Genomic DNA, 284,095 nt, shown 5'->3' on the forward strand with positions numbered 1-284,095 from the left:
CTGTCATTTCAGAGGCAGCATGTTCCTCATTTGGGTGTGCTACTCTTGCCCATTTACTGAAGGATCTGACCTGAAATGCTGCTAGTTTTGAGTGGGGCCCAGAACATAAGGCTCTGCAACAGGTCCAGGATGCTGTGCAAGTTGCTCTGCCACTTGAATAAAATGATCCAATGGATCCAACAGAGATTGAATTGACAGAGCAGACAGAGACCTACTTGGAGCCTTTGGCAGCCTCCTGTAAGTGAATCACAGAGAAAGATTTTAGATGCATGCTGGGAGAGAAAAGGTGATGTGGCAGGACTGGGAGCCGTGAGCAAAACCCTGCCACCCTCTGCAGATAACAACTCTCCTTTTGAGAAAAGCTTTTGGCTTGCAGCTGGACCTTAGTAGAGACTGAATGAGTCACTATGGGCCACCAAATGGCCATGTGACCTGAGCTACCCATCATTAATTGGGTGCTGTCTGACCCACAAGCCATAATGTGAGTGTGCACAGCAGCACTCCATCAGCTAAAGGAATTGGTATACAGGAGATCAGGTTGAAGGAAGCCCTGAAGGCACAATTACAGGACACCAGGAAATGGCTCAATTGCTCATGGCTCCCAGTTTTGCTACAGTACCTTTCTCCCCTAGCCTGTATCTATGGCCTCATAGGAGAGTTCCTTAAAATTAGTTGATTCAGGAAGGGAAAACTAAGATCTGTGTATAGATAGTTCTGTATGGTGTGCAGGCATCCCTGAAGAACTGTGTTGAAGGGAGATATTCCCAGTAGACAGAACTTTAAGTAGTCGCTGGTTATTTTGTTTGAAAAGAGAAATGAACACAGATGTGACTGTATATGGGTTCACAGGCTACAGCCAATGGCTTGATGGATGGTCAGAGAATTTTAAAGAACATGATTGGAAAATTGTTGGCAAGAGGTTCTGGGGATAATATATGTTGATAGACCTTTCTAAATGTGCAAAAAATGTGCAGATATCTCTCTTTTTTTTTCCGAGACGGAGTTTCGCTCTTGTTACCCAGGCTAGAGTGCAATGGCACGATCTTGGCTCACCGTAACCTCTACCTCCTGGGTTCAGGCAATTCTCCTGCCTCAGCCTCCCGAGTAGCTGGGATTACAGGCGTGCACCACCATGCCCGGCTAATTTTTTGTGTTTTTAGTAGAGACGGGGTTTCACCATGTTGACCAGGATGGTCTCGATCTCTTGACCTCGTGATCCACCCCCTTGGCCTCCCAAAGTGCTGGGATTACAGGGCAGATATCTCTTATGTGACTACTTCCGAAAGGTGACCTCAATAGGAGAGGTTTGATAAAGTGGATAGGATGACTCATTATTTGTACCCCTGTCATCCTCTTTGCTTAGTGGACTCATGAACAAAAAGGCCATGGTGATGCAGGTGGAGATCATGCATGGGCTCAGTAACATAGATTTCTACTCACCAAAGCCCACCTGGCTACAATCACTGCTGGGTATGTACCAAATCTGCCATCAGTAGAACCTACCCTGAGTCTCCAAAAGGACAGCATTCCCAGAGGTGATTAGCCAGCTACTGGAGCAGGTTGATTACATTGAACAATTACCTTCGAGGAAAGAGCAGGGGTTTGTTCTTCCTGAAACAGATGTTTCCTCTGGATACAAATGTATTTTCCCTGCAAGTTGTGCTTCTGCCAAAGCAAGATTCATGGACTTTAGAATGCCATATCTACTATATGGCATCCTGCACAGTGCTGCTTGGGATTAAGCAACTCACTTCACAGAAAATTAAGTGCCACAATGGGCCGATGAAATTCACAGGTCTTACTGTGTTCTCCATCAGCCTGAAGCAGCTGGTTTTACAGAAGCAGTATGGCCTTTTGAGCATGCGGTTACAGTGTCAGCCAGGTTATTAATAATAACTTGTGGGTGTTTATACAACTTTCTCCAGAAGTTGCAAATGCTCTGAATCAGCATCCATCATACGGTGCTGTTTATCCCATAGCCAAGATCTGTGTGTCCAGAAATAACCAAAGAGAAATGGGAGTCACAAGATTCACTATTACCTATGGAGTTCCAGTTGCAAAATCTTTCTGTGCCCACAACCTTGTGTCCTGAGAGTCTGGACGTTTTCCAAAGGGTAGAATGCCTTCTCAGGAAACACAGAAATGATTCCCCTGAGCTGGAAACTAAGACAGCCACCCAGCCCCTTCAGCTCCTCATGATTCTGAATCAACAGACAAAGGAAGGGGTTACTGCACTGTCTGGGGTGATTGGTCCTGGTCATCAGGGGGAAATTGGTCTGCTACTATGCACTGGTAGCAAATAAGGCAGTTTGGAACACAGGAGAGGTGTTAGAGCATGTCTTAGTCATACTCTGTCTTATAATTAAGTCAAAAACTATAACAGCCCAAGGAAGGCAGGACTACTAATGACCCATACCCTTCAGGAATGAATGTTTGAGTCACCCAAGCAGGAAAAGAAACCTGATTAGCTGAGGGACTTGCTGAAAGTAATGGAAATATAGTATGGTTAGTGAAAAAAGCTATTTATAATTACTAGTTGTGGCCAGCATGGTGGCACATGCCTGTGATCACAGCACTTTGGAGGCTGAGGCAGGTGGGTTGCTTAAGTCTAGGAATGTGAGACCAACCTGGGCATCATGCTGAAACTCCATCTCTACTGAAATAAATACAAGAAATTAGTCAGGCTTGGTGGTGTGCTTGTAGTCCCAGCTACTTAGGAGATTGAGGTAGGAGGATCAGTTGTTCCGAGGAGGTGGAGGTTGCAGTGAGCCAAGGTAATGCCACTGCACTCCAGCCTGGGCCAACAGAACAAGACCCTGTTTCAAATAAACAAGTAACTAAATAAATAACCAGCTGTAACCATGTGACCAGTTACAGAAATAGAGACAGTAAATGTTCTATTACTTCCTTATTTTTTATAAAGATATTTATGTCTGTGTATATATATATCCATACATGTATTAAGCAAATGCCTTTGTTTTCATATCATCTTACAATAAAACATAAGATGTGTTAATAATAGTTCCCTTTTATTAATGATGGTTTAACTTTTATTAAACATGGGATTTAGGTTACAGTATATCAAAGAGAAGAGTGCATATCATGCATTCAGTTTGAATCTTTTTCTGGGGAAAGGATTAGTGTGTTTTTAGTTGGATATAAGATAGTTGTATTATCATTGGCAAAAGTATGACTTTATAATTGCTTTTATTTGGAGACTAAGTATGGTTTAAGAAAAGATTTATGGGTGCCAAGTTCACAAGCATGGGCTGGGATGGTTGGTTTTATGTGTTAATTTGACTAAACCATAGCACCTAGTTATTTAATCAAACACTAAATGTATATGTGGCTATGATGGTGTTTTGCAGCTGTGGTTAAAACCTGATATCAACTGATTTTTTTTTTCCTGATATGGAGTCATTTCCCAATTGTATGATTATAGGATTGCAGCGTTTGGCTTTCAAAAGACCATTTAAAACAGCTCAAGGAAATTTTCTAACAAACTCCACAGCAGGATCACAACTAAACCTATGAGCAGTAGTAGAGATAAACAATGACACTGCCTTTAAAATTTCATTTTGAAAAATGTGTTTTGAAAGTGGCTGATTAGCTCCTAATTTAACCACTACCATTTGAGGTCATATATTAGATTGGCAGAGTCATTAAGTCGTAATTTTTTTCTTTTTTTGAGATGGACTCTTGCTCTGTGGCCAAGCTGGAATGCAGCGGCACGATCTCAGTTCACTGCAATCTCTACCTCCCATGTTCAAGCGATTCTCCTTTCTCAGCCTCCTGAATAGCTGGGACTATAGGTGCATAACACCACACCCAGCTAATTTTTGTATTTTGAGTAGAGATGAAGTTTCACAGTGTTGGCCAGGATGGTCTCAATCTCCTGACCTGGTGATTGAGGTCAGGAGATTGACCTCAGCCTCCCAAAGTGCTGAGATTACAGGTGTGAGCCACCACGTCTGGCAAAGTCATTGTAAATTTTATGTATTTTATTTTTGCAAGGCAAGTGCTTCTCTCTGCTATCTGATAAAATAAAATGTCAAGCTAGGCATGATGAGGCATGCCTTGTAGTCCCAAGTATTCAAGAGGCTGAGGTGGGAGGATTCCTTCAGTCTGGGGTTCAAGGCTGCAGCAAGCTATGATGGTGCCACTGCACTCCAGCTGGGCAGCAGAGTGGGAATAAAATGTTCATGTAAAATCTTAGTGTTAGCAGTTCAACCTTGAACTGATTATGTGATATCTTATTTGAGAGAAGCTGTTGTGTATAATGAAGTTTGGGGAATATCAACAAGAAGTAAATGCCAATCTTGTTCCTAATTTACAAACCAAAAGGAAATTCCATAAACCTTTAATGCTAAGCTAAATCACTGTAGAATGAATGACAAAAAATTATCATACAAAATGTAACCAGTTGCTAGGTGTATCTGAATATTAATTAGAAAAATAGATGAATGAAAGACATATTCTAGGAAGATAAAAACTATGAGAAGTGTAAAAGCTTATCAAGCCCTTGGCTGGAGTTACACGAAGTTGCTACTCAGCTCTAACTTGGGATTAGCATGGTGGCTACTTCTTAAAGTTGATACAAGGCTTCAATGTGTTTTAATGCATCAAAAGCACCTAGAAAAGTGCCTGAGACATCATAAGTTCCAAAGTCTCTGTAAATAAATAAAAAATATATAAAAGCAATGCTAAATTCAAGGTCCTGATCCTCTACTCAGGAGGCTAAGTGGGAGGATCCCTTAAGCCCAGGATTTCAAGGGTGCAGCAAGCTGTGACGGTGCCACTGCACTCCAGCCTGGGCAACAGTGAGGCCCCATGTCTAAAAAATTAATTAATGAATTAAGTGATGTTAACTTCAAATCTTACTGTTAGCAGTTCAACCTTGAACTGATTATTTGAGGGTTTGTTTTTTTTTTGAGACCATGTTTTGCTCTTGTTGCCCAGGCTGGAGTGGAATGACACAATCTCAGCTCCCTGCAACCTCTACCTCCTGGGTTCAAGCAATTCTCCTGCCTCAGCCTCCCGTGTAGCTGGAATGACAGGTGCTGCCACCATGCCCTGCTAGTTTTTGTATTGTTAGTAGAGACAGGGTTTCACCATGCTGGCCAGGCTGATCTTGAACTCCTGACCTCAGGTGATCTGCCTGCCTCAGCCTCCCAAAGTGCTGGGATTATAGGCCACTGTGCCTGGCCTTGAGATCTTATCCAACAGAAGCTGTTGTGTACAATAAAACTTAGGGAATATCAACAAGAAGTAAATGCCAAGCTTGTTTCTAAATTACAAACTAAAAGGAAATTCTATAAACCTTTAATGCTAAGCTAAATCATGGTAGAATGAATGACCAATAATTATTCTACAAAACTTACCAGCTGCTAGGTGTATCTGAATATTAATAAGAAAAAAGATGAATGGAAGAAATGTTCTAGGAACAAGAACTATAAAAGGGCTGTAGAAACTTATCAAAGTTCTTAAAATTGAAACAAACATTAAATGTGTTTGAATGCATCAAAACCACCTAGAAGAGTGCCTGAGACGTAGGAAATGCTCAAGTTTCTGTAAATAAATAAAATACATTTAAATGTGACACTAAATTCCAAGTCCTCTGCAAATGCCCAAATGGTCTGTTCATCTTCCACTCACAATCCACAGTGAAATGTATCTGATGAATTGAATGAAATGTGTGAGGTGTTTGTCATCTTTAATGTTAACCTTGGTACATTATACAACATTCTTCTCTTGTATTGTAACCAATTTACCAAGATAACACAGGCTTAACTTGTTTTTAATTTTTTTATTTGTTTATTTATTTTTTTGAGACAGAGTCTCACTCTGCTGCCCAGGCTGGAGTGCAGTGGGCAATCTCAGCTCACTGCAACCTCTGCCTCCTGGGTTCAAATGATTCTCCTGCCTCAGCCTCCTGAGTAGTTGAGATTACAGACTTGTGCCACCACACCCAGCTAATTTTTGTATTTTTAGTAGAGACAGGGCTTCACCATGTTGGTCAGGCTAGTCTTCAACTCCTGACCTTGTGATCTGCCTGCCTTGGCCTCCCAAAGTACTGCGATTACAGACATGAGATGGACTCTTGCACTGTTGCCCAGGCTGGAGTGCAGTGGTGTTATCTCAGCTCACTGCAACCTCCACATCCTTGGTTCAAGAGATTCTCCTGTCTCTGCCTCCCAAATAACTGGGATTACAGGTGTATGCCACCAGGACCAGCTAATTTTTGTATTTTTAGTACAGACAGCGTTTTGCCATGTTGGCTGGGCTGGTCTTGAATTCCTGACCTCAGGTGATCAGCCCACCTTGACGTCTCAAAGTACTGGGATTACATGTGTGAGCAACTGAGATGGGCATTTTAATTTTTTTTCATACAGCATAGAATTACACTGCTACATTTTTAAATTTCAGATGATTTAAAAGATATTTACACTATAGTAGCCAAACAATAATAATTATAAGTAACCAACATGGTGAAACCCATCTCTACTAAAAGTACAAACATTATCAGGGTGTGGTGGCGGGCACCTGTAATCCCAGCTACTTAGGAGGCTGAGGCAGTAGAATTGCTTAAACCTGGGAGGCAGAGGTTGCAGTGACCCAAGATTGCGCCACTGCACTCCAACATAGGCAATAGAGACCCTGTCTCAAAAGAGGGAAAGAAGAAAAGAAGGAAAGAAAGAAAAGAAAAAAAAAGAGAAAGAAAGAAAGAGGAAAAAGGAAATAAAAAACTGTATCTCGGATAAATTTCTCACCTTAAAGCAAAATCTCTTATTGAAAAACACATTTATTTCACATACAAATAAGAATTCAGCATATTTTCTATACCCAGAGATAACAGAGATTAACATGTTTTTTTTTTTTTTTTGGTGGGGGTTCAGGTATTTTATTAGCTGCTGAGTGCAAGAAAGTCTCATCACTGAAGAAGCTGAAATCCCATTTTTCCTTGAAATGGGATCGTTCCAAAATTAGTAACAATGAAGCAGTCAGTCACATGATGGATGGCTGAGCAAAAAACAGAGACAGCAGATGCTGAATTTTGTTTCTGTAATTCTGCCTTGTCCACAGGGCCCTATTTACCCTTCAATCAATTAAAATAAAAGAGATTTTAAAAGTCAGTTTCTTATTTGCACTAGCCACATTTCAAGTACTCACAATTCACAGAATATGAATGTCTGTTTCTGTGCTCTAATGAACAGCACAGACATAAACACTCCATCACTGCAGAAGGGAATTGGACAGCGGTATTCCAATATTTCATGGACAGGATCCTGAGTATAATGACAGAATAATGACAATTCCAAGTTCCCATTTCAGTTCACGGTCTCTTCTCTGATTCGTGGTGTAGCACGGAGCCCATCTCTTTTGTGAACAAAGGTTAATTTGTCCAATTATACACAAGTAGCTAACATTGCTTTTTTTTTTTTTTTTTTTTTTTTTGCCAGTCTTACACTGTAAGTTACAACCAAAGTGAAGGGCCTGAATTATATTTTCATTTTAACAAAGGGGTTTAAAGGGGAAATCCATCTGAAAAAGGAACAAGTCAGGAAAACAAAAACAAAACAGAAGTTTCCATACCAATTCCCATAGCAATAATCCCTTTGCCGTCCTGAGAGTTCCCCCTCATCCTGATTTCATAGTAATCCTGTTTACACCTTTCAAACTTAACCCCCATGCATATGTCTGTAAAACAATATAGGTTATCTTAAACTTCATAGAGATTTTGAACTTTTTATACAAATGGAATCGTGCTATGTGTATTCTTATGAGACCTTATTTTAGCTCAAATATATGCTTGCTAAGTTGTTATAGGTGTCTCTAAAGGGTTCTTGTTTTGTTATTTGTAGAATTGCATTGAATGAATAAACCACACATGAAATTAATCCTTTTCCCTTTGTGGTCATTCTGCTTTTAGAATTTAAAAATTACAAATGATGCTGCTGTAAGCCTTCTTGCACATGTATGTTGGTGCACACGTGCACTGGCGCACAATATTGGAGCACAGATCACTCACAATAATATGCCTAGGAATGGAATTACTGGTGTATGTGTATAATATCCCACCCAAAGAGATGATGTCCTAGATTAAGTGACTGTGCCAATTTGCACTATGGCGAGCAGTGTGTGGCAGCTATTGATGGTCCATATTCTCACCAATATTTGGAATAGTCAGTGATTTTAATTTAGAAATTCTAGTGGGTTTGTCATGACATCTCATTATGTTTCTTTCATTAAACTTTAGTAAGATATAAATCACATAAAACTCACCATTTAAAGTACACAATTCAACGTTTTTTCACATATTCAGATTTTTAAATCACCATATCTAATTTTAGAGCATTCTCATCATCCCTAGATGATGACTTTAGAATATGTCTCTCTATAAAATGAAGTCAATCCATTCATTTTGACTTCATGAGTGTTTTCTCTATCATTGGCAACTTTTCCAGTTTTGGAGAAGCACCTTTCCAAGTTCCTTTAAAAATTAGACTTTTAAGCCAGGCACGGTGGCTCACGCCTGTAATCTCAGCACTTTGGGAGGCTGAAGAGGGCAGATCACCTGAGATCGGGAATTGGAGACTAGCTTGACCAATAAGAGAAACTCCATCTCTACTAAAAATACAAAAAATTAGCCGAGCATGGTGGCACATGCCTGTAATCCCAACTACTCAGGAGGCTGAGGCAGGAGAATCACTTAAAACCAGGAGGTGGAGGTTGCAGTGAGCCGAGATTGTGCCATTGTACCCTAGCCTTGGCGACAAGAGAGAAACTCTGTCTCAGGGAAAAAAAATATGTAATTTTAATTAAAATTATGTTCAGTAAAGAGATTTGGAAAACGTTGACAAATTTTGTCACATTGAGACTTATAATTCATGAATATGGAATGCTTCTTTATTAAATATCCTTAAATAAAGCATTGCTGTTTGCATTTGTGCATTTTTCAGTAAATTTATTCCAAAGATCTTGAAGTATTTTGCTAGTGTTCATAATATCTCTTTCTCTGTTGGATTTGTTTAAGTGCTAGTGGTGGTACGTATATGTTAGGTTCAAGCCCAAGCTGGGGGGCTAGGGGAGTCAGTGGACAGGTGGCAGGTAGCTGAAAGAACACTCATGGAATTGTAGGCAGGTGGGACAGAGCTTTATTTCTCTCGGTATGGGAGCGGGAGAGCAAGCACTATGCACATCGTTAGCAAGGGAGTTATACTTTTTACAGGCAATGATGCTTCCAAGGCAAGCAGGAGCTTACCTGAGTAGTCACATTACCTGCCTTACATGGCGTCGTTACATAATGCATTGGTTTATGCGCCTGAGCTCCAGACCCACTGTGTCATGCTGCACTGGAAGGCTGCCTGGGTCCATTTCTGACTGAAGCACCGCCATCCTCCTTGCACTCCACTCCCTAGGCCGATGGCATCTTCCGGGTAGGGACACCTGCCCATAGGGTGGACTCCTGAACCTATAACCCACAACAACAATACAGAGAGCAACAACTCACTGCTAAGATTCCAGCTATGCCACTTATGACTATCAGGATCCAGCATAGGCCAGAACCTAGGGACGCCCACCACCTCTGGAGGGGGTCATCAGTAAGGCCCTTGACCACCTTTATTCCCCATGCGACCCCTTGCAGGGCTGATGTTATGTTTTGCTGATTGTCAGGGATAAATGTACAGCACTGTGTTCCTACAAAGCACAGGTGTCTCCTTGGGAGCAGGTACTATGTCTAAGGCCATCCAGTCTTATAACACAACTTTTCTAATCTGATTAACCTCATCGGTCAACAGGAGGAGGCCTGCTTGGGTGTGTAATTCAGAACCAGAGCGGTATGCTCTGCAACAGCCGTCACTTCTTCCTCTGTAGTCATAACACCTGCTCCAGGAACAGTTAATACTAAGGGATAGAACTGCCAGGCGGCTCGCTGCACTTCAAAAACTGGAAGGGTAGTGCCTCTCAGTTATGCAGGCGTCTGGGTAATGTGGGGAGGACAGTGGCAGGTCCATAAGGCCACCCTCAGGAACAATGTCCAGTCCAGTTCCCTGTAAGCTAAGGCCACCCTGTGTACCCGCAGACCCCAAAACTCCCAAAGGGTACAAAGTCCATCAGGGCCGGACCTTGATGAGGCCACTTGTTTCACCGCACCTTTGGTGTGGTGACGCGTGTTATGTTTGCACAGGTCGTGGCGGGTCCCTATCTCACATTAGGGTTAATGTGTTCTATGGAGCGCAGCACCCAGGCTAGGGGTACATGTTCCCCCACTAGCCAGCCCCATCTGTCATAAGCACTATGAGCCAGCCAGGGGGCGGGCGGGCCTTGGGTCTTGCAGCGCCGTTTTCCCAAAGCTTGCCATGTTGCATTTCAGGCACCACCACCAGGGCCAGCCTGTGAGTGACGTCAGGCTTCAGGCACAGTCTTACCCCCCACCACACACTGACCAGCCACGACAAGGTCTCCTTAGCGTGGAGGGGGCGGGGCCTCATCTGACCCCTCACGGGTGGGGAAGCACTAGGAACATTTTGCTCCATGTTTCTCCTTCAGTCTAGATAATGACTGACTTCTGCTGGGACCAATCACAGAGGGAGGGAGGGAGGAGTTGGGGTGGGCGGGCTGAGACAGGAGGGGCGGGGCGACTTCCCTCCCATCCCGGGCCCTTCCTGGAGCTGACACCTGGACAGGTCCAGGGCCTGCACCTGCAGCTGCGCAGTGGCCCTGGACGGAGATTCCTCGGGGGACACTTTCAATTCGCCTACCATAGGGGAGATTTCAGGTCCCGAACCAGGACCTGCAGACCTGGACAGCGGCACAAACCGCAGCTCAGAGGAGAGGTTCTGGATTGCGGAGGCCACTAGGGAACCCCTAATGGGTCACTGCACTAGGTGGCCGCTCAGAAGCCTGAGCTTGGCAAGGAGACGCTGCCGCGGGCAGGTACTGGGGTCCTCAGGGCCTCACGCACCTCAGGACCTCCTGGAGCTGGAATTGTGTTCCCTCGAGGTGTCCCTATGGGAAGGAAGAGGGGTCAAACCCAGCACCATCCTCCTCCTCTTTCACCTTCTCCTCCTCCTCCTCCTCCTCCTCCTCCTCCTTCTCTTCTCCCCTCCCCTCCCTTCTTCTTTCTTCCTTTCTTCTTTTCTTTATTCCATCTTCTTTCTTCTTGTGATTGAGGATTCTGTCCAGGCTCCTGAGGCTCTCCTGAGGGCAAGTGGGGAGGGTGGACAGAGCGAAGGAGGGCAGGGAGGTAAATGGGAAAGAACAGCAGTTACCCTTGTCAACAGTGATGCCCTTGGGTCCATCTTCACCGAGGGCTCTTATATGTAATCAGAAGATGAAACACCGGGAAACAGAAGCAGCGGAGACACAGTGAAGGAAAGCAGTCCAACAAACAACTTCTGGTTCAATATCGGACTATAACAGATAGTATCTGAAGAATGTAAAATGTGAGTGCAAATTAGAAAAGAAACAAAAATTTTAAAACTAAAATATAATATCCCCATTAGAAGCAAAAGAGTGGCTTTGTAGACAATGACACACAGTTGTAGAAAGAGCATTAGAGATAGATTAGGAAAATTGCTTATCCAGAACCTATTTTTAACTTTGAAAATTGTTGGCCAGGCGTTGTGGCTCATGCCTGTAATCTGGCACTTTGGGAGACCGCGGCAGCCAGATTACCTGAGGTCAGGAGTTGGAGACCAGCCTGGCTGACATGCTGAAACCCTGCTTCTATTACAAATACAAAAAATTAGTAGGGTGTGGTGGTGTGCACCTGTAATCCCAGCTACTCAGGAGCCTGAGGCAGGAGAATCACTTGAACCTGGAAGGTGGAGGTTGCAGCAAGCTGGGATTGTGCCATTACACTCCAGCTTGGGCAACAAGGGTGCAACTCCAACTCTCTCTCTCTCACACACACACACACACACAGAAAAGAAAAAGAAAGAAAATCGGTGCTGCCCCTCTCACAAGGAGGCTGATGAGATTCCCATTACACTTTCTCTGTCTATGAGAATCTACTGTCTGGCTCAGCCTCTGACTCTCCTCGGAGCAGCCATCAGCACTTGTGACTCCTCACTCGGGTCCTAATGGAAAAGTCGCCTTGAGATGCTGGGCTTGGGGCTTCTACCCAGGAGAGATTATGCTGATGTGACTGTGGCAAGGGGAGGACCAGATCCCAAAATGCATAGCATGGGGGCCCCAGGCCTGGGGGATGGGACCTTCTAGAAGTGGGTGGCTATGGTGGTGCCTTCTGGAGAGAAGCAGGTATCCCCGTGCTGTGTGGAGCATGAGGGGCTGCTCAGGCTCCTTAAACTGAGGTAGGTAAAGAGGGAGTGTGGTGGAAACCTCTTCACAGAACTGGCATAGTGAAAGCTGCTCTGGGCCCTGTGGCAGGGTCAGGATTTTGACCTGGAAGCCCAGGCCCCTTTCATTCCCTTCTCAGAAACACCTTCCAAGCTCATCCTAACCATCATGGGAACAATTGCTGGCTTCCTGCTGCTTCCTGCTCCAGTCTTTGGAGATGGGATATGCAAGAAGTTCTCATGTATGCAAGAGGCTGGAGAGATGGCTTTGCCCTTTCTCACCTGTTGGGATCCCACTGTGAGTGGGAGACTTGCTTATTCACTTCTCCCTGCTCCTGCTAGAGCTGGGGATGGTGAAGCCACTAAGCCACATGCCCTGAGAGGGAACCAGGCAGACTGACAAGGAGGGCACTGCCTGTCAAGTGGCCAATGGTCCCAATCAGAGAAGGTGAAGGGTGAGAGAGGAGGCTGCTGGGAACCAGAAGCTTGGTTCTGGAAGGCTGAGAAAGTGCAGGCTGACAGTAGAGGCTAAGGGCTGGAGACCCTGGGGTCAGCTGTGCTGTTCCCTCTGAGCCCCAGGGTGCAGGGGAGGGTCCTTTACACAAGGGAGCTTCAGGTCTCATGGCCATTTCTGGGCTCTGTACTCCGCTGATCCCCCATGAGGATTCTAAACATTGAGATCAGGTACCCAGGATCCCTGGAATCTGATTCTCATATAACCTGAATTATCTTTAATAAAAATATTCTTCTATTTTGTTTATTTCCTACAAGATATAAAATATTACCAAACTGTTGTACATTATGAGCTAATATGTAGGTACCAGGCATATGTGGACAGATCCTCCTAGTTATTTATATTGGAGGAAGGTGGGGGTCCAGCCCCATTCACAGATGTGAACAGCAGGATAGCAATGTCAGGACCACGATACTGGGTGGCCCTAACCCTGAAGGAAAGACCTTCACTGCAAACAGACATTCAGGACGCAGATTTCAGGGTCCTCCGCTTTCTTTTCTTCCTGTTCTGAATTTAACAGTTTAATTTCCTAATCTCAGCTGGTAGCAATATAAATGAGGTATTCATGACACTTGGGCCCCCCTCTACCATGGCACCTAACAGGGTCTTCTCTCCTCATAAGAATGTCAGGAGGGTCTACTCTATAAAAACCAACAAGGAAGGGGTGGCAGGAGAAGCTCATCTTGAACCCCTGGAATAGAGAGCGTGGAGCCATGGTCCTGTTCCTCACCCATCCCACGGTCCTGCCTCAAATACAGTCTCCTTCTGCAGGCTCTGCTGGGTCCTCTTTATTTTCATTCTCCAGGTGGTGACAGGGTCCCTGATGCTGATGTGGTGTTCACAGCTTCCTGAAATATAATCTTTGGGGCCCATTGCCAACAGGAGCTGAGGCTGGGGAGCAGCTTAGGGTTGTGGGGGATCCCTGGATTTGAAGGTAGGGGATGGCGATGGCCTGCCCATAATGCTCAGGGTGTCGAGGCTGAGAGTGGCTAAGCTGAATCTGGTCATTACCATGTTCTCTACAGTTTGGAGCTGCCTTGTGCAGACCAGCAAGACACAGATTGTTCTCAGCTCCCTTGTCTCTGAATCCTGACTTCTCTTCCCCCAGCTGTGTAGCTGATGAACTGTGCCTCCTCCCAAGCATAGCACAGGGGGGATGTAGGGAGAGGGACCCATTCCTCTGATGCCCCAGAACCCCTTCCACAGAGTCCCAATATCCAGGCCTGGGGTCCCCTTCCCTGGATCAACCTTCCTTTTCTGGAATGAAAGGGTTACAGTGTTTCCCTCCCAGATCTCCCCTGTGACTCACTCACTCTAAATAGATGTCTTGCTCTGGGTTATTATTCTCACATCCCTTCTTTGAAGCTGTGCTAAGATGTTACAAACTATTAAGAGAACATGGAGGCCGGGTGTAGTGGCTTATGCCGGTAATCCCAACACTTTGGGAGACTGAGGTGGGTGAATCACCTGAGGTCAGGAGTTTGAGTCCAGCCTGGCTAACATGGCAAAAACCTCTCCCTAAAAAATACAAAAATTAGCTGATTGTGGTGGCAGGCACCTGTGATCCCATCTATTCAGTAGACCGAGGTGAGAGAATCACTTGAACCTGGGAGGTGCAGGTTGCAGTGAGCCGAGAGTGCACCATTGCACTCCAGTCTGGGTAACGAAAGCAAAATTCTGTCTCAAAAAAAAAAAAGGAGGATAGGTTCCCTTTTTTGGATTATAAGGATTTTCTGTGCTGAGGCGGGGCCAGGTGGGGAGAGAAGGGCGGGTGGAGGGGCAGGTGCTGGGTGGTGCGCGGCCTCGCTCTCTGCTCCACAAAGTTCCTGCTGAGGTCATTCCTCGTCTATTTGTCTGGATCCCTCCCTGTGGTGTGATTTGTGCCTGGTCTTTAGGGGCGGGTGCTGCTCCAGGTTGGAGGCCTCACACATCTCCAGGGTGAGCCTTTCTCCAAGTCCATGGAGGTCAAGGGCAGGTCCTGGCAGCTCTCCATCCTGCCCTCAGCTGCACTTTGTATGTGTCTGTATTTTCACACATTGACCTCGTCCCTCTGATCAGAGATTTCCAGGAATAGCATCCTGTAGGGGAGCCATCATCATCACGCTCTGGCCAGGCTCTGTCTCTCACTCTTGGGTCGTGAGTTCTGTTTCTTGTCTTCTAAAGACTCGGGGCAGCCTCTGCACTTGGGGCTTCTCAGACACCCCAAATTGATTGTTTCCACCTTTGCCTTCCTTCCTGCTCTGTTTCCAGAACATCTTATTTTCCCTTTTTATTGTAGTAAGTCAATTTTTTAAATTAACACTGTGAATAGATGTGTTAATGCAGTGTCTTGGGTGCACCATGTGGTTAGTCAGGGACCTGGTAGAAAAGAAATGATACCTTTTTCTTCCTTTTATTTATTTATTTTTTTGAGATGGCGTTCCATTCTTGCTGCTCAGGATGGAGTGCAATGGGGCAATCTCAGCTCACTGCACCCTCTGCCTCCTGGGTTCAAGTGATTCTCCTGCCTCAGCCTCCTCAGTAGCTGAAATCACAGGCATGCGCCATGATGCCTGGCTAATTTTGTATATTTAGTAGTGATGGGGTTTCTCCATGTTGGTCAGGCTGGTCTCAAACTCCTGACTTCAGGTGATCCACCCACCTCAGCCTCCCAAAGTGATGGGATTACAGGCATGAGCCACTGCTCCTGGCCTGAGATTGTACCTTTTACACAGATGTCAGCAAGGCTAAGAAAGCGGCCGGGAGCGGTGGCTCACGCCTGTAATCCCAGCACTTTGGGAGGCTGAGGCGGGTGGATTACAAGGTCAAGAGATTGAGACCATCCTGGTCAACATGGTGAAACCTCGTCTCTACTAAAAATACAAAAAAAATTAGTTGGGCATGGTGGCGTGTGCCTGTAAACCCAGCTACTCAGGAGGCTGAGGCAGGAGAATTGCCTGAACCCAGGAGGCGGAGGTTGCGGTGAGCCGAGATCGCGCCATTGCACTCCAGCCTGGGTAACAAGAGCGAAACTCTGTCTCAAAAAAAAAAAAAAAGAAAGCAACAAGGGGCACTGAAGCTCCCTGGGATGATAAAAGAGCAAGGAAAGGAGCAGTTTCCAGAACTCAAGGAAATCTATAGCTTTCAGTAGGGGCAGCCCTGCATGCCAGTGGCTGTAGGTAGAGGCTGAAGTGATTGCAGAACCACAGAGCTGCCCAGAGGGAGTGAGGGAAATGAAACCCTGAGTTACTTCTCCTCCCACACTCCCATCTCCTGCAGGTGCCTGTTATCATCCAAACCCAAGCAGAAGCCAGATGGTGAAGGGGCACAGGCTGTACCTGTCATGGTCAGCCTCCTAGTGCAGGGGGCAGGGTGGAGGAGGCTCTGTGGGGAGATAGCATCAGACAGCAATGCACCCACCTGCTTACAGTGTTCACAATGTTCAGGGAATTCACTTAAATATCCTAGAGTTTCCCTAACCCAAAAGCATGACTTTTTAAAAAATAAATGTTATTTATTTATTCATTCAAGTTCCCTTGTATGAAATCAGTGCTGAAGCATTGTTAGAAGGGAAACACAAGACTCAATAAGGCCACCACCTCAATAATACCCAACAAAATATGATGCAATGCTTCTAATCCCAGCTACTCGGGAGGCTGAGGCAGGAGAATTGCTTGAATTTGGGAGGCAGAGATTGCAGTTAGCTGAGATTGTACCATTGCACTCTACCCTGAGTGACAGAACAAGACTCCATCTCAAAATAATACTAATAACAATGACGGGAGCTGTACACATTAGGCCTTCAGGTGGACAGTGACATTAGTAAGGCACTTAGTGGTACCATCAATGGCCAGGGAACAGACCATGTTGATGCCATGCCCTTCAGCTACATAGAACTTTGCTGTGCATTTTCTTCTTAAAATCACAGCATTAGGCCACTACATTAACAAGTTCTTCAAACAGAAATTCATTTATTCTTTGTGATAAGATTTGGGTAAGGGTGAAAAGAGTATTAAGTAACACTGATTGCAGATTCTTTATGACTTTTAGCCAGAACTACGAAAGAAAGTATACAGAGGCTGGGTGTGGTGGCTCACGCCTGTAATCCCAGCACTTTGGGAGGCCAAGATGGGCAGATCACGAGGTCAGGAGATAGAGACCAACCAGGCCAATATAGTAAAACCCCATCTCTACTAAAAATACAAAAATTAGCTGGGCGCAGTGGTGTATGCCTGTAATGCCAGCTACTTGGGAGGTTGAGGCAGGAGAATCACTTGAACACGGGAGGCGAAGGTTGCAGTGAGCCAAGATATCAATATTGCACTCCAGCCTGGGCAACAAGAATAAAACTCCATCTCAAAAAAAAAAAAAAAACTCTAAGCATTCAATAAAAACCACTTCTCCCTGCCCAATGCCATCCATGGAAATACTTCTACTGCAGAAGAGATGCCATCTTCCATTTACATGTCTGTAAAAGCTAATGCATGCCTCCGCTGCAGTAGACAGAAGAGAGCTAAGCAGCCCCTTCCACACAGTGCCTCTGGTGGAGAATGTTGGTGTGGCCACAGTGCTCCCTGTCCTCTGCTGTGCACTTTACTGCTCTGTGGAGAGGGGTGAGGACCTCAATGGAGACAGGAGAAATCCTATTTTGTTCAGACGATGTGGCTCTCTTTGGGTTTGTCCAGCAAATCCAAGCTGTGTCTGTGGGTCTGTACGCTGTGTGCATCTTCAGCAGGAACCCCCGTGAAGTGCTTCAGTGCTGAGCTCCCAGTCTCCCTTGTAACCATGGCAAATGGAACCATCCACTTGACACAGTTCTCTCTGTCACACCACGAATGCTCTTAAACCTTTTGTGTCAATTCAAGGGAAGAGAATTACAAGGCAGAAGCAGTGAGTACATCCTAGGAAAATTCTAAGCAGTCAGCATCCAGCACACGGAGATCTGAAAGCTCCGCAATCTGTAAACATTTGCTGGGGAGGCCGTGGCAACAGCACTTTGTATGAGCCATTTAGAGACGCCACCTGCATGTATACATTCAGCCAGGACACAGTGGCCAGGGGACTTAAGCACCACTCAGGGGCCTTTATACTTACTCATTCCACAGTAAGAATTTTATGTCCTGAACAAGCCCCAAAGCTGCACACTGTGCAACTGTGAAGAACAGATTTCCTCAGGTTTGGCTGCAGTAGATAAAGATAAAATCCCAATCATCTGTAAAAGTGATTTTACAACATTCTGTGCTGTCACGTGTTGATCAAAGCAATCCTGTGCCAAGTAAACTATCTCCCTGTGAAGTCTGCAGACCTCATGCGCCTCCCTCAGCCAATCCAGAAGAGGCTGCAGAAGAGGGTGCCACGGCATAGAAGGCTTATCCCATAAGTATGACTTTTGCTGGTTCAATATGACTTTCCAGACTCTTCTGTTTGCCCATGTCTGTATAGGCAGTGGTGAGGCTCTGGATCACAGGAAATGCTGAGACATATGCATAGAATTCAGGTAGGCCAGCTCATCCTCTTTGTCAGATGTGGGGATCAAGCAGCAGGGTTTATACAGACTGTATTACTGTCCCAAGGCTGAATGCCACCCTGGCCTCCCACAGCCCTGTCAATATTGGCAATTTTTCCACTGGACTCTGAACAAAAAGCCACAATTTCCTTCTTTTTTCGGGAACAAACAGAGAAATCAGTGCCACTTCCCTCTTTCCTGCTGCCCTGTTCCTTCGCAACCTCCCCTACTCTCCCTGGACATAATGCAGGGCTCAGGCACCCAACTTAAGCCTGAAGCTGTCTCCAGGGCAGGCGGGCATGGACCTGTCAAGACAGGAGGCAGGAGGTGAGCAGGAGGAGGCATGCCTTTAAAAAACAACATCTCACTTAAAATTGCTTAGCAGGTACAAAAATGCGATGGTATCTAACTCTCCCTCCCTTTCCCCACAGGGACCATACAAATTGTAAATGAATTGCTTGAGTTATTTGAGTGCAAGCCCTAACAGTGAAGTCTGGCTTACACAGGCACAGGGAATTTCCACGGAGCTAGAGCTGCGGCTCATGGAATCACAGACGCTGCCAAAGTAATGAAAATGGTGAGTCACTTCCTCTGTAAAGGGAGAGAGGTTGACGGCGGTGCCTCTCGACCCAGACTGGGAACCTGACATGCTGGAGTGTGGGAGGCTTCTTGTAGCCATGGTTCTAATTTCCCTGCGGTGGCCGGGCTCTGTGGGCAGTGGGCCGGGTGTGTCTCAGGAGGGAACGAGGATGCCCAAGCAAGTGCCTGGTGATGCTTTTCCCCTCCGATCACTTCTCAGCACACACAGGCACACAGGCAAGGCTGACCACAGAAGAAGCTGCATGGACACCTGAGGACTCCACAGAGGAGCAGCTTTCCTCCAGGTGCTCTGAAGTGGTGATGTCAGAATGGAGGGGACCTGCTGACACTGGCTCTGCCAGACCTCTGTGCTCCCCTCCCCAGCCCCCACATTCCAGGACTCTTGGCACAAGAAAATGGATCAGACAAGAAGGACCAGGTTGGTGGGAATATCCCTGCCAATTGGCAACTCAAGCCTCACCCAGACCTCACCTCCTCACCCCACACTCCTCAGACCCTGTTCCTCCAAGCCAAAGTCAGACATGCAAGGGAAATGCCGGGCACAGATGACAGGCTGCATAATTGCTGGAGAAGGTCCCCAAGTCTAGGACCAGACACCTGTCTCACCCTCTCAGGTGACCTTAGTCATCATCCTGCAGGCACTTACACTCCTTCTCAGCACTAGCACTTTCTGTAGATAGTCAAGTTCCTCTTTCTTCTCAGGGTTCACCATGAGCACTGGGGTGACCAAACACACTGTGCAAAGGGCAGGGAGACTCTTCAATGACAGCTTATGAATCTGTCCCTTCGCCACCGCCAATGCTGGGAAATGGCACCTCAATCCACAATTTCTTCCTGCCCTACCTCCTCACACCCATCTGGAATTTAGGGGAATGGGGAGGGCAGCCAGCGGTGATGGCAGCAGCTGAGGCCTAAGGAAAACTGAACGGGAAGCCAAGGAACCAGCTCAGGTGACTATAATTGTTTGCTGTTCTGCACGTGTGTCCAAGAATGACCACAAAGGATTTTCAATGAGCAATTCTAAGGTTACCATCCTATTTGGCCACATCACAGACATCAAGTGGATCAACACTGCCTTTATCTATGACATGAGTGAGAATTCCGACCCCTACCTGCATCAGGTTAGCCCCACACCCTGAAGGACCCCCACTCTCCTGTTATTTTTTGCATCTTATTTACCTTATATCCTCATCCCTTCCTCTGGGTGTCTTTGCCCTGGGGGTCTTCTGCTTCTACTCTCTGTCTCCTTTCAGGTGGCCAGAGCAGGCTGGTTTGGTCAGGGCTTGGCCATCACATTCGAGTCACATGAGAATGATGCCAGGATCCTCAGTGATGGGCAGCATCGCTTTGAGGTGAGTGTTAGGAGCTGTCTGATGAGACAGACGTCTCCTCCACAGTGAGTGCTGAGCTCGTGAAACTTTTGGATCCTCCCTGTTTGTTAGTATGTTTCTTCTGAAGCCTGTCGTGTAGGTCATGGGCACCTGATACATAATGGACGTGTTACCGGTTCATGCCCCTGGCCTTTGATGCTGTGTTGGGCTGTTTTCCTGGCCTCCGTGTGGGGTCTCTGTCTTCTCGCATCATATTACATGTCCTTCCTCAGCCCCAAGTCTGTCCTCTGAACCCACACAGTACACCAGCATCTGCATGTGTGCCATGGGTTCCTGCCTCACTTTCCCCTTTTCATGCCTTATTCTGAACATGCCATATTTTCTCTTCAATTGAACAGATGCAGTAGATGACTCACCAATTCTGGAATGTGACCATCTATCCTTCAGGAGAGGACATGAGTGTGGGGGTGAAGGAGACACCATTGCTCACACCCCCAACAGCCCCCACCCCATGGCTTCCTTCCTCTGCATCAGCACCACCCCTGAACTCTTATTCTTGATTGTCATAATTTTTAACATCTTAACTAGAAATGAAAGACATGTGTTTCTGTGGTATCTGTAAGTGCTACATCTTCTTACTGTGTTTGGGGAGGTTATTTTAGGACACGATCCAGGGTAAATTCCTGCAAGGCTGAGGTGCACTGCGGTGAGGTCAAGGAAAGATGACTGAGACTGCAGAACCCTGGCTCCTCCACTACCTTCTTGTATTAGCCAGAGTCCTCTAGAGAGACAGAACTAATAGGATATATATATGGGGATTTATTAAGTAGTATTAACTCACACGATCACAAGGTCCCACAACAGGTCATCTGCAAGCTGAGGAGCAGGGAAGCCAGTCTGAGTCCCAAAGCTGATGGGGACTCAGTTTGATGTTTGAGAGCAGGAAGCATCCAGCATGGGAGGAAGATATAGGCTGGGAGGCTAAGCCAGTCTAGGCTTTACACATTTTTCTGCCTGCTTTATATTCTGGCCATGCTGGCAGCTGATGAGATGCCACCCACCCAGATTGAGGGTGGCTCTGCCTTTCCCAGTCCACTGACTCAAATGTTAATCTCTTTTGGCACCACCCTCCCAGACACACCCAGGATCAATACTTTGCATCCTTCAATCCAACCAAGTTGACACAGTATTACCACCACACAGCCAACTTCTGGCCTTTTGTGGTCTCTTCCATTTTCCCAGTGGCCTGGGAGCAGCTGGGATATTTCTGATCCTGGGGCTCCTAGGTAGTGATGCACAGTATTTCCAGTGCTGAGGGGTGCCATGGACACTGAAGCTTGGGTGTCTCCTCACAGGCTCTCTTGGTGCCTCCTTATTTGTTCCTTCAGGTTCTGGATCTTGACCACTAGGACCTGGGCCCCCACCCCCTCCAGCAGGGCCTGATCCACTCCAGCTGCTGCTCCAGCAACTCTCTGGCTTGGGCCACCTCAGCCGTGTGGTGGGACCAGGGGCTTGGTGAGGGGAGTTGGGAGGGGAGCTCCAGCCAGGGCGCTGAGACCCTGGGAAGCTGTGCTGCAGGGTCTGGCTGTAAGAAATTTGACCTCTGTTTCTCTTTTTCTAGCCCATTAGTTTCAGTCCACCTGTACCAAGAAGCCCAGGGGGCTCTCTGTCTTAGGTATAGGCCTCTGGGAGGCAGGTAGAGATCCCTGACCCAGGAGCTATACTGGAAACCCCACAGCTGCAGAAAGTCAAGTCGCACCTCTAAAACCCCCAGCTGGTTAAAAAAGACAAAGAATTTGACTACCCAAGAGGTTTCATTTACATAACAAGACCACCTTCTCAGCCTCCCTCTGTGTGCTTTTAATTTAAAGATTTCAGAGATCTCTTCTTCTAAACAATTAATGAAAACATCAGGTTTTAAGAGGACACATAGTAGTGTCATGGCTAGCCTTAACAGATTCCCTTGACTAAATTAAGAGCAAAAAAATCTGACTTCAAACACTCTGGTAGTTAAAATTATACACTCATCAGCCTAGCACGGTGGCTCATACCAGTAATCCCAGCACTTTGGGAGGCTGAGGTGGGCAGATCATGAGGTTGAGAGATTGAGACCATCCTGGCCAACATGGTGAAACCCTGAGTCTACTAAAAATACAAAAATTAGCCAAGTGTGATGGTGAGAGCCTGTAGTCCCAGTTACTTGGAGGCTGAAGCAAGACAATTGCTTGAACCTGGGAGGTGGAGGTTGCCGTAAGCAGCCTGGGCAACAGAACAAGACACTGTCTCAAAAAAAAAAAAAAAAAAAAAAAAAGATTAAACACTTCTGCTATGGCTCAGGTTTGCTACCTCATCAGGGAACAACAAAGGCCACCCACTTGTGGCCTAAGAGTCATAACTTTGGTTAAGGCACTTGGGAGGATACCTTTTGGTAAAGAAGGTGAAAAGCCAGGAATATCAACTGCTCCTCCTGGCTAACATCTGGTGATAAGGGATCTGAAAGGACTTTTTAGAGCTCTTATAGTCAAAATTGGACTTCATTACAACTGATATTTTAGACTTTAGTGTGTATATATCGTTTTAAGGTTTCTGTTCTCTCTGTGTAAACATTTCTCAGTCAGCTGACTGCCTCTCTTAAACCTCCTGCTAGTCACATGCACTCCCTCTGTTTCCCTATCTCTCTATTTATTTCCTTTTTATTTTTATTTTTTGAGATGGAATCTCACTTTGTCACCTGGGCTGGAAGCTGGAGTGCAATGGTGTGGTTTTGGTTCTCTGCAAACTCTGCCTCCAGGGTTCAGGTGATACTCCCACCTCAGCCTCCTGAGTAGCTGGGATTACAGGTGCATACCACCACACCTGGCTAGTTTTTGCATTTTTAGTAGAGACGGGTTTTACTATATTGGCCACACTGGTCTTAAACTCCTGACCTCATGATCTGCCTGCCTTGGCCTCCCAAAGTGCTGGGATTACAGGTGTGAGCCACTGTGCCCGGCGGACATGGAATTTTTCAAGATTACGAATAATATGGGTTTTCTAAAAATTGAATGAATGAATTGAAAATTGTTAAGCATAAATGATAAAGGGGTATTTCCAAGCCACTTTGGGTCCCATGGTTGCCACTCAAAAGTGGAGCTGTCCCCATTTCTTTTCAGTTTTACTCAGATCAAAGCTTGTGGTTCCAATTTAATATATAATCACAAAATGCATTTAAGTTTCTTGAGATGCCGAGGGAGCAAGCATTCCCTTAATTTTCTAGAAATTATGAGAAATAATTCTTTTGTAATCATTACTAAAGTAAAAAGGGATTTTTACCCAGGGCTTTGCAAATATGATGTGTTTTCTTCCTGCTTTTAAGGGTCATGTTTCTGAAAATCTCAACCTAGTGACATCACTTTCATGTTTCTCTCTGCATTTACTCCTTGGTACTGGAGAGACCCTCAATGCATCTCAGTAAGGATGAGATGTGTTCTCATGTATTCTCACTAGAATGGATGTGTTTATCCATGACTCACAGAATCTAACCATATCCTGGCTACAAGATACTCACTTTGGATCTAGGAACATGTAGAAGTTGAAATTGGAAGGACAGAAAAGGATATTCATGAAAACAATAAGAATTTCTTATGTTCTTTCATAGGATTCTATGTGTTGGCTGAGCTCAGATGATAGCATGGGTGTTTTACATGGTTCAGGGCTTGAAGTGGAAGGAAACAGATGCAGGCAGGATGGTTAATAGCTGTGTGTGAAACTGACACAACCACACTTCTGCCATATTTTATTGGCTAACACAGATCTGGATCTGCTCATGTTTAAGGGGTGGAGAGACCTTACCTCTTGAGGAGGGAGTGGTGGGTCAGACTAAAGAAAACCACGTGTGATGGAAGATATTTTTGCAGCCCTCTTTGGAAAATACGTGCAATCCAAAACATCCTATCTGCCAGAAAGGCAGAACACCGTCATGCCTTACCACTCAAGTCTAAGTCCTGCAATTCTATATGTTGGAAACAATTGCTCAGAGTCACACAGAAAACAAGCACTTAAATGACAGATTGCTCAGCAAGGGAAATTTACTTCTGCAGAATGGTGACACTCACATTCTTGGCTGCTGCCAGAGCATACCAAGCAAAGGAGAGAAGGGGTTTTTATCCCTGTCACAGTCCCTACTCTATGTCCTTCCTCCATTGGCTGGGGTTGGAACACAATTGGCTATTGTTTAGCAATTTCCAAGTAAAGAAGGTGCGGGTCAGTTACAAATGTGTCTGTGGAGGGGCTCGGGGTGAGGGGTGGTGAGACATGTCTGGGCATGTCCAGGAACAGCAAAGGTGGGAAAGATTACTTGCAGAATCAGGAACAAGGAAGTAACTGGAGAGGCATATTTTTCTACAGATTGGGACTGGTGGGAAGAGTTGTTGACCAAGCAGTGACTAAGTAATTAGACGTGAGGAGGTATAAGGATAAGGAAGTTGCTTTGGAGAAGAAAGAACATCTCCTTTCCTCATCTTCTTCCCTCAACTCCTTTCAAAGAACAAAGAAGTAAAACTGTTTAAGAGGAACGGTTTGTTCCTAACATATAATATCCTGGGGAAGGAGCATGTCTTAGGAAGTAGGTGTGGAGTTGACATTCTAAATAAAGCCCCATCTAAAGCCACAATTTCAGTTTATTTTGATGAAATTTTGTGTTATTTTTGTAAATTAGGGGCTCACAAATCTCTCTTCAGGGATTTCTCCAGTGGTGGGGATGATACGCTTCCCTCCTCCACAGTTCTATTTTACAGATAAGTGGATCTAGGTCTCAGTTTCAATTATTTAAAACACCAGAGACTTGGATGTGTGCAAGCCACAAAATGGTGAAAGGATGCTCTCTGTCACGTTCCCTTCTCTCAGTCACTGCATCCTGAACAAGAACCTGCTCTACTTTGACCTTCTGAATGGGGAGGAGAACTGCAATCCTGCATAACCTTCAAGCTTCCTGAGCTAAACCTGCTGCCCAAACAGAATGGTTTGTTGTAAAGACTAAACCCTACACCAAGGGCTCTCCCTTCACCCACCAGAGTCAAGCCAAAGAGATTTATTCTATTTTGTTCTTTAGAAAATGGAATCTCAAGGATGATTCAGACTGTTATGGGCTAAACTGCATCCCCTCAAATGGACATGTTTATGTCCTAACTCCCAGTACCTGAGAAAGTGACTGCATTTGGAGAGGTCTTTAAGGAGGTCATTTAGGTAAGATAAGGTCATATGAGTGTGCTCTAATTCAATGTGACTGATGTCCTCATGAAAATAGAAGATTAGGACACAGACAGATACAGAGGAATGAGCATGTGAAGACTAGGGAGAAGACATCTACAAGCCAAGGAAAGAAGACACAGAAGAAATGGGCACTGCCATCACCATGATATTGGACTGCCAGCCTCCAGAACTGTGACACAACACATTTCCATTTTGAGAATGCCCCCCTCACCAAGGTATGAAGGTTCCACTTGACACATACAGGTATAAAAATTGCTAGGTCTGCGGAATAGTCACCAATCTTGAGTCCTGGATATTCAGAAATTCTCACCCAGTAACTACACCAAAGCCAGGTTTTATGTCAGAGTCCCTCAAATGTGCAGAAGTCTGGTGTCTTTGAGAAAAGACCCTACAATTCTGTTTTAGATATATTCTTTCTACAGGCCTTTCCCAGAGGAACATTTAGTCATTTACCCCTGTCCACTGGGAAATAGAAAAACCCCAAAAATCTGGAAGCTCAACATTAATGTCTTTAATTCTGTCCAAGGTTACCCTGGGATGAATAATTTGTTGTCATCTGTATAAAAATCTTTCCCTACACTAAAGTAATGAAGATATTCTACTATATTATTTTAAAGAATGTTTTCCAAGAGATGAGTAAGATTGCATTTTTCCATATAGTAACCAATTGTTCTTAAACTATTTATTAAATAGTTTTTCTTTATCCACTGATCTGACCTACCTTTGCTCTACACGTGTTCATGGCTTTCTATTCTATTCAAAAGATCTAGTTGAGTGCCCTTGTCTCAACACCCTGACTCTCTCTAGAATGCTGCTCTTGCATTCTAACATCATGTCTTGATATATGCTAAGGAAATTCTCTCGCTTATTTTTATTTAGAGTGTTGTAGCTATTTTTTGTCTTTCATACTTCAAGATTTAAAATCAGCTTACTGTCACAAAATGCTGGATAAACATTTGATTGAGATGTATTTGTTCTCAGAGTATTGTAAGAAATTAATGTCATTATAATATTGAATCATCCAAGCCAGGATCTTGGTAAATCTCTTCAGTTAATCCACTGTCTTCTTCAATTACACTCTTCTGTAATTACTCTGTAGGGTTTTTTAAGTAACCCCATTGATGCCTTGTACAGAATTCGTTAGGTGTAGTTTTAGGACTTTATATGTATGCACTTAAGCAGTATCAATTTTTTTAAATTTTATTTTCCATCTTTGCAGAACAGCTCCATAATTTTTTCTACTTACCCTGTAAATCTATCTTACTAACTTCAAGAATGTTCTAATCATTTGCATTTTCTGCATTCAACATATTACCATCTGCAAACTATAAGAGTTTTGTGCCTTCTTTTAAAACCTTTTTAAGTGTATTTCTTTTCTCCTTTACAACACTGGGAAGATCCTTAATTACAATGTTTAAAAAGAGCAGTGAAAACTGCTGGGCCACCCATGCAAAAGTTGAGCTGTAAGTCCTGAGAAGTGACTGCGTTGCTCTTGCATTTCAGTCCTTTGAGACCCATCCTAAACCCAGGAATTTATGGTGCCCCATATGCACCCTGCAGCATTTACATGTAGCCTTTATCCCCCAGCCATCGAGAGTCTCAGACACTGCCCAGACAAGCAAACATCACCCAAGGCAAAAGCAGCCCCACAGCTCCACTTGCACTTCTAGACTTCTGCCTTCTCCAGCTTCCTGGCCTGGCAAATCTTCACTGCTTGGTTAGCCCATCCATACCTTCAATCAGATTTTTCAAATATGTACTCTTTTCCCACTTGTCCAGTAGTACTTAATGGGAGGGATGATCCAAATTACCTAATTAGTAATTGCTGAAAACTAAAGTACAGTGTACAAATTTTATCTCAATGTTACCAAGAGAGAAAATGCATAGGTATCAGTAGTGACCCCTTACTTAAACATGTGTAACTTAGAGGTAATAAAAACAAAAATGTTAGATAATATCTATTCCAGATTAAAATATATATCAATACACTCAAACTTACAGTAAAAACACCTACATATGTAATAGATGACTATGACTCTGATAGACAAACGTGGGAGTACAGTATGAAGACACTTCTCATCATCTTCACTCCATGAGGCAGACAGTATGAAATGAGAAACAGAGATTGAAATGTGTTGCAAGACTCTGTGAAAGGCATTAGAGTAAGTTCTACACAAATAAATCAAAGCAGTCTCCTCACAAATGACATTGGACTTATCTGTGAGATGCATGTCCTTATTGAAATGGAGCTAATCTTAGGTAGGTCGTTTCTTTTAAGTAAAAAGGACTCTGACTCACTAGCTACTGGTCCACCACCAGTTTTTTCCTTTGCTAAAAGGAAGGCCCCACCCTGAGCCAGCATCTCCCAGGTGGAGGTCTCTTGCTGACATCACCTTCCAGCAGGATAAATTTTCATGGGAACCCAAAGAGAAGAGGAAGAGCTCAAGAAAAAGGGCCTAAAGGAATGACAATAGTGACAATATTTTACACTTTTATTGTGCTATGTGTCAATCAGTGGTCTTAGCAGTTTAAAAATACTAATTTATTTTATTCTGACTACACATCAGCTTGTGCCTGTTATTTTCTCTTTTACAGATTATGAAAAATAGGAGCAAAGGTCACACACAAGTAGGAGTGGAGCTGGGTTTGCACCCAAACAATCCTGCCCCAAGGCCATGCTCACACCACTCACTTTTCCAAAATGTGAGGGTGGTGGAGAGTCCAGCTCAGGGAGAGACGAGAGTGAGAGAAGAAGGCTGAACAGAATGGATGACTCTGATGGACCCACGATTCCAGGAGAGAATGACAAGGATTATGTAATTCAGAGAAAATATTCAGAGTCTCTGGTTTAAACGTAAGCATCTTCAGCTCGAGGACAGGTAGCTGGGCAGGTAAGACAAACTAAACCAAAGCCGCAGCTCTGAAGAGTTTCCTCTCCTGAGAATTCCGCGGGAGTTTCCCTGACCTCATGGCCACCTCTCATCCTTATCTTCTAAGAAAAAGAGGAACCAGGTGCAGAAGCAGAACTTGAAAGCAGACATGAATGTGACCGCTGAAACAGAGCACCACATAGAGACAATTAAGTCCCCGGATGTCTGTGGGCCTCCCTGACAGTGGTCAGGCCTACCACAAGAGCTTGGAAGAGCAGAGTTTTCTCCTCATTCCCCAAAGGAAGGAGACATCTTGGCCATCTTGGATGTGTCCTTCCCTAGCTGGCTAAACAGTGGGCGCTTTCACAGGGCTGACACTGTCACACAGCCGAGGTGTCCCCAGCCCTTATGTGGGTGTGACAGAGGACTTAGAGCATCTTGCCTTTGGGTCACCTCTTTTCCAATGCCACTTCAGTCCCATACTTCTTGACCTGAGACTTATTAGTAAGAGTAAAGGTTATATGATTATATAGATGTGTATATTTATGATTGCACTTGAACAGCCATGTGATTATTTTATAATTATATATATATGAATAACTATAAACTATATCTGTAATTTGTTTCTAATTCTATGTTTATATGAGAACATGCTGAGGCTTCAGACCCTTGCCTGGGCTCTTGTGGAGTTTCTCCCCCACACAGGCCTTTCTGCTTCATCAAAAGTTGTAAACAAGGAAGGCAGAAGACAGAGTCATCTACTAATACAGAAGTGGGGCTGTCACATGACCTCATCACAGAAATGACATCATTTTTGTCACATTCTATTGGTTAGAAGCAAGTTTTCAGTCTCTCGGTTCTCAGCTGCATGAGACGCCAAGAGACAGAATCACTGGGCATCATCTTAGGGTCTATACGCAGAGGCTGGGCCATCACTAAACAAGATCATTACAAACTCATATCCCGGGCTGGGCTGGATGATCTGCAGAGCTGAACTATGTTTATGAAAGCAAAGCCCTGGATACAAGAACCAGAGGTGCCCACAGGAAAGGCTGGTCTTGCATTCTGTGTGAAGCTAGGCTGGCGTTCTCTCCAAATATTTTCTCTTCACACCTCCTGCATCTCTAAAGAAGCACCACCACTAAACCTATCTGTTTTTTTCTATTGAGTGTCATCCTGTCAGGCAAATCTTCTGCTCTATTTCTTCAAGCTTGTTTTCAGGCAGACGCCCACAAACTTACTTCTAGTAGTTATTTCTTTTCCTTCACTCACTTTATTTTTTAGTGGTTTATTTCTCTTGTATGGATTAACTAGTCAATTTAATTAGGGAATTGGTATTTTCTAAATAAATGTTTCTACTACTTTTTGGATCATATAAGCAAAAATCCTCTTGCCAAGCCTCAGCTCACTTCCCACATGGGCACTAGACAAAATTAGTGGGAATCCTGGGAAGTCATGGATTGGCATAGTTCTTAAGCATTAGCAGACATGTTGGTCACAAAGTCATAAAATATTATCTTTGATTTCCTTATGTCCCTGATGACATCAGACCTGGCACTCAATCCCTGTTTGTAGAGGTGAACTCAACTAAACTCCTCCCTGTTCACTGAATATGTGAGCCCAACAACCTCTCATGTCATGGACCAAATTCCCTTGTCTTATGTCATTTTTCCAGGTGGGGTGCTGTTCACATGGAGCCATTTCTCCTTTTCCACCTCATTTTCCAGGTGCGAAACACTGTATTTCAATCACTCAGGGTCCTTTCTTTTTCTTTTCTTTTTTTTTTGAGACGGAGTTTTGCTCTTGTTACCCAGGCTGGAGTGCAATGGCGTGATCTTGGGTAACCACAACCTCCACTTCCTGGGTTCTGGCACTTCTCCTGCCTCAGCCTCCCAAGTAGCTGGGACTACAGGTGTGCACCACCATGTCCAGCTAATTTTTGTATTTTTAGTAGAGATGGTGTTTCATCATGTTGATCAGGATGGTCTCGATCTCTTGACCTCATGATCCATGTGCCTTGGCCTCCCAAAGTGCTGGGATTATAGGCGTGAGCCACCACACCAAGCCAGGGTCCTTTCTTACAGGAAGAGATGGCCAAGGGCAGACCTGTGTTCCATGGATCAAATCCAAACTATGGTGCAGTAAAATAAAAGCAGAGCTCAAGTGGTAACAGGACGCCTATAGTAAAGACCATCTGAGAGCGCCCTAAGACTGCAGAACACTGCTGTGTGGTTGCAGAGAAGGAAAAACTGCCTTGGTCCCACATCTCTTCCCAACATAGAGTTTGCATGAGGGTCTCATAAAGAGGGCTTATGCAGAAGACTCTGGGAAGGAAGGCAACCTTTACTCACTAGACTCAGGAGGGTCTTTGCAGTTGGATGCTTGTGAGGCCTGAAGGTCTTGCAGGGCAGAGATCACCGGAACACCACAGGCTCTGCCTGTGTTCTTAGAATATGGAGCAATTCTAATTGCTCTGTATCCACAATGCTACAGAGATAAAAGCCCCTTGATGCATGTGTGTGTGGTCAGACCTTATGGCACCTCATCAACTGCACCTCTCTTGCCAAAGCACCTGGATAGATAATGGGTGGTAAAAGCTCAGTGTCCTTAGTTAGCATTTCTTAGGAGAACCACATTTGCTATTGAATGCTGCAGAGAAGTGCTCTTCCTCAGGCTATCTTCCTTCTCAGTCCCCCTCCCCAAAGCCTGCAAGATTAACAAGATCATGCACCCAATAAAGGCACAGGAAGCTCACAGATTCAATGTGGATCACCTGTGCGGATCACCCCACTGGAGAGTGTGTTGGACCCCTGGACTCATGCTATGAAATTCTACCCTTGTGTCTTTGTCTTTATTTCTTTTCTCACTCAGAGTGATTCTTCTGGAATGCAGATCTGAGCAATGTCCTTCCTGACTTCAGTGATGCCAAAGCTGCACATTGTCCTTGGGACAAAAGACAAGGTTCTACCCAAACCCATGAGCTTCAGCCATTGAACCTGCTCACTGCTCCAACCTTGCTTTCTGCCCTGTGCTCCTTTCTCTCTAATCTCCACCATGAACTGCTGACAGTTCCCCAGACTCCCTGTGTGCTCTTTCTTCTGAGCCTCTGTTTGTGATACTGATTCCCTAGAAGATTTTTCCTGCCATTCACCCAGGTTAACTATGTTCATCATCCAGGTCTCTGTTTAGACATTGCATTCTCCTGGAAGCGGTTTTCCCACACTAATTATAGTAGCCTGCATTTACTAGTTCTTTCAATCCTGTTGTGGAATCTTTGGTGTTTCACTCACTGAGGCCTAGGAGAGCCCGATGCATAGTCACTGCCTAATACAGGTTTGCTAAATAAATGTGGGGTCTGTTTGGTAGAAAGTCCCGCTATCTTTCCCCCAGGTTTCTTGCCCCCACCCTCCCCCCAGGCTTCCTGCTGCCCTGAGAAAAGCCCGCCAAGCCTGCTCTGTTCTGCCCAGCAACAACAAGCAGCCAATCATCGCAGCAGGAAAGCCCGCCAAGCCTCAGCCTATCCTGAACCGACACGTAACCCTCTGAGCCACCTCAGCAGTCTGCCCAGAGACAGACAGCCTATCCTAAGCTCCTACTACAGTCCGCCAGCCCTGTGTCCACGCCCCCTCCACCCCCCTATAAAATCCTCCTACCCCAGCTGCGCAGTCGCAGCCAGCCCCCGATCTCCTTCCTTTCCTGGCCTGCCCGCTGGTCCCAATAAACCTGAACTCGGCTTCCAACTCTCGAGCTGTTATTTGGGGTCGGGTACCAGGCAGGGGTCTACAAGGGGGTCACACAGGGTCGACCATGAGATACCACCTTACTCCTGCAAGAATGGGCGTAATTAAAAAGTCAAATAATAGTAGACATTGGCATAGATATGGTGAAAAGAGAACACTCTTACACTGCTAGTGGTCAGAATATAAGTTAGTACAGCCACTTTGGCAAAAAGTATGGATGTTCTGGAAAATCTTACCCAACAAGAAACCCAAGTGGCACTCAGGTGATCAGAGGGACACACTTTATTACATCAGCAGGCCCAGAAGGGTTCACACCCAAAAGTCTGGACCCCAGCTAAGAAAAGTACACAGTTTTTTGGTTTTTTTCCAGGAACATGTGCACTTTATTGAACACAACTGTGGAAAAGTGTGTGAGGGAAAAAGGCTGATACAGGATCAGCTGGGGGCAAGGAGAGGAATGGAAGCAGGAGTGCGTGGGAGACAGGTCACAGGCAGAGCCCCTGGCCGGGATGATTCCTCTGATCTACTGATAGGCTTGCAGAATCAGTATTGGGATGATGATCAGCAGAATGGTCGTGAGGATGCCCAAGATCAGCACCCAGATGTTCAGGCACTTGGCGGTGGAGGCGTAGGCCTGGGCCCCGGTCAGGTCACCAACCATCTTCCTGTCCCTAGACTTCACGGAGTAGGCGAACGCTATGAAGCCCAGGCAGCAGGAGTTCATGAAGAGGGTGTTGAACAGGGACCAGATGACATGGTCGGGCACGGAGGTCTCGCTTCGGATGTGGATCACGGTGGATGTCGGGGGCGCAGGGTTGTGGGGCGCCCCCAGCGCAGCCACCTCATGTTCCTCCTTCAGCATCTCATAGTCCGGGGACGGCTGGTGCTGGTGGGAGTGAAGAAGGTTTGGACCGTGTGGTTCATGGTGTCCAGGGAAGACTGGCCGTGGTCGGGTAGCTGGGCAAAGTACACAGTTTTTACAGGTAAAGGGGCAGGGGAAGTAACTCAGGACTTTAGACAATGCAGCAGGTTTTAGACGAAGTGGCAGTTTCCCTTAAGGCTTTCCAGTTAGTAAGCAATAAACTGAGGTACAGAAGCAGAAAGGGGCAGTTACTAACAAAAATAGGGGCAGTTTTAAAATAGGGACAGTTGCTGAGTATGTGCTGACAAAATCCTGGGCAAAATTTCCACTTCATCCCCCACTTTGATGCTCTCTTATGGATATTAGGGAGCATCCCCTTTTACACCCTGGTGTCTGTACTTAGAGGCTTGTACTCACAGAGGGCTAGTAATTGAGCACTTGGTTTTCTAATTACCATTGTGACATGGTAAAAAGCCCCATAAAACTGCAGACCTCAACCATACCTCAGCTTTCTGTTGAAACTGCTCTCTATAACCCAAATGTGAATAAGTAATTAAGAATGGTGATCGCCACCCTACCCAGACAATGTGTAAACGAATGCTAATCTTGGCTTTTGTGAACCACTTAAGTAACAATCAGAATGTCAAATAGTTCCCTGGCCCTTGGAATGTCCGGAATCCCCTCACCCTCATCTCCACCCAGAAGGTGATTTACAGAATCCCCTGGCCCTCAGATTGTCGAAATCCTTTCAGCCCCACCCCCACCCCACACCCTCATCCCAGAGGTGGTTTTGGGGCATAAAAAGGTCTTGTCACCCTCCTTTCGGGGCCACAGGTTGGAGAGATGTGAGTCCTCTGTGTCCGCTGGCAATAAAGACCCTGCAATTTGGCATACTTTTGTCTTGGTGTTGACTTTCTATGCTTGGGCCAGTACATCATTTTGGAGACCCCAGCGAGATTTATCTTTGTCCATCACCAGACAAAAGCCATCTTAGACTCTTGCCTGGGCGGCCGCTCCCACCTTGCAGGCCTCTAGGGGAAGCACCCCCTGAGCTGTCCCAGGGCCCCAGAGTGCCACCATGGAGGATAAGCAACCACCCGGCCAACGTTCACCCAAAATTCTTCAGGGTCTTAAAAAGCCTCCAAAGGTAAGTTTGGTCTGCAATCTGGTCTGGAATCTGGGAACTAGTTCAAGGGGGGCCTGAGTCAGGGGACTGGATGCAGTCATTGCAACTCTGACCAGGCAAGCCTTACTGAGATGTCACTTGAGGCTCCTGGTGGTGGACACAGTGGGTGTCAGCCTTCTGGTAGCTGGTACAGTGGGTATCAGCATCTGGTAGCTGATATAATAGGTACCAGCATTCGATTGTTTTCCATAAATTCTGTGTGAATGAGAGAGTGAATGTGTATATATGTAGTCCCCGCTACAGGGCTTGTGTCGGCCTTCACCTGCGGTTCCATGGGAGTGTCATAAGGCATAATGGTGATTCACTTCAGAGCTGTCCTACTCGGATCTCCATCCTGAGGTGACCAGGCCTGGGGATTATACAGATACACCTTAGCCAAGATGCCCCTGAAACATCCCTCTGGGAACGTGGCTGGGCAGGCAACAGACTGGTCTCCCATCTGGGGGGCGCCCATCCTTTGTCAGTCAATCCTATATGTGGTACTGTCCTTTTTGTAAATTTTCTGGTTTTGTTAGACTCCTGTTAGCTGAAAAACAGTGGTTTAGACCTGTTATTCTTGAGGTGGATAATATTCTCCATTGGCTAAGTGACCATTGACTTCAAGAAACTCTAATTTAGTTTACACCTCTGGAAATAATTCTGTTCTCTTTCCTTTTCTTCTTCTTATACTATCATTGAGGCCTCATTCTTCTTTTTTCATATCTGAGAGAAAATTCTGCCCCCGATAACTTGGGTGTAGCTTTTTTTCTCTGTTTTAGAGAATAAAACTTTAAATAAGTTTGATTTAAACTTTAAATTCTCTTTACCACCCATCTTTGCCCGTTTAGGGTAAAAAAAGGAGCAATTGTCTCTTCTGTCAAAAGAAACAGAAACAGGGAAGAACAGAGAGAAAGAGAGAAAGTAGACAGAAGAGAGAAGAGAGAGGACAAGAAAGTAAGAGAGGAGACAGAGAAGAGAGTGGAGGAAGTAGGACATGTCCGACCTACCCTCTGCGGGAAGACTGAGCTCGTTCGGAAAAAACCGGACCGCAGGCTAGAGGAAATTCCTTAAGTTCAGGCTTTATTGAGAGGAAAGAGCCTCTGGGCGGACCAGCCGGGAGGAAGAGGAGAATGGCCGCACCGCTCAGAGGGGCAGGGTTGTTTTATAGGGGGCTGAAGGGCTGGGGGTGGGGAAGCCAAAAGCCGAGGTGGTGGGCAACTGTTGGTCAGTTTGAACTGCTGGGCGGGAAGCTGGGCAGCGGGAAGCTGGGCAGCGGGAAGCTGGGCAGCATGAGGGCTAGGGCCGGTATCGGTATGTAAAGTGAGAGATAAGGGAGCCTCTTTGTGGGGGAGGGAAAGAGAGAGAGAGCTTTTGCGGTAGGGGCAGAGTTTTCCAAACAGGACAGAGGAGAGAGGAGACAGGGAAGAGAGTGGAGAAAGTAGGAGAGAGGAGAGAGGAGACAGGGAAGAGAGTGGAGAAAGTAGGAGAGAGGAGAGAGGAGACAGAGAAGAGAGTGGAGAAAAATAAGGAGAGAGAAATTTAATGCTTTATAGAGTCCCTGTGTCAAGGCGACCAAGAAAAAAAAAAAAAAGCCACAGGGGTGGGGAACTCGAAGCTGGCCCAGTGGCTGGGAGCTTCGTTTTAAAGTGATGCAAAAAGTTTTTTTTTTTTTTTTCTCTGCTGGCCACCAGCCCCACCTGGCTTTCAGGCAGGCCACACAGCCTCAGGGTGCAGCATTTGCAACTGCAAGGTTGTTGGTTTAAATCCTCAGTAAAGCCAGTTTTAAATTAGTGAAATCTCTTAAGGGAAATTTGGCATTAAAAAAAAAACACACACACACACAAATGGGGTCGTCTAGCTCCCGGCCTTGTACCCTCCCCCAATGCATGATGGACAACTTCAAGGTTGGATTCTCAGGCCAATATGGGGTGAAATTAACCCCTGGAAAACTCTGCTCTTTGTGTGAGCTAGAATGGCCATCTTTTGGAGTTGGGTGACCAGATACTGGAACCTACAACCCAAAAATTATTCAGGCTGTACGGAAAATGGTTGCAGAAACTCCTGGATACCCTGACCAGTTTCCATACATCGACCAATGGTTGGGTTTAGTCCAACAGCCTATCCCATGGCTAAAGCGCTGCATAAAACAGGCTTGGCTTCAGGTCATGTTAGCCGGCCCAAAGAAGGCCCCTACTGCGCTGACCATTCTCCCCACCCCAGAAGAGGATCTAGAATTACCTCCACCTTATTTTAGACTCTCTGGACAGAGGTCTCAGCACCCCTCTTCAGACAGCACTGATAGCCAGCCCTTGCCCTCTGAACAGGGGTCTCAGCACCCCTCTCCAGACAGCACTGATAGCCAGCCCTTGTCCCCACTCCACACCCATAGCGGGGCTCCATACCCACCCCAGGTATTACCCCTTCGAGAGATGCCCCCAATGGAAGGAGGTAGCTGGGGCCGCCCTTTCTTCATCCACATCCCCTTCTCTTCCAGTGACTTATACAATTGGAAGACTCAACACTCCCCCTTTTCTGAAAGGCCCCAGGTGCTCACAGGACTCCTAGAGTCTATCTTACTAACTCACTGCCCCACCTGGGATGATTGTCAACAATTACTCCTAATACTGTTTACTGCAGAAGAAAGGGGCAGAATTAGACAGGAGCCCATAAGGCCATAGTTGGAACAGGGGGAGGCTCGGTGGAGGACCACTGGGAGAAAATTAATGAAATTTTCCCTTCCACCCGACCCCAGTGAGACCCAAACACTTCAGCGGGTCTACAGGCTTTGAACAACTTTCACTGGTACCTACTAGAAGGGATTAGGGGAGCCAACTGAAGCCCACTAACCTCTCCAAGGTAGGGACTGTAACTCAGGGCCCGCAGGAGTCGCCAGCTGCCTTCCCTGAGCGTACAGGACACTTATCGCACCTACACTCCTATTGACCCTGAGGCTTCAGAAAATCAGCAGGTCATCAATCTGGCTTTCATTTCCCAGTCAGCCCCAGATATTAAAAGAAAGTTACAGAAGTTAGAGGGGTTTCAGGGAATGAGTTTGTCCCAATTGTTGGAAATTGCCCAAAAAGTTTTTTACAGTAGGGACACTTCAGAAGCCAGACAGGATAAGAGAGTTACTAAAGCAGTAATCGCAGCTCTTCAGGAAACCTGAATTATCCCATGGGGACAGGGAACCCCAACGGGGAGCCCCTGGGGTCCCCAGCCCAGCCTAGAATGCAACCAGTGTGGGTACTGCCGACAGATAAGCCACTGGAAGAACGAGTGCCCAGAAAGGAGAAGTCAAGAAACAACTCAGGGAAACCCACTGAGGGCTATTCTCAATTTAGAAAGCCAGAATTGATGGGGCCGGGGCTCTTATTTATTAAGCCCCCAGGAGCCCAGGGTCACTTTAAAAATTGGGGGCACACCTGTCAGTTTTTTGGTCGACACAGGAGCGGCCCACTCAGTCCTTACTCAGCCTCTGAGACCACTATCCAGCAGAAGAACAATTATTCAGGGGGCCACAGGAAATACCACAACTAGCCCCTGGACCGCCAATTGATTCACTGATCTGGGGAACGGCACTGTCACCCACTCATTCTTAGTCATTCCTGAGTGTACATACCCACTCTTAGGAAAGGACTTACTTCACAAACTCCATGCAAATATTTCTTTCAGCGAGGGTCAGGCTTGCCTCTCAATTCCTCCTCCCTTAGCCAAAGGGCTGCTCACTATCTTGGAGCAGATCCAGGGAGCCGGTATGCACGACCATTCTCGGAGCCTGCTCTGTCCACTGACCTAGAATGAGACTCTGCAGGAGGCCTCTGCATCATGCCCAGCCTGCCAAAATTTTGCTTCTGCTCAGGGACCAACAAGAGACTGCTATTCTCTGAAGCCAACATCAGTCTGGCCAGTCAAGCAGGTACTTTCCAAACTGGAACAATTAGATCCAGCCAGCCATCCTTCCTAGAAAGCCCTGCTATGTAGTGATCAAAGACATGGGCTTTAATCACTTGGGTTCAAATCCCAGCTCTCCCATTCATTAGCTGTGCAACTTTAGGCAATTTTCCTAACCAGTCTGAGCCTCAGTATCCTCATCTCTAAAAGGGGTACAATGATTCCTACCTCTTAGGGTTGCTGTGTGCATAAAACAAAGTGATATACGGAGTGACTGGCACATTGCATTCAATGTGTGGGAGCCATAGTCTACTCAGAGTGTTACTGGGTTATCTACCGGCTCTGCCATGGAAAGGGTATTAGACACAGATGGGGACAGAAGTCAGCTGTGGGAGCCGCACTAGGGAGATCAAGAAGGGTGGAATGGAAAGAAACAGGGGGCCCAGAAGCCTGGACTTCCTCATGGGCTGAGGAAGGCCATGGAGGGGAGCATCCCAGAAACCACCAAGAACTGTGTGGTGAGTGGCCAGCCTGCACTACTAGGTACACAGTGCCATGCCAACACTGATGTGGAACTGCTTCCATCAATCAGAAAGAGGAGATTGCTTTTCCCCTCTTCTAACACTTTTAAATGACTGTGTTTGCCTGCTGATAGTCCCTAAGTATGACGTGATAAATATCCCATGGAAAGGAACCAAGGAACACGGGCCTAAAACCCGTGAGGTGGTGTGAGGGGGAGGAGAGGAGAGGGAATGGGCAAAGGGCCAAGCACAGTAAAAGATGTGATGGTGCTTTGGCGCCACGAATCGCATCTCTGACTTCATCTACTAGTCTCCTCTCTCCCTCTGTCCAGCCACACTGGCCCTTCTCTATGCCTTGAACACCTCAGCTGTGTTCTACCGCAGGGCCTTGGAACTTGCTTTCCCTCTGCCTGTGGGATTCTTCCCACAATGGCTCATGCTCCCTCCTTCCGCTAAAATGTCACCTTTGTGGTCAGGCCTTCCCTGGCCGTCCATGTGAAACTGCCACTACCCCCTTTCTGCTTAGTTTTCTACAGTGCATCTAAAGCCATCTCAACGTGCTGTTAGTCAACTCTGGCTCCTTCCCTTTCCCCCACCTCAGTTACCATAAGAGCAGAAGATTTTTTTTTTGATGGAGTTTCGCTGTTGTTACCCAGACTGGAGTGCAATGGCGCGATCTCGGCTCACCGCAACCTCCGCCTCCTGGCTTCAAGCAATTCTCCTGCCTCAGCCTCCTGAGTAGCTGGGACTACAGGTGCGCATCATCATGCCCAGCTAATTTTTGTATTTTTAGTAGAGACGGGGTTTCACCTTGTTGACAAGGATGGTCTCAATCTCTTGACCTTGTGATCCACCCGCCTCAGCCTCCCAAAGTGCTGGGATTACAGGCATGAGCCACTGCACCCGGCAAGAGCAGAAGATTTTTTATCTGCTTTATTTATCCCTTCATCCCTAGTGCCTAGCACATAAAAGGTACCCAAAAAACATCTGTTGAATAAATGGAGTAGGAAAGGGGAAGATGGAATTAGAATCACATGTTAATAATCCTAGATCCTCACTGGTCTGAAAGAACTCTTGTTACTAACATCATTGAAGGTGCTGGGAGAGTTCCAAAGCAAGGATCAGATACCATCTGAGGCTTCCTCTCTTGCGCCCAAGAACTCCTCAACAGATTTCCCCAAAGTGCAGATTGTTTCAAATATTTCGTTCAGAAAAGGGCTGGGCCTATGCTCTCCTTGTGCCGTGAGAGGGATGCCTTAAAATAAGAACACGGGGATCAGCCAAGCCACCACCTGTACCTGGAGGCAGATGAGCACTGTATTAGTTTCCTATTACACTGTAACAAATTACCACAAACTTAGTGACTTAGAACAAAACATTTATTCTCTTACAGTTCTGGAGGTCAGAAATCCAAAATTACTTTCACTGGGCTAAAATGAATGTGTTGGCAAGGCCACATTTCCTCCAGAGGTTCTAGGGGAAAACAGTTTCCTTGCCTTTTCCAGCTTCCAAAGCTATATTCGTTGCGTTTTTGGCCTTCTCTTCCACCTCCAAAGCCAGCAGTGTAGTATCTTGCTGAGGTAGTTACATTGCCTCCTTCTCCTGTGTCCATTCTCTCTCTCTGGCTCCCCCTTATAAAGACATTTGGGATTGCATTTAGGGGTCCACGTAGATAATTCAGGATAATCCCCTCATCTCAAGATCCTTAACTTAATCACATGTGCAAAGTCCATTTTCTCACCTGATATTCACATGTTGCAGAAGTTATAAAGGGGTTTATTTTGGGGGCCACTATTTAGCTTAACACCAAGGAAGCAAGCTCCAAAAGTCTGGAAGAAACACAGTTCAGATCCCTGGTCCACATAAAATAAGTGTCAGATTGGGAGCCTTGGCAGCATCCCAGGCCAGGGTCTTTCTTTCACTGTAACATTTTTTTTTTTTTTGAGACAGAGTTTCGCTCGTTACCCAGGCTGGAGTGCAATGGCGCAATCTCGGCTCACCGCAACCTCCGCCCCCTGGGTTCAGGCAATTCTCCTGCCTCAGCCTTCTGAGTAGCTGGGATTACAGGCATGCGCCACCGTGCCCAGCTAATTTTTTGTAATTTTTAGTAGAGACGGGGTTTCACCATGTTGACCAGGATGGTCTCGATCTGTTGACCTCGTGATCCACCTGCCTCGGCCTCCCAAAGTGCTGGGATTACAGGCTTGAGCCACCGCGCCCGGCCTCACTGTAACTATTTGTATTTAAGTAGGCAGCAGGCCAGGTGCAGTGGCACACACCTGTAATCCTAGCACTGTGGGAGGCCAAGGCGAGTGGATCACTGGAGGTCAGGAGTTAGAGACCAGCCTGGCCAACATAGTGAAACCTCATCTCTATTAAAAACACAAAAATCAGCCAGGTGAAGTGGCACACACCTGTAATCCCAGTTACTCAGAAGGCTGAGGCAGGAGAATCGCTTGAACCTGGGAGGCAGACGTTGCAGTGAGCCGAGACTGCACCACTACACTCCAGCCTGGGGGACAGAATGAGACTATGTCTCAAAATAAAAAAAAACGTAGGCAAAGGAGAGTTCATTTTATGGAACTGAGCATTCTGGCCCTTGGAGGACCACCTTGAAAGGGAAAAGCAGTTTTCTCTTCTCCAGCCTAAAGCCCCCAATGGACGGCTGAGGTGTATATTCCAGGATGTGTGTGCTGAGGGTTGAGGGGAATCCATCAGGACCTCCGAACTTTCCTAAAGGCTTTCACACAGGAGAGCGGGCTGCAAAGAAATGGTCTGAACCATATGAACAAGCCCCAGAACAAACCCCAGGATGGCAGATGTGCTGCTTGGGGTGGAGGATTCTGAATCCATCTGGGCTTGGAGAGGAAAGCTGATGTGGTCAGAGTGCCATGAGCACCACATCAAACACTAGGAATGGGCAGGTCAATGGCAATCTGCACGCTGTGACCTGGTCTACATGGCACCTCTGGAGGCTATAGGAAGGTGGCTTCTATCCAGACCAAAAGTGACTTGGAGAAGCACACCCTGAGAAACATGAAGAGAAACCGCTCCAGAAGATAACTGTACACCGTGGACACTCTCCTCTGTTGTGTGGACATCAGATGCTTTCTTACTTCGTTGGAATATGCTGCTAATTCTGAACCATTTCGCATCGCTTCTCCCCAAAGCCCTCAAGGGCCAGTGATGTAACTGAGGAGGGTAAACTTCTAATGTAAGAACAATACATTTCTCTTACCAGGTTTATTGATGTGAGGTTCACCAGTGGACCCAGCTGAACAGCAGGATTTAGTGAAGAAATGATACAGCAGTGACAGCCAGGGGAGATTTTGCCCCCTAGAGGACATTTGGCAATGTTTGCAGACATTCTTGGGTTTTACAGTAGGGGAGGGGAGAGTGTCACTGGCACTTGGTGTGTAGAAGCTAGGGATGCTGCTCAACATCCTAAAATGCACAAACAGCCCACACAAGAGATGATTATCCAGCCCAGTATGTTTACAGTGCTAGGCCTGAGAAGTCCTATACTAGAGAAACAGGAACTAGGAGGCAAAGAAAGTCAACCTCTACAAACATGAAGATGTTTTAGGCAATTAAGGGAAACGAAGAGCATGCCTTCCTTAATTGTCTGGAAAAGGAGGTAATGAGTAGAGCTCTGGGTTCTGACAAACTCTAGAACAATGTGTTTGTGAGGAGAGAGTGCAGGGTGGCCTGCTTGGCTAGTGCTGCCGGTTGGAGAGCAAAGTTGGCTTGTACTTCCACTGGAGTGGTGGCAAGGAACTCTGCGAGGTGGCTCACGCCTATAACCCCAGCACTTTGGGAGGCCAAGGCAGGCGGATCACAAGGTCAGAAGTTCGGGACTAAAAATACAAAAACTAGCTGGGCATAGTGGCACATGCCTTGTTAACCCAGCCACTCAAGAGGCTGAAGCAGGAGAATCGCTTCAACCTGGGAGGCGGAAGCTGTAGTGAGCCAAGATCATGCCACTGCACTCCAGCCTGGGAGACAGAGTAAGACTCCATCTCAAAAAAAAAAAAAATCAGCTGTTAGGTATCTTTTAGTATCATGATATGGAAGTGAACTTAAGCATGAAGCGGTTTTCCCACACTACTTGGAGCACCTCCCTTCAGCATCCTCCTAGAAGAGAACTCTTTCCAAGCTCAGTTGCCATTAGCTGTGGAGAACTTAGTAATGTTCTCAGGGGAGTAGCTGAGGTGACGATGAGGCTGAGCAGAAGTTAGGCATGAAAGAGAACTTTTTGGGGGAGTCTCTCTGAATCTGCTATGATTCTGAGGGCTGCCTGATTAAAATAAAATTATATAAGAAAAAAAAAAGAAAGACAGGACTTTTTTTTCTTTTTCTTTTAGAGACAGGGTCTTACTCTGTCACCCAGGCTGGAGTACAGTGGTGCAAACATGGCTCACTGCGGCCTCAACCTCCTGGGCATGAGTGATTCTCCTCAGGATCACTTGAGGTCAGGAATTTGAGACCAGCCTCAACATAGTAAGGCCCATCTCTACAAAAATTTTAAAAATTAGCCGGCCTGGTGGTGTGCATCTGTAGTCCCTGCTACTTGGGAGAAGTAGGAGGATCCCTTGAGCCCAGGAGTTTGAGCCTGCAGTGCACCGAGATCGCCCCACTGCACTCCAGCCTGGGTGACAGAATGAGACCCTGTCTCTTAAAAAAAAAAAAAAGTAAATAGCTGGGCGCGGTGGCTCACACCTATAATCCCAGCTTTGGGAGGCCGAGGCAGGTGGATCATGAGGTCAGGCGTTCGAGACCAGCCTGGCCAACATAGTGAAACCCCGTCTCTACTAAAAATACAAAGAATGTCAGGAGTGATGGTGGGCACCTGTAATCTCAGCTACTTGGGAGGCTGAGGCAGGAGAATCGCTTGAACCTGGGAGGCAGAGGTTGTAGTGAGCCGAGATTGCACCACTGCATTCTAGCCCAGGTGACAGTGTGAGTCACTGTCTAAAAAAAATAAAAATTTTTTTAAATAAAATAAATAAATAGGAAAAGCACTGTGTGAATGAGTTGCAAGCTAAACTAGACACTTGTTTCATGAAACACCATTTTTACCAGAAAGATTAACAGGCAAATGATAATTATTTAGACTTTACTATCTGACAGACTTTTTCTTGAAAATGGATGAAGTGAGATTGTTAATTCAAAAAAAACTAGTTGGCAGGCACAGTGGCTCACATCTGTAATCCCAGCACTTTGGGAAGCCAAAGTGAGCAGATCACTTGAGGTCAGGAGTTCAAGATCAGCCTAGCCAACGTGATGAAACCTCATCTCTAATTTAAAAAATACACAATTATCTAGGTGTGGTGGTACACACCTATAATCCTAGCTATTCAGGAGGCCAAGGCAGGAGATTTGCTTGAACCTGGGAGGTGGAGGTTGCAGTGAGCTGAGATCACACCACTGTGCTCCAGCCTGGGCAACAGAGTGAGACTCTGTCTCGAAAAAAAAAAATAAAAGAACTGGCCAGGCACAGTGGCTCATGCCTTTAATCCCAGCACTTTGGGAGGACAAGGCAGGAGAATGGCTCGAGCTCAGGAGTTTGAGACTAGCCTGGGCAACACAGGGAGATCTGATCTCTACAAAAAGTTAAAAAATGAGGTGGGCATGATGGTGCATGCATGTAGTCCTAGCTACTTGGAAGGCTGAGGTGGGAGGATGACTTGAGCCCAGAAGTCAAGGCTACAGTGAGCCAAGAATTCACCACTGCACTCCAGTCTGGGCAGCAGAGCGAGACCCAGTCTAGGGGGGGTGGAAGAAAGGGCTGGGTGTGGCAGCTCATGCCTGTAATTTCAGCCTTTGGGAAGCTGAGGCAGATGGATCACTTGAGGCCAGGAATTCAAGATCAGCCTGGTCAATGTAGCAAGATCACAAGACCCCATCTTTACAAAAAATTTTTTAAAAAGCTGGGCATGCTGGCACATACCTGTGGTCTCAGCTACTCTGGAGGCTGAGGAAGGAGGACTGCTTGAGCCCAGAAGTTGAAGGATGCAAGTGAGCTATGATTGCACCACTGTACTCCAGCCTGGGTGACTGAGGGAGACCCTATCTCAAATAAAATAGAACAAAAGAACCAACAGTATGTTACCAATGGTAAAAATCAAGCTTCAAGAGAAAACTCAAATTTAGAAAACATGCATTGGCCACTGCGAGCCTAACAGCTTCCCAATACTTAAAGACTTTTTAAAATGAGATCAGTGGTGATACTAATGAATATGGTTTTTTGACAATGTAAAATAAAATGTGTCAACATTCGGAAGATCTACATAACTCAATGAAACAATATTTCCCAATAACCAATTGAAAGTAAAAGATCCATTCAAAGTGCAAGACAGACCAATGGATTTTTTTTTTCTTTTTTTTTAATTTTTTATTGCATTTTAGGTTTGGGGGTACATGTGCAGAACATGCAAGACAGTTGCATAGGTACACACATGGCAGTGTGTTTTGCTTCCTTTCTCCCCTTCACCCACATTTGGCATTTGTCCCCAGGCTATCCCTCCCCACCTCCCCCTCCCACTAGCCCTCCCCATTTCCCCCCAATAGACCCCAGTGTTTAGTACTCTTCTCTCTGTGTTCATGCGTTCTCATTTTTCATCACCCACCTATGAGTGAGAATATGCGGTATTTCGTTTTCTGTTCTTGTGTCAGTTTGCTGAGGATGATGTTCTCCAGATTCATCCATGTCCCTACAAATGACACAAACTCATCATTTCTGATTGCTGCATAATATTCCATGGTGTATATGTGCCACATTTTTCCAATCCAGTCTATCATCAATGGGCACTTGGGTTGATTCCAAGTCTTTGCTATTGTAAACAGTGCTGCAATGAACATTCGTGTACATGTGTCCTTATAGTAGAATGACTTATAGTCTTGGATATATACCCAGTAATGGGATTGCTGGGTCAAATGGAATTTCTATTTCTAAGGCCTTGAGGAATCGCCACACTGTCTTCCACAGTGGTTGAACTAATTTACACTCCCACCAACAGTGTAAAAGTGTTCCTTTTTCTCCACATCCTCTCCAGCATCTGTTGTCTCCAGATTTTTTAATGATCGCCATTCTAACTGGCGTGAGATGGTATCTCAATGTGGTTTTGATTTGCATCTCTCTTATGACCAGTGACGATGAGCATTTTTTCATATGATTGTTGGCCTCATATATGTCTTCTTTCGTAAAGTGTCTGTTCATATCCTTTGCCCACTTTTGAATGGGCTTGTTTGTTTTTTTCCTGTAAATCTGTTTGAGTTCTTTGTAAATTCTGGATATCAGCCCTTTGTCAGATGGGTAAACTGCAAAAGTTTTTTTCCCATTCTGTTGGTTGCCGATTCACTCTATTGACTGTTTCTTTTGCCGTGCAGAAGCTGTGGAGTTTCGTTAGGTCCCATTTCAGACCAATGGATTTTAATGGCAGAAAGTATGAAAAGTCTGTTGGTAAAGTTTCAAACTCCATATTGCAACTAACCTTTGCTGAGTATAGCATAGTATAGTATAGTAATCAAAGAACAGAAGAATACCCACATGATCTGCAAAGGCTATTAAAATACTCCTCCCTTCCTCAACCACATATCTATGTGAGGCCAGATTTTTTGTCATATCTTTCAAACAAAACAACATACCACAAGAGATTGAATCTAGAAGCAGATGTAAGAATTCAGCTGTCTTTTATTAAACCAGGCACCAAAAAAAAAAAAAAAAAAAATGACTGGCAAAAATGTAAAACATCACTCCCCTCAATAATTGTTTTGTTTTGAAAAATAGTTCTTTTTCATTAAAAAGTCATTTATGATGGCATGTAGTGCATTTATTATATTAAATAATTCTTAAAAATCAGTAACCTTTTTACTTATGACACTGATTTCAACAGAAAAGAAAAAATTAGTAACTTTAAAAAATTCCTCTGTTTTAATTTCTTCCTTTTTTTCTTTTTGAGACAGGGTCTCACTCTGTTGCCCAGGCTAAGTGCAGTGGTGCGATCTTGGCTCAATGCAGCCTCTGCCTCCTAGGTTCCAGCAATCCTCCCACTTCAGGTTCCTAAATAGCTGGGATTACAGGTGTGTGCCACCACATCAAGCAAATTTGTGCATTTTTTGTACAGGCGGATCTCACCATGTTGCCCAGGCTGATCTCGAACTCCTGAACTCAAGTGATCCACCAGCCTCGGTCTCCCAAAGTGCTGGGATTACAGGTGTGAGCCACCATGCCCAGCCTGTTTTAATTTCTAACATGGTAAACATAAGCCCTTGGGCTCTCCAATAACTTTTAAGAATCTAAAGGGATCTTGAGGCCAAAAAGTTTGAGAATGCTGTTTTACAATATTCTAAAGTTGACTTCAAATTAAGCCACCTTTCTTTCCAAGCCCAACCTCAGACCCAGTTTTTTCAGGGACAATGCCAGCCTTCAGTGATGACTTACTCCTCTAAATGTGTGTCCTTATACAGCACCATGTGCTTAGTATTCGCCAGTTCTCTAACATTTAAAAAATATTTTTTGTGCATATTCTTTTTTCAGTGAGGTTCCCCACCCTGGGGGTGGGGTCAGCCAAGGATCACGCCTGAATGTCTGAAACACCTGTAACAAGATGTGGTCCATAGAAGCGCCTCAGGAGGGCTGGGCTCGGTGGCTCATGCCTGTAATCCCAGCACCTTGGGAGGCTGAGACAGGCAGATCACAAGATCAGGAGATCAAAACCATCCTAGCTAACATGGGGAAACCCTGTCTCTACTAAAAATACAAAAAAGTTAGCCAAGGCAGATGCTTATAATCCCAGCTACACAGGAGGCTGAGGAAGGAGAATCACTTGAACCCTGGAGGTGGAGGTTGCAGTGAGCTGAGATCATGCCACTGCACTCCAGCCTGGGCGACAGAGTGAGACTCTGTCTCAAAAAAAATAAAATAAAATAAAGTTAAGTGCCTCAGGTGAGAAAGACTAAAATGTCAACAACCATAGTTTTTTGAGATTAACACTAAAAAATACGATAAAGTTACAAGCTCACCTTTGCCAGAAACTAAGAAAGAAAACTTCTCCAGCTACTCAGGAGACTGAGGCAGGAAGATGGCTTGAGGCAGGAGTTGGAGACCAGCCTGGGAAACAGAGCAAGGTCTTATCTCTAAAAAAGAAAAAAAAATTTTTTTTAATGAGCCAGGCAGAAAGTCCTAGCTAGAGGAATCAGATAAGAGAAAGACATTAAGGGCACCCAAATTGGAAAGAAAGAAGTCAAATTATCCTTGTTTGCAGATAATACATCATATTTGGAAAAAGCTAGCTGGGTGTGGTGGCTCACACCTGTAATCCCAGCACTTTGGGAGGCTGAGGTGGGTGGATCAGGAGGTCAGGAGTTCAAGACCAGCCTGGCCAATACAGTGAAACTCCGTCTCTCCTAAAAATACAAAAAATTAGCCAGGCATGGTGGCTGGCGTCTGTAATCCCAGCTACTCAGGAGGCTGAGGCAGGACAAATGCTTGACCCTGAGAGGCAGAGGCTGCAGTGAACAGAGATCGCGCCACCGTACTCCAGCCCGGGTGACACTGTGATACTCCGTCTTAAAAAAAGAAAAACTAAAGACTCCACAAGAAAACTATTAGAACTAATAAACAGAATCAGTAAAGTTGCAGGATACAAAATCAACATACAAACATTAGCAGCAAGGCTGGGCATACTGCCTCATGCCTGTAACCCCAGCACTTTGGGAGGCCGAAGCAGGCAGACTGCTTGAGGCCAGGAGTTCGAGACCAGCCTGGCCAACATGGCAAAACTCCTCTACTAAAAACTAAAAAGAAACTAGCCAGGCATGGTGGTGCACACCTGTACTGCCAGCTCCTGGGGAGGCTGAGGCATGAGAATCGCTTGAACCGAGGAGGCAGAGGTTGCCAAGCTATGATTGCGCCACTGTACTCCAGCCTGGGAGATAGAACCAGACACCCTCTAACATCTCTGTCTCAACAACAATAATAAAATCAGTAGCATTTTTACATGCCAACAGTGAACAATGTGAAAATTTTTAAATTAATCCCATTTACAATAGCCACACAAAATTGATTACGTAGAAATTAACTTAACGTGGTATAGATGCAGCAAAGAACAAAAAAAAAAGAAAGAAATTAACCACAGAAGTGAAAGATCTCTGTAATGAAAACTATAAAACACTGATGAAAAAAATTAAAGAGGACATCAAAAAATGGAAAGATATTCCATGTTCATGCACTAGAAGAATCAATATTTTTAAAATGTCCATACAACCCAAAGCAATCTAAAAATTGGATGAAGTCCCTATCAAAATACCAATGAAATTCTTCGTAGAAATAGAAAAAAAAACCCTAAAATTTATATGGAACCACAAAAGGCCAATAGCTAAAGCTATCCTAAGCAAAAAGAACAAAACTGGAGGAATTACATTACTTGACTTCAAATTATACTACAAAGATACAGTAACCAAAAGAGAATCATACAGGCATGAAAACAAGACACACAGGCTGGGTGTGGTGGCTCATGCCTGTAATCCCAGCACTTTGGGAGGTTGAGGTGGGTGGATCACCTGAGCTCAGGAGTTTGAGACCAGCCTAACCAACATGGTGAAACCCTATCTCTACTAAAAATACAAAAAAATTAGCTGGGCATGGTGGCAAGTGCCTATAATCCCAGCTACTTGGGAGGCTGAGGCAGGAGAACTGCTTGAACCCAGGAGGTGGAGGTTGCGGTGAGCCGAGATTGCACCATTGCACTCCAGCCTGGGCAACAAGAGTGAAACTCCATCTCAAAACAGAAAAACAAAAAACAGACGCATAGACCGATGGAACAGAGAACCCAGAAACAAATCCACATGCCTACAGTGAACTCACTTTTGACAAAGGTGCCAAGAATATACACTGAGGAAAAGACAGTCTCTTCAATAAATGGTGCTCAGAAAACTGGATATTCATAGGAAGAATAATGAAACTAGACCCTTATCTCTTGCCATATACAAAAACCAAATCAAAATAAACTAAAGACTTAAATCTAAGGCTTTAAACTGTGAAACTACTATAAGAAAACATAGGAGAAAATCTCCAGGACACTCGTCTGGGCAAAAATTTCTTGAGCAGTACCCCACAAACACAGGCAACCAAAGCAAAAATGGCCAAATGTGATCACATCATGTTAAACAGCTTCTGCACAGCAAAGGAAACTATCAACGTGTAGTGAAGAGACAACCCACAGGATGGGAGAAAATATTTGCAAACTACCCATATGACAAGATATTAATAACAAGAATATACAAGGAGTTCAAACAACTCTATAGGAAAAAAAATCTAATAATCTGATCAAAGGATGGGCAAAAGATTGTAATAAGACATTTCTCAAAAGAAGACATACAGGGCCAGGTGCTGTGGCTCATGCTTGTAATCTCAGCACTTTGGGAGGCCGAGGTGGGTGGATCATGAGGTCAGGAGTTCGAGACCAGCCTGACCAACATGGTGAAACTCCATCTCTAATAAAAATACAAAAATTGGACAACCTACCCACGAGAACATGCCTCTTGCAAAGGATCTCCGTCATCCCTCTCCAGAAGAGGAGAAGAGGAAACACAGGAAGAAACGCCTGGTGCTGAGCCCCAGTTCCTACTTCATGGATGTGAAATGCCCAGGATGCTATAAAATCACCATGGTCTTCAGCCATGCACAAATGGTAGTTTTGTGTTGGCTGCTCCACTGTCCTCTGCCAGCCTACAGGAGGAAAAACAAGGCTTACAGAAGGATGTTCTTTCAGGAGGAAGCAGCGCTAAAAGCACTCTGAATCAAGATGAGTCGGGAACCATCTCAATAAACACATTTTGGATTAAAAAAAAAATACAAAAATTAGCTGGGCGTGGTGGGGTGCACTTATAATCCCAGCTACTCAAGAGGGCTGAGGCAGGAGAACTGCTTGAACCCGAGAGGTGGAGGTTGCAGTGAGCGGAGATCGAGCCACTGCACTCCAGCCTGGGTAACAGAGCAAGGCTCTGTCTCAAATAAAAAGACATAGAGGCCAGTTGCAGTGACTCATGCCAGTAATCCCAACACTTTGGGAGGCCGAGGTGGGCAGATCACAAGGTCAGGAGTTTAAGACCTGGCCAACATGGCAAAACCTTGTCTCTACTAAAAATACAAAAATTGCCAGGCGTGGTGGCAGGCACCTGTAATCCCAGCTACTCAGGAGACTGAAGCAGAATTGCTTGAATCCAGGAGGCAGAGGTTGCAGTGAGCCTAGACTGTGCCATTACACTTCAGCCTGGGTGAGAAGGACAAGATTCCATCTCAAAAAAAAAAAAAAAAAAAAACACACATACAAATGGCAAGCAGGCATATGTAAAGGTGCTCAGTAACACTGATCATCAGAAAAATGGAAATCAAATCTACAATGAGGCTGGGCATGGTGGCTCATGCCTGTAATCCCAGCACTTTGGGAGGCTGAGGCAAGTGGATCACCTCAAGTCAGGAGTTTGAGACCAGCCTGGCCAACATGGGAAAACCCTGTCTCTACTAAAAATGCAAAAATTAGCCAGGCATGGTGACGGGCGCCTGTAGTCCCAGCTACTTGGGAGGCTGAGGCAGGAGAATTGCTTGAATCTGGTAGGCAGAGGTTCCAGTGAGCCGAGATCATGCCACTGCACTCCAGCCTGCACAACAAAGCAAGACTCCAGCTCAAAAAAACACTACAATGAGATATCATCTCACCCCAGTTAAAATAGCTTATATCAGTGGCCCTTATTGAAGCTGCAGCAGCTTCCACATAGCTGCTATGGTGAAAAAGGAGCCGAGTGACAGTTTTCCTTGATGTTTGTCATTCTGTTTGTTGTAACTCATCTGCAACATTTAGGAAAAACAGAGTTCCATTATAAAATAAAAAAATAAGCCAGGCGCGGTGCAGTGGCTCATACCTGTAATCCCAGCACTTTGGAAGGCCAAGGCAGGCAGATCATGAGTTTGAGGCCAGCCTGGCTAACATGGTGAAACCCCAGCTCTACTAAAAATACAAAAATTAGCTGGGTGTGGGGGCACATGCCTATAATCCCAGCTACTCGGGAGGCTGGGGCACAAGAATCACTTGAACCCAGGAGGCAGAGGTTGCAGTGAGCCAAGATCGCACCACTGCACTCCAACCTGGGTGACAGAGCAAGATGCTATCTCTAAAGAAATACATTTTAAATGGCTTATATGCAAAACACAGGCAATAAATTCTAGTAACAATGTGGAGAAAAGGGAACCCTTTGCACACTGTTGATGGGAATATAAATTAGTACAACCACTATGGAGAATAGTTTGGAGGTTCCACAAAATAACTAAAAATTGAGCTACCATATGATCCAGCAATCCCATTGCTGAGAACATATTCAGAAGAAAGGGAATCAGTGTACTGTAGAGATATCTGCACTCCTATGTTTGTTGCAGCACTGTTTACAATAGCTAAGATTTGGAAGTGACCTGAGTCAACAGATGAATATATAGTACATATACACAATGGAGAACTATTCAGCCATAAAAAAGGATGAGATCCAGTCATCTGCAACAACATGGATGAAACTGAAGGTCATTATGCTAAATGAAATAAGGCAGGAACAGAAAGACAAATCGCATGTTCTCACTTATTTATGGGATATGAAAATCAAAACAATAGAACTCATGGACATAGAGGGTAGAAGGATGGTTACCAAAGGCTGGGAAGGGTAGTGAGGAGTTTCAGGGTGAGGTACAAATGGTTAATGGGTACAAAAAATATATAGAAAGAATAAGACCTACTATTTGATAGCACAACAGGATGACTACAGTCAATAAGAACTATATATTTTTAAATAACCTAAAGACTATAAGTGGATTGTTGGCAACTCAATGGATAAATGCTTGAGGGGATGGAGACACCATTCTTTAGAATGTGTTTATTTCACACTGCATGCCTACATCAAAACATCTTGATTGGGCACAGTGGCTCACGCCTGTAATCCCAGGACTTTGGGAGGCCAAGGTGGATGGATCACCTAAGGTCAGGAGTTCGAGACCAGCCTGGACAACATGGTAAAACCCCATCTCTAAATAATACAAAAATTAGCCAGGCGTAGTGGCACGCACCTGTAATCCCAGCTACTCCGGAGGCTAAGGCATGACAATCGCTTGAACCCAGGAGGCGGAGGTTGCAGTGAGCTGAGATCATGCCACTGCACTCCAGCCTGGGTAACAGAGTGAATCTGTGTCAAAAACAAACAAACAAACAAAAAACAACAAAGAACAAAACCATCTCATGTACCTCATAAATATATAATGGGTACTACTGTGTACCCATTAAATAAAAAAAAAAAAAACAAATAGCCAGGCATGGCGGTGTTCACCCGCAGTCCCAGCTACCTAGGAGGCTGTGGTGAGAGGACTGCCTAGGCCAAGCTTATCCAACCCACAACCCATGGACCACATGCAGCCCAGGACAGCTTTGAATGCAGCCCAACACAAATATGTAAACTTTCTTAAAACATGAGATTATTTTGTGACTTTTATTTTTAGCTCATCAGCTATTGTTAGCGTATTTTATGTGTAGCCCAAGACATTAATTCTTCTTCCAATGTGGCCCAGAAACGGCAAGAATATAATAGCAAAACCCCATCAAGAAAGAAAATAAAGAGAAGAGAAAAGAAAGAAGAGAACAGAAAAAAGAGAAAAGCGGAGGGGAGGGGAGGGGAGGGGAGACAAGATGCTCCTACCTGCACCTGGGAGATCAAGGCTCAGGGATGAACTGGACAAATGACCCCCAGAAACGCATATACAATTGCTGCCACTGGGCCTAGCTACTGCTAAATCAAATGACAAAGCAAATCAGTTCAACTCAGTAGCTCTCCCTGCTCAGGGGGTAATTCAACCTCTTCCCTTTTGGGGAACCTCAGAAGCCTCTGAAACTTCTCCCTTCTTCCTCCCTCACATTCCCTTCAGAGGAAAGCACTTGGTATGGGTATGAGAGCAGGAGGGCCCCCCCGCAACCCCAGGACCTTCCTGAAAGATCCACAAACAACCTGACCCACACGGACAGGGAGACACGGGGACTCACCACCCTGTTTGACAACAGGAAAACATGCAGGGTGTTAAAGGCAGAAAAGGGGAAGTGAAGCCCACAGACAGCTACTGGAACCACTGAACTTCAGAGATTAAAACAAATCAGACAGGAGGCCCACATTTCCCCCGGCCCCCAGCAGGGACCCACAACAACTCTGCCTTCCAAATAGGACAATGAACATTGTATTCCCTGGAGCTCCACTTCCGAGAGTTTATAAATCTGCCAGGCATCCTGAGAACATGGAAACAGCAATGGGAAACTCAGAGCATTGTTCAGACTCTTGGTGAGAACTCCCTACCCCTGCAGAGATGGAAGAAACAATTCTGTATACTATGGCCAGCTCTCATATATACCAGCAAACCACAGACCCATAAGGCAGAGCAGAGACTGGATCTGTTTTTTGCTATTATCATTTCCCAAAGTGCCTGGCACATAATTGGCACTCAAAAATATTTGTTCCCGCCGTGTGCAGTGGCTCACAGTATAATCCCAGCACTCTGGGAGGCAGAGGCCATTGGATTACCTGATATCAGGAGTTTGAGACCAGTCTGGCTAACATGATGAAATCCCGTCTCTACTAAAAATACAAAAATTAGCCGGGTGTGGTGGCGCATGCCTGTAATCCAGCTGCTTGGGAGGCTGAGGCAGGAGAATCACTTGAACTGGAAGGCAGAGGTTGCAGTGAGCCAAGATTGTGCCACTGCACTCCAGCCTGGATAAGAGCAAAACCCCATCTCAAAAAAAAGACATCTAATTTAAACCATCCTTACACACACACACACACACACACACACACACGTATGTATATGTATTTGTTCCCTAAATAAGAGAGAATGATGGACACCATCTTAGTGGCCTGGCACCCTAGGTACACATATAGGCAAAGACAAAAGTCTGTTCATTTATTCATTCAACAAATATTTATTCAGTATCTCCTCTGTGCCAGGCACTACCCTAGACACAAAGGCAGCAGAATAAGTCCCTGCCCTGTGGAGTTTATCTTTTAATGGGCACAAAGGTGGGAATCTCCGTGCTCCTGAAAAAACTATGCAAGCCATAGACATTTGATAATTACTTAATCAACGCCTAGACTATGCATAAGCAACTGGTACCAGATGCTGTGACAGGAACCTGCAATCTGGGACTTAGCCCTAGTGAAATTATTTCATCTACAAGGTCAGGATCTTAAATCTGCACCACGTGTTAGTGGATGGTCAGAGACCCCTGAGTAAAGAAAATGGGATTACCTCATCGGTGCATCTGTCTTCATCTGTTGGTGAGCAGAAGCCACTGTGTGAGCATCATGTGCATGCCCAAAACACTGTACAACACTGCAGGACAGAAAAAAAAATCGGCTTTAGCTGAGAGGTGCCAGGGGCCCTAAAAGCAACTCTAATAAGTTATAAACATTGTAACTCACAGAGTGCTCCCAAGGTAATCTGGCTCCTTGTCCGTCCCTTACACACCACCCTGAGATGTGATTCTGAGCCTGAGTCAGCAAATATTTCCCCAATCCTGGAAGGAGTCTGCTCACTCCCAAGTAAGCAGACACTGGCTTTGCTGATTTTGTCAGGTTAGGCAGAAGGAGCAGGCAAGGTAAGAAAGGAGCTGGTGCCCAATACCCCCCATGGGTAGCAGCTCATAAATGAAGATGTCCTGAGTCATGGTTGATTCCTTCACCAAAGCCCCTGGAGACTAAACTGGAGTCACATCCTAGTTACCAGCCTGCTGAGTTATGAAGGCTAGGAGCCATGTGTCAAGGAAGAAGACCCACATGTCTGAAACCGGATACAAGGGGCCATGTTCTCCCTGCCGGGCTCAAGGTAAGCTCCAAGCTCTCCTCTGACACCCTGGAATTCTGCTGTTGCAAGCAGCTCCTCCCGCTGGCTCCAAAGGCAGAGAAAAATGCTCAGGGATGTCAAACTGTCTCCAAGAAGCAGCCATTAGGTAATCTGGGACCACATGGCATAGACAATGGCATCAGGCACAGGGCTTCTGACATCATTTAGGCAAGGGCCTGGCAGAACGGACAAAACCCACAGAGACCTGGGTAGGGAGGAAGAAGAGGATGTTTCCAAGCTGGGCAGTGGAGCTGGGTCCCGCAATTTCCAGGCCCTCCAGAGGCACACGAGGAAGGCACCACTGTTCAGCTTCCCAGCCTGTAGGGGGCACCCAGAGAGGTGGGCCTCAGAGACAGAATACAGCTGAAGCCCTTAGACGTGACAGGTCCAACTCCTGAGAGAGAGAAGCTGCACTACCCCAGGATGTGCCAGGATCCGCAGGCCCTGAAGACAGCTTGCACAACAGTCAGGACAGCTGTAGGCCCAAAGCAGAGGCCTAATGGCTTCCAGGCCACTGCCTTACACTGGCTATCCTCTTACCAGGCCTTAAGGGAAGGGGTTGAAGGGACCACAGGTGGGGTTGAAAGACTGAGTAGGAACAATTCTTCCCAGATGTGTTGAGGCATGTTATACAAGCAGGCAGTGGCAAAGAGGCAAGGAGAAAGGCAGCCAAACTGGCAATCAGTGTCATCTCAGTGCTCTGCGACACCAAGGTGGGGAGGACTGCTGGAAGCTAGGAGTTCCAGATATTGTGAGAGCCTGTCTTTACAAAAAAAAACTTTTTTTAATTTAGTGAGTGTGGTGGTATGCACCTGTAGTCCCAGCTTCTCTGGAGGCTGAGGTAAGAAGATCCCTTGGAGTGCAGGAGTTCGAGGTTACAGTGCGCTATGATACTGCCACTGCACTCCAGCCTGGGCAACAGAACAAAACGTTGTGTCAGAAAATAAAGAAAAACAATCCAGACCCAGGCTCTGCAAAAATCACTGAATGGGAAGGAATTTGGTAATTGACAATCACGACTACCTTCTCAGAAAACGACAGAGTGAACAAACTGCAAGAAGCTTTCCAGCTAGGCTGCTGGTGCCCAAGCTGCTCCACAAGGACCGGCCTTAACCTGTTCTCAAACCTCTCACCTGCCACCACAGCAGAGAGCCCTACTAAGGGGTAAGTGCAGACAGGAGTAACAAACTGCTCAGAAGAGTAAGAAAGGGTCCTTCTTGGGAGCCAGAGACTAGACTAAAAATCTGCCCCCAACACTTTACCTCAACCTCTTTAGAATGATCCACTAAAACCCCGGAGAGATGCTATTCACAGGAACAAGGAAACCTTCTGGTCCAGTCTGCCCAAATCCCTGCAAGTGCTGCAAAGGGGGTCTTGGGATCAGTGAAGAGGCGACTGGCTCAACGACAGGTCATCCACAATCCTATTGCTTTCATAGAAAACAGCGCACAAGAGGATTACAGAACGGTAAAGTCTGGTCAAGCTGGTTCCTTTGGCTCTCCATCACAGCTCCTGAAGGTTGCCAACTCCTGTGTCCAATCTGGGCTCAAAGATAGACAGCACAATCCTCAAAAGGGAAGTCCTAGAAACCTGGAGCCAGATGAAACGACAAGCCTTCATTTCTAAATGTGAGACTGGATCACACTTTCAGAATCCTCCAAGATCAGATTGGGTATGTTACCCGGTGAAACAAAGGATATGTTATTTCTTGAAGACTTAGCAAAGGATATATTATTTCTCAAAGATTTCTTTAGAGAACCAACACCAAATAAAGGAGCTCAAACTGAAGGATATGAAGAGAATTTTCTGCTTGGTAAGTTTAACGTCCAGACACACCAGGAAGGTGGTGGGCTCTCGAGCCTCAGAGAAGATGATCTACATGACCGGAAGCAGATATGCCTGGTCAGGTTCCTGACAAGGTCTAACTACTGCAGTCCCACATCCTTCCCAAGTAGTTCTCAATTTGATACCTCACACTATGCCTGGGCAAAGGGAACAGAACTTTGGGGTTGCCCTTCCTCTTGCATGCAGAGGAAATTAAGCTCCCAGGGGAAAAAAATAGGGAGAATTTGGATTCCCTAGATTCAGAAAAGAATAAAGAAAAAGAGGGAGAAGAGACTCCGAGAGAACATGTTCAGTGACCAACGTCAGAGGCACATTCAGTTGGTCAAAGATTGTCAAAGAGATAGGAGAGAAAATCAGCAGCCGTTTCAAGCCACCAATAACAAAAGGGACAGATGCCCGCCAGCCCCAGGGCTAACAGGCCGGCAATCTATTTCAAAACTCAAACAGGGAAAAAAAAGTTCTGGAGCCAGCACAGAGGAAAAAGGTTGAGGACTACAAACATTTTCTGGAGCACAGCTATGAAGAATGCTCTTAGCCCTTTGGGATGGAGCACAGGGTGGAGGGTGGGAGTGAGGGCAGAGAGGCTGGAGTATCGTGGTATAAACGTATTCCATACATCCAGAGTGGAAAGACACAAAACCCTGATTCCTGGAAGGGGAGAAGAACTGGACAAAGCCTCCAGCTACCCGTGGCACACATCCAACTCAGCGCCGTCTCTTCCCAAGGGTTCCTGAAAGTCAACAGGCCCATAAAGGGGAAGTATTAAAGCTGAGATGAGAAGAATGGCCCACAAACTGGACATCATCTCTGACGCAATACCCAAGTCAATTCTCCCACACAGATATATCTGTTATTTCCTTTAGTCAGTCAGCCTCTTAATTCGATCAAGGTCTGAACACCTCCACCCCACCCCATGGGTATGTCAACCTCAGGTCAAGTGAAAGCAGAGTCAAGTGAAAGCTAACGCTTCTCCCAGAAGCAGGGGAAAGGAACAGGGAGGGAAAAGAAGGTGGACGACAGGAATGCAGGGGACAGGGCTGTTAGGAAGGAAATCGGAAAGACGAGCAAAAACAGGCCCTCTCAGGGAGCCAAGGTAAGAGAGGCTTAGGGAGACAGGGACTGCAGGCACGGAGTTGGAAAAAGTCTAGTAACACCCTGGGGAAGAGGATGGGGTTCCATAATACTAGGAGGGATTAGGACACAGAGTAAGAAGGGGACAGGGATGCGGAAGGAGAGCAAGGATGGAAGGATGAAGGCAGGAGACAAGGGGTACAGAGGAAAAGATCCCCGAGAAGACCCTAGATAGGGCAACAGATTAGGGAACACCAGAAAGGGGTAAAGAAAGTGGAGGTCAGAGACAGGGGAAAAAATGGGAGTGGCCCCCCCGGGCCTGACGGGGTTCTCATAAGTAGGAGGAGACGGGGCGAAGAGGCCCAAGAGGGGGCACAGAGTCGAGTGGACGGAGGCCAGTGTTTCGTACTCACTCAAGCAGCTATGGGGGTCCAAGGGCGGGGGGCGCAGAGGCGGCAGGGCGCCTGCACTGCAACGCACGACTGCTGACCGGACCGGGCCGGAGCATCTGGAAGCCGCCGCGACGCTGCTCGCGGACCCCGGCCGCTCCCCGCACCCCGCACCCCGCTCCCCGCCGCCGGGACCTGCGCCCCAGTCCTGGGGGCTGCCTCGGTCCGGGCCCGCCGCTTCCCGCCACCGCCGCTTTCCGCCCGCTTCCCCCGACTCGGACTGACCTGTCCCGGCTGCCTAAGGCGCCACTGCCGCCCTCTCGCAGGCTCCGCAGAATCCTCCCGCTCCTGCCAAAACTTTTCCCATTAATCCCCAGCTCCGCGGCGGCCGCAGCGTCACACGCTCTGCGGCCCGGCCCCGCCCCCGCCGGCACGACGTCACCGCGCAGCTCTGCCCTTCCCTCCCCACGCCCCCTCCCGCCCGGCGGCGGCCAATCACCGCGCCTCCTGGAGGCTCCTCTGATTCTGCCTCTCCGCCCACCGCACGCTGTCCCGGGCCCTCCTGCGGCGCCCTCTGGTGCGGGATGCGGGCACAGCAGGGAAGGGAGGAGCCGGGGAGCGCCAGGGCCAGTAAAACGAGTCTAGCAAGTGTCACAAGACGGAATTTAAAGCTGGAAGGGAATTTCGAGGTCATCTAGTGCAACCTCCTCATCTCCCATTGAAGAAACTTAGTCCTAGAAAAGATAAGTGACTTGCAGTGACGAGTCTGGAGGGACTCTTAACCCAGTGCTAGGTCCACTAGAGGAGATCATACCGCCTGTACTTTTCAAAAAAGGGCTTTCCGCTTTCAAGAGGCTTCTACAACTGGAAACTTACGGTCTTAGACTTCTTAACCTTTCTTCCCATGTGCTTACGTAATACGCTTATTCACCTAAAATAGGTAACATCTTCTCTATAGTTGTAGACAATTCTGTTCTCACTTCTTAACCCAGGTCTTTAAGACCTGAAAGGGACCTATTATCCCAACCTGGCGCTTGAGATGTACCACAAAATGCTACCTAGCAGCTGGGAGGCAATCTGGTGGAAGAAGTTGGCTTTCATCTGGCGATGAACAAAACTTGACTCAGGTATATGACCAATGCCTCCTCTCCATCATCATTAAAGCTTACCCCGCCCCTCCCCTTTGAGGACACCTTCTATAGGCCACAAGCTCCTCAGGCCACACCCTAGCTATCTGGATGTGTGATTTTTTTCTTGAGACACAATTTCACTCTGTTGCCCCTGCCTGCCTGCAATTGTGCAATCAGCTCACTGCAACCTCCGTCTCCGGGATTCAAGCGATTCTCCTGCCTCAGCTTTCCAAGTAGCTGGGATTACAGGCACCCGCCACCATACCCAGCTAATTTTTGTATTTTTAGTAGAGACAGAGTTTCACCATGTCAGCCAGGCTTGTCTTGAACTGTTGACCTCACGTGAACCGCCGGCCTCAGCCTCCCAAAGTGAGCCACCTCACCCAGTCTGGATGTGAATTGTTGTTGTTGTTGTTGTTGAGACCGGTTGGCTCTCTGTTGCCCCGGCTGGCGTGCACTGGCACGATCACTGTAGCCTCTACCTCCCTCGAGTGATCCTCCCACCTCAACCTCTTGAGTAGCTGGGACTACAGGGGTGCACCACCACAACCGGCTAATTTTTTGTGTTTTTAGTAGAGACCGGTTTTCGCCATGTTGCCCAGGCTGGTCTTAACTCCTGAACTCAAGTTATCCTCCCACCTTAGCCTCCCAAACTGCTGGGATTACAGATGTGAGCCACCATGCCTCGGAGGGATGAATGATTTTTTTTTTTTTTTTCATTCTGTCTGCTTCTCTCTTTTTCTTTTTTTCTTCTACGTTTTGAAATGATTGTGCATTATACTTCTAACTTAGATGTCAACCTCCTTGCCTTCTGAGATTGAGGTCAAAATGGACTGTGGAAATCAAAGACCCTCTCCTAACATTTTTGCAACTATCTGGGGGTTTATATTCTCTTAAATATTTATGTCTCTGTTTCTGCTTTTGCCAGGCTGTTGCTGTACCACGGTTCACAAGCCTGGAAAGGAAACTCAGCTCTCCCTGAGGACTGCCTGCACCTCTTCCCACACAAAATATTCATGAGTACAAAGACATTAGGGTCCTCTGGGCCCTGGAGCAGGTCATATGATAGATAGCAAACAGTTTAAACTTACCCATCAGAAGTTTTTCTTCCCTTTTTTATTTTTTGAGACAGAGTTTTGCTCTTGTTGCCCAGGCTGGAGTGCAATGGCACAATCTCTGCTCACTGCAACCTCCGCCTCCCGGGTTCAAGCGATTCTCCTGACTCAGCCTCCCAAGTAGCTGGGATTACAGGCACCTGACACCACACCCAGCTAATTTTGTATTTTTAGTAGAGACAGGGTTTCTCCATGTCTCAGGTGAACTGCAAATCTCAGATGATCTGCCTCTCAGAGTGCTGGGATTATAGGTGTGAGCCACTGCTCCTGGTCAGAAGTTTTTAAAAGTCCTTTCACACCCCTAGCTGAGGTTTTCTAACTGGCCCTGCACCCGCTAGCCTCCTCCAGAATCACCACCTCTCCTTCCCGCCCACCATTCTCTCCTGTGTCCCACCCTCACTGGAGGAAACACAAATTCCTCTGGCTTTTCAGACAGAAAGAGAAAGAGACACTTTAACCTTATCTCTTTGTTGCTTAAGTTCCGTCCTTCCCAGGGAAACAGATACACCAGCCAAATCTCCTAATGATGCCTATCCTATAGCTCTAGTTTATACAGATCACTGGGCACTCAGGTTGTGACTCAGCTTATATCCCAGTGTTAAGGTCCCTACAGATGACTTTGTTGTCCACAAAATAGTTCATTTTGGCTGCTACCAAGGTCCTAGAATATACTGCTTCTTCTTCTATTCCATTTTTGGAATCCTGAGTTTATTCTCCATGCTTCCATTCTAATTCTTTTGACTGTTCACCTCTACAAAGTAGGGAGAGGTACTAGACACAGAAGGTCACATATTGTAATGTGTGTAATGATTTCCTACAAGAGAACACTTTTCAGCAATAAGGAACAAACGAGATACACAGACATACACGTTGTATGTACAACATTGATGGATTTCAAAAACATTGTGTGGCACAAAAGAAAAAAGACACAGAAGGCTACATACTATGTAATTTCATTACATGAATTCCTGGAGCAGGAAAACTAATCTGTCATGACAAAAAGATTAGTGGCTGCCCATGTAGAAAACTTAAATAAAAGTGGCACAAAAATATTTTATCAAGGTGATGGAAATGTTTCATGTGTTAATTAGGTGTTGATTAGGATGGTAGTTACCTGGTGTATAAATTCCTCAAAACACACAGAACTGTATATCTAAAAGCTGTGCCTTTTACTGTATCTAAGTATAGCTTAATAAAAAATAAATATGGCTGGGCGTGCTGGCTCACACCTGTAATCCCAGCACTTTGGGAGACTGAAGCGGGTGCATCATGAGGTCAGGAGTTCAAGACCAGCCCGGCCAAGGTGGTAAAACCCCATCTCTACTAAAAATACAAAAAAACTAGCCAGGCATGGTAGTGTGCGCCTGTAACTCCAGCTACTCTGGTGGCTGAGACAGGAGAATTGCTTGAACATAGGAGGCAGAGGTTGTGGTGAGCAGAGATCACACCACTGCACTCCAGCCTAGGTGACAGAGCAAGACTCCATCTCAAAAAGAAGAACGTACGACCTCACGTAGGCCTTCATTTCTACTTCTTGACCTAACTTCCACAGTACTCCACGGGTTTCTGGAGCGTATAACATGTTTTATTCTGTACTTTAGTATTTAGGGAAATTCTCTCTTCCATGCCTCTCCAGATGTGATCAGATGCCTGATTCATCTTGCAAATCAAGATGACACCAGGAAGTGTCACCTGGTAGTAGGAATAGCCATTGTCTTATTTATTGAATGAATTAGTGCTACATATTCCTACAACTTTTCAGCTTGAAACTTGCATTCGCCCACAAATTCTATTTCAGACTCATCCTTGCTGCTTTTGCAAATAAATGCAGCTGACAGAATCATTTGCAAATGAAGCAGTGTATCTTACACAATAAACACTTATCTCAGAGGTGAACGAATCCAGAATGCTTTCTCTCTTCAGGATGCAAGATGTCTTAGTTTTGGTGATTGTTTTACTTTGTTTCCCTTGATGTCTTCTTGTTGACTTACAGGCCACTATTGGCAAGATATGTGCGTCTATGGCCCTGGGGATTTAAAGTGGCTGTATATATCTTGTAGCATGTTCACTAACAAGTTAAAGTTGGAGACCTACCCACTTACTGTGGAATGCCTAGAACTGAGGATTCGAGAGAAAACTCTGAACCAGAGTGAATTCCCTGTGGAAACAGACTGGTATCTGCTCCAAGAGTAAAAGCTACTTCAAAGAAAATATAAAATATCAACAATAAAAAAAACTAATAACTCTTATTTTGGAACATGTGTCCTACTTTCCTCATGGGTCTTGCCTAGGACACATGGCAGACCTGGGGACCACCTGTGAGCCTGCGGGAAGAACATCCCAGGTCACTATGAACACGGAAGGCGTGAAAGTTCAACTGACTGCAGTTGGCACCTTAGCCATGAGTGGCTGTTTCTTAACTCCTCATGTAACTCCTACTCTAACCCATTCTAATCACAGTCTTAAATATTACATTATGTGTATTGTAAAATGCCCTAATTAAGGAGTGTCCCTTCAGAAATTAGTGGTTTTCCCAGTCTTCCTTATTGAAAGAGGGATCCAGCTTTTTTGTTTGTTTTTTAGGCAGGGGCTCATTTTGTCACCCAGGCTACAGTGCAGTGGCATGACCTCAGCTCACTGCAGCCTCGACCTCCTGGGCTCACGCCATCCTCCCACCTCAGTCCCCAAGTAGCTGGGACTACAGGTGCATGCCATCATGCCCTGCTAATTTTTTTGTACTTTTTTGTAGAGATGGGGTCTCGCCATGTTGCCTAGCTAGGCTGTCAGCTGTTTGATATGTAAGTAAGGACAGAAAGTCACCTTAAAGCAGAATAGTTCCTTCTTGCTGTGCCAAGAACTACTAAATGATTGAACACTTTTTTAAGTATAGAGCCATGAGCCTTAGTATTCTGGGGAAAAGGTTTAACCAAGCTCTTTGAATTTTGAGAGCTTTGTGAAAATTGGTCTCACCTCTTAATGGAAGAATTGGCCTCCAAGAAGCAGCCAGCGGAACACTGTCTTCCCGGGGCTCGAGCCTGTTTGTAAAAGATGATCTGCTAGCAGAATGTAACCCTCAGCCATTACTTTGCCTTAAAAACCTAACTTGCTTTGAAAACCTAATGTATTTATAGCAGCATTATTCACAATAGCCAAAAGGTGGAAGCAACCCAAATGGACAAATGGATAAACAGAATGTGGTACACATACATTCGATAGAATATGATCCATCCTGAAAAAGAATTCTGACACGTGCCACCACATGGATGAACCTTGAAAACATTGTTACGTGCAATAAGCCAGACATTAAAGATCACATATTATATGGTTCCATTTATATGAAATGTCCAGAATAAACAAATCTACAGAGACCGAATGGTGGCTGCCAGGGGATGGGAGGAGAAGGGGAATGGGGAGTTATTATTCAATGGGTACAAAGTTTCAGTTTGGAAAGATGAAAACTTCTGGAGATGGATGGTGGTGATGGTAGCCAACAACATGAATATACTTAATGCCACTGAACTGTTCATTAAATCAATAAAGATGCTCATCAATAGAGAAGGGACTGATTTTTAAATTTGCGTGATAAACCTTACCCGTGTTTACTGTGCTTTTCCTAGTCACCTCTCCATAACTTGCCTCCCTCAATCTCCTTTGAGATGAAGGTCACAGGTGTTAAAGCCTGAGTTCTAAGCCACCTCTATGAGAGTCACTCATTTTTCCCTGGGTATCTTCTGGGTCTGGGTATGTACACATTAATAAATGTCAGCTTTTCTCTCGTTAATGTTTTCCATTATGGTGGGGGAGGGCACTAAAAACTCCGAAGGGTATAGGAAAAAATGTTTTTTTCTAACCTACAGAACTGTCAGAGGACTTCAGCCCTAGCAGTGATCCCAAATGAGAAGCCCAGTCTTTATTGCTGATCCTATTTAAAATATTTTCAAAAAGATGACATGATGATTTGGCAGTGAAAAGGGTACAGAAAACAAATCAGCAGAGCCAAAATTTGAGTTTAGTGGAGCCCATATTTGTTTTTAGAGAAATGACCACAAATCCATATTTTCTTGCATATGAATTGTAAAGAAATGACCAGTTTATTTCATTTATAACAATCTTGTGTGTAAATAAAATAACTTTGATTTTTAATTTTTATTTATTATTTTTGAGACAGAGTCTTGCTCTGTCACCCAGGCTGGAGTGCAGTGGTGTAATCTCGGCTCACTGCAACCTCCGCCTCCTGGGTTCAAGTGATTCTCCTGCCTCTCCTCCCGAGTAGCTGGGACTACAGGCACTGCCACCACACCCAGCTAATTTTTTGTATTTTTAGCAAAGACAGGGTTTTGCCATGTTGCCCAGGCTGGTTTTGAACTCCTGAGCTCAGGCAGTCTGCATGCCTTGGCCACCCAAAGTGCTGGGATTACAGGTGTGAACCATTGCGCCTGGTCAGTGTGATTTTTTTAAAAAAGTGTCTAAATGAAGCAAGAGCAGGGGTTGGCCAGATAAATAGTTCTGCCTCTGAAGGCCATCCTATCTTTGTCCCAGCAATTCGCCTCTCCCATTGTAGTGCAAAAGCAGCCAAAAGGGAACCAGTGAGCTTGGCTACCTCTCATTAAGCATTATTTAAATCCAAGGTGGTTGGATTTGGACCATGAGCTATAGTTTGCAAATCCCTGGTCTAAAAGGGCCCCTATAAATTTTTAAAATAAAAATTATAAGTGGTTAAACAAAGTATTGTCATAGTTTAATTGGCAAGGTTTTATATTTCTTAGTGGTACAAGAAATTATGGAACTTACATTTAGTAGAATTTTAGATTGAATGACATACAGTGTGTATGTCCGTAAGGGGCATAGCATCACACAATAAGGCTTGATGAGAATGAATAGAAGTTAGCAGTTAGATAATGCTTCTAAGGTTTTGGGCAGCATTGTTAAACTCAGTTTGGTAGGGCAGCATATAACATGGCATGCAGAACTTGATGAAGCTTGATTAAGAAGATCTGGATTTAGGGTGTGATGAGGGAGCTCAGGACAAAATGAAAGCATCAGCATACATTCATATGTTTAAAAGGCTCCTGGTGGTATGAGCTCACAAGGGGTCTCCTGATCTGCAGGTTGCAAAGATCCATGGGGGAAGTGTGGTTTCATGAGTGGGGTTGCACCACTCACACTCACCACTTCCCTTGGCTGGGAGCAGGGGTTCCTTTGGACCCAGGCTGTTCCCAATTGGGTCATCACCCCACCCTTTTCTTTGTTCTCTGTGGGTCCAGTTGTTTTCCTAATCAGTCCCAATGCAAGAACCTGGATATTTCAGTTGAAGGTGCTAAATTCACTCGCCACTTTCATTCCTCTCCATGAGCACTGCAGCTGCTTCTAATCAGCTATCTTGGCCCCTCTGCCTTTCAAGTAACTTTCTAAAGGCAAAACTGACCATGCCAATCCTATGCTTAAAATTCTTTCATTGTCTCCTAATTTTAATAAAATCCAAATTCTTTACAGTGACCTAAAATCCCTGCCTAAACTTACTTATGACTACCACACTAGCCATGTATTTGCAACAGGGAACAGTATCAACCTCCAAGGAGGTGAAAATTGGTTCTGGAGGAATAGAGAGGGGATAAGTCTTACTTTTTCCAATGTGTAAGGAACAGGCATAGAGCATATATAATAAATATGGAATTAAAATCTTATAGAGGGGGGACAATTAAAAAAAGAGTGTGAAGAAAAATTGAGAATCCACCTAACCTAATCTCAGGGCTACCATGTTGCTAGGGGCTACCGTATTGCGTAGCACTGGTCTTACCTCTAAGTCCTGTAAGACCAGTGCTACGCAATACGGTAGCCCCTAGCAACGTGTGGCTACTGAACGCTTGCAATGTACCTAGTGCAAAAGGAAAAGCAAAGTTTTAATTTTGCTTAAATAGAAATTTAATAGCCATATGTGGCTAGTGGCTGTGATATCAGACAGCACAGCTCTACACACATGCTATCTGTATCTATCCATGCTAGAGTCAGGATACTTTGCTAGAAATAACAAAAATTCAGAATAGATTACACCTAAGTCCAGATAAGAGAGAATCCAGGGTTGGCTAATTCAACAGATTCGAAGCCATTATCATGGATCCAGGGTCTTTCCATCACCCTTCACTGCCATCCCAGGTGCATCAGCACTACCCTAAGATTGTTTTCCTGATAGTCACAGTATGTCTGCCACAGTACCAGGCATCACATCTAAAACTAATGCTCAGTATGAGACTGCAGCTGTCTCTTTTTTTGTTCCTCCTTTTAAAAATGAGAAAACATCACCTCACATCTTGTTAGCCAGAATTTTATCAGATGTCTTCACTGATCACTGGCAACAAGAATGGGATTACTACACATGACTCAGATGCTATGAAAGCCATTCCCTGGAGCTGAATATAGTGCTGGTCCCCAAAACATATGGCTAGAGGAGGAAGGCTGATCAAGCCAGGCCTTGTAGGAAAGTAGGGACTTGCACAGCTTGTATTAAGGAGGGAAGAGTGAAAGCAGAACTTCACCCTCTGTTCTAGGTAGAACTAAGCTGAACTAGTTCAGAATATCCCTGTGCCAGTGGTTTTCAGAGTGTTGTTATCCAGAAACTTTTTAGAGAATTGAAAATCGTCAGGTTCCACCCAAAACTTATTGAATCAAACTCAGGATGGTGCACAAGAATCTGTGTTTCAACAAGCCTTCTAGGAGATTCTGATACACCCTAGTTTGAAAACATTGCCCTATTCCAGTGGTTTTCAATTGTGTGTGTGTGGGGGGGGACAATTTTGTCCCTAGGGAACATTTGGCAATGTCTAGAGACATTTTGGTTGTCACCACTGTAGTGCAGGGTGCCTCTGGCATCTAGCAGTAGAGGTCAGGACAACGTGCAAGACAGTCTCCCACAGCAAAGATGCGTCCAGCCCCAAATGGCAATAGTGCCAAGGTTGAGAAACCACGGGGCAGAAGAAGCTCCTTTATAGTGGCTTCAGCCCACCTGGCTCTCCACCCAGGTTTCAGGTCTTTGAACCTGGTTAACGCAAGGATTAGCATCTGTCAAGCACCTTCAGAGCAGAAGAGATGTCAGATTGCCTTTGCCCACAGTCTGATCAACTTCCTTCTAAGCAATCAGCCTTCTAGTGGTCAACTCAGTCAGATCAGTCCCTGGGGTCACTTAAGTATCAGGACACAATGATTATTTCAGGACAAAAAAAAAAATCTTATAAGGAACACAGTCAATATACACATTGGCTGGCTTTTGTGAGGGCCTAATTCCTCTATCTTAGAAAGTTGACAGGTTGTTTGGATCAAGCAAACCTTTTCCATGCTTTTTCGTTGTTGATTTGTTTTTGTTGTTTTTGAGACAGAATTTCACTTTGTTGCCCAAGCTGGTGTGCCATGGTACAATCTCAGCTCACTTGAACCTCTGCCTCCTGGGTTCAAGCGATTCTCCTGCCCCAGCCTCCTGAGTAGTTGGGATTATAGGCATGTGCCACCATACCCAGCTAATTTTTGTATCTTTAGTAAAGACAGGGTTTCTCCATGTCGGTCAGGCTGATATCAATCTCCCAACCTCAGCTGATCCTCCCGCCTCAGCCTCCCAAAGTGCTGGAATTACAGGTGTGAGCCACCACGCCCAGCCTGATGCTTAGGAATCTTTCTGTTCAATTGAGTCTCTACCACCACCTTTAGCTCTCTCTCATGGGGCCAGGAAATGGAGATCAAGCATCTAGTTCTAACTAACATTTTCTAGACAAGACAGAAGCAAGGAACCTTACATTGCCTATGGATATAATTTCTAAGAGAGTTTGAAGTTACAGAAAGCAGCGAATCATATCATAGTAGGCAATGCCACTATCAGTTCAGCTCAAACCCACCTCATATTAAACCTATTTTCCGAGGGTTTTGTATCACAGCTTGTTCTACCATGATCACCACATGAGCTCTTCTGACACTTACCTAATATAACACACTTCCAGGAACAGATGTGCTGGTGAAGTTTATTTACATTAATGTTCTCTTATGTCAATCACAGGTAAGCCCTGGATGCTAGTTTTCATATACAGAATCCAGTACCTTCCTGGGAGAACTACTTTTTTCCCTAAACAAAAGAAGACACAATTAATATGATAACTGGGGAGCTTAATGAACATCTTGCTTCACTTTGGGGTGTCATCTGGAATTTCTGAGTCAACTGTATCCAGCGGCTGCCAGTGGCAATTCATGAGGGAGTCGTAGAGTTCTTCACTTTTCACCATAAACTCTTGGTTTGATTCCTCAATATTCAAATGAAGATGTGGATCTGCAGAAGTCAATAATGGATATGAAAGAAATAGAGTTTTACAGAACACATATTAGAAAGGTTTTAGAAAGCATTTGCAGGAAGTACCACAGATAGTAAATGTTAAAATTCTTAAATTGCATATTTCCTTTCAATAAGACTTGAAAATAGAAATTTAAGCTATAAAAGTAGTAGTGTTGGCCAGGCATGGTGGCTCACACGTAATCCCAGCACTTTGGGAGGCAGAGGTGGGTGAATCACCGGAAGTCAGGAGTTCAAGATCAGCCTGGCCAACATGGTCTCTACTATAAATACAAAAATTAGCTGGGCATGGTGGCAGATGGCTGTAATCCCAGCTACTCAGGAGGCTGAGGCAGGAGAACAGATTGAACCAGGGAGTCAAATGTTGCAGTGAGCTGAGATTGCACCACTGCACTCCAGCCTGGAGACAAAGTGAGACTCTGTATCAAAAAAAAAAATAAATAAATAAAAAAAAGTAATAGAATCAACAGACTTAACGAGCATCTGACCTTGACAGAAGAGATGGTGAAATAATAATGGACAGATTTGAGATGCTTCAGAGGTGGCTTCAACTTAGGAGGAAAGAAGAAAAGGAAAATCAAGAACCACTGCCATGTTCCTGGCATGAGCCAGGTAGATACAATGCTAAACAGTGAGCCAAGCCAAGGGCCCCGAGGACAGGGGTTTATAAAAATAAACATGCTATTTTAACTGCTCAGTTAACAGATTCATGTTAGTGAATAAATTTTACATAGCAACTAATTCAGAAACACAGGATGACTTGGCCTTCTATCTCTGAAACATGGAACCCTATGAGGAGGTGGTATTATGTTATAGCAAACGTATTAGACCTGGATTTTCAGCCCAAGTTGCCAGGCTTCCAGAGCTTGCCAAGGCTTTCAAGGTCATTAATTTTTTTAATGTAACCTGTTTTTGTCCTCTTCTTGTACTGAATGTAAAGGAAGAAGCCTTTTTTGTTTTCCTTTGTAATTTTTCCAAGCCTCAGTTCCTTGAGGATCATAATTTGCTTCCTAACACTCATATGGGTTCACGCTATTCATCTGTAGTGCAATGGGACTAAATCTTGGCCCCACAAAATTCTTCTGTTAAAAGCCTAAACCCCACAATGTGAAGGCATTTGGAGATGAGGACCGGGAGGTCAGATGAGGTCATATGGGTTGGTTGCTGGTATGATAGAAGTAGTGCCCCCATAAAAAGAGACAGCAGGCTGAGCACAGCAGTTCACACCTGTAACCCCAACACTTTGGGAAGCTAAGGCCAGCGGATCACTTATGTCTTGGAGTTTGAGATCAGCCTGGGCAACATACTGAGACCCCATCATCACAAAATATAAAAATAAATTTTAAAAGAAGATAAAGCAGAGAACTTGCTCACATTCTCTTCTACAAGGCATGCAAAAAGAGGTCAAATGTGGAAACAGGAAGAAGGCTGCTGTCTGCAAGCCAAGAAGGGAGCCCTCACCAGAAATCAAATTAGCCTGGATATTGGATTTCCATCCTCCAGAACTGCAAGAATATAAATTTCTGTTTAAACCACCCATTCTGTGGTATTTTGCTACAGTAGCCCCAGAAGACTAATGCAATACCCTTCTATATTTATCATTTTGGAACCAAAATGGTCAAATCAGCCTTAGGCATCATATAAATTTCATGAGCTACTTCTCATTTTTCTTCACTGGAATCACTGGTGACTGTGTTGTCTGATTCTTACACTTTAGAGCTTCCCAACCTTTCTGAACCATCTTTCCCTTGAGGATTTCTGATCATAAAAGTAGAAGTTTCCCTTTTTTTCCCCCAAAACATTCTGAAATTTTCTTAATACACTTCTGCCCCCAGTTCCTTTCCTTCACCATTGTTACAGGCAGTTGTTTGCTAAAGGGTCCCTGACCGCATGCCCCTAGTGGGGAGAGAGGTGTCAGAATCATGTGCTTATGAGCATGCTCTCTACTTAACTTGCAGCCAAGAGAACAGATAAGGTGTGGTTAGCTCCAAACCCTGGATGATATGATCTCTGCCCTTCCAGTGATGTTGACCAAAACTATAATAGAAGAAGCCTATACAGGACAAACTAATTATGTCTTCCCTAAACCTGTGCATCTTTTAGACCAACACTGTCCAACACTAGCCACATGCAGCTATTGAGTGAGCATTGCTAGCCTTGACTAAGATGTGATGTAAGGATAAAATACACACCACATTGAAAGCAGAATGGTGGTTGCCTGAGGGAAGGGAGAGTGAGGAGTTACTGTTATTTAATGGGTATGGAGTTTGAGGTTATAAAATGAAGAGTTCTGGAGATGAATAATGATGGTTACACAAAACTATGAATGTACTTAATACCACTGATACATTTAAAAGTCTATTGCTTCTCAGCCTTTTGGCTAAGACCAAATGTGATACATTGACAAGTCAAGATGATAAATTTTATGTTATGCATATTTCATTCACCACAATTAAAAAAATTTTAAATCTGCTTTAAGGTACAATCTGAATAGCCCTCAAAATAAGAATCCCCCACAATCTGCAGGTGAGGGGGCAGCCATAAAAGAAAAAAAAATAGAAAAAATATACACTGTATTTCAAAGACTTGATGTAAAATGAAAGTGATTAATTTTTATATTGATTGCATGTTGGAATAATACCTTGGATATTGTCTTAGATTGGGCTGCTAACAACATATCAGAGACTGAGTAGTTTATAACAACACAGTTATTTCTCACAGTTTTAGAAGCCAGAAGTCCAAGATCAAGATGTCAGCATGGTTGGGTTCTGGTGAGGACCCTCTTCTGGGCTGCACACTGCCCAGAAGTCATATCTTCACATGGGAGAGGGCAGGGAGAGGAATCAAGCTCCCTTGTGACTCTTGTAAGGTTACCAATTCCATTCATAAGGACTCTACCCTGATGACCTCACCTAATCCTAATCACCTCTCTAAAGACCCACATCCTAAAACTATCGCATTGGGTGTGAGGGTTTCAACATATGAATTTGGCAAGGGAAAAGAACGCAAATTCAGTCCATCACAGATATTAGGTTAAGTAAGAAACATTATTGGGCCGGGCATGGTGGCTCATGCCTGTAATCCCAGCACTTTGGCAGGCCGAGGCAGGTAGATCACTAGGTCAAGAGATCGAGACCATCCTGGTCAACATGGTGAAACCCCATCTCTACTAAAAATACAAAAAATTAGCTGGGCATGGTGGTGTGTGCCTGTAATACCAGCTACTCAGGAGGCTGAGGCAGGAGAATTGCCTGAATCCAGGAGTTGGGGGTTGCGGTGAGCCGAGATCATGCCATTGCACTCCAGCCTGGGTAACAAGAGAGAAACTGTCTCAAAAAAAAAAAAAAAGAAAGAAAGAAACATTATTAATTTCACCAGTCTCTTGAGTTGGTTCTTTAATTTGGCTACTAAAAAAATTTAAACTACCTACATAAATAGCTTTGTGTTTCACATTATCTATTCTTTAATTTCTAAATGTTCCAAACTGACAGAAAAAAACTATGTATTTATCATGTACAACATTTCTTTTTTGTTTTTTTTTTTTGCTTTTTGAAACGTAACATTTCAAGTATACATTCATTGGTGAATCATCAAAAGCACTACTTCACAGTTATTTTTCATTTTTGTAGTGGAAACACTGAATGTCCTCTATGTATTTTTCTTTATTTTTCCTTTTTCCTTCTCTTTAAGACTAGTCAAATGCAGCAGTAAGAAGCAGGGAAAGAGTAGAACAAAAAGTTCAATACACAATTGACTCAACAACCAGTTGCGATAACTCACTACCTTCGAACTAGTCTGTATTTTTCAATATATTTCTTCATTAATTATAGTCACCATGCTGAACAATATATCTTTCTCTTTTTTCTTTGATGGGGGGTTGGTGGGGGGGGACTGGAGTCTCACCCTGTTGCCCAGGCTGGAGTGCAGTGGCACAATCTCAGCTCACTGCAACCTCCACCTCCTGGGTTCAAGTGATTCTCCCACCTCAGCCTCCCAAGTAGCTGGGACTACAAGCAGGCACGCCATCATGCCTGGCTAATTTCTGTATTTTTAGTAGAGACAGGATTTCACCATGTTGGCCAGGCTGCTCTTGAACTCCTGACCTCAAGTGATCCATCCACCTCGGCCTCCCAAAGTGCCGGGATTACAGACATGAGCCACCATGCACCCGGTCATTTTTTGCTATTTGCATGAAGAATGCCAGTGGTATTTTAATAGAGAGTGCATTGAATCTGGCTGGGCAAAGTGGCTCCTGCCTGTAATCCCAGCACTTTGGGAGGCCAAAGCAGATGGATCACCTGAGGTCAGGAGTTCAAGAACAGCCTGGTCAACATGGAGAAGCCCTAGCTCTACTAAAAATACAAAAATTAGCCAGGCATTTGGCACCCGCCTGTAGTCCCCGCTACTTGAGAGGCTGAGGCAGAAGAATTGCTTGAACCCAGGAAGCGGAGGTTGCAGTGAGCCAAGACTGCGCCACTGTGCTCCAGCCTGGTGACAGAGCAAGACTCCGTCTCAAAAAATATATATATATATTTTCAAATTCTATTTGTTGTAACATCAAACACAGATATAAAAGTCTCCAGCGTATAGGACCTCCAACCTACAATGTTAATTAAAACAGGAGGGAAATTCGCTGATGAAATCATTGGAAACTTTCAGGTGTGATTCTTTGGAGGAGAACATGGGGGCAGAAGCAAAGTCAATTATTTTTTAGGAGTTTCATTGGATTTTAAAAACCTTTTCTTTCAAAGTTGTTAACTGAAATGTCAGGAATGAGTTACATTGTTCACTGATCCCTTCCCCAAACAAAGAACTTGCTACTTGGAGGCCCCTGATCAATCACTAGAGATTGAAGCGCAAGAAAAGAAACATTGTTGACTGGAGATGCTGTTCCTAGACCTCCACAGGCTTTGCAAGTATCTTGGCAAATATAGTTAAATAAAATATAAAAACAAAGATTGTAGTTGTCTTGCTTCTTCTCACTGTCTGCGTTTCAGATGTAATGAGATGAAAATCACTAGTTTATGACAATCTTATATAGTTGAGTTTTATAAGAATGACTTAGAAATGCTTCCCAATAAAAAAGAAAGAAATCAAAGTCCAATAAAGACCCAGAAGAGAATAGAAATTACTAAAAGTTACAGGTTTTAAAAATTTAGTTTCAAGATATTTATCTGAAAAATCATAGATCAATGTAGATAAAAATTAACATTGTCCTTCCGTATTAGCATTTGGTATTAGCACTTGACAAATACTTAAATGTTGAATGTCTGATGAGAATTTACTTCCCAATTAGATTTTTTAGTTGTTTATTTTCACATTTCTTGAGGCAAGCGGTACAGAATGTAGTGGCCAAGGTCATGGCGCAGGAGTGGTTTGAAACCCTGCTTCTCTACTTACTGTGTGTCTGACCATGGGCAAATTACTGATCAAAAGTACACGTCAGACTGGCAGAACTCTTGTTCATGTTCGAAACCAAAGGTTGGTAAACTTTTTCTGTAAAGGACCAGATAGTAAATAGTTTTAACTTTTGGGCCATATGGTATGTATCATAACTGCTCAGCTCTACTTCTGAAGCACAAAAGCACCATAGATAACAAGAAAAAAATGAATTGTGGCTGCCTTCCCATCAAACGGTACATACAAAAGCTGGGATGGGTCATAGTTTGCCAACCCCTGATCTGGAATACACCTGAATGTGGTGCATAGCCTTCATTACCTTTCTTGTAAAATTGTCTCAAATTGAAGCTGGAGGTCCTTTCTTCCCCTCTGAGATTCCTTCTTCCACTCTCCCCCCCCACACATTTTCTATCTGCAGCTTTATTCTGGTGGCAACCCAAAAGGTCAAGGCTGGGCTCCATCCCGCAGCACAGCAGGATATTGGCACAGACTCAACCCTCCCAGGTTCTCAGAATGGAGCTCATACAAAGCTAAGCCTCTTGATGATACTGCCAACCTCACAGAGCTCAGTGCTTAGTATATTTTGTTTTTTGAGATAGGGCCTTGTTCTGTCATCCAGGATAGAGTGCAGTGGCACAATCTCAGCTCACTACAACCTCTAGCTCCCTGGATCAAGTGATCCATCCATCCCAGCATCTGAAGTAGCTGGGACCACAGGCACAAGTCACCAAGTCTGGCTAAATTTTGTATTTTTTGTAAAGATGGGGTTTCACCATGTTGCCCAGGCTGGTCTTGAACTGGGCTCAAGGGATCTTCCTGTCTCGGCCTCTCAAAGTGCTGGGATTACAGGCATGAACCACCATGCTTGGCCAAGTAATTAGTTTTTAATGGAAAATGAGTCTGTATCTTTTAAGATCTTTGGAAAGATATCCATTCTTCTTCCCTCACGGCAGCTAACACAATGTCCTACACCCAGTAAGTATTTGTTGATGTTAGTGTGAGGTCATGGCAACTGTGACTTTATCCCTTTGTACATTAGTTTGGTGAAGACCTGGCTTTCTAGTTCCAGAAGCAGAACTGAAGCAAATTCCTTTTCTTTTCGGGAAACAGACCTTTCGCAAAGAGACACGGATTCTCAAAGGAAAACAAACCTGTCTTCCTGAGACTCATAGGGGAGTGATTGGGGAGGTGCTGGAATCCTCGGGGGAAATTATGGGTTATGGTTTCTTTCTGTTCTAGATAAGGGTTGGGCACAGGCAGATCCTGAGAAAAGTGGAGTCCTTTATTGCCCAGTGGGAGATGGCATTTCCAGGAGCAGTCCTGGTTGGTGCAATGGTGGCTGGTTGTCCTGTTTCTTTAGGCTCTTATAGGGAGATAGCCAGGGTGGCTCCCTAAAGAAAACAGCTGGGTGGAATCCTTATCCTTATCAACATGGCTAGATCACAGGGGCTGGTGGCCTTATCCTATCAGGGCAACCAGTGATTTCACCATGTCACCAACTACTCCTTTAGAAACCAACCGCATTGTTACATTTCAAGCATAACACTAGTGCCCAAATCCATTCTGCCATATTATAACTCAACTGCATCAGCAAGTTTATTGCTAAAAACCTAGAGTCTCAAATACTTTATGAGACAGCCTGAGGATGTAAGAAAGTAAGTCTAATTTCACCATAGCATTTACTTGGCTGTGTGTACGTGCACACGCCACGTCCCGGGAACGAGGAAATTTCCCTCAAAAAGCTCTAATCAATTCACTTTAGTAATTTCTTGTTTGTTTCACTCTGATACTGAGTTTTCTTCTCATTCAAACATTCATTTATTCATTGAAATATTAGAAATATTAGTCAAGTGTCCTCTATGTATCTATCCATTGTCCTAGGTACTGTGGATACCACTGTAAATAAAACATGTAAAACACTTGCCTTCGTGAAGTTTATATGCAAGAGTCTGACAAAGAAATATGCAAGTGAAATATGCAAATGTCAGATGTTGCTAAGTGCAATGGAGATCAATGAAGTAGGGAGGGTGGTGAGAGAGCTGCAGAGATGTAGACTGGTTGGGGGGTTGCTGTGAGCAGCGGGACTCAATCCCTCCCAACCTGGCCCCTGTCACTCATTCAGACTAGTGCATCCCTCCAGAGAGCCACCCTCGATCATCCTGGGCCTTCACAGAGGCTACCCTCCTGCCCTTGTCCCTACTCACTTAGGCGACCCCTCCTCACACCGCAGGGCTCAGCACACTGGCCTCCAGAGAGCCCCACTTCTTCCCTCACCAGCGCTGACCTGAGGCCCAGGTCACTGTTCTCTGGCCCCACTTCACCTGGTGCTTCTCACGCTGAAGGAGCTTCATGGCTGGGGGGCCTTCCTGAAGAGGCTATGGGCTCATGGAGTGTAGGGTATGTCTGTTTCCTCTGTGTCCATTACATAATCTCAACCACATGAGGAAGGAAAAACCCTACAAGGAAAGGAAAATATTCTCTCCCTTCTCAATGGTTGACATCAACCATTGAGAGATGAAAGAAAAGGAATTAAATATGTTGCATGTAGATATTAGGAGATCTTCAAAATCCAAAAGCTATTTCAGATTTTGAAATTACAAATGATTGAAAACCACCATGGCACGTTAAACCTATGTAACAAACCTGCACAATCTACACATGTACCCCAGAACTTAAGAGTACAATAAATATAGAAAAAGAAACTACAAATGAAAATGCTGTTGAAGCGTTGTACCAGTTTAAATAGCTGGGAAACAAAATATCAATCTCTATAATCCATCTAGACAAAAGCACTTACTTTTTAAAAGAGGAAGATGTTTTGGGGACCAAAAGAGAGAAAACCTCTGTGAAAGATCCCCAGCCATGATTGGCCCTGCTTTGCTCTGAGCTCATGAAAAGCCTTTGTGATGTCATAACAGACAGGCCTATATAAGGCCCTGGCTGGGTCATGGTTTTTGGTCTGAGAAATCCCTGGAAGCTTTTTTGGTGACCTGTGGACTCAGACCAGCTTAGCGATTACGAGTTGTTTGGCGGGGTGGGGGGAGTTTTTGTGGGAGGGGCGCTGTTGTGTTTTTTAGTTAGTATAGTTAATATAGTTGGTACTGTTTCTTAGCATTTTAGTGTTCTTTGGGATAGTTAGTATTGTTAATATTTTAGCGTAGTCCATAGAGTTAGAGTAGTTATTTGTATATAGTTAGTGTAGACAAAGTAGGCACCATGAGGCAGGGCTTGGCCTCCACCTCACCTGCCCTGCGGCCACCTTATTATCAAATACTAAACTTTATAGGCCGTGGTGCCTTTGGGGAGGTCACGCTGGCCCGCCACTTAATGACTGGCATCCGGGTGGCGGTGAAAACAATCAACAGAACCAGCTTCCTCTCTAGCCACAGAGAGATGACTGTTTTACAGTCGGTCCGCCACGGCAACATCATTAACCTTTACCAAATGATTAACAGCAGAGAGGCGTGCCATTTCGTTATGGAGTATGCCGCAGGAGGAAGCCTGGCCAACTGGCTTGACCACCACATAGTGGAGGAGGAGGAGGCCCGAGGCAAGTTCCAACAAATGCTGTCCGCCGTGAGCTACCTCCACCGCCGAAGCATCGCTCACCGAGATCTTAAACCTGACAACATGTTGTTAGATGGCAACGGGAACATAAAAATTGCAGATTTTGGATCAGCCATAACTTTTTATGAGGGGCAGAGGCTGAGAGCAGGTCATGGGACCCTCCCCTACATGGCCCCAGAACTCTTTGGGGCCCAGGGCTATGAATGTCCCGCCATGGACATATGGAGCCTAGGCGTCACGTTATACCAGATGGTGTCCAACAGTCTGCCCTTCTTCGCAGTGAGTCGTTTCCAACTGATATCCCTCATTCTATCTGGCCAGTATGTTATTCGGCACTATTTCTCAGAAGGCCTAAAAAGCCTAATTAAAAACCTTTTAATATCTAATCCCAATGAGCGGCCGACAGCAGACAAAGTCTTGAGGGACCCGTGGGTGAACAACGGCCAGGACTTGCCTCCAGCGACGTATGAAGAGCCGATTGAAGACCACCCGAACTGTGAGACCATAAGGCTCTTGGTGGCCATGGGATTGAAGCCAGAAAACATCGTAAAGGCAATTGAAGACCATGTCTTTAATTATCCCATGGCCACCTACCGTATTGTAGATGGAGAAAAAAAGCCATCCATTACCACTCCACAGTCTCTTGCTCCTGGGGATCCTACATGTTTAGTCACTGAGATTTCCAGTTCACCTGCCGGCCTTCACAGGAAGTCAGACCCCCAGCATGCCCCCACGGCCTCCCTGACCATCGAGCGCAATTGTGGAGATGTAGAAAACTTGGCACGGCAAACCCTCCAGTGTGACCGTGTGGCCTCCTCCACTGTAAGCGCCATAGGCGGTGGTGGTGCTTTAGAAACCTTGGCAGAGCAAGTCCCCCAGCGTGACCTCGTGTCTGCAGCCTCCAGCAAGTGCTCCACCGGCAGTGAAAATTTAGAAACTTTGGCTCAACCAGCCCTCCCGCATAACATGGCCGCCTCCACTCAGATCACCACCCAGAGCACCGTGGCTCAACAACCAGGACACGAAGGCAGCATCCTCCAAGCTGGGCAGCCCGAGGCTGTGTTGGCCCGGCCAAGAAGAGGCTGGAGCTGCCGCAGGGCTGCCCGAAGGTGCATTGCCATAATAAGGAGATTCTGTTGCTGCCTCTGTCCACCCAAGAGGCAGAGTAAGAGGGCCCACCCAAGAGAAAAAGTAAGTAGGTGGGCGGTGAAGCCGCACTTCTTGCATTTTACTATATTTATTCTGTCTTTATTAGTATTGTTTTAATTGGCAAATCTCTGGGGCCGGAGAGTGGCAGAGGGAGGGAATGGGGGGTATTGGTCAAAGGACCAAAGTCTAGACAGGAGGAAGAGGTTTTGACTCTAGTGCACAGCAGGGTGACCAGAGTCAATAAGAATGTATTGCATTTTGCAAAACATGTTCATGTCAAATGTCTCTGCATTTAGATTGGAGAGGACGAAGGCCCGAAACCTGAGATGCCCAGGAGCAACGTTGGAGCCTGCAGCACTTTATATAAAAAAATATAAAAATAAATGTATCATTCTGATAAATGACCATTTCTTGCTTCTTGCAAATTTTGTAGTAGCATTGGAAAGGTGGCACGTGGGTTGCAGACACTCTGCTGCTTTGTGCCCTCCCTGCACAGGACCGGGGCTAAGAGAAGGGCAAGGCATGAGGCAAAGGAAAAGCAGATGTACTAGCACCTGCCTTAGTTGAAAGAAAAGCGGGGATAATGAAAGGATGGAGGAGGATGTGGAAGAGAGCAAGAAAAAGATAGAGCTAAACCAGAGTCTAAACCTGGCCCAGAGTGGAGACGGTCTATAAAGATCATGCAGTTTACCCCCGTGCAATACCTAGTGGTGGCATATGATCCAAACTGGTGGGTCACTGTCTTACACTACTACTATTGTGGCTATAGGAGTATCAGGTAAAAATGAACAAAAACAAACCTTTTTGCCAATCAAAATATGTCACTGGAAGGCAAGAGGTGTGGCACAAGTTCTTATATCTTCCCAGCTGCCCTGTTCCTTTGTTGGGGAGAAATCTGCTCCAAAAACTACAAGTAAAAATTTCTTTTAAGCCTAAAGATAACAAGACTTTAGGTTTTAAGTAACCAAAGACTATGGTATTAGCCTTCACAGTGGCAATTATTTGCTAGGAATATTTCTTACACCAGAAATCATCCCTCGCTTCGGTCTACCTGCCACCATCCAGTTGGACAATGGTCCAGCATTTACTGCCCAAGTAGTCCAGCTGGTTGCTGAGTCCCTCAACATCTAGATACTACACATCCCTTACCATCCTCAGTCATCGGGTAAAGTTGAACAGGCCAATGGCATCCTCAAAGACCATTTGGCCAAACTTGCTATTGAGGTAAAACTCTCTTGGCCCATACTCCTACCCCTTGCCCTGGCCTATATCCGGACCATCCCATGGGGGCTAACGGGCCTGAGCCCCTTTGAATTGCTGTACAGCCGGCCTTTCCTGGTTTCCTATAATCTCCCTGCACGACCACCACCACTGGCCTCCTACCTTTTGTTTCTCTCTCTCCTCTGCCAAGCACTCAGGGAGCATGCCAATTGCACTCTCCCTGTCATTCCAGGACCAGAGGACCTCCACCCGGCAGCACCTCTCCAGCTGGGTGACAGCGTTCTCCTCCAAGAGCTCAAACCAGGATCCTTGCAACCCAGGAATCCTGGACTGAGGGCCCCACCACCAGGACTCATAATCTTGCACAGGCAAACTGCCAAACAGGCAGCTGTCAGTCTACTGTCTCCATCTTCATCCCACATGGTAAAAGCGCCATACTCAGTCGCAATCATGGGTTTCACTTTCAGCATGGGCTGTGTTTTCTATATGACCAAACCAAGGACTACTGTCATTGGTGGAACACACCACCTATGGGGGGTGCCCATACAGCTCTTGTGTTATTCACAAGCCACAGCCTCCAAGCTGTCCCAACCACATGCTCGCTTACTTCAGCAATGGTTCCTTAGCCCTCAACATCTGTGACCCCGGCACAGCTGTTAGGATACAGGAGTGTCTGGTAAAGTCTGTGAAGATTATACCTGGAGCCACCCTCAGGGAACATGGCTAATATTTCGGTCCTATACCTGCATTGTCTCTGAAGCAATAGAACAGCTCAGTTCTGTAAGCCATACAATCCTGTAAAATGAAGCCATCCTAACTAACCAATTCAAACCCTCAGATGACACCTCTCAGTCTTTCTCTTGGTTGACTCTAGTACAGCAGGGAGCCAACATGTTAAATTTAACTAAAGATATGAATATCACCAACTGCTTTATATGTGCCTCTCTCAGCAACCCCCCCTTTAGCTGCAGTTCCCCTCAGGTCCGGGTTCAATCTGTCACAATCACCTATGGGACCCGGCACCATCTTAACAGATATCCCCTTGTTCCAAGTACACCCTCAAAATCTCTCTCTCTGCCATGAGACAGCCAGCAGCTCCAGTCCCAGCTATAACACCACAGTAAAGGTAAAATCCTCCCTCTACGCACCACCAAGAGGATATTTCTGGTGTAATGGAACCTTACCTAAAATTATTAATGCCTCCTTCCCTTTCCCTTGCGTGCCTGTCACCTTGGTCCTGCAGTTAGAGGTATATGGACAGGCCGAACTTCTATCCCTCCTTCCACCCTCCCCTAATCACCAAGACAGATGAGCAGTCTTCCTCCCAAAGGTCGTTGGTCTCTCTCTAGCATCCTCTCTGGTGGCAGCCGAGCTGGGTAACAGCGCCCTAGGCTACAGTGTCACCTCAGCCACTCAACTAGAGGACAAGCTTTGTGTGGCTATCGAAGCATCAGCTGCCTCCCTGGCCTCCCTCCAGCAACTCAAAAACGTAACTACTAGTAGCCTACTGTTGACTGGAAGCCTTACTGATGACATAAACAGTCAATTGACAAGTACTTGTATGTTACATGCGTTGTATACTGTATTCTTACAACAAAGTAAGCCAGAGAAGAGAAAATGTTATTAAGAAAATCATAAGGAAGAGAAGATACATTTACAGTACTATGCTGTATTTATCAGTAATACAAGTTTGTTGTGGTCTGTTTACAAGATGAATCATCTGTTGAAAGGGCGATGACTGCAGTTCAGACCTCAGTCTATGGTACAGATCAAGCAATTCAACTTTTTCTTGTAATGACATGACTTCCCTCTGCTTTTTGGGAGCACATCCAGCATCACTAGTGATATTTCCTATGCATTCCATTGGGTTAGGAAGGGTTTACGGTATTGCACCAAACATGATGAAAATACACAAGAACTTCAAGAGATCACCTTTTAGTGTGATAGAAAATTGACCAGGGAGAGAAACTGCTCACGGGGAAATGATTAGCATCACACTTCATATTTTATTATTACTATTATTTTTAGATGAAGTCTCGCTCTGTCACCCAGGCTAGAGTGCAGTGGCTTTATCTCCATCACTGCAACCTCTGCCTCCTGGGTTTAAGCTATGCCTCCCAAGTAGCTGGGATTACAGGTATGCACCAGGATGCCCAGGTAATTTTTGTATTTTTAGAGGAGATGAGGTTTCGCCATTTTGGCCACGCTGCTTTCGAACTCCTGGCCTCAAGTGATACACAAACCTTGGTCTCCCAAAATGCTGCATGCAGCATTTTAAGAGAATACTTGCAACACTTAAGCTCACGGCGATAGCAACAGGAAATGGCTATGAAATTATTGCAGTAGTATGGCATTACTACAGTTAATTTTATGCAGTTATAATTCAATACTGCATTTTACATTTGTTTATATATTTCTCTCGACTACAAATGGCATCATATACAGCCTATAAGTGTATGCACAAGTTTTGATGAATTTTAACTTTTTATAATAAATTTGTGTATATTTTATAGTGGTAAATTATAAAACAGACTAGTATCTACATATATTTTCTGAATTCATGACATACATTACAATTTCTTAATGTTTCCAATATTTCTAGGCTGTGTTCATTGAGTTTTTTCAAATAATTGCAAATCTCAAAAAACATTTCCAATATATTTCCTGGAAAAAATCTGCAAATAAACGGATCCACAAAGTTAAAACACATGCTCAGGAGCACTGTACCTATTTTACATCCTGATCAGGATGCCTTATTTAAAACATACTTACTTTATGTTAAAACGCACGCTCTGAATGAAAAGACCACCCAAATAGGCTTTGTGTGAGCAACATGGCTGTTTATTCACCCGGGGGCGGGCAGGCTGAGTCAGTGGAGGGCAGTGGGATAGAAGCTAGTTTTATATGTTTGCAGTAGGCAGTGGAAAGTTACAGAAGTTACAGTTTAGAGTGGTCTTTTGCAAGCTGGGAGGGGGTCGTAGGGTCTGGAGTCACAAAGTTGACCAAAGTTGGTTACAAAGTTGACCAAGATTGGTTACAAAGTCCAATGACCTTGTCAATTAAGGCCGGAAAAAGAAACAATAGAAGAATGTCTCAGGTTAGTTAGGCACCAAAAGGGTTGATTGCCTTCCACTTTTCATGGTCTCCAAATTCCTTCACACGTTTTCTAATTCCAGAAGGTCCTCCAGAGGTGTACGTGTGCACCATGGTTCCATGAGTCAGCCTAAAAGAACTTACACTTTATTTTTTAATTATGAAAGAAGTATTTGCCATAAGTTGATTTCATTTGTTCAGGCAATAATGTGTTATAAAATTATTCTTGCCCCTAGAAAGAATTTAGGAGCCATCTCCTATCAATTACATAAAAACCCAGGAAAAGAACATGAGTAAATTCCCCCACACTGCTATTATTAACACCACTCATTGATCCAAGAAGGATTATCTGAGGTAACATGTCTCCCTCCTGCCTCAAGCTTCTGAGCTATATCCTGCCACCAAGAGCATATGTCACGTTAAGAAATGCCAACAGATTTAAACAGATTTACCAAGACCTAATTAAGAAGTTCACATTTATACTGACCAGTACTGTGCCCGATTTATGACCAGCCAACACGTGAGTGGTTATCATATGGCAGAAGCTGTTAAACCACCTAAAAGTACTTTAGACCTGGCATGCCCACACTTCCTATGAGATAGGTATCAACGTCCCCACTTTACAGAAAGTGAAGCAGACACACTAGAGATTAATTTGTCTAGAACTACAGAGCTAGTAGGTGGGATCTGAATCCCCTGGCAGTCTGTATCCTAAAAGAAAACTTTTACCTCCATTATTCTGATAAGAGGCAGAAAACACCCAAATGCCTAGGCAAACAGGAAAGTGTCCATGGAGAACCTCCAACCTGCCCAAGTCATTGTGCACAGGGGATTTGCCTAAACATGCCCATGGTGAAAAATTCCGTCCCTTAACACATGCACAGTAAGGGAAATAAATCAATGTGGAGTGGCTCAGACTAAGGGCCCACATGCACACTGGAAGAATGGGGTGGAACCACCAGGAATTCATGCCTTATGCAGGGGAGGAGCCTGGCCTTTTCAACTTGTGTGTACTGGCCCGGTATTCAATTTGTGAGGTAGAAACCTGCATTCAGGATCCCTCTTTTTCTTGAGAGCTTTCCTTTCACTTAATAAATTCCCTCCTCCTCACCCTTCAATGTGTCCGCATGCCTAATTTTTCCTGGTCATAAGACAAGAACCTAGAGATTTAGCTGAACTAAGGAGCAAGAAATCCTGCATCAATTTTAATAAATTGTGGCCGGCGCAGTGGCTCACACCTGTAATCCCAGCACTTTGGGAGGCTGAGGCCGGTGGATCGCGAGGTCAAGAGATCAAGATCATCCTGGTCAACACGGTGAAACCCCGTTTCTACTAAAAATACAAACTATTAGCTGGGCACGGTGGCGCGTGCCTGTAGTCCCAGCTACTCAGGAGGCTGAGGGAAGAGAATTGCCTGAACCCAGGAGGCGGAGGTTGCAGTGAGCCGAGATCACGCCATTGCACTCCAGCCTGGGTAACAAGAGCGAAACTCCGTCTCAAAAAATAATAATGATAATAAATAAATAAACTGCATAACTGATAAAGACAGGAAGAGAGATTCACACTTAACCTGAAAGAAATCCCAGAAAGCTGAAATAAGCACCCTTTAGTGATGCTCAAATCAAAGTACTAAAAACTAGAACTGCTCACCAGTATCTAAAGATTTCAACATCAATTTGATTTAATTTAAACACCGAGCACCTACCAATATGTGAACTCTGAATTAGTCACAGGGGCTACAAAGACTAATAACAACATGCTCCCTTCTTTGATAAAGTCACAAAGACAGTGGGTGGGTTTGTCTGGTAGGGGAAGGGGTTGGATCAAGAGAGAGAAAAAAAGAACATGTGATAAGACAGGCATGTGATAAGAAAAAGACAATAGCATTCTCTGAATTTCTCCTCTATTTTTCTTTCTTATTACTTAAAAGTGGCAAAACATTTTCTTCCCTTCCTCAAATAAGACACATTCAGAGTGTTTGTCCCCAGGCAGACAAACTTTGTTCTTTTCAGAACAGATTAAGAACTACAGGAAGCACCACCAGCCTGATACTAGGGAGCTGTCCTGACAAGTACCCCAGGAACCAATAATCCTGAGGCCACAGCGATCGCCTCGGTGCTCTTCTCCCTTGAAAATCAGAATTAAAGCATAATTTACCTCAAAGTCTAAACTTACAGAGGAAATGGCGCTTAAAAGCAACGTATTATCTTCTTCCTGTTTGGGAACATCCCCCTTTCTCAGTCCTTCAGAAGGGCCCAAAGAAGTAGTTTGGCTAAAGTTGTTCCCATAGAACCAGTTTCCAAAAACAGGAGAAATTACTGAAGAATATGGCTTAGGCAACCTACATGGGAATTTTCCAGTTGAACCTCCCAGTTTCCAGCAAGCAGAGTGAATGAGAAACCAGGAAATGGGGTTTTGTTTTCAACCACTTGAGCACAAGGTTTATGTTACCTTCTAGTGGGTCTTCATCTTGGTTTTCAGCTAGAGCTGTGGTTTCCTGCAATAAAAAAGGATCTCATGAGAAAATAATTTTACTTAAAGGTTAAATATCAATACATACTTTATTGGGAAAAACTCTAGCTTCTAAAAATACTATCTAAAATAAAAATAATATTGAAAATTAATCCCTTAAAATCAGATTCTGAATTTGATGGAAAGAATCTTTAGGTGACATGGTACAATTATGAAAGAGGTAAACTGAGTCACAGAAGAATTATTACAAAAGAGCAGCAAGCCTAACAGGGGCCTCTGGCCTTTGGATTTTCTGGGACCTAACTAGCATCCTAGAGCCTGAGCTAGGAACCAGACACCAGGGTCCCTGGTATCAGGCTCCTTATTTCCTGTACTCATGCCTGACTCTACCTGGAGTTCTGCTCCTCCTTCCAGAATACAATCTATAAAGTCTCCATAAGCACATTTTCCTCATGGCCCTCTAATCATATCCCCAAAACCCATGGCTCAGCTAAGAACCAGGATATTAGGTGCTCAAGAAAATGAGAGGCTACAGCAAAGCAAACCAATCATATTCTTACATAATGAGAAAAGTGAACTGCAGAGGCACTCGCAAAGTAAATCTTGGTTGGTTAACCCAGACTCTGTTGGATCTACTGGGGCAGCATACATTTTTACGATTCCGCTATAGACTTGCTGGGAACCTGTCTTTTTAAGTATGGCTAGCTATTCCAAGGAATCACTCTATCAAGGAAGGGCTGATCTAGCTCCTGGCACTTAATTAAGCTTCCCTTGCTAATAAGAATGAGAAGGTACTGAGAGTCAAAGATCCACTATCTTTCCTTTTCCGTCTATCTGAAAGTATGTCTCCCCTTCACTCTGAAATATGTACAGGTTTGGAAAATAGGTTACCACAAATTTCAAAAGACAATCTGTGTCATTTTTGTATTTAGATATGGCTAAATGGTGGCATGCAGCCCATAGTCTCAGCTACTTGGAAGGCTGGGGCAGGAGACCCAGGAGATAAGGCTGCAGTGAGTTATGATAGTACCACTGCATTCCAGCCTGGGCAAAAGAGCAAGACATCATCTCTAAAAACTAATTCTATAAAAGGGAAAGAAAGAAATGGCTAAGACACCCAGAATCCATGCCTCCACAAGTCCTTTCCAATAATACAAGACTAAGTAACCTCACATTTTCCTCCTTTCAATGTGCATTCTGGCAAATGTGGATGCTAAATAACCAGGGTGAGGGAAGCAGCAACTATTTGGAGACAGATAGTATCCAAATCTTTCTAGTCTGAGGGTCACTGGCACTGTGTATGCAGCTGACTGCCTTTAAAAAGAAGCACGTTTATAGGCTGGGCGAGGTGGCTCAAGCCTGTAATCCCAGCACTTTGGGAGGCTGAGGCAGGTGGATCACTAGGTCAAGAGATCGAGACCATCCTGGTCAACATGGTGAAACCCCATCTCTACTAAAAATATAAAAAATTAGCTGGGCACGGTGGTGCGTGCCTGTAATCCCAGCTACTCAGGAGGCTGAGGCAGGAGAATTGCCTGAACCCAGGACACGGAGGTTGCGGTGAGCTGAGATCACGCCATTGCACTTCAGCCTAGGTAACAAGAGCGAAACTCCATCTCAAAAAGAAGAAGAAGAAGAAGAAAAGCACGTTTATAAGTCTTTCCTCAGCTAGAGATAGTCTGGGAAAGTGTGCTGATGGGCCACAAAGACCTGAGAATCATGTTGGAGACACCCACCTCCACAATGCCAAAATGTAAAGAAGAGGGCTGCAGAGGGGTAACCCATTAACTTGGGGAGATAAAGGTTATGGACACAGGCACAGCACATTGGGGGAAGCAGGGAATAAAGCTAGGACATCTCAGCAATACACGCTTTATTAGAGAACAAAATGGGGATGGGTGAGTGAAAGAGCGCTACCACAGAGCCTTCCCATCTTTAGTTTTGCTCAGCAGCTTCCCAACAGGGATCACCCAGCAGGATGGCAGGCAGAAGGCACAGTGGGGTCACCACAACCACAAAATATATTTATATAATTCTTGTACAAAAAAATGCATGTTACAGTAATAATTTGGCTGGAGGGCGAGATAAAAATCTCAGGATGTGCCCACAAAAATGGACAGAGGAATGGAGAGAAGGGGTAGCCAGGTGAGAAAAAAAGGCTGTTCATTTCTCAATTTTCTCATGAGTGATGAAAAATCAACAAATACTTTCACTTCTGAAGTTGGTAATATACTCATTCTTATACTTCTCCATTTAAAGATAGAAGGGTAACCACCAAAAACAGACCATCTCCCAAAAAAGAACAAAAAGGGAAGAGGTGAAAGAAAAAAAAAAAGAGTGACAAAACCTCAGGCAATGTGGTGAAATATATTTTTTTAAGCCCTTCAATATCAAACATCTGTTAAAAGGGAAAAACCTGTATTGGGCCAAAAGGGGGGAGAAAATGACAAGAAATCTAAAACAGACCTGAGAAAAATTGAAAATGAAACTTTGGGTGGTAAAATATCATAATATAAAGCAAATGTAAGTTTTAAAAGTCAAGGGTCTAGATGTGAAATTCAACTTTGGTTTTAAGGCAAAGATCATCACGCAAACGGTGTCACTATGCATATTAGGAGAAAAGCTAGGGTGGGGGACGTCCGTAACATTTAGAGCAAAAATTGTTAATTTCTCTAACCTGTGAATATCTTATGCAGTCAAGCAAGAGAAACACAGCTCAACAGAAAAACTAGAAAGATTGTATCAAAGTCACAGAACACAGATACCAATAAACACTTCAAGAGATATTTGCCCTCGGTAATAGATAAATGCCTCCCTGGCCTATCAGATTGCCCGATCATATACAGAGAGGAATGTAGAGTAGCAAGAACACCCACCACAATAATGAAAAGTACAAATTCTTGCAGACTTTAAGTAATTTGCTATTTAAACATTTTTATGTTACATCCTTTAATCCAGCCCTTCCACATCCAGAAATAAATTCTTGGGAAAAAATCAACACTCAGAAAAATGCTTGAAGATAAGTAAGTTTGTTAAAGTCTGGAAAATATTCAAAATGTCAGATAAGGGATGAGCTAAAAATCACAATGTATCTAAATGAGCTCACTCTGTTGCTCACGCTTGAGTACAATGGCACAATCATGGCTCACTGAAGCCTCAAACTCTTGGGCTCAAGTGATCATCCCGCCTCAGTCTCCCAAGTAGCTGGGACTATATGTGTGAGCCATTTTGCCCAGACCATAAATGGGCAACTTTTAAAGAAAGGTCTCCTTATGCAGAAGCAAGCAAAGAGCAAAACGGTATGTACTACATAGTTCACTCTTGCCTAAATCATCTCCTAACCACCAAAACAGAAAGACAAACCATGCTGATTTAGCAAGAGTACAGGGGAAAGATCTAGAAGACATCCACTCCAACAGTACTTTCTTCTAAGTGGAAAGGGAGTAGGGAAGGAGGAGGGGTGTGGGGGGAGCTTTTCCCTGACTTCAATACATCTTTGTGTGATTTGAGAAATATGTCACTTTAGTAATTCAAAGTATTACATCTTTTTAAAGTGTTTTTATATCTAATTGCTATAAAACAAACCCCAAAACTACTTTTTGTCCTATATTAAGTGTTAAAGAGTAAAATTTATTGAATTATGACAATTTAAAATTTAGTAGCAGGAATTTAGACAAAGACTTCATCAGCCTTTTGTTTCTGGAAGAGAATGAGAAATTATCTGCAAGTGAAAACTTACGGGTTATACATGTCCAAACTCAGCGAATCATAAAAATTAAACATGTACAGGAGACTTTCTGGGTATCAAGTGTACACCTCAGTAAAGCTGAACAAACGTTTGTCTGAGGCTATCATCAGCTTTACTCTCTAGTTTTAAAACAGGCAGCAAAAGCTGTGGCTGTGGGAATTTGGATGAGAGGATAATAATGTGTGAAGATAGGAAAGTGACGTTTACTATTATCGGGCCCATGAATGACACAAGATTCATTCCAGCAAGGGATACCTTAGGCATAACCAAAGTTCCAGCTGTGTGTTGAGGGGTCTCACGTGCAGAAAAACAGTTCTGTCCATTTCCATCCACTGCACAGCTGTAGCTGTAGCCAGAAAGAAGGTAAGAGCTGGGCTGCTGCATGTACCAGTTGCCACAGTGGTAACCCTGGATGGGCTGGAACTCCTGCTTCACTCTAATAGCAGAGGGGAGAGCACAGCAATGACAACCATCACCAACCAACATAGAATCATCCACAAACCCCCCAACTTCTTTCCAGGAAGTTTGCAGTAAGTTGAACACCTATGTTCAAAGCCATTGTTTGTAAGTTACCAACAGTTATGTAGCAAATAGAACAGTAACAGCTTTCTTTTTCCTTCAAAGGAGAAAACTGCTCACCTTTGCCAGTAGCTGGAATAGTTACTGTGTTGAGCTATGCCAAAACCTGCAAAACTCTCCTGTTCTGCCATTTATCCAGAAACCTTACAAAAAGAGAACAGAATCCGGTTTTTATTCCTGCATCAAAAATTCTGGCCTGTGGGCTAAAACCTCTCAACCCTGACAGGTAAGTCTCGCAACTACCTGAGATAATTACATTTAGTGGCAATTCCTGCTAGGCAATTAATTGCTTGACTTTCCTGACAACAGGGCAAAGGTGTGTGTGTGTGGGGGGGGGGTGCACTAAGGCACCTGGGAAAAATTCTGCCACCTGTTCCTCTGGCTTCCACCTTCCGGCCCTCTCTCCCAACTGTCAGGCCTGGGGGAGCCAGCAGAACCCCAAGGAGGGACAGAAGGGGAAGATGTGTCCGTCGACAATGAAAGAGTCTCCACTGCATCCCTTATCATAACAAGAGAAATCTTTAATAACAAAACCTTAAGACAAATACATTTCTCTCCTCAGTTATCATTCTGAGAATAACTATTGGAACTAGCCAGTGCTTTTTTGTTTTTTTTAATCCCATGCAGGGATTAAAAGCATAATTATTGAAAGCATAATCCAAACTAGCTGCAAAATTAAGGGGCAGCGAAGAAGGCCTTCCTTTGCTCCCTTCCCTCTTGTTTCTCTTCCTTTTCTCTCTCTTACACCCTACATTAATGAGAGTACAGGATACAATTTTAAAGAAATATTTCTCTTGTTCAGTATTTTTCAAAAACTCATGATAAAGCTTCCCAAAATTTAACGTGCATACAAATGACCTAGACTTGTTTAAAATGTAGGTTCTTTAGGCTGGCACAGTGGCTCACATTAGTAATCCCAACACTTTGGGAAGCTGAGGCGGACAGATCACGAAGTGAGATCGAGACTATCCTGGCTAACATGGTGAAACCCCATCTCCACTAAAAAATAAAATAAAATAAAATAAAAAAATTAGCCAGGCGTGGTGGCCCACACTTGTAGTCTCAACTACTCAGGAGGCCGAGGCAGGAGAACAGCTTGAAACCAGGACGCGGAGGTTGCAGTGAGCTGAGATCACGCCACTGCACTCCAGCCTGGCAACAAGGTGAGACTCCATATTAAAAAAAAAAAAAAGATTCTTTAACTTGACAGATCTGGAGTGGAGCCTCAAATTCTGCCTTTATAGCTGGCTCCTGCCACTTTAAGCAGCAAGGATACACAGTGTCAAAATTCAAGATAACTTTTGAGTCCATATGGGGTGCTTAGGGTGTGGCCATTTCCCTGCTGCTGGCTAATAACTAAGTGCTAATGTATTTTCTGTTTACCTGTATTGTGAAAAATAGCAGACTTGATGAATTCAAAACATTCTGATCATTCAATCATTCACCAGTTATTTATTGAGCCATTACGACAGTCATCCCTTAGTATCCAGGGGAGATTGTTTACAGGATCCCCCTCAGATACCAAAATCCTTCGATGCCCAATATAAAATGGTGTAGTATTTGCAAAGAAGCTACACACATCCTCCCATAAACCTTAAATTCTGTCTAGATTACTTACAATACTTAATACAATGGCTATACATTACTTCATGTGGGTTCAACAGTAGTATCCGGCATGCGGCAAATTCAAGTTTTACTTTTTGGAGTTTTTGTTTTTAAGATGGTGGCTCCCTCTGTCACCCAGGCTGGAGCACAGTGCTGTGATCTTGGCTCACTGCAACCTCTGCCTCCCAGGTTCAAGTGATTATCCTGCCTCAGCCTCCCCAGTAGCTGGAATTACAGTCACCTACCACTACACCTGGCTGATTTCTGTATTTTTAGTAGACATGGGATTTCACCATGTTGCCCAGGCTGCAGTGCAGTGGCGTGATCTCGTCTCACTGCAACCTCTGCCCTCCAAGTACAAATGATCTCCTGCCTCGGCCTCCCTAGTAACTGGGATTACAGGCAACTGCCACCCCTGGCTTTTTAGTTGAGACGGGGTTTCACCATGTTGACCAGGCTGGTCTCAAACTTCTGACCTGAGGTGACATGATCGCCTTGGCCTCCCAAAGTGCTGGGATAACAGATGTGAGCCACCTTGCCCAGCCTCCCAAATATTTTCAATCCATGATTGGTTGAATCCAGTGATGTAGAACCCACAGACGCTGAGAGCTGATGGCATACACAAGGCAAGGCAACTGGCATTGATATAGTGGAGTTTATCCGGAGTGAATCTCCCCATGTCTTCAAGGGAGATTTTATTGATTAGCATCTATGGCAGACATTGTTGGGTGCCACCCATTATTGATTTATTTTCTTCCATTATAACAATTCTGATTTCACATGGGCCAGCAATAGGCTCAAGCTAAAAGACTACATTTCCTGGATTCTCCCTTGAAGCAAGACGTGGCCAAGTGGCCAATATGGCTAAGAAGATCTAAATAGAAGTATTAGAATGGGATTGGGGAAAGCTGTGTGGGAAAAGGGTATTTGCTAACTTGGAAGGGGGCCTTTTTATCGTCTACTCTCTCTCCAGGTCTGGTGCTGGGATTACAAATGACAGGGGGAGTCAGAATAACTGCAGCTATCTTGGCTATGAGGTGACATGAGGGAAGAAGTCATACAGAGTAACATGGTGATCCAAGACAGAATGAGTCTGGGTCACTGATGACTAAGGACTCTTTCCACTAGCACTAGACTGGCCTACTACTGGTTTATTTTACTTAATAAATGTCTTGTTTAAACCACTGTTATGTCAGGTTAAATACAATTCCTAACGACTATACCTTAGACAACCAATAAAAATGTTAAAAATTCTTTTTCTATAAAATCTTTTTTTTTACTTATCTCATTTTAGAACTGACTTTATTTCACACAAAGAAAATCACAATTATGGCTATGACCAGGTGAGTGTTGAGGCTGCAGTTGGAAAGGAATATAGAATTTGAACACTGAGGAGGTGGTAAGGAGACCAAGGAAGAGAGAGGTCAATGTAATCATGCTGAAACCAGCTAGGAAAATGGCAGCAGCTGTGGTGAGGAAGGAGACTCGGGCATCTAGGATCACCTCCCCCTTGATCTCCACACTGCATTTCAATAGAAGAAAAGGCTGGCTGGTGCCTCCTAAATCACCTTCCTATAGGATAGCAGGCATAGTAAGGGGGAATCTCTCCAGAAGATACTGTTTTTACTTAAACAAGATCAAATCTCCACCCCACTCCATTTGGAGACCAGAAACCTTTCACATGTAATTCCTAAAACTAAACCCAAGACCCTTTCATATGTGATTTCTAAAGCTGTAAACCCAAGACCCTTTCACTTGTAATTTCTAAGGCTGTAAACCTAAGATCCTTTCACGTGTAATATCTAGAGTGTACGCCTATATAAAGGCAGAGCTTCTCTTTTAGGGGAGCTTGGCCGTTTGGACAAAACATAAAGCCTTGCTCCCAGGCCGTAATAATAAAACCCCTTCCCTCTCTAATTCAGTGTCTGAGAGGTCTGTTTCTCATGGCTGTTCCTGCTTCAGTGGAACACAAGGTTTCGAGGAAGATCCCAGGGAAAAGATGGGCACTTAAGGCCTGGGAGAGGACAGTGACCAGGAAGGGCTCACAAGCACTGTTTTGCTCTCTAAAAGCCCCAAATGCAAATCTTCTGTTTCAACTAGATTACTCCCATGAAGCAGGTGAAACAAATTCTACTTGGGCCCAACATTGGGCAGGTTCAGAGCAGGTAGAGGATTATCTCCAATTCCCTTTGTGCTGGGAAATACAAACTGGACCAAACCCTCTATGAATACATTCCCATGCAACCTCCGTAGTCCTTGAGGTTAACAGTGTTGCTATGTGTCTCACTGAGAAAGGAGAATTCAGTAGGAACATGAGACTCTTGTGATATTTCTAACAGGGCTGGTTTTTCTCTACTATATCCTGTTTTTACCCCAGGATATCCACTTTACTACCCTCACCACCTAAGAAAAACAAATACTGGATTTTACTCTAGCAAACCAAAGCTAGGCACTACAAATATTTATTAAATGAATGAATAAATCAGAGCATAGCTCAAGTGCAAAAATCTTTTCAATCAATAATTTAAAAGCAAAGCCACAAAACAAGATAATCCTCTTGTGCTTTAGTATTGATTAATGAACTCTCAATATTGGTTGTTTCTTGGAAGCTGCAGATTTCACAAGAATAAAATTAAATGGCTTTTTACATCCTTTGTTTGGAGAGAACAGAAGGCTTTACGGGAAGTTATGCTCAGTTCAAATCCAGTTAAACAAGTATAAAACTCTCTACTGTCTTTCTCCAGACAATGAAAATCCGCAATCTTAAGACCGAAACTGTTGAAAAACGCACACTTTGAATGAAGAGACCTTCCAAACAGGGATTGTGTGAGCAACACAGCTGTTTATTCACCCGGGTGCAGGTGGGCTAAGGCCGAAAAGCGCATTAGCAAAGGGCAGTGGGATAGGAGTTGGTTTCAAAGGTTTGGGTAGTTTTTATGGGGGGCAAGGGTGTTGCAGAGTAAGTCCAGTTACAGTGGTGGACGTTAGGAGCAAGGAGTATACATGACCACAAGTTAAGTTACAAAGGCAAGATTAGGTGAGAGGTCTCTACATTATCGTAAGAACAGTTAAGATGGCAGGGTTGGGTGAGGGGCTTGTCAGGGAAGCTCCAATGGGTGATTATGGACAATGGGGAATGTAGGCAAGGGGTAGGAGACAGCCAAGGCAAGCAGGACTTCAGACTTTCAGGCTCCAGGCTTGCATATGGAGACCTGACAGAAACTACTGCCACAGCCATGCATAAAATGCAATGCTGCTGCTTTCCTTTGTTAAAGCGAATGTTCAAGGCTGAGGACCCATAAAAAACAGCATTACTGGCCGGGCGCGGTGGCTCATGCCTATAATCCCAGCACTTTGGGAGGCCGAGGCGGGTGGATCACGAAGTCAAGAGGTCGAGACCATCCTGGTCAACATGGTGAAACTCCGTCTCTACTAAAAAAAAAATACAAAAATTAGCTGGGCATGGTGGCATGCGCCTGTAGTCCCAGCTGCTTGGGAGGCTGAGGCAGGAGAATTGCTTGAACCCAGGAGGCGGAGGTTGCGGTGAGCTGAGATCGTGCCATTGCACTCCAGCCTGGGTAACAAGAGCAAAACTCCGTCTCAAAAAAAACAAAAAAAACATTACTGGCTCTACTGTTATTTAGCTGTGTGTTCTTAAAAACGTCCGGATGTATCTCAGCACTTATAACCTAAGAGTGAATCACTGCATTTTACCCTTAACGAGTTACCCTGACACTAATCTTTTTGAAACTGTACTTAATGTTCTCCAAAAATGTACATCCACATATTTGCATATAATTTATTGGGACTGAAAACCCCTGAAACTCATCCATGAACCCCCCCAGATTAGTAACAGCTGGACTAGGTGTTGTCTCAGTCCTCCGAGCTCTATAATTGGTTCCACTAATTTCTAAGTTTTGGGGATTTTTGTTTTGTTTTTTGATGTTTTGTTTAGAAAAACGACTTTTAGTTACCTTCATGATGCTTAACACCATGGTTTCCATTCTAGAACCAGCCATATTCTAAACTTCCCGGTCGGAACGAAAGTTACTTAAGCAAGTAAAAGTGTGACAGTTTGTAACAGATTCTGAATATAGTAATAACCTTTTTATGGTTAAAATTTATTTTTAAAAACGTATTAAACAAGTATTAATTCTTCTCAAACATCAGTTGAGATGTCCCTGGGGTAAGGAGACAAGGTATCAGGGACAGTCCAGAAGTAAAGGAATATACAAAGCATGACTTTGACAGCTGTAGAGGTTTTCTTTTTTTTAATTTTTTATTGCATTTTAGGTTTGGGGGTACATGTGCAGAACATGCAAGACAGTTGCATAGGTACACACATGGCAGTGTGTTTTGCCTCCTTTCTCCCCTTCACCCACATTTGGCATTTCTCCCCAGGCTATCCCTCCCCACCTCCCCCTCCCACTGGCCCTCCCCATTTCCCCCCAATAGACCCCAGTGTTTAGTACTCTTCTCTCTGTGTCCATGTGTTCTCATTTTTCATCACCCACCTATGAGTGAGAATATGCGGTGTTTCGTTTTCTGTTCTTGTGTCAGTTTGCTGAGGATGATGTTCTCCAGATTCATCCATGTCGAGGTTTTCTTTTTTTTCATTTTGGATGGGAGTATAATGCTTTTGCATTAAAATGAACAGATACGTTGTGGAGCAAAATGAGTAAAGACACGTTTTTAAAGATAAAATGTGAAAGTTCAAATATATATGTCTTGCCTACTCAGTTTTTGTTTTCATGTCCAGAGCACACTCACTTCACACTCCTCCCAGTGGTTCTCTCCTGGAAAGTTACACACTACAAAAAGAAGTAATCTCAATCGTAAAATAATTTGACTTTTTGTAACACAATGAAGATAACTAGCACAAAGTGAAAAATGATATGTTTTTTTTGGAGACAGTGTCTCTCTCTGTCGCCCACGCTGCAGTGCCGTGGTTCGCTCAGCTCACTGCAGTCTCACCCTCCCGGGTTCAAGTGATTCTCCTGCCTCAACCTCCCGAGGAGATGGGATTTCAGGCGCCTGCCACCATGCCCTGCTAATTTTTCTATTTGTAGTAGAGGTTGGGTTTCACCATGTTGCCCAGGCTGGTCTCAAATCCCTGACCTCAAGTGATCTGCCCGCCTCGGCCTCCAAAAGTGCTGGGATTACAGGCATGAGCAGCCACACCTGACCAAGAATTATTTTAGAAGAATGAATGAATACAAGGATTTCCACTAGACTGAAGACTAGTTTGTCAACAGCATTTCAGTGTCTGTAAAGTGCTTACATTTGGAGTTGACACAGCTGGCAGGTGACAACCCAAAGAGGATCTGCTCGTAGCAACCCGCGACCAGCTCCATTCAGCAAAGCACGTACCTCTTCCTCCAGACCGGCTCAACCTGGAGGTGACTGAACCGGACGTCAATAAATAAATAAATAAAAAGGCCTGAGTCCTTTCTGCATCGGCGTCCGAATTATACGTCATGGGTTCAGGGCTGCCTCTAAGTCGCCTGTAAACGTGCAAACACTTTCAGTGCTGGAAGATCACAAAAGAGGAGGAAATGTCTCCTGCGCTACAATGTCAACCAACGCATCCAAAGTGAAATCGTCTCAGCAAGACCCAAATCGGCCTTTATTAATTAACACGTACTGACAATCCAGAACACCAGAGAAGAAAATTTCTTGGAAACAGAAGGGTCTAAGCGCTGAAGCACTGTATCGCACTTGAAATGGAGGCTGAAGTTTTGACTAGGACGGACTATGCATCTTGTTTATCACCTTACCTACTACGGTGTTTATGAGAACTATACAAACCAAGATTTACTCTATTGGGAGATTGTGGGAAAGCTGTAATGTCTAACGCATACCTCAACCTCTAAACCTTATTAAACTTTTTTTTTCTTTGAGACGGTGTCTGGCTCGTCACCCAGGCTGGAGTGCAATGGAGCGATCTCGGCTCACGGTAGCCTCGACCTCTTGGGCTCAAGCGATCCTCCCACCACCGCCTTCAGAGTAGCTGGGGCCACAGGCGCGCGCCACGCCAGGCCCGGCTACTTTCTAAATACTTTTGTAGAGATGGACTCCAGCTATGTTGCCCAGGCTCACTCCTCCATCCCCAAGAGATGCCGCAACTTTGGCCAATATGACCCCAGAGATAGACAAGTGAAGCAAGCAGGCATACAAACCGTGCAGGGGCAAGCAGGAACGCGGACAGATCTCGCACACCGGGTCCCTCGAGGCAGCGCGGACGCTGAGCCGCTGGAACAGGTCATCGCGAACCCTAAGTCCCACCCCTCCTTGCCCTGTTACGAAAGGCTCGTTCCACTACTTCCCGAACAAAAAGGAACCCTAACTTCTACCCTCCTAGTACACAACCCACACCAAATCGCAAGCCAAGAGCCCCACCCCACTGCAGGGAACCGCAGCCACAGCTCCGCCCCACCGGGCCGGAAATTGACCCCGCCTCCTCCTGGACATCACGGAAACGAGGGTCTTCGCAGAGGATGTCCCGCCTGCTCCCCTCAGACGGACCTAGCTCTCGCCTTCCTAAGATATGCCTGCTTGCCCCCAATTTTTTCCTTCTTGCAGTGAGAACGTCCTCATATTGCATCCTTACTTATTCTCCTCTTGGGAAATCCATGTGATCTTCCAGCGCTGAAAGTGTTTGCACGTTTACAGGCGACTTAAAGGCAGCCCTGAGCCCATGACGTATAATTCGGGCGCCGATGCAGAAAGGACCCAGGGCTTTTTTTTTTTTTTTTTGACATCCGGTTCAATCACCTCCATATTGAGCCGGGCTGGCGGAAGAGGCACGTGCTTTGCTGAATGGAGCTGGTCGCGGGTTGCTACGAGCAGGTCCTCTTTGGGGTAACTGTACACCCGAAGTCTGAGGCGTGCGGCGACCGCGAGGTGAGATACCGCGTACCGGGAGACAGCCGGAGGCGGGGCCGGGAAAGTTGGGTTTGGTTCCTACACAGCAGAGGTAAACATTTGAGCGCCTGCTGTTCACTGTCAGATCTCTGGATGAATTGATGAATCAAACCTAAGAGACTTAAGGGAAAAGCTAACCTTTTAAAACACAGAGTGGATATTTTTTCAAAATTAGACAATATCTGCTTGTTACAGTAGACAAAAGGGCCACGGGACACAGAGGAAACGGCATTTCTGCATACGGATAAGTGAGTCGTAGATGGTGGATTTAAGGGTAGATAGATCCCATAAGTTGACTGTATTCAAAATTTAATGAAAAAAGATCTCGCTCTTTCTCTGAATTTCTGTCCTAGAATTTTACAAATTATTAGAGTTAGATTAGGATAAATCACTTATAGATAAAGGATACCAGTTCGTTATTGGTTGGGAACTTATTTGCGAGCTGGGCAGTGGAGTTGCAAAGGTGCTGGAGGTATGCATCTTGCCTTAGAGACGTTCCCTCCATAAGGGTTGGAGGACTGAGGAGATACATAGATGGAGAGAAATTACAGCAGAATGAACAGAAAGCTTTAGTAAATTGCCAGTAGCCAAATAGGTAGGTAGGACTGTACTCACGGCTAGAAATCCTACCTCCTAACATCTAGCTAAGTTTTATTCTTGAAGCAATTCTCAGCATATTCCAGAAACCTGTTTTATTGAGTACAGTACTTTATGAAGTCAAGGTGTCAATCTTGAATTACCTAGATAATTTGGGAGTATGTCACTCGACCTGTTGCTTTTGTTTATTTTGTTTCCTACTCCAGTTATTTGCTTTTGGTCTTTGGCTGAAAAGTGATGTGTTTTGAATAGTCACAGATGGATACTATTGAGTGTTTTCTTTCCAGTGAAATTACTTAACTATGTTTCAGACACACAATAGGCCTACAGCAATCCTGAGGCAGATACAGTTTTTCTCATTTTTGCAGATGAGGAACCAAAATTTTCCTCCTAAATAGGTTAAGCGACTGCTGTAGGCCATACAGCTAATAGTTGGCAGAGCTGACCCAAAATGTCAGGAGCCCCCCAAGGGTCTCTGATATTTGAGGCTCTTAACATTCCCCTATACTGCTACTAAATCTAAGTGATAGCCTAGATAAACCCACATTGTGTGAATTTGAAAAGGATATTATTTGATGTAAGCCCATAGCAGCCCCTCAAGAATGCTTGATTTAAAGGAGACCCCCTTGGTCTTAATTGATGGAAGGAGTATCTGTTGCTCTAATTATGCAGGTCCTGATTTGCAGTAACACGTGTTCAAAGAAGTTTGATGGGTGTTTTCTGTTTGTTTCCCAAATGCTTTTTGATGCAGTTCCTTCAGTTTAAGGAGTGTGAGAGTGTGTGTGTGTGTGTGTGTGTGTGTGTGTGTATGTGTATTTTGCTGTCATACTTCACATTCATCCAGACTTCCTAATCCTATTGTCACATGGCAATAAGCATACAGGTGCTGAGATTTCATTATTGGTGATTCTCAGGGACTTATGTTGGTGCTCATGGAAGCATACCTTTACTCTGTTGGTTTTTCTTTGTAAGACTTGTGGTTGGGCGTGGTGGCTCATGCCTGTAATCCCAGCACTTTGGGAGGCTGAGGCAGGTGGATCACTTGAGGCCAGGAGTTTGAAACCAGCCTGGCCAACATGGCAAAACCCTGCGTCTACTAAAAATACAAAAATTAGCTGGGTGTGGTGACAGGCACCTGTAATCCCAGCTACTAGAGAATCTGAGACATGAGAATCGCTTGAACCTGGGAGGCAGATGTTGTGGTGAGCTGAGATCACGCCGCTGCACTCCAGCCTGAATGACAGAGCAAGACTCCATCTCAAAAAAAAAAAAAAAAGATTCGTGTAGAATCTAAAAGTCTTCTCTCGTCCAGTCTCCATTACTGCGTTCTAGAGTGGTGATACCCAGTGTTGCCTTCCCATCCCCTTGCTTTACCTTCCTGATGAAGTCTCAAGTCCTTTGTGTTAAACTACGTGTCATTTTTTAGTTTTACATGTCATTCTTCCATGTGTGGGATCCATTGATGATTTTCATGAATTGCAGAACGATTTATCTTTTTAGTAACCAATAAATGGTTCCATGGTTCATAAAAACTACCAGTGGATAGTTGGTAAAACTGTGGGGTGACTGTGGCATTAATTGTGTGTTTTCATCTTCAGCAGCAATGGACTCCTGTGGCCGACTTCACTCACCATGCTCACACTGCCTCCTTGTCAGCAGTAGCTGTCAATAGTCGTTTTGTGGTCACTGGGAGCAAAGATGAAACAATTCACATTTATGACATGAAAAAGAAGATAGAGCATGGGGCTCTAGTGCATCACAGTGGTAAGAAAATTGTATCTTAAGTTGAGCCATTTGCTGTATCTATTTTATGGCAGATTCTGTGGTAGAAGATAGAGGAATTTTTAAAAAAATGGCTTCTTAGCTTGGCGCAGTGGCTCGCACCTGTAGTCCCAGCACTTTGGGAAGCTGAGGCAGGTGGATCACTTGAGGTCAGGAGCTTAAGACCAGACCCTTCTCCACTAAACTACAAAAAAATTAGCCAGGTGTGGTGGCACCTACCTGTGGTCCCAGCTACTTGGGAGGCTGAGGCAGGGGAATCATTTGAACCCGGGAGGCAGAGGTTGCAGTAAGCTGAGATTGCGCCACTGCCCTCCAACCTGGGCATCAGAGTGAGACTCCATCTCGGGGGGAAGAAAATGGTTTGCTCTGGGTTGTCTCACAGTTCGTATTGGAAGACAGAAAGGAGGAACTCAGGGAGTAAGGGAGTCAGAGTGAGGTTTCACTGAAACCTTCCTTAAAATGAATCTGAATTTTTTTTTTCTCTTCTTGTCTGTATTATTTTAAAAGAGAAATGTCAGTTGTTAGGCAGATAAAGTTTGCAAGGAGGGTGAAAGGACATTGCAGGCAGAGCCGGCAGTGTGAGGAGCACAAGTAGTAGGATCACAGCAATATCTCACTTTATTGAGGGCATATTGTGTACCCCTCAGTGTGCCAAGAAAGTAGTTTTATCTTTAGTTCATGGAAGAGAACACCTAGTTTCAAAGATGTTACTTGACTTGCCCAAGGTCTCAAAACAGTGGAACTAGAACTTGAACCTAGGTCTAAAGCCCATGCTTTTGACCGCTGGTGTGCATGAGGAGCCGTAAGCTGTTCTGGATTGTGAGAAGGTTAAATTGGAGTATGAGGCGCTACAGAAGTAGATCCCAGAGACCTTGAGAGAAGGCAGGTAGAGGCTGAATGGGAGGGAGGGAGCAAGCAAGCTAATGAGTGATGTGGGCTTGAGGAAAGTACTGCCAGTCTGCTATGGGAGGGCTGCTAACTGAGAATCCAAACAGAAGGAATGATGAAGGCCTGCCCCATTGGAATTGGCAGCTATGGATCGAGCAACATCAGTTTGCAAGGTTTTCTGAGTTTCTTCAGTAGTAAGCCCCAGACATTTCCCTAGAGAGAGGAAGGTTACTTGGTGCGTGCAGTAGGAGGATTAAGTTACAAGGGAATTAAGAATTTTGGTGAAGGAGTAGATTAGGTTGTCAGCTTAGAGAAAATGTGTTGTCAAGGGCCTGGAGATCTCTGAAGTACAAAAGCAGATGGAGTGTGAGTGCAGGAAGGCGTGAAAGGGATGGGAAGATGTGAGCTTGTGGTCAGCAAATAGGTTCCCAGAGGTCAAGATTTCTAACGTGGAACAGCTCTACGTGGTAATGATGCCCAGGCTGTGGTGGTGGGGACTGAAATACAGAGGAGGCAAAGATCACTGGAGTTGAAGTCAAGGAGTAGTAATTCCCACCTTGTTGAGTTTTCCACACTGGTGGTCAAGGTACCAGGGATAGTGGCAGAATCAAGGGAGAGAAAGACTGAACAGGTAAGTTTTTTTCTTCAGTACCAAACATTTTATGCTGTTTTTATTGCATTTTCCTAGGAGACAGAGAATGAGGAGTAACTTAGCTAAGAAAGTTGGTTTTCTGCAAAGGCAGATAAAATAGGTGCCTTTTTTCCTATCCAGTCTTTCTTGTATTTCAGAGGATCACAGCAGGCATGGGTTTCCAGCAGTAAATATGCAGCCATAAACGGCTTCCTTCTATGACATGTTCTCTTAGTATTCAGACTGCTATAACAAAATACCTTAGACTGAATCATTTCTGTATAATGGAGATTTATTTCTCACAGTGCTAGAGGCCGGGAAGTCTAAGAGTAAAGCACCAGTAGATTTTCATGTCTGCTAAGGACTGGCTGGCTGTTGCTGTGTCTTCTTATGGTAGAAGGGCAGCAGCTCCCTGTACAATTCTGCAAGGTCCAGCTTGAGAGTTGGAGCCAGTTTTTAAAAAGCAAACAAACAAACAAAAAAAGTTGTTGTTTTTGTTTTTTTTTTTTATAAGGGGTCTTGCTTATTGCCCAGGCTGAAATGCAGTGGAGTGATCTCAGCTCACTGCAACTTCCACCTCCTGGGTTTAAGTGATTCTCCTGCCTCAGCCTCCCTAGTAGCTTGGATTACAGGCGCCCACCACCATGCCCGGCTAATTTTTTACATTTTAGTAGAGACGGGGTTTTACCATATTGGCCAGGCTGGTCTTGAACTCCTGATCTCAAGTTATCTGCCCACCTCGGCCTCCCAAAGGGCTGAGATTACAGGTGTGAGCCACCTCGCCGTGCCAAAAAAAAAAAAACTTTTATAAGGTCAATAATCTTGCTCATGAGTCATCCTCACTTAAAGCTTCCACCTCTTAAACTATCACTTTGGCAACTAAGTTTCAGCAAATGATTTTGGGGGACACGTTCACACCATGGCAGACTGTCCATAATGCTTTAAGAGCTGTCTCACCCTTCATCGGCTGTGCTTTAAGTGTTTTACATATACATTCTTTTTTTTTCCCTTTCCCATACCCACTTCATACAACGAAGCCTTCTCTCTCAGGTTTGGAAGAAATAAGTTAAATTTGACCTGCCCATACCCATTAGTACAAGAGTTCAACAATAAGAAAAGGAATGACACAGAAGGAGTTTAGACTTTGCGGGGGGGTGAATGAAATAGGGTTCTTGGTTTCTTGGTTTCCTCCATTTCTTGTATAAATCCTTTTTTTTCTTGTCTTTTTAAGAATTCTTTTCTTATTTTTCCTTCAACCCTTATTTTAAGTTCAGGGATACACATGCAGGATGTGCAGGTTTATTACATAAGTAAATGTGCCTTAGTGGTTTGCGGCACAGATCCCATCCCCTAGGCATTAAGCCAGGCATCCTTTAGCTGTTCTAATGCTCTCTCTCCCCCCACCTTTCCCCTCCCAAAGGCCCCAGTGTGTGTTGTTCTCCCTGTGTGTCCATGTGTTCTCATGATTCAGCTCCCACTTATAAGTGAGAACATGTGGTATTTGGGCTTTCTTTTTCTTTTCTCTTTGTTTTCTTTTCTTTTCTTTCTTTTTTTGAGAGGGAGTTTAGCTCTGTCACCCCAGCTGGAGTGCAGTGGCAGGATCTCAGCTCACTGCAACCTCCACTTCCCAAGTTGAAGTGATTTTTGTGCCTCAGCCTCCTAAATAGCTGAGACTATAAGCACACACCACCACGTCCAGCTAATCTTTGTATTTTCAGTAGAGATGGGGTTTTGCCATGTTGGCCAGGCTGATCTTGAACCCCTGACCTCAGGTGATCTGCCCGAATTGGCCTCCCAAAGTGCTGGGATTACAGGCATGAGCCACCACACCCGGCCAGTGTTTGGTTTTCTCTTCCTGCATTAGTTTGCTGAGGATAATGGCTTCAAACTTCATCTACATCCCTGCAGAGCACATGGTCACATTCCTTTTTATGGCTGCATAAATCCTATTTTTCTCAGAGTTGGTAATAGATAAACTTTTTTCTAGGTTAGCGGATATAGGAAAGTAAACTTTCCAAAGTGAGAAATAGGATAATAGGGAGAGGAAAATATGGACAAATGAATGAGAAGTGTTTAGTAATGGATCAAAACAGGTCAGAGTGATAATGACTTGATCGTGGCTGATTGGGTGGCTAGTTCAGGCTTTAGAAAGTGGAAGTCATGTGGCAGTACTCCTGGTTTGTTCCCCAGATTAGCTTGTTAGCCAGTTAGTTTTGTTTACTTCTGCTTAAATTATCCTAGCCAGCCATTTCCTAAATTTGTAATTTGAAGAGGTAAAGCAAGGATGTGAACTGATTCATTCAAAGATGTATCTAAACTGCAGGTACTCTGCTGAAAATATTTGCATAGATTTTAGCAGTTGTACATATACAAAAAACTTTAAGGTGTATTTTAGTAATATTAAGACATCGAGGCCAGGCACGGTGGCTCACGCCTGTAATTCCAGCACTTTGGGAGGCTGAGGTGGGCAGGTCACTTGGGTCCAGGAGTTCAAGAGCAGCCTGGACAACATGGTGAAACTCTGTACCTACAAAAAATACAAAAGTTAGCTAGGTGTATTGGTGTGAACCTGTAGTCCCAGCTACTTAGAATGCTGAGGTGGGAAGATCACTTGAACCTAGGAAGAAGAGGCTGCAGTGGGCCAAGATTGTGCCATAGCACTCCAGCTTGGGTAACAGAGTAAAACCCTGCCTCCAGAGAAAACAAAAAAGGCATTGAGTGTTTTAGTTAGCATAGCATAGCCTTCAAACCAGAAATGGAGTTTGCATTTAAAATGAATATTATTTTTGCCGGTTTTGGTTTTTCCACAGGCACAATAACTTGCCTGAAATTCTGTGGCAACAGGCATTTGATCAGTGGAGCAGAAGATGGACTTATCTGTATCTGGGATGCCAAGAAATGGGAATGCCTGAAGTCAATTAAAGCTCACAAGTGAGTTGGGCTCTTCCCTTTGGCATTCTCCATGTGCCAGTCAAGTCGGGGACTGTTAGTTTCATTTTAGAGGACATGTGACCTTCCTTTCTATTCACCCATCTGGCAAGTTGGCCCTGTCGGTTGGTACAGATAAGACATTAAGGTAAGTCATTAACGCTCGAGAGCATTTTTCTAAGGTGTATCTTTTACTACAGCTCTCCACCATTTAAAAACACTGTGAAACAGGCAGGGCATTTCACAGTATATTTCAATGGTGGAGAGCTGTAGGAAAATATGGTGGCTCATGTCTATAATCTCAGTGCTTAGGGAGGCTGAGGCGAGTGGATCACGATGTCAGGAGTTCAAGACCAGCCTGGCCAGTATGGTAAAATCCCGTCTCTACTAAAAAAGAAATTAGCCAGGCATGGTGGCAGCGTCTATAATCCCAGCTATTCGGGAAGCTGAGGCAGAGAATTGCTTGAACCCGGGAGGCGGAGGCGGAGGCGGAGGTTGCAGTGAGCCAAGCACACCACTGCATTCCAGCCTGCTCAACACAGCGAGGCTTTGTCTCAAAAAAAACAAAATGCTGTGAAACAATGGAAAGGTCAAAAGCTAGTGAACCCTTTCATAATGGTAGGATAAAGATGATAAGCTCTGAACTCAAGCATGTAATTTTGCTCCAATCATCATAGCTGTGAAGTGAAGATTTTTAGGAAGGGAAGCCTTTGGAAAATACAATGGTTATGATGTGTTAAAGGGATATGGGAATGAAGCAAGCCTTAATCCTGCCTGATAATATTTCAGGATGTTGCTGTAAGGAAGATAGCAGGTCTTTTAAATAGCCAATATTTAGTAAAATTGTCACTAGAGTAAGTCGTCATTATGCTTGTTCTTTTACGCTTAGTAAAAGTTAGTTGGTGGTCACACCATAAGTGAGCTTCCTGTTTTGCAGAACGCGGAATCTTGTAGAAGGAAGATCAGCATTCATAAAAAATATAAAACAAAGTGATTATTATAATTTTTTTTTTAAGACGGAGTTTCGCTCTTGTTACCCAGGCTGGAGTGCAATGGCGCGATCTCAGCTCATCTCAACCTCCGCCTCCTGGGTTCAGGCAATTCTCCTGCCTCAGCCTCCTGAGTAGCTGGGATTACAGGCATGCGCCACCATGCTCAGCTAATTTTTTGTATTTTTAGTAGAGAGGGGGTTTCACCATGTTAACCCGGATGGTCTCGATCTCTTGACCTCGTGATCCACCTGCCTTGGCCTCCCAAAGTGCTGGGATTACAGGCTTGAGCCACCGCGCCCGGCCTAAAGTGAGTATTTTTGTTTGAAATACAGGTTGAGCATTCCTAATCTGGAAATCTGAAATCCTTCAAAATCTGAAACTCTTTGAACACTGGTGTGATGCCTCAAGTAGAAAATTCAACACGCAGGCCAGGCGCGGTGGCTCATGCCTATAATCGCAGCACTTCAGGAGGCTGTGGCAGGTGAATCACCTGAGGTCAGGAGTTCCAAGACCAGTCTGGCCAATGTGATAAAACCCCATCTCTTCTAAAAATACAAAAATTAGCCAGGTTGGGTGGCGGACACCTGTAATCCCAGCTACTTGGGAGGCTGAGGCAGGAGAATCACTCGAACCTGGGAGGCAGAGGTTACAGTGAGCCGAGATTGGCCATTGCACTCCAGCCTGGGTGACAAGAGCAAAATGCCATCTCAAAAAAAGAAAAAGAAAATTCAACACCTAACCTCATGATGGATCACAGTCAAAACTTTGTTTCATGCCCAAAATTATTTAAAACATTGTGTAAAATTACCTTCAGGCTAGGTGTATATAAAACATAGATGACTTTCATTTTTAGACTTGAAACATGAGTTCCACGGGTTGTATCCTTGAGATATTTTGCTGTTTAAATGCAGATATTCCAAAATCCAAAACAGTTCTGGTCTCAAGCATTTTGGATAAGGGATACTCAACCAGTATATTTTAGAGTGACTTAATGGACTATGCATATAGATAGATACACATTCTTACATGTGTGCATGTTACACATTTCTTTCCCTGCATGGTGGTGGTTACCTCTGAGTAAATGCTTTGGGTTACTTTATTTTCCCATTTTAGATCTAGATTCTTGTGGCTTTGCCACCTGCCTTTGATTTTTATTATATTTTATTTTATTTTTGAGATAGAGTCTTGCTCTGTCACCCAGGCTGAAGTGCAGTGGCACAATCTCAGCTCACTCCAACCTCTGCCTCCTGGGTTCAAGTGATTCTCCTGCCTCAGCCTCCCAAGTAGCTGGGGTTACAGGTGCATGCCACCATGCTTGGCTAATTTTTTGTAGTTTTTGTAGAGATGAGGTTTCACCATCTGGTCTCAAACTCCTGGCCTTAAGTGATACACCCACCTTGGCCTCCCAAAATGCTGGGATTACAGGTGTGAGCCACTGCACTTGGCCCACCCTTGACTTTTTGAACCTAGATTATTTTCTAAAAAATTGAACTTGCAAAATGTGTTATGAAGAGCAAATGGCATCATGGATTTGAAAATGCACATTATAAATATTTGCTATTTTTATTACTATGATCATTTTATGTTTTATTTATGAAATAATAAATAGGTCAGGCATGGTGGCTCATACCTATAATCCCAGCACTTTGGGAGGCTGAGGTGGGTAGATTACGAGGTCAGGAGATCTAGACCATCTTGGCCAACATGGTGAAACCCCGTCTCTACTAAAAAAAATTAAAAATTTAAAAATTTAAATAAAAAATAAACTTTATTTTTTTCACTTACAGATGCTCACCTAGTGGAATGGTCCCCAAGAGGAGAGCAATATGTAGTTATCATACAGAATAAAATAGACATCTATCAGCTTGACACTGCATCCATTAGTGGCACCATCACAAATGAAAAGAGAATTTCTGCTGTTAAATTTCTTTCAGTAAGTAATCAGAAATCAGTGACCGAAGTTTGTGGTGATGTTTGGAACTGTTGATGACATTCTGCCTGTTATTATTTTTCATCTCTCCTAGGAGTCTGTCCTTGCAGTGGCTGGAGATGAAGAAGTTATAAGGTTTTTTGACTGTGATTCGCTAGTGTGCCTCTGTGAATTTAAAGCTCATGAAAACAGGTAATTTTACCAATCTCAGGTGTATATGTTGAGTCTTAATAAATGGTATATATGCAGCAGTTTCTTAAACCAGGGTATATGTTTTTATTAACTGCAGAAATAATCAGACATACCTACGTGGACAGTATGTGGTATCTAGAGTCTAATAAAATGGTGGAAAATGTTATCTTCATGGCCTTTAATAATGCAAAAGTGGGCTGGGCATGGTGACTCACGTCTGTAATCCCAGCACTTTGGGAGGCCAAGGTGGGTGGATCATGAAGTCAAAAGATTGAGACCATCCTGGCCAACATGGTGAAACCCCATCTCTACTAAAAATACAAAAATTAGCTGGGCATAATTGTGTGCGCCTGTAGTCCCAGCTACTCGGGAAAGCTGAGGCAGGAGAATCGCTTGAACCCAGGAGGCAAAGGTTGCAGCGAGCCAAGATCACACCACTGCACTCCATCCAGCCTGGCTACAGTGCGAGACTCCCTCTCAGAAAAAGAAAACAAAAAAACAATGCAAAATCGGTGAAGTTGTTTTTTGGGACTAGTCCTTTGCACAAGATAGTTTTTTAAATGTCTGTTAGATTTGGAGCCTGAAATCAAACGTATTTGAACAAACAAAAGACTAAACAGTCTTGAGCTTTGTTCCCAACTACTTTTGTCCTTTTATGTAATTCCCCTTGCCTACTTCTTCCCCCTTTATGAGTGATTTTTTTTCCCCCTGCAGGAGAAGTGAACTGTTATTGAGTTCCAGTTTTGTGCCAGTCTTTATTACCTTTTAATGCTTACTGTATTTCTAGGGGGTAGATAATCTCAAAATAAGCAGTTAAGTGGCTTGGCTAAGATTACCCCACTCTTAGGTAATGCAGCTGAGAGTTGAACCCAGTTTTATCTGACTCTTAGATCCCTGCTTTTTCTAGGAATTTTGAAAAAGGTGATCTAATGTGCAGAGTTATATTTTGATGTATTTCATTTGCATGTTCTATGTCTCAAATGAGTCGTCTTATTTATTAACAGTGGTTAAGTTTTAAGAAATCCGTACTTGGAGTACTGCAGTTACTAAAATAAAGGCCTTACTCTTCCCTATATTGGGGAGTAAACATTCTTCAAGGTCGCCCATTCCAGGTGTACTAGTAACACTTAAGATATTTGGCCATTCATTCAGTCAACAAGTGTTTATTGATCATCATTACGAAATACTACACGAGGTATTTAATAATGAACAGAAAAGACAAGAGCTTGTGCTCTCATGGCTCTTCTATTGTAGCGAGGCAATAGATTATAAAGTAAGCAGATCATTATGACAGAATGGAAATAGAAAAGTAGAGTGATTAAGGAATAAACGTAATTGGTTTAGATAGGATGATGAGGCAAGGAGATGTGAGACTTTAAGAATGAGAAAGGAGCTAGTTTTAAAAATAAGAGAGAGTAGGGCCGGGCACCGTGGCACACGCCTTGAATCCCAGCACTTTGGGAGGCTGAGGCAGGTGGATCACCTGAGGTTGTGGGTTCAAGACCAGCCTGACCAACATGGAGAAAACCCCATTTCTACTAAAAATACAAAATTAGCTGGGCGTGGTGGCACATGCCTGTAATCTTGGCTTCTTGGGAGGCTGATGCAGTAGAATTGCTTGAACCTGGGAGGTGGAGGTTGCAGTGAGCTGAGATCACACCACTACACTACAGCCTCGGCAACAGAACGAGACTCCATCTCAAATAAAAGGAAGAGAGAGCCACAGGTGCCACGACCCTGAGGGAGAACAGAGCTTGGTGTATTTTAGGAGCAGATAGAAGACCTTTGTGACTAGGTGAGAGTGAGCAAGGAAAGGGCGGTGGAAGCCAAATGGTGCCTATAATCATATTTTTTCTTACTATGGAAAAATTTAAAAGCATTTAGACTGGTTTATGATACTAATTTTTTTTTTAATGGTACCAACTTTTAAAATTAATTAATTTATTTTAATAGAGATGGGGTATCACCATGTTAGCCAGGCTGGTTTCGAACTCCTGACCTCAGGTGATCCACCTATCTCGGCCTCCCAAAGTGCTGGGATTACAGGTGTGAACCACCGTGCCCGGCCTTATGGTACTAACATTTTAAGACTTGCCACCAGCTTTAGCAGCTGTCACTGTGTGACCAATCTTGCTTCATCTATATGCTCAGCCACTTCCTCTCCCATGTTATTTTAAATTAAACCCCAGTTTTGTAGAGTTTTTGGAAGTTGATTTGATTTACATTTTTAAGGGGCAAAATAGAAGCAGAAAGGCCAATGAGGCTATGTCTGTGATCCAGAAGAAAAGTGATGGCAGCTTAGACTATCAATGGTGGCACTGGAGTGGAGAGAAATGGGTGTGTGGGAGAGACCTTGATTCATCGTTTCTGTTGCCTTTTCTCTCCTTACTGAACTTGGAATTTCTTGAGATGAAGGGCTTTGTTTTACTCATCTTTAGTTCCCTTGTAATAACCTGATTATTTATAGTTATCTATTGTCTTTTCAACTTTTCCTTCAGATATGGTGGGCAGTTGATTTTATCTTGTATTTTGGGCCTGAGTATGATTCACTAATGGAATGTGAAGCTTAGTTATATATATATATTTTTGAGATGGAGTTTCGCTTTTGTTACCCAGGCTGGAGTGCAGTGGCGTGATCTCGGCTCACTGCAACTTCCGCTTCCTGGGTTCAAGCGATTCTCCTGCCTCTGCCTCCCCAGTAGCTGAGATTACAGGCGTGTGCCACCATGCCTGGCTAATTTTTGTAGTTTTAGTAGAGACAGCTTTTTACTATGTTGGCTAGGCTGGTCTTGAACTCCTGACATCAATTGATCTACCAGCCTCGGTCTCCCAAAGTGCTGGGATCACAGGTGTGAGCCACCATGGCCAGCCCCCATTCACCTTTTTAGCAGTTGAACATTCCTTGTGACTGTGAAACCCGGTCCAAATACACACCTACATGCTTATATGAACACACAGATAGATGACAGCAAAAACAGTCACCTGTGAGGGAGGGGACTGCAGCATCCTCGAAGTGGCCTGTTGGCAGGAAGGCTACAGGAATGGGAAAAAGTTGCGGCAGTTGCCCTGGGTGTCTGCCTGCATCCCTCTCAGCTTTCCTCCCTACCTATGAAGACTGTTTACTGAGCTCTTGGGCAACTCTCTGCCTTTTTTCTGTCTGTGGGAGGATGGCTGGTCATGGTCACAGGGCAGGCCGGAGGTCCAGAGAGTTAAAGAAGCAGCCTTCAAGCAATGACCGACCAGCAGTTGATGAAAAAACACCCTTCTGGGCATGGTGGCATGCATCTGTCATCCTAGTGACTCGGGAGGCTGAGGTGGGAGGATCACTTGTGCCCAGGAGTTCAAGGCGCAGTGAGCTATGATCCTGCCACTACACTCAGGCCTAGGCAATAGAGCAAGAATTTTTTTTTAAGTTGCAGTCTCTCTCTTTTTTTTTTGAGATGTAGTATGGCTCTTGTTGCCCAGGCTGCAATGCAGTGGCGTGATCTCAGCTGACTGCAACCTCCACCTCCCAGGATCAAGTGATTCTCCTGCCTCAGCCTCCCAAGTAGCTGGGATTACAGGCATGTGCCACCATGCCCCAATAGTTTTGTATTTTTAGTAGAGACGGGGTTTCTCCATGTTGGTCAGGCTGATCTCAAACTCCTGACCTCAGGCAATCTGCCCGCCTTAGCCTCCCAAAGTGCTAGGATTACAGGCGTGAGCCACTGTGCCTGGCCGAAAGTTCTTATCTCTTAAAAAAAAGAGGCTGGGTGCAAGGTGGCTCACTGCTGTAATCCCAGCACTTTGAGAGGTTGAGGCAGGAGGATTGCTTATGCCCAGGAGTTTGAGATCAGTCTGAGAAACATAATGAGACCACGTCTCTACAAAAAGTAAAAAATTGGGCCGGGCGCAGTGGCTCATGCTTGTAATCTCAGCACTTTAGGAGGCCAAGGAGGGCGGATCAGCTGAGGTTAAGAGTTCAAGACCAGCCTGGCTAACATGTTGAAACCCTGTTTCTACTAAAAATACAAAGGATTAGCTGGGCATTGTGGCACACGCCTGTACTCCCAACTACTTGGGAGGTTGAGGCAGGAGAATGGCTTGTTCCTGGGAGGTGGAAGTTGCAGTGAGCCGAGATTGTGCCATTCCCTCCAGCTTGGGCAACAGAGCGAAACTCCAGCTGAAAGAAAAAAAAAAGTAAAAAATTATCTGGGCATGGTGGCATGCACCTATAGTCCCAGCTCCTTGGGAGGCTGAGGCAGGAGGATCACCTGAGCCCAGGAAGTTGAGACTACAGTGAGCCATGATTGTGCCTCTGCACTGCAGCCTGGATGACAGAGCAAGACCTTGTCTCAGAATAATTAATCAATGAAACATCAAACCCCTTGCTGCCTGGCAGCTGGCGTGGGTCAACTCTGAGGCATACTCTAGCCTGGCTCTCTGAGCTCTCCAGAGGGCTGTAACTGCTCACAGTGGTGACTGGTTCCATGACGTCTCCATTCTTGGCATCCTTCCCTCCCATGTCACTTCTCCATTCCTCTGCTGGTGTTTGCCGTGGGCACCCCCCCCCACACACACACATTCAAGTGTGTGTCCTCTAACCTTTGTCTCAGGGTCTGCATCCTGGGGAACCTAAACCAAGACAGAGGTTCCAAGATGAGTCTTCAACAAACTTATAATCAGGCTGGGAGATGAAATCCAGTTATGATCATGAAGTACTATTAATAATAAGAGAGCAGGGTTGGGCACGGTGGTTTACACCTGTAATCCCAGCACTTCAGGAGGCCGAGGTGGGCAGATCTCCTGAGGTCAGGAGTTCAGGACCAGCCTGGCCAACATGGTGAAACCCCGTCTCTATTAATAATACAAAAAATTAGCTGGGGGTGGTGGCAGGCACCTGGAATCCCAGCTACTCTAGAGGATGAGGCAGGAGAGTCGCTCAAACCCGGGAGGCGGAAGTTGCAGTGAGCTGAGGTTGTACCATTGCACTCCAGCCTGGACAACAAAAGCAAAACTCCCTCTCAAAATAATAATAATAATAATAGAACATATATAATAAATCTAGCCAAGATGACCTGCCTCTTTTAAGTATGGGCTCAGTGCCAGGGACTGGTCATTGGGCACAATGTCTCTTATCTTGCTGAAGCCAGATAAGAGTATTCATACTCACCAGAGTCCTTGTGTTACTCCATTTGCATTGCTATGAAGAAATGCCTGACACTGGGTAATTCATAAAGAAAAGAGTTTCATTGGCTCATGGTTCTGCAGGCTGTACAGGAAGTATGACACCAGCATCTGTTCCTTGTGAAGGCCTCAGGAAGCTTGCAATCATGGTAGAAGGCAAAGGGAAGCAGGTGTCTCACATGGTGAGAGAGAGCAGATAGACATGGTAGTTCATACCTGTAATCCAAGCACTTTGGGTGCCAAGGCAGGCGGATCTCCTGAGGTTGAGAGTTCAAGACCAGCCTGACCAACATGGTGAAACCCTGTTTTTAAATTTAAAAAAAAAGAGAAAGAGAAAGAGAGCTGATGAGAGAAAGTGGTAGTAGGCGCCACACTTTTTTTATTTATATTTATTAATTTATTATTTATTAATTTTTTTTTTGTAGAGACACTTTTTTTTTTTTTTTTGAGTTGGAGTTTCACTCGTTACCCAGGCTGGAGTGCAATGGCACAATCTCGGCTCACCGCAACCTCTGCCTCCTGGGTTCAGGCAATTCTCCTGCCTCAGCCTCCTGAGTAGCTGGGATTACAGGCACGTGCCACCATGCCCAGCTAATTTTTTGTATTTTTAGTAAAGACGGGGTTTCACCATGTTGACCAGGACGGTCTCCATCTCTTGACCTCATAATCCACCCGCCTCGGCTTCCCAAAGTGCTGGATTACAGGCGTGAGCCACCGCGCCCGGCCCGATCTCACATAAACTCAGAGCAAGAACTCTCTCATCACTGCAAGGAGGGCACCAAGCTATTCATAAGGGATCATCCTCATGACCCAAGCACCTCCCACCAGTCCCCACTTCCAACACTTGGGATTATATTTCAACATGAGAGCTGGAGGGGACAAATAACCAAACCATGTCATATTGCCCCATGACCCTCCAAATCTCATATCCTCACACTGCAAAATACAATCATCCCTTCCCAATAGTCCCCAAAAGTCTCAACTTGTTTCACTATCAATCGGTCAAAAGTCCCAAGTCCAAAGTCTCACCCAGAGATGAATTTCTTCCACCTCTGAACCTGTGAAATGAAAGACAAGTTACTTACTTCCCAGATACGGTGGTAGTACAGGCATCGAATAAACATTCTCATTTCCAAAGAGAGAAATGTGCCAAAAGAAAGAGGCAAGAGACCCCACACAAGTCCTAAATCCAGCAGGGCAGTCATTAAATCTTAAAGCTTTGAAATAATCTCCTTTGACTCCCTGTTCCACTGGGGAGCTCTGGCCTTGTGGCTTTGCAGAGTGCAGCCCCTGGGGGTGCTCTTGGTTGAAGTTGAGTGCCTGCAGCTTTTCCAGGCTCAGGAGGCAAGCTGCCCATGGCTCTACCGTTCTGAGGTCTGGAGCATGGCAGTCCCCTTCCCACAGCTCCACTAGGCAGTGTCCTGATGGGGACTCTGTGTGGGGATTCCAATTCCACATCTCTCCTCCCCTGTGGCAGGCTTCTGCCTTGGGCACCCAGCCTTTCTCATACATTCTCTGAAATCTAGGGAAAGCTGTCAAGCCTTCTTCATGCGCAGTCTGTGCACATGCAGACTTAACGCCACATGGGAGCTGCCAAGGCTTATGGGTTGCACACTCCAGAATGGCAGCCCAAGCCATATCTGGTGCCCTTTGAGCCATAGCTGGACATGGAGCAGCTGGGATGTGGGTAGCTCTGTCTCAAAGCTGGGCAGGGCAGCAGGACCCTGGGCCTGGACCAGGTAACAAGTCTTTCCTCCTAGGCCTCTGGGTCTGTGATGGGAGGGGCTGCTCTAATGATTTCTGAAATGCCCTTGAGGCCTTTTTTTCCATTGTCTTGGATATTAGCACTTGGCTTCCTTTTAGTCTTGGAAATTTCTCTAGCAAGTGATTGCTCCACAGCCTGCTTGTATTCCTCTTCCGAAAATACTTTTTTCACTAGCCTGGCACAGTGGCTCATGCCTGTAATCCCAGTACTTTGGGAGAATGAGGCGGGTGGATTGCCTGAAGTCATGAGTTTGAGACCAGATTGGCCCACAAAGTGAAACCCTGTCTCTACTAAAAATACAAAAAAATTGGCCAGGCGTGGCAGCTTATTCCTGTAATCACAGCACTTTGGGAGGATGAGGTGGGTGGATCATGAGGTCAGGAGTTTGAGACCAGCCTGGCCATCATGGTGAAACCCCATCTGTACTAAAAATACAAAAATAAGCCGGGCGAGGTGGCAGGTGCCTGTAATCCCAGCTACTCAGGAAATTGAGGCAGGAGAATCCCTTGAACCCAGGAATTGGAGGTTGCAGTGAGTTGAGATCGTGCCTGCACTCCAGCCTGGGGAACAGAGCCAGACCCGGTCTCAAAAAACAAAAAAAAAATTAGCTGGGTTTGGTGGTGGGCATCTGTAATCCCAGCTACTAGGAAGGCTGAGTCAGGAGAATTGATTGAACCCAGGAGGCAGAGGTTGCAGTGACCCGAGATCGCACCGTTGCACTCCAACCTGAACAATAGGAGCATGAAACTCCATCTCAAAAAAAAAAGAAAAAAGAAAATGCGCTGGATGCAGTGGCTCATGCCTGTAATCCCAGTACTTTGGGAGGCTAAGGCAGGTGGATAACTTGGGGTTGGGAGTTTGAGACCAGCTGACCAACATGGTGAAACCCCTTCTCAAATAAATACAAAAAATTAGCCAGGCGTGGTGGCACATGCCTGTAGTCCCAGCTACCCAGGAGGCTGAGGCAGAAGAATCGCTTGAACCCACGAGGTGGAGGTTGCTATGAGCCGAGATCATGACATTGCACTCCAGTCCAGGCAACAAAAGCTTAAAACTGTGTCTCAAAAAAAAAAAAAAAAAATGCTGCTGGGCGCGGTGGCTCACGCCTGTAATCCCAGCACTTTGAGTGGCTGAGGTGGGTGGATCACCTGAGGTTAAGAGTTCAAGACCAGTCTAGCCATCATGGTGAAAACCCCATCTTTAAAAAAAAAGAAAGAAAATGATTTTCTGCCACATGGTCAGGCTGCAAAGTTTCCAAGCTTTTAAGCTCTACTTCCTTTTTAAATAAAAATTCTAACTTTAAGTCATTTATTTGCTCCCATATCTGATAATAGGTTGTTAGAAGCAGTCAGGCCACATATTGAATGCTTTACTGCTTAGAAATTTATTCCATCAGATACCCCAAGTCATCACTCTTAAGTTCAAACTTCCTCAAATCCTTAGAGCATGGAGACAGTGCAGCCAAGTTCTTTGCAAGGACATAACACGGGTGAGCTTTACTCCAGTTCCCAATAACTTCCTCATTTCCATCTGAGACCTCATCAGCCTGACCTTCAGTATCCATCTCACCATCACCATTTTGGTCGAAACCACTTGACCAGTCTCTGAGAAGTTCCAAACTTCCCCTCAACTTCCTGTCTTCCTCTGAACCCTCCAAACTCTTCCAGCCTCTACCCATTATCCAGTTCCAAAGCCACTTTCACATCTTCAGGTATTTTTATAGCAATGCCCCACTCTTGGTACCAATTTTCAGTGTTAGTCCATTCTTGCATTGCTATAAAACAAATATCTAAGGTGGTTGGGCATGGTGGTTCACGCCTGTAATCCAAGCACTTTGGAGGCCAAGGCAGGTGAATCACCTGAGGTCGGGAGTTCAAGACGAGCCTGACCAACATGCTGAAATCCCATCTTTAAAAAAAATAATAAAAAAAAAAGAACAAATATCTAAGGCTATGTAATTTATACAGAAAAGAGGTTTGATCAGCTCACAGTTCTGCAGGAACTGCACAGGAAGCATGGCACCTGGTGAGGCCTCAGGAAGCTTCCAGTCATGGTGGACAGCAGAGCAGGAGCAGGCATGTCACATGGTGAAAGAGAAAGCAAGAAAGAGATCAGGGAGTGGGGAGGTGCCACATTTTTTTTTTTAAACAACCAGATACTGTACAAACCCAGAGCAAAGACTCACTCATTACCATGAGGAGGGCACCAGTCATTCAAGAGGCATCCACCCCCTTAACCCAAACACCTCCCACCAAGCCCCACCTCCAACACTGAGGATGACATTTCCATATGAGATTTGGAGGGGACAAATATCCACACCATATCAGTCCTCTACCTTCATAGTCCCCATTTGACAGATAAGAAAGCTGAGGTTTAGAGAAGGCTTTTGCTCAAGGTTAAGAGCTAGGCAGTGGCAGTTTGGCCTGGAGAGCCTAGGCCCAAACAGGGAGGTCCCTAAGCACTGATTGCATTGTGGAGAGCAGAAGAGAGAGAGGCCAGAGGTCCTTGGCATGACCTTTCAGGAAGGGAGACCTTGAGGATGGGCAGACGTGGGAAGATGAAGAGTCCGGCAGAGGGCCTTGGGCCTCAGTTTTCTCATCTGTCAAGTAGGCATGATAATAGGACCCCTCCCCTCCCATAGGGCCATTTGGGGATTGAGTTAATATAGACATAAAGAGCCTGTAGTAAGTGTTCACGAAATACTAATTATTATGAATGGGAACAATGTGAGCTGTCGGGTGTAGTCCTGGTTGGAGGTCTGAACAGGTTCCAGAGGCAGCCTTCCAGTTCCCACTCCCAGCACCCAGGCCCTGAAGGGAGAGAGCTGCAAAGGCAAAAAAAAAAAAAAAAGTTAATCAGTCCGGAACCCCTGAATTTGGGGGTTTAGTCAGGCAGCCTGCATTCCTGCATTTTCCTTTTTAAAAGAACACCACGACCTCTGTCACCCAATCTTCACATCTCCATTCTCAACAACCTGGAAGTCCTCCCTGCTGTCTAACCTCTTATCTTCCTGCTGTGCATTTAGTCTGTGGGGCAAAGGGAGAGCTAATGAATCTCCGCGATTGGCTTTGGAGTCAGCTGGAAGCAGGGCAGGTGGAGCCTGTGTGTGGTCCACAGACTATGGTGCCAGAGAAAACTCACTCTGGGCTCAAAGGCCTGTCTGGCTCAGGATGGAGGGAGTGGGCCAGGGCCTCACCACCGGACGGTGGGATCACAGAAGATCTTGGAGGCAGCTGCAGGTGGAGGCTGGAGATAGGCTTTGGTGAAGTCCCTGTCCCAACTTTGAGGCTCCTCCCAGCCACTGCTGGGGAAGTGTTCAGGGCAGGGTCTGTGAGGGGTCCTCTGCCGGGCTGCCCTGCCTTTGTCTGAGTGTAACGCCTGAGTGAAAAGAGATTATCCTCCCAGATTCCCCAGCTGTGACTATTCTGCAGCACTGAGGTGACGCCTACAGGCTCTGGTGACAAGCAGACCTGAGTTTAAGTCCCAACTCTGTCACTTATTAGATTGTGACATTGAGCAAACCCCTTCACCTCCCTGAGCTTTCCTTATGTGACAAATGAGGATGCCTTGCTGTACAGCCTTCACCAAACAGCTGACTTTCCATTCCCCATCTGGAGCACAGGAATGAACCATTAGCTGTTTGATTGACAGCAAGTCCCAACAGCTTGGTAAGCCTCAGTTTCCCCATCTGTAAAATGGGGATTAGAATGAGTTAAGACTAAGCACCAACACACCTAAGCACCATGGCACCACCTGGGGGGGCATCGGGTGCTGGCGATGGTTGGTTATTTATTCCTCCTTTCTGAATCGTCCCCATGTGCCTCGCTCTGGGTAGCTTTCCTTTCTGCTCCCCCAGCCAACTCCAGACAAACACAGAGGGCTACTAGTATGCTGGGGTCACTCCTGGGAGTGGTTATGCTTTGAAATAGAGCATAGAATGACAGCAGTGCCAACCACAGGAAGGAGCTTCTGATGTTCAGCTTGGCCCAATCCATGTCTACCACAGGCTTGCAGGGGTTCAGGAGCTGGGCTGCAGCTGGGGTCCATGGCAACCAGGGGCACCTAGGCCCTTGGGGAATCCTCCCCTTCATGCCCCTGCTTTGACTGGGAGGGGAGAGGAGAATGCCAGTGTAATGGTCCTTCAGGGTTGGTTCACCCGAGAACTCAGCTGACTGTGGGCAATGCTTGGCAGGAATCCATCTCTGTACTCTGGGAACCACCCTTTGGAACTCAAGGAGACTGACCACAGGCCCTCCCATTCCTGGGACCCTCTTCCAGGGACCTTCAGATTCCATACTCTGCTGCTTCCTGCAGCAAAGTGACAGGGATCTGAATGTTTCCTGTGAAATGAGCCCCACATGAGACTGGCAGGCAGCAGGCACCCACTGGGGGTTTATGGGATGAATGAGTGATTGGAGATGTGGAGGAAAAGGCAGAGGACTGGCTGGGCATGGTGGCAAACACGTATAATCCAAGCACTTTGGAGGCCAAGGCAGGTGGATCACCTGAGGTCGGGAGTTCAAGACCAGCCTGACCAACATGGTGAAACCCCGTCATAAAAAAACAAAAACAAAAACAAAAACGCCAGGCACGGTGGCTCACGCCTGTAGTCCCAGCACTTTGGGAGGCCGAGGCGGGTGGATCACGAGGTCAAGAGATCTAGACCATCCTGGTCAACATGGTGAAACCCCATCTCTACAAAAAATTAGCTGGGCATGGTGGCACGTGCCTGTAATCCCAGCTACTCAGGAGGCTGAGGCAGGAGAATTGCCTGAACCCAGGAGGCGGAGGTTTCAATGAGCCGAGATCGCGTCGCTGCACTCCAGCCTGGGTAACAGGAGCAAAACTCCTTCTCAAAAAAAAAAAAGTCCAGACACTGGCTCAGTCTCCAGGACTCTTCCAGCGTGGCCGAGGACACCTCTTCACACAAGATGGTAGAAACAAATCATAGGCGCAGCCGCACCAAATTCACAGAAGATCAGTTGAAAATCCTCATCAATACCTTCAATCAAAAGCCCTACCTAGGTTGTGCCACCAGACAAAAACTTGCTTTAGAAATCAACACAGAAGAGTCCAGAATCCAGAATTGGTTTCAGAATCGAAGAGCTAGGTTTGGATTCCGGAAAAGACCAGGATCTGAGACTTTAGAATCAAGCCAGAGCCATGGGCAAGACCAATCTGATACGGATTTTCAAAGTAGAGAAGCCAGACGGTGTCGTGCCGTGTACGGCACCTTTCAGTTATGCACTCTCATTGAGGCAGTTACGAAAAACCCACACCCTGGGATTCATTACAGAGAACAGCTTGCTAAGGAAATTGGTGTTCCAGAGTTAAGAGTCCAAATTTGGTTCCAAAATCGAAGATCTAGATTTCATCTCCAGAGAAAAAGGGAACTTGTGTTCTTAGAACCAGAAGACCAGGGCAAGATTTCTGAGGGACTGCAAGGTGCAGAAGATACACAAAATGGCACCAACTTCCCCAGCGACTCTCATCCCTCTAGAGCCAGAGCATGGTGAACACGGTCAAGGTTAGCGTACTTTATATTATCAGTTGGGCCCCAAATCTCTGCAGTCTTGGGGAAGACTGTTGCCCAGGTGCCAAGGCAAGAGACTGAAGGCACAATCTGTCCCCAGTATCATAAATAACTGATCACTTAGTTATAGCAATGCTACCAGATAGATTTGGAAACAATCACATAATCAATTATATAATCAATCTTATTAAATCATAATTCTCTTTTATTTATTTATTTTTTTTGAGATGGAGGCTTGCTGTTGTTACCCAGACTGGAGTGCAATGGCACAATCTCAGCTCACTGCAACCTCCGCCTCCTGGGTTCAAGTGATTCTCCTGCCTCAGCCTCCCGAGTAGCTGGGACTACAGGTGTGCACCACCAGGCCCTGCTAATTTTCATATTTTTAGTACAGACAGTGTTTCACCATGTTGACCGGGATGGTCTCGATCTCTTGACCTCGTGATCCACCCGCCTCGGCCTCCCAAAGTGCTGGGATTACAGGCATGAGCCACCGCGCCCGGCCTTATTTTTTTTTATTTTTAATTTTTTTAAAGATGAGGTTTCACCGTATTGGTCAGGCTGGTCTCCAACTTCTGACCTCAGGTGATCTGCCCGCCTCAGCCTCCCAAAGTGCTGGGATTACAGGTGTGAGCCACTGCATCTGGCCCATAATTCTCTATTATTAATCTTTGCTCTAGTTTTATAGCATAGAATCATTTTAGTCTTATAGTATAGACATAATCGGGTGAAATATAATTAGCAACTGAAGGGACATTTTGAGAAGTGATCCTGAGGCGACAGTGAGAGCCTTGTGATAATGCCAGCACCTGGGAAGGCACCATTACTTAGCAGTTAGGCCTTGTGCTAAGGGGCCACACACTGGGAAGGCGCCCTGTTACTTAGCAGGCCATGAAGGGAAGTTTCCCTATTACCGGGGGGAGCTCAGAGAACACTCTGCTCTGCCCGGCTCTTGAGAAAGGCCTGACATTAGCCAGGCCTGCACAGACATCCAGGGGCTTAAATGCCTCTCTGTGGTGCTGTGCTCCAGTGGTCACCATCCTTGTCCACTTTCACGTTCTGCTTTCCCACCCAGAGCTCCTTAGAAATCGTGAGAAGTAAGAATAGCAGAATCCTAAATGCCTTTGATCTTTCTGATAAGTGCATAGAAAGATGCTGATGTTTGTGCCTCCCCTCCTTGCAGCGGCTGCCTGAGAGGGAGGGGCCCCTGTACTATAAGCACGTGATTTGCTTGACCCTATCAATCATGTCAGATGAGTCACTTTCCTTATCCTGCCCCCCTGCCTTGTATACAATAAATATCAGCGCGTCCCAGCATTCTGGGCCACTACTGGAAGATGCAAGGATTTTCCTCTAGAACCTCCTGAGGAGAAACCAGCCTGACAACACCTCGGTTTTAGGACTTCTGCATTCCTGAACTATAAGACAATAAGTGTGTGTTTTAAGGCACAAAGTTTTTGGAGTAAGCAAGGAACTAATATACCTTTGCTTCATTGCCAGTGTGTGGCCCACAGCAGGTGCTCAATAAATGTTTGTTGAAAAAGAAAAAAAAAAAAAAAAAAAAAGCAGAGGACCTAGGTTGGGGCTCTCAGTGCCCCTCTGAGTCCTTCCACGGTTTCTGCTAGGCTGTTCCTCTGTCCTGGGCTTCCTCCCTCTCCACAGGGACACGGGGATGCTGGGATTAAAGTCCTAGTACTACCCTCCACCAACAAGTGCAGGAGTTAGTGGTTAAACAACCTGCTCCCCACCTCGGCTCTCCCACCCCTTGGTGGGACAACCTGAGGCTGTAGGGCACAGCCCCTGAGAATGTTGCCAGCAGGGTCGAGCCCCAGTGCCAACCAGGCTTGTGCTTCCGGGGATCTTCTCCCAAATAAACCCCTTCCAGAGAAAATCTGCCCAACTTTGAAGGCCAGACTCTGAGGATGTTTGCAGCACCGGGGCCTCCGGAAGGCAGCACTGCATTCAGCCCCTTGGGATGTTTCTGAGGCCTGGCTGTCTCTGCATTGTGGTGCCTGGGGGGGTTGGGAGCTGTAATCCCTCAGACCTCAGCCCAGCCTCCTCTGTTCTCAGGCCGGCCCAGCAGCCGGTGGGACTGTGGGAGGAAGAGGCCAACTGCTGAGGCCAGGCCGGCTTCTCTCCATCTGGCCGGCAGCCTCCCCCTACTGCCCTAGGACAAGGGCCCCAGTGTCTGCTCAGCTCCTGGGCAAACAGCAGGCCTTTCTCTCCCTCTCCACTCTGGAGCCTCAGCTGTGACCCCTCCCTGCCCCCTTGGGAGGCACAGCCCTCCATGCATGACCTTTTCCTTCTCAATGATTCAGAAACAGGCTGACAAGCCCAGCAAGGGAGCAGGTCCTGTATAGTGGGTGAACCCCCATTTCATCGTTCCCAGCTTTGGCCAGGCAGCCAGGGCAAGAATTGGCTGGGAGGGCCTCAGTCCTGCCAAGATGGGGTGGGGTGCGGCTGGAGGCCAGGCCCAGCCCAGGTGGACTTGACGTCATGCGTTTCACCTCTGTCTCCCTCAGACAAAGCCTGCTTCTTCCTGCCTGGCCCTGCCCCTGGGGAAGTTTTCCACACCGCTCTCCTTTCCCAGCAGGATTACAGGGCTGATGCTCCCCCTCCGAACACACCTTTCTTGTTGGCAGGTGAGGTGCCAAGGCCTGGGCATACTCACAGAAACCTGCCCCGCTTCCCTCTTGGTTCAGGGTCTACCTCGAGCATCTGGAGAGAGAAAGAATGGCCAGAGGCCACCCCCTCTCTTTGGGAGCTCCTGCCAAAATGCCAACCTGGGCTTCAGGATGGGGTGACTTCAGAGGGCAACTGGGAACTGTAATTAACCTCCACTGCAATCCCCACCACTCCCAACTCAGATTCAGAACTCAGGGGGTTTGGCAGCTCAGCCTAGCCCCCCAGCTTCCTCCTAGCCATCGGGTATAACAGGCAATCAAAAACAGATTACTAAACAGGGAAGGGGACTTGGAGGCCTGATTTGTGGAGATCTTGTTAAAAGTTTGCCTTATACATGTCCTATTCTTGGTCATCCATTTGAAACAAAATTCCACCAATAGATGGTCATTCCTTTAGCACTTGCTCTCTCTCTCTCCTCTCTCTCTCCTCTCTCTCTCTCTCTCTCTCTCTCTCTCTCTCTCTCTCTCTCTCTGTCTCTTTTGAAAACAATCCTCAGGTCTGGCTTGGCATGGTGGCTCATGCCTATAATCCCATCACTTTGGGAGGCAGAGGTGGGTGGATTGCTCAGGAGTTCGAGACCAGCCTGGGCAAAATGGTGAATCCCGTCTCTACTAAACTATAAAAAATTAGCTGGGTGTGGTGGTGTGCACCTGTAGTCCCAGCTACTTGGGAGGCTGAGGCAGGAGAATGGCTTGAACTCGGGAGGCAGAAGTTGCAGTGAGCGCTGAGATTGTGCCACTGCACTCCAGCCTGGGCAACAAGAGTGAAACTCCGTCTCAAAAAAAAAGAGAGAGAGAGGGTTAAAAGTGATTCTTTTACCAGTTCCTGGCCCCCAGACCTCCCACCCAGAAGCCCCTAAAATCACTGGCTTCCTGGGAATCCTGATCAGAGCTTCTTATTCTCTCTGGGAGAGGAGCCTTGGAGGTGGAGCTGGTGGGTGCTGGGAGATAACCAGCAATTGAGGTTGGGGCCTGGGCCAGGCAGATCGGTCATGAGGGGGATGATGGTGACTCCTTCCTGGGCCTGAACTTGGCTCCAGCTTAACAGCGTTCCACTCAAGCCACTTGGAAGAGGTGCAGTCCATCAGTTCCCAGTTCCTTAGAGTGTCTCTGGGAGCTCTGTGCTCCCCACCCAGGGAACCCAGGCACCTGACACCCCAAGCTGGCGCTCTCGCGGTCTCCTTGTGTATGTATCTCCTGATGTAGTTTATATGCTTTCCCCACCTCTTTCTCCTTGACAGTTCAATTCCATGCAGATTTATTAGGCACATACTGTTTTCTTTTTCTTTTATTTTTTTGAGATGGAGTTTCCCTCTTGTCACCAGGCTGGAGTGCAATGGCATGATCTCGGCTCACTGCAACTTCTGCCTCCTGGGTTCAAGTGATTCTCCTGCCTCAGCCTCCTGAGTAGCTGGATTACTGCTGCATGGCACCACGCCCAGCTAATTTTTGTATTTTTAGTAGAGACAGGGGTTTCATCATGTTGGCCAGGCTGGCCTCAAACTCCTAACCTCAAGTGATCCACCTGCCTCGGTCTCCCAAAGTGCTGGGATTACAGGGGTGACCCACCTTGCCCCCCCAAGCACTTACTATTTTCCTCACTTGACCTGGAGACACAAAGTGAAGGACACAGCTTCCTTCATCCAGCTCACAGTTGGCTCAGGGAGGCCAGAAAAGACAGAGTGTTTCAATCCAAGATGGCCCATGATATGTTCTTTGATGGGGGGGAATAAGGAAATCTCATGTTAAAAATTCTGTGTTGGTTTAGGATACAGTTCAGTGGGCACATTCCTATGTAGCTGGCAAGAGGGTAAATTAGAATATCCAAGGCCGGGCTTGGTGGCTCATGCCTGTAATCCCAGCACTTTAGGAGGTTGAGGTGGGCGGATCACAAGCTCAGGAGATGGAGACCATCTAGGCTAACATGGTGAAACCCTGTCTTTACTAAAAATAAAAAAAAAAATTAGCTGGGCCTGGTGGCAAGCACCTGTAGTCCCAGGTGCTTGGGAGGCTGAGGTAGGAGAATGGCTTGAATCTGGGAAGTGAAGGTTGCAGTGAGCCAAGATTGCACCACTACCCTCCAGCTTGGGCTATAGAGTGAGACTGCATCTCAAAAAAAAATCCAAACTGGGGAGCCATGGTGGCTCCGGCCAGTTGTCCTGGTGCTCAAGGAGGTGAGGCTGTGAGTTCAAGGCCAACCTGAGCAACATAACAAGCTCTCATTGATTGACCCAAAAAAAAAAAAAATTTTTTTTTGCCAGGCGCGGTGGCTCAAGCCTGTAATCCCAGCACTTTGGGAGGCCGAGCTGGGTGGATCATGAGGCAAAGAGATCGAGACCATCCTGGTCAACATGGTGAAACCCCGTCTCTACTAAAGATACAAAAATTTAGCTGGGCATGGTGGCATGTGCCTGTAATCCCAGCTACTCAGGAGGCTGAGGCAAGAGAATTGCCTGAACCTGGGAGGTGGAGGTTGCGGTGAGCTGAGATCGCGCCATTGCACTCCAGCCTGGGTAACAAGAGCGAAACTCTGTCTCAAAAAAAAAAAAAAAAAAAAAAAAATCTAAATTGGAGAATAATTTGGCAACTCCTAGGAAGTAATCCAGCAATGGTACTTTCTAAGTTTTTATTCTAGAGCAGGGCTTCTCAAGCTTTTTGACAGGTATCCTCAATAATAAATATATTGTTACCCATAACACACATATTACACAACAGACAACTTTCACCCTATTATTTACCCTGATGATGTGTTACAAATATTGATACTTTCTAGTCAATTTTGAGTTTTAAAAATGCTGATCTTGGCGGGGCGCGGGTGGCTCACGCCTTTAATCCCAGCACTTTGAGAGGCCGAGGTGGGTGGATCACAAGGTCAAGAGATTGAGACCATCCTGGTCAACAAGGTGAAACCCCGTCTCTACTAAAAACACAAAAATTAGGTGGGCATGGTGGTGCGCACCTGTAGTCCCAGCTACTCGGGAGGCTGAGGCAGGAGAATTGCTTGAACCCAGGAGGCGGAGGTTGCGGTGAGCCGAGATCATGTCATTGCATGCCAGCCTGGGTAACAACAGTGAAACTCTGTCTCAAAAAAAAAAAAAAATGCTGATCTTCACCCACTAAGTTGATTTCCTATCTCATGAATGGGCCTCAATCCACAGTTTGAAGGACACTGCCCCTGAGACATGCATGCATGTGCACAAGGAGACAAGAATGTTTACTGAAACATTGTTGCAATAGCAAAACTTAGATAAGTCTTTATTCAAGACCTGTCACCAACAAAATGGATAAAGTAATTGTGATGTGGCCAGGAAGTAGACTATCACACAGTAGCTGTGTATCAAAGGATGCACACAGGGTGATAACATTTATACAAGATATAAGATCCTGCAAAGTGACATCATGCATTGTTTATGGATACATTGAAATGCCATACAAACATAAAAACCTACCTGAAATGAAACCCACCCAAATCAGGATAGTGGCTGTCTCTGGAGGGAAAGAACTTAGTTGAAGAGTGCATGAGGAGGGAGGAGCTTCAACTGAGTTTTTTGTTTGTTTGTTTTTTTAAGACAGGATCTCACTCTGTCACCCAGAGTAGAGTGCGGTAGCATAATCAAAGCTCATTGCAGCCTTAACCTCCCTGGGCTCAGGTGATTCTCCCACTTCAGTCTCCCAAGTAGCTGGGACTACAGGTGTTCTTTTTTTTTTTTTTTTTTTGAGACAAGGTTTTTGCCATGTTGCCCAAGCTGGTCTTGAACTCCTAGGCAAAAGTGATCCTCCAGACTTGGCCTCCCAAAGTGCTGAGATTATAGATGTGAGCCACATTGCCTGGCCACAACTGAAATTTTAAGTTTCAATTAATGAATTAATTTTGAGACAGAATCTTGCTCTTGTTGCCCAGGCTGGAGTACAATAGCACTGTCTCGGCTCACTGCAACCTCTGTCTCCCCAATTCAAGCCATTCCCTGCCTCAGCCTCGGGGGTAGCTGGGATTACAGGCATGCGCCAGTATAGCCGGCTAATTTTGTATTTTTAGTAGAAACAGTGTTTCTCCATGTTGGTCAGGCTGGTCTCAAACTCCCAATTTCAGGTGATCTGCCCACCTTAGCCTCCCAAAGTGCTGGGATTACAGGCATGAGCCACTGCCCCCGGCCCTTATTTTTATTTTTGACATGGAGTCTTACTCTGTTGCCCAGGGCTGAGTGCAGTGGTGTGATCTTGGCTCACTGCAACCTCCACTTTCTGGGTTCAAGTGATTCTTTTGCCTCAGGCTCTCTAGTAGCTGGGACTACAGGCAAATGTCACCTCACCTGGCCAATTTTTTTTTTGTCTCACTGAGTCTTGTTCTGTCACCCAGGCTGGAATGCAGTGGCATGATCTTGACTCACTGTGACCTCTGCCTCCCAGGTTCAAGCAATTCTCCTGCCTCTCAGCCTCCTGAGTAGCTTGGATTACAGGCACGTGCCACCATGCCCGGTTAATTTTTGTATGTTTATTAGAGACGGGGTTTCACCATGTTAGTTAGGCTGGTCTCGTACTCCTGACCTCATGATCTGTTCGCCTCGGTCTCCCAAAGTGCTGAGATTACAGGCATGAGCCATTACACCCAGCCTGCCTGGCTAATTTTTGTATTTTTGGTAGAGATGGGCTTTCACTATGTTGGCTAGGCTGGCCTTGAACTCCTGACCTCAGGTGATCTGTCTCCCTTGATCTCCCAAAGTGCTGGGATTACAGGCATGAGCCACTGCACCCCACCTAAATTTTAATTCTTTAAAAAAAAAAAAAGGAACCAAATTTGGCAAAATACAAAGATTTGGCAAAGTTGGAGAAAGGTACAGCGCACTCACTGTATTTTTATCTATTACTTCTTGAAATGGTTCATAATAGTACTTAAAAGATTGGTGCTCCAGTAACTTAGGGAAGAAGACTATTCTGATCTTGGGAAACTGAAAAGGGGAAGTGCTAGAGGGAGCCACAGGAGCCCAGGCACAGGTGTATGAGTGGATGAGGTCCCGGGTAAATGAGAAGGGACATACTCTCACTCCTGCCTGGGATACTGTGCTGACGGCTCACTCCTCTCTCAGATGTTGGTATGGTACTTTACCCATTTAACAGATGAGGACACAGGCTGAGAGAATGTCTTCTAGGAAGTGGCAGGGTGGGGACTCTAACCAGGCTGTAAGAGTCAGAGCCTGCGTTCTTTCTTGGTCAGTCCACAGCATGGATCCTCCTTGAGGAACGATAGTGGTGTCTGCAGAGGGTGGGAGGACAGCAAGACTTGAGGGTCTGGTGTGCTGGGTTCAGGTCTGTAGACTGTTCTGTGGGCAGTGAGGAGGCATAGGAAGGCTTCACGTAGGGAGGAGGGGAGTGAGCTCACTGCAGCTGTACCATCTGTTTCTTTTTTTTTCTTTTATTTCTTTCTTTATTTTTTTGTTAATCAATGAGAGCTTCTTATGTTGCTCAGGTTGGCCTTGAACTCATAACCTCACCTCCTCAAGCGCCAGGACAACTGGCCAGAGCCACCGCGGCTCCCTATTTCTTGCTTTCTTTCTTTTTTTTTTTTTTTTTTTTTGAGATGAAGTCTCACTCTGCCACCTAGGCTGGAGTGCAATGGCAAGATCTCAGCTCACTGCAACGTCCACCTCCCAGGTTCAAGCGATTCTCCTGCTTCAACCTCCCAAGTAACTGGGATTATAGGCATGTGCCACCACGCCTGGCTAATTTTGTATTTTTAGTAGAGATGGGATTTTTCTATGTTGGCCAGGCTGGTCTCAAACTCCTGACCTCAGGTGATCTGCCCATCTCAGCCTCACCCCCAAAGTGCTGGGGTTACAGGCATGAGCCACCGTGCCCTGCACCATGTTTCTTTTTTCTTTTTTTGAGATGAAGTCTTGCTCTGTTGGCCAGCTGGAAAGCCACCGTGCTCAGCCACCATCTGTTTCTTAAACTTTGGTTTCTGTTGTTGTTTTTTAACCAAATGAACTTTTCTTGAAACAAATTCTAACTCAGAACCCAGGTATATAAAAGAGCTTACACTGGAGCTGATTTGGTGAAGCAGGTGATGGGGGCCCAGAGCACTCACCTCTGAGACCTCCTGGTTGGTGGAGAGACAGAGATTCCAAGTACTCCTAGGCTGGGGAGGGGTGGGGAGAACCAAGGCCATGTGCTTTAGTCCAGAGAGGCCAGAAGTGGAGTGACCTCCATTCCCGGCTACCATACCTCATCTGAGTTATGGAACCATATACGGATGTCAGGAGAGGAGACAAGTTTTTAACTTGTCCCTCTTCCTTCTCCGTCTGGGGAGGGGAAAAAGGTAATTGGGCTCAGGCTGACAGCTGGATCAAAGCCTGATGCCCAGCAGAGGCCTGACATAACAGGCCTTCAATACATACTTATGGAATGAATGCATATTTTTTCCTGCTAAGTTTTGGGGAAGATACAGGAGGCCTGGCTTCTGGAGCAGGTGACACTGTTCCAGGGGCTGGCCCTTCTCAGTGAGGTTCCAGTGATCCACCCTTGTGGCTCAGTTGGTGTGGGGTGGTAGGAGAACACCGGGCTGAAAATCAGAGACTTGGTTAGCTTCTGCCTGCAGTTGCCAGGAGCCTGCTGAGTGCTCTTGATGGGTGGTGCTCCTTCTCTGGGTTTTGGTCATCTCTTTTTGGCACAATGGACTGGATGAGGTTTTTCAAACTGCAGTTTGCAACCCATTTGGAACATTTAAAAAAAGCAATTCAGTGGGTTACAATCAGCATTAAAGCAACAACAGCAACACAACTCAAATAGAATAGAAAATATCAGCCGGTATCAAAGGTCATAAGAGTAAGCATTGTTTGGCGAAAATATTATTTTGCTTATATATAGATGAAGGTGTGGACTGGTCTGCTGTGAAACTTGTTACTGTTTGCCCTGGTGAAAAACAAAACAAAACTGTAAAACACGGGACTCGGCGATCCTGGAAGTGTCCTTCCCTCCCAGATTCCTGGGGGTCCTCGAAAGAAAAAAAAGAGAACTGCCCCCCGACCCCGCCACTGCCTGGGGCTCTTCTCTTCCCAGGGTCCGCAGCTGTCTCTTTGCTCTTAGCTGTCTCCACCCCTCCCCTAGCCTCTCTTCTTCCTGCTTCAGTCACCGAGTCCCCTCCTCCCTTTCTTCCAGGGACAAACGCCCCCCCACAACTCAGGAAGTGGGGGTGGGGGTTCTGAAGGGAGCGAATGTGATCGTATGGGGGTGGCAATGGGCACCCTATCCTAGAAGTTCAAATAAAGGACTAGAAAGCAAACACCCAAGCAGCGGGAAACAGAACAGAAAGTAAGCGAGCCGGGGACGCGAATTGGAGGGCAGTAGTTCGGGAGCCAGAGCCTGGAGGCGCCGCCGCACCGGGTCACTCCCAGAGGGCCGGCACCCAGACTTGGAATCCTTGGCGCTTGCGTGCGCTATCAACCAGCGAAGGTAACTTGGTAACTTTCTTTCTTTCTCTCTTTTTTTTTTTTGAAAGGAAAGACGGAAGGAGCCAAGAGTTTTAGAGCCAACTCCTGGAGAGGGAGCGGCTGAACTGATTCGGAAGTTGGATCTCTTTGTACACAGGAATGCAGAGGAAAAAAAAAAAAAACAAAACCCACCCCATTGCTTCATTTCCCCTCCAAGCCCGAGCACTTTCTATTGTGCAATTAAAAGGCTTTTTTCAAGTTGAGAAAAGTGAATCCCGAATTTGCGCTGCAAGCGAGGGCAATCCAGGGCGCATCCTCCGCGCGCCGCTCCGGGGTAGCGCCAGCGGGAGCGTTGGACTCCGGGAACCCCGAGGGCGGAGAGCTCCCCACTACGCCTGGGCCTCCCAGGTACGGCAGTTCCGCGAGCCCGCTGGACCCAGAGCTCCCCAGTGCGGTGCAGGATGCCTTTGGGGACCAGGAGGGCTGGCAGCGCATTTGGCGTCCGGGAGGTCGGGACCCGGACCAGCGAGGAGCGCGGGGCGCCGGGAGGCAGGCCGGTGCACATGGGTGCCGGCGGGCGGGCCGTTGGCTGGGGGGGTGGGGGGGCGGGATTTGCATGTATCTGGCGGCCCCAGACTTCCTGCTCCTTCTACGCTGCAGGTACGCGCGGGCCGGGCCGGGCCTGGCGGGCTGGCGGCGGGCGCGCCCAGACGTGGGTACCTCCTCACCCGGACCTCGGGCCGCGCCGCGCCGCCTCCTGGCTCCCGTGGCCACCAGCCCGCCCCGGCCTCCCCAAGCGTCGGGCTCCGAGGTGGGGGCGCGCCCCTCCCCGTCCCCCGGACACCTCAGTCCTCTGCACTGAGCTTGGCCACGCTCCCTTGGGCGCCCCCCACGCCCCGGGCTCCGGAGGGCCGCAGCCATGAGTGAAATGTTCAGCTTTCTCCACATCGGGGACATCGTCTCCCTGTACGCCGAGGGCTCTGTCAATGGCTTCATCAGCACTTTGGGGTAAGTCTAGCTCGAGAGGGGCGCGGGCAAAGAGGGGGCGCCGTGGGCCTTGGTGCCAGCTGCGTGCGTCTTGCCGCCGCCCTCCGACAGAGGGCCTGGAAGTCCCCCCAGCCTCAAGGAGCGGGGAACGCCTCGTCTCCTTCTTTTAGAGAAAGGAAGTGAAGTGTTTGCTCAGGTAGGACTCGGGCTCCCTACTGGAGTTGGCAGGAGGAGCCCCCATCGGCGCAGCCTCTACCCTCCTGCACAAGCCTTTGGAGGGGGCGGAGGGGCCGAGACTTCCTTTGCAGGTGGTCCCCGGGGCAGGTGGGTGGCTGGAGGCTGAGTTGGAGAAGGGCAGCCGGGCCTGGATGTGACCAGCTCTGAGGCCAGGGCGGAGCTGTGGGAGGTGGGCAGGCTCTGCTTGGAGCCCGGAATCCTCCGTGGTGCCTTTGAGGGGTCTCACCTTCTCCTCACAGCTCTCTCCCTGTTCTTTCCAGCTTCAGTAGGAGTGTCTTAGCCCTCCCCTTCCAGGCTTTCAGGTCCTGGCCAGCTGCCCCTTCTCCCCGCCTCTCCCGTTCAATTTCCTGCACTCGTCATCTGGCGCCCTTGGGTCCCTGGTTCTAGCTTCTCTCCAGCACTTTCACAAACATTAATTAATTCTGGCCACCACCTCCCAGGGTCTGGGCTGGATAAACAGGGAATCAATTCATGTCTCTGGAGAGGGCCAGGCCTATAGCAGGGATGGGGCAGGAGAGAAATTAGGCAGAGAGGATGGGTTTATCTTCAGGCGAGTAGCTGGGTGATTGGGAGTGTAGTGTGGTTTCTCCAGCCAAGGCCCAGAGCAGGGCCTGCTACCTTTGTCCTGTTTTCAGTCTGGGAGCCTAGGTTAAATTGTCTCATCCTCCCAGCCACACATAGCTTCCCACTAGGGGACACCCCGTCCTCTGCTGACCCACTCAGTGGGACCGGCCAGCCTGGTGGTGCCTCTGGGGGACTTGGAGGACAACCTGGCACCCTCAGCTCAGGACTGGCTCTGGACAGGGCCCAACTCACCCCAAGCCTAGGAGGTGCGGGGTCACCGGTCTCCCCCAGCATTGCTGGGAGTTTAGCTTTGGTCTTGCTGGATTGTGGGATTGGAGGGCTGACTCTGCCAGCAGGGAGTTCTCACCCAGCATTCCAGCATGCCTGGTCCCCTTCTCGCAGAACCATCCACGTCCCTCCTGGTGGCCTCTCTTTCACACGTGGAATCCCTGGCTACTTGTCCCCCCTTCCACTAGATCTGACTTGTTCCTAGCTCCCTAAAGGATGGGGTTGGAGCAACATCTGGGCCAGCATCTGTGCAGGCCTCCTCCAGAGAGCAGTGACTGGTCTCTGGCTGCCCTGAGGCCAGGGCCTGCATATAGTAGGTACTGAGTAAACACCTCTGATAAAGCTGAGGGAAGGAGTAGAGGGTGTGGGGGTTGGGGGGATGTAGGGAACTATTGGGGAAGTCCCCTCCTAGTGAAGAGCACCAAGGACTTTTGGGAAATGACCACCTCTGTTGCTTAGTGCCTGGCCCGGGGCTGAACACACTGTGGTTTTTAAGCACCTGTAGGGTTTTTTTTTAGACAGGGTCTCACTTTGTCATCCAGGCTAGAGTGCAGTGATGCCATCTTGGTTTACTGCAGCCTCGACCTCCAGGGTTCAAGCAATCCTGCCTAAGTGCCCCCAGAACTAGCTGGGACTACAGACAAACCTGGCTAATTTTTGCATTCTTTTGTAGAGACAGGGTTTCACCATGTTACCCAGGCTGGTTTCCAAGTCCGGAGCTCAATCAATCTGCCCGCCTCAGTCTTCCAAAGTGCTGGGATTACAGGCGTGAAACACCGTGCCCTGCCTAGCACCTGTGAGATTTAACAACATCAGGGAAAACATCTTACTGCTGCTTCCCCTGCTCTCAGGCAGGCCTCACTCCCTCCCAAGGATTCCCTCTGTTGCCTCTGTAACTTCCTTCCATCTCGGCCCTTCCCGCCCCAGGAACTGCTTCCTCCACCCACTGTGATCTTGGGGCAGGTCCTGGCGACCTCTAGACCTCTAGAGCGCTCTTCGATGACAGGATGAGCCCTCCCTCTGCAAACACCTCCAACATCTCCTGATTTTCCACCTGCAGGCGCCCACCCTCCTGGCATGGCTTTCTAGCATCAGCCTGTGCAGGTCTGCACCGTAATTTTCTTTTTCTTTTGAGACGGGAGTCTCGCTTTATCACCAGGCTGGAGTGCAGTGGAGCGTTCTTGGCTCACTGTAACCTCTGCCTCCTGGGTTCAAGCGATTCTCCTGCTTCATCCTCCTGAGTAGCTAGGACTACAGGCATGCACCACCAGACCCAGGTAACTTTTGTATTTTTAGTAGAGACGGGGTTTCACGATGTTGGCCAGGATGGCCTAGATCTCTTGATCTTGTGATCTGCCCACCTTGGCCTCCCAAAGTGCTGGGATTACAGGCGTGAGCCACAGCGCCCTGCCTACTGCATCATAATTTTCTGGGGCTTTTTCACTTGGAGCTCCGGGTGCACCGCATGACTGCAACCTGTCCCGTGCTCTCAGTCTCTTTACCTTTGCTCTTGCGTCGTTCCTGCCCTTTAGCCAGTCTCCACCTGGGTAAATATGTCCCACCCTTTAAGGCCTAATGCATCGTGGCCTATTTTGAGAAATCCAGCTTCCCCTACCTGCAGGGCAGAATTAACCCTTCGTCCTCTGTGCTTTTGAACTATTTTGGACAAACCACTCTCTGGTGTCCCTCACATTGGAGGCTTCCCTGTAGACCCATCTAATGCTGGGCATCTTGCCAGGATTAACACCATTCATACATTTAGCAGGTCCACAGGCACTGTAATGGGTGCTGGGGACTTGGTGGTGGTTCAAGGAGCTGTGCTTCCTGTTTCCTTGGACTTAGGAGTCAAAGAAGGAGTGATTTGTAAGTGCTGTAAATAATCAGTCCAGCAACTTCAGCGACACCAGGAAGCTTATCGGAAATGCAGAATGTCAGACCCCCGTGCCCAGTCCTACTGAATGAAAATCTGCATTTTATTAAGATCCCCAGGGGACTGGTGCCTCCTTTCTCAACTCTCGTCCCCTCTGCCTTTCCCAAGGCTGTTGGTGCCCATGTCTGTGAACCCCGAGGCTGATTTGACCGAATTCCTGGGCTAACCCAGTGCCCAGTGTGTGGGTCCCAGGAGGTACCCAGTAAGGGCTGGATGAAATGCATTTGTTGAAGACAGGGGTGGCCTTGGTGGGCAGATGGGCCAGGTCACCTGGGAGATGGGAAGGGGGCATTGGTTGGGGAGGGAGGCAGGGGCAGCCTTCAGAGCCAGAGCTCTTCAGTGCAAAGTGGAGGAGGCCAATTAGAGCCTCCTGGAGAATTAGAGGTCCTGGTGAAGATTGTACATTAACTATGGGTCGGAAGGATGGCAGGGGTTCAGGGAGTGGATTCAGGAGTGGTGAGACTGCCGGCCAGCAAGGGAAAACAGGACCACACCTGTTCTTGGCAGGAGAGTGGCCAATGCCACTGCCTTATCCCTCACCCCAGGGGGAGCAGCAGAGGCCAGGGCTGGAGTAGCTGATTAGGGCCAACAAAAAGTGGAGGATTTAATGTGGCTTCAGGCCAGTGGCTAGGAAGAACTGGCCTTGGATACACAGGATGGACCCATCAGGATCTCATGTCATCTCTTGAAAATCTTTTTTTTTTTTTTTGAGATGAAGTTTTCACTCTTGTTGCCCAGGCTGAAGTGCTATGGCATGATCTCAGCTCACCGCAACCTTTGCCTCTCAGGTTCAAGTGATTCTCCTGCATCAGCCTCCTGTGTAGCTGAGAGTACAGGCATGTGCCACCATGCTTGGCTGATTTTGTGTTTTTAGTACAGATGGGGCTTCTCCGTGTCGGTCAGGCTGGTCTCGAACTCCTGACTAGGATTACAGGTGTGAGTCACTGCACCTGGTGAAGATCTCTTTTGAGTCCCCAGAGGGGTGGCCCCAGACCCACACAGAGTAGACTGGGGGAGTGCAGGTGAACTGGGTCTTGGAGCTGAACTTTCAACATTTGTCAAAGTGCCTCTTCCCACCCATGGCTGGGGTTTGGTGCCCCATTTGGAGCTCTCAGGGTCTCTGGACCTGGATCACCCGGGGCTGGGTGATCATAGTGGGTAGGATCAGAAGGGACCCTGCCTCTTACCCATGGGGTTCCCTGTTCACCTGCCAGCCTGACCCACTTCCCTGGAGGTCAGGACCCAAGAAGTATGGGGGTGAATATAGAGGAAGCCCAGGTTCCCAGGCTCATGATCCCTGCGTCGGAAACCTCAGGGGCATGGCTCTCAGGAACAGTGTCAGTCTCGTGTTCCATCAACAGCTTGCTGGGTGGTTTTCGTTTTGTTTTGTTTGAGATAGGGCCTTTGTCCCCGGGGCTGGAATGCAGTAGTTTGATCTGGGCTCACTGCAGCCTTCACCTCTGGGGCTCAAGCAATCCTTCCACCTCAGTTCCCCCCAGTAGCTGGGACTACAGGCATGTATTACCACGCCTGGCTAGTTTTTGTATTTTTTGTTGAGACAGAGTCTCCCCTGGCTGCCCAAGCTAATGCCAGACTCTTGGGCTCAAGTGATCCTCCCTCCTCGGCCCCCCGAAGTGCTGGGATTACAGGCATGAGTCACCGTGTCTGGCTGTTACTGGGTGTTGCTGGCTGTTTGTGCTCTGGCTGTACCTGAGAATCTCCCAAGGATTAAAAAAAAAAAAAATCCAGCTCCCAAGTCTCATGCCAGACCAATTGCACAGAATGGAACAAGCTGGACCTGTGCCATCTTTAAGGCTGGGGTCTGATCGTTGGATTTTTTTTTTTTTTTTTTTTTTTTTGAGATGGAGTCTCTGTCACCCAGGCTGGAATGCAGTGGTGCGATCTTAGCTCACTGCAACCTCCGCCTCCCAGGTTCAAGCGATCCTCCTGCCTCAGCCTTCCAAGTAGCTGGGATTACACATGCGTGCCACCATGTAGGGCTAAATTTTTTGTATTTTTAGTAAAGACAGGTTTTCACCATGTTGGTCAGGCTGGTCTTTATATACTGATCTTGTGATCTGCCCACCTCAGCCTCTCAAAGTGTTGGGATTATAGGCATGAGGTACCGTGCCCGGCCTGGGTGTTGGATTTTTAAGAAGCTTTCCAGGTGATTATAATGAGTACCTGGGGCCTGGATCCCTAGCTGGGGGCCTCCCAGGCTGACAGTCTGTAAGGAAAGCCTGCCTGCTGGGTCTACCTGCCCCTCAGCCTGGAAGGCCCATCTCCTCTTTGTCTTCATCAGACTTTGTAATGTCATTCAACAAGCATTTATTAAGCATCTACCATGTGCTAGGTAAGGCACTGTTTTAGGCACTGGGAAATCAGTGGTAATCAAGGCACAGGTCCAGCTTGTTCCATTCTGTGCAGTGGGGCCCTTTGAGCCTTAAGTCTGTGAGACACATGTAATTCCAGGAATGTGAGACTGCCCCTCCTATTCCTGCATTTCCTGGGTGGATTTCAGACCTGCCTTGGCTTTCATTTAGCTATTTCACTGGAAGGAGATGTTAGACTTCTGTACCCCAAGTCAGAGTCTTGGTCTCAGCCTAATCCATGCAACTCATGTTTTGAAAAAATATATATATATATATATATATTCAGATTTAAATAAATATACATTCCATGGAGAAAATGTGAAAAACTAAAAGAAAAAGTATCTGTAACTTACATTAACATTCTCTAAGTGACTTACAGTAACTGTGACTTATATTGACATTCTCTATGACCTTCTAGCCTTTTTCTTTTTTTGAGATGGAGTCTTGCTCTGTCACCCGTTCGAGTGCAGTGGAGCCATCTTGGCTCACTGCAACCTTCGCCTCTCAGGTTCAAGTGGTTTTTCTGCCTCAGCCTCCCGAGTAGGTGGGACTCCAGGTGCCCATCACTACACCTGGCTAATTTTGGTATTTTTAGTAGAGATGGGGTTTTACCATGTTGGCCTGGCTGGTCTTGAACTCATGATCTTGTGATCCACCCACCTTGGCCTCCCAAACTGCTGGGATTACAGCCACTGTGCCTGGCCCTAAACAACTTTATTTATTTATTGTTTTGAGACAGAATCTTGCTCTGTTGCCCAGGCTGGAGTGCAGTGGCACAATCTCAGCTCACTGCAACCTCCACCTTCTGGACTTAAGCAATTCTCCTGCCTCAGCCTCCTGAGTAGCTAGGACTACAGGCTCTTGCCACCAAGCCCAGCTAATTTTTTCCGGGTGAGATGGAGTTTCACTGTGTTAACCAGGATGGTCTCGATCTCCTGACCTTGTTATCCTCCCACCTCAGCCTCCCAAAGTGCTGGGATTGCAGGAGTGAAGCACTGCGCCTGGCCACCTTAATTTATTTAAGCAACTCTAATATTCAGCATTCAGGCTGTTTGTAAATTTTTGCTGTTACGAACCATTTGTCTTGAACATCCTAGTCCATACATGCCTGAACACTTGTCTAGTTATAGGTATCCTCTCAGGTAATACGTTTCCAGAAATGGAAAGACAAGACCTCTACTTACTAAGAGGTAAAAGTGTCTAATGTTTTGTGTTTCTGTGGTGGTGGAGGGGCGTAGGAACAGAACTTGTGCCACAGAGGGTCAAACCTGATTCATGTCCTGTGTAAATCTTGCACTAGCATGTGGGGAGTAAGACCAGCTCCGCCCTTGAGGTTAGGCTGCGGAGGTACCAGGTGCTTCCCTGGCAGTGCAAGGATGTGCTGGAGAAGGGATGAAGTGGAGAGAGGGTGGTGTGGGGGTTGGCTCAGCCTAGAATCAGGGCCACATGTCCACCTTGGGACTCCAGGGTCTCTGCTGCATCCAGTTCCTCGGCCTGGCCTGAATCCTGTCGGTCTGAAAGAATCCTGCTAGAGCCACTTGCTCACACTCTGCCCTGCCCTACATTCCTGACCCCACATCCTCTCCCTGGCTTGGTGCATTGGGGCGGTGGCTTGGGTTGGGGATGGGGACACATGCTGAGTTTTAGGGTGGGGCCACACCAGCTTTCTGCTTTCTGCTTGCGGGGAAGTTTCTGGGTTTCCATGATCTCTGCACACATGCCTGGAGTCCCTGCATGTCCACCCCCAGCCCTTCTCTCTAAACTTCACCCCGTGTGCAGCTGGGGCACCCCTCTCTGGGAGTGGGGCTGTGTGAGTAGAGGGGAGGAAATCTGGGGTGGGGGAAGGAGGAAAGCAGAACCCAGATCTCCACTAAGTTCATCACAGGCCTCCAAATGTGAGCTCTGAAGCCCTGGGTACATCAGGCTGGTCATACGAAAGGTGCCAGTGGCACCCAGCATTCGTACCTGCAGTCATAATACCCTGCAGTCAGGACCCTGGCTTAGAGAGCTTGGGGTCACGAAGCAGGGGCCTGAGGAGAGGAGGTTACAGGGCCTTTCAGTCCAGGGACTAGGAGAGAAATGTGGGTGCAGAAATGAGGCTGGGCGTTCACAACACAGTGAGTCCAGGGTGTGGGCTGGGGATGGAACTGGGTGGAGTCCCATTACTGAGGGATTTCCACTCGGGAAGACAGGCAGGGGAGACTCATTGCAGAGGCTTCAGTGAGGGAGTAAAATGATCAGAGTGGTATGTTTTTTTGGCCAGCAGGTGGACAGAGCCAGAAGGGGCAGTGAACACAAATCTCAGTCCAGGAGCAGCTGCAGGTGCTTGAGGCAGATACCTGTGCATATTTGGTTAGCAAATCACTCTCCCCATCATTCAGCCAGCCAGCCAGCCCTTACCCCTTCCTGCACGGTGCAGGAGAGCCCTCTTCTCCAGTAGAAGTCTAGAAATAGATGATGGGGGTGATATAGGTAATGGGAGGGAGAATTAAGTCTGTGACTCAAAGATGATGATGATGATGATGATGATGATGGCAATGGGTAGACTTTGCAGATGACTTCATTGGGTGGCTCTGGCCTTTATGAATGCTCTCACAGCCTGAGGCGTAAATATACTTCAGAAAAAGTAGAGAGAACCTTTTAGAACACCGATTTGCCTACCACCTAGACTTAATAATTGTTTACAGTGCTCATATTTGCTATGTGTATTTTTTGCTGAGGTATTTTATGAATAATTACATACATTGCAACTTTTTCACCTCTAAGTATTTTATTATGCATCCCTATGTAACTACAGTGCTGTGATCACACCAATTAATAGTTTTCTAATGGCATTCAGGACCCAATCCATAGTCAGATGTGCCTATTGTCCTCAGTGGTATGATCAGAGTTCTCTGTAACCTCGAACTCCTCGACTCAAGCGATCCTCCTGCCTTGGCCTTTCAAAGTGCTGGGTTGTGCCTGGCCTTAGTCTGTGTTTGACTGACCATTGGTTTCTTTCTTTTCTTTTTTGAGACGGAATTTTGCTCTTGTTGCCCAAGCTGGAGTGCAATGGTGTGATCTCGGGTCATCACAACCTCTGCCTCTTGGGTTCAAGCAATTCTCCTGCCTCAGCCTCCTGAATAGCTGGGACTACAGGCGTGCACTACCACGCCTGGCTAATTATTTCTATTTTTAGTAGAGACGGGTTTTCACCGTGTTAGCCAAGATGGTCTCGATCTCCTGACCTCATGATCCGCCTGCCTCGGCCTCCCAAAGTGCTGGGATTACAGGCATGAGCCACCGTGCCCTGTCACAGTTGTTTTTTTTTTTTTGAGATGGAGTTTCCCTCTTGTCACCCAGGCTGTAGTGCAATGGCGAAATCTCAGCTCACTGCAACCTCTGCCTCCTGGGTTCAAGTGATTCTCAGCCTTCTGAGTAGCTGGGATTATAGGTGCCAGCCACCACACCCGACTAATTTTTGTATTTTTAGTAGAGATGAGGTTTCACTATGTTGGGACAGGCTGGTCTTGAACTCCTGACCTCAGGTGATCCACCCACCTCGGTCTCCCAACCCCTGCCTGGCCTGACCATTGGTTTCTTTAAATTAGGATCCAATCTCAAATTACATTGGATTCTTAAGCCTCTTCAGTTTCCTTTAATCTGAAACAGCGCCCTGCCCCCATCACCTTTCCCACTGTGAACACTGAATTCTGGTAAGGCAGGGTTGTGCTGTAGGCTGCCTAGCTTGCTGGATTGATTTGTCAGGGCTGCCTTTGTTGTTTTGTTTCCTAGAGAGCTCTGTGGAGGTCTGGAGCCAGGGCGAGCAGGCTTGAGGGTCCTACAGCCTCAGTTATTCTGTTAGGTGAGAAAGACTGAGAGTCCAGTTCTGGATTGTCGGGGTCCGGCACGTCTGCCAGGGGGCTACCGACCCGCCTGCCAGGGGGACTACCGACCCGCGGGAGTCACCAAGACCACCAACGTAGATGTCTCGTTCAACCTGAGGGAGAGAGCATGCGGAAAAAAAAGAGAATAGAAAAGTGGGGTCTGGAGGGCCACAAGACCTGAAGTCACGCAGGCAACTTTATTTTTATGAGTTACAGGTTTTATACCTTTTCTCTAGTTACATTTACTTTAGCTCAGCAGAAAAAGGGGGCAAACAGAAAAGGGAACAGAAATCACGTAAAAATAGTTATCAGGGGCCTGTGATAACAGCTCACAAAGCATTTTCAAGGGGGATTGTGATAATAGCTTACAAAGCAGTCTAAGAGTTAAAAGATACACAGTGCAAGCAAACAATGGTTCCTTAAAGGTGGCTTGTTAATTATGCTTCCCATCAGGAGGTAGAGCAAAGGCTCAGCCCCTGAGAAAATATGGGCAGGGGTCTCTTGCCCCTCTCAGGCACCTCAATTGCAGCAAGCCTATTGCCTACACAGAGACTAAGGGGGATATGAAGCAGTCAGCACAATGTCCTCACAAACCGCAGGCCCTTACTCTGCATTCTGTTCTTGCCTTAGTAGCTTAGCCATTCTTGCCTCGACTCGACAGCCCTCGAGAGCGGGGGGAGAGCAGCACAGGTCCAGCAGCCAAGTTGGGGCGAGACAGCTACTGTCTCAAGCCCTTGGCGTGAACGCTGCCATGGATTATGGAGAGTGGGAGATAAGCCTGGGGCTGGCAGGGCTTGAGGCAAAGGCAGGCTGGCAGCCCATGGTTGCATCTTTTCTTCCTTTCTTCCCAGCTTTCCCTCTGGTCTCCTGCTCCCTGTCTTCTCCTTGTCCTTACAGATATGTTCTCCCATGCACCCAGCACTGCTGTAGGACCCCAGGACTTATCAGAGAGCCCACCTGCCCCTTACAGCCAGAAACCCAGGCCTGTGGCAGAGGCAGGCTGGCACACTGGCCCTGACCTTTATTTCTACTGAGTTGTTCTTGCTATCTCTGTTTTTCCTGGAGAGACTATTGGGGTTCTCTGCATGTGCAGCTTATTGTCCTTTCTAGACTTTAAGCTTTCTGAAGGCTTTAGCTGTACTTGTTTTAAAATTCCATATACTGCCTGGCCCCTTGGTTGGCATAGGATGGATTCTTGGTAAAGATATGTAGAGGCAAAGAAAGTAGTTGCTTTTGCAGGGATGCAGGAGTTAATTTCTTTTCTCTGACGAGCCAGGAATCCCAACCAGTGAATCTGGGTTCCTGTCTTAATATTCCTGCCTCACCTCTGGCTAGCAGGTGTGACTGGATATCTGGAGAAAAGGTCCCCCAGGCCTCCCACCCACCACCAACCCAGTGTTCAGACGGCGCCTGCTGTTGGAGTGGCCTCCTTAGGGCTGGCCTGGATCTGTGGAATCATGGCCAGTGTCTAGGGCTGGGAGTCAGAAGACCTGGGATCTGGAATTTGCTGTTCCATTAACTTGTGTAACCTGGGCTGGTCAGTTTTCCCTCCGTGCCCCAGGGACAGTTTTCTCAATCACAGCTGGATGGAGTTCGGTTGTTCAGGGTCCCTCGGGGATCTCCCCAGTCTGTGACTCCCCCTCCCATGGTGCTCTGATGGTGGCCAAGCTGGTAGGTGCAGGTTTTGAGTCAGCCTCCTTGATAGTCACCTGCCCCACTTCTATCTCGCTCCCTTCCTCCTTCTTATCTAATCTTTCCAGACAGCACTGCCTCGCCCTGCTGCCTTTCCCATGGCGACCACCTGGATCTCCAAAGTCCACGCTGGGTGAAATGGGGCCACCCAGGTCCTGGAATGTAGCTGTCTTCCTTTCCTACCTCAAATCAAGGTCTTGGAGTGTAGACCCCGTGAGCATTTCAGGGATTGTGCCCTCCTCATCCCTTAGAACAAGCTGTTAACCAGCTCCTCTCCAGAAGGCCCAGGACGGCTCTGCCTGCCCACAGGCCTCCAGCCAGGACCCTTTTCTTGTGGCCTCATCCTCCTGTCTCTTCTGCTATTCAGACTGGTCTTGTGCCTCCCAGTGGATGAAAGGCGCACTGCAGGGACTGTCCTCTGGGCTCCTGAGCCCACAGGTGCCGGCCATGAGCTGGGCTGGTCCTGAATGGAGGGGAGAAGGGGATACACAGGTGTAGACAAGGCCTCTGTCCTCCGCACTTAGCATGGCTGAAGGAGATCCCCGAGGGTGGGGACCACACCCAGCTACTGTAGGCTCGCAGTGAGGTTTGTTGAGTGGATGGAAACCTGGGTTGTGTTTGTGCCATTCTCTGAGCCACTATGTGGCTCTGGGGTTCGGTCCACTCTGTGGGCCTCACACTGGACTATGGTAAGAACGCAATGAGATACTGGATGTAAAAACGATTGATAAACTATAGAGTTCGAACGATAGAAGGGCAGTTTTTCTGTGATCTTGGCTGGGGTACCACCGGCCTCTAGATGAGGGGTGAGGCCGGTGGTGGGCGTGGGCAGGGAGCTACGGGGGAGCCTCAGCTCGGCCTTGAGATCACAGGAATGGATTGGGGCTTCATCGTAGTAGAGGCTGGACGGTGACATCGGCGGGCTGGAAGAGGGTGGGAACAGGCCCTTTCCGAGGCCCGTGGGCGGAGGGACCTTGTGGGGAGGCGTTCGGGAGGGGGGTGAGGCGCCGCGGCCACTTTGCCCTGGAGAGCGCGGCTCTGGTTTCAGCGCCAGGTGCGCACCCAGTAGGGCACCTGCGGCCCAGCTAGTTTGATAAACACAGGTGCCCGCCATGAGGAAGAGTCAGGGTGGGGCGCTAAGGCCAGGGACATCGGTGCCAGCGGGTGGGGAGGGGTCCCCCGGGGACGCCCTCCGCGGGCAGTCGAGACCCGGAGAGCAGGAAAGCGCGGGCGCAGCAGCACATCACCCGCCCCGCCCCCGGGCGCGCCTGGCGGAGGCGCGGCGTCCTGGCAGCGGCCGGCAGTCGGAGACGGCTGCACTTGGGACGCTGAGTTTCACTCCGCCGCAGGGGCGGGGGCGGGGCCGGAAGCCCGGAGCTCGCCGGCCCGGCCAGGTTGGGGGCGGGGCCAGAGCGCGTGGGTGGGGCGGGGCGGGGCTAGGGCGGCCAGACCCACGCGCTCCAGGGAGGTCTCGGTCTCGCTGGGTGGAGCTCCATCAAAATTACCTGACTTGTGTCGCGGCCCTCGAGCCTCCCTCTGGCCCCAGGTCTCCCCACAGCTCATCTGATAAGAGCTTTTCTGCTGATCTGTTAATGACTTCACCCGAGCTCCCTCCCTTCCCGACCCCCTCCCGCCGGAGATCACCTTCTTGCCATCCCTCAGCTCTAATGAGTATGCACAGAGAAATGGGGGAGGGCCGCTTGCGGGCACGGTGGGACCCTGGGAACATCTGCCCAGGGCCACCTTCTTTACCTACACACACCAGATGGAGGCTGCGCTAAACACTAGCTGGAGAATAAAACAAGGAAGGCAAGGTGGCATGGTGCCACCCCTTGGAGGATCTTGAGCCTAACATTCTCACATGATACCTGTTTTGCTAGTCCTCGCGGACCCAGGAGGAAATGCCAAAGGTCCCATCTCCTGCCTCCCAAGTCCTCACTCTTGACCGACCCTCCCTGCTTTCCAGAGCCCCCTCCAGGGCTTGTTTCTCTCCTTCAGTCCCTCAGACAGACCATTCTCGCCTGCTCAGGGGCACATCTGGGATGTCTTCCCTTCCCAATCTTGTTTGAATTCCCCTCGAGAGGCCATGCTCCCCTCATGACCAGTCCCTCTCTTCTCTAAGTGGCTTCTGGATTTTTTTTTTTTTTTAGATGACGTTCCGCTCTTGTTGCCCGGGCTTGAGTGCAATGGTGCGATCTTGGCTCACCCCAGCCTCCACCTCTCAGGTCAAGCGATTCTCCTGCCTCAGCCTCCCGAGTAGCTGGATTACAGGCATGTGCTACCACGCCCGGCTAATTTTGTATTTTTAGTAGAGATGGGTTTTCTCCATGTTGGTCAGGCTGGTCTCCAACTCCTGACCTCAGGTGATCCTCCTGCCTCAGTCTCCCAAAGTGCTGGGATTACAGGGGTGAGCCTAAGTGGCTTCTGTTTGCACTCCCCTGCTTTGCAGACTGCCGGGCACTGCCGGATGGGGAGGGGCTGTGTTGGAGAGGCGAGGCTTCAAAAGCTGTGCCAGCGTGGGCAGGGACAGATGGACATCCACCTAATGACCACGTGGGCTTGTCCAGAGGGGTGAGGAAAAACACTGGTCCCGGAATTTGCATGTCTTTCCTTCATTTGTGACCCAGACAAGGAGTTTGGAGGAGAGGCGTGGAGGGGTCAGGAATGAGGATGGTTTTTTTTTCCGTCAGACAGACAGCCTCTGAGGAAGGAGACTCTGCAGCCTCTTCCTCTCCGCCCCCCTTCTCCCACCTTGTGTGCTGGTAAAGATGGGGGCTGTGGGGACTGCTGCCAGCCTCTCTCCAGCTGCACAACTTTCATGCTGCCCTGTGGTTCCATCACCCCTGGTCGGTGCTTTCTTCCTCCCACCTTCAAAATTCATTCTTCAGGGCTTTGCTAAGAGACAACCAGCTAGTCTGATTCACTAATGTTACAGGTAATTCTATGAATTATTCAAGACTCTGAGCAGCTCCTGCTTCTCCCACACCTTCTCTGATTGGCCAAGTGCTGACCTCTCCCTTCCCTGAATTCGGAGAAAACCCAGGCTGGTACCACCAGTTGGCTCTGATACATATTCTTTATGTTTTTTATCTTCTGAGTATGTGATTTATCTTCCCAATGAGATTTTAAATTCCCTGAGGCAGGGACCTCCTCTTTTGCTTCTTGTGTATTTTACTGCACAGTTAGTAAAACAAATTAATTAACTCGGTATGTATTATATGTGTGCCTTCTCTACACCAGGCAGTGGTCTGGGTGCTGGGGACACGGCAGGAAGCAAAACAGACATGTCTGTGCCTTCACAGAACTTACATCCCATGGGGTAAGGGTAAGGAATAGTAAATAAGTAAAACAGCTAGCCAGCCAGGTGATGATAAAGGCCCTGGAGAACAGTTACACAGGGAGGGGCATACCAAGTGTGGCAGGAGGCAGTTTGCAATTTTTAATAAAAATGGGAGGAGTGTCTTCATAGGAACAGGGCTGTTTGAGCCCAGATCTGAAGGAGATGAGAATCTGGAGGTAGAGGGTTCTGGGCAGAGGAAAGAGCCATGTCCAGTTCCCTGGGGGGCTTTAAGGAGCCTTGAGGGGTCTCCAGGGCTGGAGCAGATGGGTGAGGGGAAGGGGATGGGGAGGAGATGCTATCAAAGAGATGAGGGGGATCGACCATGCAGATCTTTCAGGCCATGTGAGTTCTTTAGTTTTATTCTGAGATGGGTGCTTCTGGAGGGTTCTGAGTGGATTCTGGCCTGATTTGACTTATCTTTTAAAGGGATCCTCCCCCTGCTGGGTGTGGTGGCTCATGCCTCTAATCCCAGCACTGTGGGAGGCTGAGGTAGGCAGATCAACCTGTGGTCAGGTGTTTGAGACCAGCCTGACCAACATGGTGAAACCCTATCTCTATTGAAAATACAAAAAAGAAAAGAAAAAATTAGCTGGGCATGGTGGTGGGTACCTGTAATCCCAGCTACTCGGGAAGCTGAGGCAGGAGAATTGCTTGAACCTGGAAGTCAGAGGTTGCAGTGAGCCAAGATCACACCACTGCATTCCAGCCTGGGTGATAGAGTGAGATTCCATCTCAAAAAAAATAAAAAGTTAAAGGGATTAGGAGAGTGACAAGACCTTTTTATACCCACAAAACCACCTTGGGAGTGGGGGTGAGGAGCGGAGATGGGAATGAAAGCTGTCAATCACCTCCTAGGTGAGGGGGCTCCAGATATTCCAAGGGCCAGGGGACTTTTGTCATTCCGATTGCCACCTAAGTGGTTTATAGAGGTCAAGATAAACATTACTTTATACATTATTTGGACAGGTGTGGGGTCCACATAATTTTAGGTTACTTGGCACCAGGATGGAATTATCTGGGGGTGCTTACTTTGCTAAGCAAAGGCCAGCAATTCTGGCAGTTACAGATAAGAGAAAGTATGCAGCTTGTCCTCTCTTTGCATTTTGTAAGGTAATCTTAGTAGTTTACAGAAGCCATGGCTGGCAGTCATTGTGAGGAGAATGGAAACAGTTTTCCCATTTTAAAATGGCATTGTACTGGTTCTAATTCTAGGCCAGCTATATCACACAGTGGCCCTTCCATTAGACTGAACAGAGCCCCTTCACTTTTATCTGGATCCTCATGCTTAGGATGGCCCTGTTCTCCCATTAACTGTGGACATTATTTTTTCTTCCAATATCCTATTTCTTGACAAAATGCACCCTGATCGCATTGCAGGCATGGGCGGGCAGACTGTGGGGCTTTCCAGGAACCCCCCTTTTTCCACGCTCTTGGGGGCATTCTTCTCATAGAGCAGCTATCAAGTTGGCCTTCCATTGAGCCTGATGTTCCCTTTCGCTATGATTTTCCCTCTGGCTTACTGCCTCTTGGTTACAAATACCTGGTTAGCTACTTCCAATAAGTGAAGTATTCATGCATGCAAATCCTGCCCGTTTCTGCCACTGAATTTGCCTGGACTTGAGAATCTGCATTTCTCGGTGGTGAGGGGGATAATGGTTTCTAGCAGTTTGTCCCCTGACTACTGAAACAGTTGCTGCCTTCTCTCTTAGCCACTTCGGAGGGTTTAACACTAACTGCAGCCATGAGTCTAGGTATGGAAATTGAGGTGTTCTAGTTCACCATATATAACCTCATGCCTTACTTTGGAGACAAGGGACCTGTCTAGGGTCCCCTCTGGGGGCCAACTTACCCTAAATGCTGGCTAATCTTTCCTACATAAAGCCCTTAATTTCTCTGGTGTCATAGTTACTTTATAATTCCCACTAAATCCCTTCTTTTAATTTTTCAGCATGGTTTCTAAAGGGCTGAGCTTGCTATGGGTGCGATCCATATTAACACTTCAAAGAAATAATTCCCACAGTTAGGAGAGTGTTAGTTCACTTACAGCAGTTCCTGCCTAGCAAGACGCAGCACAGAGCACTCTCCGATTTACATTCTTCAATCCTTTTACAATGCCCAGCTGCTTCTTCATTCAGCCTAATGTGGCTGTCTCTAATTCTTACAAATTGCTGGGCGCATAAGGCCCTTCCTAATGGGCCCAACACCTTTTATGACTAATGAGTTTGGTTGGACACATCTACACACAGACACACATCCAATTGCTCTTCGTCCAATTCAAAACCATAAGCAAAAGCTTCCAAGGTTACAGAGAGAGCGATCGTCAAAACTGCCGATCTGGCACCCATGGGTGATCAGGTCGTGCTTCCACCCAAAATGGGGGAGGCTACTTTCCCGGGTTCAATCTTACCAAATTCAGTGGTCCAGACTTCCCCAAATACTTGTTCCTCCTCGGTGTTCAGTCACTGGGTGGATCCACACTGCAGGGCCTCCCTGCTCTGCTCTGGTGAGGCTTTTCCACTAGGCAAATACCTGCCCAGGAACACTCTCAGGATGCATCACCCCAGCGAGCAGGAGTCCCCCTGCAGGGATGCGCCACAGGGCTAGGCAAACTACCTAAGAGACTTTTTCCCACCGTCTGCTATCCAAGACTCACTTCCCAGCCAACGCACCAAAAATGCAGCCAGAGCGGCCATGGGAAATGGATCTCTGGGACACCGAATACAGGAGGAAGGACGGTTTATTCAGCCGGGAGCAAGGTGGCATAGTTGCCTAAGAGTCAAGCTCCCCTAACAAAAGAAGGTTCCATCTTTATATAGGCTTATACTTTAGAGGTTACACATGGAAGAATCTTAGGTTTATAGCTTCACATATGAAAAGGGTCTTGGTTTACAGTCTCAGGAATTACATATGAAAAGGGTTTTGGTTTACAGCCTTAGGAATTACATATGAAAAGGAACTTGGTTTACAGTCTCAGGGATTACGTATGAAAAGGATTTCAGTTTAAAGTCTTAGGAATGAAAAAGGGAAGTTGATCTGAGATGCCTGGGTCTCCCTCTTCAATAGAATTTAACATGTATGCTGCATGCAGAAGCTGGCATTTTATCTTTATAGTTTACAAGTCCCTTAGAATGTTTTACACTTTTGGCCACATTACTAAACACAAGAATGTTTTCAGCTCAATCTACCTGAGCTACATGGAAATATGATAAGCAAATAGAAAGTGAATGGAGATAAATTCCTTACTTACCTTCTGAGATGACACCTTCTAGTTAGCTAGTGGTAGATCCAAGACTACTGGGCTAGGAAACATTTTGGGCTGGAGTACAAGGGTAGTTTTAGGGATAGAGAAATTAACAGGCAGAGAGGGAATCTCTGAGACTAAGAAAGACTAAGTGTAGCTGGGCCTAGACGATCTGAGTTCCAAATGTAGTTGTTGATCTTAAATTACACACAGCAGCAATGGAATTGTCAGTCATTGTGTCCACCTAGTCAGACAGGTAATTACTTTAACCACTGATGCTGTGAGAAATTAGAAAAGTCTGGGATGGCTGTGAGAATATGTGTATAAAGATGTCTGTAGAGTGGGTGACAAATAAAGAAAACCACCTAAATATTTACCCCAGCAGAGCAGATGCATATAACATACTATGGAATATCAATAAAATGATGCATGAAACTTTTTTCTGTGAAATTCAAAAATGTTCATGATATAATAGAAATAAACACATCAAATGGTAGGGCACTGTAAATACAATAATGTAATTTTTAAAAGGTTAAATGAGAAATAAGATTAAATTCATCTAGGTTAAAAAGGAAGAGGTAAAACTATGTCAATTGCAGATGATTAAATCTATATATAGAAATACAAAAGAATTCACTAAAAACAAGTTTAGCAACTACTAAACTACTAATACTAAATGAGTTTAGCACATTGATAGGATGCAAAATAAAAACACAAAAATTAAGTATTTCTGTAATCAATTCATTAACAAAAATATTATTAAAAATACAACTTACAGCAGCATTAAAAAGAACAAAATAGGACTGAAATTGAGGGTCCAGCAATACTCTTCACTTTCACGCTTAATTGGTTTTTGTAAATGGTGCTAATATAATTCAGTGGGGGAAGAAATTATCTGTCCATCAAATGATGCTGAGACAACAGGCTATTCATATGCAAAAGAATAAAGCTGGATCCCTACTTCACCCCATATATAAAAATTACCTGAAAGTGTATCAGAGACCTAAATATGAGACTTCACTAGAAAAGTCTTAAAAGAAAACATAGGCATAAATCCTTATGACTTTGGATTAGGTACAATTATCTGATCTTAAATGATACCAAAGGCACAAGCAATAAAAGGAAATTTAAAAATCTGAACATCATGAAAATTGAAAGTGTGTGTGTCTAAGGACACCACCAAGAAAGTGAAAAGCAACTCATTGAAAGGGAGAGAATTTTTGCAAATGTTACATCTGGTAAGGAAATGACTTGTATCTAGAATATAGAAAGAATGACTGTAACTCAATATAATGTTAGTAATAATAAAATAATAATCAAAAGACAAATAATACACAAAAGGCCTATAAGCACATAGAAACATATTCAATATCATCAACCATCAGGGAAATATACATCAACCTGAAACTGAGTTACTATTCCCCACCCACTAGCATGGCTATAATTGAAAAGATAATAATTAGTATTTATGAGAATGTGGAGATACTAGAACACTCACACTTTGCTGGTGAGAATTTAAGTGACATAGCCCCTTTAGAGAGCAGGCCAGCTGTTCAAAGTGTTGCACATTAAGTTATTATATGATCCAGCAATCCCCTCCCATGTATAGAGTATACCCAAGAGACATGAGAACACAAATTCACATAAAAACCTATACAAAATGTTTATAGCAGGATTATCAGTAATAATCCAAAATGAGGACCAAAATGTAACCAACTAATAAACAAATTGTGATACATTCATACAGAAATATAATTAAGCAATAAAAAAGATATGAAGCACTGATACAAGCTACAACCCACACAAACTTTGAAAATTTTACGATAAGTGAAATAAGACAGACACAAAAGACCGCATATTGTATAACTTTATTACATAAAATGTTCAGAAAAGGTAAATCTGAAGAGCTAAAACATAGGTTGATAACTTCTTAGGGTTAGGGATTTGAATGTGGATTTTTCTCCTGAGCTGGAAGGAGAGGAATGTGATCTGTAATTGACTGTGGTAATGGACGCACAACTGTGAATATTCTGAAAACCACTGAATTGTATATTTTCAATATGTGGATTTTATGCCATTTAAGTAATATCTCATGTGGTCCTTAAAATTATTAAATTACATGTAAAATTTGTAGTCTTTTGCTCAAAAAAGCTACCAATAAGGTTTGCATGCAAGCGAAGAAAGTAGACACACAGAGAGTAGGCTGAGATAATAGTAATTATCTTAGTAAAGTGAATTTGGATTTAGTGATAGGAGAGATTTGAAAGTATATTTATGCATATTTTGGTTGTTTCATTTCCTATGGTGAGCATGAATTACTTTTACGGTAAAATTTTAAAAATAGAAAGTTAAGAATCTTGAAAACTCTTCAGTCAAATAAACATAGTAACAAATGATAAAGAGCTATCTCAAATGTCTTCCTAGAGAATTGGCTGAAGCACATGCATGTAAAAGGAAGGCAATGGCTGAAGAATCAAGACAGGACTATAGTGGGAGAAGAGAAGAAAAATGTAAACGTGGAGATAGATGACAAGAAGATAACTGATGCATGAAGTGGACATTAATACTGTGAAAACCTCTTGGGGAGTCAGAAATGACCACGTCTACATGGGAGGGAAACTTTTTTTTTTTTTAAATTGAGATGGAGTTTCACTCTTGTTACCCAGGCTGGAGTGCAATGGTGCGATCTCGGCTCACCGCAACCTCCGCCTCCTGGGTTCAGGCAATTCTCCTGCCTCAGCCTCCCAAGTAGCTGGGATTACAGGCATGCGCCACCATGCCCAGCTAATTTTTTGTATTTTTAGTAGAGACGGGGTTTCACCATGTTGACCAGGATGGTCTTGATCTCTTGACCTCGTGATCCACCCGCCTCGGCCTCCCAAAGTGCTGGAATTACAGGCGTGGGAGGGAAAATGTCTTATCGCCCAACATGACCAGCCATCAGGGACATGGGACAGAATCAGAAGGGCTGTCTAGTCATTTCCTTTCTTCTCCCTCCAACATCCCAGCAAGATTATTGACTAATTTACAGCCAATGCACATTGAAGAATCAGTACAATTTGTTGTAGGCTTTGAGAAAATAGAAATTTCTTGAGCTCTTGGGGGTAGTGAGCCGTTTCCCTGTATCAGACAAATAGACTCATCTGGTATTTCAGGAATAAAGTGTGTAATGTAGAAATAAGAGCATACACTAATGTTTGGAAACCAGGGGTAGCAAATATTGACAAAGTCATGTGACAGGCAGAATAATGGTCTCCTAAACGTATCTGTGTCCTGAAATTTATAGAAACATCTTCTAATAGGGCAGAAGGAACTTTTCAGATGTGATTAAGCTGCAGCTCCTGAGATGGGAAGATTATCCTGGATTGAAGGCAGCTTCAATGTAATCACAACAGACCTTATAAGTGAAAGGAGTAAAGACAGCATCAGAGTTAGAGATGTGACAACAGAATCAGAGGTCGAAATGATGTGACTGCTGACTTGGAATATGGAGGAAAGGACCAAGAGCCAAGGAATGCAGGCAGCCCCAAGAAGCTGGAAATGGTGAGGAAACAATTTTCCCTTAGGGCCTCAGAAGAAATGCAGCTCTGATGACACATTAACTTTAGCCCCTAGTGACCCATTTTTGACTTCACACCTCCAGAACTGTAAGAGGTTAAATCTTGTATTAGCCATTCAAACTAAATTTTGAATTGCAAATCAGCCCCATATTTATTAATTTTTTAAAATTTTCATAGTTTTGGGGAGGCAGGTAGTTTTTGGTTACATTTAGAGTTCTTTAGTAGTGAATTCTGAAATGTTAGTGCACCATCACCCGAGCAGTGTACTCTGTACCCAAAATAGTCTTTTATCCCTCACCCTCTTCCCAACCTCCCCACAAGTCCCCACAGCCCATTATATCACTTTGTATGTCATTCCATCCTCATAGCTTAGCTCTCATTTATGAGTGAGAACATTCAGTATTTGGTTTTTCCATCCCTGAGTTACTTCACTTATAATAATAATCTCCAGCTCCACCTAAGTTGCTGTATAACACATTATTTTATTCCTTTTTATGGTCAAGTAGTGTTCCATGGTGTATTTACACCACATTTCTTTTATACACCCACTGGTTGATGGTCACTCAGGTTGGCTCCATATCCTTGCAATTGTGAATTGTGCTGCCCTAAATATGCATCTGCATGTGTCTTTTCCATATAATGATTTACTCCCCTTTGGGTAGATACCCAGTAATAGGGTTGCTGGATCAAATGGTAGATCCAGTTTTAGATATTTAAGGAATCTCCATGAAGTGGAAATTTGGCCCAGGATTTTGTCAGCACGTAGTGGGTAACTGTCCCCATTTTAAAACTGCCCCTATTTTTGTTAGTAACTGCCCCTTTCGGCTTCTGTACCTCAGCTTATTGCTTACTAAATGAAAAGCCTTAAGGGAAACTGCTGTGTCGTCTAAAACCTGCTGCTTTGTCTAAAGTCCTGAGTTACTTCCCCTGCCCTTTTACCTATAAAAACTGTGTACTTTTCTTAGCTGGGGTCCAGACTTTTGGGTGTGAACCCTTCTGGGCCCCACGACATAATAAAGTGTGTTCCTCTGATCCCTGAGTTCTGCTTTGGTTTCTTATCAGGTAAAATTTTCCAGAACATTTTGTTCCCTAACCAGAAAACCCAACTGCGCTGGCCCCTTGAGCCACTGGTTTGGGGTCAGAAAGAACAGATAGCTTGCCTGTTCCCCACTGGGAAACAAGGCAGGGCCCCCGATAAGCTTCTACAGGGCCTTCTTTCCTGGAGGGAGAACGGCAGTTGCTCCGGCATTGCCACTCGCCGAACTCAAGGGGGAGATGGACTGAACTGAAGGGAACTCTGAATAAGGTAAGGTCCTGGGATCTGACCCTAGGCAGGCCCATCTACAGGTGGAAGGAGAGATTGGATCTCCATTTGGAGACAGCAGTCAGATTTCCTGAGTCAGGGTAGGAATGTGATAATCTGAGTGAGTGTGTGAGTGCATGGGGAGCTCAAGGGCCCACCCTTGAACCTCCATTCTGTGGCTCCATGGTGCAAACTATGGAGTCCAAGAGGGCCTGAGCCTGCGTGTCTGTGGCGACCTCATAAGGCTTATGGCAGTATTGAGCTAAGTGCGAGCTGAGCTCGATCCGAGTTGGGGGATTATACTGACCTGCTGATGCTAAGAGGCACCTAAGTTCCTGCAAGGGATGTGACCAGGTGGGAAACCAAGTGGTCCTTCATGGGATACCCCCTCCTTTGTCTATCTTGTGCCAATGGTAAGAAAGGGACACACATCATGGGGAAAAGTCAATCTAAGCCCACGGTCCTAAACTGTATGGTCAAAAACTTCAGGAAGGGCTTTTCTGAAAATTATGGGGTCAGAATGACCCCAGGAAAGCTAAAGATCCTCTGCAGATCAGAGTGGCTGGTTCTTAGCATTGGCTGGTGACCAGAGGGCACCCTGGACCTCTCTACAGGCTGTTTGGAAGGCTGTGACCAGCAACCCCAGCCACCCGGACCAGATCCCATATATTGACTCCTGGTTGGAGACAGCTCAGACCCTTCCCCTTGGGTTCAATTCTGCACTGGAAAAAAGTGACAGTTTAAGGTCCTCATGGCCCAAGCAACTAAGGGACCAAAGGAACCAATTCATCAGGGTGACCCCAAGGAGGAGCTGTCACTGCTTTATGTCCTTCTGGCACCATCAGCCCCCAGCCCACCAGCCTTGCCTGACACACCCCCCACACAAAGAGGGGAGATCTGAGCACCCTCCCTTGTGGCTAGATCACTGTGCATACTGCAAAGAGGTGGGACATTGGAAGAACGAGTGCCCCAAACAGATGGTCCTGGGTGGGGCACCCCCCACCAAGGGAGGGCAGAATACCAGCCAGAACCTAGCCAGGCCCACCTGATTGCCTTGTCCAGGATGAACTCAGACTAGGACGGGCCAACCTCTGTGAAACTTGGCCCCTGAGAGCCCATGTCAGGATGAAGGTCTGGGGCCACCCAATGACTTTTATAGTAGACACTGGAGCAGAGTACTCATGATCACCACTCTGGTTGCCCCATTTAGCAACTGAAAGGCAACTGTTGTGGGAGCAACAGACAACCAAGTAGAGCCCCGGCCATTCTGCCAAGATCGGATATGCCAATTAGGAGGGCACCAGGTATGCCATGAGTTCCTCTACCTACTGAAATGTCCTGTTCCCCTTTTGGGAAGAGACTTGTTAAGGGCACAAATTGCTTTTAAACCAGGGGAGCCAGCCAGTCTGACTTTGAGTGAGCCAAAATGGGGCCTGGTCCAGGCAGTCACACTTCCACGTGAGGAAGAATGAAAACTGCACACTGCCGAGAGGTCAGAGGAAATCCCACCAGAATTCCTGGACTCCTTCCCTGCAGTCTGGGCAGAGATGGAAGCCCCTAGGGATGGCTAAGGCCCAAATATGCAGACGACAGGTGAGATACCTGGGGTTCATCAGCACCAAAGGACACCGGTCCTTGGGACCAGAGAGAAAAAGGGTGATTTGCTCCACGCCCACTCCCAATACCAAGTGGAAGCTCAGGGAGTTTCTCGGGGTGGCAGGCTTCTGCCGAATATGGATTCCCGACTATGGACCCCTTGAGGGGGGTGGTAGCCAAGACATGGCTTTCTGGGAAATCAAGGCACTGCTCCAAAGTGCCCCAACACTAGGACTTCCAGATGTCACCTGAGAATTCAATCTATTCATTCAGGATAGAAAGAAGATAGCACTTGGGGTCCTCACCCAGACCACTGGGCCTTGGCAGAGACCAGTAACATATCTGTCTAAACAGTTGGATGCAGTAGCATCGGAATGACCCCCTTGTCTCTGAGCCTTAGCTGCCACAGTTATTCTGATGAAGGAAGCTGACAAGCTAACCTTGGGCCAGACTGTCCATATCAAAGTGCCTCACTCAGTGTCCACCCTTATGAGCAGTCAGGGGCACCAGTGGCTCTCAAATGTTTGTTTAACCCACTACCAAGGGCTGCTCTACGAAAACCCACAGGTCACCATTGAGACAGTGGCCTCAACCCAGCCACATTTCTACCCACAGAGGAGGGGACCCTAGACCAAGACTGTGAGGAGGTGGTAGATGAAATCTTTACTAGTCTGCCAGACCTGAAGGACTGTCCCCTCCCAAAGGCAGACTTAAACCTGTTCACTGATGGAACCAGCTGTGTCCAAAACAGGAAGAGGTATGCAGGGTATGCAGTCACCACTGCCACTGAAGTGGTCGAGGCAGCCCCTTTGCCCAGCAGCTGGTCAGCACAATGGGCAGAAGTACATGCCCTCATTCAGGCCCTGTGCCATGCAGAAGGTAAAGTGGCCAATATTCACACTGACTCCAAGTTCGCCTTTGCAACTGTCCACATACATGGGGTGATATACAAGGAGAGAGGGCTGCTAACAGTAGGAGGAAAAGAAATCAAAAATAAGGAAGAAATTCTCAGACTGCTAGAAGGAGTTTGGAAGCCCAAAGAGGTAGCTGTCGTGCATTGCAAGGGCCACCAAAGAGGAACTGATCTTATCTCTATAGGAAACCGTCTGGCTGACAGAGAAGCTAAGGCAGCTGCACTGCAGAAAGAACCTGTACGGGCCCCCGCCCACTTATTCAGTCACCCCTTGGCTCCAAGAGGATATGGGAAAGCCAGAGTGCTCTAAGGAAGAAAACCAGTGGGCACAGCAGGAGGGGGAAGCAGAGTGCTGGGGGATGGTGGCTACTCCCTGACCACAGACCGATAGTGCCCAGGAACTTGGCTCACACCATCATTACTCAGGGCCATGGTCTCACTACCTAGGTAAAACTGCTCTGGAGACCTTACTCCACAGCTATTACTATATTGCAACCCTCCCTAAACTCTGTGCTGCAGTAAGCAATCAGTGCCTTACCTGTGCTAAAAGCAACCCCCCCCAGTGACTGAAACCTGCCCCAGGGGTGTAACAGGTGGGGGTCTACCCCTTTGAGGACATAGAGGTGGACTTCACTGAAATTAAGCCCAGTAAAGGGTACAAATGCCTACAGGTCCTTGTATGTATGTACTCAGGCTGGGCTGAGGCACTGCCAACTAAGATGGAAAGAGCCCGAGAAGTAGTGGAAGTCCTATTTTGTGAAATTGTTCCCTGATATGGGATTCCACCATACACAGTGACAGTGGGCCAGCATTCACCATACACAATGACAATGGGACAGCATCCACCATACACAGTGACAATGGGCCAGCATTTGTGGCAGAAATCATCCAAGCCCTCACCAGCGTGCTCAAGATTAAGTGGAAACTTCATACAGCCTACAGGCCACAAAGTTCAGGGAAAGTGGAGCACATGAATCCAACCCTGAAGGTTACACTAGCAAAGCTCTGTCAGGAAACCCAGGCTTCCTGGGTAGATATACTTCCCCTAGCCCTGTTGCAGTCATGGTGTACAGCAGGACCCGCGGGCTACTCACCCTTTGAAATCCTATTCGGGAGCACCGCCACCCCCACCCCCCTCACCCCGTTAACAAAGAAACAGGAGACCTGAGACAGCTAGGGGAAACAAGCATGACATCCCAGCTGCAGGCACTGGGAAAAGTGCTGTCCCCGGTCAGTCAGTTTGTAACAGAAAGAGCACCTCTCTCCCTAGCCAATCCAGTACATCCCTTCCAACTTGGGGACCAGGTCTAGGTGAAAGATTGGATAAAGGAACCCCTCCAATCTGTCTGGACAGGGCCCCATGCTGTAATCCTTGTCATCCAAACTGTTCTGCAAGTTACAGGAGTCGTTCTGTGGGTACACTATTCCAGAGCAGAGAGGGCCCACCCGGACACATCGCTGGACAGGTGGTCTGTGCGCCCAGACCCTCGGCATCCCATGAAAATCATGCTCCAGCAAGATGTGGTCTGAAATCTTAATACTTGGACAGCATTTGTTGTTCTACTGTTGTGCTGACATTATTGTCTTCCCTTGAGGGATATTCTTTGTCCATTTATGGTGTAAAATGCCACTTCCTGTTTTGCTATTAATAATCTTGGCCCTTGCCTTTGGCCCTTGCCTAATTAACATACTCTGGCAGTTTCCTGAAGTCATGGTAATTAGAAAACCAAGTGCTCAGTTACTAGCCCTTTGTGAGTATAAGCCGCTAAGTACAGACACCAGGGTGTAAAAGGGGATGCTCCCTAATAACCATAAGAGAGCATCAAAGTGGGGGATGAAGTGGAAATTTTGCCCAGGATTTTGTCAGCCCGTAGTCAGCAGCCATCCCTATTTTAAAACTGCCCCTATTTTTGTTAGTAACTGCCTCTTTCTGCTTCTGTACCTCAGTTTATTGCTTACTAACTGGAAAGCCTTAAGGGAAACTGCCACTTCGTCTAAAACCTGCTGCGTTGTCTAAAGTCCCGAGTTACTTCCGCTGCCCCTTTACCTATAAAAACTGTGCTTTTCTTAGCTGGGGTCCAGACTTCTGGGTGTGAACCCTTCTGGGCCTGCTGGTGTAATAAAGTGTGTTCCTCTGACCCCGAGTGCCACTTGGGTTTCTTGTTGGGTAAGATTTTCCAGAACATCCGTACTTTTTGCCAAAGTGCCTGTACTAATTTATATTCTCACCACTAGCAGTGTAAAAGTGTTCTCTTTTCACCGTATCTATGCCAACGTCTACTATTTTTTGACTTTTTAATTATGCCCATTCTTGCAGGAGTAAGGTGGTTTCTCATGGTCGACCCCACATTTATTTAGCAAACCTGTATTAGGCAGTGACTATGCATCAGGCTCTCCTAGGCCTCAGTGAGTGAAACACCAAAGATTCCACAACAGGATTGAAAGAACTGGTAAATGCAGGCTACTGTAATTAGTGTGGGAAAACTGCTTCCAGGAGGATGCAATGTCTAAACAGAGGCCTGGATGAGGAACCCAGTTAATCCAGGTGAATGGCAGGAGAAATCTTCTAGGGAATCAGTATCACAAACACAGGCTCAGAAGAAAGAGCACACAGGGAGTCTGGGGAACTGTCAGCAGTTCAGGGTGGAGATTAGAGAGAAGGGAGCACAGGGGCAGAAAGCAAGGTTGGAGCAGTGAGCAGGTTCAATGGCTGAAGCTCGTGGGCTTTGGGAGAACCTTGGCTTTTATCCCAAGGACAATGTGCAGCTTTGGCAGCACTAAAGTCAGGAAGAACCTTGATCAGATCTGCATTCCAGAAGAATCACTCTGAGTGAGAAAAGAAATAAAGACAAAGACACAAGAGTAGAATTTCCAGGGGTCTAACACACTCTCCAGTGGGGTGATCCACACAGGTGACCCACACTGACATTGAGCTCTGAGCTTCCTGTGCTTTTATTGGGTGCATGATCTTGTTAATCTTGCAGGCTTTGGGGAGGTGGACTGAGAAGGAAGATAGCCTGAGGAAGAGCACTTGTCTGCAGCATTCAATAGCAAATGTGGTTCTCCTAAGAAATGCTAACTAAGGACCCTGAGACTTTACCACCCATTATCTATCCAGGTGCTTTGGCAAAAGAGGTGCAGTCAATAAGGTGCCGTAGGGTCTGCCCAAACACATATGCATCAAGGGGCTTTTATCTCCAGAGTGTTGTGGACACAGAGCAACTAGAATTGCTCCTTATTTTGAGAACATAGGCAGAGCCTGTGGTGTTCCGGTGATCTCTACCCTGCAAGACCTTCAGGCTTCACAAGCATCCATCTGCAAAGACCCTCCTGAGTCTAGTGAGTAAAGGTTGTATTTCTTCCCAGAGTCTTTTGCATAAGCCCTCTTTATGAGACCCTCATGCAAACTCTATGTTGGGAAGAGATGTGGGACCAAAGCAGTTTTTCCTTCTCTGCAACCACACACACAGCAGTGTTCTGCAGTCATAGGGCGCTCTCAGGTGGTCTTTATTATAGGCCTCCTGTTATGGCTTGAGCTCTGCTTTTATTTTACTGCACCACAGTTTGGATTTGATCTGTGGACCACAGGACTGCCCTTGGCCATCTCTTTCTGTAAGAAAGGACACTGGCCAGGCACGGTGGCTCATGCCTATAATCCCAGCACTTTGGGAGGCCAAGGCAGGTGGATCATGAGGTCAAGAGATCAAGACCATCCTGGTCAACATGGTGAAACCCCATCTCTACTAAAAATGCAAATATTACCTGAGCATGGTGACACATGCCTGTAGTCCCAGCTACTCAGGAGGCTGAGGCAGGAGAATTGCTTGAATCCAGGAGGTGGAGGTTGCGGTAAGCTGAGATCGCGCCATTGCACTCCAGCCTGGGTAACAAGAGTGAAACTCCATCTTAAAAAAAAAAAAAGAAAAAGAAAGGACCCTGAGTGATCAACATCCAGTGTTTCACACCTGGAAAATGAGGTGGAAAAGGAGAAAGGGCCCCATGTGAACAGCACCCCACCTGGAAAAATGACATAAAACAAGGGAATTCAGCCCATGACATGAGAGGTTGTTGGGTTCACATATTATTGAGTGATCAGGGAGGAGTTTAGATGAGTTCACCTCTACAAACAGGTATTGAGTGCCAGGTATGGTGTCATCAATGATAGAAGGAAATCAAAGATATATGTTTTATATCTTTGTGACCAACATGTCTGCTCCTGCTTCAGAACGATGCCAATCCCCGACTTTCTAGGATTCCCACTAATTTTGTCTACTGCCCATGTGGGAAGTGAGCTGAGGCTTGTCAAGAGGATTTTAGCTTATATGGTCCAAAAAATAGAAAGATTTCTTTAGAAAACACCAATTCCCTAATTAAATTGACTAGTTAATCCATACAAGAGAAATAAACCACTAAAAAATAAACTGAGTGAAAGAAAACAAATAATTACTAGAAGTAAGTTTGTGGGCATCTGCATGGAAACAAGCCTGAAGAAATAGTGAGAGCGGATTTGCCTGACAGTATGACACTCGACTGCTTCTTCCAAATATTCAAAATAATTATTTTGGAATAAGACTAACTAGCAGAGATATCTTACAAGACAGTTCATACTGGACATGTATTCAAAAGGGTGTCTCTCTGAACTGACCCACTAATTTATTTATAAATCAAACCCCCTAACCTTCCTCCTCCCTGGCCCACTTTTTTTTAAATAAAGTAATATGATTTCAGCTGGGCACAGTGGCTCATGACTTGTAATCCCAGCACTTGGGAAGCCAAGGGGGGTGTCGATCACTTGAGGTCAGGAGTTCGACCAGCCTGGACAACATGTGAAATCCTGTCTCTACCAAAAATACACAAGTTGGCCTGGTGTGGTGGTGCACACCTGTTATCCCAGCTAGTCAGGAGGCTGAGGCACGAGAATCACTTGAGCCCAGGAGGTGGAGGGTGCAGTGAGCCTAGATTGCACCACTGCACTCTAGCCTGGGAGACAGAGTGAGACCCTGCCACAAAAAAAAGAAGAAAAAAAAAAGTAATACAATTTGGATTTGGGTATTAAAAAAAAAAATTCCTCTGAAGACCCAAAGTTTCTGAGAAATACTTACCGAAACAGGACGCATCACACTTGTGCAGTATAAAGCTTTCAAGAGCTTGCCCTTGATTTTAGCTCTTTTAGGTTAAACATTCCCATGACTTTTCTATTCAGCTAACAAGTGAACTTATTCCCTTACTCGATACAATTCCTACCTACACATTGGGACAAAGCCTCAAAGCCCAAAGGAGAGAGCCAATTGGCCCTAAAAATGCCTTGTGCACTCTGATGCCAAGGTGCCAAGAGTATGAAGCGACAGACCAGCCATAAGAGATAGCCGCCTAGACTTTTGTCTTTGAAGGCTGCCAAAATCGGGTCCCTTCTCTCGGGAGTATCTCCCTCCTCCCAAACTTCACTTGAGACTCTCATCATTACAACTGTCAGCTGCAAAATGTTTGCAGTTGCTCTCCACTTGTGCATTAGCATAAAGCAGCTTGCTTTATTGGGTTAATTCAAAAGAGTTATCAAGGACTTACTGTGCGGCTGTAGGCACTAGAAGGACAGTAAAGAACAAATGATAAAAATCTGTCTTCCTGAAACTTACATTCTGGTAGAGGAGACTTTCAAGAAACAAGCTAAAGAAACAAAATATGCAGTACACTAAACAATACATGCTCAAGAGAAGAGAAAATGAAGCAGGCAAGGGGAATACACACTGTGGTGGGCTGGGTAGGAAAGGTTAGAATTTTAAGATTAAGTGGTCACACATAATCAGGCAGAGAGTATGTGCCTAAAGGGGTAGCCAGGGCAAAATCAGATGGAGTAAGAGAAAGGTGGTTAGCATATTTTAATAAGCCCTGAAGTGGAGAGGAAACCCTACAGGAAGGGGGACAAAGATTGAATATAGACCCCTGAAGACAAACGCAGATTTCACATTTTGCCAAGACCTGTCCTTTGAGTTGAGGATAGCACAACAGATGTTCTCCCTTCGTAGCCAAAGAACCAGGCTCTGCTGCTAAAACTCTCAGGCAGTTCATCGGACCGAGGGAACACACACACACACACACACACACACACACACCCCACCCCACCCCACCCCCCCACCCCCGCTTAATGCCGAGAGGAAGCGGTACTAATCCAGAGTGGAGGACTGGCCTGGGAAACCCGGCAGAGAGAGGAGTTGTCCTAAAGAACACACCAGAAGCCCCTCCAACCCCAGACACTGATAAAACCCAGCCTCCTCCCAAGCCAATCTGTAAACCCAGGACGCACCATCGAGCGCACAGACACATCCCCGGGGTGCAGGGAGGAGAGGGGCCGGAGCTTAACCGTTAGGGCCCGAACCCCAGGACTCCAGAGGCAGGGTGGGTGCAGCGCGCGAGAAACGCCGTTTTTCGCTCCAGGCGCCGGCGGGCGGTGGCGAGAGCAGGTTCCGGGGGCCGGAGGGTGGGCTGCGGGCGGGAATGGCTCGCGGGCATCCCGGTCGCCAGCCCAGTGCATGCAACAGGGGGCTGAGCGCGAGCGGGTACCTCGAGGTACTGGAGCGGGACCGGGGAGCAGGAACAGGAACAAAGTTCCGGAGACCAGTGGGCCTCGGGCCGACCCGCGCGCCCCCGGCCCAAACGTTCAGCTCCCGCTCCCTAGACCCGCGCGGACCCTGCCCCTCCGAAGGTAGCCGGTTCCAGCGGCGAACCCGCAAAGTCCGCGCAGCCACCCGCTCGGCCCTTTCCCGCCAGGTGCGTGGGTCCAGGAGAGAAAGAAAGCGCGGCGGTGGCGGTGGCGGTGGCGGTGGCGACGCGCAGTCCCACTCACCATGATCCGCAGCGGCTGTGGCGCGGCAACCCAGGCGGGCGGCGATGCACTGTCCAGGGTAGCCAGGTCCCTCTGCCCGGCGCTGTCTCGGCGCCCGCGCCTCCCCGCCCCCTCGGGCTCGCGCCGCCGCCGTGCAGCGCACGGATCCTCGGGGCCGTTTCGTCCCCGCCCCCTCGCCCACAGAGGCCTCGCGGGCCGCCCCGCCTGGAGGGCGCGCGGCGGGAGGGGCTCAGGGCTAGCGAGGCGGCGCCCTCTTTCCCTGCGGCGCCGCGCGCCCCCTCCTAGGCGATCCGCCTCGCTCTCGCGGCTGCGGCGCTCCCTGGCGGCCGGGAGGTGATTTGCAGGCCCAGCCGGCGTCGGTTGCGCGTGGCGGCTCAACGTTCGCGGAACCCCACGAGGACCCACCACCTGCCCGGATGGGCGGCTGCTGCCGCGGGAGGAGTAGCGTGCAGGGCAGGCACGCTGGTCCTGCTTCCAGTTGGGTTTCGTGGGTTTGAAGCACACGTTAGGAGGAAATGGCTCTGTTCGTGCAGTTTTGCGGGGTCTGGTTTTCTTAGGTTTAGGGGATGGAGTGGGTTTCTCTGGGGGTGCGGTGGGGAGCGGATCAGTTTGGATACCGGCCCATGGCAGGAGGCACCGTCCCCCTCCCGGTCCGACCCGGGGCTTCCAGCTGACGCCACCGACGGTGAGCGCACTGTGAACAGAACGGTACACTTCTAGTTACTTTATTTTTGTGTGGGGCCCAAGTGAAAGACGTGGGAAGAATTGGACTTCCCTGAGTATTACATGAACTTTCCTCCATTTCACCCTTAAACTTGGGAAGTTGGTGGCTCCCTTCTGTATCCACAGCATTTCGGGAGACTGAGGCGGGCTGATCACTTGAGGTCAGGAGTTCGGGAGCAGCCTGGGCAACATGGCAAAACCCTATCTCTTAAATCAAAAATACAAAATATTAGCCGTATGTGGTGGTGCGCGTGCCTGTGATCCCAGCCACTCGGGAGGCTGAGGTGGGAGGAGCGCCTGAGCCCGGGAGGTCGAGGCTGCTGTGAGCTGAGATCGTGCTACTGCACTCCAGCCTGGGCGACAGAATAAGACCCTGTCTAAAAAAAAAGAAAAAAAGAGGTGATTATTGGGGTTGAGAACAGCATGTGTGGATGTGCACGGAGGTACCTGCCCCATGCACTTTGCATCCCACACCTTGGGTGGTGTGGGCGCCCTTGCAGAGTTTTGTGCGGTAGCAGAGTGACATAGGTACCAGGGCTCAATCTTAACTGTGATACAATCACCTAATATATAGTTTCCTAATGGAGAGTTTTTAAATGTTATATAGAAGTTCCCATAGCTGAAGTGGTCAGCGTTATGCACGTTTGTTTATAAAAGGTAGATGACTTTATGACCATGAACAGGTAGATTAACCTGGTCTGATAAAGCCTCGGGAGACAGCTCTGCCACATACTGGGTGTGTGGTATTGGGTTGATTACCTAAACTCTCTGTGCTCCAGTGTCCTGATCTAAAAATTCAGAATAAAATAGCGCTTACATGACATGTGGCTGTTAGGGTTAAATTAATATCGCTAAAATGCTAGAAAAATATCTTGATACCGAAGTACTAGTTATTGATTTGTTATCAATTTTGAGAATCAGAAAGTGATATTCTATTTAATGCTGGTGTATTTTTATAAAAAGTGTGACCCAAATCAAAGATACAATTTGATTTCAGCTTCACTTACTTTGTTCACTCAGCAAAGCTTTCAATACCTACTATGTGCTAGGCATTTTGGGAAGAGCTAGGGTTACAGTGATGAAGAAACACAGTCCCTGTTAAGAGTTTTCAGAACCTATGATGATCTATGTTATGATATTTAGAGACTTGAAGGAAATTCACACAAATAGTCCTCAACTATTGTTTTTCCTTGGATAACAGTATTATGGAATGATTTTCTTCTTCTTCTTGCTCTTCTCTTTTTCTGGGGGGGTTCCACTCTGTCACAGAAGCTGGAGTGCAGTGGCTAGATCTTGGCTCACTGCAACCTCCGCCTCCTGGGTTCAAGAGATTCTCCTGCCTCAGCCTCCTGAGTACCTGGGATTGTAGGCGCCCATTACCAGGCCTGGCTAATTTTTGTATTTTTAGTAGAGATAGGGTTCGTCAGCCTGGTCGGTCTCAAACTTCTGACCTTGTGATCTGCCTGTCTCAGCCTCCCAAAGTGCTGGGATTGCAGGCATGAGTCACCGTACCCAACCTTTGGTTTTATTATTTTTTAAAGCTTGTTTTTATTGTCTATTTTACATGTGTTATACTTTGAAAGCTATATAAAAGTCACTTCCAAGTGTTTTGGATATTGAATGATAAAAACTCTGGACCTGAATTTCATTGTATCACTAATCCAATGCAGTAGAATGTGAATTCTTAATTTAGACAGTGATTTTTAGACATTATTGTGTATAAATAGCACCAGAGGGTTTAATACAATACAAGCATACCTGAGATCCATCAAGATGATCTCAGGTACAGACCAAGAATATGAATTTTTTTTTCAGTTTTGCTTTTAGATTAATATTTGCTATCAGTTTCACATCACAGGAATTCAAAAGGAGTATCTACTTCATTCTAGAGGCATCTGTGACCCTGCATAAAGCATAATGGAGTCTCTGTGGGTCTCGAAGTGGTGAAACCTCCATTCCCCAGGAATATGGATTTTGAACAAGCACCTCAAATGATGCTGGTACAGACAGGCAGTCCATGAACCATTATTTTGAGAAACTTAATTCCATTATCCATTCAGGGAAATCTTTAGTCTCTTTAACAACATAAAAGGAAGAAAACAATTTTTAGGTGACAACGGACCTTCAAGAACCCTGCTGCTGTTGCTTGCAAGAATTGTATCATTGATGTCATCTAGACCTTGCAAAGCACACCAGTTAAACATGGGGAAGGAATTCTTTTTTTTTTTTGAGATGGAGTCCCACTCTGTCACCAGGCTGGAGTGCAGTGGCCTGATCTCGGCTCACTGCAACCTCCACCTCCCAGGTTCAAGCAATTTTCCTGCCTCAGCCTCTTGAGTAGCTAGGACTACAGGTGTGTGCCACCACACCCAGCTAATTTTTGTATTTTTAGTAGGGACAGGGTTTCACCATGTTGGCCAGGATGGTCTCAATCTCTTGACCTCGTGATCCACCCACCTTGGCCTCTCAAAGTGCTGGGATTACAGACATGAGCCTCCATGCCCGGCTGGGAAGGAATTCTTAAACTTTGAATTATCCCTGTACTTCCACATTACCATTTAGCCTAATAATCATTATTTTACCTCTATTCTGTAAAAACACATGTAAATCCATGAGGCCAGAAGGAGATCTAAAAAGTCATCTATATCTTATCTTTTTCTTGAAATATTATTTTATGGCTTTCCCTATCACTACAACAAAGGAACAAATGAGACAGCAAATGCCAGAGGGTCTTTTCCCCACCAATATTTTATTAGATAGAAAAAGGAAGTGGTGTCCGGGCTTAGTGGCTCATGCCTGTAATCACAACATTTTGGGAGGCCAATGTGGGCGGATGACGAGGTGAGGAGTTCGAGACCAGCCTCATGGTGAAACACCATCTCTACTGAAAATACAAAAATTAGCCTAGCTGGGCATGGTGGCAAGCACCTGTAATCCCAGCTATCAGGAGACTGAGGCAGGAGAATCGTTTGAACTTGGGAGGTGGAGGTTGCAGTGAGCTGAGAATGCACCATTGCACTCCAGCCTAGGAGACAGGGTGAGATTCCATCTCAAGAAAGAAAAGAAAGAAAAAAAGAAGAGGTTCTACCTGTATAAACACAGGACTGGAAAGGTACCTTAACCAAACATAACTGTGAAAGGGTCTTCACTGGATATAACATGAATTCCCACTTATTGATCAGTGAAAAAGTTAACATGCCATCACTTACATGATTTTATAGTATTTAATGTCATCGTTCCCTTGTATGGATTACCCAAAAGCTTGAATCTGCTTATGTTTCTTTAGCTGTACTCAAGCCCATATTGAGCGTGTGTCCAATAACAGACTAATTGTGTTTGGTACTTACATGGAGGTGGTGCTATATAAAGTGATCATTAGCATAATCTAAGAATCTGAAACCAAAAAATAGACATCAAACTGATTCTCTTTCTCTCCCTCTGTCACATATCTTAGATTTTGTAGGTGAAGAAAGTGTGTCTCAGAGGAGTTAGAGAAGACCAGTTAATAGATGACAATGCTATGGCCTGGAACTCCCATTTGGATCCTGGGTCTCCTATCTCACTCAGCCTGGGTGAGTTTTCTGTGTCTCTACTGCCTCTCCAGTGCTAGTCTGCCAGCCCTCATCACAATTGTGAAGTAGGTAAGCTTTGTTTTGGGGAGTTTAATCTCCTTTTAGTGTGGTTCTCTTCTGAAGCATCCCTTTTGATATGCCTAGCATCTTTCTGTTTTATCTTGAGAAAAATTCTCACTTATAATGTATTGTGACTTTAAATCAATCTATTACATTTCTTAAAGTATTTGTACTTTTAGGGCAGTTGTAGAAACAGACTCTGGAAATCACATCCTTTCCTTGGCCATGTGCTCTGCTTTGTGTAAAGAAAGCTCTGCACCTGTGTGAGTTTAGAAATGAAAAATAATAAGATAAAGAGTAAAGAGCAAGCCCAAATGAAGGCACGTTGACTCTGGAAATCACATCCTCTTTTGCTAGAATGAGAGTAATGTAAATAAGAGACTAGACTAGCAACTCAGAATGAATCATTTTGAAGTCTATGATTTTCTAGCCTGTAGTTAAAACATGGTCAGAAATAGCTGAGGTGTAGCAAATGATTTTTACAACATTATGTAAAGTTGGGTTTTTTTTTGAGATGAGATCTATTTTTTTTTTTTTTTTTGAGCCTGAGTCTTGCTGTGTCACCCAGGCTAGAGTGCAGTGGCACAGTCTCAGCTCACTACAACCTCCCCCCTCCTGGGTTCAAGTGATTCTCCTGCTTCAGCCTCCCAAATAGCTGGGATTACAGGTGCATGCCACCATGCCCAGCTAAGTTTTGTATCTTAGTAGAGATGGGGTTTCCCCGTGTTAGCCAAACTAGTCTCAAACTCCTGACCTCAAGGGATCCACCATTTTTGACCTCGCAAAGTGCTGGGATTACAGGCGAGAGCCACCATGGCTGGCCAAGATGGGATTCCCTTATGTCGACCAGGTCGGGGGGCCCTAGTTTATTCGGCATGCAGTCACGTGGTCCTCAAAGTTACTCAGAAAATCTGAAAGGAAAAGAGACCTCAGAGAAGCATCAGGGGTGACCTCACCTGCAGCAAATCATTTCCAGTGTCTCTGCAGGGCTGAGGCTCTGAGCGGGTGCAGGACAGGGTCCCACACATTGCACATGGCCTCCCCACACTCACACTGCCTGGTGAGCATTTTCAGGAGGACCAACAGCCCCTTCAGGTCCCATCTGCCCATGTTAATCATGCTGAAGGGTTCCCAGGAGGATCCTGAAGTCCTGGGTACCAGACTGTGCTGAAGTCACAGTGGTGGGGGTGTGGTCCCCAAAGCACCTGGGGGGGGCACTTGTGCTGCTGGGTTCCTGGCTGTCTAGTGTGGCATTGGTCTTTCTGCTGTGAATGGTTTCCCCTTTTTGATAACAGCAGCACAAAGCAGTACCCCTCAGAGGCATGACAGAGGAATGAGCCTTCAGCCAGGCCCAGGTTGAAGGGGTGCTTTGAAATAGGCAGGTGTCCTGGGTGTGAGGAGAGGGTTGATGGCAAGACCCAGCAGCCCCAAGGGATGGAGGGGGTGATGGGAATGGGGACTTTCATAAGGCAGGTTCCAGCTTCCCAGGAACCCGGTGTTTCTGTGCCAGGCAGTGAATCTGTTGGTACAGACAACCATCAGCACCCATCAGGGAGCTTCCTCATGGGTCCCTAGGGAGCCTGAGGAAGGTCCAGGAGGCACCGCCCTCGTGCATGGCTGGGGCCCAGTGTGCACAGCCTTGAACATGCAGTGACCCTGCCCACTACTGATGCTGGCCAGGGATGGTACTGGAGTTCCACCATTCAGATAAGATTCTCCATCCCCAATAAAGAGCAGGACCAGGAAGCACGAAGCAGGCTGGGGAAAGGATGGTAGTGTTGTGGGGCCCTTGTCTCCCCAGTGTGCTGCTGGCCTTAAAATCCACTTTGGGGGCGAGGCTCCCCCAGGTGTGAATACTGACTCTCCCTCCACCCAATGCCAGTTTGCAACCCCAGGGAGAAGGTATCTGTGGGCCCCACTTGAGCTCCCTAAGAGCCCCTGTGAGTCCGTCCCTCTGCCAAGCAGCTGTGCCCCCTCTGGAAGTGGCACCACCAATACCATCACCTGAAGTGGAAAATTCTGGCTTACTCTTCAGCCTGTGACTATGACATCACCATTACTTTTGGCCTCACCCCCCACCCCCTTTGACCTTTACTAATAGGTTCTGGCCAACTAAGGATCATTATCTGATTTGAGGTTGTTGTGGAAACCAGCTGGGGCAGCTTTGAGCTATTGAGAAGCGGTGGGCCCGTGGGGCATTTAGACTATACTTCAAATCTGATTCCCAGTCCAGCACTCCCACCCCCAGCAGCTCCCATTTATCTGTCCACTTGCCAAGAAAGGGCCCAGGGCAGCGTGCGGGGCTCAGGGAGGGAGAGCAAGGCTCAGGTACATACTGGGATTCATAACTCATATTTACGCTGAATGTTAGGAGTTAAATTCAATGAAAGAGTCTTAGAAAACATATCCTAGTTTTCAAAGCAACATATATCCAAATGTTAAAATCTGTATGCATTGGCATACAGAATAACCATACTTTATTAAGAATTTTAGAAAGAAAGATAAATGGAGGGCCAGTGAAACCAGTTATTTAATTTATGCTCACATTTCATAAATTCACTGTGAGGTGTGAACTTTCTCAATGCACTGCCATGTATCAACAACTTTCAGAGTCAATCATGGGTAGCTGTATGGACCTCACCTAGCAGTAGAGGAAAGCAAAATCCAAGACACAGATTTTAGTAAGGTCTAGAAAGTGCCTGATCCAGCCGGGCACAGTAGTGGCTCAGACCTGTAATCCCAGAACTTTGGGAGGTCGAGGCTGGTGGATTGCTGAGCTCAGGAGGTTTAGACTATCCTGGCAACATGGCAAAACCCCGTCATGTTGCCACCATAGCTAGGTAAAATACAGAAATTAGCTGGCTGTGGTGGCACCCATCTGTAATCCCAGCTACTCAAGAGGCCAAGGTGGGAGGATGACTTCAGCCTGGGAGGCAGAGGTTGCAGTGAGCTGAGATGGCAGCACTGCACTCCAGCCTGGGTTACAGAGTGACACCCTGGAAAGAGAAGAAAGAAAAGGGAAGGGAAGGGAGGGGGAAGGGAGGGAAGAAGAGGGGAGGGGAGCAGAGGAGAGGATGTGTTTGGTGACGGTTCCCAACTCTGTGAATGTTCTAAAATGTACTAAAAAATCCTGAACTGTATGCTTTAGGTGTGTGAATTGCATGGTATGTGAATGACCTTGACACAGATGTGATTAAAAACAACAGAAATCAGCTAGAGGTGCATGGTGGCTGCCCTTAGACTTGGCCAGTGTGTTTGCTTGCCACAGTCTCCACCTCCCCGTTACTCCCTGACACTGCACCTTGGGGCCAGGTCCGTTTAGCACAGCACTTCCAGCTGTGTTCCTCACACCCCGCTGCCTCCCCTCACTGACTTTACACCTATCCTGCCCTAGAGGAAGTTAATTTAGTGACAGTCTATGTGAAGATAGTCAGTAGGTGCAAAAAGCCAATGAAAGGTGCCCTGGGTGTGTTTCTGGATGGAGACTGTGGGACATGGTCACTGCAAAGGTGAACTCTGACTTTGGCCTTTCCTGGAGCCAGGAAGTCATTTCCTGCTGCTGTGAGCTTTCGAGGGCTACCTCCATGAACCAGGCAAAGCCAAGAGCAAACCCGAGTATCAGGATGGCAGGAGACCCACAGTCAGGGCACCTCTAGCCCATCCACAGTGCTGCACCATCTGAGTCCCCACCACACACCAAGCACCGGATCAACCCAGGCCTCGCTGGGTCCGGGGAAAGTCTCCGAAGCTGGCCTGACTGCAACACTCCTCAATCACCAGGAACCACCCCTTTTAACAGAGGAAAGCAGGTCTTGGGCTTACAGCATCTCAAAGGCTACCGCACAACAATGGTTTAATGACATGCTGGGGTGGGTGTCACTGCCACTGTTGTATCAAACCAATGAGCTTTGGGCTGCCTTGGATTGATGACTTAGAGAGGGTCTGTTACACTTTCCGTAGTAAGAGCTCCCTTCTAAAGTAAGTTCTGTGTTTGTGATTGCATCATAACCCATCATGCAGATATGCAGACGTGTCTGAGTGTTTGTTTGTTCTTAATCTTTTCATTCTATTCTTCCCTATATTTTTGAAAGAACAAAAACATTTTGACCATTCAAACACTCTGATTAGAAAAGAACGGCGAAAGTACAAATGAAGACATAAAAATAATCAGCCAGCCTCCCTGTCAACATGGGGAAATAGAAAAAGTGAGACTAGAATAAGATATTGGAAAGCAGAACACTAAATTCTTCCATGCCACGAGCACAGATAAGTCAACACTTGCAAGAATAGGGAGAGGGTCAAGAAATCAACCTGGGGAAACAGAGAAAGGTGCAACCTCTTTACAAGCAATTTTCTTGATTGTTGTTAAGAGTGCTGCTTATGTAATAATATTTTTATTTTAATGGAAAGATTGACAGAAAGGAAACCATTAGGTAACAGTGTGGGTAGTTTGTGGACATGGAATGAAAATCATAAAGGTAACCTGGGTGCGGAGGGTCACACCGGTAATGCCAGCACTTTGCGAGGCCAGGGCGGGTGGATCCCTTGAGCCCAGGAGTTCGAGACCAGCTGGGCAACATTGTGAGACCCCATCTCTACAAAAAAATACAAAAATTAGCCAGGTGTAGTGGTGTGCGCAGCCAGGTGGTGGTAGTCACAGCTACTCTGGAGGCTGAGTTGGGAGGATTACTTAAACCCAGGAGGTCAAGGCTGCAGTAAGCTATGATCCTGCCACTGCACTCCAGCCCAGGCAACAGAGTGAGACCCTGTCTCAAAAATAAAAAAAATTACAAAGGTAGCATGAAAATGACTAAAGTTGCAGAATAAATGAGAGACTCTAACAGCTTTGCTAGTTATACCTGATGACATTAAGTGACAGCTTTTAAAACACCAATCTATGAACATCACAATGGCCCAGAGGAAGAATGAAAATCACCCTGGGGACCAATGACCCAAACTTACCATGGTGATGGCCCTGGTTTCCTGGTAGGCCATCTTGATGTCGTCCACAGCACTGGTATTGAGGACGAAGTCACCTGAGTCTTTCCTGAAGTGGAGTTCCACTGGCAGGAGGCAGATTCAGGGAGAGTTGGGCTGTGTCTTGGAGAGTGAGGGGGTCCCCTGGTGGGTCTTACCCAGGCAGCTGGCAGGGCATGGGCTGTATCTGGAAGCCAAGACGGTCCTAGATGGTCACCTCTTCCAGGCTCACCCTCACATCCTCTACCAGGATGAGCTCTGTGGAGACCGATGAAGGCACTGGAGGGTCATGCTGAAGGGCAAGGGCAAGGCCATGAGATGCAGGAGGCCACAGGACACCCACGGACCAATACCAGGTCATCCTCCAGGCTGCCCTTCAAAAAGAACAGGCCCAGAAGCCCCAGGGCCTGGCCTTGCTCCCAGCCACAAGCCTGATAAGCCCCTGGTGCTCCTGAGCCCCGTGGAATGGCCAAGGCCTATTTGAGGCCTCCCATCAGGCCCCCAAGGTGGAGTCAGTTACCGACTCCTGCACTCCAGACCCAGGATGCATTGGCAGCAGTCCCACTTAGGTGCCTCCCCACCCTACCAGGCCCCAGTGGTGGGTGACTCTCACACACACCCTGCCCTTCAAGACCTCACAGCAAAGGGCCAGCTTCAGAGCATGTGGCAGACACCACTCCAGGCAGGGACAGGAAGGCCACTCTCGGCCAGGCTAGGCAGTGTGGGTGGGTCCCCTGGAAGAGTGGCCAAGCCTGGCTCGCAAGAGAACAAGGACAGCCTTCATGCCCTAGGGCGGCACATGACCCACAGAGCTCTGCTTCCTGCCTCGTGTCACACAAGGGAGCCACCCAGATCCGAGGTCCCCAGGGAGTCGCGTGTTTGAGCACCTCCTCGGGTCCACAGTTGTGCCAGGCGTTCAGGGTGCAGCAGCTGCCCTCAGGGAGAGGCAACTCCAATGCACATATGGAAGAGCAGGAGCAGGCCAAGTGTGGTGGCTCTCACCTGGAATCCCAGCACTTTGGGAAGCCAAGGTGGGAGGATCACTTGAGCCCAGGGGTTCATGACCAGCCTGGCCAACATGGCAAAACACATCTCCACTAAAAATACAAAAAATGAGCTGGGTGTGGTGGTGCATGCCTGTAATCCCAGATTCTCAGGAAGCTGAGGCAGGAGAATCACTTGAACCAAGGCAGCGGAGGTTGCAGTGAGCTGAGATCATGCCATTGTACTCTGGCCTGGGTGACAGAGTGAGACTCTGTCTTGGGGGAAAAAAAAAAAAAAGGAAAATAAGTGCAGAATCCTGGGGAGAACATGTCAGGGTGTTCAGGCTCCAGGCAGAAGGCTATGACACCCCCCCATTGCTGACCAAGGGATTCCTAGTGCCAGTGAGGGCTGAGCCAACAGGGACAGGCACAGGTGTGCCCCTTCAGGGGCCATCTCCCTCCAGACCAACCTCCTGAGTGCTGCCCTCATGGGCCTCAGTCTCTTCCAAATCTTGCTCCCCAGGAGGCAATAAAAGCACCTCATCCTGGCATTTAGGAACCCTGGGAATCCAGCCCCACTTTCTCCTTCCAGCCTATGCCTGCTGCCTCCACCTAAATGTAGAAGGACCTACATTTCCTGGTGGCCATGCCCTCTGTGGGGTGGCTGTCATCCATGCAGGGTTATTCCTGGGGAGCCCTTCCCTTCCACCCTCCAGTGCACCTACGGGGCCCCTACTATTTATAGCAGCACCTCCACCTGGGGCAGAGTCAGGCTGTGAGGGCTGTGGCCCTGCGAGGGGCTCAGAACTATTCCACAACCCCAGTGCTGGAATACAGGCTCAGCCTCTGTCCTGGGACTTGAGTGCTCCCAACCTGGCCCCTGTCACTCGTTCAGACTAGCGCATCCCTCCAGAGAGCAACCCTCAGTCATCCTGGGCCTTTGCAGAGGCTACCCTCCTGCCCTTGTCTCTACTCACTTAGGCGACCCCTCCTCACACCGCAGGGCTCAGCCCACTGGCCTCCAGAAAGCCCCACTTCTTCCCTCACCAGTGCTGACCTGAGGCCCAGGCCACTCTTTGGCCCCCACTTCACCTGGTGCTTCTCACGCTGAAGGAGCTTCATGTCTGGGGGGGGGCCTTCTTGAAGAGGCTATGGGCTCATGGAGGGTAGGGTATGTCTGTTTATTCTCTGTCCATTACATAATCTCAACCACATGAGGAAGGAAAAACCCTACAAGGAAAGGAAAATATTCTCTCCCTTCTCAATGGTTCAACCATTGAGAGATGAAAGAAAAGGAATTAAATATGTTGCATGTAGACATTAGGAGATCTTCAAAATCCAAAAGCTATTTCAGATTTTGAAATAACAAATGATTGAAAACCACCATGGCACGTTAAACCTATGTAACAAACCTGCACAATCTACACGTGTACCCCAGAACTTAAGAGTACAATAAATATAGAAAAAGAAACTACAAATGAAAATGCTGTTGAAGCGTTGTACCAGTTTAAATAGCTGGGAAACAAAATATCAATCTCTATAATCCATCTAGACAAAAGCACTTACTTTTTAAAAGAGGAAGATGTTTTGGGGACCAAAAGAGAGAAAACCTCTGTGAAAGATCCCCAGCCATGATTGGCCCTGCTTTGCTCTGAGCTCATGAAAAGCCTTTGTGATGTCATAACAGACAGGCCTATATAAGGCCCTGGCTGGGTCATGGTTTTTGGTCTGAGAAATCCCTGGAAGCTTTTTTGGTGACCTGTGGACTCAGACCAGCTTAGCGATTACGAGTTGTTTGGCGGGGTGGGGGGAGTTTTTGTGGGAGGGGCATTGTTGTGTTTTTTAGTTAGTATAGTTAATATAGTTGGTACTGTTTCTTAGCATTTTAGTGTTCTTTGGGATAGTTAGTATTGTTAATATTTTAGCGTAGTCCATAGAGTTAGAGTAGTTATTTGTATATAGTTAGTGTAGACAAAGTAGGCACCATGAGGCAGGGCTTGGCCTCCACCTCACCTGCCCTGCGGCCACCTTATTATCAAATACTAAACTTTATAGGCCGTGGTGCCTTTGGGGAGGTCACGCTGGCCCGCCACTTAATGACTGGCATCCGGGTGGCGGTGAAAACAATCAACAGAACCAGCTTCCTCTCTAGCCACAGAGAGATGACTGTTTTACAGTCGGTCCACCACGGCAACATCATTAACCTTTACCAAATGATTAACAGCAGAGAGGCGTGCCATTTCGTTATGGAGTATGCCGCAGGAGGAAGCCTGGCCAACTGGCTTGACCACCACATAGTGGAGGAGGAGGAGGCCCGAGGCAAGTTCCAACAAATGCTGTCCGCCGTGAGCTACCTCCACCGCCGAAGCATCGCTCACCGAGATCTTAAACCTGACAACATGTTGTTAGATGGCAACGGGAACATAAAAATTGCAGATTTTGGATCAGCCATAACTTTTTATGAGGGGCAGAGGCTGAGAGCAGGTCATGGGACCCTCCCCTACATGGCCCCAGAACTCTTTGGGGCCCAGGGCTATGAATGTCCCGCCATGGACATATGGAGCCTAGGCGTCACGTTATACCAGATGGTGTCCAACAGTCTGCCCTTCTTCGCAGTGAGTCGTTTCCAACTGATATCCCTCATTCTATCTGGCCAGTATGTTATTCGGCACTATTTCTCAGAAGGCCTAAAAAGCCTAATTAAAAACCTTTTAATATCTAATCCCAATGAGCGGCCGACAGCAGACAAAGTCTTGAGGGACCCGTGGGTGAACAACGGTCAGGACTTGCCTCCAGCGACGTATGAAGAGCCGATTGAAGACCACCCGAACTGTGAGACCATAAGGCTCTTGGTGGCCATGGGATTGAAGCCAGAAAACATCGTAAAGGCAATTGAAGGCCACGTCTTTAATTATCCCATGGCCACCTACCGTATTGTAGATGGAGAAAAAAAGCCATCCATTACCACTCCACAGTCTCTTGCTCCTGGGGATCCTACATGTTTAGTCACTGAGATTTCCAGTTCACCTGCCGGCCTTCACAGGAAGTCAGACCCCCAGCATGCCCCCACGGCCTCCCTGACCATCGAGCGCAATTGTGGAGATGTAGAAAACTTGGCACGGCAAGCCCTCCAGTGTGACCGTGTGGCCTCCTCCACTGTAAGCGCCATAGGCGGTGGTGGTGCTTTAGAAACCTTGGCAGAGCAAGCCCCCCAGCGTGACCTCGTGTCTGCAGCCTCCAGCAAGTGCTCCACCGGCAGTGAAAATTTAGAAACTTTGGCTCAACCAGCCCTCCCGCATAACCTCACGGCCGCCTCCACCCAGATCACCACCCAGAGCACCGTGGCTCAACAACCAGCACACGAAGGCAGCGTCCTCCAAGCTGGGCAGCCCGAGGCTGTGTTGGCCCGGCCAAGAAGAGGCTGGAGCTGCCGCAGGGCTGCCCGAAGGTGCATTGCCATAATAAGGAGATGCTGTTGCTGCCTCTGTCCACCCAAGAGGCAGAGTAAGAGGGCCCACCCAAGAGAAAAAGTAAGTAGGTGGGCGGTGAAGCCGCACTTCTTGCATTTTACTATATTTATTCTGTCTTTATTAGTATTGTTTTAATTGGCAAATCTCCGGGGCCGGAGAGTGGCAGAGGGAGGGAATGGGGGGGTATTGGTCAAAGGACCAAAGTCTAGACAGGAGGAAGAGGTTTTGACTCTAGTGCACAGCAGGGTGACCAGAGTCAATAAGAATGTATTGCATTTTGCAAAACATGTTCATGTCAAATGTCTCTGCATTTAGATTGGAGAGGACGAAGGCCCGAAACCTGAGATGCCCAGGAGCAACGTTGGAGCCTGCAGCACTTTATATAAAAAAATATAAAAATAAATGTATCATTCTGATAAATGACCATTTCTTGCTTCTTGCAAATTTTGTAGTAGCATTGGAAAGGTGGCACGTGGGTTGCAGACACTCTGCTGCTTTGTGCCCTCCCTGCACAGGACCGGGGCTAAGAGAAGGGCAAGGTGTGAGGCAAAGGAAAAGGCAGATTTACTAGCACCTGCCTTAGTTGAAAGAAAAGCGGGGATAATGAAAGGATGGAGGAGGACGTGGAAGAGAGCAAGAAAAAGATATAGCTAAACCAGGGTCTAAACCTGGTCCAGACTGGAGAACAGTCTATAAAGATCATGCAGTTTACCCCCGTGAGCACTGGAGGCTCACTGTCTCACACTACTACTATTGCGGCCATAGGAGTATCAGGTAAAAACGAACAAAACAAACCCTTTTGCCAATCAAAATATGTCACTGGAAGGCAAGAGGTGTGGCACAGGTTCTTATATCTTCCCAGCTGCCCTGTTCCTTTTTTGCAGAGGAATCTGCTCCAAAAACTACAAGTACAAATTACTTTTAAGCCTAAAGAAACAAGACTTTAGATTTTAAGTAACCAAAGACTATGGTATTAGCCTTCACAGTGGCAATTATTTGCTAGGGATATTTCTTACACAAGAAATCATCCCTACCTGCCACCATCCAGTTGAACAATGGTCCAGCATTTACTGCACAAGTTGTCCAGCTCATTGCCGAGTCCCTCAACATCTAGATACTACACATCCCTTACCATCCTCAGTCATCGGGTAAAGTTGAACAGACCAATGGCATCCTCAAAGACCATTTGGCCAAACTTGCTATTGAGGTAAAACTCTCTTGGCTCACACTCCTACCTCTTGCCCTGGCCCATATCCGGGCCACCCCATGGGGGCCAATGGGTCTGAGCCCCTTTGAATTGCTGTACGGCTGGCCTTTCCTGGTTTCCCATAATCTCCCTGCGTGACCGCCACCACTGGCCTCCTACCTTTCGTTTCTCTCTCTCCTGCACCAAGTACTTAGGGAGCATACCGACCGCACTCTCCCTGTGGTTCTGGGACCAGAGGACCCCCACCCGGCAGCACAAACTGTCATTGGTGGAACATCACCTATGGGGGGTGCCCGTACAACTCTTGTGTTATTCACAAGCCGCAGCCTCCAAGCTGTCCCAACCGCATGCTCGCTCACTTCAGCAATGGTTTTTTAGCCCTCAACATCCGTGACCCCAACACAGCCATTAGGATACAGGATACTTGGCTTCCCAAGTGCTGGGATTACAAGTCATGAGCCTCTATGCCCAGCTGAAATCATACTACTTTATTTTAAAAAAAAAAAAAAAGTGGGCCAGGGAGGAGGAAGGTTAGGGGGTTTAATTTAAAATAAATTAGTGGGTCAGTTCAGAGAGACACCCTTTTGAATACATGTCCAGTATGAACTGTCTTGTAAGATATCTCTGCTAGTCTTATTTCAAAATAATTATTTTTTTTTTCAAATTTTCTTTTGTTTTTCTATTTCTATAATGTGGATTTATGGCAGTGGTTTTAAAAGACTTAGACTAGAAAAATGTATTAATTGTAAATAAATTGTTTAATAAAATTTACATGAGTAAGTTTTTGAAAAAGATGTAATTAGAGCTGACTATACAAGTTCAGCAGTTCTGTGGTTACCATTTTCCCAGATAGGTAGCAGAAATTAAATGTGAAAAGGAAAGAAAGTTTGTCTTTGAAATTAATACCAATGAACCAACCAAAGGTCAATGAAAGATACTTTATTGACTTCAATTTGTATTTGTAGGAGATTTTACTGTTAAGATTTCTAGGATTCAAAGTATCCAGCCTTTTTTTCTTTCTGTTCTTTGAAAGTAAGCATTTTCAAGGAGTACAAAATCCATTTTTAAAGCATCAGTTGGGTAAGCTTAATTTTTGGTTCTTCAACAAAGGTTCCATTTAGTTTAGCTTCCTTCAAAACGTTTTAGTCACTTTGACAGGTCCAGGTGCTTTTGTGCTCCAAAAGACAATGTTGAAAATTCGTCAAGTAGATCTGTATTATCTGTCTAGTTATCTTCAGAAAACAGGCCCTGCTGTTTAGGATTAGGTGGATGATCGTCTCCGTTGGACAGTTGGATATGTACCATCTAACTTGATGGGTTTGCATTTCTGGGAATAAACATTGATAAAAGGAAAGAAGCTGCACCAGAAACGTCTTTAATGGCCGGATCTGGTGAAAATATGCCAGCATCAGTAGCTCATCATAATTCTAAAGTTACAAATCCACACGTTTGTAGCTTTTCTTCTTAATTGAATTGGGACATAACTGACTTTGACAATGAACCATTCTAATAAATAGTTTAAATATTAGAGCGCATACTTGTTCTGAAATTTCTGTCACCGTTTAGAACTTGAGATCTGGGGTCATCGTGGCCTTGAATCCTAACACCGACATTTAACTGTGTGACCTTGGGCCTCAGTATTTTATTCTATAAAAGATGTTTAATAAGGTTTTTGGGAGGAACAAATAAGACGGTGCCCTTTATGTGTCTAGCATAGTGCTTGGGGTGCTTAGTAAATATTAACTATTATGATGATGTGTTTCCTTTTTTCTTCCATATCTATGTTTAGTTGAGATACCTCAGAATGATGTCTCTATCCCTTTTGTGATCTTAATATATAACTAATATTGCTGTCCAATAGAAATATAACATAAGCCACATATGTAATTTTCAGTTTTCTACAAATCACGTTAAAAAAGTACAGACAAGTGAAATTAGTTTTAATAATGTTATTTAACCCAGTCCATGCATATATTTCATCATCTAATCAATGCAGAAAAAATGAGATTTTAAATTCTTTTTTTCCCATAGAAAATCTTCAAAATCTAATGTGTATTTGATGCTTAGAGCCCATCTCAGTTCAGGGTACCCATATTTCAGTTGCTCAGTGGTTGCCTGTGGTTAGAGGCAACTGTATTGGACAAACAGCTCTAGATTGCACAGAGCTTCCAAGTTTGCCTCTTAAAGCTCTTAGACCCTTTCCACTAGTGAGAACCTCGCCGCCACCTTAAACCCAGCATTACAAAAAGAAAGCTACTCATCTTTCAGACTCTCTACTCTGTTCCCTTTTGCTGTTAGTAATTCCACCAGCTCTTCAGTCTACTGTCTGAAATCGGATTCGTATTCTCTTTTTTCTTGTATGTTGTTTGTTGTCTAATATTCTCATATTTTTATTTGAAAATATTTTTTTCTTCAGTCTGACTTCATTCTTCCTACTATATATTTGAACATATTTTAAAATCTCTTTCCCTCACCCCTTGAGCCCTGTTTCCAACATTTTTGCCTTATCTACAAATTTCCTTTATTTTTTTTTTCTTATTATACTTTATGTTCTGGAGTACACGTGCAGATCTTGCAGGATTGTTGCTTAGGTACACACAGGCTCTCTCTGAGTCTCTGGGCTCCACATTCTCTCCATTCTTTCCTCAGCCCTTTATAACGTTAGAAATTGTTTCCATTTCATAGGTTATTCCTATCCTTACCTTTCCTTTATCAAATATCCAGAAAAGTCTAATTAGTTTAACTGACAGTTTGACATTAAAATAATTTATTCAAGAGAAGAGGCACAAATGAAGGAGGAAAAACAAGCTGTGGGAAGGGAAGATGAAACCATTCTTTGAGTTTTATATGCCTTTCAGGAAATATCAGAAGGAATCGATTCTAGTAGTCTATAGTACAGTAATTATAGTTAACAATGTATTGTATATTTCAAGATAGCTAGATGAGAATTGTAATATTCCTAACATAAGAAAAGATAAATGTTTGAAGTGATAGATGTTCCAGTTACCCTAACTCGATCATTACATTGTATACATGTACCAAAACGGCACATGTATCCTGGGAAAATGTACAACTATGAGGCATAAATTTAAAAATAGAAATATCATGGAACTGATTAATAATAATCACAATCACCACCCCAAAGCAATGAAACTTGATTTTTTTTTTAAATTGTACTTTAAGCTCTGGGGCACATGTGCACATCCCGCAGGGTTGTTGCATAGGTACACACATACCATGGTGGTTAGCAGTCTCTGTCCCCCTTCGGCTACATCAGGCATTTCTCCCACTGTTTTTCCTCCCCAGCCTCCCTACCCGCCCACTGTCCCTCCCCAGCCCTTCCACCCCCAACCTGCCCCAGTGTGTGATGTTCCCCTCCCTATGCCCATGTGTTCTCATTGTTCAACACCCTCCTATGAGTGAGAACATGTGGTGTTTGGTTTTCTCTTCTTGGGTCAGTTTGCTGAGAATGATGGTTTCCAGATTCATCCATGATGTTTACACAGTGCTTTCTAAGAGACAGGGCACCTTCCTCTGTGCCTGGTGAACAGAGGGACAAAACAAAAGAAAGGCACTGGATGAAGAGTCAAGAAACCTGGGTTCTAGCCCTGGCTTTATTATTTACTAGCTCTATTCCCTTGCTTAAGTTGCTTTGAGACACTGTACACACCTGCTCAATGGGGTATTATATCTGTGGTGAGATTGTTTTGTTAGAATCAAATGGGGCCTCAGTGTTTTTACATTGTCTCTCCTTTGGCTGTGTAGATCTTCCCCTCCGTGCCCCCAGCCTACCCTAATTACTCTAGTAAAACTGGAACCTGCCTTATATTCACACACACAGCTAGATATGTACCACACTTGATCCTCTTACACTGCTTTTTTCCCACAGCACTTATGACCTAGCAGTTTGCTAATTTATGTAACAATTGAAACCATTTAATCATTAATCTCTCTTGATGCATTTAAAATCATCACAATTCAGTTTGGGCATGTTTCAGTAGTATAGCTGCTTCATCAATACACATAGGCTTGTGTTACCTTTTAGTAAATGATAATATGTATTCCTACAACTGTATTCATACTTCATAGTCCTATTTGTGGTGAGGGCCAGGTTATATCATTTATAAATAATGAAATCCATGTTTCATCATAAGTTTTAAATGAAATTAAAATGCATATGTATTTCTGTAATTTCATATTTATGGGTTATGTTCTTATTTACATAAATCTATATAGCATTAAGTTCTTGCTGAAATTAAAAATGATTTTCTTAGTAATATAAACAAAGCTATGCTATATTGACTTGCTGAGTAATTATTTTTACTTTACATATATGTAGCCTTTACCTAGCATAACTTAAATATGCTGCCAATACTGTATAATTATACTATTTTATATTTATTAATCAGCTGGATGTTTTTCAATGCATTTTAATACACATTAAAACTTTCTAAAGCCTCACAAAAAAACTTTTGTGAGAGGCAAGTCCTGTAGCAATATGCCTTCCTTCGTAAGGAAGACAATGGCCCCTTTCCTTTGGCCTTTTCTGTGTTCAGCCTCCTTAAAAAAAAAAAATGGCACACGTCACAAGTCATTTTGAGATTTACTGCCTGAAGTCTGCATCAGATTCATAAATACAAAGCAACCATGCTAGTGTCACAATATTTTGGAAGCCATGTTTTTCTGTTAAAAAATAGGGTTATGACATCAACCCCGTTAAAGTCCTGCCGCTGCTACTAAAACGCTACCATGTTCCTTTTGTAAATTAGGTTGACTATCATAAATCATTTTCTGCTCACAATTTTAAAAGTAAGCAGAAACACCCTATTTTGATACATTTCTTAACACTAATCTCACCAGTACTTGCTTCATATAAGATAGAAGATAGAACATGTGTAACAGTCTTAAAGTTCTAAGCGCAAACTTTGGAATATTTTGCATTTGTTCTCCTTTTGAAGGAAATAAATATGCTCTCTACATTGAATATGTATTCTTTAAAATTGCTCTCAAGGAGACATGCAAATACATTGCCTCAGTCATTTTTTCATTAGATACACTCATTGTTTATTCAGCACGTGCTCAGTACTACTAATTAGAGGCAGTGTGTGGGCACTATGAATTTAAGTATAAAAGACAGCCCCTAGGGTTACAGTGATGAAGAAACACAGTCCCTCCTGTTAGGAGTTTTCAGAACCTATGATGATCTATATGATGATATTTAGAGACTTGAAGGAAATTCACACAAATAGTCCTCAACTATTGTTTTTCCTTGGATAACAGTATTATGGAATGATTTTCTTTTCTTCTTCTTCTTGTTCTTTTTTTGGAGTTCCACTCTGTCACAGAAGCTGGAGTGCAGTGGCTACATCTTGGCTCACTGCAATTCAAGAGATTCTCCTGCCTCAGCCTCATGAGTACCTGGGATTATAGGCGCCCACCACCATGCCTGGCTAATTTTTGTATTTTTAGAAGAGATAGGGTTGGTCAGTCTGGCCTCAAACTCCTGACCTTGTGATCTGCCTGCCTCAGCCTCCCAAAGTGCTGGGATTGCAGGCCTGAGTCACCGCACCCAGCCATTGATTTTATTCTTTTTAAAGCTTGTTTGTATTGTCTATTTTACATGTGTTATGCTTTGAAAGCTGTATAAAAGTCACTTCCATGTGTTTTGGATATTGAATGATAAAAACTCTGGACCTGAATTTCATTGTATCACTAATCCAATGCAGTAGAATGTGAATTCTTAATTTAGACAGTGATTTTTAGACATTATTGTGTATAAATAGCACCAGAGGGTTTAATACAATACAAGCATACCTGAGATCCATCAAGATGATCTCAGGTACAGACCAAGAATATGAATTTTTTTTTCCAGTTTTGCTTTTGGATTAAAATTTGCTATCAGTTTCACATCACAGGAATTCAAAAGGAGTATCTACTTCATTCTAGAGGCATCTGTGACCCTGCATAAAGCATAATGGAGTCTCTGTGGGTCTCAAAGTGGTGAAACCTCCATTCCCCAGGAATACAAATTTTGAACAAGCACCGCAAATGATGCTGGTACAGACAGGCAGTCCATGGACCATATTTTGAGAAACTTAATTCCATTATCCATTCAGTGAAATCTTCAGTCTATTTAACAACATAAAGGGAAGAAAAAAATTTTTAGGTGACAACGGACCTCCAAGAACCCTGCTGCTGTTGCTTGCAAGAATTGTATCATTGATGTCATCTAGACCTTGCAAAGCACACCAGTTAAACATGGGGAAGGAATTCTTTTTTTTTTTTTTTTTTTTGAGATGAAGTCCCACTCTGTCACCAGGCTGGAGTGCAGTGGCCTGATCTCGGCTCACTGCAACCTCCACCTCCCAGGTTTAAGCAATTTTCCTGCCTCAGCCTCTTGAGTAGCTAGGATTACAGGTGTGTGCCACCACACCCAGCTAATTTTTGTAGTTTTAGTAGGGACAGGGTTTCACCATGTTGGCCAGGATGGTCTTGATGTCTTGACCTCGTGATCCACCCACCTTGGCCTCTCAAAGTGCTGAAATTACAGGCATGAGCTGTAAGGAATTCTTAAACTTTGAATTATCCCTGTACTTCCACATTACCATTTAGCCTAATATTTATTATTTTACCTTTATTCTCTAAAAACACATGTAAATCCATAAGGCCAGAAGGAGATCTAAAAAGTCATCTATATCTCATCTTTTTCTTGAAATATTATTTTATGGCTTTCCCTATCACTACAACAAAGGAACAAATGAGACAGCAAATGCCAGAGGGTCTTTTCCCCACCAATATTTTATTAGATAGAAAAAGGAAGTGGTGCCCGGGCTTAGTGGCTCATGCCTGTAATCCCAACACTTTGGAAGGCCAAGGCGGGTGGATGATGAGGTGAGGAGTTTGAGACCAGCCTTATGGTGAAACCCCATCTCTACTAAAAATACAAAAATTAGCCTAGCTGGGCATGGTGGCAAGCACCTGTAATCCTAGCTATCTGGAGGCTGAGGCAGGAAAATCATTTGAACTTGGGAGGTGGAGGTTGCAGTGAGCTGAGATCACACCATTGCACTTCAGCCTAGAAGACAGGGTGAGATTTCATCTCAAGAAAAAAAAGAGGAGGTTCTACCTGTATAAACACAGGACTGGAAAGGTACCTTAACCAAATATAACTGTGAAAGGGTCTTCACTGGATATAACATGAATTCCCACTTATTCATCAGTGAAAAACTTAACATGCCATCACTTACATGATTTTATAGTATTTAATGTCATCATTTCCTTGTATGGATTACCCAAAAGCTTGAATCTTATGTTTCTTTAGCTGTACTCAAGCCCATATTGAGCATGTGTTCAATAACATAAACTAATTGTGTGTTTGGTACTTACGTGGAGGTGGTGCTATATAAAGTGATCATTTGCATAATCTAAGAATCTTAAACCAAAAAATAGAGATCAAACTGATTCTCTTTCTTTCCCTCTGTCACATATCTTAGATTTTGTAGGTGAAGAAAGTGTGTCTCAGAGGAGTTAGAGAAGACCAGTTAATAGATGACAATGCTACAGCCTGGAACTTCTATTTGGATCCTGGGTCTCCTATCTCACTCAGCCTGGGTGAGTTTTCTGTGTCTCTACTGCCTCTCCAGTGCTAGTCTGCCAGCCCTCATCACAATTGTGAAGTAGGTAAGCTTTGTTTTGGGGAGTTTAATCTCCTTTTAGTGTGGTTCTCTTCTGAAGCATCCCTTTTGATATACCTAGCATCTTTCTGTTTTATCTTGAGAAAAATTCTCACTTATAATGTATTGTGACTTTAAATCAATCTACTACATTTCTTAAAGTATTTGTACTTTTAGGGCAGTTGTAGAAACAGACTCTGGAAATCACATCCTTTCCTTGGCCATGTGCTCTGCTTTGTGTAAAGAAAGCTCTGCACCTGTGTGAGTTTAGAAATGAAAAATAATAAGATAAAGAGTAAAGAGCAAGCCCAAATGAAGGCACGTTGACTCTGGAAATCACATCCTCTTTCGCTAGAATGAGAGTAATGTAAACAAGAGACTAGACTAGCAACTCAGAATGAATCATTTTGAAGTCTATGATTTTCTTGCCTGTAGTTAAAAATTGGTCAGAAATAGCTGAGGTGTAGCAAATGATTTTTTACAGCATTATGTAAAGTTGGGTTTTTTTTGAGATGAGATCTCTTTTTTTATTCTTTTTTGAGCTGGAGTCTTGCCCTGTCACCCATGCTAGAGTGTAGTGGCACAGTCTCAGCTCACTACATCCTCCTTCTCCCAGGTTCAAGTAATTCTCCTGCTTCAGCCTCCCAAATAGCTGGGATTACAGGTGCATGCCACCATGCCCAGCTAATTTTTGTATCTTAGTAGAGATGGGGTTTCACCACGTTAGCCAAGCTGGTCTCAAACTCCTGACCTCAAGGGATCCACCTGTTTTGACCTTCCAAAGTGCTGGGATTACAGGTGAGAGCCACCATGCCTGGCCAAGATGGGATTCCCTTATGTTGACCAGGTCGGGGGGCTCAAGGGATCCTCCTGCCTTAGCCTCATGAGAAGCCAGGATTATAGGTGTATGCTACCACAAATTATTTTCATTATTATAAGTTATGGAAGATGTTATTGTAAATGTAGTTGATGATAAAATGTACATGGGTGCACAAAATTTAATAGTCTCTTCCCTTGACTTTGTTTCACCTTAGACTGATTGGTCTTGCATTTTCTTTCTATTGCCATCAAGAACAGCAGCCTTCAATATGAAAACCCTATATGCCAACAAATAATCAACTCAAAAATTTTGTCAACTTCACCCCAAAGTTAGGAATTTAAATGTATTAAGAAGTAATCAGGTGGCTGGATGCAGTGGCTCATGCCTGTATTCCCAGCACTCTGGGAGGCTGAGGTAGGTGAATCACCTGAGATCAGGAGTTCGAGACCAGCCTGGCCAACATGGTAAAACCCCATCTCTACTAAAAATAGAAAAAAATTAGCTAGGCATGGTGGTGGGCACTATAATCCCAGCTACTCTGGAGGCTGAGGCAGGAGAATCACTTGAACCCGGGAGGTGGAGGTCACAGTGAGCCAAGATTGCGCCATTACACTCCAGCCTGGGCAACAAGAGCCAAACTTCATCTCAAAAAGAAAAAAAAAAAGAAAAAAAAAATCTGGAGACAATAGATGCTGGAGAGGATGTGGAGAAATAAGAACACGTTTACACTGTTGGTGGGAGTGTAAATTAGTTCAACCATTGTGGAAGACAGTGTGGCGATTCCTCAAGGATCTAAAAATAGAAATTCCATTTGACCCAGCAATCCCATTACTGGGTATATACCCAAAGGATTATAAATCATTCTATCATCAAGACACATGCACACCTATGTTCATTGTGGTTTTGTTTATGACTGGGAAGATTTGGAAACCAAACCAAATGCGCATCAATGATAGACTGGGCAAAAAAAAAAAAAAAAAAAAAAAAAAAAAAAAAAAAAGGGGGGCACATATACACCATGAAATACTATGCAGCCATAAAAAACAATGAGTTCATTTCCTTTGTACAGGCATGGATGAACCTAGAAACCATAATTCTCAGCAAACTGGCAGAAGAACAGAAAACCAAACACCACGTTTTCATTCATAGGCGGGTGATGAACAATGAGAACACTTGGGCACAGGGAAGGAAACACAGAGCTAGGTGTGGGGGAGGGGGGATGGCGGCGGGGAGGATGGGGAGGGATAACACTGGGAGAAATGCCTGATGGGGGGATGTAGAAGTGTTGGGGGGTGGTGGAGGTGGGGAATGGAGACAGCAGACCACAATGGCATGTAGGTACCTATGCAATAATCCTGCAGGATGTAGGATGTGCACATGTACTCCAGAGCCAAATACAATTAAAACAAACAAACAAAAAAGGTATGCTCTTCTATCATCCTAGCACAAATGGAAACTCAGGCCCATACTGACTGATGGCCTGTTTAAACTCTTAACAGTTTGAAGGGAAGGGGTTCAAAAGCAACCCATACTTGCCCTTGCTGATCTGGAAGGTGTGTAACCACTGGGAATTGCCATGCCTCTAAATCTCCCTCATTTCCCACTTGTTGAATCCCAGCTTGGATAGAACTGGTTACCATAGATATAGGAGTATAAGCACCTGGACTGGTTACCATAGTTCTAGGAGCACACACGCCAACAGAAGCAGCGGTAGAAATATCAGGGAGGCTCTGACCATCTCTCTACAAGATACTGAGCAGGGCTGATGGGCACACCTTTTCCTTATTTGAGTTTTTATCTTTTTGCTCCATGATTTCTTTACATACTTAATCACACTCCTTCTCTTCTCCTGAATTTTCTCCTGAATCCTTTTCCTCATCTTATGTCTGAAACAGCTCCAGGGCAAAACACACCAAAGTCCAAATGGACCACACCAAATAAACCCTGTGTTGGCTTGATCTTTGGCTGATGTTACCCCAATATGACCGAGTTCCCCCAGCTGCCACCCTTGGAGATTTTTTCAAATGTTCTTGCGCCAATTCCGAGCTCCCCCAACTAACCCTGGGAGATTTTTTCAAACATTCTTGGTCTACTTCAAGGTTCTCCCTAATTCACCCTGGGAGTCTCCCTTGGGCTCCTCCTGAGCTCCCCAACTTACCCCAGGGATTTTTTCCAGTAGTATTTGGGCCACTTCTGGGTTCTCCCTAATTCACCTAGGAGTCTCCCCCCGGGCTCCTTCTGGCTCCCCCTAACTCACCTGGGGGATTCTTTTCAAACATTGCAGAGATACCTTCAGCTTAGCCTCTTTTTACATTGTTCAGGCAATCCTTCATCCTGGGTTTTAGTCTCCACATTTTGGCACCTCTTACCAAAACCCAGCTCAGTTGGGAGACCCCCACCCAGATGGCGCTGAAGGTATTTGAGAGGCAGATACCAAAACAGCACAACGGAGTGAATCTATCCTGGGGACCAACAGCCTGAGAGCCTGTGGGGCTGACAGCTCTCCAGACTGAAAACCCCTGAGCAGAGAGTCATCCATGTGTTTATTTGCTCTTTGACACGTGATTCTTATTAATACACAGGTGATCTACATATACAAATATACTAGGTAGGCAGCTGTTACCCGAATACCACGAATTAGAAACTAAAAGTATCTTCCACAAGAGAACCATGGGGGCAGGGTAAACTTAATGTTTCTCAACAGTGGTCATGCCTGCTTGCTGTTGGGAATCGGGTTGTTTTGCTCACTCAAACTGGTAAACTTACTGAGGCTTGCTCTCGGCTTTGATGACAGGGCAGCATGAAAGACAGCTTTCATTTTATCCGCCTACGTTAGAGAAGACTTTCAACCTTTTTGCTGAGTTGTGGAGCTCTGGTTCAATCTTAGAGAAAGGCAGGATAGTGGAGTGGGGCTTGGAGCCAAGGTAACTCCAATTTCCAACAGGCTCCATCACCGATGAGCTGTGTAGCCTCAGGCACATCACTGAACCACTCTGAGCCTGTTGCTTCAACTGTAAAATAGAGATAATAACACAGCATCTTGCAGGAGTTGTGTGAAGATGAAAGCTTTAGGTACATAAAGATATAAAATATGGAAGAGTTTGGCACATAATAGACCCTCATAAATGTTCAGGAGTGCACAGAATAATTAATCATAAATATTGTTTATGAAATTAACAAACCAGAAGATAAATTATGCTCATGCTAACCCACCCACCTTATGGATGATTAGTTCGGATTCAGGATCAGATTTGAAATATCTTTTGAAACATATGTAGGGCAGAGAAATTAACATTTGAGTGCCTGGAGAATCTTAAATTTTCTCATTCCTGACTTCTGATATAAAATTTGCAATACAGCATAAGTTTTTGGTATGCTCCCTTTTCTTTCAGACTTATTTACTTTTAATGAACAAACCAACCCACGGTATCATCTACAGTAATGGCAATTACAGCGAGTAGGAGATAGAGCAATAAAAATGAACCATAAACTCTAGTTCATAAAGGGACGCCCAAATCCAGGCGCTGACACAGTGAAGCTTCTAAAGACGTCATCGGTGACTGATGTTGCTGCAGTGTGATTGAATGGTTGTTTAGTCTGAAGGAGGTGGGCATCAGTCAAAAAGGAAGGATGGCATAGTTATCTCACCCATTTGCTAAATCAAAATTGGAGAAATTATCTAGGGCATTCAGCTATTCTCTTGAGAACATAACTATTTCTTAATTACCTAACTAGAAAACTCATGAGCCTCTGGAGAATTCTTAGGAAACGTTACAGAGAGTTTATGTGAACTGCAGCCTCTGGTGGCAAATGCCCCAGAGCAAATCTCTCACTTGAAATGAGTTCTCAGGGTCTGATGCAGCCAATCATCCCCTTGTCGCTGTTCCCTCCTCCCCATCCCTTTCTGCTACCACCAATCTACGTGACTTCCCAGCTGGCCCCCTGCCCCCAGCCTCTCCAGAGTTGCCTTCATGAAACACAGTTCTAATCACATCAATCTGACTCAGACACTTTTAGTGGCCCCCCCATGTCCCACATGATGAAGTCCAAACTTTTTCAAATGATACTTAAGGTCTTCCATGATCTGGCTTCAACTTACGTTGAAATCTCTTCTCCTAGGTCTCCTTTACCCAGCCCTTATTCTCATCCTCACTAGTAACCTCATGCATCCATTCAACAAACATTTTTAAAGTGCCACAAATCTAGCATTGTGATGGAGGGTGAGCAAGACACAGTCTCTGCTCTGGGGAGCTCAGAGTCTGGTGATGGGCTCAGAGTCTGGACAAGCCAAAGAGTGTTTTCTCCAGTTACTAACACAGAGAGTTAGTCCCCAGTCATTTACCCTAAGAATGCCTCGTACTTTTTCTTTCAAACACAAATAACAAGTAAAGGATTATCTAGGTAATTATTTAATGCCTATCTCTCCTCCCCTCATTAGCCTATAAACTTTTAAGGGCAGAGAGGGCAGAATCATGTCTGATAAGTTCATCCTACATGTGCATTGACAGTTATATAGTAAATGACCTAAAATAAATATTTTTGAATGATACGTATTTGTGTTCATTTTTTCTTTTTGGAGCTTTACCATATTACTCTCAGATACTGTGCAAAACATTCCAGAATCTGGAATGTGTTCTCTAGTTCCATGGGGCTGTTTCTCACCTGGTCTGATGGCCAATAACACGCATAGGACTCCTTTATTCCTGCCTCAATAGAAGTGTCTGTGCACACACACACACACACTTGCGCACGGTCTCACACACTCCCATCCCTCTATTTATTTTTACATTTGCATCCAGAAGCCAATATGTTATCAAGGGGATGTTAACCTGGTTAGAAAATCCGACTCTGACAGAATCTTGAATATTTGCTCCATAAATTCATCAGTGCAAGGGCAGACTTTATACTTAGCAACATTCAGAATTGCCTTGGTTCCAAAACTTTAAAAAGGAATGCAAAATTAAAAAGAATCAAAATGCTTAAAATGCTAAATATAGAGAATAACTATGAATACAAAACCCCTTGCTAATCTTATAGATTGCTCATCTCGACTTATGGCTTCAAATATTACTTATGTGTTGTCTTAGGGTGGGTGACCCAGAAGCAGAGCCTGATTTGTACGCACATGCTTTCTTAAGGAAATACTCCCTGGACTGGTAAGGCTGAGGGAGATGTAAACAGAGGAGAGAAAGCCCAGCAAAGGTTTAATCTCAGGCAGGCTTTGCAAAGGGTGGTGGTTTTAACCCAATCCTGGGTGTACAGAAACCCTGGGGCTTAAGATATGCCCAGCCTTTTTTGGAACAAGAGAACTAGGCTTTCACACACCTTCTGCTCTGTACCCTGTGCCTGTGTGTCACTGGTCAAGGATTGTCCTAGAACACGAGTCTTCAAACCCTGGGCCATGAACCGGTACCTGTCTGTGGTACTGTTAGGAACTGAGCTGTAGAGTAGGAGGTGAGTGGTAGATGAGCAAGCAAGTGAAGCTTCATTTGTATTTACAGTCACTCCCTATCCCTCGCATTACTGCCTGAGCTCCACCTCCTGTCTTATAGCACAGGAATCCCCAACTTCTGGACCAGGGACTGGTACTGGTCCTGACCTGTTAAGAGCTGAGCTGCACAGCAGAAGATGAACAGTGGGCCAGAGAGTGAAACTGAGCTTCACCTCCTGTCAGATCAGCAGTGGCATCAGATTCTCATAGAAGCAGGAACACTATTGTGAACTACATATGTGATGGATCTAGGTTACATGCTCCTTATGGTAATCTAGTGCCTAATGATCCATCACTGTCTCCTATCACCCTCAGATGGGACTATCTAGTTGCGGGAAAACAAGTTCAGGGCTCCCGCTGATTCTACATTATGGTGAGTTGTGTAATTATTTCATTGTAGATTTCAATGTAATAATAGAAATAAAGGGCACAATAAATGCAATGTGCTCAAATCATCCCAAAACCATCCCCTGCACTGCCCGGTCCATGGAAAAACTGTCTCCCACAAAACTGGCCCCTGGTGCCAAAAAGGTTGGGGACCACTGTCCTGGAGGGAAGTCAATTTCCAAGTATATCTTGTTTTCTGATTGTGGAGGGGAAAGCAGCTCTAAAAGCCTAAGGGAAGACTCCAAAAAGACACAGGTGCTGGGTGTTAGAAGCAAAAGCAGGAGTGGGGCTCTCAAAAGAAAACAAGGTACCGCAGGGAGTCTAGGTGGAGCAGCTGTGTCCACTACGTTGCTGAATGCTCTCACAGTTTCCTCCAGCTTGGACTTCTCACCTGACCTTCAGACGCATGCATCCGACTGCCTGCTTGACATCTCTACTTGAACATATGTGTCCGTTACCCATTGCCACAATAATGTTGTATAACATACAACCACAAAACCTTAGTGCATATAACAAACTATTATTTTTGCTTACAGTATGTGGACCAGCTGGGCAGTTCAGATAATTTGTGCTGGGCTTGGTGAAGCTCATTTATGCATCTATTGTCAGCTGTGGGTTTGCTGAATGGCTTGAGTAATCTTTTCTGGGCTTTCTCAAATGTATGGGGCCTCAGCTGGGAAAACTGAGCTGATTTCACTCTGCTGCACATGTCTCATCCTTCATCAGGATAGCCTGGGAGAGAGGGAGGATGGGAAGGTAAGAGGGAGAGAGGGAGGGAGGGTAGGAGGGAGAGAGGGAGGGTGGGAGGAAGAAGAAGAGAGAGAAAACACGCAGGTGAGAGCGCCCTACTTTGCAACGTAGGCAGGCAGCATTTATAGACAGAGAACAGAAATGAGCTTCAGAAACAACTTGATTAGTTACAGCTCAGTAACCAATCAGCAGACACTATATTTGAAGCTGGTCTGATCAGTTGGCCACCTGTAACTGACTGAAGCTCAGTTGCTGTGACTGGTTGGGACTCAGCTATTTGTTACCAAAGTCTGCTCGTGAGTTTTGCTTTCATCTAATTTATGTCTAGGTTAGATTGCAGTTTGTTACTGCAATCTAACTTAGACACAAGAACGGAGGCAACCCCAGGTGGAATTTGGCTTCACTTAACAAGGCTTAGGCCCAGAACCAGCCACTGTTCCTATTACCACATTCTGTTACCAAAAGAAAGTCACTGGTCAATTCAAAGAGTGGGTAAATAGACTTCATCTTTGACAGAGGAGCTTTAGAGTCCATTTCTGTAATCAACCTCCTAATGTCTAACTGGCATCTGCTTTATTGGTGGCAGTTGAGCAGAGTTTCATTGCTAAAGACTTACAGGTCACCAAATGACAGTGTTTACCAATCCACAGTTTTCTGCAGGAAGAGGATACGATATAGCAGCAGCTTGAAGTAGGGGCATGCATCACAACCGAGGGCTGTGTGGGAAGTAGAAAAGTTCCTTTTTAAAGTTTGGTTTCTTGTTAAAAAATAAATCATAAGTGTGCTAATAACTCTTCGTTAAGCCCTATCCTATGCAGCTATTAGACATGCCATGCTTACAGGCACATAGTACATTTTATGTCCTTGTACTTTAACTGTGCTGGACGTGCTCACAGGCATTTCCCAGCTCTCCACTGCTTTTACCTGTTTAGAAAAGTCTTAAGTTGTTAGCCAATGGGGTTTTAGTTTAGATTGTGAGGTCTGGCTCCAGCCAATGGAGATCAGACACAGCAGTGACAACCCCAAATGTGTAAGAAATAAATTTGCATGTTTACCTTTGTTCTTTGTACTCTCATGCACGATGACTAGCGAGGGTACCCTTCCTGCAGTCCAGGAGGCAAAAATTGCCTTGCTGAAAGACACTTTGTCTCAGTGCCAGTTTTTCTTTGCAGCACTGAACATCTATTTCCAACAGGCTGTGTCACACAGCAAGGGGTCCAGAGGGGCCAGGTGCAAGCTCCAATTATCCTCCCTCTGGAAGGGCCACACTTGACATGCCCTCTCCCAGATCAGGAACCACTGATACGTAGATGGAACACCTTACAACTAGGGAGCCCCAAATGGAGTCTTGTCTTGGGTCTCAGGATTTTTTTTTTTTTTTTTTTTTTTTTTGAGGAGTCTAGCTGTATCACCCAGGCTGGAGTGCAGTGGCATGATCTTGCCTCACCACAACCTCCACCTCCTGGGTTCGAGTCCCAGCCTCCTGAGTAGCTGGGACTACAGGTGCCCACGGCTATGTCCAGCTAATTTTTGTATTTTTAGTAGAGATGGGTTTCACCAAATTGGTCAGGCTGGTCTCAAACTCCTGACCGCAGGTGATCCACCGACCTCAGCCTCCCAAAGTGTTGGGATTACAGGTGTGAACCACCATGACCGTCTGATCTTGGGTGCCTTTTATCCCATAGGCATCACTTGGGCACTTGCTCTTGTGCAACTGAGCCCAATGGCAGAGCCTTCTAGGGGGTGAGGGAGGAGACGGTCCTCACTGAAACCAGGTGCAAGCCATCAATCTAACCTCACCATTACTAATCAACAATGCTGACAAGGTAGTATAAACCATCCAAAAACTCCACAGACCTATGGGTACAAAGTACCACTAGTAATCAATATGTTCTGTGTCTTCCCAGGGAACAATGCTATGCAGGTCTATTTCTCATTTCAGTAAAAGTTCAGGCCAATTCTAGACCTGCTGGAATCACTTCACAGAGCACAGCATCTCAAATGCAACGTGTTCAAAACTGAGATCTTGATGGTGCTTCCTCGATTCTTTCTCATCCTGCTAATGACAACTTCATTATATTTGCTCAGACCAAAGACCATGGCATCATGTGACAACTCTCTGTATTTCATGCCCCACCTCCAATCTATCAACAAATCCTGTTGGTGCTACCTTCAAAATATGTTCAGAATTTGGCTGAGTGCAGTGGCTCACACCTATAATGCCGGCACTTTGCGAGGCCAAGGTGGGTAGATCACATGAGGTCAGGAGTTAAAGACCAGCCTGTGAAACATGGGGAAAACCAGTCTCTACTAAAAATATGAAAAAAAATTAGTTGGGTGTGGGGGCATGCACCTGTAGTCTCAGCTATTTGGAAAGCTGAGGTTTTCAATCACTTGAACTTGGGAGGTGGAGGTTGCAATGAGCTGAGATTGCACCACTGCACTCCAGCCTGGGAGAGTGAGACTTCATCTCAAATCTGTATATATATTCAAAGTTCTATCACTCTCACCTTCCTCACTCACACTACCATGATCCAAGGTGCCCTCATCTTTCACCTGCTGCTGTGGTTTAAATGTGTGTGTCCCTCTAAAATCCATATGTTGGAACTTAAACCCCAACCTGATGGTACTAGAAGGTGGGATCTCTGGGAGGTGATTCAGTCATGAGGATTCTACCCCCATGAATAGGATTAATGCCCTCATGAAAGGGCTGCAGGGAACTAGCTAGGTCCTTTTGTCTTCTGCCATGCGAGGACACAGAGAAGGCACCATCTATGAGAAACAGGCCCTCACCAGACTCAGAATATGCTGGTGCCTTGACCTTGGACTTCACAGCTTCTGGAACTTTGAGAGTCAGTTTTGATTGTTTAGAAATTGTCCAGTCCCAGGTATTTTGTAATAGCAGCTGGGCCTCGACTAAGACACCTCTTAACTGGCTACCGGCTGTGCCTTGCCCCCTTTTCAGTCTCCTCTCAACATAGCAGTCAAGGCAAACCCATGAAAAGTGAGTCACTTCTCTGCTAAGACATCGCAAATGACTCTCATCCCACTCAGAAGAAAAGCAGAGGTCCTAACTCTGACCACGGGCTCAGTGTGACTTGGTTGCTCTTGACTTCTCTGATGCCATCACCTGCTACGCTCTTTTCTCCACTCTAGTTGGACTACCTTCCTCGTTCCTCAACATGCAGGCACGCCTCCGCTTCTGGCCTTCCAGGTTCCCTCCACTGGAATGCTCTTTTCCCCTGTGATCTGTTTTGCCCCCTACTTCCTGCAGGTTTTCTGGTGGAGGCTTTCTAGATACTTACCTAAAACTTCAGTCTCCTTCCAACATTTACAGTCCTCTTCCAGTCTTCAGTTACTTTTGTTTCTTAGCCTTTATCACTGACCAGCACTATATACATTTACTTATATGTCCCTTTTACAGACGGTCTTCCTTCTAGAAGGCGAGTTCAAGGAGGGTAGGAAGGTTGCTTTGTTTACTACTGTATTCCCAGTTCCCAGAACTGAACCCGATACATGGAAATTACTCAGTACATATTTTTTGAATGAATGTTACTCATAATCATAGATCAGTAATATCATGGATCAATCAGACTGTAAATTGTTTTGGAGTATGAGCTATCATATATTTTAATATTCCACATTGTATGTGATATATATCTCTTCATTTTTGCAGGTTTTCAGTAAACATGTATTGAAAGAGCTAAACTGAAATATGCTAACCTTTAAATTAAAAGTGTACCAGTTTTAATATTTGGAGCTGTGAATGACTTTCAAAAATAATACAAATGTTTAAGATTTTATACAAAAGAGTCGCTATGCTTGATTATATCGAAGATATCACTGAATATATAACACCATTATTTTATGTTCTATGGAGACAAAAAATGCTGCCAATTAAATGATGATTAAATACTTGTTTATCATTTTAATTTTTATTTGGACCTCATTAAAATTGCTTCTTAAGGCTTATTTAGCAAAGACATTCCTCTATATCATGTGTGTGTGTGTGTGTGTGTGTGTATGTACACACACATATGAAAAGTCAAATGTAATTGAAACAAAGTGTCTAAGCATTCCTGAGACAACTTCACATTCCGAATTCAACTCTTCACAACCATTTTTTGACCTTGACTCATTAATGTCCATGTTTCAAAATCAAGAATGTTCTTTAAAGAGCGCACTCTTGTCTCTGGAATTGTCCCCCAGGTCCCCGACATGATTTAGCACTTTTGGATGAACCAGAGCAGGCAATGACAGCTACAGCTACATCCTGACAGCTGCCTGGTCTCAGTGCCTGTCACAGGCACCCTGAGTTCAGCAATGTTAAAACTGGAAAAAAATTTGCACCTTAGAGTCAGTGACATCGGGAATACAGTGAGATACCCACTTCCAAAGGTCTTAATGGTCTTTTTAAAAAAATCAATTCTAACTTTTCCTCTTTCTACTATTGTAAAATAGGTGAATTTTATTAACCATAGCAATCATTTGCAGCACATAAAAGAAAGCCTTTCATTAAAATTTATCCTAAGTATTTGCACAATAATAATCATAAGTCATTAAAATGAATTGCAGGGGTCAGAAAATTATTAAAGGTTGGTAATAGTTTTAATCCATCCAACTGAAGAAAAATAGTCCTTCAAACTCTGATTATAGTCAGTCTTTTATAGACTTGTTTGGAGGACATTTACACACAGCCTCTAGCGTACTTCAAGTCATATCTAGTCACTTGTAATACCAACTACAATGTAAATGCTATGTCAACAGTGGTTATGCTGTATTGTTTAAAAATTTGTGTTATTTTTTATTGTTGTATTGTGGTGTTTTTTTCAGAATATTTTCAATCTACTGTTGGTTGAGTCTCTGGATGTGAAACTCCAAAAGAGGGAGGACTGGTTATAACCTTAATCCAAGAGAAACATACGACGGTTATTAAGATTGCAATGTCTTTTTATTATCTCTGTAGTAACTGGTTACTAAAGTGACTAGTTATTAAATATATTTTTAAATATTAAACAGTTTTTATTGGGGTAAAGCTCACAGAACATAAACTTCATGATTTAAGAGTATACAGATCTGTTTCTACAAAAAAATAAACAAATTAGCGGGTGTGGTGGCCCATGCTTGTTGTCCCAGCTACTTGGGAGGCTGAGATGGGAGAGTGGTTTGAGCTTGGAGGCTCAAGCCTGCAGTGAGGCAAAATTGCACTGTAGTACTCCATCCTGGGTGACAGAGCGAGACCCTGCCTCAAAATAACAACAACAATAGTGTCTAATTCACAATATTGTACAACCATCACCTCTATCTAGTTCTAAAGCATCTTCATTGCCCCCCGAAAAGGGAACCACTTACTTACCCATTAAGCAGTCTACTCCCCTTCCCCCTGCTCCTAGTCCTTGGCAACCACCAACCTTTGTCTCTGTAGACTTACCTATTCTAGATAGTTCATGTAAGTGGAATCATATACTACTTTTAGGCTGGGTGCGGTGGCTCATACCTGTAATCCCAGCACTCTGGGAGGCTGAGGTGGGCAGATCACGAGATCAGGAGTTCAAGACCAGCTTGACCAATGTGGTGAAACTCTGTCTCTAGTAAAAATACAAAAATAAGCTGGACGTGTTGGCATGTGTCTATAATCCCAGCTATTCAGAAGGCTGACTCAGGAGAATCATTTGAATCCGGGAGGTGGAGGTTGTAATGAGCTGAGATTGTGCCACTGCACTCCAGCCTGGGTGACAGAGTGAGACTTCATTAAAAAAAAAAAAGTGACTTTTTTGTATGGCTTCTTTTACTAAGCAGGTTTTCAGGTTTCATCTACCTCATAGGACATGTCGGTACCTCATTCTTGTTTATGGCTCCGTAATATTCCACTGTATGACTATACCACAGTTTCTTTAAGCACTTACCAGTCGATAGACTTTTGGGTTGTTTCCATTTTTGGCTATTGTAAATAGTGCTGCTATGAGCACCGATGCACAAGCTTTAGTTTGAATACCTCTTTTTCAGTTCTTTTAGGAATCTACCTAGGAGTGGAGTTGCTGGGTCATATGGTAATTCTATATTTAACTTTTTAAGGAACTGCCAAAGTGATTTCCACAGAGATTGCATCATTTCATATTCCTACTGGCAAGGCATGAGGGTTTCACTTTCTCTATGTCCTCACGAAACATTAAATAAATGATTAGAAACAGTTTTTTTCTGAAACTGTAATATAGAATTTACAAAAATATAAGATTACAGAACTGTTTGGAGGGCATTTTGGCACACAGCTTGGCATTTTTAAACATTAACAGTGCAAAGTATTCGGCACTTCCCTGCACTCAGAGCCCCTGGTTATTCTGAAAGCCATGTGGCACTTGACCTCAAAGTTAGTTTTAAGGCTCTGTCCCCTTGCTCCCTCCATGGTATAGAACGTTCCCATTTCTCATAGGCCTTTATGTCTCCATTCTCTTTCTGCAGAACACAAAGTCTTCCTCTGTACTCCCTGCCAAGTAACTCCTTCCAACCCCTCAGTCTCATTAACATCGCAGCCCATAGGGAAAACCATCAGAGGCACTAACACCTGCCCACACATCTCCCACTGCAGTATGATAATGTCTAATGAGACTTTCCAAGGCTCACCTTCAGCAAGACAAACTCCAATTCTCCCCGCTGGATTCCTGCTGTTCCTGTCCCCAGTCCAACACCTTCTTGTTATGAAAACCTGGCAGTTTTTCAATTAAGCAGACTGCCCATGTCTTTCCAGAAATCTGATGATCCTGGTGTGGTGAAAGGACAGAATATCTGGGCTCTGGGCCTTATCTGCCACCCATGACCTTTATTCTTTACAGCATTTCCTATTGAGTTACTGCCATCTGCAAAGTACTGAATTATATAGCAGACAGATCACTGGTCTTGCCTAGGTCTCAAATCTGTAACATGAAGAGGAGATATCTTATCTTCCCTGGATCTGATGATCCTGGACATCCATTCCAACCGAAAGTAATTCCATGCTTATGAATTGGAAAGACTGTTTTGATGGGAGGGAACAGCGGTTCTTAGAAATAGGTGTGTAACAAATGAGTAAACCTTCCCAAAATATTTGGGAGAGGAGATGAGACATGGAAAGAAAATTGCCAGTTGCCGTCACTTTCACAAGACCCCCCGAATTCAGCAGAACAGAAATCTCAGTATGAAAGGCAATCCTCGAACTTAAATGCATTTTTGTGTATTAGCCTTATTTTTCCAATTTCTAGGGAACCACTGGCTTAGAGGACAGAATCCAAAGAAGCAGAAACCCACTCTCCCATTGACGTCTCAATAATGTGCCATCTGAACGATTTCTCAGTTCTCTCTCTGGTTTCTTTCTCAAGTAACTCAAAAGTTCTCACGGACACATTTGAGCATTTTCAAAGTGTAACTAGCGTCTACAGACACTAGAGGGCAGAGCGCAGCCTGAGGTCCGGTCCTGAGGCTGCAGAGCCATCACCTCATTTCATTTTCCCTGTGTGCCTCCAAACGGCGCTGCAGCTCGCGTCAGTCTTGTCCCCAGCTCGGATGCTCCTGGCACTGAGCTCCTTTTTGGAGAGGGTAGGGAGAGTCTATCCTACCTGAGATGCAAACTGAGGAAGGGGCACCCTGCCTTCCTGGAGATGCTGCCCTGCATCAGAAGCCCAGGAGGAGCTTTCCTCTTTGTATTTAAATTCTGTAACTTGCGTTCATCATTGGCATAAAAAATATTTATATGGCGCGGTGGCTCATGCCTGTAATCCCAGCACTTTGGGAGGCCGAGGCGGGTGGATCACGAGGTCAAGAGATCGAGACCATCCTTGTCAACATGGTGAAACCCTGTCTCTACTAAAATACAAAAAGTTAGCTGGGCATCATGGTGCGTGCCTGTAATGCCAGCTACTCAGGAGGCTGAGGCAGGAGAATTGCCTGAACCCAGCAGGCGGAGGTTGCGGTGAGCCGAGATCGCGCCATTGCACTCCAGCCTGGGTAAGGAGAGCAAAACTCTGTCTCAAATATACATATATATATATATATATTTATTTATTTATTTATAAAGTCCTTTAGCAGCGTCATAAGCTACTGAGCGTGGACTCAACAGACGCTGCGCCGTCAGGGTTGAGTGACCCATCACACATGCTGAGGAACATTTTCCTGCCGTCAGTTTCTTCAGGGACAGCAGGACGACATTCTCCCTTCCCTCCCTCTAAAAAGGCAGGCAGGATAGCATCTTTGGTGTGTCTTAGCATTCTCACACAGTGTTCTCAGTTCATCCTGAACCTTGAGAGGGAGGTATTCTATTTATCCCTGTTTCATTATTCTTTTAAAACTCAGTCTCGGTTTTCAAAAATCAGTTTTAACAATTTTAAACTTTTCAAAGTAAAGTTGATGTTAAAAACATGAAATACCATGAAAGAGCTTGTCATGAGAAGGAACGTTCCCAGTCTATTCCTTCCCACACGCCACCCCTGGTTCTGCAGCTAAAGGCAGCCTTTAAGAACTCTTAACAGTTTCTATTTCAGGATTTAGTGGAGGTCACCTCCCTATCTCCAAGTGATGTGCCCATGATATTACTGCTTGTTTTATTGAGTCTAGATGATAAATGATCAATTGAGTTTCTCTTATAACAGACAAGGATTTATCCTTTTTTTTTTTTTAAGATGGAGTCTTGCTCTGTCACCAGGCTGGAGTGCAGTGGTGAAATCTTGGCTCACTGCAATCTCCTCTCCACCCCCTGGGTTCAAGTGATTCCCCTGCCTCAGCCTTCTGAGTAGCTGGGATTATAGGCACGTGCCACCACGCCCGGCTAATTTTTTGCATTTTAGGAGAGACTGGGTTTCACCTTATTGGCCAGAATGGTCGGGATCGCTTGACTTTGTGATCCGCCCACCTCAGCCTCCCAAAGTGCTGGGATTACAAGTGTGAGCCACCACACCTGGCTGTTTTTAGCTTCTTGATAAAGTCCCTTATGATCTCTGCTTTGAAGATGAGAAAACCGAAGCTCACAAGGTTTGAGTGACGTGTCCAAGGTCATATAAACAAAAACTGATGGAGTGGCAATGAGGGAAAGAGGACTCAGTTTTCCTAATTTTAGGATTTTTGTAATTTCCACCCCACATTGTGAGGGACTGAATCTACCTTTGCAAATATTATAACCCAGAAAATGATGACAGTGAAAGAGATCTGACCTAGCCAACTCCATCTTGCTTCCAGCCTCCAAGCTGTCCTTGTTCATTCCTTGGTGTCAGCTCAACTAACTTTGGGAGGAACTTAGTTTATAGTTTAACTTTGAAACAAAGATGATGACAGCCCTTTCCCAAAACAAACCCCTTTCCCACTTGGGCACTAGACTGCCTTTACAGGACAAACAGATTAGCCACAAGATTAGAAATTATGGTTTAGGAGTTGTGCAGCTGGAGACTCTCAGGTTCTGAACCTCCTCAGATTACTCCTGGGGATAAATCACCATTGTAAAATCTAAGATCAGTGCTTGAGGTATTTTGCAGATGCTGTGCTGGATGTATCAGCTGGCAAAACCCAGATCGATAAGCTGGCTCAGCTTGTCTTGTGGCTCCCACCCAGGGACTGACAGACGGCACAAGAGGACAGCTTCAACTCACTATGATTTCATCTCCAACCCAACAATCAGCACTCCTGACTCACTGGCCCCCTACCCATCAAATTATCCTTAAAACTCTGATCCCTGAATGCTCAGAGAGACTGATTTGAGTAATAATAAAATTCTGGTCTCCCATAGAGCCAACTCTGCATGAACTAAATTCTTTCTCTGTTGTGATCCCCCCATCTCGATAAATCAGCTCTGTCTAGGCAATGGGCAAGGAGAACCAACCGGGCAGTTACAGGACCACTTCAAGGCTTACCTGCCAGGGTAATTACCTTCTAGGCTTGTCTTCAGATGTCAAGACTGATGTAGGGGCTGGGCGCGGTGGCTGACACCTGTAATCTTAGCATTTTGGGAGGCCGAGGTGGGCGGATCACATGAAGTCAGGGGTTCAAGACCTGCCTGGCCAGCATGGCGAAACCCCATCTCTACTAAAAATACAAAAATCAGCCAGGTGTGGTGGCGCATGCCTGCAATCCCAGCTACTTGAGAGGCTGAGCAAGAGAATCATTTGAACCCAGGAGGCAGAGGTTGCAGTGAGCCGAGACTGCACCATTGCACTTCAGCATGGGTGACAGAGTGAGACTCCATCTCAAAATAAATAAATAAATAAATAAATAAATAAATAAATAAAGACTAATGTAGTAAGACTCCTCAAAATGGGTCTGACAGATAAAATACAGAATTCTCAGTTAGATTTGAATTTCAGACAAAGAACAAATACTTTTTAAGTATAAATACACCCTAAATATTGCACAGGACATACCCACTAGAACATGCATGGGACAGATTTGCCTTCATTTGCTAAATCTGGCAATTATAGCAGAGAAAAGCTTTCTTTCCCCACCCATTGCCAGGTTCAAGGTTGAGACTCATGGTTGAGACTCCTATAACAAGAGAGAGCTTAACAAGAGAAGAGTTCAGCAAATTTACTTCAAATAATTCTATGTGACAAGGGCTGGGCACAGTGGCTCATACCTGTAATCCCAGCACTTTGGAGGCTGAAGTGGGATGATTGCCTAAGTTCAGGAGTTCAAGACTGGCCTGAGCAACATAGTGAGACCCCCATCCCTACAAAAAGTTTGAAAATGAGCTGGGTGTGGTGGCATGCACCTGTAGCTGCAGCTACTTGGGAGGCTAAGGTAGGAGGATCACTTGGGAGAATCCTCAGTGGGAGGAGGTCAAGGCAGCAGCAAGCCATGGTCACGCCCCTGCACTCTAGCCTGACTGACAGAGCAAGACCTTGTCTCAAACAAAACGAAAGAAGTTTTATGTGACTCAGACACCTTCAGAAATAAAGATCCAAAGAAACAGGGAAAACTGTGTATGTTTACGAACAGTCACGCAGAAGTCTGCTTGGATAAAGGGGTATAATCTAAAGGTTATAAACAGGAGGGAGCTTAGCAAGTCCTGTTCGGATTCTTCTTTGTGTCTCTGTGTTTTCAGATGGGGACATTCCTTTCCTCCAGGTATATGGTGGGCCCCTGGAGTGAGAGATTTACAACCTACATCAGAGGAAAAGGAACCAGGGGAAGAAAGTGGGGGACACCTTCCAGCTTCTGTTGTCTTCTGAAATGCCAAGGTGCCCTATTGTGGGGTAGTGTGTGCTGAACCCCATCACAATTCTTATTTATGACCATGAATCTAGGCTTATACTTAGGCTGCTTTTCCTTTTCCTTTTTTTTTTTTTTTTTGAGACAGAGTCTTGCTCTTTAGCCGAGGCTGGAGTGCAGTGGCGCCATCTCAGCTTATCGCAACCTCCGCCTCCCAGTTTCAAGCGATTCTCCTGCCTCAGTCTCCTGAGTAGCTGGGATTACAGGCACCCACCCCATGCCCGGCTAGTTTTCGTATTTTTTAGTAGAGATGGGATTTCACCATATTGGGCAGGCTGATCTTGAACTCCTGACCTTGTGATCCACTCACCTCGGCCTCCCAAAGGGCCGGGATTACAGTTGTGAGCCACTGTGCCCGGCCTAGGCTGGTTTTAAACCTCTAGAACTGTGGGTACAGTAACAGGTCTGTGGTTTATTAATGACAAAGAAATTTTTCTGAGAAAGACACTATTTATGATTTTCATATAGATAAAAAACAGGCAAAGTTAAAATATATAATGTTTACAGATACAGACATAGAAAGTAAGATTACAAAGAAGAACAAGTCAATTGGTAACACAAAATCAGGAGAGGGGCTACCTGGTGTGTGTGGGGTATGTCATGAGAAGAAGCATACTAGAGACCTCAAAGGTTTAGGGAAACGGTGTGCATTTCATTTTTTGATGTAGTATGTTTCTTTTTTTTTGAGATGGAGTTTCACTCGTCACCCAGGCTGGAGTGCAATGGCACAATCTTGGCTTACCGCAACCTCTTCTCCCGGGTTCAAGCAATTCTCCTACCTCAGCCTCCAGAGTAGCTGGGATTGCAGGCATGTGCCACTATACCCGGCTCATTTTGTATTTTTAATAGAGAGGGGGTTTCTCCATGTTGGCCAAGCTGGTCTTGAACTCCTGACCTCAGAAGATCCATCCGCCTTGGCCTCCCAAAGTGCTGGGATTATAGGCATGAGCCACCTCACCCAGCCTGATGTAGTATATTTCTATGCACTGTTTGTGCATATATTAAAAAAAAAAAAAAAAGGCTGGGTGCAATGGCTTGCGCCTGTAATCCCAGCACTTTGGGAGGCTTAGGTGGGCAGATCACTTGAGGTGAGGGGTTCAAGACCAGCCTGGCTAACAGGGTGAAACCCCATCTCTACTAAGAATACAGAAAAAAAAAAATTATCTGGGTGTGGTGGTGCATGCCTGTAACCCCAGCTACTTGGGAGGCTGAGGCAGAGAATCACTTGAACCTGGGAGCAGAGGTTGTAGTGAGCGGAGATCACACCACTGCACTCCAGCCAGGACAACAAAGTGAGACTCCATCCCAAAAAAAAAAAAAGAAAAGAAAAGAAAAAAGAAAATAAGCTTTCCTAGATTCTGAATGACACAGACCAAGGTTGTAAACCTAGCTGTAGCATCTCTAAGATTTGGTTTCTTTACAGAATGGGAATAATAACACATAGCTGGCAGCACTGTTGTGTGGTTTAAAAATAATATATGTAAAGAGCAGCACAGGGTGTGCACCTAGCTAGCATGTCTTTAGGAAATGCTACTGTCAAGCAAGTCTATGTGGGAGTGAGGCAGAGATTATGCCAGAACATCCGCATCCTATGAGGCAAAGCTGTGGTCAGATCCTGTCTTTGCTTCTGTTGGCCGTTGCCTTCTTATCTAAACTCTTTATTTTGCTAGCGTATATTGAAATTCTGAAGAAATCACCTGAAATTTCACATAATTTTGAATGTTGAACTACTTCTTAAAAATAAAATGCAGCCTTTATAAAATAGATTTGTGAACGAATGAGTGATGTTTGTAAAGAGAAGAGCCAAAAAGGAAAGTCAATCCCTTGTTAATGTTAAGTTCTACCTTCAAAGCACAGGAGATATGTAGAGAAGTCAATGAGGAAAAGTCTGTTGATTGGAACAGGCCATCATTTGCCACGGACATGCAAATGCAAATTATTTTCCTTAATTGTACACTCTCAGGCTCCCCGCTGGATAAAGAGATTTTTAGCAAAATTCTAAAATGTGATTTTTTTTTGCGTTTTCCCATGTTCTATATACTTCTATATGGAATTACTAACATACTGAAGTCTTATGGCTTAAAAAAAAAATGACCAACTTCCCTTGACTGAAGAATTTGCTTTAAGCCATAATTGAATGTTAAACAAAGCCTCTTAAAAAAATAAGGTAAAGGAAACCTTCAAATTATGAATGCTAATTGAATAATTTTTCATTTAAGTATTCAGAATTGGCAGAAAGGAGGATTCATCATGTCAATTTAGAAAGAAATATTCTATAAAATTTCATTTTTATACATTTCCTTTGAGTTAAAATATCCTGAGAGTAAAACATCCAGACTCACCAGTAATACAATCGCATAAGTCAAAATAATATTGAGAAATCGTTTTACCCTCAAAAATATTAACAGTCACTGCTGCCACAGCTGTGGTGTACAGTGAAGTGGGTTTTCCTGCACTGTGCTAGTGGAGTGTAAACTGGGCAATCTGGAAAGCAGTTGGCTGGTATATATTAAGAGCTCTAAACATGTCTATATTCTTTGACCTTGTAACTCTATAGACTGTTTTCCTAAAACCTCAGAGACACAGCTTTGGCCAATAAGACCTACCCTTCATCAGAGGTCTGGGTTCCAGTTCATGGAATAAAGGTGTGCGCATATTATCATTATATTTTCTGATGATGGTGGAAAAGTCGGCTATCTAAACTTGTTCATCGATAGGGAAATGTGAGGTAAATTAGTGTGCGCTCACATTACAAGTACATTTACCAAGATTTTAATGAAAAGGTAAAATGCTCACAAGTTTACATTAAATGAAAAAAGCAGTAGGCAAATAACACACAGTTTTCTCGACTATGCAAAATACACACTTATAAAAATATTGGAATACGAGAAAGCAAACTATTGGCAAGTAATAATTTTAGAATTGTGGGCTTGCAAATGATTCTTATTTTCTTCTTTATATGTTTTCCTGTTTTCCAAATTTTCTATGATAAGCACTATTACCATTATAATAAAGCCAAAAAAGATACTTTAAAAACTTCTGAGGCACTGGCATTTTTCTGTAATGGTTATACATGAATTGACTCATGTTCAGGGGAGAAAGGAAGCTAATGAGAGAGGTACAATATACCATTTCGTTTCCTCAAGGCAGGGTTAAAATGGGATTTCTCAACATGTGGTTACTTCAAAGGGTGTGTGCAGCATACATTACCAATTACCAGTAAGTTGCATGATTTCACTATATTTCTAGAACTCCAGTGCCTGAGTTAAACAGAAGTCATGTTTTTCATGTTGATATATGAAATGACATACGTCTCTAGTTCCTTGGGAGAGCATGCAATTTGTAAGGCCTATTATTTTTATGTTATGAAACCCATCTCTGTAATTATTAGGCAGAAGGCGTAATGAAGTTGGCTGAATACAAAGGAAGGGGAAGCGAAGTGTTTCCAGCTCTCTGATGTTTTCTAGTGATAGCCATTGATTAGAACACTGTTATTTTAAAGCAATTTTACTGAAAACAGAATATGTTTACAGAACATTAAGTGATGACTTTATTGAGCTTTAAATTTCATGATTTGGGCATCAGTCTCTCCAGAATTTCAGGATATGTCTTAATATGTTTAGAGTTGTTGTAAAAAACACCTGAGACTGGGTAATTTATAAAGATAAAAGGTTCTTTGACTCATAATTCTGGTGGCTGGAAGGTCCAAGATTGGGCATTGGCATCTTGTTGAAAGCCTTAGGTTGCTTCAACTCACAGTGGAATGCGAGCCAGTATGTGCAAAGAGATAGTGAGAGAGGAAGCAAGGGAGATGGGGTGAGGGTGGGGGGTCCCAGGCTCTTTCTAACAACCAGCTCTGATGGGAATTAATAGAATGACAATTCACTCGCCCTGAGGGAGGCCATTAATCTATCCACGAGGGATTTGCCTCCATGATCCAAACACCTTCCACCAGGCCCACCCCCAACACCACTACACTGGGGCTCAGATTTCAACATGAGTTTTAGAGGGGACAAACGTCCAAACCACAGCATAGCATGGTGGGAATAGGATAAAGCAGGGATCCATTGTTAGATTTTACTCACAAGTAAAATGTGTTGTTCTGAGTCTTCTTGGTCAGATCCTCCTTTCAGATAATAATTCTTAGATTGAAAGGGTCAGTTCTAGAGTGACATTACATATACTGTTGTTTACAATGCAATGCTCTTTGCAAAAACAGGTTTAGGTTAAAGAAAGGCCAGTGGTCAGGCTGACTGGCAACATACAAAGGAAAGGCTATAAAAACTTTAACTTTACAAAGTTGTTCTTCAGCATTTTGCTATGTGGCATTTACTATTTCAGAAACTAAAGAACAATATTAACTGAAATGTTCATAAAGTCATCAAGTTTATATGCCTCCTTTTAAAAATATTATTTGAGAGGTGGGAGAATCATTTGAGCCCAGGAGTTCAAGACCATCCTGGGCAACATAGCAAGGCCCCATCTCTAAATTAAAAAAAATAAAAATTAAAATGTCATTTGATCCTGGAAGTCTCACACATTGTAAAGGAAATATTTAAATAAGGCTCTTTAGGTTACTTGAAACACTCTTTGGCTTGGCTTAGCTTGGCTGAAATGAACATCGTATTATGTTGGAGAAGAGTACTTTGTTCTGCTAATATATAATATTATATATGTACTACTGCTTTATGAATTAATTGTTTCATGGATGTTGGCTTATATCCCCAACTAGGTTAAAAATAGCAGTGGGCAGGAGCTGTGTCTTATATTCCTTTTGTATTCTCCATGGTATCAAATATAATGCTGAAAATAAGGCTGCATTTGGAAAGAAGAGGAAAAACACAAGACCAGTGAGAGAGAAAGCACCAGAGAATGAAAATCTGAAAGGAGACTAGGGATGCTTCAGCCTAAAAGAACAATCTAGGGCTGGACTTAAAGGTCTGAGGTCTGAAGACCCTGCAACATGTCCCCTTCCAAAAGAAGCTGTTACAGGTGGGGCTCTGTTTGACTTTCAGAAGGATTTTTGCTGGGCATGACTCCTCACATTAAGTGAGAAAATTTTTAGAACTTTTGTGCTGGCGCATTCATATTTGAAATTCAGTCTAATGTTCTTATCGAGCACATCAAAGGAAATAGCCCTATTTTGTAATCTATTGGAGCTTTAAGAAAATTTTAACTGGATCAAATCAACTATGTGCAGAGATGCTTTGAGTTGCTTTACGAAGCACTTATATGATTTATGGCATCGATTCCCAGGTATGTGTAAAGGATTATTTCAGAATTAATCAATTATATCTTATATCATCACCCACAACAATCATCATCTTTAGCTACCATTACATTTGGACCAAAAGAGTGAACATCTTAAAATTCCTCTGGAATAAATGATCCATGCTAGTTCTCATCAATTCCTCAGACAAGGGTTCACTTGGTTAGATGTTAAAGTTTGAATCTGGCCAGGCACAGTGGCATATGCATGTAATCTCATCACTTTGGGAGGCCAAGGCTGGTGGATTGCTTGAGCCCAGGAGTTTGAGACCAGCTGAGGCAACATGGTGAAACCCTGTCTCTACAAAAAAATGCAAAAATTAGACGGGTGTGGTGGTGCATGCCTGTAGTCCCAGCTACTTGGGAGGCTGAGCTGAGAGGAATCCTTGAGCTCAGAAAATCGAGTCTGCAGTGAGGCATGGTCACACCACAGGGCAACTGAGCAAGATCTTGTGTTTGAACTAATAGCATGCAACTTTTTGCTGCTGTTATTTAATTAATAGTTTATTTGATAAATATACTCCACGAGAGGCATTTCAAATGGATTTGGGGGATAAAGACAAACTTCTTTATGTTTGTGGAGATAAGCATCAGTAGAAGGAGGGAGACCATCAGGAATGATACGCGTTACTATCATCATGTATGTGAACTACAACACATAAAACTAAGTCTTACGTTGAGAAAAACAGTTGGAATTTAAGCACTGCTGGTGTGTTATTTGTTAAGCTAGTGTCTCTCGGCTTTGAACCCATGCTTCCATATCCTGTTTTGTGATGCTGGCACTCTGCAAACCTTTCTCTGTGTTGGTTGCTCCCTTTAGGCTCTGCCAATTGGGCGCTAGAGAGAGACTGTGGGGCTGGAGGGGCAGACGGGGTGCTCTCTTTTCCGTCTGCTTCACAGTCACCTTAGCTGTATAGGCAGCAGCAGTTCCCTCCAGACGCCGCATGATTCCAATTTGCTGACTTCCTAAAATGTAGAGAACCAGCCTTATCACGCATGCCCAGAGATGTGGCCTCACTGAACAGGGAACTCCCTCCCTTCCTCACAGGTCTGGGTCTCAGCTCCCGAGGACCCTCTCCCAGATTTCTGAGGCACCAGCATTATCCGAGCAACAGTCGCTCCTCAGAGGTTTGAATTCCCGTCTATAGCGACCCACTCTCCAACCCTGTGAGTTTCAGTCATTTCAACCCTATTCTCTATTTCCTAAGTCCTGGGGGGACAGCAGCATCCTATGGAGGTGTGAGGCATCTCTGAGATACCTTACTCTTCCTTTTTGCCTTTTGAGTTGTTCCATATCTGGCTAGCAATTCTTGTTACTACATTCTCTCTGTTAAACCAACCGGGGTGATTGCTGTCTTCCTACTGTATCCTGACCAACACAGCTTCCTCAAACAGTAAGACTGGGGTCAATGTTAATCTTCATAAAATGCACATGGCTGGTTGCTGAAAATTTTGGGCAGATAAGAGGGAAAAATGTGTTCAAGTTTTTGTGTGAACATATGTTTTCATTTCTGTTGGGTAAATACCGAGGAGTGGAATGGATGGGTCACAAGGTATTGGTTGAACTGTTTATGAAGCTGTCAAAATAGTTTCCGAAGTAGCTGCACCATTTAACATTCCTGCCAGCAACACATGAGAATCCCAATGCTTTACATACTCTCCAATACTTAGTATTGTCACTCTATTTTAGCCATCCTGGTGGACGTATAGATGACATCTCATTGTGATTTTAAATTTCATTTCCCTAGCGACTACATTGAGTGTCTTTTCATATACTAAATGCCTTTTGGAGGTGCATTTTGGTGAAATATCTGTACAAAGCATATGCCCACCTTTTATTAGATTACTTATCTTCTTGTTGTAAGAACTATTTACATATTCAAGATATCCATCTGTGTTTGGCAAATATTTTCTCCCAGTTTGTGGCTTGCCTTTTAATTTTCTTAACATTTTGAAAAGCAAAAGTTCTACATTTTGGTTAATTATTATTATTATTTTTTGAGACAGAGTCTTGCTCTCGTTGATCAGGCTGGAGTGCAGTGGTGCAATCTCAACTCACTGCAACTTCTGCCTCCCGGGTTCAAGTGATTCTCCTGCCTCAGCCTCCTGAGTAGCTGGGATTACAGGTGCCCACCACCACACCTGGCTAATTTTTGTACTTTTTAGTAGAGATGGGGTCTCGCCATGTTAACCAGGCTGGTCTCTAACTCCTGGCCTCAGGTGATCTGCCCACCTTGGCCTCCCAAAGTGTGCCTGACCTTAATTAATTTATTTTAAAAAACTCTTTTCAAAACTCAAGATCACTAAATTCTCCTACTGTAGAAATTTTATAGTTTTGGCTCGTATATTTAAGGATTTATTTTGAATTAAATTTAGTGGATATTGTGAGATAAAGATTCAGGTTTTGTGTTTTTTTTTTTTTTTTTTTTTTTTTGGAACTGACACTCCGGTTGTTTCAGAACCATTTCTTTGAATGATTATCTCTCTCTCTCTCTCTCTTTTTTTTTTTGAGATGGAGTTTCGCTCTTGTTACCCAGGCTGGAGCGCAATGGTGTGATCTCGGCTCACTGCAACCTCCACCTCCTGGGTTCAAGCAATTCTCCTGCCTCAAACTCCTGAGTAGCTGGGATTACAGGCACACGCCACCATGCCCAGCTAATTTTTTTTTTTTGTATTTTTAGTAGAGACGAGGTTTCACCATGTTGACCAGGATGGTCTCGATCTCTTGACCTCATGATCCACCTGCCTCGGCCTCCCAAAGTGCTGGGATTACAGGCTTGAGCCACCGCACCCGACCTTGAATGATTATCTCTACCCCATTGAATTGCCTTGGCATCTTTGTCAAAAATCTATTGGTTACACGTGTGTGTATTTTATTTCTAGAGTCTCTATTCTGTTCCGTTGATTTATATGTCCATCTTGATACTAATATGAAACTATTTTGATTACTGTAGCGTAACAGAAAGTCTTAAAATGAGTTAGTAAGTTCTTCAACTTCTTTTTCAACATTGCTTTGGCTACTCTGGTTTCTTTGCATTTCCACATACATTTTAAAATTAGCTTGTCATGTTTATAAAAATAAAGTCTGTTGGGATTTTAATTGGGATGTCCTTAATTCTACAGACCAATCTGGGGTGATAGCAGTAAACATTTTATGATTTGTTACATTAAAATACCTAGGTCTATCTTGCACTTCGAATGAATTTTACCATACGTGATTTTGTGACATCATGCACCGCTCATTTGTGAAATATCAGATCACTGAGTCATGCAGAACTTCCAAAAGTTTACAAATTATATTATATATTTAAAATTATATTGATTAATATCACTATCTCACTGAAAATGTCTTTAAGTATCATGGAGCTTTTAAGCTCACAGTGGCACAAACATGTTTCTAAAAATTCTGACTTTTTCATGGAAAGCTCTAATTTTATCACTGGCAACAAAGGCTTTCAGTTGTTTTCCTTGAAGTGTCAGCCTTACTTTTGGTTCTTTTTTCAGAAAACATCTGCTAAAAACTCAAGCCTGAATCTGAGTTGTCTGTCAGTTGCTCTTAAAAAAAAACACACAACAATGTTAAAAGACAGACTGTCAGAGTGGATCAAGAAACAAAACCCAATTATATGTTGCTAACAAGAAACTCCTTTTTACAATGGGGCCAATTTGAGGGTGGAGGGTGAGGACTGAAAAACTACCTATTGGGTATTATGCTGATTACCTGAGTGACAAAATTGTCTGTACACCAATTCCCCACAATATGCAAGTTGCCCACTTAACAAACCTGCACATGTACCCCTTGAAACTAAAAGTTGGAAAGGAAAATAAAAAAAACTCATGTTAACTATAAAGGCATATAAAAGTAAAAGGATGGAGAAAGATATACCATGCTAACACTAATCAAAAGACAGCAGAGTAGCTACATTAACTTTAGACAGAGCAGGCTTCAGGCCAAGGAAAGCTGGAGGGGATGAAGAGGAGTATTCCATAAAAATAAAAGGATTAATTCTCCAGGAAGATGTAATAACCCTTAATTGTGAATGTCCCTTACAACAGAGTATGAAAATACATGACACAATAACTGATAGAACCGTAAGGAGAAACAGATGGATCCACCATTATATTTGGAGACTTTAAACACCCCTTTATGGGTAATTAATAGATTCAGCTAGCAGAAAATCAAATAAAAATGGTGTTTTATGAAACAAAACCAAATAATGGTTAGGGCAGCGGCCAATTCAAACACAGAGGCTTTCTCTTGAGACAACCATTGTATAGCTGACCCAGGAACAACACAGGTTTGAACTGAGCAGGTCCACTTATGCATAGATTTTTTTTCCATATAGTGAAAATTGTTTTGGAGATTTGCAATAACTTGAAAAAACTCACAGACAAACCAAGTAGCCTAGAAATATCAGAAAAATTAAGAAAAAGGTATGCCATAAATGCATGAAATATATGTAGATGCTAGTTTATAATTTACTATCATAAACATATACAAATCAGTGATAAAAAGTTAAAATTTATCAAATCTTATAAACACAAACGCAGACCATATGTGTTTCCATTCCCAGTCAACAGAAATGTAAACAAAAGCAGTAAAGATGCAGTGTTAAATCACAACTACATAAAATTAACTGTAGTACATACTGTACTACTGTAATAATTTTGTAGCCACCTCTTACTGCTGTTTCAGTGCGCATAAGTGTATCCACTTAAAATGCCACATGAGCAGTTTGTCTCTCTAGTAAAATTCGTATCACAGTAAAAAGTGATCTCTTGTTCTTACGTATTTTTCATCATGTTTAGGGCGACACCATAAACCTTGAATAACATTATGGGACCCACATGAATTGCCACCAGTAATGCTGGAAGTGCTCCCAAGAAGCAGAGAAGTCATGATGGAGTGTATTTTCTTTCTGGGTCCACAAGGGGGTGCAGTTTCAGGGGCAAGAACTACCTAATGCCCCTCTCTCCTCTCTCCATCCAGGAGACTTAACCGTTTTTGTTTTAAACTTTCAGGGGGAAAAAGACCAAAGATCAATCACTCCAGTGGAAGTTTAGAGGAACTCTTTTCATTGGCCAGGGGGCTTGGAAAAGGTGGGAATTCCTCCCAGGTTAAAAGTCCCTGTCTCCCTCATCAGGGCGGATTTCCCCCTCTGGGGTCCCCTTCCACAATCCTCGTGAAAGCTGCATTTCCTCTCCTGGATTCCATACTTGGGTCCCTTCCACACTCTTCGTGGAAGCCTTTTTCTCTCTCCTTTTTCTCTGCCTAAATAAATCACTTTCTGCAAAAACTTTTTGGGGTCCGGTATTTACTTTACAAGCTGTGCCCCGCGTGGTCCCCTCTCCCATTCTCAGGTGAGTGAAAGACCAAAAGCCTGGGAAATAGTCCTCTCAGGGGAGCTAAGCGCTCCCCTGCACCCCAAAACCCGCAAACATTTTGACGAGTCAGCCATGAGAGGGGTACACAGGAAAAAAAAAAAAAAACTTCAAACTGTAAGTAAAACCGTTCCCATTCCGTCTGTCTCTTTAAAAACACCAAAGTAGCGGCGCCAAGCCTCGGGGGCAAAACCCAGCCTGTCTTTAAGCGGCGAGGGCCAGGTTAAAATAAAGGCGCAGTTTTTCCTCCAAACTCTCTACTTGCTTTCTGCTCCTCTGTGCCAAAAACCTGCAGGAGGCAAGGCAGGCAAACACTGTCTGCAGTTACCTGGTGTCCCCGGCCGTGTGTTCTTGCAGTAAACTAAACCTGCCGGGCAAAAAGTGCAAACACTCTCCCCGGGTCTTTCGCTCCTTGCCGTTTGGGAACTGAAACTGGAAAACCGTGGCTCAGCCCCGGGGATGGGCCCAGGAACGTGCTGCGGCCACTGTCACCGGCGCTGCAGGCTGGAAAAAAACAGCAGGGGCCGGGGGCTGTGGCTCACGCCTGTAATCCCAGCACTTTGGGAGGCCAAGGCGCGTGGATCATGAGGTCAAGAGATCGAGACCATCCTGGCCGACATGGTGAAACCCGGTCTCTACTAAAATACAAAAATTAGCTGGGCGTGGTGGTGCACACCTGTTAGTCCCAGCTACTCTGGAGGCCGAGGCAGGGGAATTGCTTGAACCCGGAGGAAGAGGTTGCAGTAAGCCGAGATTGCGCCACTGCACTCCAGCCTGGCGCTTGGCGACAGAGCAAGACTTGTCTTAAAAAAAAAAAAAAAAAAGCAGGGAGGGGGCAAGGTATAGCCCAAGCCTGCACGGAGCCAAAAGGCACGGTGGCCTGTACAACAGCCCGGCTAGCCTCGCCGGCGTTCCCTAGTCAAAACAGCAGTAAGAAAGGGGTCCAGGGTGCGCACATGGTCCTGGCATCACGGCAACCACGGCAAAACAGGCCGCAAGGGGCGGGGCACGCCTTCTCCTCTGGCACATAGCAGTGTAAAAAGGCTGTCCTGGGCCTTCGCCTGCCAGCCGTGGGTCCCTGTGTGCCTGTGTGGGCGGGGCTGAAAAGGCAGCGACTAGGGAAGTAGCCCAAATGCACAGGCAGTTCTGGCAAGGTCAACACAGCAGACCAAAAACGGCGGGGGGACGGGGGCAGCAGGGGTCATGGTTCTCAAAACTTACAAGTGGATTTTTGCTTGTCCCAGTGGCTCATACCTGTAATGACAGCACTTTGAGAGGCTGAGGCAGGAAGATGGTTTGAGTCCAGGAGTTCAAGACCAGCCTGGGCAATATAGTAAGACTCTGTCTCTACAAACACAACAACAACAACAACAACAAAACCCACAGACAAAAAACAACTTACATGTGGCCTTTTGACTGCGTAGGGAACCCCTGCAGTGTTCAAGGGTCGCCTGCAGTTTTGTAGGCGGCAGAAGTTGCTTTCGGTGTGTTTCCTGTGTCATCATCTAGAATTATCAAAAAGTCATGGATTTAAAGGTTGAGATGTAATAAAATAAACAATCTTTACTGCTTCAAGAACACTGTTAAGAACAGCTGGTTTTATTATTTTTTCTCTTTTTAGTTTTTGCAAGTGTGTAGCATTAAGAAATACAGTGACTGCTGGTGCAGTTTGGTGTCCTGCCTTGACTGGTGTGAAGATGACTTCAGTTTTACTCATCACTGCTTTTGCACTATCATCACCAATGTCGAGACACTGGAAAAGGCAAATAACATGTTAGTATTATCATCAATACACTTCTGGCTTGTGGACCCTTTGCAATAGTTTCAGGGAACTCTATCAGAGTTCCATGAACCACACTTTATATCACTGAATATATAACACCATTATTTTATGTTCTATGGAGACAAAAAATGCTGCCAATTAAATGATGATTAAATACTTGTTTATCATTTCGATTTTTATTTGGCCCTCATTGAAATAGCTTCTTAAGGCTTATTTAGCAAAGACATTCCTCTATATCATGTGTGTGTGTGTGTGTGTGTGTGTGTGTATGTACACACACATATGAAAAGTCAAATGTAATTGAAACAAAGTGTCTAAGCATTCCTGAGACAACTTCACATTCCGAATTCAACTCTTCACAAACATTTTTTGACATTGACTCATTAATGTCCATGTTTCAAAATCAAGAATGTTCTTTAAAGAGCGCACTCTTGTCTCTGGAATTGTCCCCCAGGTCCCCGACATGATTTAGCACTTTTGGATGAACCAGAGCAGGCAATGACAGCTACAGCTACATCCTGACAGCTGCCTGGTCTCGGTGCCTGTCACAGGCACCCTGAGTTCAGCAATGTTAAAACAGGAAAAAAATTTGCACCTTAGAGTCAGTGACATCGGGAATACAGTGAGATACCCACTTCCAAAGGTCTTAATGGTCTTTTTAAAAAAATCAATTCTAACTTTTTCCTCTTTCTACTATTGTAAAATAGGTGAATTTTATTAACCATAGCAATCATTTGCAGCACATACAAAGAAAGCCTTTCATTAAAATTTATCCTAATTATTTGCATAATGATAATCATAAGTCATTAAAGTGAATTGCAGGAGTCAGAAAATTATTAAAGGTTGGTAATGGTTTTTAATCCAACCAATTGAAGAAAAGTAGTCCTTCAAACTCTGATTATAGTCAGTCTTTTATAGACTTGTTTGGAGGACATTTACACACAGCCTCTAGCATACTTCAAGTCATATCTAGTCACTTGTAATACCAACTACAATGTAAATGCTATGTCAACAGTGGTTATGCTGTATTGTTTTAAAATTTGTGTTATTTTTTATTGTTGCATTGTGGTGTTTTTTTCAGAATATTTTCAATCTACTGTTGGTTGAGTCTCGGGATGTGAAACTCCAAAAGAGGGAGGACTGGTTATAACCTTAATCCAAGAGAAATATACGACGGTTATTAAGATTGCAATGTCTTTCTATTATCTCTGTAGTAACTGGTTACTAAAGTGACTAGTTATTAAATATATTTTTAAATATTAAACAGTTTTTATTGGGGTAAAGCTCACAGAACATAAACTTCATGATTTAAGAGTATATAGATCTGTTTCTACAAAAAATAAACAAATTAGCGGGTGTGGTGGCCCATGCTTGTTGTCCCAGCTACTTGGGAGGCTGAGATGGGAGAGTGGTTTGAGCTTGGAGGCTCAAGGCTGCAGTGAGGCAAAATTGCACTGTAGTACTCCATCCTGGGTGACAGAGCGAGACCCTGCCTCAAAATAACAACAACAATAGTGTCTAATTCACAATATTGTACAACCATCACCTCTATCTAGTTCTAAAGCATCTTCATTGCCCCCCCAAAAGGGAACCACTTACTTACCCATTAAGCAGTCTACTCCCCTTCCCCCTGCTCCTAGTCCTTGGCAACCACCAACCTTTGTCTCTGTAGACTTACCTATTCTAGATAGTTCATGTAAGTGGAATCATATACTACTTTTAGGCTGGGTGCGGTGGCTCATACCTGTAATCCCAGCACTCTGGGAGGCTGAGGTGGGCAGATCACGAGATCAGGAGTTCAAGACCAGCTTGACCAATGTGGTGAAACTCTGTCTCTAGTAAAAATACAAAAATAAGCTGGACGTGTTGGCATGTGTCTATAATCCCAGCTATTCAGAAGGCTGACTCAGGAGAATCATTTGAATCCGGGAGGTGGAGGTTGTAATGAGCTGAGATTGTGCCACTGCACTCCAGCCTGGGTGACAGAGTGAGACTTCATTAAAAAAAAAAAAAGTGACTTTTTTGTATGGCTTCTTTTACTAAGCAGGTTTTCAAGTTTCATCCACCTCATAGGACATGTCGGTACCTCATTCTTGTTTATGGCTCCGTAATATTCCACTGTATGACTATACCACAGTTTCTTTAAGCACTTACCAGTCGATAGACTTTTGGGTTGTTTCCATTTTTGGCTATCGTAGATAGTGATGCTATGAGCATGGATGCACAAGCTTTAGTTTGAATACCTCTTTTTCAGTTCTTTAGGAATCTACCTAGGAGTGGAGTTGCTGGGTCATAAACTTGTGTCTTAAACATAGGATTTGGAGAATGTTATCTAAACTCTGTACTAAAAGAAGCCTCTCCTTTAAGCAAATGGCCTTCTGCCAAACTATTCATGTACCAGTGGTATTTGTCTCTTGCAGATCCCCTAGAAAAAGACATATACATGCACATATAGTCATTAATGTGTTATAGTTTACACATGGAAAAAGTAGAAAAATGCTTAATGGAAATGAGAAATGTGTGATACTATGCTTTCTTCCACACAGCCTCCCCACCACATATTCTTTTGACCAAGCACACTTACCAGCCCTCAGTCTCTCTACAATATCTTCTGATTCATCTGCCAAATCTCAGTACAAATTATGCTGTTCCTACTCATTCATTCAGCAAACCACGTGACAGACGAAGTGTTAAGTGGAGGGAATCCCATTTCAAGCAAAACACATTATCTCCTGTCTTAGTCTGTTTTATGCTCCTATAACCGAATACCACAGTTTGGGTCATTTATAAGGAAAAGAAATTTATTTCTTATGGCTCTGGAAGCTAGGGAGTTTAAGGTCAAGGGACTGATCATCTGATAAGGGCTTTCATGCTGTGTCACCCACAGTGAAAGCTGGAAGGATAAGAGAGCATGAGAGAGCAAAGGAAAGGGGGTTGAACTCATTTTATCTGGAACTTACTCCTAACCCACTCCCAAGGGAATGGCATTAATTCATTCATGAGGGGAGAGCCTCTAATCACTTCTTAAAGGTCCCACCTCTTTATACTGTTATAGTGGCAATTAAATTTCAATGTGACTTCTGCAGGGAACATCCAAACCATAAATTACCTCTATCCTCTGTGAGTTTACAGTCTTATTGGGGAACAGATTTTCCCCAGATGAAGAGGTTAGTAAGTAATTATGAACTGTAGGCTGGGCACAGTGGCTCACGCCTGTAATTCCAGCACTTTGGGAGGCCGGGAGGCAGGTGTGGATCACTTGGAGGTCAGGAGTGAGACCAATCTGACCAACATGAAGAAACCCCGTCTCTTCTAAATCATGGCAGGAGGTGAAAGCTGAGCATGGTGGCATGTGCCTGTAATTCCAGCTACTCTAGAGGCTGAGGGACAAGAATCGCTTGAACCTGGGAGGTAGAGGTTGCAGTGAGCCAAGATCACGCCACTGCACTCCAGCCTGGGTGAGAGAATGAGACTGACTCTGTCTCAAAACAAACAAAAAATGAAGGCTGAGGCAGGCAGATTGCTTGAACTTGGGAGGTGGATGTTGCAGTGAGCAGAAGTCACACCACTGCACTCCAACCCGGGCAACAGAGGGAGACCCTGTCTAAAAAGTGTGTGTGTGTGTATGTGTGTGTGTATGTGTGTGTGTGTGTGTGTAAACGGTGATAGGTATTTTGAAAGGCTACTCTATATGAATATCTTAATTATATGAATATGTTAACCTAACTTAGCTGGCTAAGTCAGAAAGCCGTGTTTGGGCTGAGATAACCTGAACTTGGTGGACAGGTACTAACCTGCTGAAGAGGAGGGTGGGCTGGTGGAGGAGGAGCATTGCACACACAGAAAGCAGCAGGTGCACCACTCTGCATCCAGAAAGGAAGAGTGAAAGACAAACAAGATTCCATAGTAAGGAGATCAGGGGGAGTGTTGCTCTTTCACTTTAGAATAGTGGGATCTGGTAAAGAGAAGCAGATGGAAGGCAGGATAAATGGGATTGGCAATATACTTTCAGCTCTGTGTTTCAAAACAAAATTACTCTTGCTGTGTTTGGGAGACGAAATGACTGGTTGTATTTAATAGGAGTGGATTCCCTTTACTCTAGAATTGAACCTAGTGCCCAAGCATGACATGTAAGTTTCTCTAAGTGGGCTCCTTTTTTTTCAATTTCATCCTCACATGCCCTGTGATACTGATTGTTTCCTGAGAACATGTACCATGCTCACTTGAAATGCCCTTTCTTTCTCTCACTTCTCCTTTCTCCGTCTATGGAAATGTCAATTATTATTAAAAGACCAATGTAAGACCACATCCTTTGGGAAGCATTCTCTTTTTTCATCCCTACTCAATATGAATTCTGCTTCTCCTTCCATAACATAGAATCTGAATTTCCAAATAAGACATATCACACTTCTCTCCACCATGAGACTGTAAAAAATATAAAAGGGACAATATCCTCTTTTCTCCCTCTGGCCTCCCCCCACCCCTGGTATTTCCTAGATCATTGCTTTGAACTCAGTAGTGCACTTTGAAGTGAAATTCATCATTACATTTCATTATACTATAAATGTCATTAGATCTCTCATGGATCCAAATTAAGAATGCATCATACACATAAACACATGTAAAGGCACACTTCTAAGAGCAGAATGGGCAATAAATTAATGCTTTGCTTGGGTTGAGAGAGAACACACTAGAAAGTAGATAGAGAAAGGGAAGGGACGAGGAAAGAAATAGGCATGTGAGTTGGAGTGGGTAGGCAAATAGGTGAAAAGGGTGAGAAGTAAGTGAGGTGACTAGAGGATGACTGTATAAATAACCATGCCGATGTGGTTTAGCTGCGTTCCCACCCAAATGTCAACTGTGGCTCCCACAATTCCCACATGTTGTGGGAAGCACCTGGTGGGAGGTAACTGAATCATGGGGGTGAGTCTTTCCCATATTATTCTCATGATAGTGAATAAGTCTCACAAGATCTGATGGTTTTGTTTTGTTTGAGACAGAGTTTTGCTCTTGTTGCCCAAGCGGAGTGCAATGGTGCAATCTTGGCTCACTACAACCTTTGCCTCACGGGTTCAAGTGATTCTTCTGCCTCAACCTCCCGAGTAGCTGGGATTACAAGCATGCACCACCATGCCCAGCTAATTTTTTGTATTTTTAGTAGAAACAGGGTTTCACCATGTTAGCCAGGTTGGCCTTGAACTCCTGACCTCAGGTGATCAACCCACCTCGGCCTATCAAAGTGCTGGGATTACAGGTGTAAGCCGCCACACCAAGCCAAGATCTGATGGTTTTTTTTTTTTTTTTTTGAGGTGAAGTTTCGCTCTTGTTACCCAGGCTGGTGGCTCAAGCCTGTAATCCCAGCACTTTGGGAGGCCGAGGCAGGTGGATCACGAGGTCAAGAGATCGAGACCATCTTGTTCAACATAGTGATCTGATGGTTTTATAAACGGGGGTTTCCCTGCACAAGCTCTCTTCCTTGTCTGCCACCATGTGAGATGTGTCTTTCACCTTCTTCCATGATTGTGAGGCTTCCCCAGCCATGTGGAACTGTGATTCTTTTGTAAATTGCCCAGTCTTGGGTATGTCTTTATCAACAGCATGAAAATGAACTAATATACATGTTGATCTGAAGCTGAAGGCTTGCATCAGACAACTTATGTTTTTCTCACACATTTACACTAAGGGCTGGAAAAAAGATATGAAATAGTCATGAACAGATAAACTAGTTGATGTATGTGTGTATGTATACATATGTATGTATCTAAGTATAGACAGATATGCACACACACACATATATATATATACATCTCAAATGTAAGACAAGATATAATGTGTTCTTACTATTCTCTTTTGCCATTTTCTAGTTTGGGGGAAAGTTCTATTAAATCTAAGTTGATGAACATTATTCCCCCTGCTAGTACCAAAAGTCCTGACTTGTAGGGAAGACAAGGCTGAGGTCAGTGCATATGTCTGAGCTGGGGATCTTGTGGAAACACAGATTCTGACTGAGTAGGCGTGGAGTGCAGCCTGAGTTTCTGCTTCAGGTGATGCCGATTCTGCTAGTCTGTGGCCCACACTTTGAATACCAAGGGACGGGATGATTTCTGGCAATCCTTTCTTATTCTGCTGCAGTTGTTTTGCTTGGAAAACTTTCTACCTTTTAGAAGTATTCACCTATAAATCACTTACAGTTTAATCTATATAGTTTCAGGTGATAACAAAATAGGACACTTCAAGGCAAGGAATTAAAAGGTAAGTAACATTATTAAATATAATCCAGAATTTTCCCTAAGGCAATAAAAACTTGCAAAGTTAGTGATAAGTGTGAGGCTTGAATTTTTAAGGATGCTCTTAAAACCCAGTGGACAGCCAATGATGAGTGAAGATTCAGTCCTCGTCTCTCTTATTGGAAGGTGAATGTGGGCTAGATCAGTAGATAACAAAGTTTGTGTCTGTGACCCACAGTAAGAAACATATTTTAGGTTGTGATCTCACACATAAATGAAAGTTTCATAAATAAAACAATATCAATATGTACTCTGATAACATTTATTATAATGCAATTCATTTGTTTTTTGAGATGGAGTCTCTCTTGTCGCCCAGGCTAGAGTGCAGTGGCACGATCTTGGCTCACTGCAACCTCAACCTCCCGAGTTCAAGTGATTCTCCTGCCTCAGCCTTCCCAGTAGCTGGGATTACAGGCATGTGCCACCACACACAGCTTATTTTGTATTTTTAGTACAGATGGGGTTTCTCCATGTTGGTCAGGCTGATCTTGAACTCCTAACCTCAGGTGATCTGCCCGCCTCAGCTTCCCAAAGTGCTGGGATTACAGGCGTGAGCCACCACAACCAGCCTGCAATCCATTTTTTTAAAAAATGTTTTCCACAAATGCATGGTGGCCTGCAGTTTGCAAAATTGGAAGTGGATGACCTTTTCAGCTTTCATCTTAAAGAAAAAAAAATCATTATTCTTTGGCAAAATGTCATAAGACTGTACTACATTTAGGTTCTTAAAGCATTCGTCTTTTTTATTGTGTAAAATGGAGTATTGGAAAGTTGGATTCCAGGGTAGGCTGGATGGCAGAAAAGACCTTCGTGCTCTGTCTTCCAGGAGTGCTTTTTATTATAGATACCACTTATTATTCTCCAACCTACACTAGAACTACATGTTTGATTTCTGGAATTTTATAAGGGCAAGCTGGAGTATTTTTTCCCTCAAAACTATTTAACTCTCAATTAAGCAGACAGTAGAGCAGCATGGTTAAGAGCATGAACTGAGGGCAGACTGTCTGCTCAGTATCCTGGCCATCCCACACACTAGCTGTGTAACTTTGGTCTACTGACTTCACCTTACAGAACTCACTTTCCTCATCTATAAAATGGGAACACTAATACTCGTTAAGTATCCCTTTTCCAAAATGCTTGGGGCCAGAAGTATTCAGAATTTCAGATTTCTTTTTTTATTTTGGAATATTTGCATATACATAATGAGGTATCTTGGGGATGGGAACCAAGTCTAAACATAAAATTATGTTTCATCTATACCTCATGCACATACACATAGCCTGAAGGTAATTTTATACAACATTTTTAGTAATTTCGTACATGAAACAAAGTGTGTGTACACAAGGTCAAGTGCAAAATTTTCTACTTGTGGTGTTATATCAGTGCTCAAAACGTTTGGATTTCGGATTTTTGGATTAGGGATGGTCAGCCTGTAGTTCCTACCTAACAGAATTGAGGTGAAAATTGAATGGGTTAACGTTGTAGACAAGTGCAACAGGAATGTTATCAGCTACTGTTAGCTAGACTTCAATTACAATGTAAAATTTGAGCCTAACTCCAATTTCGTGACAAAGTAGAAGAGTAGTATTATATGAACAAGTACTTCTAAACCAATGTCTTGATATTGAGTTATAATAAATATTAAGTCCAATAAAAGTGCTTTTGGCGATCCCAAATGCAATTTCCCCCCAGTCCTGATTGAAACAGGCCTGCAATAGCTTAGTTATCTAACAATTAACATTCTGAAACTACACTCAGGGAAAAAAGATTCTACCAGAAATTTACATTTTGTACTAGAACATAAAGATCCAGTAAAATGTCACACTTCTGTGGGAATGTAACAGTCAGGGATATGTTGTTTAAGTGGAAGGATGCAGGTTCCATTCTGTGTAACACCAAAGAAAATATGACATGTTTGAGAATTTTTTTTTTTTTTTTGCATGGTAGTCTTCCTTTCTCTGTTGTTACACATTTTTTGGGTGGGTTGGGTGGTGGGGTCAGTGGAAAGTGCTTGTAGAAGTTTAGAAAGAGATTCAGCTGCTAAAGGGAAATATTATATCCATTTTTCAGATGTTCTACCTATTAAATTGTGAAAATAATAGCATAAATACCCTTTTGCGGTTCTAAATTGCTTAACTTTCCCCCAAAAAACTAACAAATGAACCTAAACAGCTCCAATATAAACCTTTATAAATATGGTCTAGAACCAAATATGCTACCTGTCGTGGAAATGATTACACCGCAGAAGGAAGTGAGACTCAGTCTTTCGTGCCTTCTTGCTTATGACATGCCGTTGCTGTCTGTGTGGGTAAAAATCTGTTACTATAGTCAGCTGTTTAAATGGCCATAGGAAACGAGAGTGTGTTCAGTGCCTAACTATAACCGCTTCTAAGACTTAAACCATAAAGGCTTCATATGTATGTGAATTTTCATAAGGTCAGCATGGGAGTACAGTGCAGAGTATTTGAAATAAAGGTATTTTTCCGGCTGGGTGCTGTGGCTCACACCTGTAAACCCAGCACTTTGGGAGGCTGAGGCAGGCAGATCATTTGAAGTTAGGCATTTGAAACTAGTCTGGCAAACATGGTGAAACCTCATCTCTACCAAAAATACAAAAATTAGCTGGGCATGGTGGCATGCACCTGTAATCCCAGCTACTCCGGAGGCTGAGGCAGAATTGCTTAAACCTGGGAGGTAGAGGTTGCAGTAAGCCAAGATAGCAACACTGCACTCTAGCCTAGGCGACAGAGCGAGACTCCATCTCTAAATAAATAAATAAATAAAATAAAGGTATTTTTCCAAATAAAGTCTAAAAGGAAAACATAAAGTATCTCCTCTCCCTGGTTCCTTACTCCTGTTAGTCACAAAACTTGTCCAAATGCCTCCTCTCCTTCCCTCCCCTCCCCCTCCCTATGCCCTTGCCCAGGACTTCATTACCCCACATTTGCATCTCTACAGCCTCCTGTAGGTTGCCTTGAGACCTGAGGCCTTTCCAGCATAGCCTCAATACTGCTACTGCTAGGCCTAATCCGTAAAAACCTTACTTCAGGTTTGTCATCTTCTCTCTTTATATTCTCATCACTTCATTGGTTTAACTTTCCCCAGCTTGTAGATGGCCCCCTGAGTCCTGGCAGCTCTCCTGATTGTCCCTAAGCATACAGACACTGGAATCTGCCCACTCAACACCCTCACGCTCCAAATTCTGCATGGCAAATGCCACCTTGTTCCTCTCCCCAAGTCAAAGATGTCCAGCCACTGACTTTCATTCAGTCACTTGAGCTGGAAATCTAGATGTTATCATTGGCTCTTCCCATGTCCTCAGGAGCACAGACAGCTCATGAATTCTGGCCCCACTGGCTTGTACCTATCTGCCTTCCTTACATTCAGTTCTTGTGGCTTTTTGCCCAGATGAGTAGTCTTTGCAATATAATACTGTATATTGAGGGCAGAGAAAGAAAATATGAGAAAGTACATATATTTATGTTAAAAGGTAAGAAATGAAGCTTTTTAAATATTTGCTATAAAGATAGACACCTGGGTCCTCATTTGTCTCTTATGTTTTCTGTTCACCTGTCAAACAGAACAATAGGAAATATCCTGAGGGCGTGGTCGGAGTTCCACTGTCGGTATTACTCTGTATTGCTGTCTCCTTGCTATGAGTTGTTTTCAATGGCCCTAATTTTGTAAAAGCAAGATTTTAAAAGAACAGACCATCACTAAAATGGGCAGGCAAACCTTTTTTTACCACCAGGAGTTTTCTGGCTTTTTTCTTGGCAAAGTATTTAAAGATAAGTTACATATATTTTTTTTCTTTTAGATGAAAATGTCATAAGTCTGGGAAGAAAATTCTGAGACACATTCTGTAGGATGACTATTGAGGCACATCCTCGGTTTCAACACCCGTAGAAGGAAGGGGGAAGAAGGAAGCAAACTGAGGAGAGACAGACTTCGAGATGCATTTCCGGCCAGGACTCTAGGTTGAATCCACGGGTGCTCTGGAGCTAGAATGACCCTTCAGAGTTGTCCTGAGCTGGGCTGAGATGGCCAGTTCTTTATATTCCTGCATGGGATGGTCACTGGATGTCCACCCCAGGAAGGGGTGCAGCCCAGGCAGTCCCTAAAATGCCCACCAGCACTCCCTACATCTGGAGCAGCATGACCAACATCAGAGGAGGATGCCCTGGGTGATGGATCACAGTTTTCATCCCAGAAGACAAGGATACAGAATTGGCTGCTGCTACTGTCTAAATGTTAATGTTCCCAAAATTCATATGTTGAAACTTAACTCCCTAATGTGATGGCATTAGGAAGGGGGCCTTTGGTAGGGGCTGTAGGTCATGAGGGTTACACCCTAATTTTAGGGTATAAGGATTAGTATCCAGGGAGCTGCCTTGCCCTTCCGCCAAGTGAGGACATAGTGAGAAGCTGCCATCTATGAACTAGGAAGTGGGTGTTTACCAACAGTCACCTAATCCTCTGGCAACTTGATCTTGAATTTCTCAGCCTCCAGAGCTCTTGAGAAACCAATTTCTGTTGATTATATGCCACCCAGTCTATGGCATTTTGTTAAAGCAACTGGAACTAGAATAAGACACTGACATTTTCTGCAACTAAAAGATAGAGTGAGTCTCTATAGCACACCATGTAACAGATGTTTTTGAAAAAATCAACTCATTTCATATGTTTCCTCGAGGTAAAAAGAAAATAGCATAACAACAAATGAGAAAATAGTTGCTTTAGAAATATTGCACCCTGTGGAGAGAGTATTTTGGGTTTTTGTTTTGTTGTTGTTTTTTAACTTTTGTTTTAGTTTTCGGGGTACATATACAGGTTTGTTATACAAGTGAACTCATGACACAGCGGTTGGTTGCCGATTATTTCATCACCCAGGTACTAAGCCCGGTACTCAATAGTTGCCTTTTCTGCTCCTCTCCCTCCTCTCACCCTCCACCCTCAAATAGGTGCCAGTGTGTGTTGTTTCCTTCATTATGCTGATGAGTTTGAGAGAGTTTTGAAAAAGAATGTTGGAAAGCATTTCCACTCTTAGATGACTTTAAGTCAAAAAGCTATACAACAGTGTCTCCTATGTGCATGCAAGCATGGACACAGAATTGTTTCATATATTTAAAACTTTTCTAGATCCTTTTGTGGTTCATAAGCTTGATGATTGCGTTTCCACATCCACATGTGAGATGTGCCTTGCTCAAGCCTTGTTACAACATCAGCACATTACCTGCCTGATGTGAGCAAGAAAAAAAATAAAAATTTCCTAAGCAGAGTTTCCTTGGATTTCTAACTTATTTATAAAAACAATAAAAATGTAACATCTTCCATTCAGTGTTCAAGAACAGCTAATGGAAATTTGTAAAGATGGAAATTTGCTAGCTGAATTTCAAGAAAAATCTTTCTATAATAAGTAGATAAGACCAGGCGGGGTGGCTCACACATGTAATCTCAATACTTTGGAAGGCCAAGGAAGGCGGTTCATCTGAGGTCAAGAGTTCGAGACCAGCATGGAGAAACCCTGTCTCTACTAAAAATAGAAAATTAGCTGGGCATGGTAGCACATGCCTGAAATCCCAGCTACTCGGGAGGCCAAGGCAGGAGAATCGCTTGAACCTGGGAGGCAGAGGTTGTGGTGAGCTGAGATGGCAGCATTGCACTCCATCCTGGGCAACAAGAGTGAAACTCCATCTCAAAAAAGAAGCTGAGATTGAAAAACTGTGTGTTCAAAAGTCAATCAGAAGCCTGGGTAACATAGTGAGACTCTATCTCTACAAAAATATAAAAAATTAGCCAGGAATGGTGGCATATGCCTGCAGTCCTGGCTACTCAGGAGCTTCAGGTGGGAGGATCGCTTAAGCCCAGGAGCTGGGGCCACAGTAAGCCATGATCTCACCACTGCACTCCAGCCTGGGCAACAGAGTGAGACCCTGTCTAAAAAAAGAAAAGAAAAAAAAAGAAAAGTCAGTGGGCACTGCTTTCATTTGGAATTTTTCATCTTTTTGGGGTATTAAAAACGATTTCTTGCCACACTGCTGACACCAAATGTGGGAGTGTGTGTCCACAACAACCAATTCACCAACCCTCCCTCTATACACCAACTGATTGTTCTACAATTCATTTCTTTTTTTTTTTTTTCTTTTGAGAGTCTTGCTTAGTGGTCCAGGCTGCAGTAAAGTGGCATGATCTCAGCTCACTGCAGCCTCTGCCTCCCAGGTTCAAGAGGTTTTTCTGCCTCAGCCTCCTGAGTAGCTGGGATTACAGGCACCCGCCACCATGCCCAGCTAATTTTTGTTTTTAGTAGAGATGGGGTTTCACCTTGCTGGCCAGGCTGGTCTTGAACTCCTGACCTCAGGTGATCTTCCTGTCTTGGCCTCCCAAAGTGTTGGGATTACAGGTGTGAGCCCCTGTGGTCAGCCCTGCAATTCAGTTCTGACACTACCTAGAGTTAGTGCAGCCCCCGTGGGTTATGGGGTCCATTCCACAAGACTGTCCTCACTTCAGATTCCAGTGCCAGATCTGGGCCTCCTGTACGTCTGAGCAACCAGCTATAATCTATACATTAGGGCTCTTCACCATCCTCACAGTTTATGTTGTTAGAACAGTTCACTCACAGAACTCAGGGAAACATTTTACTTTCATTGACTGGTTTATTATAAAGAATATGATAGATGATACAAATGAACAGCCAGATGAAGAGTACATAGAGCGAGGTCCCAAGCACAGGAGCTTCTGTACCCATGGAGTTGCGACGTGCTAACGTCCCAGCACATGGTTGTATTCACCACCCAGAAGCTTTCTGAACCTGGTAGTTTAGGGATTCAGTGGAGGCTTCATCATGTAAGCATGACTCATTATTAAGTCAGTTGCCAGCCCCTCCCTCTTCCCCAGAGGATGCAGGGTGGAGCTGTAAGTTCCAAGCTTCTAATCATGGCTTGGTTTTGCTGGTGACCAGCTCCATCCAGGAGCCCACCAAGAGTTGCCTGGTTAGAACAAAAGACATTTCCATTGTCTTTTGGGCATCCCAAGAATTTCCAAAGGATTGAGGAACTCTGTCTCAGGAACCAGAGTGTATTAGTCCATTCTCACATTGCTGTAAAGAAATACCTGATACCAGGTAATTTGTAAAGAAAGGAGGTTTAGTTGGCGCGTGGCTCTGCTGGCTGTACTGAAAGCACAGTGGCTTCTGCTTCTGGGGATGCCTCAGGAAGCGCTTCCAATTATGGCGGAAGACAAAGGGGTATCTGGGCAACTCACATGGCTGGAGCAGGAGCAAGATAGAGGGGAGATGCCACACACTTTTAAACAACCAGATCTCGAGAGGACTTACTATTGTTCGAACAGTCCTAGGAGGATGTTGCTAAACCATTCATGAGAAATCTGCCCCCGTGATCCAGTCACCTCCCACCAGGCCCCACACTCACTGGGGATTACAATCCGCAATGAAATTTGGGTGGGGACACAGATCCAAACCACACCACAGAGTTGAGGACCAAATATTAGAATATAAGATGGTCCTAGTACTCCTCTTGCTCAGGAAACTACGAGAGTTTTAGGAGCTCTGTGTCAAGAACTAGAGGCAGACACCAAATATATATTTCTTATTATGGCTTAGATTTTTTTTAAATTATGACAAACAGTAAAATTAAGTATTAAGATAAACTGAATATAGGTCATTGAACTACCAAATCTCAAAGTATTAATCACTTTCAAAAGATTTTTTGAAGTAATGAAGACTAGTTAGTGATTGTTATGGAGACTGAATTTTGTCTCAGAAAAAGTTAGGTTGAAATCCTTATCCTCAGTTCCTATATGGAAATAGGGTCACTGCTGATATAATTAATTAAATTAAGATAGATCATAATTGTTAACCCTTATCTTTTTTTTTTTTTTTGAGACAGCGTTTTGCTCCTGTTGCCCAGGCTGGAATGCAGTGGCGCAATCTCGGCTCACTGCAACCTCTGCCTCCCAGATTCAAGTGATTCTCCTGCCTCGGCCTCCTGAGTAGCCGGGATTACAGGCACCCACCACCATGCCTGGCTAATTTTTGTGCTTTTAATAGAGACGGTGTTTCACCAGGTTTGCCAGGCTGGTCTTGAATTCCTGACCTCAGGTGATCCGCCTGCCTCAACCTCCCAAAGTGCTGGGATTACAGGTGTGAGCTACTATGCCCGGCCGGTAGCCCCTCATCTTATATGACTGGTGTCCCTATAATGAGAAAAGAGAGCAGATAGACATAGAGGAGAGGACCAGCTAAGGAGAAGTCAAAGACTCCATTTATGTAACTGTAAGCCAGGAAACACCTGGGTTATCCAACACTGGTAGAGGTGAGGAAGGATCCTCCTCTAGAACCTTCAGAGGGTCCATGGTCCTCCCAGCAGCTTGATTTTGGACTTCGATCCTCCACAACAGTGACAGAATAAACTCCTGTTTTTTGTTTTTGAGACAGAGTCTCATTCCATCACCAGGCTGGAACACAGCGGCGGGATCTCGGCTCACTACAACCTCTGGCTCCCTGGTTCAAGCAATTCTCCTGCCTCAGCCTCCCAAGTAGCTGGGACTACAGGTGTGTGCCACCACGCCCAGCTAATTTTTGTATTTTTTTAGTAGAGACGGGGTTTCACCTTGTTGGCCAGGATGGTCTCGATCTCTTGTCCTCGTGATTCGCCCGCCTCAGCCTCCCAAAGTGCTGGGATTACAGGTGTGAGCCACAGTGCCCGGCCACTCCTGTTGTTTGGTTCTTTGTACTTTGTGGTTCCAGCAAACCAATGCAGTGATATTAAAAATTCTCTCTGCTATTAGAAATACAATTTTAGGTGGGGGAAATATCACCTTCACCAAATGCAGCACATTTGTGTGTTTTAACATTCAGAGAATTCTACCTTTCTGGGCACTTGAGGTGACCTGCCAATTAACTAAAGTCTTAAAGTAACCTATTTTTTTCCTTTATAAATATGTCTAAAAATAGTATCCATTGGAAATTTAAAAAGTAGAGTACTTTTCTGAATCCAGTACTGCTTTTATTTTACACGGTATTTCACAGCTGTGTCTCCGGAGCATAAGCCAACAGCAAAAAAATTGTATGAGTTTCATGAAGCATGTCTTCGGGCTTTCGTAAATAATTTTAACTCAAATAAAATTGTTTCTTGCCATAAAAAAATTAAAAAATGTAAATGTTTCATTTCTCATCTTATCCTCTAGCATTTCTTTTTCTGTACATTCCATAATGTAAAGTAACAAGTGTGATAATTTGTAAACAAATTTGTATTAAAGGTGTGTGCTCAAAATTTTTTTGTTATAACTTAAGAATGGCATACAATAAAAAAATACTTGAGAATATGCTGGAAATTGTGTTTGGAAAGGTATTTGTAGAAATCCTTTGAGGCCTAGGACAATGGGCTTCTTTCTCTGTTTCTGCCAGGTCTTAAAGCTATACTAATCCAGGATTCCCCTAATCCAGTTTCAGAATTTGAATTTTTCTGGGTAAGCCAGATCAGTCAAAGCCAACCAGGCTTCAGGTTTCTTTTGAGTAGCCCCCTTATTCCTGTGGTGAGGCCCTTTGGGATCTGAGTCCTCTGTGCCTGGGATTCTCCAGCACCCCAGTCCCACAATGCAGCTTTGCCCTTGTCACCCAGAGTTGTGGAAAGCACTCCTCAGCCTCGACTTAGACCTTTGAATGCGTCCCGCCCCAGGTAAAAGAGCTTCCAAATGCCTGGTTCTTGTTTTAGATTTTCTATTTTTATCTTCTATTTAATCTTGGCCCACTTATTTTACACTGTCTTATTAGCTCTTTGATTATTATTATTATTTTTGAGATGGAGTTTTTCTCTTTTTGCCCAGGCTGGTGTGTAATGGCCCGATCTCGGCTCACTGTAGCCTCCGCCTCCCAGGTTCAAGCAATTCTCCTGCCTCAGATTCTGGAGTAGCTGGGATTACAGGTGACCACCACCACACCTGGCTAATTTTTTGTACGTTTAGTAGAGATGGGGTTTCCCAATGTTGGTCAGGCTGGTCTTGAACTCCTGACCTCAAATGATCTGCCCGCCTCTGCCTCCTAAAGTGCTGGGATTACAGGTGTGAGCCACTGTGCCCAGCTGATGCTTGTAAAAAGATTTTTGTTTTAATTCTGACTCTTTAGTTGGATTCAGCTAGAGGATTGGCCCAATTCATCTAGTCTACCATTACTAAAAGAATAATCAAAAAACATTTAGAGATTACTATCTTAGACTAATGCCAGCAGTCTCTTAATGAATCTGCAACCTTTTCTTACCCCTGATCTCTCCTCCACATTGCTGCCAGATCAATATTTTTGTTTTTTGTTAAGATTGAGTCTTGCTCTGTCACTCAAGCTGGAGTGCAATGGCGCAATCTCGGCTCACTGCAACCTCTACCTCCTGGGTTCAAGGGATTCTCCTGTCTCAGCCTCCCTAGTAGTTGGGATTACAGGAGCCCACCACCACCAGCTAATTTTTGTATTTTTAGTAGAGACGGGGTTTCACCATGTTGGTCAGCTGGTCTCGAACTCCTGACCTCAGGTGATCCACCCGCCTCGGCCTCCCAAAGTGCTGAGATTATAGGTGTGAACCACTGCGCCCGGCCCCAGATCAACATTTTTAAAACAATGTTCCCATCAAGTTGTTTTCCTGTTCAAAAAATATTTTTCAGTGACTCTCACTGTGTAGTGGCCATGTACTATAACAATTTGGTGAAACTGGAATTTCCCAATATTTCCTTTCCTGTGTGTTTCTGGATCAGCACTGGCCAATAAAGACATGTTGGATGATATTGGGGAGGTCGAAATAAAGCAGCTGCCATTTTTTTTAAATGTTTTAGTGACTGGTGGAGGTCAGGCATATTGTCACTACTCTACAGCTAGCTCACCTCATAGGCACAGGAAAGCACCCCAAACCACAGTTCCCCCATGTACTGTGCCGAGCAGTGTCATCCCGTCAACATTCACCTTCACCAGTAACCTCAGAATGTGACCTTATTTGGTAATAGAGTCTTTGCAACTGTAATTAGTTATATTAAGATTAGGTCATGCTGGATTATGGGAGGCCCTAAATCCCATGACTAGTGGTCTTATAAGAAGGCCATGTGAAGACACAGAGACACAGACATGCAGGGAAGAAGGCTGCGTGACTGTGGAGGCAGAGATTGGACGGATGCAGCTTGGCCAAGGAAGGCCGAGGATTGCCACTGCTACCCGAAGCTGGAAAGGACTCTCCCTCAGAGCCCTAAGAGGGCACATGGGTCAACCAATACCTTGCTTTTGGAGTCCTGGCCTCCTGAACTGTGAGGGACTAACTACGTGTGGTCGAAGACTCCCAGTTTCTCTGGTACTTTGTTATGGCGGCCCTAGGAAATGAATACACTGCAGCTCCTGCCAGATCTCACCCATCAGTTTCTTCAGCTCCTGGACTGAGTGCATGGTCAGCTCCATAGTGAAGGGCATAACCACCTTCTTCTTATTATTCTTTTTTTTTTTAGAGAAAAGGAGGGGGGAGTAGAGGGAGGAGGAGGAGGAAGAAAGGGTCCTTTTTCTTTTTTTTGAGACAGAGTCTCACTCTTGTTGCCCAGGCTGGAGTGCAATGCCGTGAACTTGGCTCACTGCAACCTCAGCCTCCCGTGTTCAAGCAATTCTCCTGCCTCAGCCTCCTGAGTAGCTGAGATTACAGGCCTGTGCCACCGTGCCCAGCTAAATTTTGTATTTTTACTATTTGGCCAGGCTGATCTCGAACTCCTGAACTCTGGTGCTATGCCCGCCTTAGCCTCCCAAAGTGTTGGGTGTGAGTGACCACGCCCAGCCTGGCACAAGCTTCTTCTACAAATTCTCTACTGTATCAGGGTTGGAAGTGGGGAAAGGGAAAAGTGGTTCCGGTTAGTCTTTGCAGGGTCTAGTTGTCTTTGTTGGTCCTAGTTTGCCCTTGCAGTTTCCAGTTCTCCCTTGCTCTTGTTCACGTCCAACTTTCCTTCCCAACTGCTGTTAGAGCAACTGTAGGCTCAATGCTAGGCATGAAAACAGCAGCCTGCTCGGGCTGCCCTGTCAGCTGCCACAATTGCCTGATATTTAACTTCTACAATAAATCCCATATTCCATGCCACTTGTGGTGGCTCGGGCTTTCTAATCAAACTCAGACTCTTTTCCAAATCAAGTGAAAATGAATTGAATGAAACCAATCCTGCTACCCACTTCCTTCCCTTATATTAAAATAAATGTATTTTATTTTAATATAAGTATTAAAGGTGCAGTGACCCATGCCTGTAATCCCAGCACTTTGGGAAGCTGAGGTGGGTGGGTCACTTGAGGTCAGGAGTTCAAGACCAGCCTGACTAACATGGTGAAACTTCATCTCTACAAAAACATACCAAAATTAGCCAGGAGTGGTGGCACACACTTATAGACCCAGTTACTTGGGAGGCTGAGGCAGGAGAATCACTTGAACCCAGGAGTTGAAGGTCACAGTGAGCCAAGATCGTGCACTCTAGCCCGGTGACACAGCAAGACTCAAAAAGAAAAAGAAAATCACAAAGACTAGAAAATATATTTACTATTCATTAAGCAAAAGTAGGTCATTATAAAGCTCTTCATCCTTGCAGTCTACACATTGAGTTGGCTGAGGAGGAGGAAGAGGAGGGGTTGGTTTTGCTGTCTTAGCAATGGTAGAGGTGGAAGAAAATCCTTATATAAGTGAAACTGTGCAGCTCGAACCTATGTTGTTTGAGGGTCGACGTATTATGCATTATTATTAGTAATAATAAATTTATTATTACTGTATTAAACATCAGTAAGAGGCTTAGAGAGATGAAGTGATTCAACCAAGTTGGTTAGAATTCAAACCCAGAGCTGAATTGCAGACAGGAACTTAACCACCATTTCTTCCCTCTACTCCAAATTTTTCAGAACTGAAAGGAACTGTATTCTTTACCATGGACTCTTAGGCACCCTAACTATCCCTCTCACAAACATACTCATGACCTCAAGAATTTGGTCATGTGCGGCTAGTCAGGCCTATTGATTGGACCTACGTTGAAGCAACTAGGGTGGACCTCCCTTTGCTGCTGGCCCGTGTGGACATAAGGTATAAGCAGCTCAGATTCAAGAGGAATGTGGGAAAAGTAGAGCTCAGCAAACCCAGTTTCCTAAATGCACCAATTAGGTAAATCTCTCCTCCCCGACCACGGACAGAGAGAATAAAAGGGCAGAGAGACCAGATTGAGCTGCCTCCGTCATGGAAAGAAATAGCAGAGGAGGAGAGGTAAGTGTTCCCCCACTAAGAATCAGATATGGGAAATAAGACATACATACCTATTTGTATGTACATGCATGTATTTATACTGCTATGGTTTGAATGCTGGTGTCCCCAACATTCAACGATTGTCCCCACCAACAATGTTGGTGTCCCCCCAGAATTCTTATGCCCAATGTGATACTATTAAGCAGATGCTTATGGGAAGTGATACTATTAAGTAGATGCTTACGGAAGGTGATGCTGATGTTGCCGGTCTAGAGACCATCCTTTGGGAAGCAATGGTTGTCAACTGTGAATGCATATTAAGGCGACTCTTGCTGTGTGCTTACAAGGTGAAAGAGGCAAAGGAGTTCACTCCACCCTCATGACAGCTCCACTCTCTTGACGAGATTAATACCCTTGTAAAAGAAGTTCAAGGGTGCGGCGTGGTGGCTCACGCCTATAATCCTAACCACTCTGGGAGGCTGAGGCCAGCGGATCACTTGAGCCTGGGAGTTTGAGACCAGCCTAGGCAACATGGTGGCCAGGAGTTTGAGACCAGCCTGGCCAACATGATGAATCCCTGTCTCTACTAAATATACAAAATTAACCAGGAATGGTGGTGTACATCTGCAATCCCAGGCTGAGGCAGGAGAATCACTTGAGCCCAGGAGGAGGAGGTTGTGGTGAGATGAGATCACACCACTGCAATCCAGCCTGGGTGATAGAGTGAGACTCCATTCTTTTATTTTGAGACAGAGTTTCGCTCTTGTTACCCGGGCTGGAGTGCAATGGCATGATCTCGGCTCACTGCAACCTCCGCCTCCTAAATTCAGGCAATTCTCCTCCCTCAGCCTCCTGAGTAGCTGGGATTACAGGCACGCGCCACCATGCCCAGCTAATCTTTTGTATTTTTAGTAGAGACGGGGTTTCACCATGTTGACCGGGATGGTCTCTATCTCTTGACCTCGTGATCCACCCACCTCGGCCTCCCAAAGTGCTGGGATTACAGGCTTGAGCCACTGCGCCCAGCCAAGACTCCATTCTTAATAAAAATAATAAAAATAAAAAAATAAGCCACAGCTATTTGCAGAGTCCTTTTACTATTCTCATCCCTACATAAAATGTTGTACTTTCTCCTTTCTGGCAGCCTCCCTCCTCCTTCTGCAATGTCTATCCATATTCCTTCTCAATAAGACTTCCTTGACTCCTGTTCACTTGTCTGCCTACCTCTTCTAAGCCAATGGCTCACTGCAGCCTCAACCTCCCAGGCTCAAGTGATCCTCCACCTCAGCCTCCTGAGGAGCTGGTACCACAGGCATGTATCATGTAGAGTTAGGTTTTTGCCATATTACCTAGGCTGGTCTCGAAATCCTGCGCTCAAGTAATCTGCTCGTGTAAGCCTCCCAAAGTGTTGGAATTACAGGCATGAGCCACCACACCTGGCCCAGTTATCAGTCTTGTCTATACATTGAAATTATCCAGGGAGCTTTAAAAACATTCCTAGATTTCGGGCCAGGCACGGTGGCTCATACCTTTCAGCACTTTGGAAGGCCAAGTCGGGAGGATCACTTGAGTCAGGAGTTCAAGACTAGCCTGAAAAAAAAAGAAGAGAGACTAGCCTGGACAAGGTGAAACCTTGTCTCTACTAAAAAATAAAAATAAAAAAAAAATTAGCCAAGCATGGTGGCACACGCCTGTAATTCCAGCTACTTTGGAATGCTGAGATGTGAGAATCTCTGGAACCTGAAAGATGGAGGTTGCAGTGAGCCAAGATGATGCCACTGCATTCCAGCCTGGGAGACAGAGCAAGACTCCATCTCAAAGAAAAAAAAAAAGAGAGATGAGATAAGTGAATGGGCCAGTGAAGCTAGTGGCCATGCCCCTGTGTGACCAAAACAAAGCAAGATTAGATGAGGCTGTAAAAGCAGCAGCAGGAAAGTTCCCCCAACAGAGTGGAAAAAGAGGAGAGAAATAGGGGAGCCTGTCTTTCTTGCCTGCTGTTAGTACTGGCCAAAATAGCTGTGTGCCCTGGCTTTCTTAGTTATTAACATCCATGAAGGAGCTGGCCCAGCACAGGTTAACTGGGACCCAGGTTGCCATCCAAATCATCTCTAAGAAGGCTGGCCTTGTTCTACAGAGAGAGAGGTGAGTATCATAAAGATTCTCCATCACCCAAATATTATTCAGCTCTGCCAGCTGATTAACATCATCTATGTGGTGATGGAGTAACCAGAGGAGGAGAGCTGCACCACTAGATACGCCACATCCAGGATGAGGAGGACGGAGGAGGGAGGAGGGAAAAGGGAGGAGGGAGGAGGGAGAGGTTGTCCAGACCATGTTCAGGCAAGTTCTATCAGCCCTGCAGTGCTGAAACATAAAGAACATCACACATCCAGACCTAAAGCCACAAAACGCCCTACCCAATGAAGAAGGCAATGTGTAAATTGTGAACTTTGGCTTTAGTCCAATGTTCAGAGAGGGGCAGATGCTGACAGCCTTGTGTGCTGTGTACCCCTGTGCAGCCCCAGAACACTCCCTGGGCCAGGTGTGTGGATGACCTGCCATGCACATATGAAGCCCCAGTGCCAGGCTGTATTCCAGGAATACAGTATGTAGAAGGGCTGGGGCTATGACCTTCTACTCAGGGAATCCTCTGGACTTCAAGAAAAACTACTTCTCCCAGAAAGATACCTTGCCCACCACTTGCTTCCCTTCAACTTGACTCATTCGAAAGTTACAAACGCTGGACACCAGGGAGTGTCCTTCACTGTAACTGATGAAAAATCCATGGGTGAAAAGCAACCAGAAGAGCCACTGATACCATACAAAGAGCCATTCCTAGGACACCCAATCCCCAAACAATCCAGCTCATGGTGGCCATGGGATTCCAGGCCAAGAACATCTTTGTGTCAATCACAGAAAGAAAATTCAATGATCCCATGGCCACCTACCTCATTTTAGGGCACACAAAACAATGAGAGAGGAAGTGTTCCACCATCAGAGAACCCCTTCCTCCTGGGGTTCCCACCTGTCCTTCCCCATCCACTTGACATTTCCACCTTCCCTCTCCCATGGAAGTGGGCTCACAGGGAGCCGGCTTGTCAAACTTTTAATGTTCAGCTGCCGAAGGAGGGCCAGGAGTCAGGGCAGAAGACCACCATTCCTGCCAGTTCAGCTGCCAGCCCTTTTCATTGTTTTAATTGGCACTTGCACTCATCCTGAAATTGGGTATTGACCTTGCAATGGCTCACTGCCAGTCAGTACAGTAGCTACCCAATGGAGGAGACTGAGCTTTCGTGGTTGGCTATAGGGGTAGCAGGGTGGCCAGTCCCCCTTCAGAGAGATCTTTAGTGAGGTTTCCAGGCTTAGTGAATGACTTCATGAAGCTCCAGAGGAAAGGTATTTGCTAGAGAAGGTGCAGCCTGTGTGAGCTTTGCCTAATGTCCTAAAATTATCTGGCGCTACTTACTCTGTGCTAAGACAAAACCAACAGTTATCGACAGCTACTTTCACATGCACTCCTAACACAGTCTGTGAAAGTGAGTAGCATGTAACTTGTCAAAGGTCACCCAGCTATTTACTGGAGGAGCTGAGGTTGGAATCCTGGTTTTGCTAACTGCAGAGTCCATCTCACCGCCTGGTGCAGAGCATGCTCATTTTCAAAGAGACAGAGTTTTAAAGCTGGAAGTAACTCCTGCACTTACCTGGTCTAGTGGTTTCCAAATGCACACTGGCTGGCCTTGTCATGTGGAGACTTGCAAAACACGCAAGGAGTGGGGAGACAGATTTGCCCTCCAGTGGGCAGTTAGTCGGGCATGGTGGTGGGTGCCTGTAATCCCAGCTACTCTGGAGGCTGAGTCAGAGAATTGCTTGGACTTGGGTGGTAGAGATTGCAGTGAGCTGAGATTGTACCACTGCACCACTGCACTCCAGCCTGGGTGACAGAGTGAGACTTTGTCTCAAAAAAAAAGAATGCTGATGGTCACCATTCCCTCTTCTCAGGGGAACGGTGTGACTGATAGCAACGTGGGTTAATGGTTGTGTTACCATAACCTTAACATGTGTATGCATCCCTATCATTAGGAGATGCTTACATGCTGTGAGCATCACAAACAAAAATCCCAGAGTCAATTTTCTGCAGCTGCTGAAAATACGTGGGCATAGGCCTACAGTCGCTAGAACATAATTTCAGTACAAAAACTTCTTGCTGGTTTCAACATTCCTATTAGTCAAGGGAAGCTGAGTCAAGAGTGGAAGACAGGTCTTGGAAGCTGACCTCAGGTGCAGATCCTGGTTCTTCCACTCGTATCATGCGACACTAGATTCTAAGCTCTAAAAGCTTAAGTTTCTAGATGTAGGAAGTGGGATTTTCATACCAGCCAGTTTATAGCTTAAGAGCATGAGAAGCATCTAGAACAGATCTATAGTAAGCATTTTTTAATAGTTTTTTTTTTTTAGGAAAATGTACATAATAATTAAAACAATACACAATGTTTAACCCAGTTTCATGGCATTTTGCTTAGCCCTTGCCTTTTCAATTTTTTTTTTTTTTTTTGGTTTCATCCATTTTATTGTCAAGGAAATTAACAGCCCGAAAGGGTTCCCCAGGTCAGCGCCCTCCCCCCCGGGGCACCAGGGAAACGCACCAGCAAGGGACCTGGTCTCACAGCCCCCACGTCCTTGGAGGAGGGACGAAAGGAGAGGGGAGCTCACAGTAAAGGGGCTGGGGGGCGCCCCGCCCCTGCCCGTTGGGCTCGGGCCTGGCGGTGTCCGAAGGGGATTCAGCCCGCACCTTGGCGGGCAGCGGCGGCGGGGCGCGCGCTCACTCGCCCGTGTGGGTCCGCAGGTGGTACTTGAGCGACTGCTTGTAGCGGAAGCACTTGGCGCAGTGCGTGCAGGGGTAGGGCCGCTCGCCGGTGTGCGCGCGCTGGTGCTCCAGCAGGTGGTGCTTCTGCGTGAAGCGCTTGCCGCACTCTGCGCAGTGGTAGGGCCGCTCGCCGGTGTGGATGCGCCGGTGCTCCAGGAGGTGGTGCTTGCGGATGAAGCTCTTGCCGCATTCGGGGCAGGCGTGCGGCCGCTCGCGCGAGTGGACGCGGCAGTGGTTGGTGAGCTTGGAGATGCATACACATACCCCTTGGGAATAGCGGTGCGTGCAGCGCTTGTGGACAGTCGATTCCTGCGAGCGAACTGGTCATGAGGGCGCAAGGCAATGTGTATCATCTTAAGTGTTTTACATGCTCTACCTGCCGGAATCGCCTGGTCCCGGGAGATCGGTTTCACTACATCAATGGCAGTTTATTTTGTGAACATGATAGACCTACAGCTCTCATCAATGGCCATTTGAATTCACTTCAGAGCAATCCTCTACTGCCAGACCAGAAGGTCTGCTAAAAGGTCAGAGTAATGCAGAATGCGTGCCTTCATCTCAGATTTGTTCATCACAGGTGGATCCCATGTGTCTTCAGTAGACAAGTCACCTTTGTAGCTAGCACCAGTGCCAGCTCCATGCCATTGCACCTTCTTTAGTCTTGATTGCCCTTCCCGCATTTATTGGTGTATTAAAATGACTGAATATGAACATTAAGGACTCCATGAACCTGGGCTAATGGGAGACTGTAGAGAAAATGAAAAAAGATCCACCAGAGGACATCTTGGGGGGGGGGAACTGGGGGGGGGAGGGAAATGACTAATGAAGCTAATTAAAAGAAGCATTCAAATCTGCTTTCTACCCTCATTAACAATTAGCAGGGCACTGGCCAGAGTTTGTACCCTGTGTTTTACCTTAACAACATTCTATTTGCTCTTTGTATATTTAAGTGTTGTAAGGAAATGTGTTTCAATCAAAACTGAACATGAGATAAAGGAAAGAGATGTGGCTTTTGTGATACTCTATCACAAACACTTATTGTATCTCTGTAAAATACAATGTATGTATGCATGTAAGTGTTTTTGTCCTAATGTTGCTACGCCCATTAGGTTGACGGTGATGATATCCCAGTGGAATGGGGAGGTGAGAGCCTAGCTAAATTGTTTACATCAAAAAGAAGGTATTTTGGAATGTCTGTGACTGCTCTGTGTGCCTAAAAGACCTTTTCTTTAATATGCTTCTTTTAGTGCATTTTCAGATATGCAAAGTTTGGCCTAGATTTTTAAGTAGCTGGTATATGTAAACTTTGGGGAAATTGGGCACAGACTACTCAGTGGAATAAGGAGATGGCAGAAATTTGCAGCCTGAGGAGAAAGAAAATTCCCAGTGGGTGGCCTGGTTAGGGAGACCTTTAAGAATAGAAGTATGGCTGGGCATGGAGGCTCATGTCTGTAATCCCAGCACTTCGGAAGGCCGAGGTGGGTGGATCACCTGAGGTCAGGAGTTCGAGACCAGCCTGACCAACATGGAGAAACCCCATCTCTACTAAAAGTACAAAATTAGCCAGACATGGTGGCGCATGCCTGTAATCCCAGCTACTCAGGAGGCTGAGGCAGGAGAATCAATTGAACCCGGGAGGTGGAGGCTGCCATGAGCTGAGGTTGTGCCATTGCACTCCAGCCTTGGCAACAAGATCAAAATTCTGTCTCGGAAAGAAAAAAAAAAAAAAAAGAATAGGAAGGTGAGAATTCCTGGACTCTTGCATAATGTCCCCCTCTTACCACCATAGCTGAAGACACATTTCATCGTAACAAAGAGAACCAAACCTATTTCCAGTTTAGCTGACATTGGGAGGAGAGAAGAGAACAGACTAAGATATGCCCAGCAGTAATCTAAGCCTCCCTCAAGAATCAATCTCCAGAAATACAAAATACTAGCCATGGGGTTGGAGATGGTGCTATGTTCTTTACTATTTGAATTTCTAACTCCAGGGGCATCTTACAAAGCAGGAGACCTTAGGGATACACAGATCCTTCACAGGTATTCGATTGCAAATAGACTCCTGGGTCCAATTCCCCAGATACTCTGATTCAGTTGGTTTGGAGCCATGCCTGGGAATCAGAATTCTTAATGAGCTTCCCACAAATTCTGATATGCAGCCAGATTTGGAAGTACTGGCTTCATCTTACTTTTTACATTTGAGGAAACTGAGGCTGGAGGTGGGCAGGGTGGTTTAATGTCTTGCCCAGGGCATCACAGATCACCTCTGTAGCAGAGATGCAGGTGGAAGCCCATTTTCTTAACCCACCAGGGTGTAGGGTCCAGAAATAGACACTAAAAAGTACCCAGCACAGTGGTCTCAGAGGAGCTCTCTGTATTTCCTGGGACATTTTCACAGATGAGAACACCCCTCTTTAGGCCTGAAAATGCGGGTCTTGGTGAGGTGGGTGTGTCCTGGGGACCTGTGAGCCTGCGCTCCATGAGTGTGCGTCAGCCTCCAATCCTAGGCAGCATCACTGACAGACTTATTGTAACTGCTGATCCAACCTGTGGAGGCAGATGGGGAACAATTTTCTAGAAAAAAGCCCTCTCTGTATCCACATGGCCCTCAGGATCCAATGGCCCCTTTTGTTCTCCAACAAAGAAAATTCATATGGGATAAGCACTTGTGGTATTAAAATTTACACTGTCTAAGCAGTTGCTGGCTACAGTCAATCGTCCATTCATCCCGGGCCTTCTTTCGCTCTATTGTCTGCTTGACAGGCAAAATGACCTTTCAGCATTTCCAGCTGCAGTCCCAGGTTGCAACTGTCTCTGTGTGCACTGGCCTGGAAAAGCTACCAGATGCTGGGACAAGTTTTCTGCGTGGTCACTGGTAACCTTTTCCCTCCAGTCCTCCACGCTGCTGCCTGGGACTCTTCCTGGTGAGCCCTTCAGGCTGACCCCTTCCTGCTGTCTACACCATAAAACCTATGCCCTTCCCTTCCACCCTCAACAGCCTGGGTTCCTGGCCCTCCTTTCAGGAAGGCAGCTGCTCCATGTGCAGCCAGGGTTTGTGACTTGGTGCATTTGTACCTGTAAGTTCTGCTGCCTAAAAGAAACACATTTTTTGAATAGACACTTCCCAAAGCAAAAAGGACAGCAGGCCGTTTAGACAGAGAAAATGTTCTGTTCAAGATGCTGCTTTTCCTGTGAAGTCCCTCTCACTTCTGGCTTCTGCTCATAGATCCCCAAAAATACCTTGTGTTGTGATTAGCTTGGTGTCATTTGTCCTTCCCCAACAAGACTGTCAGGAGCCTGACAACTACTCTAAGTTGTGGTTCTTCATTTCTTCACTACCAGCAAGGCTCTGACTCAAAAGGGAATGGAATCAATATCAGTTGAACAAATGAGGGAATGAATGAATTCCCTTCGCCACGGCAGTATTGTTTCTCTGGGATAATGAAGAGGAGCTGTCCTGGACAGGTGGGTCAAGTTTGGCATTCTGGCCCCTGCATTTAGTGATCAGTACTAGAAATGGCCCTAGCAAAAATGAGCCAGTGGCTATTTTCCAGTTCGTTAAAGTCCAGGCTTTCCCTTGAATGCAGTGCTTGATCAAGTTCTTTGGGCCTCTAGGATTCGGGTGGGGTAGGTCCAGCATGCTGGAATGAAGTGCCTGGGAGCTCTCCATTTCTTGGGGTCCATACTGGACTTGCATCTTTTACAGCTTTGCGTAGTCAGTGGTTCTGTTAGAGATATGTGGTGTCTCATTGTCTATAACCAAGAAAGTATTCATCTCTGCTCCTCCCGATAAACTTTGTATTAGCTGGCTAGCCTTGCCATAACCAAGTACCACAGGCTGCATGGCTGAAACAGTGGAAGCACATTGTGTCACGGTTCTGGAGGTTAGAAGTCTGAGATCCACATTTGGTTTCTTCTGAGGCTTATGGCTGTACTCCCTGCTGTGTCCTCACATGGTTTCCCTCTGCGTGTCTTGTCCTAATCTCTCTCTCTGTTTTTTTTTGAGAAAGAGTCTTGCTCTGTCACTCAGGCTGCAGTGAAATGGTGTGATCTTGGCTCACTGCATCCTCTGCCTCCTGTATTCAAGTGATTCTCCTGCCTCAGCCTCCCAGGTAGCTGGGATTACAGGCACCTGCCACCATACCTGGCTAATATTTGTATTTTTAGTAGAGACGGGATTTCGCCATGTTGGCCAGGCAGGCTGTTCTTGAACTCCTGGCCTCAGGTGATCCACCTGCCTCAGCCTCCCAAAATGCTGGGATTACAGGCATGAGCCACCGTGCTTGACCATCTCCTCTTTTTATAAGGTCACCAGTCATATTGGATTAAGGCCCACCCTAATAACCTCATTTTAACTCAGAGACCTTATCTCCAGCTATAGTCACTTCTGAAGTCCTGGAGGCTAGAACTTCAACATACGAATTCAGGGAGGGCGCAGTTCAGCCCACACAGACATTTGGTGGTTCTTGATGTTTCTGTGGTGATAAACAATGCTACAGTGAACATTCTTTTGCATTTCTCTGGTGACAGAGTGGACATCATGAAGTGGCTTTGCAGGATCTTAGTGTCAAGAAATGCAGTCTCAGCTTGCCCGGGTGCTCCTGTTCTCCAGCTGGTTGTATGAATTTTTTCTTTCCCCCAAACGTGCAATAGTTTTTCTCTGTCCACATTCTCATCAGTACTTCATATTGCCAGAATTACGTTTTGCTGTTGGATCCGTGAGGAAAAAATGTGCAGAGAAATGTAATTCTCCCTCCTAGGCCTGTCCTCAGCTCTTTGGTTTTATTCTCTGGATGCAGTCACTGCTGTATTCTTATGTGGCTTTTCAGAGAGATTCTGTGCCCCTCATTGCTCTTTTCAACTTGTCGCAAATGTTTCATATCTTAAGCATTTCTCCGTATTATTTTAGACGCTTCCTAAAAGTTGCTTTTGATGGCTGCATAGTACTCCGTGAATAAATGAGCCATAATTTTGAAAAGCATTGCCCTAATTGTTGGGCATTTGGTTTCTGCTACTTTGTTTAAAAATACATATTCCTTTTACAAAAGTTTGAAACTACAGAAAAGAAGTATGGCATCTATACTCCCCGCCCCTGTCGGCAGTTTATTTCTAGTTTTGTTTTGAGAGGCTTGTTTTGGTTTATATTTCTGGTTGCTCTTTGGTGTAGGCATTTATCTTCAGAAAAGTCTGATACTTCCTGTAGAGTTTGGAATTTTAATTTTCCATTTGTTTTTACAGGATGTGAGTGCCATGAAATCATCCATCTCTTTCTCTTCTCCTTTAATGAGTGTAGGGAGGAATGAAAAGCAGTGAAGTTGTAATGGGGGTTGACTGGAATGCAGTTACGTAATTTATTTAATTTTAAGTGGCAAATCACTTGCAAACCATAAATCTTTAAACTCTTGTTAGTAAGACATTACTTTCACATATTTTATAGTCCATCGCAATGGAGATTGAAGCCTCCTTCTCTGAACCATTTAACCGTCTGCTTGGCAAGTGACTGTTCATTTAGCTTCTCAGTAAGTAGGATATATTTGTTCAGGAAATATGGACTTTAAGGCAAAACAGCTTTTTTGATCTATAAAATTGAATGATTCCCAAACCCACCAAGCAGCTTCTTTTTATGAGTAAGCTCATGAAAACACTCAGGCTCGGCCGGGCGCGGTGGCTCAAGCCTGTAATCCCAGCACTTTGGGAGGCCGAGGCAGGTGGATCACGAGGTCAAGAGATCGAGACATCCTGGTCAACATGGTGAAACCCCGTCTCTACTAAAAATGCAAAAAATTAGCTGGGCATGGTGGCGCGTGCCTGTAATCCCAGCTACTCAGGAGGCTGAGGCAGGAGAATTGCCTGAACCCAGGAGGCGGAGGTTGCGGTGAGCCGAGATCGCGCCATTGCACTCCAGCCTGGGTAACAAGACCGAAACTCCGTCTCAAAAAAAAAAAAAAAAGGCTCAGGCTCATCCAACTTGAATTGTTAATTAAAGAAGATTATTTATCAACAATTTCAGTACGAAATGTTACGAAGGGGAATCTAATAGAGAATGCTAATAAAATACATCAAACTCCAAAACTTTCTAGGACTGTTAAAAATCAATCTACCAGCATCAGTTGACCTCATATGACTAAAGTATTTCAATCAAAATAAGTGTGAAGTTTATCTTGTCAATGTTAAATATAGCTGAAGTTGAAATATTAAGTTTGGTTAACATCATTTTGGTGTTTTAAAACTTTTTAAGAACTTGAAATGATGATTTGCAAACTGGATTCCAGTGATACTCAAAAAAATACCAGTAAGCAGCGAAAGCGTCAGTCCTGCCTTTGTTTTCGCTGAGACGTCCTGGAAACAGGTAAGTGACTGACCTACTGATTAATGCTTTCCAGCTTTAGAGCTTTCAGTCTCAGGCCTCATTTAAAGTCTACGTTTTGCAGCATGTCTTGAGGCAGATTTAAGAGAAAATAAGGAAGCACTTCCCAAACACGTACAAAATAACTAAACCTTTCACAATGATGAGCAAGAAATTCTCTGTCCTAACCATCTAAAATTCTTGACTTGAATGTGATTTTTCTGAAGTGGTGTGAAGTAGTGACATCTTGTGGCAGTGTGAGGTAATTTCCGGTGACTTCCATACTGAATTACGAAGTCACGCACTCGTTTGTTCATTCACACTCTAAATGCTTAGCAATTGCCACTTGAACCTCTCGCGTGTTTCTTTCTTTTCTTCTTTTTTTTTTTTTTTTTTTTTTGAGACTGAGTCTAACTCTGTCTCCCAGGCTGGAGTGCAGTGGCGCGATCCTGGCTAACTGCATCCTCTGCCTCCCTCCCGGTTTCCAGCGATTCTCCTGCCGCAGCCACCCGAGTAGCTGGGACCACAGGCACCTGCCACTGTGCCCGGCTAAATTTTGTATTTTTTAGTAGAGACGGTTTCACCATATTGGTCAGGCTGGCTTCGAACTCCTGACCTCGTGATCCGCCTGTCTCGGCCTCCTAAAGTGCTGGGATTACAGACGTGAGCCACTGTCTGGTGTTTCCTTTGAATGGTAAATGATAGTTTTTTGGAGTAAAGGTCAGATTTTAATGACCTATTCCTATAGGGTTAAATAATGAATTGTTTCCCTGCCCTGTCCTCTCTCTACTGCAGGAAAAAAGTATGCAGGAAGCACTTCAGAAGGCCAAGGCAGATCGTGAGGTCAAGAGACTAAGACCATCCTGGCCTACACGATGAAACCCGGTCTCCACTAAAAATATAAAAATTAGCTGGGTATGGTGGTACGCACCTGTAGTCCCAGCTACTTGGGAAGCTGAGACAGGAGGATCGCTTGAACCCAGGAGGTGGAAATTGCAGTGAGCTGAGATTGCGCCAATGCACTCCAGCCTGGCAACAGAGTAAAACTCCATCTCAAAAAACCAAACAAAAACAAAAAAAAAGAAAACAACCTATGTTTCAGGCGAGTCTGTTCTTTCCTTCCTCCTTTATTTTCTTTAATCTTTCTTGTGATTTGTTTTCTAAACACTGCAAGACTAGTTCCAGAACCTCGTGAAAAGAGATGACACTATTTCATCTCATGTTTTGTTTGTAATCGCAGTTTATAAAGCTCTTTCTCATACGTTTTTTCCTTTGTTTCTCAAAACAACAATCTAAAGTTAGTGGAACCAGATGTTATACGGTTTTAAAATTAGGAACCTGAGGCCTGAAGCTGAGTGAGTTTCCCCTGGACACACCTCCAGTGAGTGATGGCAACAGAATTGAATCCCTGAGCTTTCCCCTTGGACTTAGGTCAGGTGTCACCAAACTGCCCAAGTTCATTTCAAGAAATATACTGGCAGGGCACGATGCCTCACACCTGTAGTACCAGCACTTTGGGAGGCCAGGGCGGATGGATTGCTCTGGGCCAGGAGTTTGAGACTAGCCTGGCCAACATGGTGAAACTCTGTCTCTACAAAAATAAAAATAAAAATTAGCCAGGCATGGTGGCACATGCCTGTAATCTCAGCTACTCGGGAGCCTGAGGGAGGAGAATCACTTGAACTGGGGAGCTGGAGGTTGTAGCGAGCTGAGATTGCGCCACTGCATTTCAGCCCACAGCAAGACTCCATCTAAAAAAAAAATTATGCCGAAAATTCTTCTTGTGGTATTTCAATAACTTATAACTTGTATTTAAAATTTGTTTGTTTCGGTCATGTAAATAAAATTGGGAAGCAGAAGAAAAGAAAAAGAAAAAAATTTTTTTAAAGCTTTTTGAATCTTTCAATAAAGGATAATCCCTTTAGAGAGATAGAAAGGCCAACAGACAGTTTTGGGTTATTTCCCCATATGTAGATCCTGAGATGAGGATTTAATTTTAAGTCAAAGCAGTTCGTTTGGGAAGTGATCCCAGGAAGGATTTGGAGTGGGGAGGTAAGACAGGGAAGGGACGGATGCTAATGCTGAGAGTGTTGATCAGTAGATGACCATGGCCGCGGTGGGCTCTGGGGCTCAGCACACCAATACCTCTGTGAGAGGGTGCAGAGCCGCCTCAGAGTAGTTCCGCTGGAGAGAAGAGGAGGCTGGGGTACTCACGGACCAACTCTCATCTGTCATTGACGCAACTCCCTGCATCGTGGAATGTCCTGCGAGCAGGACAAGCACGCTCAGCAGTTGGAGAGAGCTGAGATTGCGTCATTGCACTCCAGCCTGGCAACAGAGTGAAACTCCATCTCAAAAAACCAAACAAAAACAAAAAAAAAAAGAAAACAACCTATGTTTCAGGCGAGTCTGTTCTTTCCTTCCTCCCTTCTTTTTTTTAATCTCTACCGCTGGAGGAGACTGCAGTAAGAAGGTGCTGCCTGCATAAGAAACATAAATGCTGAGAGGATGTGGGCAGTACACTCTAGCTGTGTCCCTGTACCGATACACCTGCTCTGCCTGTGTCTTATGTGATTTCCGACTGTGATTCACATGTCTAGCGTCATGAAACATGCTAACAGACACACAAAATATTTGTAAGGATCTGGTGCCTCTTCTTACCACAATAGGTTGATTGAAAATCTGTGCACACCTGAAAAAAGTAAGATGGTTTATTGTCAAGTGTCTAAATGAGTAAAGCAGACGTCAAATATTGTAGCAGCTCCCGGAAGGGAGTAATCAGCTGAGAAAGCCTTGTGGAGGAGGAACTCCTAGGGTTGATAGGATTTGGGTGGGCAGAATGAAGAGTAAATGTGGGACCGAACAGGTAGGTGTGCTGTGTCACCCTCACCTGTCCTGTAGACAATGGGAAGCTGAAAGTTTCCCCCTCCTTTGTCGAATAAATACATGCAGATAACTTAAAAGAAAAAAATAGTTTAGAGGCTTATGAGGGGATGTAATTAAAGGTAGATCTAATATTTTTAAAACAATTGATAAAAAGTGGGCTTATACATTCAAAATGGCAAAGGTATTACTGCTACTAAGCCAGATAGGTAGGGTGCTGTTAGATCCATGCTTAAAGTTTATGGTCTTAAATTTATATGTTCGGAAGGAACAAGGTATGGAAATAATGAGCTAAGCTTTCACCTCAGAGGTTAGAATAAGGTAAGAAAATTAAACTCCTCAAAAAGAAAGGAGATAATAAAGGTAAGAGGAAAAATTAATGAAATAGAAAACAGTCAATAAAGAGGATCAATAAAACTGAAAGCTGGTTCTTGAAAAGGAGCAATAACATTGATAAACTCCTGGATATAGATTTAAGAAAAATTGGTGGAAAACACAACTATATCAGGTGTCAAAAAGGAGACAATACCATCAATCCTGACACAAACAGGATCCTTTGCAAATGCAAATGTAAAAGATTGTAAGAATATCATAAACAGCTTTAAACAGTAAGTTTGATGAGTTAGATAAAATTGACATGCTCTTTAAAAGGTCACAACTGACCAGAACTGATGCAACAAAGAATGTGGAAATCAGAATAGTCTTATAAGTACTAAATAAATTGAATCTGTAATCACCAACTTTCCCACAAGGAAGACTTTACTCTCAGAAGTCTCACTGGTGAACTCTTCCAAATATTTAAGGAAGAATTAATGCTAAACTTTTGTAACTTTTTCAAATAGAAAAGAACAAAGATGGTCTCTAGTGTTTGAATAACCTTGATTTGAAATATGACACACATTATAAGGAAAACTGCAAGTGAATCCTACTCAACCCTGAACAAAATATTAATGAAGTGAATGGAGCAATATGTCAAAAGGATAATAAACCTTGCTCAGATTGGTTGATTTTGGAAATGCCAGTTTGGTCTAGTATTAAAAAAAACTAATGAGTATGATTAACATACTTACAGAATACAGAAGAAAAATTATAATGATCATTTTAATAGGTACATAAAAAGAAATTGGATGCATTCAATATCTACTCCTGATGTTAAAGTCCTTGGAAAATTAGCAGTAGAAAGGAGCTTCTTTTATTTAATGAACACACAAAAACCTATAGCAAGTGACTTGTGTGATAGTGAAAAATTGAAAACTTTTTTCCTTGAAATTAGGGAAAAGAAAACATGTATTAGAGTTACTAGTAAATGCAATAAGGCAAAAAAAAAAAAAAAAAAAAGGAAAGAAAAAAAGAAAAGGGTTAAAATAGAAGAAATTTTTTATTAAATAAAGTTGTTAAAGTTTTATACATAGAAATCCTATAGGAAATACTTACAGAAAAATTATTAGAATTGGTAAGTGAGCTTAGTCAAATCATAAAATACAAGGTCTGTATACAAAAGTACTTCTGTAATATACATAAAAGATAAAAAGCAATAAAAACCAGATAAATAAATACCTATCACACGACTCCATTTTATGTAAAGTTCAAAAACCAAGAACAACTCAGGTATATTATTAGAAGTCATGACAGTGACTTTTGAGGGAGAGGAAGGGGTATGACTGGGTGTGGGCAGAAGGGGTGCTTCTGGGGGCAGCTCACTCTTTCTTGATCTGGATAGTTGTTTCACAGATGTGCACTTGATGAACATTTAGCTGAACATTTATGGTTTGCTCATTTACCTGCATGTAAGAAAACATTTAACACAATCAAAAGCCAGGCAGGCCAGTTTAGTAAGCAATAGCATCTATAAATAACATTTAATTTTAACTTTAGAAACATTAAATTATTTGAAGGTAATTGGAAGAAAACCAACCAGTATTAATTTATAAGCACAGAATCTACAATCAAATTGTGGCAAAAAGTAATTGTTAACGGCAAAAACTGCAGTTACTTTTGCAGCAACCTGATATAAATAGTGGAACCTGAGCATGTGTCTTTAAGATTTTCTGGAATAGACTGGCGTGGTGGCTCATGCCTGTAATCCCAGCAATTTGGGAGGCTGAGGCGGGCAGATCACGAGGTCAAGAGATCGAGACCATCCTGGCCAACATGGTGAAACCCCATCTCTACTAAAAATACAAAAATTAGCTGGCTGGGCATGGTGGTGCGCACCTGCAGTCCCAGCTGCTGAGGCAGAAGAATCACTTGAACCTGGGAGGCAGAGGATTCAGTAAGCCAAGATAGCACCACTGCACTCCAGCCTGGCGACAGCGTGAAACTCTGTCTCAAACAGAGACAAAGAATTTGTGGAATACTGCAGGGGCGTCACTTCTTTCATCCTCTCTGGTCAAAGCTGTGTCGTTAGTTATGTGATTACATATGCAGGTGTCGCATACATGACACAAATGGATCAATATCTCTGCCTGGAGGAATCCAGGGTCTGAAAAAGGTGCCTGGTAAATTGACCTGGGATTGCAGTGACCTTTGCAGCCTCTTGCTTGGAATGCTCTTCCTGCACAGTGCTCTGCCCTTTTCTGCTCCTGCACCTTCCCCAGTCCTGATCCCCAGAGGCACTCAACTTCAACTCTTCACAATCTCTTTCTTCCGCTATTTCATCTCCATATTTCTGCTTAGCATTCTACTGACATGTTTTGATTTACCCATTTTAGACCTCATCTGTTGACTTCCTACTATGATACATTGAACCTTTTTAAACCTCTGTTCACTTCCCCTTCCTCTACTCTGCTAAGATCCAGTATTTACATCATGTTACTATGTAAATACTGTCCACCCTTAAGCCAAGTGTTGTATCTTGATAATACTTCTTTTCTTGAACAACCTATTTTTCCTGGATTAATAATTGTCTCTTTTTAGTTTGCCTAGTTTTCTTTGTACCTATTGGTCATCCTTCTCAACTATCTCACAGATCTCATGAGTGTCCCTCAATATTATTTCTCACATGGTCAATCCCTTATTATTATGGAGTAATGCCCCCTTTTCCCCCCATGGAGATATCTTTCTGAAGCCCTCTGTTTTTCTTCAATCTAGGCTCCTTGCTCTCTTGGCGGGCTGCTCATCTTCATCCACCTAGGACTTGCCTATGCCACCCTCCTATAGTGAATCCCGTTTCTTTTATTATTATTATTATTTTTTTTATTATTTTTTGAGACGGAGTTTCGCTCTTGTTACTCAGGCTCTAGTGCAATGACACGATCTCGGCTCACTGCAACCTCCACCTCCTGGGTTCAGGCAATTCTCCTGCCTCAGCCTCTTGAGTAACTGGGATTCTGTAATCTAGCTTAAAGCGCCACCGTGCCCAGCTAAGTTTTGTATTTTTTAGTAGAGACAGGTTTCACCATGTTGACCAGGATGGTCTCAATCTCTTGATCTCGTGTTCCATCTGCCTCAGCCTCCCAAAGTGCTGGGATTACAGGCTTGAGCCACTGTGCCAGGTCCTCCCCTGTTTCTCGGGGTCTTTTGCATAACTCTTTCTTGGTTTTCTCCATTTTTTTTAACTTCAATCTTTTTCCTGATGCTACTCCACTAGAGTAAGACAGAAAGATTATTCAGGAGAAAGATTGCATGAGACATGATGTCTAGTCTACTCAAAACTTTATTAAGAGGTTGGTAGGGGACAGAATTTATGGATGAAAGCCATTTTTCCTTAGAGGTTTAAAGAGAAATAAACCTTCATCAGTTGCTCCATTGTAGATTGTTTTTACTTTTGGCTCCAAACGTTTTTATTCACAGAAATGTGTCACGTTTTGATATTTCTTCATGTCTTGGTGTGGGTTGTTCTTTATTTACTATTCTGGACATTCGGCAGATCCTTGAAATATGCAAAGTCAAGTTTCCACAGGGCTGGGACATTTTATTTTCTTATTTCTTTGAGAGTTTTCTCCTTTTGTTGTGTCTTCTCCCTCTCTGGGACTCTTATTAGTTAGATGTTAATTTACAGTTCATTATTCTTATCGAATTAAGAAATTTCATGTGCTTGATTTCAAATGTTTTGTATTCTCTAATTGTTCCCTTTTAATGGTGACTTGTTCACTAATCTCAGAGGAAGAACAATGACAGGCCACCAACAGTGAGTCCTGCAACTTTGAAAAAGGGACATGGAACTTAACTTAGTGTGAGGGAACAGGGAACACTTCTCTGTAGATGTGACATCTGTGCTCAGCCAGGATTAACTAAGCAAAAGGAAACTGGGAAGCACACATTCCAGGAAAAAGGAACAGCTTATGTGAAAATCCTGAATAGGGAAGGTGTGCAGTGCGTTAGAAAGGAACTGAAAGTGGCCAGTGTGGTTAGAGTGGAGAGCAGGGGGAAAGGCGCTCAGAATGAGGCTGATAATGTAAGCAAGAACCAGACCATTCAGGGCCTTTGGCTACATTAAGGATTTCAGAGTTTATCTTAAAGACATGGGAAGTTATTACAAAGTCCAACACAGAGCAGATCATTTAATGCTAAATTTTACAGGTGAAACTTTGATGAGAAACAGGATATTTATATAGTGTCAAAGTACTTTGCCACAGAATACTTACTGATTGCCAAGAGAGAGAGAAAAAAATAGAGAAATCTAACAGACACCACTCCACCAAGTGATCAAAGTTACCATTACACCATTAATGGATGAATCAACATCATGTACCTCCTCATATAATGCACTGAGAAGAACATAACATCTCTCTGTGATACTTCTGCTGACAATACATGCCTGGATCATATTGTGGGAAAACATAAGACACATCCAATGGGTGGGACATTCTACAAAGTGCCCTGTTTCCTTTAAAAACACAAACATGCATACACAGTGAAGTATCCAAAGACAGACTGAGGAACTGTTCTAGGTTGAAGGAAACTGGAGAGACATGGCCATGTGTGGTCTGGGCTGGATTCTGAACCAGCACTTCCTTCTTTTGCTATAAAGGACATTAGGGAGACAATTGGAAAAATTTGAAAAATATCTATAGATTAGACCTTAGATCAGTGCCAGTTTCCTGATTTTCATAATTGTACTGAGACTATCTCAAAGAATATCCTTGTCTTTACACACTGTAATACTTAAAATAGAAGGGCATCTTGTGTGTAACTTACTCTCAAATGGCTTAGGAGAAAAAGTAGAGATAGGGAGAATGAATGCGAGTGAGAGTGACTATGAAGAAAGATGAACAGTGATAAAACATGACAAAACATTAATATTTGTTGATGCTCAGAATTCAGGAAAACGTAACATTTGAATAACCCAGGTGCAATAAATTCTTCACTCTGCTTTTGCAATTTTTCTGTAAGTCTGAAATTATTTCACAATTTTAAAAGAGATGGCTTCAATTGCAGCAAGAGAAGCCATTAAAAGCGGACAAAAGGGAATGCAGCACATGGAGCCCATGTAGCAGGCAGTGCAGGCATCCAAGAGAATGCTTAGAGTGACCTGGTGCTGAATGGTCGCCGTGGAGGTGGAGAGGAGTGGATGCAATCAAGAGGAACTGAGGACATGAGGTAGACATGAGTGGAGGAGGGTGTAGAGCCCATTGGTGACGCCATTCACTGAAACGGGAGAGTAGGAGGTGCAGCCTTACAGAGAATGCTGCTGAGTTCTATTTTGCACAACATATATGTGATACCTTTAAAATATCCAACCGGAGAGTTAGAGTAGGCGGCGAATTTGTAGCTCTGGAGATCAGGGATGAGTTCTGTGCTGAAGATAAAAGTGTGAGGCCATTTAGCACATAGATGGCACCTGAAGCCATGAGCGTGGGGGAGGTTAAGGAGCAAGTGGAATAGAGAAGAGGGCCAAGAAAGCCCGACAGCTAAAGTTTGGTTAGAAAGAAAAACAAACATGTCAGCATTGGAATGAAAATGGAGATGCACCCACAGGTATTCACGTGGTGAAAATAATTACAAAGGGATATTATATGCAAGTCTGTATTTGAAAATGTAAAGAAAACATACTTTTCTAGCAAAAGGCAAATTACCAGTGACCAAACTTGGGCAGACTATAACTGTAGAATAGTAATTCTACAGTTACGGTCTTCGGAACAACTTGTAGGGTCATTAAAGATGATTTACCATTGAAAACAGGAGACTTTAAAAACTTCTTGAGTTCTTTATAACTTTCAAAGAACAAAAAATTTCTGTTTCTAAGGTCTTAACCTTGGAAACACACTGAGCTTGGAAGCAAAAGAAGATAAAGAGAAATGATCAGAGACCGAGGAGAATAAAAAAAAGTGCAATGATATGACAATTCAGAGACAGGAAGGCTAAATCCTTCCTTGGTTACTGAGCGGGCATTAATCATCAACATTTTCCTTCTCACTACTTGATGGGAATAGTTAGCAGTATCTCTAGATCAAGTCAGAATGTGACAAGCAGATGTTTGACAGTTGTGACTAATTCTATACTATGGGATATTTGCCAGGTGTTGAAAAGTTGTAGTATGAAAATGTAGGTCTAGTTATGGTCTTATTTTCTAGGAATCTGCCACTGAAGGTTTGGGGACAGTAGTAGTAGCTTCAAGAAGTTGAAGTTGTATTTGGAGTTAGGTTGATCCCTCTCCCTCTCATCTGCAAAGCCCTACAAAGGGAACAGGCTAACATCGTCATATGCTGTGATCTAGTCTGCACTCTTGTGGGGAGCAGTAGCCATCTTGTAACTATGTTGCTTAAGCTTTTGTTTCTCTTACCTAAACCTCCATCTTGTGGGCTTCCCTTATTGTTTAAGTTTCACATCCCTCCTAGTTACAGGCTAGCCTGCAGCCTCGTCTCCATGGTTACTCTCTGACCTCAGCCCTCAGAACTTCCTGCCCTTACTTGTTTATAAGCAACCGCTTTGTAGCTAATAAACGAGACTTGATCAGATCCTTGACTTGGATCCAGCACTCCTGCTAAAACAAGTCATTGTATGAAAAAGATACTTAGATACTTGGACTTGCTTCTCTGCAGCAGCTCAATTTGCAGTTGCAAAAATCTGGAACCAGCCCAAATGCCCATCAATCAACAAATGAACAAAGAAATGTGGTGTGTGTGTGTGTGTGTGTGTGTGTGTGTGTGTGTGTGCCATGAAATACTACTCAGCCATAAAAATTAATGAGATGATGGCATCTCCATGTCTTCATTCTCCACGTCTCCTGTCTCTCTCTTTTAATCCCCACTCCCTCCCTAGTGTCTCTGTTGCTGCTCCCGTGGGTTGGGACACACTCTCACTGCATGGATCCTGGAAACAGATCATGGTAATGGCTAGTCAAGGTGCTAGCTATTCATTGACAGAAGGGTGGCCATGAGATATCACAGCCTGAATTTTTTTATTTCAATAGGCTTTTGGGGAATAGGTGATGCTGGGTTACATGAATGAGTTCTTTAGCGGTAATTTCTGAAATTTTGGTGCACCCATCACAGTGTACACTATACCCAATGTGTAGTCTTTCATGGGTCTTTTCACCCCCTTTCCCCCAAGTCCCCAAAGTTCAATGTATCATTCTTATGCCTTTGCATCCTCATAGCTTAACTCTCACATATGAGTGAAAACATATAATATTTGGTTTTCCATTCCTGAATTACTTCATTTAGAACAGTAGTCTCCAATTCCATCCAGGTTGCTGTGAATGCCATCATCTCATTAATTTTTATGGCTGAGTAGTATTTCATGGCACACACACACACACACACACACACACACCCCACATTTCTTTGTTCATTTGTTGATTGATGGGCATTTGGGCTGGTTCCAGATTTTTGCAACTGCAAATTGAGCTGCTGCAGAGAAGCAAGTCCAAGTATCTAAGTATCTTTTTCATACAATGACTTGTTTTAGCAGGAGTGCTGGATTAAATAGTAGATCTACTTTTAGTTCCTTAAGGAATCTCCACACTGTTTTTTATAGTGGTTGTACTAGTTTACATTTTCACTGGCAGTGTAGAAGTGTTCCTTTTACATAACATCTATTCTTTTCTAAGTTTTTTGATTATGGCCATTTTTGCAAGAACGAGGTGGTATTGCGTTGTGGTTTTGATTTGCACTTCTTTCAACATCATTAGTGATGTTGAGCATTTTTCCATATGCTTTTTGTCCATTTGTATATCTTCTTTTGAGAATTGTCTATCATGTCCTTAGCCCACTTTTTGATGGGATTTTTTTTTTCTTTTCTTCTCTTTTTTTAAACTGTACTTTAGGTTCTGGGGTACATGTGCAGATCATGCAGGCTGTTGCATAGGTACATACATGCCAATGTGGTTTTCTGCCTCCATCCCCCCATCACCCATACTACATCTGGCATTTCTACCCATCTTATACCTTCCGAACCTCTCCACCCCCCGCTGTCCCTCCCTTAGCACCACCCAACATACCCCAGTGTGTGATGCTTCCCTTCCTGTGTCCATGTGTTCTCATTGTTCAACACCCACCTGTGAGTCAGAACATGCAGTGTTTGATTTTCAGTTCTTGTGTCAGTTTGCTGAGAATGATGGTTTCCAGATTCGTCCATGTCCCTACAAAGGACACAAACTCATCATTTTTTATGGCTGCATAGTATTCCATGGTGTATATGTGCCACGTTTTCCTTGTCCAGTCTATCATCAATGGGCATTTGGGTTGGTTCCAGGTCTTTGCTCTTGTAAACAGTGCTGCTATGAACGTACATGTGCATGTCTCTTTATAATAGAATGATTTATAATCCTTTGGGTATATACTCAGTAATGGGATTGCTGGGTCAAATGGAATTTCTATCTCTAGGTCCTCAAGGAAGCACCACACTGTCTTCCACAGTGGTTGAACTAGTTTACACTCCCACCAACAGGGTAAAAGCATTCCTATTTCTCCACATCCTCTCCACCATCTGTTGTCTCCAGATTTTTTAATGATCACTATTCTAACCTGCCTGAGGTGCTATCTCAATGTGGTTTTGATTTGCATTTCTCTAATAAGCAGTGATGATGAGCATTTTTTCATGTTTGTTGGCCACATAAATCTCTTCTTTTGAAAAGTGTCTATTCATATCCTTTGCCCACTTTTGGATGGGTTTGTTTGTTTGTTTCTTGTGAATCTGTTTTAGTTCTTTGTATATTCTGGATATCAGCCCTTTGTCACATGGGTAGATGGCAAAAATTTTTCCCATTCTGTCAGTTGCTGGTTCACTCTAATGATTATTTCTTTTGCTGTGCAGAAGTTCTGGAGTTTAATTAGGTCCCATTTGTCTATTTTGGCTTTTGTTGCCAGTGCTTTTTGTGTTTTAGTCATGAAGTCCTTGCCTATGCCTATGTCCTGAATGGTTTTGTCTAGACTTTCTTCTAGGGTTTTTATGGTGTTAGGTCTTATGTTTAAGTCTTTAATCCATCTGGAGTTAATTGTAGTGTAAGGTGTCAGGAAGGGGTCCAGTTTCTGCTTTCTGTGTGTTTTTTTCTTGCTTAGTTGTTTGAGTTCTTTGTAGAGTCTGGATATTAGTCCTTTGTCAGATGTATAGATGTATAGATTATGAAGGTTTTCTTTCACTCTGTGGGTTGTGTGTTAACTCTGCTTTTTTCTTTTGCTGTGCAGAAGCTATTTAGTTTAATTAAGCTCCATCTATTTATCTTTGTTTTTGGGTTCTTGGTCATGAAGTCTTTGCCTAAGCCAATGTCTAGAGGGGTTTTTCCAATGTTATCTTCTAGAATTTTTATGGTTTCATGTCTTAGATTTAAGTCTTGGATCCATCTCGAGTTGATTTTTGTATAAGGTGAGAGATGAGGATCCAGTTTTGTCTTCTACATGTGGCTTGCCAATTATCCCAGCACCATTTGTTGAACAAGGTGTCCTTTCTCACTTTATGTTTTTGTTTGCTTTATTAAAGATTAGCTGGCTATAAGTATTTGACTTTATTTCTGGGTTGCCTATTCTGTTTCATTGGTCTATATGCTCATTTTTATACCTGCTGTTTTGGTGACTATGGCCTTATAGTATAATTTGAAATCGGGTAATGTGATGCCTCCAGATATGTTCTTTTTGCTTAGTCTTGCCTTGGCTATGCAGGCTCTTTTTTGGTTTCATATAAATTAAAATGTTTTTCTAGTGCTGTAAAGAATGATGGTGATATTTTGATACTTGATATTGCATTGAATTTGTAGTATGGTCATTTTTCACAGTATAGTTGTGTTCACAATATTGATTTTTATCTATCCATGAGCGTGGAATGTGTTTCCATTTGTTTGTGTCTTCTATGATTTCTTTCAGCAGTGTTTGGTAGTTTTACTTGTAGAGATGTTTTATGTCTTTGGTTAGGTGTATTCCTAAGTATTTTCTTCTTCTTTCTCTCTCTCTCTTTTTTTTTTTTTTTTTTTTTTTTTGGTAGCTATTGTGAAAGGGGTTGAATTCTTGATTTGATTCTCAGCTTGGTCGCTATTGGTGTGTAGCAGAGCTACTGATTTGTGTACATTAATTTTGTATTTGGAAACTTTGCTGAATTCACTCACTAGTTCTGGGAGCTTTTTGGATGAGTCTTTAGGGTTTTCTAGGTATATGATCATATCACCAGCAAACAGCAATCATTTGACTTCCTCTTTACTGATTTGGGTGTCATTTGTTTCTTCCTCTGCTCTGATTGCTCTGGCTAGGACTTACAGTACAATGTTGAATAGAAGTGGTGAAAGTGTGCATTCTTGTTTTGTTCCAGTTCTTATGGGGAATGCTTTCATCTTTTCCTCATTCAGTATAAGATTGGCTGTGGGTTTGGTTTAGATGGCATTTATTATCTTAAGATGTGTCCCTTCTATGCTGATTTTACTGAGAGTTTTAATCATAACGGGATGCTGGTCTTTCTGCATCTGCTGAGATGATCATGTGATTTGTTTTTAATTCTGTTTATGTGATATATCACATTTATTGACTTAGATATGTTAAATTATCCCTGGATCCCTTTTAGCCGATGCCGTAGCTGTTACAATGGGGCCAAAGGGAAGAATAGTGATTATTGAGCAAAGCTGGGGAAGTCCCAAAGTAACAAAAGATGGTTTGACTGTTGCAAAGTCAATTGACTCAAAGGATAAATATAAAAATATTGGAGCTAAACTTGTTCAAGATGTTGCCAATAACACAAATGAAGAGGCTGGGGATGGCACTACCACGGCTACTGTACTGGCACGCTCTATTGCCAAGGAAGGCTTCGAGAAGATTAGCAAAGGTGCTAATCCAGTGGAAATCAGGAGAGGTGTGATGTTAGCTGTTGATGCTGTAACTGCCGAACTTAAAAAGCAGTCTAAACCTGTGACCACCCCTGAAGAAATTGCACAGGTTGCTACAATTTCTGCAAATGGAGACAAAGAAATTGGGAATATCATCTCTGATGCAATGAAAAAGGTTGGAAGAAAGGGTGTCATCACAGTAAAGGATGGAAAAACACTTAATGATGAATTAGAAATTATTGAAGGCATGAAGTTTGATCGAGGCTATATTTCTCCATACTTTATTAATACATCAAAAGGTCAGAAATGTGAATTCCAGGATGCCTATGTTCTGTTGAGTGAAAAGAAAATTTCTAGTGTCCAGTCGATTGTACCTGCTCTTGAAATTGCCAATGCTCATCATAAGCCTTTGGTCATAATCGCTGAAGACGTTGATGGAGAAGCTCTAAGTACACTTGTCTTGAATAGGCTAAAGGTTGGTCTTCAGGTTGTGGCGGTCAAGGCTCCAGGGTTGCTGACAATAGAAAGAACCAACTTAAAGATATGGCTATTGCTACTGGTGGTGCAGTGTTTGGGGAAGAGGGATTGACCCTAAATCTTGAAGATGTTCAGCCTCATGACTTAGGGAAAGTTGGAGAGGTCATTGTGACCAAAGATGATGCCATGCTCTTAAAAGGAAAAGGCGACAAGGCTCAAATTGAAAAACGTATTCAAGAAATCATTGAGCAGCTAGATGTCACAACTAGTGAATATGAAAAGGAAAAACTGAATGAACGGCTGGCAAAACTTTCAGATGGAGTAGCTGTGCTGAAGGTTGGTAAGACAAGTGATGTTGAAGTGAATGAAAAGAAAGACAGAGTTACAGATGCCCTTAATGCTACAAGAGCTGCTGTTGAAGAAGGCATTGTTTTGGGAGGGGGTTGTGCCCTGCTTTGGTGTATTCCAGCCTTAGACTCATTGACTCCAGCTAATGAAGATCAACAAATTGGTATAGAAATTATTAAAAGAACACTCAAAATTCCAGCAATGACCATTGCTAAGAATGCAGGTGTTGAAGAATCTTTGATAGTTGAGAAAATTATGCAAAGTTTCTCAGAAGTTGGTTATGATGCTATGGCTGGAGATTTTGTGAATATGGTGGGAAAAGGGATTATTGACCCAACAAAGGTTGTGAGAACTGCTTTATTGGATGCTGCTGGTGTGGCCTCTCTGTTAACTACAGCAGAAGTTGTAGTCACAGAAATTCCTAAAGAAGAGAAAGACCCTGGAATGGGTGCAATGGGTGGAATGGGAGGTGGTATGGGAGGTGGCATGTTCTAACTCCTAGAATAGTGCTTTACCTTTATTAATGAACTGTGACAGGAACCCCAAGGCAGTGTTCCTCACCAATAACTTCAGAGAAGTCAGTTGGAGAAAATGAAGAAAAGGCTGGCTGATGTTTAAGACATCACTATAACCATCAGTTACTGGTTTCAGTTGACAAAATACATAATAGTTTATTGCTGTCATTGTCCATGCCTACAGATAATTTATTTTGTATTTTTGAATAAAAAGACATTTGTACATTCCTGATACTGCGTTCAAGAGCCATGTACCAATGTACTGCTTTCAACTTAAATCACTGAGGCATTTTTACTACTATTCTGTTAAAATCAGGATTTTAGTGCTTGCCACCGCTAGATGAGAAGTTAGGCAGCCTTTCTGTGGAGAGTGAGACTAATTGTGTACAAAGTAGAGAAATATCCAATTATGTGACAACCTTTGTGTAATAAAAATTTGTTTAAAGTTAAAAAAAAAAGAATCAGGGGTGGTGGTAGGGGCTTGGCATTGAAGTTAAAAGACGTATGCCATCACTGAGTGGGTTTTTAACAAGTGGTTTTCCACTTCCACTATCTCATATTGTCTCATAACCTCCACCTTCCACATGGTCTTTCATTATGGATCCTGCTGATTCTCATTCTTCAAATCCAGATGTAGCTATTAGCCTCTAACTCAGGAAATAGGCCTCTATCTCTCAATCCACTTGATTCTCAGTGCTCTTCTGGTGTCTGGTCTCCTCCACTGGATTCTAAATTGCCCTGTATATTGACTCCTCTGTCCCAGCCATTTTGTAGCTGCTCTTGAACATGACTCTACCCTGGCCCATCATTTGCTACCAAAAGCCCAGGGGTCCCCTTAGAATCTTCCCGGTGTGTGCCCTGACTTAGCTCTTCCTCTGAACTTGACAGTGAAGATAGTCATTTAGGCCATAGACTCAACTGACTGTCAATTCCTTCACATGTTTTGTTCTCAATCCAGTTGATTTCAGCCACCACCATTTATAGAGTCTCCCCTCCTGTTTCCTCTGTCACACTCCCCTGGACAACAGAGGAGCCTTTTCTGTCAAGAATGGCAAATATCAGCATTGTTTTCTGAACCAGTATAGTCCTGTCTTCATTCCTACCATGCAAAGCCAGGAAGGGAAAGTAATCTCTTAAAAGCCCATTATCCTGGTAGCAGTTTCTTTTCCTTTTTCTCCAAGTTGGAAGCTTGCTGCTTTCATCTCACTTGGATTGGAATGAAATTATTTACGTTAGCTATGCCACATCTGCAAAATTAGTTAATGGTAAATGTCATTTGTGTCACAAAACATTAATTTTGTGTTCTTCTGGAGTTATCTGGCTGGCTAACCCTTGTACAGGGTGCCACTGGCTTTGGCTCTGGGATGGGGGAGGGGAAGCCACGCCGATTCCACACTGGGGCCTTGGCAGGTTGCGTGGTGGTGTGCATAAGGAAACTGAACCAAATCTGCATGGCTCACTGCTTATCAGAAGCGCACACTGGCTGCCATGCTGTAGGGCAGCAAAGGAAGACAAAACAACAATAAAGGGAGGCCTTTGTCATGGATTAAAAGGGTTTAGAAACATCTGAGCCATGCAGTTTTTGAACGCTAACACTGCCAATGACTTCATGACAAAATGCTATAAAATGTGCTAACTGGGTTAGACAGAGTTGGTGGGGCTGCCAACGCTCATGCTTTTGTTAATGGCCTCTTATCTGTGTGAGTGTGTGGATGAAGAGTTGACAGATAAAGTTACCTTTTGAAGAATGAGAGGAATGAGGTTAATGACATTACAGTATTGCTGCTTGTGATTGCAGCTAAGGGTGTCCCTAAAGATTGTCATTCCTGGGCAAATTTTTCGTTTTCAAGTGGGTTAGTCTTATACATCTCAACTTCCTCCATTAGAAAATTCATCTTGGGCACTAATGGGAGGGTCCTATATTTATGCAGAAGCACAATAGGTGGTTACCTAAATGACTGCTTCAGGGATCAGCGAAGAACTTCTCCCATGCATTAAATTCATTATACCTAATGATTCATTCCTTTGTGTTAATTGATGCCCCATTCCCCAAATTCTTCCTTTAAAAATATGATGATGTGGTTTTCTTCTGCAATTTGGTTACTCAATTCTCTATGTGTCTTTGGATGGATTTATTTCAAAATAGTCTGAGATATCATACCTGTCTGCCAATGGTTGATATAATAATTAGACAGAAAAGAAGTAAAATATAAAAAAATTGAATGACACTATCAACCAACTTGATCTAATTAACATTTATAGAAAACTCCTTCCAACGACTGCAGAATAAACATTCCTTTCAAGTGCATATGAACATTTACCAAAATATACCATATTTGGGGCCATAAGGCAATTCTCAATAAATTTGAAAGAATTCAAGTCTTATAAAATACATATTCTGATGGCAATGAAGTTTAATTAAAAAGCATTAATAGATCTCTAGAAAAATCCATAAATATTTGGAAATTCAATAGTGTACTTCTAGGAAATATAATGAGTCAGAGAAGAAATTTAAAAGGAAAGTAGAAAGTACTTTTCACTGAACAAAACTAATATATAACACATCAAAATTGCAGGATGCTACAAAAGCAGTACTTAAGAGAAAATTTACAGCACTACTTGCCCATGTTAGAAAGAAATAAAAATCTCCAATGACTCAGCTTCATCTTTTAAAAAAAACTAGAAAAGAAGAGCACATTAATCTCAAAGCAAACAGAAGAAAGGAAATAATAAAGATCAAAGCAGAAATTAAAAAGTAGAAAACAGGCCGAACCTGGTGGCTCATGCCTGTAATCCCAGCACTTTGGGAGGCCTAGGCGGATGGATCAATTGAGGTTGGGAGTCCAAGACCAGCCTCGCCAACATGGAGAAACCCATCTCTACTAAAAATACAAAATTAGCTGGGTGTGGTGGCACACGCCTGTAGTTCCAACTACTCAAGAGGCTGATGCAGAAGAATTGCTTGAACCTGGGAAGTCGAGGTTGCTGTGAGCTGATATTGCACTACTGCACTCCAGCCTGGGTAACAGAATGAGACTCTGTCTCCAAAAAAAGTAGAAAATAGAAAACAATATAGAAAAACTAATGAACCCCAAAGCTGATTCTTTGAATGGATTAAATGAAACTGAGAAAGTTCTAGCCAGATTGATCAGAAAATAAATGAAATGAGAGGAAAAAAATAAGAAATAGTGTGAATGAGAGAAGTATGCAAATACAGAATCTATATATATTATAAAAATAAACTACTTTGTGACAGTAAACTTGACAACTTCCTTAAAAAACACAAACTACCAAAACTTATTCAAGAAATAAAAGTAGGTAACTTGGCTAGCCAAATATCCATTTAATTAAATGTTTAGTTAAAAAGCCATCTCCCTAAAGGATTCATTGTCCAGATGACTTTACTGGTGAATTTACCAGACATTTAAGGTATAACATCAATTCTATACAAGTGCTTCCAGAAAATTGAAGAGAGGGGACTACTTTCCAATGCATTCTACAAGACCAGCTTTACTCTAATATCAAAATCAGACATAGAAGACAAGAAAATTGCAGACCAATGTCTCTGATAAACATAAATGCAAAAATCCTAAATAAAGTTTTAGCAAGTAACCAAGTGGGGTTTAATCTCAGGAATACAAGATAAGTTTAACATTCAAAAATTGTCATTTACCGTATTGAGAAACTAAAATAGTGTCGCCTTAATAGACACCAAAAAACATTTGACCAAATGTAATGTCCATTCCTGATAAAAAATGCTCCACGAACTAGGAATAAAAGATAACTTTTTCATCCTGATAAAGGACATCTATAAAAAAAAGTACAGATAACATTGTATTTAATGGTGAAAGACTGAATGTTTTCAATATCAGGATAAGGGTAACAATGTCTGTTTCACCACCTCTGTTCAACATTATTCAACTTTTTCTTATTATGTCCAAGGCAATAGAAAAGAAATATAACCATCCATATTGAGAAGGAAAAGTAAAACTATTTTTATTCACATATGGTAATACTGCTTAAGTAGAAAATACAATGGAACCTACAAAGTGTGACTAGAATTAATACATGGGTTTAACAAGATTGTGAGATACAGATCAACATAAAAAAGTTAATTGCATGTGATAGCAATGGGCCATCTGAAAATGAAATTTAAAATGAATGACATCATTTTAAATAACATCCAAAAATGAAATATTTAGGGATAAATATGGCAAAACATGGAAGATATCTGTACAGTGAAAACTATAAAACAGTGTTTAGAGAAATTAAAGAAGACCTAACTATATAGAGTCCAAAGAGTTAATGGTGTTAAGATATATAGAGTCAAGAGTATTGATATCAGTTCTCCACAAATTGAACTATTGATACACTGAAATCCCAACCAAAATTACAATCCATTTTTTTGGAGAAATTGGCAACTGATTGTAAGATTAATATATAAATATAAAGAAGTGAGAAGAGCCAAAACAACTTTAATAAAAAAGAACAAATTTAGAAGACTAGTACAATTCAGTTTTGAGATTATTATAAAGCTATAGTAATCAAGACAGTGTGATGTTGGCATAATTATAGGCACATAGATCAATGAAACCAAAATAGACATATATACATATGGCCATATGGCCAATTGATTTTCCACAAAAGCACAAAGGCAATTCAGTGGAAAAAGGATAGTCTTTCACACATGGTGTTAGAAAAATTGGTACTAGAACACATGCAAAGCAAAACAAAATAAACAAAAAAACTTCATACTTTCACCATATACACAGATTAAACTGAAATAGGTTACAGACCTAAATGTAAAACATAAAACTATAAAAGTTTTATAATATAAAATAGGAGAGAACTTTGTGACCTGGAATTGGGCAAATGTTTCTTAGATATGACACCAACATACAATCAATCAAAGAACAAATGGACAAATTGAACTTCATCACAATGAAAAATGTCTGGTCTTTGAGAGAGACTGGTAAGAGAATAAAAAGACAATCTACATACAGCAAGAAAATATTTGCAAAGCAACTATCTAGTCAAGGATGTGTATCCAGAATAAACTCAATAATAAGAAAACAGCCTATCTGAAAAAATGAGCAATAGACTTGAACAGACACTTTACCAAAGAAGGTATGTGGATGGCAAATAAGCACATGAAGAGATGCTCAACAGCATTAGTCACTGGGAAGGCACAAACTAAAGCCACAAGATACCACTTAAAACCCAAATTTACAGAAACGTAACCAAAAGAAGAATTATCTGTGAAAAATTCTTTGTGCTATTTAAGAACTTCAACAAAACAGAAGACTAAGGCAGATGAAATGGCAGCAACAGCACAAAAGATCAAAAGGGAACTTGAGTACATAGGAAATATATTGAGAACCAGAACACCAACTTTATTGATGTAATAAGTAACTGTCAACAAGTAACAGAATAGGCGCACCTAGAAATGTCTTAAAGAAAAGACTTCAGAATGAACTGAATATTAAGGAGAAAGAAAAAAAATAATGAAAGCAATAGAGAGACAATGCTTGAGAGGAAGGGTTATCAAAGATGAATTCAACAAGAGAATAAGCAGCTTCCTTAAAGTAGAAAAATACCACAAATGAGTAAAAACTATATGAAGCTTCAATTGTTACAAAGTTACTTTTGTTTATTAGGTAACCATTTGTGTGTTACATGCAAGAGAGATGCCTAGAATGAAGGGCATGAACCAGTCAGCTATTTCTGGGTGTTTGAATTTGAGGTTTTTTGTTGATTTCTTTACTCTAATTTTCAGCATTGTTTACTTTAAAAAAAATGGCATGTGTAATTTTTTAAAATGGTAATTTATATTTATTTAATTTGTGAGGGGAATTAGAGTAGTGGAAAATTTTTAAATAATTATTAAAATGACTCAATATATTTAATTTTATATGATGCATTTGAATTCAAATTAAGCAAAATAGTTTATCTTTTTTATTTCTGGCAGATTCATAAGAAGATATTATAGGGTTATTTTTATTATTTGTGGTTAAAACTTATGCTGATTTCATGTAAAGCCTTGTAATTATCTTTTTGTTACTTTACATTGTATTTGTTGTTAGTCCAGTTGGTTTTTAATACACTCCTGTGTCTGTCATTTCAGTCATTCCAATAAAGCACAACATTGGCATAGATAATCAAACAGAACGGTAATACAGTCCCATCACAAGACAGCCAATCACGAGACAGACCACGGGGAAGCGAAGCTGGACCCGAGGACTGACACCTGCTTGCTGAGGTTTGTGCATAATTCAGGCTGAGGGGATATCACCACACTGAAAATTATAAAGTTAAACCTAAGCTAGATGAGTATATCAAAGACCAGTGGTTCTGTCCTCCGCTAAGCAAGATAGGACCCAAGCCTATAATATGTATCTGATTAGTGAAAATTAACTAAAGACGTGGCAGAAGAGACACAATTATATATGGTTATCTTGTGGCAGTTGTGCATGGAGCTGGCTTCTCCCCTTAGTTGGTCTCTTCTCCTTAGTACTTTGTAAACATTCAGGATCTTAGTTAAATAGTTCAGGCCCCCAGAAACTAAACAAATAGGCTGGAACACCTGGCTTTGAAGCTTCCAAATGGTGAGTGGTATAGACATTTAATATGATGATTTCAAATGTAATAATGGGAAAGAATAAATGAGTAGGAAAGCAAATTACTCAGTCACTTGAGTTTCCTTCAAGAGTTTATGTTAGACAAAGGCAGAATGGAAATCCTCGGTCATAAAGATATCATGCATTTGGGGTTAGTAAGAGATCACAGCAGTGCTAAAGCTGGATAATTCACTCATTCCCATTTATCTCTATTTATCCACATGTATGCCTACACTTACATCTACAGCTGCTCCTTAGCTTATGGTGGGTTTACATCCCAATAGGCCTATCATAAGTCAAACATGTCATAAGTAAAAAATGTATATCCATCTCTATATATGTATATAAACTCTGTGTATATCCATCTCTATATCTGTATATAAACAGATACAGAGTGTTGATTTTGTGGAAAATATTTCATCTCAGTGGTTGCTTGGCACCATATACATAAAACAATGGATAACTGAATATTTCAGCGTTTAGTTGGTAGTTGAAGACACAGGAGAGAATCAGAGAAACACACAAAGACAGACAGACAGATGACAGACAGAACTGTCTTTCTTTCTCAGACAGCCCAAAATGCTTTGATAAACCTAGCAGCTCCATTCAGTTTGGGATGATAACAGCTAGAGCAAGAAAAGTGTCGTGTTTAGCAAATCCTACAAATATTGTCCAGAGTAGCCATGGAAAGCAAAAACAGACCACAAAAACCATGGCCACAAGGCCCCAGGAAGAAGCATCACCAGCACAGATGGGGTGCAGAAGCTCTCCAGCATTATCTCAATCTCCTGCTGAGATTGCCACACAGCCTGGCCACTTCTGGCCATGCTCAGGTCCTTGCCCACACAATAGTGAAAGTATTGTGATACCAATTATATTTAATGAAGAATCATAAAGACTTGAGGCTGAGCACAGTGGCTCATGCCTGTAATCCCAGCACTTTGGGAGGCTGCAGCAGGTGGATCACGAGGTCGAGGTCGAGATCGAGACCATCCTGGCCAACTTGGTGAAACCCCATTTCTACTAAAAATACTAAAATTAGCCGGGTGTGGTGGGCACCTATAATCCCAGCTACTCAGGAGGATGAGGCAGGAGAATTTCCTGAACCTGGCAGGTGGAGGGGGCAGTGAGCCGAGATCGTGCCACTGCACTCCGGTCTGACCACAGATCAAGACTCCGTCTCAAAAAACAAACAAACAAAAAAAAGATTTGAATAAAATTGGAGATAAAATGGATAGTTTGCTTTTCAATCTTGGAAGACTACAGATTATGTCACTTAAAAAGCATGATTACCTGCAAGTTAACATTTAGGACCAGGATTGAGTTTGAGACTTGAAAAAAAAAAAAAGAGGAAAAGAGGGGGCTTTGCTTTATATATTAAGAAATCTCCTCATGAGACATCGATTATCCTCAGATCACACTAGAGAACTAAGAAGAAATCTGCTGGCAATGAGAGAGGGAAGCAAGTCACCCACAGCCCGTGCTACAGACTTACCACTCATTTCAACGGGTAGGTAGCGTTTTCAATATTGACAGCTTGGCCATTATTCTCTTGATATGGACTAATTTTCTGGACATTGTATCTATTGTTTCCACCCACTTCAGAATCACATTAAGCTAGCATCTAGTTTTCATGTCCAACAAACCAATCTTACAGGTAAACCTAAGGCAAGGTGCAACATTGTGAGCTGGGAATAAACTCATTTCTTTTTTTTTTTTTTTCAGAATATTCAAATTCTTTATTTTGTAGACTCGCCTGTAGATGCATTTTACTTAGTTTTTTTTTTTTTTATTTTTATTGGATTATAGGTTTTGGGGTACATGAGCAGAGCATGCAAGACAGTTGTGTAGGTACACACATGGCAGTGTGCTTTGCTTTTCTTCTCCCCTTCACCCACATTTGGCATTTCTCCCCAGGCTATCCCTCCCCACCTCACCCTCCCACTGGCCCTCCCCTTTTCCCCCCAATAGACCCCAGTGTTTAGTACTCCCCTTTCTGTGTCCATGTGTTCTCATTTTTCATCACCCACCTATGAGTGAGAATATGCGGTGTTTCATTTTCTGTTCTTGTGTCAGTTTGCTGAGGATGATGTTCTCCAGATTCATCCATGTCCCTACAAACAACACAAACTCATCATTTCTGATTGCTGCATAATATTCCATGGTGTATATGTGCCACATTTTTCCAATCCAGTCTATTATCAATGGGCATTTGGGTTGATTCCAGGTCTTTGCTATTGTAAACAGTGCTGCAATGAACATTCGTGTACATGTGTCCTTATAGTAGAACGATTTATAGTCCTTTGGATATATACCCAGTAATGGGATTGCTGGGTCAAATGGAATTTCTATTTCTAAGGCCTTGAGGAATCGCCACACTGTCTTCCACAATGGTTGAACTAATTTACACTCCCACCAACAGTGTAAAAGTGTTCCTTTTTCTCCACATCCTCTCCAGCATCTGTTGTCTCCAGATTTTTTAATGATCGCCATTCTAACTGGCGTGAGATGGTATCTCAATGTGGTTTTGATTTGCATCTCTCTGATGACCAGTGACGATGAGCATTTTTTCATATGATTGTTGGCCTCATATATGTCTTCTTTCGTAAAGTATCTGTTCATATCCTTTGCCCACTTTTGAATGGGCTTGTTTGTTTTCTTCCTGTAAATCTGTTTGAGTTCTTTGTAAATTCTGGATATCAGCCCTTTGTCAGATGGGTAGACTGCGAAAATTTTTTCCCATTCTGTTGGTTGCCGATCCACTCTAGTGACTGTTTCTTTTGCCGTGCAGAAGCTGTGGAGTTTCATTAGGTCCCATTTGTCTATTTTGGCTTTTGTTGCCAATGCTTTTGGTGTTTTGTTCATGAAGTCCTTGCCTACTCCTATGTCCTGGATAGTTTTGCCTAGATTTCCTTCTAGGGTTTTTATGGTGCCAGGTCTTATGTTTAAGTCTTTAATCCATCTGGAGTTAATTTTAGTGTAAGGTGTCAGGAAGGGGTCCAGTTTCTGCTTTCTGCACATGGCTAGCCAGTTTTTCCAACACCATTTGTTAAACATGGAATCCTTTCCCCATTGCTTGTTTTTGTCAGGTTTATCAAAGATTGTATACTTGTATGTATGTTGTGTTGCCTCCGGTGCCTCTGTTTTGTTCCATTGGTCTATATCTCTGTTTTGGTACCAGTACCATGCTGTTTTGATTACTGTAGCCTTGTAGTATAGTTTGAAATCCGGTAGTGTGATGCCCCCTGCTGTGTTCTTTTTGCTTAGAATTGACTTGGCTATGCGGGCTCTCTTTTGGTTCCATATGAAGTTCATGGTGGTTTTTTCCAGTTCTGTGAAGAAAGTCAATGGTAGCTTGATGGGGATAGCGTTGATTCTGTAAATTACTTTGGGCAGTATAGCCATTTTCACGATATTAATTCTTCCTAACCATGAACATGGAATGTTTCTCCATCTGTTTGTGTCCTCTCTGATTTCGTTGAGCAGTGGTTTGTAGTTCTCCTTGAAGAGGTCTCTTACGTTCCTTGTGAGTTGTATTCCAAGGTATTTTATTCTTTTTGTAGCAATTGCGAATGGCAGTTCGCTCCTGATTTGGTGTTCTTTAAGTCTGTTATTGGTGTAGACGAATGCTTGTGATTTTTGCACATTGATTTTATATCCTGAGACTTTGCTGAAGTTGCTTATCAGTTTCAGGAGTTTTGGGGCTGAGGCAATGGGGTCTTCTAGGTATACTATCATGTCGTCTGCAAATAGAGACAATTTGGCTTCCACCTTTCCTATTTGAATACCCTTTATTTCTTTTTCTTGCCTGATTGCTCTGGCTAGAACTTCCAGTACTATATTGAATAGGAGTGGTGAGAGAGGGCATCCTTGTCTAGTGCCAGATTTCAAAGGCAATGCTTCCAGTTTTTGCCCATTCAGTATGATATTGGCTGCTGGTTTGTCGTAAATAGCTTTTATTACTTTGAGATACGTTCCATCGATACCGAGTTTATTGAGGGTTTTTAGCATAAAGGGCTGTTGAATTTTGTCAAATGCCTTCTCTGCGTCAATTGAGATAATCATGTGGTTTTTGTTTTTGGTTCAGTTTATGTGGTGAATTACGTTGATAGACTTGCGTATGTTGAACCAGCCTTGCATCCCCGGGATGAATCCTACTTGATCATGATGAATAAGTTTTTTGATTTGCTGTTGCAATCGGCTTGCCAATATTTTATTGAAGATTTTTGCATCTATGTTCATCATGGATATTGGCCTGAAGTTTTCTTTTCTCGTTGGGTCTCTGCCGGGTTTTGGTATCAGGATGATGTTGGTCTCATAAAATGATTTGGGAAGGATTCCCTCTTTTTGGATTGTTTGAAATAGTTTTAGAAGGAATGGTACCAGCTCCTCCTTGTGTGTCTGGTAGAATTCGGCTGTGAACCCGTCTGGACCTGGGCTTTTGTTGTGTGGTAGGCTCTTAATTGCTGCCTCAACTTCAGACCTTGTTATTGGTCTATTCATAGTTTCAGCTTCCTCCTGGTTTAGGCTTGGGAGGACACAGGAGTCCAGGAATTTATCCATTTCTTCCAGGTTTACTAGTTTATGCGCATAGAGTTGTTTGTAATATTCTCTGATGATGGTTTGAATTTCTGTGGAATCTGTGGTGATTTCCCCTTTATCATTTTTTATTGCATCTATTTGGTTGTTCTCTCTTTTCTTTTTAATCAATCTGGCTAGTGGTCTGTCTATTTTGTTGATCTTTTCAAAAAACCAGCTCTTGGATTTATTGATTTTTTGAAGGGTTTTTCGTGTCTCAATCTCCTTCAGCTCAGCTCTGATCTTAGTTATTTCTTGTCTTCTGCTGGGTTTTGAGTTTTGTTGATCTTGCTCCTCTAGCTCTTTCAATTTTGACGATAGGGTGTCAATTTTGGATCTCTCCATTCTCCTCATATGGGCACTTATTGCTATATACTTTCCTCTAGAGACTGCTTTAAATGTGTCCCAGAGGTTCTGGCATGTTGTGTCTTCGTTCTCATTGGTTTCAAAGAACTTCTTTATTTCTGCCTTCATTTCATTGTTTACCCAGTCAACATTCAAGAGCCAGTTGTTCAGTTTCCATGAAGCTGTGCGGTTCTGGGTCGGTTTCTGAATTCTGAGTTCTAACTTGATTGCAGTATGGTCTGAGAGGCTGTTTGTTATGATTTCAGTTGTTTTGCATTTGTTGAGCAGTGCTTTACTTCCAATTATGTGGTCAATTTTAGAGTAGGTGTGATGTGGTGCTGAGAAGAATGTGTATTCTGTGGATTTGGGGTGGAGAGTTCTGTAAATGTCTATCAGGTTTGCTTGCTCCAGGTCTGAGTTCAAGCCCTGGATATCCTTGTTGATTTTCTGTCTGGTTGATCTGTCTAGTATTGACAGTGGAGTGTTAAAGTCTCCCACTATTATTGTGTGGGAGTCTAAGTCCTTTTGTAAGTCATTAAGAACTTGCCTTATGTATCTGGGTGCTCCTGCATTGGGTCCATATATGTTTAGGATCGTTAGCTATTCTTGTTTTATTGATCCTTTTACCATTATGTAATGGCCTTCTTTGTCTCTTTTGATCTTTGTTGCTTTAAAGTCTATTTTATCAGAGATGAGGATTGCAACTCCTGCTTTTTTTTGCTTTTCATTAGCTTGGTAAATCTTCCTCCATCCCTTTATTTTGAGCCTTTGTGTATCCTTGCATGTGAGATGGGTTTCCTGTATACAGCACACTGATGGGTTTTGGATTTTTATCCAATTTGTCAGTCTGTGTCTTTTGATTGGTGCATTTAATCCATTTACATTTAGGGTTAAGATTGTTATGTGTGAATTTGATACTGCCATTTTGATGCTAAGTGGCTGTTTTGCCTGTTAGTTGTTGTAGATTCTTCATTATGTTGAAGCTCTTTAACATTCAGTGTGATTTTGGAATGGCTGGTACTGGTTGATCTTTTCTATGTGTAGTGCCTCTTTTAGGAGCTCTTGTAAAGCAGGCCTGGTGGTGACAAAATGTCTGAGTACTTGCTTGTTCGCAAAGGATTTTATTTTTCCTTCACTTCTGAATCTCAGTTTGGCTGGATATGAAATTCTGGGTTGAAAGTTCTTTTCTTTAAGAATGTTGAATATTGGCCCCCACTCTCTTCTGGCTTGTAGGGTTTCTGCCGAGAGATCTGCTGTGAGTCTGATGGGCTTCCCTTTGTGGGTGACCCGACCTTTCTCTCTGGCTGCCCTTAGTATTCTCTCCTTTATTTCAACCCTGTTGAATCTGACGATTATGTGCCTTGGGGTTGCTCTTCTTGCGGAATATCTTTGTGGTGTTCTCTGTATTTCCTGCAATTGAGTGTTGGCCTGTCTTGCTAGGTGGGGGAAATTTTCCTGGATGATGTCCTGAAGAGTATTTTCCAGCTTGGATTCATTCTCTTCATCCCCTTCTGGTACACCTATCAAACGTAGGTTAGGTCTTTTCACATAGTCCCACGTTTCTTGGAGATTTTGTTCATTCCTTTTTGCACTTTTTTCTCTGATCTTGGTTTTTCGTTTTATTTCATTGAGTTGGTCTTCGACTTCAGATATTCTTTCTTCTGCTTGGTCAATTCGGCTATTGAAACTTGTGTTTGCTTCGTGAAGTTCTCGTATTGTGTTTTTCAGCTCCTTTAATTCATTCATATTCCTCTCTAAGTTATCCATTCTTGTTATCATTTCCTCGAATCTTTTTTCAAATATTTTTTCAAGGTTCTTAGTTTCTTTGCATTGATTTAATACATGATCTTTTAGCTCACAAAAGTTTCTCATTATCCATCTTCTGAAGTCTAATTCCGTCATTTCGTCGCAGTCATTCTTCGTCCAGCTTTGTTCCCTTGCTGTTGAGGAGTTTTGGTCCTTTCTAGGAGACGAGGTGTTCTGGTTTCGGGTGTTTTCCTCCTTTTTGCGCTGGTTTCTTCCCATCTTTGTGGATTTGTCCGCTGGTCGTCTGCGTAGTTGCTGACTTTTCGATTGGGTCTCTGAGTGGACACCCAGAATGTTGATAATGAAGTATTTCTGTTGCTTGGTTTTCCTTCTACCAGTCTAGCCCCTTCGCTGTATGACTGCTGAGGTCCGCTCCAGACCCTGCTGGTCTGGGGTGCACCTCTAGCAGCTGTGGCACAGCGAGGGATGCTACCAGTTTCTTTTTCTGCTATCTTTGTCCCAGGATGATGCCTGCCTAATGTCAGTCTTTTGGATATAGAGGGGTCAGGTAGCTGCTTGAGGAGACAGTTTGTACTTTATATGGGCTTAATTGCTGAGCTGTGAGCTCTGTTGTTCATTCAGGGCTGTTAGGCTACTATGTTTGATTCTGCTGTAACAGAGCTCATTAAAAAATCCTTTTTTTTTTTTCTCAAATGCTCTGTGTTGAGGGGTTTGGGCTTTATTTTTGGATGTTCGATGAGGTGTCCTGCCCAGCTGGAAGGCAGACTAGCCACTGTTTGGCTGCCGAGGCTCCGCCCTGCTGTTGTGTGATTCGCCCTGTTCCTACAGGCTCTGCTGTGCTCTCCGCCATGCCCTGCAGCGGAGTTTTTTTGTTGTAGCATGTTGCCTCAGCAACGGTAGGCTGCATCAGCAGTGGGCGTGTATCTCAGTAGGGACGGGTTGCCTCGGCAATGGCTGGCTGCGTCAGCAGTGGGCGTGTATCTTAGTTGGGGCGGGTTGCCTCCGTAGTGGTGGACGCCCCTCCCCCACAGAGCGTCTTGGACAGTCTGCTCGGGATAGTTTGAAATCGCGGTTTTGTTCGTCCCACTGGGTATCCCAAACGATCTTATCCTGCAATCCCCTGGGCTTGCCTACTGTCCAAGTCTCATTCAGTCTCAAGTCCAGCCCTCTCAAGTCTCAGGTTGCCGGTTCAACAGGGCACCTGGACAAGCACGCCCTGTGGGGATTGCTGGGTAGGGCCGGCCGCCGCCGCCCCAGCTGCCAGCTTCACCAGGCAGACTACTGCCTGGCCTCCTGTGTCTTTTTTATACTTGGGAGTTTCCCCGTTCTGTGGGCAACAACGATCAGTCTGGAAATGCAGCTCGGACTCACCGTTTGCGGATTCAACGCTAGCTCCAATCCTGGGTTGTTCTCACAGCGCCATCTTGAGTCCTCCCCTAAACTCATTTCTGAATGATGTCTGAGATTCTACCATCAGAGCACTATTGTTTTTAGATAGGGCTCGGTCTCTAGTAAAATTCAAATCTTCCTGGAAAGGGTCTGCCTTTAACTGTAATGTTTTTAAAAAGTGAATCTAATCATGTGTTCCAGCACTTAAAATTCTTCAGTTGCTCTCTATCCTCCATAAACTCTAAAATCTTCACAAGACAGATCAGGCTGTTTATGTTCAGGGCCCATGCCTGTCTTTACCTGTATTCAAAAGACCTTTCCTTCTAATACCTCACTCTTCAGTCATTTTGCACTACCAAAGTTTTTCTCAGCGCCCCATGCTGTTCCAGTCCTCTTATTTCCCCATTTGCTGGTCTCTGCCTGGAATTCACTCATCCTTCTTCGCCTGTCCTGCAAACCCGTGCCTCAGTAGTTGCCTGTGATCTCGCCTTTGTAAACTTTTCTCTGACTCCTTTAGGAACGTTTATGAACTCTTTTCTCTGCTTTTATCCTTTGTGCTTCACCTTCCCTAATTTTGCCCATGTCATATACCACATATCGTTATACTCGTTTTTCCTGTGATGACTCACTGTTAATCAGAATAAATTCCATGAACACAAAATAACATTGTTCATTGAACAATTAATTTCAAACATGAATGTAAATGAAATGTAAGCTATAATAATTGATCTGTAAAAATATGTACCAAAATTAAGTTAATCATCAAGTAGAATAAACTTGTTTCTCTTTGGTAGCAATAAAGGATATCTGATTCCATATGACTATTTTGAGTTGAACTTAAGATTCTTAGTAAGATAACTCTAGGCTTTACTTTTATGTTAAGCACATTTCAACTCCCATGTATATAATTAGAAAGAAGAAACATATTCACTTACCACTAATTGTGTGGATGGAGGTTCTTAGTTACAGACAACAGAATTCAATGTGGCTACTCAAGCAGGCAGGGAATCTGCCTGAGGGTTTTGAGTAACTCACAGAAGATTCATTAGGATCAGAAAGCCAGATTTGGAGGCTGCACAGCTGTTTACACGAAGGTATCCCTTGAGAAACATGAGCACTGCTAATTGGCAACCATGACTCTTAGCACTGAATGCTGTTGTTCCAGAAAAAACAACATTTTTTTGCCCATGTGCTTGACAGAAGACCCAGCACAGTCACTTCTTCATGATGGCTACCTCTGAATCAAGCCTCTTGTGGGTGCTCTAGTTGGCTGAAGCCAAGTCAATCAGGTATACCCTAGCTGCAAGGCATTCTGGCAATATCCCTTATAGATCTTACCTTTGTAGAAATTTTTAAATGTTAGAAGATTTTATCTATGTAGAAAATTTTAGATGTTACCAAAATGTTGGCAGCCATAAATGTTGAATGTTTTCTACACTAGCCAAATATTTCAGGTGACTTTTGTTTCAAGAAGCTATTCCAAGTGATCTTCAGTATCTATATTTGTATGGAAGGTATCCGATTACTTGGTAATGACTGTAAGGTGCTGGGGAAAGTGTTACTTATCTTTCTCTGCCATTGAACTAGGAAAATACTTATTAAGATCTTTCCTCAGCTCTTTCAAGGGTTTCTTAACATGGCTGAACACATTTTCAGCAAATCTGACAGATGAGTACATAACTAGCTGGTTCAGACCATGGAAAGAGTCCAACTCACCTCCCTAGGGGTGTATACCCTACAGCTCCAGGTTAGAATTTCAATGTTTACTTTGACTTACAGGTGGAGTACTGAAGTGGGATTTCCTTGTAAGAATAGGCAAAAGATGCTAATTTGCAAAGTCATTTTCAGTCATGCATCCAATGCACAGATTGAAGCTTTCATTGAAAAGCACTTGAAGTTTTCACTGACTCAGTAAGGTGAGTGAGAAATTTTCTTTGCCAATAGCATCAGTATGAGATAATATGTTTGCTCATCTCCTCACCTAAGTGAGAAAAAAATTCTAGAGGTCTATAGATTGCCCTTAGCTGATGAACAATTTTAACACATTTGTTAAGTGTTCCTCTTAAAATTTCATGATTATCTCAAGTGACCAAGGTTTCCTTATGTTTTCAAAACAACAGATTTTGTTTCTTGGATGCATCATTAATACCTAGAGCAAGTCCTCAGTTTAAACCAGCCTGGCACCTCTCATGTTTCTCATCTGTTTTATTTTTCCATATGAGTTTTCACTAAGTTATCAATATCACCTAGTTTCAGATTCTCCTAATCTTAACTTCTGATATAACCATAGTACATTTGTCAGAACTAAGTTGTTCCATTGCCATGAGTTAAACTCTCAGCTTTGTTTGGATTTCCCCAGTTTGGGGATACCACGTTGCAGTTAGGCATCATGTTTTCTCTGGTTTGTGACAGTTTCTTAGCCATCCTTTGTTTTCACGATATGACTGGTCGTATGTTTTGCAGAATGTTCACCAATTTGGGTTTGCTTGATGTTTTTCTCATGATTCAATCAGTTCTTTAAGTTTTTGGAAAGAATTTCACAGAGCGAAGTGGCTTTTAAAATCACATTACGTCAGGTAGTACATAATATCAATGTGGCTTATCACTGGTGAAGTTAAACTGGATCATTTGGGTAAGGCAGTATTTGCCAGGATTCCGTATTGAAAAGTCACTATCTTCCCATTTTCCAAATTCTATTCTTCAAAAGCAGGTTACTAAGATTAGCCTACTACTTTTAGAAAGGGGTATATCTGCACATATTATTTGGCAATTTCTAGAGATAATTTGTCTCTTTCCTCCTATCTATTTATTAGATCATTATTTATATCAATATGGCATCACGTATCTTTATTTTAATCTTTGCATTGTAATCAAATACCACATTTTTTCTTTTGTTACTCAAATTGTTCCAGCTTTGGCCATTGGGAGCTCTTTCTGATTGGCTCCTATGACAAACTCCACCATTTATTTTTTGTAGCACTTTCTTATTTTCTGAAACTATATCATGCTCTAAGCTTATCTAGTATTTTCATTGACCCAGCTCTAGAATCAGCCATTTCACCAGGGAGCCCTGATTCCTTTCATTGGAGACTGATGTGAGTACTTAGAAACCAAAATATGAGTGTTGGGCGCATTAACGTACTTTGAAAACATATGAAAAAATTATGCAAAACAAAACGTCTTCTTAGACTTGTTTTATTGTCAGACAAACACCAAAAGATTAACCAAGTTCAAAGTAACTGAATCCTCAGTTTGTGTTGAATAGTATCCTCTTGGCTGTACTTGGGATAATAATCGCTACTTTGTTTCCTGTGATGAATTGTTTTATTTCATCGAGTCCAGGGGTTAATGGGAGGGAAGGGGAAAGAATTTGAGAACTCTGGGCCTCAGGGGAGGGAGATGGAGTAACCAAGCCCCATGGAGGAAAGGTACACTCTGCGGGGAGAGCGGGGTTGCCACCTGCAGCCGGCACGCATATTTCATTTCTTTAGTAAGGGTGGCTCTTATCACTGCCGTGGGAATATTTGCGGGCAGTTCTAGTTTTGTCCATGTCAACGAATCAATTCAAGTTTTGGTTTTAGTCTGCATGAAATCATCAGTCATTTTTCATGAGGATCAGGTGGCTAAGACAAAGAATTACTTTACCATTAAAGATCAAATTATTCTTATTTTAGCTCTACCATGGGTGTCTTCTTTGTCTTGAACAAGTCTTTTAATCATCAGCATTCTCACTGTCATAGTAACATAATGCATTTATTGGCCTGTGACTTGCATATTATCTATGAGGACAGACAAAGCAGGCTCTGCAACTTCCAAGGTGTGTGTTCTTGGACAAGTTCCTTTCCTTTTAAAAATCTTTAGTTGCCTTAGCTATAAAAACATAACGATAGTAATAAATAACACCTAGCTCGTAGAATTGTTGTAGGGATTAAATTACAGGATGTTTATAAATACTTAATATAATAAGTATCATATAATAAATACTTAATAAAAGCTGGCTGTCATAGCTGTTATTATTGTTTAAATGTTTTCATTTTCTGTTTTGGGGAGCTGTGTTATTGATCTTCTCCCATTTAGTTCCTGCTCTTTGCTGCTTCTTAAGCAGAGGTTGAGCATTGCTTACTCCTTCCTGGGCTGATGATATAGAGGCCCAGGGATTCCTGGGGGACTCTTGGTGGCCTCTGTTTGTCCCTGCTGACAATAGCCAAAAGACAAGTATGTTGACTCTCCAATAAATCAAACCTCAACCTGAATTTTATGCAGAGAATGTCAGTTGACCCTTCAGGGTAAGTCACTTTACATCCTTCAAAATATCACATGACTCTTTAAAAATACAGCCCACCCTCTCATAACAGTGATTGTCCAGGGACCTGTGATATGTGAGGGTTTTCTAGCTGATCATTTTCAGCTGTGGAAGTTCCCATGCTTGTGGTAGCTAAGGCTATCTGGTTTTTCTTCTGTGGAATGACAAATAACTCTCCACAATAACAAATAAAAGGAAGTATCTGCCGGGTGCGGTGGCACACGCCTGTAATCCCAGCTACTCAGGAGGCTGAGGCAGGAGAATAGTTTGAACCTGGGAATCGGAGGTTGCAGCAAGCCGAGTTCATGCCACTGCACTCCAGCCTGGGTGACAGAGCAAGACTCCGTCTCAAAAAAAAAAAAAGTATCTGTTGTTTTTCCCCCATTCCATCTTCAAAGTTTATGGGTTATTTTTGTCTATATATGTGTTTTGTATGTGAATAAGTGTGAATATGCATGTGTGTGTATGTGTGTGTGTGTATTTCAACATTTTATGGTCCACTGTTAAAACCTTCTCCTTTTTGCCTTAGGAACATTGGCTAATATTGCAGCCCCCAAGTAGTGTGGGTTTGAGGAGAGAGACCTGCATTATTCCCAGTTAGGTCTGCTCTTCACACAGGTTAAATATGTCTTGAATCCTGAGAGCAAACTAATTCACAGAATAGCTACACAATTCACATTCCATCTGATCGTGTTTTATTTAAAATGTTGCATTGAAAGAAACAACTGCTCTCTGGCCTTGATAATGTCAAGTAAATGACATGCTTCAACTTGTCACTTGTGGACAGCCCATTTTGGTATTGTACAAGCTTGACCGCATACAATCTAGAGAGGAGACAAGCACTTTAAAT

At 44.5% G+C, this 284,095-nt stretch overlaps 5 protein-coding genes, 3 long non-coding RNA genes, 2 other non-coding genes and 3 pseudogenes across 74 annotated transcripts; 10 read left to right on the forward strand and 3 right to left on the reverse strand.

Annotated features, from left to right (window-relative positions):
• Positions 1–18,809: 18,809 nt before the first annotated feature.
• Positions 18,810–20,838, forward strand: LOC103791071 (uncharacterized). Its single transcript, XR_004739430.3, has 4 exons — positions 18,810–18,878; positions 19,101–19,319; positions 20,155–20,253; positions 20,631–20,838. It is a non-coding gene; the product is annotated as an uncharacterized LOC103791071 (long non-coding RNA).
• Positions 20,839–32,361: 11,523 nt separating this feature from the next.
• On the reverse strand, positions 32,362–59,132 carry LOC144582095 (interferon-induced transmembrane protein 3-like; annotated as a pseudogene). Its single transcript, XR_013533977.1, has 4 exons — positions 59,043–59,132; positions 54,859–54,942; positions 34,403–34,489; positions 32,362–33,049 (listed from the first exon to the last, which is right to left on the reverse strand). The product of XR_013533977.1 is annotated as an interferon-induced transmembrane protein 3-like (transcript).
• On the forward strand, positions 50,069–50,449 carry LOC128931944 (small ribosomal subunit protein eS27 pseudogene; annotated as a pseudogene).
• Positions 51,275–51,407, forward strand: LOC144582414 (small nucleolar RNA SNORA16B/SNORA16A family). Its single transcript, XR_013534997.1, has one exon. It is a non-coding gene; the product is annotated as a small nucleolar RNA SNORA16B/SNORA16A family (small nucleolar RNA).
• Positions 59,133–68,985: 9,853 nt separating the features above from the next.
• Positions 68,986–98,596, reverse strand: LOC144576547 (putative uncharacterized protein C6orf52). Of its 11 annotated transcripts, none has more exons than XR_013533975.1 (9): positions 98,342–98,596; positions 97,533–97,666; positions 96,677–96,973; positions 90,618–90,700; positions 90,234–90,414; positions 86,210–86,255; positions 74,729–74,824; positions 72,547–72,654; positions 69,849–69,879 (listed from the first exon to the last, which is right to left on the reverse strand). XR_013533975.1 is itself a non-coding variant. In XM_078368712.1 (8 exons), exons 4-8 carry the CDS (start codon positions 90,686–90,688, stop codon positions 69,165–69,167), a joined length of 504 nt encoding a protein of 167 aa, XP_078224838.1. In that variant the 5' UTR covers positions 90,689–90,700; positions 96,677–96,973; positions 97,533–97,666; positions 98,342–98,596; the 3' UTR covers positions 68,986–69,164. The 11 variants fall into 11 exon arrangements, 9 of the variants coding, with proteins under 9 accessions (XP_078224838.1, XP_078224837.1, XP_078224844.1 ...); XR_013533976.1 differs by having other exon boundaries at positions 69,863–69,879; positions 72,547–72,635; XM_078368712.1 differs by lacking the exons at positions 72,547–72,654; positions 74,729–74,824 and adding an exon at positions 68,986–69,307 and having other exon boundaries at positions 69,817–69,879.
• LOC144582093 (serine/threonine-protein kinase MARK2-like) lies at positions 77,685–79,845 on the forward strand. The gene is made up of 2 exons (XM_078368685.1): positions 77,685–79,486; positions 79,741–79,845. Exons 1-2 carry the CDS (start codon positions 77,945–77,947, stop codon positions 79,819–79,821), a joined length of 1,623 nt encoding a protein of 540 aa, XP_078224811.1. The 5' UTR covers positions 77,685–77,944; the 3' UTR covers positions 79,822–79,845.
• Positions 98,597–98,940: 344 nt separating the features above from the next.
• On the forward strand, positions 98,941–131,866 carry LOC100397878 (p21-activated protein kinase-interacting protein 1). Of its 12 annotated transcripts, XR_013533965.1 has the most exons (7): positions 98,941–99,065; positions 101,282–101,447; positions 105,795–105,915; positions 105,986–106,060; positions 108,692–108,837; positions 108,929–109,026; positions 131,667–131,866. XR_013533965.1 is itself a non-coding variant. In XM_078368706.1 (6 exons), exons 1-6 carry the CDS (start codon positions 98,982–98,984, stop codon positions 131,692–131,694), a joined length of 675 nt encoding a protein of 224 aa, XP_078224832.1. In that variant the 5' UTR covers positions 98,941–98,981; the 3' UTR covers positions 131,695–131,866. The 12 variants fall into 12 exon arrangements, 4 of the variants coding, with proteins under 4 accessions (XP_078224832.1, XP_078224833.1, XP_078224834.1 ...); XR_013533968.1 differs by lacking the exon at positions 108,692–108,837; XR_013533970.1 differs by lacking the exon at positions 105,986–106,060.
• LOC128931888 (double homeobox protein A-like) lies at positions 115,776–131,317 on the forward strand. Its single transcript, XM_078370532.1, has 2 exons — positions 115,776–115,835; positions 120,796–131,317. The coding sequence occupies exons 1-2, from the start codon at positions 115,776–115,778 to the stop codon at positions 121,471–121,473; spliced, it is 738 nt and encodes a 245-aa protein (XP_078226658.1). The 3' UTR covers positions 121,474–131,317.
• Positions 131,381–229,663, forward strand: LOC144576474 (serine/threonine-protein kinase MARK2-like). Of its 37 annotated transcripts, XM_078368694.1 has the most exons (7): positions 131,381–131,620; positions 132,259–132,606; positions 134,348–163,880; positions 168,506–168,688; positions 176,868–178,173; positions 178,429–178,887; positions 186,814–198,373. In XM_078368694.1, the coding sequence occupies exons 4-6, from the start codon at positions 168,561–168,563 to the stop codon at positions 178,507–178,509; spliced, it is 1,515 nt and encodes a 504-aa protein (XP_078224820.1). In that variant the 5' UTR covers positions 131,381–131,620; positions 132,259–132,606; positions 134,348–163,880; positions 168,506–168,560; the 3' UTR covers positions 178,510–178,887; positions 186,814–198,373. The 37 variants fall into 37 exon arrangements, 33 of the variants coding, with proteins under 33 accessions (XP_078224820.1, XP_078224831.1, XP_078224827.1 ...); XM_078368700.1 differs by lacking the exon at positions 131,381–131,620 and having other exon boundaries at positions 132,277–132,606; positions 168,506–168,692; XM_078368692.1 differs by lacking the exons at positions 131,381–131,620; positions 132,259–132,606; positions 134,348–163,880 and adding exons at positions 164,751–165,036; positions 228,202–229,663 and having other exon boundaries at positions 186,814–187,000.
• On the reverse strand, positions 138,397–176,256 carry LOC144582096 (uncharacterized). Of its 6 annotated transcripts, none has more exons than XR_013533984.1 (5): positions 173,646–176,256; positions 164,329–165,428; positions 161,250–161,392; positions 143,718–143,997; positions 138,397–141,955 (listed from the first exon to the last, which is right to left on the reverse strand). It is a non-coding gene; the product is annotated as an uncharacterized LOC144582096 (long non-coding RNA). The 6 variants fall into 6 exon arrangements; XR_013533979.1 differs by lacking the exons at positions 138,397–141,955; positions 143,718–143,997 and adding an exon at positions 150,659–160,313 and having other exon boundaries at positions 173,646–175,873; positions 176,210–176,256; XR_013533982.1 differs by lacking the exons at positions 138,397–141,955; positions 143,718–143,997 and adding exons at positions 150,659–160,313; positions 169,640–171,679.
• Positions 229,524–229,627, forward strand: LOC118153386 (small nucleolar RNA U13). Its single transcript, XR_004742624.2, has one exon. It is a non-coding gene; the product is annotated as a small nucleolar RNA U13 (small nucleolar RNA).
• A 19,062-nt stretch (positions 229,664–248,725) lies between the features above and the next one.
• LOC144582313 (uncharacterized) lies at positions 248,726–249,928 on the forward strand. The gene is made up of 2 exons (XR_013534779.1): positions 248,726–248,838; positions 249,631–249,928. It is a non-coding gene; the product is annotated as an uncharacterized LOC144582313 (long non-coding RNA).
• Positions 249,929–262,661: 12,733 nt separating this feature from the next.
• On the forward strand, positions 262,662–264,704 carry LOC144582314 (60 kDa heat shock protein, mitochondrial pseudogene; annotated as a pseudogene). Its single transcript, XR_013534780.1, has one exon. The product of XR_013534780.1 is annotated as a 60 kDa heat shock protein, mitochondrial pseudogene (transcript).
• The last annotated feature ends 19,391 nt before the right edge of the window (positions 264,705–284,095 follow it).

The sequence above is a fragment of the Callithrix jacchus genome, chromosome 4 (genome assembly GCF_049354715.1).
Source record: "Callithrix jacchus isolate 240 chromosome 4, calJac240_pri, whole genome shotgun sequence".
Lineage (NCBI taxonomy): Eukaryota > Metazoa > Chordata > Mammalia > Primates > Cebidae > Callithrix > Callithrix jacchus.

Excerpts from the sequence above, each read along its gene's own strand:
- LOC144582093 (XM_078368685.1), top strand. The coding sequence starts at position 77,945 with ATGAGGCAGGGCTTGGCCTCCACCTCACCTGCCCTGCGGCCACCTTAT. Across the intron at positions 79,487-79,740 it reads GGGCCCACCCAAGAGAAAAA|ATTGGAGAGGACGAAGGCCC; the intron begins GTAAGTAGGTGG and ends CTCTGCATTTAG.
- LOC144576547 (XM_078368711.1), bottom strand. The coding sequence starts at position 90,688 with ATGGCAGAACAGGAGAGTTTTGCAGGTTTTGGCATAGCTCAACACAGT. Across the intron at positions 86,256-90,233 it reads GAACTTTGGTTATGCCTAAG|GAAACCACAGCTCTAGCTGA; the intron begins GTATCCCTTGCT and ends TTTTTATTGCAG. Across the intron at positions 69,308-72,579 it reads CCCCCAACTCCTGGATTCAG|ATCCACATCTTCATTTGAAT; the intron begins GCAATTCTCCTG and ends TGACTTCTGCAG.
- LOC100397878 (XM_078368706.1), top strand. The coding sequence starts at position 98,982 with ATGGAGCTGGTCGCGGGTTGCTACGAGCAGGTCCTCTTTGGGGTAACT. Across the intron at positions 101,448-108,691 it reads GGCTCTAGTGCATCACAGTG|ATGCTCACCTAGTGGAATGG; the intron begins GTAAGAAAATTG and ends TTTCACTTACAG. Across the intron at positions 131,480-131,666 it reads AGCGGGAAACAGAACAGAAA|GAAAGACGGAAGGAGCCAAG; the intron begins GTAAGCGAGCCG and ends TTTTTTTGAAAG.
- LOC128931888 (XM_078370532.1), top strand. The coding sequence starts at position 115,776 with ATGGGAGCTGCCAAGGCTTATGGGTTGCACACTCCAGAATGGCAGCCC. Across the intron at positions 115,836-120,795 it reads GGCAGCCCAAGCCATATCTG|GAGCAAAACTCCTTCTCAAA; the intron begins GTGCCCTTTGAG and ends CCTGGGTAACAG.
- LOC144576474 (XM_078368694.1), top strand. The coding sequence starts at position 168,561 with ATGACAATGCTATGGCCTGGAACTCCCATTTGGATCCTGGGTCTCCTA. Across the intron at positions 168,689-176,867 it reads GCCCTCATCACAATTGTGAA|CAGAGAGGCGTGCCATTTCG; the intron begins GTAGGTAAGCTT and ends AATGATTAACAG. Across the intron at positions 178,174-178,428 it reads GGGCCCACCCAAGAGAAAAA|ATTGGAGAGGACGAAGGCCC; the intron begins GTAAGTAGGTGG and ends CTCTGCATTTAG.